The 252,681-nt window shown below is 42.6% G+C and overlaps 1 protein-coding gene across 1 annotated transcript; it reads right to left on the bottom strand.

The window, feature by feature from the left end:
* Nucleotides 1-57,957: 57,957 nt before the first annotated feature.
* On the bottom strand, nt 57,958-236,092 carry LOC149308107 (collagen alpha-1(V) chain). Its single transcript, XM_089535095.1, has 66 exons — nt 235,920-236,092; nt 198,204-198,371; nt 193,524-193,737; nt 191,726-191,888; nt 166,336-166,467; nt 165,014-165,172; nt 163,966-164,217; nt 163,355-163,522; nt 162,048-162,104; nt 157,618-157,659; nt 157,245-157,307; nt 147,264-147,338; nt 144,758-144,850; nt 141,648-141,704; nt 140,066-140,119; nt 138,190-138,243; nt 135,207-135,260; nt 132,517-132,570; nt 131,017-131,070; nt 130,044-130,088; nt 127,195-127,248; nt 124,882-124,926; nt 123,654-123,707; nt 122,816-122,860; nt 121,456-121,509; nt 121,170-121,214; nt 116,435-116,488; nt 113,350-113,394; nt 111,259-111,312; nt 109,149-109,256; nt 108,642-108,695; nt 105,249-105,302; nt 102,676-102,720; nt 102,515-102,568; nt 100,654-100,698; nt 99,458-99,511; nt 98,578-98,631; nt 96,082-96,135; nt 92,891-92,998; nt 92,250-92,339; nt 91,671-91,724; nt 90,918-91,025; nt 88,866-88,973; nt 87,453-87,506; nt 87,119-87,172; nt 86,894-87,001; nt 86,437-86,490; nt 86,232-86,339; nt 85,176-85,229; nt 84,264-84,371; nt 82,308-82,361; nt 81,361-81,414; nt 81,160-81,213; nt 78,833-78,886; nt 78,621-78,728; nt 78,216-78,269; nt 77,904-77,957; nt 77,237-77,344; nt 76,417-76,470; nt 75,882-75,917; nt 74,121-74,174; nt 73,739-74,000; nt 73,253-73,365; nt 68,250-68,318; nt 63,235-63,468; nt 57,958-62,247 (listed from the first exon to the last, which is right to left on the bottom strand). The coding sequence occupies exons 1-66, from the start codon at nt 236,023-236,025 to the stop codon at nt 62,101-62,103; spliced, it is 5,553 nt and encodes a 1,850-aa protein (XP_089391221.1). The 5' UTR covers nt 236,026-236,092; the 3' UTR covers nt 57,958-62,100.
* Nucleotides 236,093-252,681: the final 16,589 nt, after the last annotated feature.

The following is a 252,681-nucleotide window of genomic DNA, read 5'->3' as shown; positions in this document are numbered from 1 at the left end:
CTCAATCTCTTCCTTCCTTCCTTCCTCTCTCGATGCCTCCCTCCCTTCTCCTTGTCTCTATATTCTCCTTCCCACTCTTCCTCCCTCTTTCTCTTCTTTCGTTTTTCCTCCTCTTTCCCTTTGCCTTTTAATGGCTCCCTGAGTCAAAAGAGCCCAGAAAAGGGAGGACCCCCCCCGTTCTTGCCAAAAGTTGGCTTCCAAAGGGAAAGGGAGGAAGAGGAAGGAGGAGTGGAAGGGGCTGGGAGAAGGGAGGGTTTAAAAAAAAATCAAGGGAGAGAGAAAAAAAGGAAGGAAATAAGAAAGGAAGGAATGAATGAAAGAGGAAAGGAGGGAGGAGGCTTTTGCAAGGCACTGGCTAGTCACAGGGAGTGGAGGAGAGGCTGGAGGAAGAGGATGTGACATCAAGCAAGGCGGGATGCATTTGACTAAACGGGGAAAGTGAGGCTGCTTTGGAGGAATGGGGGGAGAAGTGGGGAAGGGACCAGATCTTCCCTCCTGGTTTCTGGAGAGGATTCCTTTCAACCACCTCACCACTCAAAGGCTAGCCCTGTGCACTCTAACATCAGGCTCCACTGCTCCTCTCCAGAAGACCATGGATCCTGCTCTATCTTTGATTCCAATTTTTATTCCATCTTCTCTCAATTTAATGCCCAAGGGAGATGAAATCTACAGGAGACAAAACCTTGGACAGCCCTTTGACATTCAGATGTAAACCTGGAGCAGATTCACTGCCCCCCATTCTCTGGGAAGCACCAGCCCCCACTGGTCAGATGAGAGATCAGATGGGATGCAGTGGCCAATGGTGCCAACATCCAGCATCCAGAAGAGCCAACAGGTTTTTCTCACACCTCTGTGGTAGTTATGGGCTTCCAAGGTTGGTTCCAGCTCATGGTGAACTGTCCTTGGCTTTTCTTGTCAAGATTTATTCTTGCCAAGAAGGGGAGGGAAGGTTTGCCCTTACTTTCTTCTAAGGCTGAGAGAATGTGACTTGTGTGTTTCCATGGCTGAATGGGGATTCCTGGTGTCCTAGTCCAACACTCAGACCATGCCATGTTTCTCAGGTCTTTCCTCCTCCCTCTCCAAGACCCTGAATTTCTTCTGCCTTTTCTCCTCACCCCAAACTTTCTACCTCTCCTATTTTTCTCTAAGCACAGCCTATACCTTTTTTTTGGTGCCTCCTAGACCTTCTGAAACACTTTAGAAGTTCCATCACCACCATAAACCTATTTATCTGGTATATCATAACATTGCCTTAAATCTTAAATACTTGGTAATAACTCAGGGGTGGAGGAACTCAGATTCTGGGAACTAACCTGGTCCTTTGGAACTCCTTGCCTCATGAGCTTCCCTATTGGTGGCTGAATTTTGATGGTCTTCAATAGGAAAATGCTCTTCAACTTAGGTTGGTTGCTTTCAGAAATCATCATCATCATCTAATCTGGATCAATAAACAGTAGTATAGTATCTAAATCAAGGGAAGTAATAGTGTCATACTTTTCTTCTTTGTTCAGACCACAACTGGAATCCTGTGTCCAGTTATGGGCACCACAATTCAGGAGGGATATTAGAAAGATGGATAGCATCCAGAGGAAGATGACCAAAATGGTGAAAGGTCTGGAGACCATCAAACCCTATGAGGAATTGCTTAGAGATCTGGGTATGTTTAGCCTGGGGAAGAGAAGGTTAAGATGTGACATGATAGGCAAGTTCAACATTTGAAGTCATAATGAGGATGGAGCAAGCTTGCTTTCTGCTGCTCCAGAGAGTAGGACCCAGAGCAGTGGATTCAAACTCAGGAAAAGCAATTCCATGCCAACATTAGGAAGAACTGCCATGGAGTGTTGTGGGTTCTCCTTCTTTGGAGCTTTTTAAACAGTGGCTGGATGGCCATCTGTAGAGAGTACTTTTTGCATGGCAGAAAGGAGTTGGACTCTATGGCCCTTGTAGTCTCTTCCAGCTCTATGATTCTGTCATTGTGTGAGTATTAAATGGTAGAAATCTGGCTAAGTATATAATGCCATTTTTTTAAAAGGGAGGAAAGGGGATCCATTGACTAAGCGTTTGGTCAGAACAACTCTCCTATAAACATACACTCCTCTGCAACAGCTGGAAGATAAGGCATCTCACATAAAGCATTGAGACATCAGCTCTATTAAAAATGAAACTGGAACAAAACATAACTGCTAAAGATACTTGGATGAGGACAGACTGCAGTCAGATAAAAACATAAATGGGTTTACAAGTCATTACATGGAAGGCGTTTCAAAGTGGAGATCAGCTCAAGGTTTTCTCCAAACCAGGCAGTTATTAACTTCACACAGAATGAGACTTCTGAAATATTTTTACAGGATGAACAATGGAGGAACACAATGCCACAAAGGGAGGATATACACAGCATTACACTGGGAGGCCACTCATTCCAACTGCAAAGTAAAAGATAACGGAAGGTTCTCAGGTTTGAGATCTGAAGGTATCATCTCTCAGATAACCTGGAATTTACTGCAGCAGCACAACATAGCAGGTTGTGGTTGGACAGTTATGAATATGTATCCTTGCACACATAGCCCAGAAATTCTTTTGTTTTGCTAGACAGCAATGGAAAGGCTTCCACCCCACTCCCTGACAATCCTGGAACAGATTATACCTTCCATGCTGGGAAGAAGAGCCGGAAGAGAAGAAATCAGCTGTGGGAGGTCAATGGTGGCTGGTGGTATGGATATTGGTGGAGCAGTGCGTTCATTCTGTTGTGTCATCTACAGTTTTAAAGGAGCTGTCTGGAGTGTTGGGCATGTTCTCCAAAATAAGTTTGGCTGCTCAGAGACCTCTTTTATATCATGAACTAAAACCTGGAGCAGAGACTCACCATTATGGGGACCACCAACTGGATACAGCAGTTGCAGTGGAGTCTGCCTGCCTGCCTGCCTGCCTGTCTTTTATTGCTCTGTGCCTTCAAGTCATTTCTGACTCATGGCGACCCTAAGGCAAACTTATCATGGGATTGTCTTGGTAGGTTTCTTTAGAGGAGTTTTGTTATTGCCATTATTGTGGGATGATAATAATAATAATAATAATAATAATAATAATAATAATAAATAATGTATTGTCTTGTGTTGCACAGAGGGGCAGGCTAAAATTATTGTTGTTGTTGTTATTATTATTATTATTATCCTGTGGGTCTGAGAGTGTGTGATGTGACCAAGATCACCCAGTGAGTTTCGTCACTGAGCCTAGATTTGAACCTTGGTCTCCTGTATTCATAGTCCAACCCTCAGATCACTACACCACGCTGGCTCCCTATTATCTATCTATCTATCTATCTATCTATCTATCTATCTATCTATCATCTATCTATCTATCTATCTATCTATCTATCTATCTATCTATCATCTTCCATCTAATCTTGATTATTCCACTTTTTGAGGAAAATATGGAGGGAGTGAGGCATGAATGAATGGATCTATCTATCTATCATCCATCCATCCATCCATCCATCCATCCATCCATCCATCCAATCTATCCATTCATCCATCAATAGTCTATATTGGAACTATCAATGCCTCCCCATCCTTCTTATTAAATGCAGTGTTTTCTGTTAATTCAAAGTCTTACACTTAACTCATCTCCCTCGGTATTTATAAGGCCACAGACAGTCAATGGATACCTTCCCCTTGTAACCCATGTTACTGACACATGTAACTAGACATGGAAGGGATTTTTTGTGTGCATTCTCTAATAGAAGATATTTCTTTCTCCTTGTGCAAGGCCAGTCTCAGCCTGGCTTCCATCCAGGTACCCTGATCTAGAAAAAATACAGATGTGAAGAAAACACTGCCCAGCCATCCCTAGTGACTTTTCAAACCGGGGCCTGTTTCTTTAAGAAAGGGCTCTGCATCCCTCCGGCAGTGCATCAACCTAATGCAATAAGGCAGTTGCCACAGTAACCATACCAACATCCTTTTTTAAAAAGAAGAAGAAGAAGATGCAAGGGAAAAAAAGAGTCTATGAGAGCAAACTGGCATCCAATAGCAAAACCCGCATAGGATGCCAGCGTATATGTTAATGTTGCCCACGGGTTGCATGTGTTTAGGAATTATTTCCCTCCCTTTCCAAAACAATGTCTTTGTGCTTGGCAAGCACAAGTGAATGTATGCGAATGAGGAACAGATTGAGGGAGAGAGAAACAGGAAGAAAATACATGCCAGCGTTATATTTGCTTTTAAGTGGTTCTCACCCACTAAAGAGTCTACTGGATAAATATTATCCCACCCAGACCTATAGAAATGCTGGATTTTAGTTTTCCTCTCCCTGGATCACCATGGACCAGTCATCATTCTGTTCCTGAAGAGGGTACACAGGCAAATACCAACAGATCCACTAATGCCTTTGGTCACAACCAGATACTTGACTCAAGGTACAACATAATTCCTGGTCAGCCTTTGCCAAGGTGTCTGTCCTTCATTCTCATTGCCTCCAAAATGCAACCATCAGGTGGAAGGTGTGAGAGTGAGCCAAGAAGAGCCATAAAAATACAATGATCAGGTTTGGAGAGCTGCATCAAGGTATGCTTTCTTTGCAATAGTAAGCAGAAGTGCTTCTAGCCCAAGGATGTGAAGAATACTTCTTAATATTTACATCTTCTTCTGCTGATGTCTTCCAGCGATTCCCTGTCCTTGCCCATTCTCCTGTATTAGATGCCCCAGTAAATTTAGGAAGTGCTACAATGCGGTGCATTGTGGCCCAAAAGTAACCTTTCCATCCTCTGGGTATTTCAACAACTGGTGAGGAGAAATGGCTTGACTATCTGTTTTTAGACAGTGTGTGCCAATCTTTAGCAAGATCCTACACTGGGGTTGTGTAGCATCCTTGTTATGTATTTATTGTGGCACCCAACCCTCAAATGGCACTAAATGTGGAACTGAATGGACAAACAGATATGCATGTGTACCTATGTTACATGTGCAGTGCTCATCCTTGCACACTGTGCATCTCTGTGTAACATGAACATGTCTCCATGCAGAATGAAATGCTGCAAATGTGGCTCTTCCACATTAGAAAAAATGTCCAGCTCTTTCTACAGGAGGACGTACATTTGTGTTAGGTACCAAAAGGATTCAACTCTTGATGCAATTCTCTGACATGTCCCTGCTTCTCTTCTGCACTCTTTGTCTTTGAAAACAGATTGTTGACACGTTTTGCCAACAGGCTGAAACACAGTTGGTAGCACCTGATCCACCTCCAGATGAAAAGTTAAAAGGATATTGCAGAGGAAAGCGAGAGGTGCAAAACATTTTAAAATCAGCTAGAGGCCCCAAAACACTTTTCCTGGTGGCTAACATGAAATGGAATTGAGTAAATCCTCAGCTGCATGCAATGCTAGTTCATACTTGAAGATTACAAAGGCTCCTGTGGTCTCCTTAAGATTAAGTGATTTATTTTAGCATAAGTGTTCCTTGACTATACCTTTTCAAATACATGGAACAAAATGTTTGAGTGTCACTCTCTGTCATGTGTGCACAATTAATGCTGTCTGATACTGCTTTAACTGCCATGGGTCAAAGCTATGGAATTCTGAGATCTATAGTTTAACCAGAGTTGTGGCACCAGAGCTATACTTCTATTGATGCAGCTCGGAATTGTATTGGCTTTTAAAGATGCCACATCACACCATTGACTCATGTTTGAGGACTCCTAGATCCCTTGCACATGTGCTGTCATCAAAACAGGTGTCCCCCATCCTATATCTGTGTATTTCATTTTTTCTGTAGTACTTTATACTTCTCCTTGTAGAAATTCATTGTATTATTTTTGGTCCAGTTTTGGCCCACTTTACATTTTTTTTTAAAATGGCCGTACATGTGTGCAAAACTGAACTGACTAGTTTTGCAGCATCCATAGTCACCTAGGGCTGCCATGACATTACAGCATGTGGACATCTGTTTTACAGTGGTGAAATGACCTCATGCATGATGGGTACCAATGTGGATTGGGACACTCCCTGATGCATATCCAGACACCAGCTAGGAAGTTTCCAATGCGCATCGGAAGCTTTGTATTAATGCATATTGAAATGAGTAGTTTCAAAACATCCCTCTTCACCTAGGGGCTGCCATGAGATTATAACATACACTTGTCCCTCCATATTTGCTAGGGTTAGGGGCACAAGACCTCTGTGAATATGGAAAAACTGCAAATAACAAAAACACCATGTTTTTACCTGAGAGGACACCTCTCTAGGATTCTCTAGGTCCTCCAGCACAACTCTGTGGTTAACGTCCAACAGACACTGACCATAGAAATGCACTGGAGGAGCTACAAATGCCTAGTATAGTATTCTCACTAGGAATTTCTAGGTCTTTCAGTGCAACTTTTAGTTAAAGTTGACCATAGAGTTGCACTGGAGGACCTAGAGATTCCTAGAGAGAACATATTAATCAAATCCGTGAATAATCAAATCCGCAAATATGGAGGGATGAGTGTACAGACGTCCATTGCACAATGGTGCAGTGGTCTGATGTGATGTGCACCAGAAGTTCCTGATGAGCATTGGAGTACTCTTGCCAGTGTCCTGATGAACATCTTCGCAATTCACTAAGGGTTTCATTGAATTTCTGCACTGTAGTTATCAGTTCATAAAATTGCAGAACAGAAGACTGTGATGTAGGGTATAGGCCAACATGTCCAATCTCTGAAAATGTTGTACTCATTTCCCCCTCTGAGTTCCTCTAGGAGCGGGCGGTTTAGCATCTTAACGCTTCGAAGCACGTAGGCTTTGATCAAGCAGCTTTACACAGAGCAGAGTCATTAAGAGTCAAAGTTAGGAATCAATAGAAGAAACAGATTCCGTAGCAGTTTTCAAGGTGAGCCACATTAAATACCCTACAGAGATTTCAAGTCATGGGACAAATGTTGACCCTTTTTGGTTCGAGGCGTATTAGTAGTAGAGGAGCCAAGCTTTTTCAGTTATGACCACTTGGTCTTTTGAATCCCCCCCCCCCCCCCCCGAAGATATGCCAGTATTGTCCTTTAAGAGTGCAATAAGAATGATTTTATTTCACCATTGTTAAGGTTGCTAAAATCATGCCCTGACTGGCTGGCATTAGATCCAGAGGTAATGGGAAGAAATCCAGAGGCCACAATACTCTGGGAGCAGTATTCTGGCCAGTGTAGATGATTCCCAGCTCACCCATGAAACCCTCTGGATGATCTTTGGTGAGCCTCACACTCTCAGCCTCAAGGGAAAGCCATGACAAACCTCCGCTGAACAAATTTGCCAGGAAAACTTCATGATAGGTTTGACTTAGGGTTGCCATGAGTCGGAGTTGACTTGAAGGCACACAACACATACATACATTTTGGGAACCATATATGGTCAGGATTCGGAGTATGGAAGCCATAAGGGAGACAATTCTAAGTCTCTCTCCTTGGAGGTCTTTAAACAGAGCTTGGATGGCCATCTGTTGGGGATGCTTTATTAAGAGTTCCTGCATGGCAGAAGGGAGTTGGACTGGATGGTCCTTGTGGTCTCTTCCAAGGCAGTCTCCTACTCCTCCTTCCTGCACCTGGTCTCTCTGAACAAACTTCATACCACAGAGGGACTCTGATTTGGCACTCTTGGTTTGGATAAACAAAAGGAGATTGATTGGGTTGTTGCAAATTGAAGGTTTCAGTCAATGGGTAAAGCAATGATGGGGGAAAAAGGTATCAGCATTTCTCAAAGCCCAGATTGTACATTGGACCATATATCTGGGGACGTGTGTTTTTATTTAATCCGCACCTTCGTTCTATGCAGCAACGCAACACGAACATTTGCCGACTGGCTTTTATGGAGCAGCTGCTGCTTTGTGATTGAGAAATGTAATAAACGAGTCGATCCAAGTGTCATTTGGTTTTAGAGTCAGTCTCCCTCCCTCTTTCCCACTCATTCTCTGATAACAAGCTCAACATTTTAATTAGCTGCAAGCATGCGCATGGAAATATATAGGGATGTGTCAAAAGCCACACTGAAATACTTCAAGAGTGTAATGAAAAAAATAAAATAACCAAACTTCTCTCCACACCCTGAAATTTCACTTTGGGAATAAAACTCAGGACAGTTCTCAGCTCATCATAAACCCACCCGGATTTATTCATCATCATCATCATCATCATCATCATCATCATCATCATGATGTTGAAAACTTGAACTTTAAAGGACCTCTCCAAGGTGCTACGCAGATTGATGGGATTAGCACCATAGCAATCCCATTTAGAACTAAACCTGGACAAGATTCACCTTTCCATGGAAATGAATGCCAGAAGAATGCTCTTGTTTCGCTGGTATCTTTCCAGGTAAAAATGAAGCCGTTGTACCTTTTTAATTTTTTCAAATTAATTTTTAAGAATCAAAAGTGGGAAAGTAGTAATAAAGCCTTTGATGTAACTGCTGAACCATGCTATATTTTTCCGCATGGGGGAAAACCGGCTCATCTTGGTGTTAATTAGAAGCTCTTTGGAGTGCATGAATTATAATAGCATTGTTCATCCATCCATCTATCCATCCCTCCATCCAGTCCTCACTCTTCTCATCCAACTCCCCATTCTCAGGCAGCATCAATCAACAGTGAATTTTTTAATTCATGGTGACAATGACAGTCATGTTGCCTTGCCACAAACCAAGGAATGGGGTGTTCAGAGGCGGATGATTTGGCAGCTGAAGCCTCAGCGGCAACCCTGCAGCAAGCTGTTCCCCAAAGTCTAATTTTACTTCCGCTAAGTGTGGGAGGAGGCCGTTGCTTGGAAAGAAATACTTCCATTGGACTTTTTGTGCTAATGGCTTGGAAGGCAGCTGTTTTGCTAGCAGGAAGGCAAATATGGAGGAATGTGTTTGAAAACAGTGACGCAGCCGCACAGTGCTGCGGCTGCTGTGATTGTTATTTTTGGTACATTTAAGCCAAATTTTTAACAGGATGAATCATAGAATCATAGAGTTGGAAGAGGGCCACAAGGGCCATCCAGTCCAACCCCCTTCTGCCATGCAGGAACTCTCAATCAAAGCATACTTGACAGATGGCCATCCAGCCTCTGTTTAAAGACTTCCAAGGAGTGAGACTCCACCTGTAACTGGATCTTTTGTAAAGGTTTTACACAAATATTTCTACAGTCAAGGTAGTCACTTTGATCATTTGAAATTTCGATACACCGAAGCAGCGTATTCCACTGTCAAACAACTCTTACCATCAAGAAGTTCTTCCTAATGTTTAAGTGGAATCTCTTTTCCCGTCACTTGAACCCACTGCTCTGTGTCCTCGTCTCCGGAGCAGCAGAAAACAAGCTTGTTCCAACCTCAGTATGGCATCTCATCAAATAAACATGGCCATCATGTCACTCCTTAACCTTCTCTTCCCCAGGCTAAACAAACTCAACTCCTTAAGCCATTCCTCAGAAGGTTTGGTGGTTTCCAGTTCTTTCAACATTTTGGTTGCCCTCCTCTACACACATTCCAGCTTGCCAACATCCTTCTTGAATTGTGGTGCCCAGAACTGGATATAAGATTCCAGGTGATGTCTAACCAAAGCAGAGTTATGCTGGCTATTTGCTGCAATAAATGAAATGAATGCTTTGAGACCAAACCAGAATAGACTGTACTCTACTACAGAAAATATACAATTTTATTGAGGAATGGTAGGCAGGGATTGAAATCGTTGCCTCAGAACAGAAATAAAGACATGAACTCATTATGAAAGTTTCATGCTCTTTGACCTTTAGAAAGTTTCTGCCACCAGATAGTTTATTGGTCTAAGCCAGTGGTTCTCCAACTTTGGTTCTCCAGATGTTTGGGGCTTTATCTTCCAGAAGTCCCAGCCTAATGTTCAGGAATTCTAGGAGTTGATGTTCCCAAAATCTGGATGGCAGCATTTGAGAACCACTAGTTTAAGATACAAGGAGGCTTCTTCTTACAGATTGCTGACATCCATCACTTTCCACTGCTTTTCCCCTTCCATAGCTGGGATTAGCTGAAGATACCTGACAAGATATAGATGTTTCTAGGGGCCAAATCTCCTCCTCCACCTCCTCCTCCACCACCATCACCACAACCACCATCACCATCGCCTCTCTTTCCTCCTCTCTGTTGCTCCATCTTCCATGTTTAAAAGTTTGGTTCCCATGAGACACACTACATTCCATGGAGGACAACCCTAATGGCTCCTTAACAATGCATGATGTTCCCTGAACTGCATGCTGGGAAAAACAACAACACAGTTGCTTCTTTGGAAAATAGGAAAACACAGGCTCCATCAGCCTTGTGGGAGGCTGTAGAGAGGATTGGCATAAATATTTAAACAGATTACTTGAGAGCGAGTGAGCCAGGGATGCTCAGTCTCTTTGCACTGAATATGGATGTGTCTTCAGACACTTGACCTTTGGATCCAGATGTGCAATGTACATAATGCAAGCTCATTAGGTGGGTGGCAGGAAGGAACTCTTGGGGATCAACAGAACTGGAATTTGAAAATGTGGGGCCTTCTTAATGCTAGAAAATGCAGCACACAGAGTCAAATCGAGGCCCCTTTCTTATTCATTCTCCCCACTAATATATTCTAAAGAGTTGAAAGTTCAGGTTGAGATTGAAAGAACAGGGCGAGGGGTGGAGACCCTATTATGGAAACCCCATCACTTGGGTCTAGTGGGACAGGCCTCTCAGTGCCTTCCTCTTCCATACTGAACAGATATGTTTCCCGTAACCTTCTGAATAGTGTCTTCTAGCAAGTTAATGTTCCATGAAAACTTCTTCTGGAGACTGGAGACATACATCTTCTGAAGGACAAGTGCTCCTTATGCCAGCAATGTACCTCTACACTTTACACTGGACAAATGTAAAAAGGATAAATAGTTCCAGATCTGATGTTAAAAATGAGTGACTGGCACTTAAAGCAATGTCAAACTGGATGAATTCTGCAGTGTAGATGCAGCCTCAGTCAAAGCACACAACCACCACATTTCTAGCCTTCATGTTCATCATGCTTTGCAATTTCAAAGGGCAGGATGGGAACTGAATAAGCTTTCCAGTGGCAAAGAGAGGCCTGTTAAGGCCTTCATCCCCACAGCTAGCCAAAACAGAAAGATGGTGCCACATTAGCAAAAATCATGCACAGTTTAGAAGTTTGGCTCCCAATGAAATATTTCCTTTCCTTTCAACATTTTCAGCATTGCACACTTGAAATTTTGGTTCCGCATTGAGAAAGACATTTTAGACAAGAAAAGGGGCAGGCAAAGATAACAAGGGGGATGGAAACATAGCAATTGCCAAAATTATGTGAGTGATTTCCAGTGTCTCCAGAAATCTGACACCTGCAAGAAAATTTTATTTGGGGGACAGAATTCTTACTGTCTTCGTATTGCCCCCCCCCCTTCCCAGAATTTGCAGTATTTGAAAGACTTCACAGGTTTTACTTAGAACATGATTTTGTAGTCAGCAGAGGCGCTACAAACTGCGATCCTCTTTACAACATCATAAGGCTTTTGCCTGTTTTTGCGGTGAGGGACTTGCAAGGCACATGATTCCAACTTAGTTTTTTTGGGGAAATGGGACATAACCATCAATATGTTTGAATAAAGGAGAGCAACTCCTGATTGTACTTTCTATGCACTTGTGAAGTTTGCCAGATGGAGTGGTTCTGCATGATCACCTGTATCTCTAGCACAAGATCTGCAGGGAGCTTTGTTCTGGATGATGGACATATCTAGGTGAAAGCATTTGGCTGCAGAGTGCTGACAAGGGGGGAAAAGGGCAAATCATCTCCTAACATATGAGCACTCAGCATTTCTTAGGCTTTTTTCCACTTTAGGGGGTAATTATTTCTTTCAAAGTTGTTATGTGGCCAGTGGCATTCACATGATAGCTGTGAACAGTGGTATCACTAGGGTTGGTGTTACCCAGTGTGGAGCTTCCACTGTCAAACAGCTCTTACCATCAAGACATTCTTTCTAATGTTGAGGTGGGATCTCTTTTCTGTAGCTTGAATCCATTGTTCCATGGCCTAGTCTCTGGAGCAGCAAAAAACAAGCTTGATCTATCCTCAAGATGACACTCTTTCAAATATCTAAACATGGCTATATGTCACTCTTAACCTTCTCTTCCCCAACCTAAACATAACCAGTGTTGGTGCCATTCTTCATAGAGCTTGGTGGTTTCCAGACCTTTCATAGACTCATAGAATCATAGAGTTGGAAGAGACTACAAAGGCTATCCAGTCCAACCCCCTGCCATGCAGGAACTCACAATCAAGGTGCAAGGATGTGAAATATGTTTTGAACGGGATTATAATTATTGAGGGATGAGACTCAGAATCTACAAGCATCAGGCTTCATAAGTCCCTCTTGGCGATCGAAATTCTCCTCCAAAGTGACCTGAGCAACAGCTGAGGAGGGCATGATAACTCATCAAAAGCAAAGGCTTTTCTTGGACCAACAGATGCCAGTATGGTTTCCAAAGACAGAAATAAAGCCATGCATGCATTTTTATTTTATTTTATTTTTGACACTGAAAAGCCACTATTCATTTTAGTTCAATGCCCTCTAATTATATTGCATCTTGCATTATATTTTTAGATCACATCCAGTCAAGAGCTAAGCCAAAAACTGCTCACAGTTTTTCCTACTTTTTGGCAGTGATGAAAAAAATCCTCCCCTCCCCATCTTGCTTTTGGGTAGAGTTTTTGTCAGGACACATCTGAACAAATGCCCCTTCACGCTATGTGAAGTCGTGTAAGAGCAAGTGAAGTCAAGGATATATACATATATCCTTCTCTTGACTTCACTTGACCCTAGTGATTTCCTCATACAGACAAACTGAATTGGTAGCATTAGGATCTCATTCTGTTCCACACAAGGCATCTGACTTGCTAGGATCACACATGTAAATAAGATGCAGGTTGCAATCCTACATGGGAGCTGAATAGCATTTATTTCTGCATTTGGAGTTGTACAGTACATTAATTGTGCTAGTCAACTTTTGGGATGAATGGAAACATCATGCAACTTAACATTGAATGTGCAACTGAGTACATGTGCCTTTATGTGTAGTGCACATCCATGTAAAATGTGCATCCATGGATAATGGAACCATCTGTGATGCTCCAGCTCCTCATCCTGAACTTAATGTGGGCATTCTGCATTGGAAAAAAATCAACTGCTTTCATAGGAGAATTTATGCATATGTAAGTGCCTGAACAGACAGGCCAAAATAAAGCTGCTTTGGGTCACTTTGAAGGGATGTTGTTTAAATGTTGCATGCATCCTAAGAGGCCAGAAACTGCACCAAAGCCATGCTGCACTCCTAAGGACTGGAGTGGTGCAGCTTCTGGTCTCTTAAGATGCATGCATCATTTAAGCAGCATACCTCCAAAGTGACCAGAAGCAGCTTCATTTTGTCCTGTCTGTTTGGGCCCTAAGTCTATGAAAGCTTAGGCTATAACTCCTTTGGCTCAGTTAATCTCAAAGGTGCTGCAAGTCCCCTTGCATACTGACACGGCTATGTCTCTACAAAAAGGCTGCATAACACAATCAACACATAACTCAACATGTGAAGGTTTAATGCTATGCAGACCTTGATGTAGGATCTCGGCCAGTGTAAGTGGAGACAGGATTCATTGGTTAGGAGACAGAACCACTACGGGGCAGTGAGGGTGCTATTAGTAAATCAAAAAGGAGCGCTAAAGAGTAGCTGGCTAAAAGAAATGAGGACACGGATCAACCTTGCCAGAAATGTTTGCAGGTTGATGGGCATCATTTTGGTTCCACTCTGCTCACTGCTAGGCAACCAGGCAGCATGTTCCAATGTAAAAATATACCTTGAGGTCACCAGCTCTCAGGAGAAACATCAAGGGAAGCAGTTGTGTTTCTCTCCCATCTGCTTGTGCTTGGATTTATCTGCTAAAATTGGCAGCATCCGCTCTTTCCCGCATCAAGAACAGGCTCTATTAGAGGCCAGGGAGGGTTGTTGTTTTCCTAATTGGCCTACAACACAAAGTGTGGCAACTCACAGCAAAAAGTCCATTTGTTTCACTTAGCATTACCTCCTGCCACACGAACCGGGACTGAGCAGAGCCAATTTGTTTTAATCTATTGCAAGCCTAGGTCACTGCTGTGGGGCAGGCGTGTTCATGTTAGAGACCCATAAATGAGAGATGCATGTGTTCTAATCTAACCCCTTGTTCCATGGGGCTGTTTTCTGATGAAATAAATTAGCATCTGAGTGAAAGGCTTGCAAACTTGATGAAACTAAATTGTTAGTTTTTAAATAGAGTATATCTGCCTAAATACTCTAAAGGTACCAGATCCAGTCTAATCTTGAAAACTAAGCAGGGTGAGCCTTGGTACTTGTATGGGAGACCACCAATGAATAGTAGGTGCTGGAGGTTGTATTTCAGAGGAAGGAACTGGCAAAACCACCTCTGAGTATTCCTTGCCTATGAAAACCCTATGACATTCATGGGATTGCCATAAATTGAGAGGCCACTTGGAGGCACAGAAAACACAACTAGAGTAGATCCACTGAATAAATGGAATTGCTCTGTGTGTAGACTTACCATTGAACAATACATTTAATGGGTCTACTCTATTTGTGACTAACCAATGAAGGCCTAAATCTTACTGGTTAGTCACAACTAGAGTAGAATCATTAACTCAATTGGTGCAAGGGCAACCAACATTTATGTAAACCCCATAGATTCAATGGGCCTACTTTAATCATAACTAAGAGGATTCAGAATAGTTTTCAGCATTATCCTTAAAAAAACCTCCATTGAATGCAATAGACCTTACTTAAACATAAACATGCACAGAAGTTTCGTGCACAAACTCTGAAGCCAACAGAAGTGATATCAAAATGAAAAAAGGGTAAAAGAGAATAAAAGCGATGCCGATCTTAAACATCCACCAAAGGCCCTTTGAAACAGAAATGCCTTAATCGTTTGTAGGGCTGGATTGCCTTTTGTTGTCTGCCTTGAAGTCATTTCTGACTTAAGGCAACCTTGAGACTAACCTGTCATGGGGTTTTATTGAAAAGATTTCTCCAGAGGGAACTTGCCATTGCTTTCCTCTGAAGCCCAGAGAGCGAAATGTGCCCAAGGTCACCCAGCTGGTTTCAGTGGCTGAATGAGGATTTGAACCCAAGTCTCCCACGGTTCTAGTCCAACACTCAAAACAATACATCTTGCTAGTGCTCACAGGGATGGACGGATCAATCTAGACCTGGTTTGTTCCTCTCAGTTTTGCACGTGCTCATTCTTCAACTGTGTAACTGTAGTGTGCTACGTGCCACCACAATGCACAATGTTGCTGTATGTGCAACTCTGCTTCTGCAACTATTTGCAGAAAAATACACCTTGCATGTATTACATGACTTACTCACACAGTGCCAACCACACACTGCTGCCTGGAGAGCAGAAGTTGGACCTCTTATCCATTGTCTTCCTAGCTGCACAAGAGGAGCTGAAGAGGAGGTTGGATGGTGTATCTCCATCTTCTGAGCATTGCCCAGCTCCAGGGGTTGGCCAGTGGGGAAAACCAGAGCAGCCTCTAGCCACTTTTGAGTCCGAACTTGAAAGGAGCTATCCATTGTGATGAACTCTTTCTCCCAAAATAGGGCCAGGAGCTTAGATAGCACCTTTCTAATTCTATTGAAAACCCAGAGCCAGTAGCAAAGCTTAAGGACTAGCAGCAGAGGCCAAAATCAAACATGCCTTTTGCTCTCCATACTTGTCATCCCAGGAAGGTCTGCTCTTCCTAAAAGAAGAGCTGCTATGGCTGCTCTTCAGTGTGTTGATGCCCCCACATGAATTTGTGCCTACATCCACACAAACACATTTGTATCGTCCTGGCCATGGAATGCATGAAAACAAAGTCTGTCTCATTATGCAAGGGCCACTAGAGCCACCACAATTCTTCTCATTTTCCCTGCTTCCTTTAAAGATAGGAGTTGGGAGTGAGACAGTTAGTTTTGGCTAGCCCCAGTCCATCCTACTTGGAACTGATCCACCAACTCTATAATATCAGAGCCACCAACCGTCATTGGATAGAAGCCGCCACCCCTCTCTTCCCCTTCTTCACAAACACCTACTTGTGCATTCAGGATGTGATGTGAAGAAATTTCATAGCTGCTGAGAAGCTATATCTCTCAGCATAGCTATCTGTCAGCGTGGTGAGACAGCACCTTGAGGATTTTCCAGCAATGGCACAACATCTTGCCTCCAGCGCAATGGTGTATTCCCTCTCCTCCGGCATTGTGGTTTCTGTGGTTTTCCCCAAAATATATTTTGTGTACAACTCCCTGTCTCTGCAGAGCACTAACGTCTTTTCCACTTTGTGAATGGAAACACATCAGGACAGGCTGATTGATGAGAGACACACAAACAACCCAGCCAATGCTTTTGTTACAAGGCTGTAGCTACTGCATATTCCAATAATGTGTGTTTTACAGAGATGCACAAATTTGGGGCAAATTTTCTCTTAGACCAACAGACACACAAAACGTCTCTCTACTGCTTGCGTCAAGGAGAACATTTCTGAGTTGCTTTGCTTACCATGCAATAAACAGAGATTTACTGTGTCTTCAGACCCAGTGATGGGCCTATATCCAAATTTTAGTTTCAACTAAAGTAGGTCCATGGGATCAAGGAGATCTCGATAAGACCACACTCATGAAGGCTTCTGTTGATGCAATGTTCTACTTTATTCAGAACTAACAACTGGATTTAAGCCTATGTGTTCCTGTTGCTCTCTCCATAGGCAGTTCTTCAATAGGTATAGAAGATAAAGCTTCCTCCTTCCCAGGTCCATGCGGACCATGATGGAGGTCCATGGCACAAAGAGAAGCAGAAACCATAGTGCTCCCAGGTGTTATGTTATGGGAATGCCATCCTTCTTGTGTTCCTCAAAGGCTCCCACACACTTGTAGCACATCAGAACTACTCATGCAATGCCTGTTTGTGTCTGGGATATGATCTTGAAAGGTAAAGATGCTCAGGGTGTAAATCTGCTCTGGGTTTTAGCGAAAAGTTGACAAAGATACTCCGCTATCTTCCAAATAGGTTCAGCATCTTGGACTGGTCCTTTACCAGCTGTGACTATCAAATGGCATTGCCTCACATCTCAAGCGGCCAATTGCATTGGAAATGGACCATTAATCTGTGCAAAATAATACCACAGTTTGGAGTTACGTGTTCATCCTAACTAGGATGCAGGGGCCCATTTTATGTTTTCTCAGGACACTATTGGTATTTTAAATACAGCTAGAGAACAGGGGCTTACCACTGTAGTAGGTGTGTGTGTGTGTGTGTGTGTGTGTGTGTGTGTGTGTGAGATATATATATATATATATATATATATATATATATATATATATATATATATATATCCCCCCCAGCTTTGAAAAGCTAAAGGAAATCTAAATTAAATTTGACTTTGGGATGCCATTACTTTTCTGCATTAAAAAGCTCGGGGGATTAGGAGATAAAAGAGCGCAATCCAATCTAGACAGGCTGCAAGGAGATGCCAGACAGTCTGTAATCCAGTTCTCGCCTTTAATAAGCTTGTCCTGGAGGGAAGCAGGGGAAAGAGGATAATTATTTAATTCCATTTGTGAAGCACAGGAGACAAGCTCCCAGGCATTTAAAAGAGAAAGAGAGAAAGACGTCTAGGGACCTGGTCTTAGTCGTGGCCAGCCTACCGGTAAATCAAGTGGTGTCTTTTAACCCCAATGCTTTAGCGCCGTAGACTGTAGGAACAAGATGCTTACGCTTTTGCAAGTAAAGACTAACAAGCTCTCTCTGCCTTTCTGCTCATTCAGTTACCCTTCCTGGAGTACCTCATGGAGGTTAATCCATTCTCGGCCAGGAACACTGGGGGTAGCATTGAGTCCAAACTTAAAACCTAGATCCTACGGCGAGAAGACAAAGGCTAACTTTAAGACCATGAAGTTACATAGGCAAGGGAAGTTTTCAACAATGCCTCTTCATTTGTGAAGAGTGCCACTGCACAAACTAATGTGCAACCCAATGCCTGTGCACACCCTCATGCACAAAATACAACGTGATGTGCCACTACATTTGCTTGCTTGTTATTAACCACCTTTGAGTTGTTCCCAACTCATGGTCACTCTGTGGATGAAAGATCTCCAAGACTTCCTATCCGCCACTGCTCTGCTTAGGCCCTCTAAATTCATATCCATGACCTCCTTAATAGGGTCCATCCATCTAGCATGTGGTCTTCCTTTCTTTCCACATCCCTACACCTTTAGTAGCATTATTGTCTTTTATGGTGAGTTTTGCCTTCTCATGATGTGGCCAAAGTACAATAGCTTCAACTTAATCATCTTGGCTTCCAGGGACAGATCAGGCTTGCTTTGTTCAAGGACCCATTTGTTTGTCTTTTTGTCCATCCAAGGTATCCTGAGCACTCTTCTCCAGCACCAATCCCATATGAATTTATTTTCTTCCTATCTGTTTTCTCCACTGTCTAGCCCTTGCAATGGCTTGTATGATTCCAACTTCATAGGTCTAAATCCATACTGCTAGTTTTGACTAGACAGAACCCTTCAACCAATGAGAATTACCTGTGAGTTGACTTGCCATTCAATGGTCTACTTGAGTTAGGACCAGCAGAAGAATCTCGGGCGTTATGTGCAATATGTCATTTTCATTAATAGATATGATCAAGGAAAATTGTTTTAGAAGTTAACATCCCCACTGGGCCAGGAAAAGCCAATGCGTGAACTTGAACCAGTCACTTTCTCTGAGCCTGACTTACCTCAAAGGGTAGTTGTGACAATAAAGCGGAGGGGAGAGGAACACACAAGAGAAAAGATGGTTATGGATGAGAAAGAGAGAGACAAAAATACAATAAACCTTACCCATTGCCAATTGATTGACTCTCTCACAGCTGGAATAACAACAAAATGTCAGGAGGCAGCAAATAAAAGCAGAACTGTTAAAGGAAAGAAAGTAATGCTTTAACTTTGGCAACACAATTTATAGGTCGCAGAGAGACACGGAGGAAAGACAACACGAAATACAAGGCAGGGCAGGACAAAAGATACTCCCAGGAGGTTATAACTCTCTTATCTGCTAATTCAATTTTTTTTTTCTTCTGCCAGTTTGAACACAAACCGGGCCTGAACATGAGTTGTTACTTTGCAAAAAGGGAATTGTGTCAGGCAGGGAAACATCCCGCCTGCCCTTCAAAGTCTGCGGTGGGCCATGAGATTCTCTTCTGCTGCTCTGTTTAAAATACATTTTCCAAGGTAAGAACAGTAGCTGGTTGGTGCAGCAACAGACTTTTGTAGCCAAGGGCACCTGTCTATTGAATGGACATCACATGGAGAATAGCCTCCGGAGGACAGAAGATGCAGGTATAATCATTGTATCCTATTATATCCTGCCTCTCCCCCAATAATCGGACTAAATCGGTACAAATTAAAAAGATACAAAACGTGAAACAACCATCCTTTCAAAGCAGCTTGAAAGGCAACCAGAAAGTGTTATTCATTACACCAGTAAGGGGACATCATTGCCATTCATTCTAGCACTTTTTTGTAACTTATGAAAAGATAACAAGCTTGTTTTCAAGCTTTGTTTTCACGAATTATGAAAGTCAGAGGGAGAAAAAAAATCTCATTCTGATTCTTTTGCACAGGTCTAATTTTATTTTAAACATTTCAGCCACTTTGTTAATTCTCGCTCCCATTTCCCCCAAAACTAAAAGTCCCAAGTCGGTTCACATAACCCCTGGTTGTCACAGTTTAGCAGGAACTGTCCCGATTAATCCTCTGCCACCCCACTTTTCCAGCTGCTTTTCAAATGTCCCAGCTTCTCTCTCCTCCTCCCTTTCCTCTCCTTTGTCCTCAGCTTACTTAAGTTGTTGTAAACTGAGTTCAGAATAAAGAGATCTTGTAGCATCTTTGAGACTAACTGGAAGAAAGACGTTGCTGTCAACTTCTTTCTTTCAATTAGTCTCAAAGGTGCTATGAAATCTCTCTAGATACTAATTCTACAGACTAACACGGCTATAACTTTGAGTTCAACGTGCAAAAGAAGCTTGCATTCAGTTAACTCAGCAGAGAGGACAGGAAGGGGGAGAAGGGGGTTGAATCTTGCACTTCCCAGTTGGCTTAGGCAAAAGCAAACCACTCCAGCCTCTTTTGCTTGTCTGTTCTTCCTCATTGATAACTTGGGCCATCTTCACCACATTATTGTATTGCCTGGCCACACATATCCTGGTTTTCATCTATGAAATGCTGGAGGGTGTGCATTCTGTTTGACAAAGTTGCACCAGTCCCCTGGAAACCATGTCCTATGAGGAACGACTTAAGGAGCTGGGGATGTTTAGCCTGGAGAAAAGAAGATTAAGAGGTGATATGATAGCCCTATTTAAATATTTGAAGGGTTGTCATATTGAGGAGGGAGCAAGCTTGTTTTCTGCTGCTCCAGAGAACAGGACCCGGAACAATGGATGCAAGCTACAGGAAAAGAGATTCCACCTCAACATTAGGAGGAACTTCCTCACAGTAAGGGCTGTTCGACAGTGGAACAAACTCCCTTAATGGAGAATGGAGTCTCCTTCCTTGGAGGTCTTTAAACAGAGGCTGGATGGCCATCTGTTGGGGATGCTTTGATTGAGATTTCCTGCATGGCAGGATGGGGTTGGACTGGATGGCCCTTGTGGTCTCTTCCAACTCTACGATACTATCATTCTATGAATAAGTGTGATATAATTTTCTTGCACAGAAAATATTTTTATACAAAGAACAAGCTTCCTGCAGTTTTCGATTATTTTTCCGCAGCAAGGGTAAAGATGGAAAACAACTCCTTCTTGCTTCCATGAACAAAACTAAGGAAGATTGACTACCCTTTCCTCTGAGCCACTAGTTCTCAAACTTTGGTCCTCCATGGGTTTTGAATGTTCAACCTCAGCCAATATGGATGGTGGTTTGGGATTCTGGTAGTTGGAAATCCAGAATCCCTGGAGGACGAAAGACCTTTGAATCTCAGGCTCCAGTCACCATGGCGGACAGTCTGGGTTTTTCAGAAATTAAGTCCAGAATACATTGAGAAGGAAAGACCTTTGAATAGCAACACCCCCAGATGGTTTGGCATTTTCGGAGATGAAGTCTGAAATACTTGAAGTTCAAATAACTTGGAGGATGGAAGACCTTCCAGGCAGGATGAGCGATGGTCTGAAATTCAGCAAGATGAGGTCCAAAAGGCCTGAAGTCCAAATACTTGTAGTATGAAAAACTTCCAGCCAATATGACCAAGGATCTGGAGTCCAAAATAGCCAGAGGACAAAAGACTGCAAACCACTGCTCTAAGGAGTCCCCCTCCGTCCTGATCTTTGGTCCATGGACAACTTCACCACTGATTCTTACATTAAGGTTGTGTTTGCCAAGCAGAGAATTTGAGTGAGGGTTCTTCTTGAATCTGGCTTGCCACCATTCAACCTGAAATCATCTGGGATGTCAAGCTGCCAATCCCACCAAAACCCCTCTCTGCGCTGGGTGCCTGGCACCGTTCTTTTTAATTAAACTAGCTGGAGGCAAGTCTAACGTTTCTTCCCCTTCTCTCTCCCTTTGCTAAATCATCCCCATAGATCCCCTTCCTTTGTCATTTTAATTAAAGCCAGCCCATGCTGAAACTTTGATATTGGCCCATTTATTAGTATTAAATCAACTGGCAGGGCTTTAGGAACAGGTTCCCATTTGAGGCGAGTGAAGAATGAGATCCGCAGGGAATAAATATCGGAGAAGGGAGAAGAATGAGGAGTGAGGGTCAGGGAACAGAGGAGGCTGATTGGAGCTGCGTGGCTGAAGGCTATGCAGTGTTGCAGCACAATTGCTTTTAAGGGCTAATAGATGCTCCATTGTGGGGGCTGAAAGTGGGAAAGTTTGACCTTACTTGCAGAAGCAACTGGGTGCAGTAGACCAACAGATTGCTGAGCATTAGGCTTCCCTGGTGTGTTTCTTCTCTTAGTCTTGTCTGTTTTGTTTCTTCCTAGGGAGGGGGGAAGTGTGGCTTCATGTGCCCCTAACCCTGAGCCCATACAGACAGGCCAAAATAAAGCTGCTTCAGGTCACTTTGGAGGTATGCTGTTTAAATGATGCGTGTGTCCTAAGAGGCCAGAAGCCATGCCAAAGCCACACTCCAGTTCTAAAAAATAAGAAGCTGAAATGCTGCATCAGATACGCAGTGACAACGTTGTGGCTATGCTCCATCTCCCAACCTGACCCACCAAACCCACCTTAAAATCCAGGTAGTAGTACTGAGTGAACGATTTTTGTGGTGCTGGTGAGTGAGATACCGAAAGATCATGTTGCTATCAGAAAACATGAATCAGGAACATGAATCCAGAAGCTGGTGTCCACCGGGAAAGACTGTTTGTGAGCAAAAGGTTGCTTGTAGGAAGTGTCAGATTTATGGCCGGTTATCAGGATACAGCCATTCCATGCTTAATGGTGGAGTAAAATGGTGTCCCATATGGAAACATCAAGGTTTGCTTTTTGGAACTGAGCATTGCACATCAGTGCATGGTGTGTGTCGATGTGCACTGGTGTCACATGTACAACTTTGCTTCTGTAGCACTGCATGGCATATAGCACTATTCCACACTGCATAAAAATACCCAACCCCCTCCATAAGGAAATTCACTCATGCAAAAGATAGCAATAGCATTCTGGCCCTAGGTTTAATCGTCCATCTCTCTCTTCTCAGAGTATTTTAATACCCCCTAAGTATCTCAGCAAACTACAGTGCTCAGCCACTCTTATGATGGAGCTATAGGAATTAAAGTGCCATTGAAATGAATATAGACATGTTGTGCAGATACATTGTAAGATTTTGTTTGCCAGAAAATGGTATTGAATTTTCTATGAAGTACTGCCTCTCTCTTTCAATTTTTTACTCTTTAATTTTTGGGGGAAATGGTCTTTCTGCTGCTAGCAGTATAGCAGACGGGTGGCATTTCCAAATACAATGAGCCATAATGCACAGACAGGTGTGTTGCAGAGAAAAATGTCATCTGTGCCAGGAAAGCTGCATTTTGCAAATGTGAATATAAGCAAATATGCCTCTATTACAAAAATCTAAGACTGAAAAGTACTTGTTAAAGCCACAAGTCTTTAACTCTGGAGATAAAAAGTCCATTCTAGGACTGATCGCTGACCATGTCAACACCTTTTGATGCCCTGATGATGAAGTGAAAAGGGGAGAGAATATCACTTGCCGCTCTGGTGAGATTTTGGAAAGCAAGGTTTGGAAAACAACCATGTTTCAAACACATTATGGCAAGAATTCAAATTATACCAGCCATTCATCATGAAGAAGAGAGGACTGTGTCCCAAACACTTCATTATATTAAAAAGGCTGAACTTGGCTTGCATTTGGAGTATGGAATTTTGACCACAAAGTAATGGTTTGGAGATACCAAAACCTGAGACAGAAGACCATTGTTGAGGGACAACATTACAAAACAACACCAACAAAAATAAACAAGCAAACCCAAACTAAAATATAGTGCATGTACAGTCCTCCCTCCATTCTTGCACTCTTCTGACTCACATCCCTTGCTTATGCGCAGGAGATGAACGGAGAGGGAAAGAATGTGGTGTGTGCCCACCTGGGCCTATATTCAAGTCAATGGGGCTTGAATATAAGTGAAACTCCTTTTTCCACGAGGGGATCCAGAATGGAAAAAGAAGGAACGACTGTATTGATCGCCACACACACTTTGGGGACTATTCAAACAGCATTTCTTCAGGGGATTGATATTTGGTTAGCTGGGTGATTCTTTTAAATCAAAGAAGGAAAACCTGTGGCCTCATAGATGTATTTTTTGGACTGCAACTTTCATTATCCTCACCCAGTAGGATTTGAGCCAAGATCAGTTGTCTCTGCAGATAACTAGACAACGGCTCACACAATTCCAAATCACATTGTGCAGAGCCTTTTGTGTTCCAGATCCTCACTCTCTCGCCCAAGCCCTATAAAAACCTTTAAAATCCTTTTTTATGGCTCCGTAAAGCGCTTTCCCTAACTACTCCACTTTACTACTAAATCAACTCCCATCAGCCTATGCCAGCCTCCAATTACCGTTTTTGTACATTTGGGGGGAAGAGAGAGGAGGGAGTGACTGTATACCTCCCCATCTGCCTGGGTCTCTGTGTGTAGAGACAGGAGTGCTGACTCACGCAAAACACCTCTCAGATTGTATTACGTCGTGTTAATTAAAAGGACTTGTCAAGTCATAAACTAAAAAAATAAATCAATGCTGTGTTAGCACAATGAGATGCAGTGTTGCCTAGTGAATGAAACCCTAGTCTCCAAATGAGCCCCCAAAAATTCTTTACTCATTTTAAAGAACCATTTTCACCAGGGCTGAATAATTTTATGTTTTGGGGCTGCTACAGATGAGGGCTTTGTGCCAGCCTGGGCCCGAAAATAGGGCTAGGTAGGGCTAAGCATTTACATGCCGCAAGCCTTACTATCAGTGCCTGTGTGCCATCTTGCCATGCGTCTATCCATACAGAGTGTGCCATGATGACGCATGGGCATCAGAGCACCCAAGCGGCTCTGGCCAGAAGGGGCGTCAGGATGCCATGTTGCAGTGGTTATGAAGCCCCTAAAAAGAAGCTGTCTAGAGCATGAGGCTACTGTGGCGCCGACTAGGAGACCCTTGGTCTTTTTTAAAATCCACATTCAGGAGCATAGGAGAGACCTATGAGAGGTTCTGTTAGTAATACCCCTACTCAGATCATGTAAGCTGCCTTTCTTAAGTAGATCCATCTGTAACATGACAGGTCAAATGGTCCCAAAGTTTGTTGCTATTTTACACATAAAGTATGTAATGAAGGAGCGATGTCCAAAAGATCCTGCTATAAACAGACCTGCTCATGTCTTGCAAACTAAGGCTGCCTTTCTTGAACCAGTCTATCTATAATATGGCAGGACAGGCAGTGTGGTGGTTTGAACATTGGGCTATCACTATGGAGAATAGGGTTTTAAGCCCTTCTCAGCCAGGAAACCCTACTAGATGATGCTGGGCAAGTCACACTCTCTCGGCCTCAGAGGATGGCAATGGCAAACCTCCTCTGAAGAAACTTGCCAGAACAACCCTGTGATACATTTGCCTTGGGTCACCTGAGTCAGAAATGACTCAAAGACACACAGCAATAGCAAATGATATGATAGGCCATATAGTCCCAAAATGTTTTGTTATTTAAAATACATAATGATTTTGATGGTGACTCAGATTGAGTGAGAAAAATGTCCTGTGTTAGGCATAATTGTTAATAGGAATACAATCTGAAAGTGAAGATATCTAGAATGTGTAATATCTGGAATGTGTAATATCTAGAAGGTGTAATAAAGTACTACAACAAAAGGATGAGAGAAGGGGAAAGGGATTGGTGGTGGGAGGAAAGTAACTTGTATAATGCCAAAAAAGTACACTTGCTTACTTAATGGCATCAACGCAATTGTAAAATCACAGTTCTGGCCTCAAAGTCCATGCGGTTCTCCATAATCTCTCAGATGAAAGTCGTCCTTTATTTGGAAACCATGCCCTAAGAGTTTAGCCTGGAGAAGAGAAGGTTAAGAGGTGACATGATAGCCATGTTTAAATATTTGAAGGGATGTCATTTTGAGGATGGAGCAAGCTTGTTTTCTGCTCTTCCAGAGATTAGGACAGGGAGCAATGGATTCAAATGACCAGAAAAGAGATTCCACCCTGAAAATGAGAGCTGTTTAACAATGTAAGATGCTACTTTGAAAGGTGGTGGAGTCTCCCTCTTTGGAGAATTTTAAACAGGGTATGGATGACCATTGGTCAGGAATGCTTTGCTTGTTTCTTCCTGCATGGCGGGGGTTGGATTGGATGGCCTTTTGGGATCTCCTCCAAATCAACGATTCTATGAAAACCAGGAAAGCAGAAGTTTGACTACCAGAGTACTGCAGCACTGGAGACCTGCCACGTTCTCTTGACTGTGTGAAACATTAACAGGTAAGGACATCAATGAACAGATCTGCTATGCCAGAATACGGTTTGCAGATTTTGCTGTCAGCTACCGTACTCTTCACCAGCACAGAGATGTTCCCAAGGAAGAGAAGCTCTAATAATTGATAAGCATGTCAAGAGAGATTTGTACCAGGCTACAACAACCAACAGGGCTGAAGTGGAACTTTTTTATATATTTATTAAGAGAAAGACAAGTTTCCTCCACCCGCCTGCTGTGCTTCCATGCAGTGCCACACAGAAAAACAGGGGCTGTGCAACCCACACGATCCGGATTTAACTCACTAGTGCCCAGCAGAAGATTGCAAGAGGAGCTGTGATGGTCAGATATGGACAGTCTCTCATGGAAATGCGATGGTAGGGATTTAAGACCATTCGGTCGAGCATATGGGGTGGATTTCTCTGTGCTCAGTGTTGCAGAAATGCAGAAAATCCACATTATCTCTCAATGAGTAAATGGAAGGAGGGGGAGTTTGAGAACTTGTTAAGGTATGGAGAGAATATTTGACTTGATTTGTTTCCCCAACTAAATCTAGCTATTTCCAGAAGCACAGAAAGACTCCCGTGTGTGTGTGTGTGTGTGTGTGTGTGTGTGTGTGTGTGTGTAAAATGTCTCTAACTTCTTCCACAAGCACCCAAGAATGCAGAGGAAGGCAAAGGCAAATCCTTCCAGACCAAATCTTGCCAAGAAAACTCAGTGAAATCCTAAAAATATCTTAGGGTTACCCTAAGTCTGAAACAGCTTGAAGGTGCACAGTAACAACTAGACAAGACCTTACAGCAAGGGATCACAACTATGGGAAACTAAGGAGGTGCATTAGCACCCCAAAGACACTTTGGATGACCATACCTTTACCCACCACCACCAAAAACTTGGCTCCCAAAGTACTTTAAGGGGTATGGGGATATTTATGTCACGTTTTTAATTCTGCTGGGTCATTTTAGACCCAGAAGAGGCCATTTTAAAAACAGGAATTGACCAGAAGTCACTTCTGATTCATTAGTGGTTTTTGGAAAGGCCTACTTGAAGCCTCAAATATCCTGTGAGTAGGATCCATTTGGGGACATTTTCCACCTCTGGGGATCCTGGAGCCACAAAATTTGCCTTGGGGCCACATGTGGACCAAAGACCACACTTCACCCACCTCACCATACAAAGTAGGTTGAGACACCAGACATATAACATCTGATTTTAGCCATTCTTCCTTTATTTTCTTAGCAAAAAAGAGGTAACAAGAAGATAAACTCACACAACACAAAAATGCCAGGGTAGTTTCTCAGATCCTCACCTTCCTTGTTGAGAACGCCTTTCTCTCCTTCCAGAGAAGCCATAAAAGATGATGGACTATCTCTCCTTTAAAAAGTTTAAAACAAAAGCCAAGTGAAAGGTTTTAATTACCTACAAACCAAGAGAGAGCACAGAGAGAGAGTCAGGGCATTGTAATTTAATTCAGTCCTCTGACAGTGCATAAGCTTCCTAGCAATTTATAATGAAAATGAGTTACTTTCCAGTTTCAGCCCTGGAGACTCAGGAAAGAATAATGCACAAGTTTTTTTTAGGTTAGGACGAAATGCAATCATTTGGTGATCTCCATGCTAGTAATGCAAAGAATTCCTATCTTTCAGATTCGATGGATTTGGTTCAGCACTTTGGATAGTTCTCTCCGCTGAAAGCAAGAATCTCTTCCCCAGTGAGAGATTCCTCATGGTATGAATCCTAGTGATTGTTGTTGTGGGCCTTCAAGTCATTTCCGACTTGTGGTGATCTTCCAACATATGGTGATCCTAAGGCGAACCGATCATGGGAGTTTCTTGGAAAGATTATTCAGAGAAGGTTTGCCATTGCCTTCCCCTGAGGCTGAGAGTGTGTGACTTGCTAAAGGCCACCCAGTGAGCTTTGTAGCCAAATAGGAATCAAACTCCCATCTCCAGAGCCATAGGCCAACACTCAAATGACGACACCATGCTGGCTCTCTGAATTTTGAACTTCTGGTGCTCTGGAAATGTTTATGAATGCCACTTGGGGAATTCCTTCACCAGTTTACCACTCCATCCCTTGGAGGCATATTGAGAGAAGAATGTTTTGGTGATTTCCATATATGGGTCTCTAAATGAACACCTCAGTGTCAGTCATATGTTCTGCAGAAGATGCATCAGGCTGTAGGCATGCTTGTTCATTATGAAATGTCACAACGGGACAATACCTTTATTAATTCATTAAAAGCACCAAGAGTTGTGCAAATTCACTCTTTTCTTCAGAATGTTGGCTGTTGGCACACTGCAGAATTAGTTGGCACACTGCAGAGTGGTGAGAGATTTATAGTTGTCTGACCTTGACAGCCAGGTGGCTATTTGCTTGGCGTTTGGTATCTAAGCCAATGCATGAGGTGCTGGTGTTTGAGGCTTAGCATTGTTTCATGGAGGAAAGAGGTCTCTCCTCAGGATCCACTTTCTGTGACTGAAGAAGGGGCTCATCATCCAAAAAGCACACATCTCCTGTGTCTGCACTTCATTGTTCAGACTCTGGAGAGGAGCCTTCTTCTGGATATGTAGGCCTTTCCTGGTCCAACTCCTCTGCATGGATTTCTCAGATTCTCCAGGATGATTTATAACAGTGGGGTACTTGTTAGTTTCTTTCAGCAGAGAAAGAGGTATAGCCACCATCTCTGTATCCTCCTCTTTCTGGGTCATGGTGAAAAAGTGGGTGATGCCACTGCATCTTCATCTTATGGGGACACTGGGAGAAAACTTACCATTCCCAGATCTTCATTCTTTGATAATTGGTGTGGAAGTGGCATTTTGCTCCCTTCCTTAGATAGCAGTAGAACTTGGTCTGCCTCGCCAAGTGAAACTTTCCACCCTAAAATCCCCTCCCTTCCTCTCCAATAAACAGAAGTAATACTCAGCTACTTCCATAGATTTCTTTCCCAGGCATTTAACACCATTGTGGGAGTTCAGCTCAATAGTCCCTGAAGTCTTCATTGGTATTCATCTTGAGATGTTTGTGGCAGAAGCAAAGCCGGGCTGTAGGCTGAAATTTTGGCTTTACCAAGAAAAGAATTTAAACGGCTTTCACTCAAAGTCATCCAAGAAGTTCAGATTCATTTGAGAACTTGGACATAAGGCACTTAAGCTCCCCCTTTATGCTGCAGGTGAATTTCTGGGTTTACAGAAGAGCAAGTGCAGAGTGTATACAAGGTCTCATCAAATTGGAACATGATATTTTCAAAAGTTAGACTTAGAAATAAATGTATAGGTATTTCCATCTAGACAGAGTCAGTGTGATGCAGTGGTTTGAATGCCTGACTGCAGCTCTAGAGACCAGGGTTCACATTCCAGTTCAGTGACGTAAATTCACTGGGTGACTTTAGGCAAATCACACTCTCTCAGCCTCAGAGGACAGCAATGGCAAACCCCCTCTAAAGAAACTTGCCAAGAAAATACCATGATTGGTTTGTCTTACGGTCACCATAAGTTGGAAATGACTTGAAGGTGCAGAACAACAACTAAATCCCCAGCTAGTTGGTCAAGAGGGTGGTAGTGGTGGTGGTATAGGTGAGCCAAGGAAAGTAGCTTGCAAGAAACAGTGTGTTTCTATACTCCTCTGCCAGCCAGTCCGATGTGTCATTTGTTTGGAAGCAGAGCCACTGGGTCCACTTCTCCTCTGCTTCCAAGGGTGCCCAGCCAAAGCTAGTTGATGGCAGTGGTCTCAAGCAAGAGGCACTGCTGGCCTCTGCTGCCACTGGGTGCCATCTTGGATGCTCACTCTCCTTTTGCTGCTGTTGCCTAGGGCTTACTGGAATGGACATGCACCTGGTTGAGTCTTATCCCAAGAATTGAGGTAATGATGGGATGGGATGGGATGGGATGGGATGGGTGAAAAAACAGTGGTGGCTCAAGATGGACCTAGCAGAGGCCATGATCTAGTGAGATTCCTTACTTTCCTCCTCCTCTTTCTTTTCCTTCCTCAGACCAAGGTTCCAAGTGCCCTCCCTACCTTTCTCTTCTCCTCCCGGGCAGAAAAAGTTTGGGAAGAGAAGGATGAGAAAGAGGAAGAGGGGATCAGGACTTCCAAGTCTTGCATCCCACTTCAACCACTCTCATGCCACCCCCTGAGGTCCCTCCCCACAGTTTAAGAACCACTGGGATACTCTAATGTCTGCCTTGTGGGACTGCCATTGAAGAGTGTTCAAAACCTGCAGCTGATGCAAAATGCATCAGTCAAACTGGCATCAGGTGTGCATTTTTGAGACCCTATAATGCCAGTCCTACAACTCTTGCATCCCCTGACAGTTCTGGCCCGCGGTTTGAGAACCACTGGTTTAAGATGCTTCTGGCCTTTCTGAATTCTTTTTGTTTCTGTTGTAAAATGTTTTCAACAACCTTTCTAGATTTTACCTGTATGCTACCCTAAGATCTCATGGTAGAGGCCACGATATAAACATGCTAATTAATTAATTAATTAATTAATAGTCAATGAACACAATCCTCATGACAGGTGACCTTTTCTTTACTTCCAACAAGGTTGTCCCTCCACTATCTCCAGTATGAGAATGGCAGTTCACTCCTTAGTGATATTTCAGGTGACCAATGGCTAAAAGACGAGGGCGTGGAAGGAGACAAATGACATTGGAGAGAAAATCAGTAAAATAAAGGGAGAAATTATCTGTATCTGGATGATATATTTCTTTTTCTTGTCATGTATCTTTTCTTTTTGTTTAAAAATCTTGCATTCACATAAGAGAATCAGAAAGTGGCAGGGCAGGAGGCATATGGCTATTAGGTAAGCCATTGACGAATTTGCAGCCTGACATTCAAAGGCGATCCTTCTGCAAATCATAAAAAAGGTTTGCCACTGGGGTTTTTAATAAATCCATTTAATTAAGCAATACATTTTAAAATTAAATTGTGACGAATGGCATTCAAAGCCATCCTGGTGAACAGAGCTGCAAGGCAGGTGGCAACGCCCTGACTTTGAACTTTTTAAATTTCTCGAATGACGAGATTCAAATATTTAATTGGCAAATGTTCCAAAAATGGTTCCATTTGTTGCTGGGATTGATTCCTCTTTAGCTAGTTTCTCTGAATCCTACTACACTCTGGTGCCAGGCGTAAACACAGGGAAGGCAATGTCCATTGCCGTCATACTATGCTTCTGTGCTGTCAGGATTCATTGGCAGAGTTATAGGTAGGTTCAGGATTCTTGATTCAATGGACTTGCCTTGCATTGGACCAACAGCAAGGGAAAATAAAAGTATAAGAAGGATGCATGTGACAGATCTCTGCAAAGGTCTTGTTTGGATGAATAGTTAATACATCTGGCTCCCAGAAAGGTCTCTAACCTGCAAAATTCACAGTATGGTGGGTCAGCAGTTTATAGAAATGGCCCATGCTGGGCTGGCTTTAAAAACGACACCTTATTTTGGATATGATCAGATTGATTGGATAGCTACCCTATTGCCAAGTCTATGGGCTTTGGGTTTGGAAACTGATATCAACCACCCACAACACACACACACACACACACACACACACACACACACACACAGATACACAGACACACACTTACTTGAGCTATTGTTGGCACACAAAAGCCATTGACTCCAGCCAGCGGTGAAATCTCTTTTTCTGGAGGTGTTTGGTTTCTGATTCATAGACTGTTCTTTCCCCGCTATTACCAGCACATTAAGAGACCATTATGATGCAGACTCAATGGGTGACACATTTTTATGTCTCTGGATTAACCTCCAGAAATTCCATTAAAGGCTGTACGTCTGGCTGCTGTTCAAAAAGGAGAAGGAATAAGAAGCAATAGTTTAGCCATGAAGTTTCCTCATCTCTGAAGCGATCTATTAATTTTATTTTCCTCTCCACCTTCTGTGCCCTCCTAATACACATTGAATCATACAGTTGGAAGGGACCCAAAATCCAGCCCCCCGCCAATGCAGGGATCTACTGTTGAAGCACCCTGAAAGGTGGCAAGCCAGACTCTGTTTAAAGAGTTCCAATGAAGGAGAGACCACCACTTTTTGAGGTAGTCAAGTCCCTTCTTACCTTCTCACCACCAGCTCTTACCAGCAAGAGGTTCTTCCTAATGTTTAATCTGAATCACTTTGTAGAGGAATGGAGACAAGCTTGGAATAGAAGGAATAATTTACGTAGATGTCCTGGAGCTATGTAGACTAACTTTCCCACTCTTCTGTGTGTACTTATCATAGACCCCACTATCTACATGTTCCATGAGCATTAAAACTGTGTAAATCCAGTTCATCCCAATATAAACCCATTGAATCATGGAATTTGGGAGGTCAACAGTTCATTGATCCAATGGGTGTCCTCCACTGGGGACTAACAATGAAATTGTAGAATAGTGTGATTGCGCTATTGTATACACAAATAGGATCTCTGCTCATGAGGAGGAACCCAACATTCATCCGCTGCTACTGTTGTAGTTGTTATGTGTCTCCAAGTCATCTCTGATTGATGGCAATCCTATCACAGGGTTTTCTTGTCAAGAGTTATTATCCAGAGAAGGTTTGCCATCGCCTACCTCTGTGACGAAGAAAATGTAAGTTGTCCAAAGTCACCCATAGATGAGGAGAAAATCAGACCCTGATCTTCTGGAGTTCAAGTCCAGCTCTCAAACCACTCCACCACGCTGGCTGTTATTCATATGTTAGTACAGAACTTCAATCTAGATAATGAGGAAATTGAAAGAATTAAAGAATTAAACTAAAGGAGTCATAGCGCCAGTTTCAGCAAGAACGGACAGGTGCACATTGGCAAAGAGCATGCATTCAGATGTGCAATGATGCCACACCATCTCTTCCAAGATTTTGAAAGGAATGTGGACGTTTGTGCATCAGAGAAAAATGCCCAACTGCTTCTATGGGGGCGATTTATGTCCACGCAAGACACAAACAGGATTCTGGCCATTAAACCCATCCACTTACCAAGGTTCTCTGGCCAGCCAGTTTACAGTCTGTTAAAAATACAACGATAAAATGCTAACTAAAGGAGCAGAATGCCAGTTAAACCCAAGAAGCAGGGGCTGAAAGGTTTCAGTATATAAACCAAATTAAAAACCAGCCATAGGATACAAGGGCAAAGGAGTCAGAACACTAAAACAGTTCTTTAAAGGCCTGGAGAATAAAACAGTTTCACTTGACTCCAGAAAGACCGTAATGTAGACACTAAAGAGGCTTAAAAAAACCCTCACAAATTTCCTTAGCTTCAATGAGCATCTCTCGACACATTATCAGGGAATGGGGTAGCATGTGGAAACCTTATTGTTGTTATGGTTATGATTTATTTATATCACACCATCCGTATACATGGTGCTTTACATGAGCGGTTTACAGTTATTAATTTGACAGTTCCCTGCCCTGAGGCTTACAACCTTAAAAGACATGACACACAAGGAACAAGGGGATGGAAGTGTGTGTGTGGGAATTAAATCTAACCAAGTTAGCCGCTGCTTTCTCTCTCACAGCTGTGGCAATTGAGATGGAAAGGGGGTCCTTCCTCAATAGTTTGGACCTAGATATGATGGAGCTCTGCCTGCTTGTTCTTCTCTCCCTCCGATGCCACAGTAGTAACAGTTGGGATGGAGGGAGAACCTTTCCTCAGCATGTCGGACCAAGGACATGATGGAGCAGTGCCTGCCTGTTCTCTCAGAAGCTTCAGCCACCATGGCCAATGGTCTGGGATGCTGGGAGCTGAAGTCCAAAACACCTGGAGGGCCACAGTTTGGACATCACTGCTCTAGAGGTCACAAAGGTGGTAGCTGTGATGGATGGAGTCACGCCTATCTGTTCGTCTCCCCCTTCAAAGACAGAGCAGTGGCAGTTGGTATGGAGAGAGGACTTCTCAGCTGCCTCTTGACCTGGGTATGATGGATCTATGCCTGCCTATGCTTCTTTTCTTCTAAGGCCAGGACAGTGGTGGTTGGGATGGATGGAGGGTTTTTCATCTGCTTCTGGGCCTAGGCATAATGGAGTTCTGCATTAATATTTTTCTCTCCCTTTAGAGGCCACAAAGGTGGTAGTATGGATGGAAGGAAGGCCTTTCCTCAGCTGTTGGGTCTAGGCTGTCATACTCTCCCTCCAAGGCCAGAGCAGTGGGAGTTGAGACCAATTTTGGACATTTCTGTAAATACATGCTAACTCCGACTGCTCTGGTTAGTACTTGATTGGTTAGTACTTGAATAGGAATCCACCAAGGAATATCAGGTGCTGTCAGTTGCCTATCAGAGGAAGCACTCCAAACAGATGGCCACCCAGCCTCTGTCCTATGTCTCTGGAGTAGCCAAAAACAAGCTTGCTTCATCTTCAGTATGACATCTCTTCAAATATTTAAACATGGTTATCATGTCTCCTCTTAACCTTCCCTTCTCCAGACTAGACATACTTAGCTCCCTAAACCCCTTCTCATAGGGTATGGTATCCAGCCCTATCACCATTTTGGTCACCTTCTTCTGGATACACTTCCGTTTGTCAATAATCCTTCTATGTAGGATCTTGGCCCCAGTTTTAAAAACCTGAACAACAATTTGATATCCATGAAGGTGTGCTGAATCTGCCCTGAAATTCCTGCCTTGTTCTGCCTTATTCTAGGACCAGCCATAGAAGATGTTGAGATGTCTGATTTTCCTTGCATATCTCCTGGAACATTGCCGGGGAAAGGCCATTCCCACAGGAGTTGGGAGGAGGGAAAGACGTGGTTTTTTGACAATTAGGAGGAGGTAGAGGTAGTCGTGTTCCATTATACGACTTCTTCTTAGTGCCGTGAAACTCATTAAATCCAGTTTTAATAATGGCCTGACATTAAATCAACATACAGGGACTGTCTTATTAAACTGAAATTAAATCATTCATTGGAGACATTTAATCGTGCGTGGTTTTTTTTCTCCCCTTCCAAGGTGAATAAAACTCCAGGAACATTATTAGGTTCACCGTCTGTCTCTTTCCTTGTTTCCTAGCCTATCTTTCTATCTGACTTATTGAAACACTTGTTTTGTGTAGGGATTATTCTATGATCAGACACTTGTTTCATCCTTACATGATAAACAAGAATGTGTTTGTCAATACCGACTTATGGCAACCCTAAGGCAAGCTTATTGCTGGGTTTTCTTGGCAAGATTTGTTCAGAGGTGGCTTGCCTATGTCTTCCCTGAGACTGAGACAGTGTTCACTCAGTGCTTTCTATGACCATGAAGGGATTCGATCCCTGAGTAAACACCCTCTGAACAAATCTTGACAAGAAAACCCTTGGATAGCGTTGTCACAAGTCAGCCAACTTGAAGGCACATAAACAGCAACTGAGGATAACAATGTTGAAAGTACCTTGTTGCTTCTAAGCTCTGATCAGAACAGGGCCATATAGTTATGCCAGTACTGCACTTAAGTAGAGTTGAAAATGATGGAGGAGGAGAATCTGCAAGGATGGAAGAGAAAGGCAAGTTGTTATATGGGAAAACGGCAATTATTGTTTTGTTACAGATTGATTTAGGTATGCGGTTGTCCTCTTGGGTAATGGGTTTGCCAACACCTTCAAAGGGAATGATAAATTAGCTTCCTTGCACCTCGCTGGGTCAGCACAGGAGTTGCCCCGGCTTACTAGTGGGCGAACCACAGGGATACTTCCACCCCTGAAAGGTCGCACTGAAATATTCAAGCATTGAAGGTCAGGAGTCTGCAGAAGAGGCCCTTGCCAGACTGGAATGCATTATACAAAGCAAGACATTTATCCTACCTTTTTCTCTGCTGGTCATCCCAGGAATAGGCAGCCAGAACTGGAGAGGTCAAAACAATGTTGATCCAGCAACAAGAGCATGCACATATAAAATCATATTCCTTTAGTTATGCTGCGTAGAATTTTAGACTGCAAACTCCATGAACTGGGAACATATTGTCTTGCACTCTGTAAAGATTGTGTTGTTCAGAGCATAACTGTGTCCTCAGGTCTTAAACCATGCTTTTTACCCAGTAATGGGCAGTTGGGTGGTGAAGCTGGTAACTTTTTTATTTCTGGCAAGATCTGTATTGTGATTCCACGCCTTTTCTCCCTTGGGCTCAGTCTGCCTCTGATTTTTGGTTTGTTTGGAGTACATTCAGCTTACAACCTCTTTTTATCAGCAAAGCATGTTCTTATCAGCAAAGGAAAACCTAGGCAGCTGAAAAAACAAGCAAACTTGAACAAATAAGCAAACAAAACCAAAAACGCACACCAGCACCTGGGTTTGCTATGTTTTTTTGCATCCAAACCTGCACAACAGGGAGGGCAATGGCAACGTGTCTACAGAAAGCTGGAACATCTTTATATCTGCTGCTCTTTGAGTGCCATCTTCAGAATGTATTGTGGTGATTTACTTGATGGTTACATCATTTATAGCCCACCTTTATGGCCCGGCACTGACCACCTGTGGCAGCTAGCAATGAAATAAATTGGTGGTCATAAACAAGTGAAATGCAGATAGTGGAACACAGACAGCTCCGTACTACAAATCATAGAAAGGAGACAGAAACAACAAAACAGTAGGAGCATCCTTTTTTTTATCTTTCAAGCAGGTGGGTGTAGCAGTTGTGACCCTTGTTGCTGGAGCAGATAGTCAAGAACCTGTAGAATTCAGAATGTTATGCTGCAGCTTGAAATGATGATGAAAAAGTTACTTTTACATCAGTATCCTGTTGGTGCACTTTGAGGTCACAACTCTATAACTTGGTGCACTACACCTACACATTGGGAAGAATTTCCTGATGGTAAGAGCTGTTGGACAGTGGAAGATACTACCTCAGACAGTGGTGAAGTCTCCTTCTTTGGAGGTTTTAAAGCAGGGGCTGGATGGCCACCTGTTGGGAGTGCTTTGATGGTCTCTTCTTGCATGGCAGAATGGATTTGGACTGGTTGGCCCTTGGGGTCTCTTCCAACTCTGTGATTCTACATCAGTGTTGTTATACTGTGATAGAAAAGGGGTGAGAACTGAAGGGAAAAAAAAAAAACCCCAAAACCAAACCTGAATGTGTTGTTGTTGTTGTTGTGTGCCTTCGGGTAATCTCCAATTTATGGTGACCCTAAGGTGAATCTAGCATGGGTTGGTTGTGCCTCACTGGGAAACCATCAAGACAGAGGGATTTGATGTTCCAGTCCCCATGGCATCACACCTTGTTCCATGGTTTATTTTTAAAAGGTAGAAACATTGACTGGGTCATTTACATCTCTGTGTGCTGTCAGTCTATTGATTTCTGCTCGCTGTGCATGTGTGCGCTTAGCCCCATAAAGGGTGGGAGGAAAAGATGTGAGAGAATTTTTATGCAAGTTGTACACAAAGCATGATGGGAGGGGAAAGGACTTGATGGTCATGCTTGGACTGTCAGGATGGAGCCGAGAACACTCACAAAGGCTGGAAGTCTTCATGAAATGGTCTCACCATATCCTGCCTTGAGAACTCACCAGTGCATCCCTTTAAGTGCTAAGACCCCTCATGTCTTCTACCTGCAGCAAAAGCAGGCAACTTGCAGCCCTCTAGATAGAGCTGGGCTGCAATCTTTACCATTGTGTTTTATTCGTACTGCACCCCAGTTTTGGATTATTTTAATCAATAAAAATTGGTATATGTTTTAAAAGTCAAGATACACTGCAAAATGAATATCCCTCAGCATAAGAACTAGAGAAGGAAAGAACATTTCCAAATATTCAGAATAGTCTGACCCTGAATTCCCACCAAATACATCCCTTAACTCGTCTCTTTTGCTGTGGGTTTTCAGCTCTTGCAGCAAATGATGGGCATCTGCCTTCCCATTCTGTCCCTGTTTGTCATCCAGTCCCATTGCTAAGGTCACAACAAGGTGCCCAGCCATACTATTGATGCTGGGTGCCTTGTTCTGGCCTTATGGCTGCAGGAGTGAAACAGCAGTGAAGAGAGCCAAAAACTTGCATCAAAAGGTAGTTATTTAAGTGCAGGTTAGGGGAAAGAAGCTCTGAATCACATATATGCATTGTGAACACAGTCCTGACTCGATTCGGGCTTTTGGCCCTACGTCATGTGAACAAGATGCAGTGAATCTGGGGGAAATCTGGGGGAATCACCCACATAGACAAGTCCATAGTGATGAGTTACATCCCTAAAGAGAACTATATTGAATTACATCCCTAAAGAGAGCTACTCTTTCTCACACAGCTGCCCACATTGCATCTTCTCCTCACAATAGGAAAGCAAACTTTATCTGTGTATGAACCGCTGTGCCATGAAGGTGCCTTTGCCATCACTTCCTGCACCAAACCTTTAGTCTACCTTCCTCCATCCAAGACAATTAAGCAACTGCTGTGCTCCTGATGTCCAGCAACAAGCATGGGTTGTAGATCTCCATTAAAGCACAATGCAGAACCATTCAACTTCTTTTTAGCTCTGCATGTTCAATTACTGCCAACATGTCGGCACCTTGATCCAGATTGCTGTTGTTGTTTCCCCTGAAGCAGAAAGGATTTCCATGTTGAGACAAGGGTGTCTGACAGGGACTGTTGGAAGAGGATAAAGACCATCAGTTCACTCCATCACCCTCTCCGTAATTCCTCACCGACCATCTGCTGTTTTTGACTCTCCATTCCTGTAAGGACAGAAGGAGCAACCTTGCACATTTCAGTTTTCACTTTCTGAAATGGACACTGGGTTTATCTGTTTTGTGCCAGTTATTATGGCTCCATCCTGCAGAAGCATGGGAGTTATCATTTAGTAAGTTACCTGAAGAGTTAGCATGGCATAGGTTGCACACTGCAAGATAATGTAATTTGACACCACTTTAGCTGCCACGACATTGCAGTGTACAGGTGTCCATTGTACAATGGTAGCCAGTGGAGTGACTGATGCTCCATGGCCTTGATGTGCAATGCTCACTGGTGTGCACTGAGGCACTCTGGACACTAGCTAGGAAGTGGCCAATGAGCCAATAGGAACTGGCCAATGAGCATGAGAAGTGCCCACTGCACATCACAAATGCCCAGTGAACATGAGAAGTACTCAGCACACACCAGAAGTGTCCAATACACACCAGAAGCACCAGTGTGCATCAGATATACCCAATGCACATTGGATCACTCTTGGCAGTGCCTAGATGTGCATCTACACATAGGATTTCATTGCAAATCTGCAAAGTAGCTATGTATTTATAAACTCACAAAACACGAACCATGATATGAAAAAGTGATTCCCAAACTCTGGTCCCCCAGATATTTTTGTACTTCAGCTTCCAGAAGCCTCAGCCATTTTGACCAATGCTCTGGGACTCTGAAGCTGAAGTCCAAAGCACCTGGAAGGCCAGAGCTTGGGAACCACTGATATACAAACTCAGCCAATAACTACAAAGGTAACTAAATGATACAGTTACAGCATAAAAGGAGTGAAGTTATTGTTCTTGTTATAATTGTCCTGTAACATACTTAGCTCTAACATGTTATACCCAAACAGGCAGCAATTGGACCGATGCACATACCGTCTAGTTTTGTATTCCTCTATCTTTGCATGGTGTTCTCTTAAAAATTCAGTGTGGGAGGTGGGGAATAAATGTTATCCTTTAATCACTGCAGGAATGCAAGAGGCTTAGTGAAGAAGAGACACACGTACTATCCTCTCTGGCTCTCACCTGCAAGGTTTTGATGTTCAATAATTCAAAGTCTAATATGGCTGAAAGCTTTTGAGGTTTTTTTAACATCTGAAGTTAAGGTCTGTGTACATTGGGCTGTCATAAAAGGTTCATATACTCAAATAGCATCAATTGGGAGAAACCCTTGGGAACGTGGCAACCAATTTCCATTTCGGCATCCAAGATAACAGATTCCCCACGGAGATTGGAGACTGAAGTCTTTCTGAGTCAAAATTTCCCCGATAAAGGGAACAAAATGTGAAGGAACAAAATGCAGGGATGGGTGATATACAGGCTGAGTATCCCTGATCCAGAATGCTTGGGACCAGAAGTGTTTGGGATTTCAGATTTTTTAATTCCTATTTTGCACAGTGGCCAAGGAGAGGTGCCAAAAGCAAAATCAAAAGGAGGGCATAAGCATTATAATACCCTAAATGTTAGGAAGAACTTCCTTACAGTAAGAGCTGTTTGACCATGAAATATACTTGGAGGCTAGCGGAATCTTCTTCTTTGGAGGTTTTTAAACAGAGGCTGGATGGCCATCTGACAGGGGTGCTTTGAATGTGTCTTCCTGCATGGCAGAATGGGGTTGGATTGGATGGCCCTTGGGGGTCTCTTCCAATTCTAGGATTTTAAGTCCCAAGAAGAACATCAAGCATTATTTTTTTTATCTCCAATTGTCTGGGTTCTATCTAGATTTTAATGTGAGCAACTGGACTGGCCAAACTGGTCCTCTTTATGCCACCGCTTGCCTACAGAATCGCCATCAAGTCCTTTAAAAGCCTGCAAAAAACTGTCAGTGGAAGCTACAGAACAGGATGAGTTGTGATGTGTGGGGAGTGGTGGAGGGACACCTGAAAACTGTAGAGGATTTCGGTACTTCTCTACCCTGTCAATTATAGAAATGCTTCTATTCCAGCTGAGCCACACTTCATGATTATGCAGACTAACAGGAGAGATAAGGCACTGGTTTCCCCAGCTCACATCCCTGTTTCTTTGGTTTCCCTTTTCATTTAACTCTGTTTGTTTTCCTGCATTTAGAGGCTTTGCACTCTGCTTCAATTTTGGACCCTCTCTGCCACCCCGATATCTCCTTTTGATTCTGCTCTTCCACTCCAGCTTTGCATATTTTTGTGGCATTTGAGATTATGCGCCAAGCCCAGACAATTCTATTTGTCAATTGAAGGTCTATTCCAGGAGGGAAAATGCTATTTTCAGAGAAGTATGTTTGCAATTTATCTGCCATCTGGATTGGGAGAGAGGGGGACAGGGAGAGGAACCGAAATAAACGTGCCAGAGCTTCCCTTTATTAACGGTTTATATGTCTCTTCCTTATTTAAGCGTTGCTCTAAATGCCTCTATAATTAATTGCAGGGAGGAATTGTTCCCCAGGCTAGTTCTGGCAGGTGTGGGAGGAGAGACGATTTGCGCTTCAGTGCTTTTGAGATGCACGAGCGGTTTTGCTCCAAATCCATCCCTCTTTGGAATTTCCTTCACACCAGAGTTGTGTGTAAGGATTTCAAAAGGAAAATGAAGAGGTGGGTGGAAGGGAGATGAACAACACTCAGGACCTGCTCCAGATGAGCTTTTCTAGAGCTTGGGAAAATTAATGTTTCGGATAACAGGTCCCAGAAGCGTGTGTCAGGGGGTGGTGGGGACAGACCCCAGGGAGAGGTGCGATAAGGACTTGCAACAGGGGTCATACTTTGGATTGTCGCTGTCTCACTTGCTACTGGGGGAGGATTGGAAACATTTTCCTCCTTGCAACCTGATCACCTGCTACAGGCCTCTTTTTGCCTAATCTGGCTGTTGGCTGTCAAGGTGATCTTGATGTGGCCATTTACATTGTCTTATATTTTTATATTATTATTATTATTATTATTATTATTATTATTATTGCTGTGGTGGCAAACCTATGGCATGTGTGCCAGAGATGGCACACGAAGCCATTTTTGAGGGCATGTGGAGGGCAGGGAAGACAAGGAACAGATGTGCATCTGTTCCTATGGTGGAAGTCCCACCCCAGAAGGCAAAAGTCCTGCCCCCCCGGATGTCCCGTTATTCTGGAAGTCCCACCCCTCAGCACCAGGTGAAACCCGGTGCAGGAAAACCCTTGAGTTTGGACACTCGGTCTCTAAAAGTTTCCCCATCACTGTCTTATTGTTTTCCCTATTACCATGTATGAATGTGAGAGCTGGGTGGTTAAGAAAGAAGATGGGAGGAAAATCAATCTGTCTGAGATGTGATGCTGGGGGAGAGTGCTGAGGGTACCCTGGGCAGTAAAAAAGACAAACAAATTAATCCTAGATCAGAACCTGCCAGAAATCTCCCTGAAAGTCAAGATGACAATACTGAGGCTGTTGTACTTTGGTCACATCATGAGACAACATGACTCATTGGAAAAAACATTAATGCTAGGAAAGGTGGACAAAAGTTGAAAGAGAGGAAGGCCACATGCTAGATGAATGGACTCTATAAAAGAGGTCACAGGTATGGGCTTGCAAGACCTAAGCAGAGCAGTGGAGGACAGGGAGTCTTGGAGATATCTCATCCATGTCAATGGATTGAGATTGACTCAATAGCAGTTAACAATAGTAAGACTGTTTAGTGATCTGGAATATGAATATCCATAAAGCCAGCGTGGTGTAGTGGTTTGAGTGCTGGACTATGATGCTGGAGATCAGGGTTCAGTTCCTTGCTTGGCCATAGAAACCTGCCTGGTCAGGTCACATACTCTCAGCTCCCAGAGAACCCTGTGATAGGTTCACCTGAAGGCACACAACAACAAAAGTGAATCCATCATAGGGTTTTCTTGGCAAAAAGATGAAATAAGAAGTCAAGCCACAGAAGAGAAACTGACACATTTGCTATTGATCATCTGCAATGTGGCTCATGGGAGATGTGGGTGTATATGTGTGTGAAATGGTTACTGTACCTGAAACTGAAACTTACTGAAAATTGCATTGAATAGCAGCCCTCCTGTGGTGTAAAGTGACTAGTGAGCATACAGCTCAACAGACACTTTGATAACCAAGATATACAGTATTTGTTACCTTTGTGAGTGAGGTGGCTTTATTTACTCATTGGAGAATAGATTCAATTATCCCCATAGCACATGGGGCGAGAAGGCAATTCCATGAAAGAACTGGGAGAAAAAAATTGCACATGCTTTCAGTTCTCAAAGAGTAGGCTATGTTGCGTTGCCGAAGGGTTATTTTTGTACTCTTCCTCTCTTCCAAAGCCATGGAAAAGTTGGCCAAAGCAGAAAATCCGTGCCTTCCAACTGAACACAAAATGTACCAGCTTTTCAGCCTCTATGGAACGGTCTCTTAAAAGCTTTTGAATTTTACATGTGGTTCTCTAGGCTGTTCCTCCTAGGCAATGGTTTCTGGATCCCTGACAACTGTGGAGTTTCTAGGGAGCTTGAAGTATTGGGCGTGGGTGAAAAGAATGAGCCAAAATAGCACAGGAGTGGAAAACTTTTGGTTACTTATCCATGCATACATTTCCTTATGGAAGCAGTTGAACATTTTTTCTGGCTTCTTGGCTGTCCTGGATCTCTCTACCAAGAGAGGTAATGTAGTAGAGAAGAAGGTGTGGGTGCATGCCCCTTCCATCCCATCCCTCCCATTGCCCAGTCAACCATCCATTCCCTTTCTGGACACTTGCTTTGGGTGACAACAACCAACAGCAAAAACTGCTTCTCCTGGGCCTAAATTGGTCCAGAGGGGCCCACAACATGCCAAATGCCCCAGTGCCTCCTAGAGAGTATTTGAACCGTTTACAAAACTGTAAGATGGTTTATGATCCTTGATGTACCTGGGGACTCTAAAGAAGAGCGAAATGGCCTCTACATCCCTAGAGATCCTTTTGAAGCAAACAACAGAACCTTGTGGGCCTAAAGTTCACCAAAAATGGCCCAAGGTGCTGCAAACATCCCCACCTTTCCCATCTCTGAATTAACGCAAAGGTTTGTTGTTATGTGCCCCCAAGTCAATTCTTAACTGCTGGAGATCCTCTCCCAGGGTTGTCTTTGCACTGTTCATTCAAAGGACGTTTGCCAATCCCTTTCTCTAGGAATGAGTGGGCATGGCTTGCCCTAGGTCCCCAAATGGGTTTCCATGGCTAAGCAGGGATTTGGCCCCAGGTCTCCTGGAGTCCTAGTCCTCATCTGCAGTGTAGAAATAGTACAATTTGGCAAAAGTTTAAGTGCCATAGCTCAATGCTATGGAATCCTAGGATTTGATTTGCACCAGAGCGTTGTAACAGAGGAGGCTAAATGACTCACAAAATGACAGACGCCAGAATTCCACAACTTTGAGCCATGATAATTAAAGTGATGCCAAACTGCATCTTTTCTGATTTAGTCTAGGGCCTGAGGTTCCCCACCAAATAATCATCGCCACCATATCCCTTTTTGCATTACAATACAGAGGGATGGAGCGATTTCTCTGCTAAATGTACCTTTTATGATTCTCAGCCTGCAGCCTCCATTTCCCAGGTCTGCATTTTGGAGCTGGAGGTGTTGCATAATGTTGCCAGATCCAGACTCATCCGCAACTGGAAGCCTTCTACAAATTGATTTTCCAAGATTTCAACTGTCTTGCTTCATGATTTATGAGGGTTTTTTCTCAGGCAAACTCTGAATGGTGCGATTTTAATTTTTAATTTTTTTGAAACATCCAGTTGCCTGAGCTTGCAAACTGTTTTGACACAGCCAGTTTTGCACACCTTGGAAGAGGTGATAAAAATTACAGGCGGCATTGCACTCGGTGCTTTTCATAGCCTTGTTTTTGCATGATTGCTTCCTCCCACCTTCATGGTATCAATATGTAGGTTGAAAGGTTTTACATTCAGATTTAAAATGTCTTGAAGTACTAGGTTCTCCCTTGCCTTGCCTTTTAGAAATAGGTTTCTCCCTTTGAAAAGAGAAGAAAATAAATGGGATTTTCATGACTTCTAAATTATTCTGGCGCAGTAATTGTAGAACATAAAGGATATGCCTTCACTTGTCAACATATGGGAAACCCTATGAACAACATTTTGTTGTTTGTTGTTGTTGTGGTGGTGGTGTGACTTCAGGTCATTTCCAAATTATAGTGACCTTAAGGCAACTGTATCATGGGGTTTTCTTGGCAAGATTTGTTCAAAGGGAGTTTGCTGTTGCCTGAAGCTGAAAGACTGTGACTTGACCAAGGTAACCCTATGGATTTCCTTGGTCAAGTCGCAGACCAAGGTGTCCAGAGTCCTTACTTCATCATAATTCAGATTCACGATTACATTGCTTCTGGTGGTCCCACTGTCAATGAAGGATGTGGCTCTTATGACGATAATTCCCAACAGACTGATCATAATTATTATTCATTTAGGTTTTAAATTATATAGGTTACACAGAAGAGGGTTCAAAGAGTTCCAGCCCTAGTGACTCAAACATGTTTAGGAAGGGGGTGAAGAAATAAATCATGCAGTGAAATCCCCTGTGATTGGAAGTAACTGCCACTGGTTTCATTTGTGATGATTCCTAAGCATGCATGTTTAAACATGAGAATACATAAATGTGTGGATGGAAAGTTGTTGTTGTTGTTGTGTGCCTTCAAATCATTTTTGACTTACGGCAACCCCAAGATGTTTTCTTGGGAAGTTTCTTCAGAGGGGGTTTCTTATTGCTATCTTCTGAGGATGAAAAAGTGTGACTTGCCCAATGTCACACAGTGGGCTTCCATGGCCGAGCCAAAATTTGAACCCTGGTTTCCAGAGTCATAATCCAACACTCCAACTGCTGGCTCTCTGTGAATGGAAATACACATATGAAAAAGCAAAATATATTTATTCATATAATACGTCAAAGTGCGGGGGGTTGACATGTGCATATAGAGATCAAGGGGATCTCGGGGAGGGGAAAGTTTGAGGACCACTGAGCTAGAGCATGTCCAGCAGGTAGCTGTCCAACTTCTTTCTGAAGACATCCATCTGTCTAGATAATTGGATCCATTGCTGAACCACTCTTACTGTCATGAAATTCTAATGTTTGATTGCAATCTACCTCTCTGTTAACGTAAAATCCTTAAACCTGGGCACACTCTTTGGGGCAGCAGAGAAAAAACTTGCATCTTACTCTCTGTGACACCCTTTTAGATATTTAAGAGGCTGGAATCCTTCTGCAGATCGCTATAGTTAGTTAATCGAGTGTGATCCTAGTGTACTTGCCTCCTGTGTCTTGTCTCTTTCTTCCCGCTGTGGAAGCAGCAACAGCCTTGCATGGCCAAGCTTGCTTATTGGTTACAGCAAGACAGCTGCTCTTTATTCAGTGTCCACACAGGGTCTCTTAGCGCTTGCATCAGAGGATGCTTTGTACCTCTTGCATTGGCACCTCCCTCATATCCATCCTTGCAGCTGGATCCGCTGGAAGCCTCCTTAATGCTGATGAATATAGATCCAAGTGGGGAATTCATTCCGGTTTTGGAAGCCTGCATTTGAAAAATGAGGCAAGCTCAGTGACAGCTCTGTCATGGGAAGGAAATCAGCAGGCGCAGGAATGCATACTTGAATAGTTTCCCCAATCGCACAATTACAGCCATCAGCTCCCATTCTGTCCCTTTTCCCCGTGACAGCAAACCCCTTGAGGACTGTATAATGAAATGGTAAACAAAACTGGCTAAGAATTTTTTGCTTCATTTTGTCATTTCAGCAGAAGAGATGCATATCTAGTATTCAGCCACAGTAAATGTTTTCATGTAATGTATCATTAGGGAAGATGAGTTGGGGGCCCAGCAGCCACTAGAGGTAGAGTGTCCTTCAGTGGAAACTTACTGAAGAAAAGTTTTCCTTGAGTTGAGAACTTGGCTCAAGGAAACAGAATAGATAGTTGGAGATCCTACATGGAGAACACGGAAGCTGGAATTGTGCATATGCCACAGCATATAGCTATATCTTCTGATGCTAACCAATGAAGCCCACTTTGGCCCCTGCAACATGACCATTTTGGAGATGCATCCAGCTAGTTTCCAAAGTTGGAGCTTTGAGTGTTCGACTACAACTCTGGAGACCAGGATTCAAATCCCCCCTCTGTCCATGGAAACCCACTGGTTAACCTTGGCAAATGGCACTCTCAGTCTCAGGGAAAGGGAATGACAACCCACTCAATACAAACCATGCCAAGAAAACCCTGTTATAGATTCACTTCAGGGTCTCCATAAGTCAAAAGCAACTTGAAGGCACACAGCAACGACACAAGCCTTTCCCTTGCATTCCTCAACCCAAAGAACAGGGCCTGCTTTTAAAACAGAAGTTTCCCAGTTGAGCTTTGATAACAACAAAGAAAGGAGTTAATGTCCGAGAACATCTCATGATTGAGGGAATATTGGAAATTTGTGCACACAATATGAGCATTTTAGAAAATCAAGAATTTCTTCATTAACAGTGCTGGCAGATGCCTGCTTAACAACAAACAGATTCACTCCCTCCACCTCTAAAAAGAAGCTATCCAAGGTGCCAAACCCAGGTTGGGTATAGGCTTTGATATCCAGTTTTAACCATTCCTTTCCTACTCAAGCAGATAAAAAAAATCAAGAAACAAGAGCAAGAAAGGTGCAGGATACTTTGAAGTCAGCCGCCTGCTGAGTTTCAGCTTTGTGCCTCATTGTTAGTCAGTGTATATCTTGGTCTGCAGTTGGCTCTTGCAAAGGAGAGTTGTTGAGATTTCACTTTCTTTCCTCCCCCTCCACCATGTGTACCTTCACAGGGTCACCTTTCAGACTTAGTTGCAGGTGCTGCAGAGCAATCATCCCCATATTACCTGTTGGCGGCTGCTACTTGGAAAGGAGTGATTAATTTATCACCCTTTTCAAGGAGTTGAGTAAGAGGAGGTGGAATGTATGTTGGGGAGGGAGGAGGATGGAGGAAGAGGTATTATTTGCAACCCTCAAGTTTTGCAACTATTTGCATGCAAAACAGGACATCGTTTTGTAGTTATAGCTTTGCTCATGATCAAAAATCAGGTACAAAAGAGAGAGAGAAGGGTTTTTTAGAAAAGGGGTTGCACACTCTTTTTGTTGTCCTGAGAGGCAAGTCAGCAAGTGTGGATCGTTTTAACCAAAAGGGGCGCTAAGCAAATTAACAAATGCGTTTCAAGACAGGTTTGGAAAAGAAATGAAAAAGATCATGGCTGACATTCTATTTCCTTGCCCAGGAAAGGCTGTTTCCTGGACAAAATAACCACATGCAAATTTTGTGCAGAATGAGCCCCGAATGGCAAAGATTCTCAGGTGTCCAGGATTCTTCTCATCAGGCTTTCTTGACACGTTTTTTGGGGGAGATTTTTCCAATATTTCCAAATATTCTTTGGAAATACGCCTATTAATAAACTCACTCTAGGATTTCGTTTGAACTTTAAAGGACTTTAAACTATTTGAGAAGCTGAACTCTATCTTAAATAGGTTCAGCATCCAGGACAGCTCTGTGATCCAGCTTGGAGAGCTTCAAGGTCCTCTGTCCAGCTCAATAGTGGAACTTTATGATCTCATTGATATAGATGCTACTCCTAATTAGATAAACCAGTCAAAGCTATGGAACTGATAGAAGAGGTGACTCACCATTTAATAATTAGTTCAATAGATCTGATTTTATTGGTCCTTTTGTTGGGTTTTGGTCTTGAACCTTCAGGATCAGAGGCAGTGTTGGGGCAGGACTGCCCACGTTTCTTGGCTTGTGAGCTCTCCATGGGAATACTTGGCTGTCCCCTGTTTGAGACAGAATAGTGAGCTAGGTAAAATCTCGGTGTGTGACTGAGTAACTGTCATGTTCTTCTGAGACCTTGATATTCCTGGATAGGACAATGCAATTAGTTTATATGCTCAGAGCACTTAGTTTCAGAAATGGTGTACTGGAACATTCATGGAGCTGAGAGGCAGGCAGGCCATCCGCCTATTGCTCTTCTTTGTCGTGGGTTAATGGGACTTCAACTTTTTGATTGGGTTGCTTTTGAAAGTAGCTTTCAGCAGCATGCACAGAGGTGAATGGGCCCATAATGCGAGTGATAAATGGAACCACGCGGGGCTTTAATGGGAAACCCATTATCTTGGCACTTAAAAGCCATCACGCTCAGGCATGACAGAAGGTGTTTGGAGCAAAACAGCATTTTCAGGAGGCATATTTCAACACACAATCTCTCTTCCCAACACCGAGGGTCATTTTGTGAACAAGGCTGAGCTTAGCAGTTTTTACTGGCCTCATACATCTGGGAAATATAATTCGGTTGTCGCCGCCATCATCAACCACAGTTCATGAGCGGTGGTGGAATAGAGAAGGGCAAAGGGAAAGCGGCAGATGAATGGCAGGGAGAGGCATGTTGTAGGAAGAGCATAAGAATATTAAAAAGCAATGCTGGATCAGAGTGGAAGTCTCTTTAGACCAGTATTCTGTTCACAAAAGGGTCAATCTTGTACCTATGGGGACCTAAGAAGAATGATATTGCATCGGACTAAGGGCCCTTCTAGTCCACAATTCACAGTTGCCAGTCACTGTTTTGTATGAAAAAAAAATCTAGGGTTGCACATCCGTAACTGGTTCATATTCACAATTGCTGTGTATTTGTGGCTATAACAATAGAGTAATGAATATGTTGGAATGGTAGAAATTCTTCCATTCTGCTTTACTGGGAAGCAGCCACTGTAAGCAATGGGGGTTTGTTCTCCTGTCAAACCCCCATTGACAGCAGATGTTTTCAGCCCTATTTTGCAAGCAATGTTTGGCACAAGGAGGAATTGCAAGAGGGATCCCACTTGTGATTCTTACACTGGAGGTTTGTACTAGCCCAAAATTCCTGTCTTCTCCTCTACAGTCCTTCTCAAAATGGCAACTGGAAGGTCCTAAACCATGGTGAGAATGTCCCCATGTTCCCTACAGTACATTTGGAGGCAGTTTTTGTGGCAGCAGAAGCAGTGAGGGGTCCAGCCATTCAAAGTTTTCTGGGGGGCTACTGTGCTCCCCTAAATTTCCATAGTTATTCATCCATGCTATAGGGAGATGTGGGTTGGAGGAAAATGGACTCTGGCCCATATAAGGTTGTGCATCCCTATGCTGTCATGTCTTCCTTTGCTCATCTTTTTTCAAAGTTAGTCATGTTTTAGCCATTCAGCCATGATCAGGGCATGCTATGCTGCTTGAACAGGATATCATTTTCATGCACCTCCAGCCTTGGCTGATATGGGAAAGGTGTTGAAAAACCCATGGATTCCTTCCTACTGTCTACCCAGAGACTCTACACCTCCGTGGAGTCTGATCATGTATTCATCAAGTGCAAATCAAAATAGCATAGGAGAATTCATTGATGTGGCGGTTTGAAGCAGAACGTGGGAGCTGACCACCCATTGGGTTGCGCCTGGCAGGAAAGCCATATTAGATTGGGGTTGCCTAGTGACAGGACTGAGCAGTGAGCTTCAAGGGTTTGGGGAAAGTGAGTTCTTTTGGAATAAAGCTCCCAGAATCCTCCAAACGCCATAACCACTGGCCAAAGGTTCAGACAGCTGTAGAGCCAAACAGTAACTTTTCTAAGTTCTCAATTTGACCAGTCCCACTCTTTCTTAGGCTTTAGTCCTCCACAGTTTGCAGCCACTTTATGCACTCCTGTACAGATTAATGTTCAGAATCACCTTAGCATCATATACATATGTAAGAAACAATTTGCCATTTTGCCAAGATGTCAAGGTTGGAAAAGCAAAATTGCACATGTTGTTGTGCGTTCGGACTGTGCCCGTTTGGTTGGACCATCTAAAGGTAGTGTAACACAATTGAGAGCCAGTGTCATTATGTAAAACCATTATGGTGTAGTGGTTAGTGTTTTGAGGAATAGGACTCCAGGAGACCAGGTTTCAAATTCCCACTCAACTATGGAAACACACTGGGTGACATTCTCTCAGCCTCAGAGAAAGTCAATGGCAAATCCTTCTGGATAAATCTTGCCAAGAAAACTCAGTGAAAGGGTATCAGACAAGGGTTCCAATCCTGGATCATCATCCGTGGAAACCCTCTTGGTGGCCTTGGGCAAGTCACAATCTCTCAGCTTCAGAGGAAGGAAATGACGTTTAAGGAGCCAGGATGATACAGTGTTTGAAGGTTGGTCTAGAGCTCCAGGAGACCAGGTTGCCAATTCTCACTTAGCTATTAGGTTGCAATTGCAACTCCTCACTGAACAAATCTCTGAACAAACCTTGTAATAGATTTGCCTTGAGGTTGCCGTATGTCAGAAATAGTTGAAGACACACACAGCAGCAGCAGCAGCAGCAGAAGCAGCAGAAGCAGCAACAACAAACAAGAACAACACAACCAATGTGCAACTCTGCACAACTCTGATGTGGGATGTTAGTTAATACCTGAAAAGTGTTATAACCACTTCAAAAACACATACCCTCTCTCTGTCGGTGTTTGGGCATGTTGATGTTTGCATATTGTGAAATCATCATCACCACAACCACCGCCGTCATTTTCTTCATCAGTAAAATTATACTCTGAATTCCAGTGGGAAATTCATTATCTTCCAGGCTAAATTCATTCCAGACCCATGGTTCTCTTTCCATATATATATATATATATATATATATATATTCTTTTTTACAGACCTAATTTTAGTTACCTTCCCTAGCTGTGTTCTGGGCTGTTTTCATTATAACACCATCTCCCCCTACACACACTCTTCCATGCAGTGTTGTTTCCCCCCTTCTTTCTTGCAGCCCTCCCTCTGTGTTGCATTTTCACAGTGTGCAAAAAGCCAATAAAGAATTTAACAGGAGGCAGCTCAGCACAGCAGCAAGACGGCTTAAATAAACGTGTTTCTAGTCTACCAGCACCGGGCTGGCTGGTTGGCTGAGCAGGGATGAGAGTATGTACCTAGCAGAAGATAAATTCCAATTTATGGTGACACAAAGTATTACCGTGCAAACGGCAAGCATCTGTCTTCTGCAGCCTCACACATGGATGTTCATCTTGGCAGATCTTGCCCTCTTTGCAAAAATGGTTTAATAGGTAAACAGGAAAGAAAAGGGAAAGGAAGAAATGGATCAGCTTAGCCAGGATCCTATTATGTTTTTGGCATGCATGGTGTTTGAGTGTTGGATTATGACTCTGGAGACCAGGGTTGACTTCCCAGCTCTGTCATGAAACCCATTGAATGACCTTGAGCAAGTCACACTCTCTCAGTCTTAGTGGAAGACCATGGCAAACCTCCTCTGAACAAATCTTGCCAAGAAAGCACTTTAGGATTGCCATAAGTTTAATGACTTGAAGGCCAACAACAGCAATAAATACCCCCCTATTGGAATGGCTGGACATTTTTGCCCCACATTGAACAGTTACATTTAAGTCAAGGCTGCAGAAATGGTGTTGCATTTTTATTGACAGTGTTCATGCAGAGAGGATGCCCATGGTTAGCATCCATGTGCATGCAATGCACATGCACATTGGGATGTTCATTCTAATGCACAATGTTGCCGTCCATCATAAAGGTTGTCTAACACAATCCATTTGTAATTCCACTTGCTCAGATTTACACTACTCAAACCCAGATTAGGATATTGGGCCCTACTGCAGGGGAAGGGAGAGTTCTTTGAGCAAGTCGGCCTATAGATAAATCCAGTTGATTCAATGGGATCAGCAATAAAATTTAAGTCAATATCTCACTGAATTTCTTTGAAGATCAAATCCCTATATTCTCCAGGGGCTTCTTTACATGGAGAATTTATGTCAAATCCGCCCCCCCCCCCAGGTTCACTGTATACTGTTTACATGTTGCAGGGCCAAAACCCGAATTGTACTGTCGTCTTGACATCTGTACCCGATTCAGAGCTTCCTACCTCCTTAAACTGCACTTAAATAATTCATCTTTTACTGCAGGTTTTCTATTCTCAGAACAAGGCATCCAGCATCAGTAACATGGGACTTTCCTCATGTTTGGAGATCTGCTGCCCCACCCTGAGTTAATGTTTTTTCATATTTTTATCCCTAAATTCCCTCTAGGAAATATGTGGGGGTTGCCATCATGTTTCACATACCCTCGGCCAATTTCCAATTGCTAAACATGCCTCTCCTGGGCCAAAAATGATCCAAGAAGGCCCAAACTGCCCTTATGACTGCTAGGAGAAATTTTGGGGGGCATTTTGGAGCAAGAACATTCATGGGGGGAGAAGTGGGTGCAGCCCTCCAAGGTGGGCTAATGTGCCCGCTAGCCTTCTAGACTTGCCCATCCTTCCCTAGATCCAATGTGAGAAATGCCTTTTACTCCAAAATCTGGATTCATATTTTTCAGGGGGTCACTTTCCAGGCAAAATGGTGGCCCCCAAAATATGAGCATATTTTACTTTAAAGCTTCTATGGTTGTTAACTACACCTTTGGAGAAGCATTTCAACCTTTTAGAAAGGAGGGGAGGTACACATGCTGGGAAACCAACAAACGTTGGAGAAAAGATCATAGGCACCTGGGGGAAGCCAAATTTAGACTCCAAAATTAATTGCATTCACAGATTTACCACTTTTCCTCTGGAGCCGTATACTTCATCCTCATCTATTCCAACAAGCTGATAAAGTTCACAGTCTCACCTGGACTGAAACATACTGCCAGGAATTCCATGGGAGATGGTTTAAAAATAGCAATGTAGCCCACAAACCCCTTTCTCATAGGAAGTGAAGGGGGGCGAGGGAAGAAATTTAAGAAGTAGATACATTGGGGAGGCTGTCTTGCACTGAACATGAGGGAGAGGGCATGTAGCGAAACTCAGTGCGATGCCAAGTGACTTGCTGAGTTGGTGGAACGACCATATTAGCACATTAGCAATTAGGCCAGTGTGTGAGCATGAGAGAGGAACATGACTCCCGGTGAGGATCCGCCACATGGCATTCAACTGTGCTAAAGTGAACAGTTCCGCAACAGTGTGACAACCTGGGTTGTACAAGATGTAATTTCCGCACTTCACAGCTCTTTTTAGTTACACACCACAGGGAGGAGAGAAGAGTACAGCTGTCACTCTTTGAGGCAATTTGATCCCATTTTTATAGGGAAGGAAACAATGATGCTTTGGGAGGAGTGTGATTCTGGTGAGAAATTTGGGAAGGTTTTGGTGACTTAACACTGGTGCAATGTAATGTTATGTAAGGTGCACATGTTTTTAGGAATGGTACACATCAAAAGGGTGAGCTAGTGTGGTGTGATGGTTCGAACGTTGGACTATAACTCTGGAGTTTAGGGTTCAATTCCCAGTTCATCCATGAAACCCACTTAGGGATCTTGGCCAAGTTACATGCTCTCACCTTCAGGAGAAGATAATGGAAGATCTCTGAAGAAAGCTTGCCAAGAAATCCCCATGACAGGTTTCCCTTAGGGTCGCCATAAGTTGGAAATGACTTGAAGGCACACAGCTACAACAGCACATCAAGGGACAGAAGAAAATGCCATTTCCATCACAAATATGCTCTATAGACCACTGAGGAGGTTGGGATCTAGTCTTGATAGAGACAACTTCCAATCCTTTTGCCCTCCTTGCTGTCATTCCTGCAGACATTTTGCCACTGCTACCACCTATGGTTGTTGTTATGTGCCTTCAAGTCATTTCTTACTTATGGTGACCCTAAGGAGAATGCGCCAGTGCACAAAGGGTGGCTGTATATATCATGGCAGCCCCTGGGTGAATATGTATATTAGGAAGTATTCAATTCATTTTTGCACGCATGTAAGGCCATTTGGGAAGAGGTAAGTCTCAAGCAGAATGAAAATCCGTGTAATTAAAAACCTACAAAAATCCATATCGAAAAATTCAGCATGGAAGTAGAATTAAACTGTTAACCATAGCAAAACAATTTAAAGCATAGACTTTAAAAGGATCAAGAAGTTAAACCTTCTTAAGCCCATTTGCCTTCAATTCCAAAAGCCTGTCTGAATAAAAATGGACAGTGAACCCTTGTTATCCTCTGAGGTGTGGTTCCAGGATCTCCTTTGGATACCAAAATCTATGGACGCTCAAGTCCCATTAAATACAATGGCATAACAGATTGGTGCTCCTTATATAAGTTGGCAAAATCAAGGTTTGCTTTTGTGAATTTATGTATTTTAAAAATGTTTTCAAGCCATGGATGCTTGAATCTGTAGCTAAGGAGGACTGACTGTATTTACCTGTTGATGGAAGGACTACAAGAAGGGGGCTATTCTGGCCTCTCTAGCAAAGTAGTTCCAAAATCTAGTGGCAACCGCTAAGATGGACTGGTCTTGTCTTCCCATCAAACATCCCTGTGAAAGTGGTGGGACTTCATGATCTGCTCCTTGCAGAACTTTTATTAGTTGTCCAAAGAAACCTGACTTCCTTGAAACACCTTACAGCAAATAGAAAAGCCTGGCCCTCTTGAGCACTGATATTTTCAAAGGCAGTGCTCCTCCTTGTCACCAAACAAGCATCCAAAGCTTTACTCCTGCTGTCTGCTATGTCAGCAAAACCTCTCACTTTGCTTGGAACCAGACAGTAAATCAGATGCCCTGGGCAGTGGGGACTCTTGTTTCATGTTCATCTTGCATAATGGAACAAGTGCTATGTCTGCTAAAGAGCTATTGACAGATGCCGAGCGTGTCGCCCTGGCCTCCAAGCCAGTTCAAATTGGCTCTGACAACCTAAGCAAGTGTTTCACTTGGGTCTCAGGAAAAAAGAGGATGTGGAAAGAACAACACATCTGGGAAATGCCATGATTTTGGCACGCTTATGGAAGAATAGAGATGGTTTCTCTGGGGAGCACAAATGCAGCATCAGAAAGCAAAGTGACAAGGGGAAATGTTGATGAGGAGCAAAGACAGGGGGCTTGCTTCTTAACAAACTCATGACAGATTGGGCACTTTAAGATTAATGAATGGAATCCTTTTGGGGATTTACATCTTTGTAAGCGGACCTATGTCTACCAGAATTAGAATTGCACAGCTGCAGTTCTTGTAAAGGACTCCTGTTACATTATCACCTAGCAGAGGCAGCAAAGTGCTGCATGTTGGTGCCAGATGTGTCACATCAGTAATGAGGTTGGCATTTCCTTTGCACCAACCAACATTCCCCCCATACTTTTGTGTACTTACTGCAGCCCTTTCCTAGCCATTCTGTGGCAGGCAGAGAACAAGAGAAAGATCATACCCTTTTGATAGTTGCAAAATGAGTACCTCCTTGAGTTTCCAACCACCTAAGAAGATGGGCAGCTGATGGTTCAGGGAGCTGTCAAGTGAAAGCATATAGGATTATGCTAAATTCCAAATAGGACACTGATAGACTGAAAGTAGATTTCAAAGTGATTCTTGCTGCAGAACTCAATGGAGATGTTGGGGTCATAGTGAAAAGGACTGATTTATTGTATTTATTGTCAAGGGTCTTGGGGGGTAAAAAAGGGCTGCTACATAAGCCCTTGCAGAAACTGCCTTGTTCTTTGTCTATTCACACACAGCGGGACAAAGTAGACAACAAGTAGAATGCACATTCCCTATGATTATCCTTTTTTCTTTCTCATAACTAGACTTCCTCAAGGATATATGTCCCAGCAATTCTGGGCAAATCAGATTAAAACTATCATAGGATCTTTTGATGTTGTTGCAGAGATGCTCCCCCAAGTGGAGAAAGGCCTTTGTTTGACATCACACAATTCAGCTCACCAACACATCTTGCATTTAGCATGCTTTCATCAGCTGGAAGGTTAAACATGGCCTCAGATTACATGTTTTACCTTTCAGTTGAAAGGTGCAGGTCGGTGAGGTGATCCCATTGTGGGAGGAGAAAATGGGTTAATAGCGGATTAAGAGATCCATTTTGACAAGTGACAGGGAATAGCAGTTCTGATTTATTTCACATTTGAGCATAACCATTTAAGAAATATATAGAACTGGGGTGGGCAAAGTGCAATGTATAATTTTGGACTACATATCCCAACATTTCTCACCACTGGGACTTATGAGAGTTGCAATTCAGCAACATCTAGAGGGTTGCACTTTGTCTATCCCTAATACAGATAAGTTGGAATGGGTTCCAAGAATGGCAACAAAAAGGGTAATAGTATGGAATACAACTGGATATTTCTGAAAGGTGGAGCAGATGGCTATATTGTGATAGCGCTCTATCAGTACAAGAAAGGCTGCAAAGAACTCTTCTGTTTCCATAGAAGGTGGGAGCAGATAAAATGTTAACTGTCCTCAAGTGAATTCTGACTCAAGTAACCCCATGAATGAGATACCTCCAGGGCACCCTATTCTTTACCCCTTTGCTCAGGTCCTTCAGGTTCAGGGCTGTGACCTTCTTTATTGAGTCTATCTGCCTAGGATGTGGTCTTCCTCTCTTCCTACTGCCCTCCACCTTTCCTAGTATTATCATCTTTTTTAGTGAGTCATGCTTTCTCATGATGTGTCCAAAGTATGACAGTCCCAGTTTAGTCATCTTGGATTCCAGAGAGAGTTCCAGCCTGATCTGTCCTAAGTCTTGTTTATTTTGTCTTTTTGGCCATCCATGGTATCCTCAGCACTCTTCTCCAGCACCACATCTCAAATTGGTCAATTCTCCTTCTATCCGATCAAATGGCCTTCACTTATGGGAAGGTGGATTTTGGTTGGACTTTATGAGATAAACCTTATTTGTATGAACAATCTGATGACGGTTATCAGAGAGGTCATACTCCATCCTGTTTAGTTCCTTAGATTATTGGAAGAGGCCCTCCTCCGGGTACCTCCACATACATCTGAGATCCTCTCTCCAGTCATCCAAAGTGGGCATCCATGATGTGGAAGGCCCTAACTTGTCAAAGTTGACTTGCTCAAATGGCTTATACTTTAGATATGTGATAGAAAGCTACTGGTTGCCAGCCAGAGTAGGACTTTCCCCAACATCACTCAGTAGGTTTCCACAGCTGAGGGACGATTTGAACCCTGTTCTCCAGAGTTGTAGTCCAATCGGTGCTCAAACTGCTATAGCATTCTGGCTCTCTGATATATGTGTGCTAGGATGTGTCTGGTCAATACATTCTACCTAAAGCCAAAAGGCTCCTTCCCTTGCCTACACCACATCTATGCTAGATTGAAGACGGGTCATTTCAAACATTATAAATAAGCCTGCTGGCGGGTCTGTCTTTATTTGGGAACCCATTGCTTGGCTGCTTGTTTCCACTAATTTTGATGAACGTTTTCATGCTCTGGCAAAGAAAAGAAAATTTTGGCTATTGGTGGCAGCAGATGGAATCACACTTCGTTCTAGTTCAAGAAGCATTCACATCACGGTGGGTTAGGTGGAAACAGTAAACTCGATTTATTGAAAAAGATCTATTACATTTATGCCTTTGTTACACAGGTTTAATTTTTTTTCCTTCTTAAAAAAAATACCTTGCAGGGGGCACTGACATATTCAACTAGAATATGGATGAATAGGTTACTTGGCTGTGTGTGTATGCATGTGCACATGTGTCTGTGTGCATATATACACATATACACAATGCACACATTTGAAAATGGGGAGTGGTCTGTGCATCTGAACCTTTGCTTTAATGCCTTTATTTTCTCATCAACATTTTTTTTTCAAGTCATACTGAGAAGGGAAAGGGGATAAAATTAGACAGAAAGATAATGTCTGCAAATACAATAAGTAATTTTTATTGCAATATACCATAGCTAAGTGGTCTGGGAGAAGAGAGAGAGAGAAAATTGGGACAAGGTTGAAATAAACTTCAGTACAATTTTACAACACTTGGTAGGATTGGTTTTTGTTTTGTTTTTTGACAGAAGCACCAAACAAAAAAATAAAAATAAAATAGAAAACAAAAGATCCCTTGAACAAGAAATGACCAGAACAGAATCACATGACCTAAGTTACGCTGTTTCTTATGTCTCTCCTTCGATAGGTAGGAGCTGATGTTTCTTTTTTGCAGATCCACACATTCAATCTTTGGTGGCACTTTCCAGAATTTCTACAACAAATGGAAGACGAACTAGTGCAACACATGCTGTTCTCAAATGGCTTCATTGCTGTGTGTGATGTTCTAACACAGTGGGGTTCAAAGTTTCTACCTTCAGGAAATCTGTTCTGTATTGATTCATTGTCAGAAATGTTCCCTGAATGTTTGCCATGGAAGAAGAATCTGGAACATAGTTGAAGGTATAAACTCAGTTTATGTAAGCGACAGAGTAGGCATGTACACATCACTGACACGTGTGAATGGAAGTGTAACCTAAGCAGGAAAAGAGTTCCCTGACCACTAAAAGAACACATCTCAAGAAAATAGAGAAGGTTGTTGTAGTTATTGTTCACAGTGGTTGTTTCCACCACTAACACCTCCTTGCTATAGAGGGAACCTCTAATACAGATGGCAGTTCTGTCCTTCAAGGCTACCTGACCCATCACTAGCATTCCTTCCAACTTGGAGTCTTTGATGTATAGTCTAGCATTCCCTGGTATATAACTTTGAAACCACTGTTTAAGAATATATATATAAATTCCAATCAATTAGAAAGCAAAAAAGACATGAGCAGAACCCAAGAAACACAACACAAAACCCAGGTGGGATCTGCTAGCGTGTGGTAGTTTCCAATGAGGAAGTACCCCCCGAAACCCCAAGACCTTCACTTCTGCAATTTCTCTTTCATGGATGAGATACTTCGCCAAGAGAGCAGTGGGGACAGACATCATATGAAGGCTCTGATTCACAGTGATTGTGATGTCTTTCCTTTACAAAATATACCTGCTTTCTTGGATATGGATCTTAGCTGTGAGTGGATTGCACCTTCTCCCTCTCTCCCTCTCATCCATTTGGGAAGACGGTGGAGACAAACTATGGAGAAAACTGATGTTTTGCATGGAATGGTTGAGTTGCTACAAGCACCTTTCCTCCATGGCCTTGAGAGAAAGGCCTTCTTGGTCTAAAAAGCTGGTGGTCCTCCAATCCTGACTTCAGAACATTGAACAAACACATAAATTAGCACCACAAATAGTCTGCAATGGAATACAGATCTGCCAATAATGATCGTCATATGAAATGCAAGAATATCCTATGGGTTACAAAGGGGGAAACAATGGTAAAAAAACCCTCTCCTTAAACACACCCACACATAAATGCACACTCACAAGTAAACACAGTTTTAATACTTTCTGCATGGGTCATCAAAGGCACCATAATGCAAATGACAGAAGCAGCAGGTCTACATATGGAGTATGATCAAGTTGGCATGTAATTCTATTAAAACAAGGGATTAGGGTCTTGGAAAGGTGCTCCACTGGACTGAAATGCAAAGAGCTTTGAAGGCAGGTTGATGGCAGGGAACCGCCAGTGTTGTCATTCAAATATATAGCACCAACAGAGAGAACTGTAAATCATAAAAAATATAAGCACCTGGGTTTTTAATTCCTTATTTATTATTATTATTTTAAAAGAGAATCCATTTAGAATGGATGTCCCTGCCATAATGCAATTCTCCAGTGGAAATGGAAGTTTGAAAAGAATAATGTTCTTTGTAAAAGGCATTAAAAAAAATAACCGACCTGTACATGGAATCAAGTGAAGGCAGAAAAAAAGTGACAGAGCTGACCTCAAACCTGTGCTAGGAGGAAAAAAACAACCCTTAAAAAATAAAATGTTGGTGTATTTTGCAGCAAGATCCTTCCCTCCCCAAAATGGTCCATGAATGAGTTTGGTTAAAAAACTATTCTCACATTCCTCTGTGTTTTTCGTTTCTTTGGAGACATGCTTCAGGTTTGTCTTGGTCATCACAACTATGCAAGCGTAAATGCTTTGTTGTTTGGATCCCAAAAAGGAATTTCCCTTTTGACACTGTTTGGAAGGATTTGCATGTTGTAAGGCAGTGGTTCCCAACCTATAGGTCTTGGCCCCTTTGGGGGTTGAACGACTTTTCACAGGGGTCGACTAAGACCATCGGAAAACACATATTTCTGATGGTCTTAGGAACCAAGACCATCGGAATTAAAGGGTTGCGGCATTAGGAAGGTTGAGAACCACTGTTCTAAGATGACAACCCCAACTGCAAATGGTCCTCAAAAACTGCAAATTTCCAAAGACTTTCTCACATAGGAAGTCTCTTCCTTTGAAAAACTATTTTCCTTTCCGCTAGGGATGGAAAGAACATTCAAAAAATGATTTGGAAAATGATGTCAGGAAACTGTGAGCAGGAGAAACCTGGATTGAAAAGTATCTTGGTGGTTTGGGATTTATTTTGTGCAAAATTTGCATGCGGGTTCATTTTCTGCACAAAAATACCAGGTGTGAATTTTGTACAAATAAGTCCTAGACAGTGAATAGTCTTCAAAAACTGTACAATTTCCAGAATTGGGAAGTAAATTGCTAAAATTACCCATTGTTTCCTTCCAGAACAACATTAGCAAAGGATTACATTGTTAGGGCATGTGTACTTGGGGACGTAAAACTGATTGGACTTAAGTGGAACTTCTGTTATGCATCACATAAGGCTGCAAACATTCAAATTTTTTGGTGGTGGCATACTGGATATTCGGAAGAACGATTGCTCATTAAATTACCGACAGGGAACATGGGGGTGAGTCACATGCATGTTTTGAACCCAGAAACATTTTATATTTAATATAATAATATACAAATATTTACTTACAAAATACAAAAATAGAAGCACCTTTATCATATGGGGTATACAGTCAGAACCTGGCCTTTTTTTTTTTTTGAAAGATGTAATTGATTTCAGTTGTTACTTTGATCATCTAAGCATGTTTAAAAATCGAAATACCCAAACTTTGGGTGGGGGATATTCCACATGGGTTCTGATTGAAACCCCAGTTGAAGACATAGAATCCTAACTAGGAAGGTTCTTGGGCGTCTTTAGTCCACGTTCACCAAAGAGTGGCTGGACGATGCGTGGCAGATGTTTCTCCATGACATTTCCAGAACCTTCCAGAAACGGGACACTCTCTAAATCAGTGGAACCTCTTCCGCCGAGAATTTCGGCGAGGCTGTTGAGAATTACGACAAAAAGCTAACACCGGTCATGTTTTATGGTCAAAGTATTTCTGATGGAGAGGAACAGCCATACATTCAAGCACAGGAAGATGAGCCCTTCAGTGGTCTCAAAGAAGATGCATAGAAAGAGGGAGAGTATGTCAGAAGAGGTCGTTTTTTGGACAACGGATTACAATTTTAGGTCATGTGATTCTGGGATGGGAGCAGTCTGCCATGGGAACAGTTTCCGTCTCCGACGAGAAGGCTTTGGCTTGTTTGGTGTCCCCCGGCAGTGTCGGGTCTCCGGCAAAACAGGAAGGAAAAAACAAATAAGACAATAAACCCATCAAAACTGTCCAGTTTCAAAACGTGCACGTGACGGTGACAAAAAACGTAGCCAAAAATTAGAAGGCACAATGAGGTTACGAGGTTGCTCATTTGGAGACTAGTTTTCCGAGTGGCAATTTTAGCCCATGAAGCAAGCCGGTCCCACCTCGAACCCAAACTTCTGGGATGCTTCTCCAAAGTCATTGAACATGATGTCGACAATGGGGACTTGCTCCACTTTAGGGGTGTCGATTTCTAAGATGGTCTTCTGATAGCCCTTCTTTGCCTGGAGAACGGGAGGAAAAAAGCTAAAGGTCAGATGAGGAATCTGACTTCACCATCTAGGTTAATTACCTTATTGAGATGCACATCCTGATTAGATTTATCCTAGCATGGTTCACTGCAAGATGGTGAGATTTATCCATTTTTACCCCCTCAAGAAATCTTTTGTGGGAATTTTGGCACATTTAGTTTGATGTGTAGTATTAGAAAATGTGATAAAATGTGTTAGTATAGATTTATTTTGCAGACAATAGTTTGTATCCAATTCTTATGTCCAACTAGAATTCACCCATTCATTCAATCAATGGCATTTACTTGTATGTTGACTTGCCAGGCAACAAATGATCCCATGGAGCTAGTCTAATACCCAAGACACAGATCTTGGATTCATCCAACATCAAGTTTCTAGAAAGCAGACTATTCTTATTTTCAGCATTTGCACAGATTGCATTGAAGCATTCTGCATATTATGGGAAATGTTGTTTTAAAAATGCAGAACCACACTGAGACATTTCAGGACAATTGCAAATGGCTGACATGTAGACTTGTCAAGTCAAGACAGAGAGAGAGAAAGTTTCACCAAAGTGATGTTCTTCCACCTCTCTAGCCTTGTACTGGGTCGGGGCATTGATCCAACACAACTGGTCCAAAGTTTGGATGCTGACAATTTTGTCACAATATTTTTGGGTATGGTTCAAAAAAATGGCTTTCTTCTTATTCTTTGCAACACATCTTGTAGTTTATTCTTTATTAAATGAATGAATTTACATGCAAAAGAGCAGAGTATTTGCCTCCACTGCAAGTATGGTTAGTCCAGTTGCGGCAAATGGGACAAGATGTGGATTGGGTAGAATTTCCAGTTCAACAAAAAAGTTGCCCACCCCAATTCCCTTGCAAAATAAGTGCTTCACCATTGATTTGTGCCACCCCACATTCCTGAAAAGTGTTATCTTTACTCTAAAAGAGTGCAAGATTTTGTGCAAACACTCACTGCACAACCGTCAAGGATAGCCCTGATGAAAGGATTGTTGTCGTAGGACATCTCTTCGTCATTGGAGCCCAGGAAACGGATGGCCTTGTCGTAGTTGCCTGCAGTGGCATCATGCCATGCCACAGACTGGAAGCAGTTGTAGGTGACGTTTTGGTGGGCAGAAGCACTCAGGAGCCTCAGGAAAGTCATCTGTACCACTCCAATGGGGTTGCCCTCCGAATCAACGTAGGAGAGCTGAGGACAAAAAAGGAAGGAACGAAGAAGCAAAGGATGGGCTATACTCATATTTATGCTGGGGGAAAAGGTTGTCAGGAATTCCATCTCAAAGCTTCAACATCTTTCACATGCAAAGATGGCACCGCTTGCACTTAAATCACACAGTTCTTCGGTCCCCACCATGAAGACCAGTCAATCATTCATATAAAACAACCACCATTAATCAATTAAAAATCAATCAATCCAAATTAGCATAGACATTTTTCAAAAGCAATTAATCAATTAAAATCAATCAATCAAAACTAGCATAGACATTTTTCAAAGGCAACATTCTTCCTCCCAGAGCTTGGAAATAATTCATTACAGTGAAATTGCTTTCATTCAGCATTAAATGTTTTTCTTAAAGCATTTTAGAAGTCAGACTTCATTAAATGCCAACAGGATTGCTTTTTGAGCAACAGTTTGCTCCTCTCCTTAATTTGTTACTGACCATTTTTAGTTGTTCCAAGTGACCTTTTTCAATTGAAAGGTGCAATACTTTAATTAGCATGTGAAACAGTGAATTAAACCTTTCCCACTTTCACTTAAATAAACAAATTTGCTTTCCTAATTTAAGCGCCGAGACGTTAATACTCAATTCTGAACTCTGGTTATTGGGAAATAAATAGGACTGAAGGGGATTGCAACTGAATTTCCAGAAAGGATGCACTGCATTTTAAAATAATGTTTAGATCGTGTTTCCAGAAATGGTGATCCAGGTGGCCTACAAAGTCAGAAAACTTGGAACCGAAAGAAACAAGCGTAGGATTTTAAAGCCAATTGCGTCAGAGAACTGGGTCTTGCAACAAGAGCAGAGGACTCAAATTAAAGAACAGGTGAATAGATTTGCAAAAACTAGTATATTGAGGGAAACAGAAACATGTTTAACTAGATGTCTGCAGCTTAGGGTGCCAGGTTGGATGTAACACAAGGCTCTTGTAACTTTAAACCCCAAAAGATGGGCAGAATGAAACACCATAAAACTCTATGAAGCTGGGGAAAGGTGCCCATCTTCCCTTCCATTTCAGCTTCACATTTTCTACTGCAGCCTTGGTCCACTAACATGGCTCTTGAAAAAGGAAAGACCTAGAATGCAAAATGTTGTGTCTAGGAAAAGTCAGGCTACTCAAAAGACTTGATGCCCCAGGTAGTTTTGTTTCAATTGATAGTTAGACAGAAATGCTTTCAGGTTAGGAACTAAATCCAATTTCTAATGGCACCTATAGTACACTCATTGTATCAATGGAATCCCCAGAATTCTTCATCATTGATTCAATGGGTTTACTCTTGTTGTGACTAGCAACTGAATATAGGCCAGTGGTTCTCAGACACTGGCCCTTCAGATGTTTCGGTGTACAGTTCCCAGAATTTTTAACCATTGATTAAGTTGCCTGGATCTTCTAGGAATTTAAGTCCAGAACAGCTGGAGAATCAAAGTTTGAGAACTATGTATTATTGGTCCCAGTTTACAACTTGACCAGGAGATAGTCATTTACCTTGAAAGCATTGGGTAACATGGAAAGCAATGGGATTGTGCTATAATCAGACCAGAGAAGTTCATAATTCACCAAGAAGACATAAGAAGAAACAAAGTGTATACCAACCAGTTTCCTGGGCTGCTCTTCATTTTTGTTTTGAGAGGTCAACATGACTGACCAAAGTGAGCTGGACATGCCAGATGACAGACTAAAGATAGTGTTACCAGCATCTAGAAGATGGATTTCTCAAGTGGACAGCTTCTGTCCAGAGATGATCACAGTTTCCAAGCCCTTTGGGCTAAGCACTTTACCTATTTCAGCCATTTTGGGTAAGTGGGATTGATATTAGAAAAGTATTGATGGCAAGAGAGGGCTTAGGACTGGAGCATGGATTTGGTGTGGCTTCTGGCTACTTATGACGCATGCATCATTTAAACAGCATACCTCCAAAGTGACCCGAAGCAGCTTTATTTTGGCTTGTCTGTATGGGGCCCAAGTTAGTTTTAACTGCTTTTAAATTGTCTGTTTTTAAATCAAGAAAGCATATATATATATATGGGGTATATATATTTTAAGTTGATTTTCTTGTAGGCTGCCCTGAGATCTTCAGATAAAGGGTAGGACGGAAATATTTTAATATATGAATAAATGACAAATACTCTTCAACAGCGGGTACACATCTTTCTTTCAATCAAAATGTGGTGTGGGTTTTCTTGTGTTTGTTTTTACAGTTCATCTTTGCATTGCACTGTAATGTGTAATCTTTATAAAATCCACAAAGAGCCATCGAACGTGCTCCGCGAGCTCCTTCTTTTCTTAAATATTGGAACAATAAGCGCCTGTGACAGAAGCCATATGGCAGCAGGTTTATAATGGGCTTGAACAAGCACAAAACCCCATTAAGCTCTAATGGGAGTTACGGATGCGTTCCAGGGCTAGTGAAAACAGGGAGGGATGCAACAGAAAATGTGTAATCCCCTCATTCTCTCTTCCAAATGGAAAGACATTGCACACGAGGAAGGAAAATTAACCCCTTAAGATCAGCTCTCAACCATTGAAATTAATTTCTTGTTGTGAAGTCGAAGGCTTTCATGGCCGGCATCCATAGTTATTTTGTGGGTTTTTTGGGGCTATGTGGCCATGTTCCAGAAGAGTTTCTTCCTGACGTTTCGCCAGCATCTGTGGCTGGCATCTTCAGAAAATGCTGGCATGGAAGTGAGTGGGGCATATATATATGTTGAAGTTGTCTAGGTGTTTGTGGATTTCAATGGCTTCCCTGTACATTCTGACCTATGGTTGTCTTGGTAAGCCGAGTGAACCCTCTGGTCTGGATGGTGGTAGGTCAGAGGTAGACTACATCTGGCCCAAGCTGGGGTATTGGTGGTAATCTCACCCCAAAATTTCTCCCTTCCTCTTAGACCACAAGCTGTCCCAGGTGGTGGACATTCCTACTTCACGCTTTGTGATCACCTATGAGATGTCTTCTAGATGCTGGCGGAGATGTCAAACACAAGAAACAATATTGGTGCAGAGCAAGATGGTGGAAGCAAAGTTGAGAGACTGAGAGAGCAGCTTTTTTCATTAACCCAAATACAACAGTAGAAGACAAAGTCCCAACACAGCACATATGTATACACACACACACAACATAACTGGAAGAGCTCCAGTACACATGGTGGATAATGATTTTACAGATTAGTATAGTGTTGTGAGTATAACATCACGGGTATGAAGACATGAAGCTTCCGTGTTCCTGAAGAAGTTAGCAATTCTAAGCACACATAAAACAAAAGATTAAAGACTGCTCCATGAGCCAGTGTTGCACTGTCAGCCTGCAATGCTCTATCAGCCACAGAACAGCCATGGCTCTTTCATGTGCTCACCCAAACACTGAGTGCAGAATGATTAAAATTGAGGCTGGAGGACTGTTTTGTCTTGTTTAAATTTGAAGATGGTCCGCTTTACTAGGAGTATTGGTTTTAGAGGACAGTGTCATATGCATCAGCCATTCCTGATTAAGGATGACTGTATCTCCTTTCTTTAAGAAGACTTCAGACTTCAGACAAAGTGGGTATGGCTTATGTAATTTTGTCAGAGTTGTGCTCAGACATGGTTGTTTCCAAAAGCAAACTGGAAACTAGGGCCTTATTTCCTAAAGCTTGAAGAGGCTTACTTCCCAGGCGAACATTGCTTTCCAGTGTTACAGAAACCGTCTTGTGAGATTCACACCTAAAGGCCGCCATTTGATGGCAGAGAGTGTACAGATACAGAATCTCTGTTCCTGGTTCCTGTGTTTCCCATCTCCAAAAACTACAGGAGTAATGGTATCCCCACTTTGGAAGCAAAGTTGGGAAGGTTGCAGAGATGACAAAGCTTGCACAATACAGCCTAGATACAATTGGTAGTTCTGTATGAGTAGATCTATTAAATAAATTGCTAAGTGAAACATTAAAACTTGTATCAATCTCACTGGTATAGTGGGTCTATTCTAGGTAGGACAAGGCATGGAATCCAGGTTTATGTTCTTTTTTGGAGAAGAGTGAGACGCATGCAGTCCTCCAGAAATTGGACTGTAATTGCTAACATTCCTCACTCTCACAAATGTTACCTAAGACTGATGGGAGTTGCAACCCAAAATCACCTGGAGGGTTGCATGATTCCCATCCCCAATATTGAAAAACAAAAACAAAACACCTGCCTGCTTTCTTAATCTTTGGTTCCCCTTTCTGTTTTTTCATGAGAGCCAAATTAAAGTTGAATATTGTTAGATATATAGATGCCTTCTCAGTCAAAGAAAGATGGGGGGAATCCTTCTTTTCTGCATACATTATTATTCTGCGCATATATGTTCTCCAAGGGTTTCTTTGATGTTTTCCAAGAAGTTCTTGGAAGACCCTCAGGAAAAGGACCTCCTGAGTGGAGAATTATACTCCTAATCTGCAGAGAGACTTCTGGGAAGCTCAGAGAAGATGAAATGATGAGACCCCAGTTCCACCCATTCCATCTTAGATCTGCATTTGGACTTGCTTAGCTTGTGCTTATTAGTCCAGCATGCACAGTGAGATCAGTTTGGGATTCACAATGGAAAAGTGGAGTGTGGCTGGCATGCTCCATTCTGGAGGCGGTGGAGGGGAGCCAAAAGCAAAGCCACTTACCAGGGACCCCCGTTTGAAATGACTATACCACGTGGCAGGCTGCTCTTTGGGCCAACGGGCCATTTTACTCTGCAAAATATGAGAGGGGTTAAAGCCAAACAGCAAACCAAATGCGGGAGCCTCTTACCAGTTTACCACGCTTGAATTCACTGAACCAGGAGCCTGGGTTTTCCTTTGGCCATGAAGTAATTCTAGCCTGGAAATAGTAGAAGAGGTGCAAAGAGGAGAAGGAAGAGAACAGAGACAAGACAGAAATGTAAATGAATCCAAGAGTCAAGCATAGCAGCACATTTAGACTCCTAACTCAAACCTCTCCAACCTGTTAAGTTAAAATGTATATTGGCACAATTGTGTGAACAGAGGTGGGCAACTGAGGCTGGTCCGAGGCCAATATTCTGTTTGTGGGACCCTCCAGAATTGTCAGGAACACCAAAAAACGGAACCCACAAATCCTTATTTGGAAAGGGGAGGATTTGTTGGTGTTAAACTGTGCAGCGTAACCCTGCAACCTATTGGCTTTCCTATGGTCTTTCAAGAAAGACAATTCATCCTTTTCTCAGCCACAAACAGGGCAGACTGGGGATTTGGGAAGGGTTGAGAGCTATAAAACCAACCTTGAAGTTCCAGGGTTGGATTTCCCCCTCTCCTGCTTTAAACACTTTGCTGAGTTTTGTTATCTCTTGCTGACACAAAAGGGCTTATGGAAACAATCAGAAGAGACACATTTACGGAGCAGTTCCAAAAGCATTTACAGGACTGCATGTCACACCTCCTTGCAGCAATCTTTCCAACCATGTAAACTGGGTTGGTATTTTATCCTGATGTAGCACAAGATGGTGGACAAGAAACTGAGACCACTCAGAACATTGATGAGGTTTGGAACCAGGTAACTCCTGGTTTACAGACACAACTCCTGCTAAAAAATAATTGAAATGTTAAGCATCTGCTTGCGATGTGTTGCTGCAAGCAAGATTTGAAGCTTGGACTCCCGGGTTCATAGCGAAGCTGCTGAGCTACTGCTGCTGTTTTTGCTGCTTACAATCGGAAGGAGGGACAAACCATAGATCTATTGCTCTTTTAAGGAAGAAAAGCATCCCCTCTGCACAGTGCTCTGAATTGCTTGGAGGAGGAAAGTCCACATTCAGCACATGATAAACAAATGAGACCACGGTGGAAAAACCTGCAAGTGGAGGATCATTTTCAGAGTGATAAGTTTATTTCTTTTCCTCTACAAAAGCAACGAGCAACTTCTGAGACCCAGGGGCCATTTTTCCCCCTCCATGACCCACCACAAGCTTCATCCCCCTTGAAAACTCAGTAAAGGTACTTCTGGTTTCTGGAATTCTACTTCCATTTCTTTGGCTGGCGATGGGGAGATCTTGCTTGTTGTGATGTGCCTTCAAGTCATTTCTGACTTATGGTGACCCTAACGCAAACCTATCATGGGGTTTTCTTGGCAAAGTTTGTTCAGAGAGGATGCTTTTACCTTCCTTGGAGATAGATAGTGTGTGACTTGCCCAAAGTTCTTTTCATATCTTGTACTCCTGAGCCATGTATTCCCCCATCCTTTACCAGTGCATTTGGCTCTTGTGGCCTAAACTTAAAAAATTGCATTTGTCTCTATTAAATTTCATTTTATTACTTTCTGCCCAGTTTTCTAGTTTATCTAGGTCCTTTTGAAGACAGGAACATTAAAGATTAAGGTACTACCTTTAGGAAGAAAAAACTAAATGCTCAAATATAGGATGGGAGACACGTTGCCTGAAAGAAGAACATGTGAAAGGAATGTAGGAGTCTTAATAGGCCATAGCCTAAGCATGAGTCAACAGGGTGATGTGATAGCCAAAAAAGTCAATGCAATTCTAGGATGCATCAACAGGAACATAGGGTCTAGATCAGGGGAAGTAATGGTACCACTCTATTTTGCTTGGGTCAGACCTCACCTGGAATACTGTGTAAATTTATGGATACCACAGTTCAAGGATATTAACAAGATGGAACACATTCAAAGGAGGGAGACCAGGTTGATGAAATGTATGGAAGCCAGCCTCCATGAGGAGCAACTGAGTTGGATAGCTTTAGCTTGGAAAAGACAAGGCTGAGAAATGACATGACAGCCATCTTTAAATGAATGGATGTCCTGTAGAAGATAGCGTGAAGTGGTTTTCTGCTACCTTGGAGACTAGATCACCAACGAGTGGATTCAAAGTACAAGCAAAGAAACTGCATCTAAACATTAGAAATAACCTCATTACTATAAGAGCTGTTTGGCAGTGGAATAGGCTGCCTCAGACACTTGCCTCAGACACTTGCCTTCTTTGAAGTAATGCTTCAATTGTGTATTCCTATATAACAGAAGGCTGGACTAATGGCCCTTGTCGTCCCTTCCAGCTCTAGGATCTTATTATTTTAAATGCAGAAATGAATATAGATGCGCATCCAAACTTAACTGAAAGCAAAATTGCAGGTAAATCCGAAGCCTCTTATCTAAGGGTCTGGATGAAATCCAAACAAGGCTGTTAAATTTTTCAAGCGGTATTCATACAGCCATGCACCAGTCTAGTTTCCTGCCTCAAGACAAAACATTCCATATTTAAAAATACAGAAAACAGCTGTCTACCTTCTTCTTGTAAAAAATGTCAAAGGAGGAAATTTTGCAGCTTCCCATGTCAGATCCGTTTTCTTGTTTCTTGCCCTTCAGCAATGGTTAGCATCAGGCATCTAACATGATTTTCACAACTGTGAAGTCTAGCAGTATTCTCTTTCTCTTGGTAAAGAAAGCGCAAGATGACACATTGCCCAGTCTGACCGATGCGGCCGACTCACTTTGGGGAACTCTGAACTGGAAAATTAACTACTTGACTTCAAGGATCAAACTTTTCACCGCAACCTTCCACATGCCTATAAAACAATTACCACCTCTCATTACTTTGGATTTAATGGTCTGTAACCTCGAGAGAGCTGACAGCAAATTTTGCTGGTGGAAAGCAAAAGGAGAAATTAATATTGGAGGTCATAAATGACTCATTTATCTAGGAAGGCTAGAGGCAGTTGTATCAGATCAGCTCTACTATTTCCATTCTGGAATATTAGAAAATAATAAAAAATGAAAAGGATGGAAGCTTGATGTTGTAAGGTATGGGCATCTTTGGTGCGGGACAGACCAAGGACTGCCGGATCTGATAAGATCAGATGAGATAAGAAATTGATCAGAGATTCTTCAATGAGAACATCAATAAAGAAGTACAAGATGTCTTGAAAGGCATGTTGCCAAACCATGACCACTAGGGAGACACCCGAGTGACAGAATTCAGAGCCATAGGCATATTAGTTTGAAATATATCAATAGGCAAAGGGATCATGTAGCACCTTTGTGACTAGCTAACTGAGCAAAAGACCTTGTAGCATAAGCTTTCATAGACTTGGGGCCCGAACAGAGAGGCCAAAGTAAAGCTGCTTTGAGTCACTTTGGAGGTATGCTGTTTAAATGACACACGCATCTAAAGAGGCCATAAGCTGTGCCAAAGCTGCGCTCCAGTCCTTAGGACCAGAGCATGGCTTTGGCATGGCTTCCAGCCTCTTAGGATGCATGCATCATTTAAACAGCATACCTCCAAAGTGACCTGGAGCAGCTTTATTTTGGCCTGTCTGTTCAGGCCTTTGGTTTAATTTCCCAGATTCATGGAGTGAACTGATGCCCAGGAAAGACTTTTGCAATCAGACTGTGTGAATAGTCATAGAAATGCAAAACTTGTGAGTATGGTGATGAGGTGACAGGTTTAGTTTTGACTATGTCTGTTGAGGGACAAACGCACAAGGAAAGATGGTGCCTAAGGTCAAGGTGGTTGCATGACCGTATGAAGGTTGGAGAGAGTTTTGGAATGTGGGATATGCTGGCTGAAAACTAGAAAGGAGATATGTTAAGCTGGCCAAGGAAGTTCTCACTGTTATATGCGCAGTGCGCCAAGAAATCATTGTCTCAGTTCCACCCACTATTGAAGGATTGGAGTTTGTGGATATATTCTAATTCAGCTGTTTCTCTTTCCAACCTTTCATTGTAATTTTTTTAACAACCAAAAAGCCATTTTCTGCTCAAAACAACCATGCATGAATTTTGCACAGCATAACTCCTGAAGTGCAAAGAGCCTTCAGAAGTGATGTGTCTTTTTGAAGGCCTTCTTGGAGAAGGAGGAAACTTGTTAAACCACTTGTTGCTTCCTTGAAGAAGAAAGTTAGTGAAAAATTACATTCCTACTTTTGAAGGTTCTTCCCTTGTGTGAGAATGAAATAAAGCTTTACAACCCTTGCTAGGACTACTATTGAGTCAGTCTTTCATGAAAGTTTGTCTTCTGTTGTGGATAGGTTTCTGAAGAACCTTGGAGTTCTTGTGACCATATCTAAAAAGGATCTGAAATGGAGGGGTTTTAGACCTGTTCTGCAGGTCCAAAAGATTCAGGGGATAAAAAGAGATTGTTCTCTTTAAATATTCCCAGCTGTCCTCTAAATAAATAAATGCATAAACATCTTATACGACTCCTCAATATGGGTGTATATCATTTTTTTACCCCAGCATATTAACAGGTCTCATTATTTCTTTATGAAATGCAACACAGCTATTTTCCTACATGAATACATATTTTATATCCAGCCATGAAAAATAAGCCCGTTTCAGGACAGTGAGCTATTAGAGAGATAAATACGCAGCATGAATAAATAAGCATAGATATCAAATTTACGCAGGCCTTTGACCAATAGTATCTCACTTAGACAGCAGCGCTGTAATTGCGGGGATGTGCCCCTGGAGCAAAGGAATGAATGGGAATTCTCTCTGATGTCTTGGAGGAAGACATCCAGGCTTGAACTTCCTAGCTTGAAACTTTTCAGTTACCATTATTGTGATAGTTCTCTTTAGACCAAAGATGGGGAACTGAAGGCTAAATTCAGTTCTGAGAAGTCTTCTGGGTCTCCTTTTCAGGGGTGGGACCAAAATACCAGCTCATGTCATACACAAAAGCTCTTCCTACCAGATACATCACAATAACCTCTGGATCACTAAACATCTGCAAAATGGTCTCCAATGTGAGGAAGAGAATGATGGGAAGGCTAGTGAGAAAAAGAAGAATTACTTACTCCTTCTGATTTCTTATCTGGGAAAATGCAGGTTTCACCGCCAGCTGTAAAGTTACAGTAAACTTTGAAGGAATCCCTGGAACAGCCTTGGTTAGGATCTACCCAGTATTCACCTGGAGTTGGGAAACCAAATATATATATATATATCTATATTGCTTGAAAAGGGAACAATAGCCACAAATGTTGCATTCAACAGTTTGATCAGATTTAATTCTTCTCCTTTTGAAATCTATATTACAATTAAAATTAACCCACTCTTAAAAAGAAGAATTATAGAGCCAGCATATGTGTGGACTTATCAAGTTTCCATCAATTTGATGGTTTAGTTTAGTTGGATCTAGGTTTTTATGACACCCATTGTTCTTTATAAGCAAAGGAAGTCTAACTTTTCAGACATGTGTAAAATTTAATATCTGCACATTATTTTGTTTTGGTTCCTAAATGAATCCTCCTCACCCCCCTAAAAAAACCCCATCTCCTGCATACCATCTGGGAAGTCTGGATGACAAAGTTGGAGATCTTTGCAGGTGCGAGCCGGATTGTGCTGAGTGCCCAAGGGATGTTTCATCTGCTCGATTTCCAGTTTCAAAGAGTTTAGGGACCCAAAGATCTCTTCCATGCCATCAGCATAGTCCATGTAGTTGTCGGTGTTGGCAGCATCGTCAACCAACTGGCTGGCATCGATGTTCCTCCGGGTCCGCTTCGAGGAATGGATGGGAAGAGGTTGGATCACTTCCCCGGGAGGACCCTTGGATGAAGAAGGACAGAAGTTGGGTTCGGGAAACATCATACAAGACAAAGAATACACTAGGGAAGGGGATAAAAAAGGACATGACCAGCTATGGTCTTTACTGATGATCATACTCACAGGAGGCCCTGGTGGACCAGGATGGCCCATTTCACCCTTTGGACCTGTTGGACCCTGGAAGGAATGACACAAAAAAGGCCATTATCTGTGAATGGGCATTTGTACAGTTTGGCACCCACAACATCTCTTAAAAATGGCCACTGGGATGCAAACAATGTTCACAAATTTTCCCACCAATAGAAACACTGAAACAAGACCAAACTGTCAACCACCGTGAGATTCTCCATATGACAATGAAAGTAGGAAGATCAGTGCTTCCTCCCATCCCCGTTTCCCATGGTTTTAGGCAAATATATATTTACAGTGGACCCTTGCCTTATGTGGGGGATCTGTTCCGGACCCGCGTAAGGCGAATTCCGCCTATGCTTGAGCCCCATTCACTTGAATGGGGCTTGTGCATGTGGTAGTGCAGCAGCGCGATGGTGCAGCGGTGCACGCACGCTCCATTCATCTGAATGGGATGCGCTCCCCCTTGCGCTCCCGGGCGGCTTGAGCACATACACTCAAAGCCGTGTATAACGTGGGTGCACTGTATTTTATTTTTATCCTGTCTTTCTCTCAAAGTGGGACCCAAGGCGGCTAACATATATAAACCACAGAAATTAAAATTGTTCCATTAAAATCATAAAATATAAAAATTACAAATATAAAATTTAAAACACACAAAGTTAAAATTAATAATCTAAGAGCAACCTTCTCATCCCCCAATAAAACCAAGCCTGCCAGATCTTAAAAGGCCTCTTTAAGTAAATTGTGCAATATCATGTTGGCTAATCCCATTAAGTCACATTTTCAATGAAGAGTCAACACGTAAGTAAATCCAATGGATTGAATGAATCTACTCACAATAGGATTTAGGTCCCTGCATCTTTGCACACAAAGATGCATTTTATAATTAAAAAAACAAGCAAATTAAATAAACAACATAAATTAAATAAATAAAATGAACCCACCAGAGGTCAGTGATGGCGAACCTATGGCACGCATGCCAGAGGTGAGACTCAAAGCTCTCTCTATGGGCACATGGGCCATCGCCCCAGCACAGAGTTTGCCAGAGTTTGTTACTAGAAAGCCAGAGGGACATGGCACTTTGCAGTAAATAAGTGGGTTTTGGGTTGCAGTTTGGGCACTCGGCCTCGAAAAGGTTCACCATCTTTGAATCTGACCAATAGCATCTTGAATTCAGACCAGAAGTATATTGGCAACCCGTGCTATTCCCCCAGACTGGTGTTAGAAACTATTTGAACTGAATCCAACTGAGGAGTCTAGCTGCTGCATTTTTACTGCTGCAGTTTCCAAGACACCTTCAAGGGCAGCCCCACAGAGACTGCACTAAAGTAGTCTAACTGAGACGGGGACCAGTGTATGGACTACTATTGTTAATTCATCCCTTTGCATGGATGAGCAGTCAGAGAGTTTCACATGATTTTGGAATGAAAACTGTGACTATTGTCTCTTGCTCCCATGGGAAAGAAGAACCTTTAGGATGGCCCTGTGTGCATTCATGTGTGCTTTTGCACCTTTAGAGTGTACATTCTTAAACACTGCTATAGAAAAATGGTTTCAAAGCATTGCCCTAGGGAAACAAAAACCAGGATTATCTGAACACCTTGTAGGTGACTATAGAGGGAGGAACTAGGAAGAAAGGAATGTGGCTAGAACACACCCATGCCCTTGCTATTAGCCTAGAAACTGCAGTGTTATTTGTATTGCTAGTAATAGAAATATTCCTGTTTTTGTAATTTTGACGTCTGCACTCACCAATGATCCTTTAGCACCTTTTGTACCAGGAGGACCCTGGAACAAGACAGAAACCAAGCCAACCATTAGACAGCTGCTGCTTAAACAAAAATAGCATTGACTTTAAAGTTAGCTATTGATTACAAGAAGAAAACATGAATGCAAATACAAAACCAATTGAAGTATGCGTATGTTTCACCTGTCTTTAAATATTAAACGAAAGATAAAATAAGACAAATGCATTGATTGAACATTCTAAAAATGAGGGATGGCTTGCATTCTTAAAACTAAAGCAATTTATCTTTCTGAAATGGCACAAATGTTAAATGATACATAGATGGAAATGGGCAATGGAATTGATAGCACATCTAGTAGGATCTGAGAAAGACAGGGTGAAACAGCACTTTTGTGACTGCTCTTTGCTTCTGTTTGTAGCATCTGGAAAAGGGGGGTTCAGTGCCATTAAGGCCAGTGAGTTGGTTCTATACTTTTTGCCTTCCAATGAACCTGCATCTTTACTTTCAGTCTTTGTGTATTTGCCTTTTTTGTTACGTACCGGTAGTCCTGGTGGACCAGGAGGACCAATTGGACCGGAAGGACCTGGAATACCCTATGAGAAGACACAGAAAGAACAAAATGAGTGTTTCAGCTACATTCTCACAATGCCTGTTCTTTCACCAGAAGCTTTGCAGGAAATGGTTTAAGTAATGTGGATATTTAAAAAACATACACACACACACTCACACAGAAAGAGAGAGAGCAGAGACGTCTTCACATGAAAATAAGTCTCGCAAGTACGTGAATGTACAGAGATCAACTCATTTGAAACAGTGCTGGAGGAGAGTTCTATATATACCATGGACCACTAAAAAGACAAATGAGCAAATCCAGACCAGACTATCAACAGAAGCCAAAATGAATCATACAATCATAGAGTTGGAAGAGACCCCAAGGGCCATCCAGTCCAACCCCCTGCCATGCAAAAACTCTCAGTCAAAGCATCTCCAACAGATGACCATCCAGCCTCTGTTTAAAGACCTCCAAGGAAGGAGACTCCACTACACTCCGAGGAAGGAGTTTGTTCCACTGTCTAACAGCCCTTACTGTCAGGAAGTTCTTCCTAATGTTGAGGTGGAATCTCTTTTCCTATGACTACATTGAGCCATCATAACTTCGGACACTTCATGAGATGACATGATTGGAAAAGACTATGATACTTGGTTAAAGGGGGATAAGTAGAAGAAAAAGAAGAATACAACATTACAGATGTGTTGACTCAATTACAGGAGCCATCAATACCAAAAAGGTCCTGCTGATCCAATGGAGCCTTTAAGAATGGTTGAAGAAATTTGTCATGGATATTCTTGGGGGCCTACCTGTTCTCCTTTAGGTCCTGATCCCCCTTGAGGACCTGGCAGGCCTCGGTCTCCCTTTTCTCCTTGCTCACCAGGAGGCCCAATCAGACCAATCAAACCTGGATGACCCTAGAAAATAAATAAAACAGAGACCATATTACAGGATGAAACAAAAAACAAAGAACCATATTATGTACTAACACCTGCTCTGGAATGATGCTTACATGCACCACTTTAAAGTGAATGTTAATAATCTGCACATCCAATGGAATAGCACATTGGCTACCATCCTGTTTCCAGGCATAGAATCATAGCATCTTAGAGATGGAAAGGAACACAAGGATCACCTACTCCAAACTCCTGCCATGCAGCAACACACAACTGAAGTGCTCCTGAAAGATGCCCAACTAAACTCTGCTTAAAGACTTCTAAAGGTGAAGAGTCCACCACCCACTGAGACAATCTATTCCACTGTGTAGTTTTTGAAGGCTGCATTTTGGGACATTTTCTGCACAAAATTGACACACAGAAAGCAGCATTTTCTGCACAGGACATAAGACTTCAGAAATGCTTATGAACCTCCCTCCCCATAAGAAGGAGAACCTAAGTGCATTCATGAATTCAACTGCCTGTTTCAGATGTCCAGTTTTGGAAAGCACACATCCATTTTCTAATGCTGAATCCTCACCTTTTCTCCCTTTGGACCCGAATCGCCTTTCAACCCAGGTAAACCGGGTGGACCCTTTAGAGGAAAAACAAATAAAAACAACTTTAGGCATAAAGTTAATCTTGAATCAGTTTGGATTCATTATTTGAAAACCAAAGTTCCAAGCTTCTTATCTCTATGCACTCCCCCACACAACAAATGTGCATTTTTGTATGCAAAACTGGAATGTGCATCCCATTCAGACCCTTGTGGAACTGAGGAGAGGAGGTTGATGGTTCAGAGAACATGTAAATGGATGCATTCGACCTCCAAATGGACAAACAAAGCACATACCATTGGACCTGGAGGTCCATCTGGGCCTGGTGCACCTGGAAGTCCTTGTTCACCCTGCAAAACAATAGTTAGTGATTATCATTTGAATTTGTTTCACTGTCTCTGGTGTTATGTAGGACCTAATGAATGTTATAATTTCTGCTCATGAGTCAAGTATCTTTAAGAGCATAAGAACAGCCATGATGGATCAGACGATAAGCCTATCTAGGCCAATTTTATGCTCTCTGACAAAGTCATCCAGATGCTTCAATGGGAAGTCCATTGGCAGAGCAAGAGGGGTTTTTGAACTTGGCTTTATAGCCAACAGGATTTCTGGGATCTAATGGGACATGTAAATGTTGATGTGATAGTTTCTTGCTCTTACAGATAAAGGAATTTGTATTATTGAGTTGTACAAATACTCACAACTGGGCCAGGTATTCCTCGAAGTCCATCTGGACCAGGTTTCCCTGGAGGCCCCTGAGGGCCCACAGGACCTGTCTTCCCGGGTGGACCTTCCAAGCCACCCTCACCCTAGACATGAAAAGCAGATGAGAAATCAAGATGTTATGGAAAACACAGACCAAAATGGAAAGCAATTGAACTTTGTCTGTGTCTTGGGTGCTAAAGTGTGTTACCTTGGCACCTTTCTCTCCCTGCCGGCCTTCAGGACCTGCTGGCCCAGGAGGTCCCTGAAACAAGAAGGGGAAGAAGAAAGAAAAGGAAATCAATTTGGTTCACATGTAAACCATCCATTGCTTCTCTCAATATCTGTGCATCTTGGTCAACAATATTGTGTGGTTCCTAACCAATATGAGGTTTTGGCCTGTCCATCTGTGGCAGTCATTTTGGGTGATGTTCTTCTCAGGGCCATCTGGCTCTTTAAGATAACCTTTTGAGTGTTAAATTGTGTTCTCCTTGACCCTGTCCCTCTGTGGTTTCCTTTTAACCTGTACCTTTCTTTCATGAACTCTGGCTATATCAAGCTATAATACATCAATATAATGGCCTGGATCTTGTTGGTTGCTCCCAACACTTGAATCAGCTGTTGACTGGTGAATCAGCAAAAGGACTCTTAACATCACCAAAAACAAATTAATATATTTAATGTAAGCCACTCTCAGGCCTAAATATGTTAAAAGCACCAGATCCTGTCTGATCTTGGAAGCTACACAGGGTCAGGTCTGGTTAGCGTTTGGATGGGAGACTGCCAAGGAATACCAGGAGCTGTAAGCTAAATTTAGTAGGAAGGCAATGGCAAACCACCTCTGAGTGTTCTTTATTAAAAGAAACTTTGCAAAATTCAATTCACCTGCCATAAATCAACAGGAGACCTGAAAGCACATAATACGTACATATACACCTCCAGTAGTTTTATTTTTAAAGTAAAATATAACTGAAAGTGACAACAACAGTAACTCATTTATGAACAAAACTGTATTTTGATAGATAAAACGTATAACAAGAACTGGAAAGTAATGGCATACAAAGGGATCTTGTAGCGCCTTTGAGACTGTGTAAAAGAAGCTAAACACATAAGCTTTTGTAGACTTGGTCATGCATTTGATATATTTGTATCTCATCCTTCCACTGAATGGAAACAATCCCCAAACTGAGTCAGCATTGTTAACCAAAGGAATAAGCAATTGATGTATGAAAGGTGATTTGAGTTTGAGAGCAGAACTACATGGAGCTAGGATGGTTAGAGGAGTGTGAATCATGTAACCTGTGGGCTGCATGTGGTCTGAATGTTAATAGTGTGGTCTCTCTCAGACACTACCCTCTCAATTTTGATCTATGTTTAAACTTTAAAATGCTGGCGGAGGGGACTCCTCTTGTATGCCCACATAGAATGGATTTCCTCTTGAGCAGTGACTTCCCACCTTTACAGAAAATCCTTGTTGCTCTTCAAAACCAGCAATGTTTAGTTTCAAACTAGAAGCATAGAGGCACAGGTTCAGCCTTATGATTCCAAGGGCTGGAAGGAAAGGGTTCCTCTACCCCTTTCTTAGGTTCTGTTTCCAATTTGTCACTGACTGGCTTCCATGTCAATATGTTGGTGATCAATGTGCTCTACACCCAGCCTTTAAAGGAGCTATCCAATGTGCTGGACTTATCCTGGCAAGACTTTGGAAAGTTCTTTAAGCCATCAGATGCACAAGGGAACAGATCAGGGGGAACTTAACATCAGGAAGAACTTCTTGACTCTAGGAGCTGTTTGAAAGTGGAAGAGACTGTCTCAGAGAGCAGTGGACTTTCTGTCTTTGGAAGTTTTTAAATAGAGGTTGGATGCACATCAGGAATGCAGTAGTTATGTATTCCTGCCTGATAGGGGGTTGGACTGGATGGCCCTTTGGATCTCTTTGATCCTTTGAAAACCCATGGCAGATTTATTGGTCCATTGACATGGAACCCACCAGCTACCATTACAAGTACTATGCCCTCCCTCACCAATATTTTTTTGGGGGGCAACCAAGTTGAGTATCAATTGGCTTCTTTCTCATTGAACAGCAGACTACAAAAGCACCACATGCAAACAAAGCCTTGCTTTATTCACAGCAAGGCTGTCAAATTACACAAGGTAATTGCAACTAATGGCATTATCAGTTGCTATGGATATATGTGTGTGTGTGTCTGTGTATTTTAGGAGTAGTTATTGGAATTCTCTTCCTGTTCTCTACATTGATTTGAAGAACTTGTGTCTGCAATGAATGGCGTAAGATGCTCTCATATTCCATATGAAGCGTTGAGGATGCTGAGCCAGAGAGGAGATTATAATGACCCCTGATTGCATTTCAATATTTTTCACTTCAAGGAAAAGAAAAACAAGAGGCACATTGTCTCTCTTGAATGACAAAACCGAAAGTCATGGTTGGAGCAGCTCAAAAGTCAATGAACATTTTTGATCAGCGTTGCTCCTCATTACGGGGTGCAATGCTTTTATTTATGCCCAAAGATAACTTACTCTTTTCCCTGGTGGACCTGAAGGACCAGGCTCTCCAGTTGGACCAGGGGAGCCCTGAATAGAAGAGAGAAAGAAAATTAAAGTAATTTCATTATCATATTTCTGAGAACAGCCTCCAAAGAGACCAAACTCTGATTAAGGTATCAGAGAGAATCAGAAAATGGAGGCAGGTCTAAGAAACAGACATCAGAGTTCACTCACTGTCTGCCCAGATTCGCCATCATCACCTTTATCACCTGGTGGACCATCTTGACCCTGACAGAAAAGACAGAAGCATATCTTCACATACCACACCCAACAATATATATATATATATATTTAAAAAACATACATTTCTGAAGATCATCTTGACAGGTTTAAATTGCTAATCCTTCAACATTATCCTTCACCATAAAATTTGTAGGTCATTACTTCTATTCTGGAGCAAACTCTTCTTCTCCTCTAGATGGTCCCAGGGATGAGACTCTATTAATTCTTCATGTGAAGAATCAAATGTCTAGCACAAAATGTCAGTTTCATTCTCCCTTCCTTTTATAACAAGTTTCTAGCCCAATATGACCTAAATCCAATTGTTCATTCCAACTAGAGTAGACGCACTGAATCAATGAAATGTTTGTAAGTATTGACTTGGCATATTCCCACTGATTCAGTGGATCTAACTATTGTGAGACTGACACCAGGATTTAGACCGGACGATAGAGGAAAACAACTAGTGAGCGTTTCCTATGACCTTCCTCTCCCTTCATTCTTCTGTGCAGGAAAGGGCCAGATTAGTGTTAGCTCTTGATTTTACGGACACTTTCTTAGGAGTAAATTGGCCGGTGAACAGTTTGTTTTCTCCTGCTGCAGAGACTAGGACATGGAGCAATAAATTCAAATGATAAGAAAAGAGATTCCACCTAAACATTAGGAAGAACTTCGTGATGGTAAGAGCTGTTGGAAAGTGGAATGGACTGCCTTGGAAGGTGGTGGAGTCTCTTTCTTTGGCGGTTTTTAAACAGAGGCTGGATGGCCGTCTGTCAGGGGTCCTTTGATGGTGTCTTCCTGCATGGCAGGGGCTTGGACTAGATGACCCTTGGGGTATCTTCCAACTCTATGGTTCTATAAACTAGAAGAAGAAAACAAATATCTTCTTGTTCAGTACTTACAGCTGGACCGGGTTCGCCAGGAGGACCTGGATCACCAGGGAAGCCAACTGGGCCCTAGACAGATGGAAGGAATGGAAACAACATTATTTACAGACACTCATTGGGACTATTTCAAGTACATAACACATTTTGCAGAATTAAAACCTGAAGAGGATGCTGAATAAAGATTTAAATTTGGGACAAAATACCTGATCGGTGGTGGTTTTGTTATGCTATGCTGATGAAAGATGCATTGAGGAGCTTGTGACAGATGACAGTCATTTGATGGGGTGGCCCAACATACTGAGATACCCTTCCTTGTGAAGAATTACAGCATCTGAGAATCTTTTTTACAGCCTTCTATTTCAGCACTGATAATAGTAAAAGCCAAGGATGCACGGATGTGTCTCATTCAGGAAACAGCGTCAGTTCCACTGACCCAAGGAGGATATCAAAACACCAACTTCCAAACAGAATTTGCAAGTCAGGTTCTTGTGGGGGTTTATTCATCAAAAAATGGGTGAGTGGGAACTGAAGCAAAGGGAGTCTGACATGTGGATGAAGTGGCCCGAGGAAATGCATCCCCAAATAGACACACTGATTGGTTGCCCTTTTCAGCACTGTTGGGTCAAGTAATATATCACTGCAATGGTTGCTCATATTACAGGAAAGAGTCCTAGCCTGACCATGTTGCAAACATATCCTTCAGGGGCAGCTATGCTAGTCTGTTTGCAGCAAAACCCACAAAGATCCCAAATGACAAAATATTTTTATGTCTTTAATTGAATGTCCTCCGCTGGTATATGTCTGTAATAAAGATTTATTCTATTCTTAGTCTGTCTCCAAAGATTCAATTGGCACCTTTAGACTCACATATTTGTTAACAGCTTTTGGGTTTTAATACTAAAATCTGTTGGAAGGACCCGAGATTCCCGCTACTGTGTACCACCTTTAAGAGTAATCTCTCTTGTCATTTCCACAGACTGTAGTATAAAAACCAAAAAAGAGACACAGATCAACACCTGGGTTGCATCATAACAACAACAACAACAACAACATTTCTATCCTATCCTATATTGGGACACTCAAAGTGGCTTACAACAATTAAAAAAACATTGTTAAATATCCACAAAATAAGAAGTTAAGACACAATTAAACAATCAGAAAATATTAAAACCCAGTTAAAGTGTGTATCATTAAAAGCTCACACCCACCTACCCACACAACAACTAGCAATAGTAAATACATTGTATAAAATGGGTCTTCTATCATTGGGTGCACTATACCCATTCGGTTATGCGTAACAGTTAACCCCACACTATTGAATTTTGTTGTGACTGGACCTTTCCCTCCTGGAAATGTTTCACCAGAAGAAAAGTTTAAATACAGAGAGGACAGTTTAAAGGCCTTGTGGAACTCATGGAGAGGGTACACATTGAGGTTGAATGTACATATGGACCATGGACTGCACTGTCCTCACTGGGGTAGAAGAAAGAGGTGAATGAGACTCTCCAGTTATAGAAAAAAGACTGTAGACACATGGTAGACTGAATATGATTGGTTAGGTCCAACTAGAGTAGATCCATTGCATCCATTGTGAAATGACAAGTCAACACAGAGGTATATCCAAATCAGGGATGGGGAACCTACTGCCCTCCAGGTTCTGACGAACTATCATTTCCATCATGATGAAGGAAGTTCAGGCATGATGGGAATGGTAGTTCACAAGAACTTGGAGGGATGTAGGTTCCCCATCCCTGATCTAAATGAATCAATGAGTCTACTGTAGTTGGGAGTATCAATAGGATTTAGCTTTAAGGGGAGTATCATAAAACTCTAGAAGAAGTGAAGCAGGTCTCTATGAAGTGGCCCAGTGTTGGGAAGTGACAAGTCCTCAAGTCAAAGGAGATAAGACTCAACCAAGCTCTCCTAATTTGAGGCAGCACAGACATTGAAATACAGGCAGAGGCTACTTACAGGGCTACCTTTGGGGCCATCATCACCTGGAGGGCCTTTGGGGCCAGGAGGACCAGCTGCCCCTGAAGGACCTGATTCACCTTTTTCTCCTCTTTCTCCTTTAGGGCCCTGCCAATGAAAGGTGAAAGGTTAACAGTCTTCTCTATGACAACACCTTGAGAAGCATCCTAAGAAACTGCAAAGGAATTTATGCAAAGAACCATGACTTATATTAGTACCTACATACAATCCCTCCTCCCTCCCTCCATGCTTGGTGTCAAGGAACAGACAGTGGGAAACTGGTTCAAGATGTTTCATCTACCAAGAGTTCAATCATCTGGATGAAGTGAAAACAACAACAGGCAGTTTCTGAAGGACAGAGAAGGATGGGATGGAAGCAATGCTACCTGATAAACATATAGCCCAAGAAAGCTCTATTGGAGCTAAACAGAATATTCAAAAATATTCAAAGACTATTTGAAAATTGGTCAAAAAATAAGTTTCCCAAGTATCGGGAAACCCTGACAAAAAGAAACCTGGACTCAAGAGTATCTTCATAGTTCTGGACTTATTGTGTGCAAAATTTGCATGTGATATTTTTGCACAAGGAACAATATTTTCTGCAGAGAAAATAATATTTTGTTCTTGAAGAAGAAACAAAATTGCTAAAGTTACTCACTGGTTACTTCAAGAACAAAATTAGCAAAAAGCACATCCTTATCAGTTTTGAATCTGTATCAGAAAAGAGTGTTGGACTGTTATGGGGTTTATGAGTGCCATTTTGAAAATCTCTTACAACCACTTCTGAGTGCCAACATTAGTTTATCTCTTCTAGTTCACCTCAGTTCCAAACTCATGCAAAAAAGGAGAGAGGGAAATGGATACGGCCCATGTGTTGCATGATTTCTACCTATTTTAAAGGTTCAAACTTACTGGAGGTCCAGAATCTCCAGGTAACCCAGGTTCTCCAGATTCACCAGGTTCACCCTGTCAGTTGCAAAACACAAAAAAGAGATATGGTTATGTCCTTTGTTTTGGGTCTTGGGGAAGAAGGTAAAAAAGCCCTCCATCCCTTCTTAACACTTGATCTTTGCCTGACAACTGATGGGATCCAGTAGTAGTTTAATGGAATCCAAACCTATCCAACATGACTCAGTACAATTTTCCTCTTTGAGTGAGTAGGTGGGAGGTATACAGAGGTTATCTTTGAACCCAAACATCTTAATTCTTCAGCTTAAGGCCCTTCCTGAACTAACCCTCCAAGTTCTTCCTATTCCATATGTGAATTATTGCAACATTAACGTTGCCAAACACATCTCTGTGTTTATTGGAGTGGGTGAGTGGAAAGGTGGACCACCAAAGACTTCAGAGGTTGTACTCAGGGGATCCAAGGAAATCTATATAAAATCTTCAAGCAAAAGCATCCTCGCATGGTCCCTTAGTATCTAATAGTAATGTGGGGATTGGTACAGCTGTCCTAGTGTAATATCTCTGAGGAGTGCATTCTTAGTTTGTCTTAGTTGGTTTTCTTAGCAATAGACTTTCTTTAAGTATTCAGCACATGGCAAAGGACTCTTGAGTGCATTCTTCATTTGCATACTCTACAGTTTTACCCTCTGTAAATGCAGCTTTCTTGTTCTACAATTTTAAGAATCTTCTAGACAGCAAGGCTAGACAGTCTGATATTTCCAGGTTATGGTTTTATGCCTAAAACGTTAAGTAGACCTTGATGGTTTATTGCCCAGAAGTCTTCAAAGTGCTGAAGTCAACCTAGCCCTTTTCTTTCAACCTGAAGTGACTTCTGCATTATGATCTTGCCTCAATCTCGCATTGTTCTCCTGATCTCATCTACACCTCCTAGGCTGCCTTCCTTCCTTCCTTCCTTCCTTCCTTCCTTCCTTCCTTCCTTCCTTCCTTCCAAATGGCTCCTTGTAAAGCCCTTCATCAAAATGGTTTCTTCATAACTTAGGTTTACAAAGTATGGGTTACCTTCTCACCAACAGATCCAGGATTTCCAATGCCACCTGATGGACCTTGTGGCCCATCAGCACCTGGAGAACCAGATGGACCTCGTGGCCCTGGAGGACCTGGAGGACCCTGTAGAGAGAAGAAAAGAGACATTCCAAGGGTGGAGTTATAAACTCTTTCATCTAGATATACATGGTAACTGCAACATTCTTTGAAAGCACCTTACCATTTGGCCAACATCACCCGTTTCTCCCTTCTCACCAGGAGGTCCAGGTAAACCCTGTAGAAGTAATTAGAAAGGATTTTCACTAAGGAGATCATGCATTCTCATTTGTTAAAGCTAAAGTATATTACTGGAAAATGTAAAATGGGGGAAAACCTTGCATTTGCAAAAACCTTCAACTTGTATGAAGCCAAGATTGTTCAAATGGCTCCTTGTCAAGCATTAGCCCAACACGAAGTGCCAAAAAAGACCCTTGATCTCCAGAATGATTTTGGGTGAGCCTACAGTCAATGGGATTTATATAAGTGTTGACTCACCATTCAACAACTGAGTCCATGAATCTAGTCTAGTGGGGTCTATCAATGCAATTCAGGCATCAGATTTCATAGTGCTACAGCAGCTCAAGGCTCATGTTTGGATATAACTTTCTCTGGTATTTGCAATTTGTTCTAGAAATTACCTGCAGTCCAACTGGGCCTGGGGGTCCTGGGAAACCTCTTGGTCCTTCGTCACCTTTCTGACCAAAGAGACCTTGTTGTCCTCGAGGACCAGGCTCTCCATCAGCTCCCTTGGATGAAAAAAGAAAAATAGAAATGCTTCTTAAATCTCTCTCTCTCTCTCCATGAGCTTGTACCTTGTCAATAGTACAAAATATTAGATGAGTAATAGTAGTATCCATACTTACCGCTGGGCCTGGTTGGCCAATCTGGCCTTGTGGACCAGTAGGACCTGGTGGACCCTGGTAAGAAACAGAGACACAATGAATGATAGGAGTGAGGTAATGAAATGTACAAATACAGGATGGGTGACACCTGGCTTGGCAGCAAAACATGACACTCTCTAAGATCTATATTTTTTAGTAGAACAGAAGCTAAAAATGACCCAAGGCTCACCTCAAAGGAGCTCCACAGTTCCTATCAGCTGTCTACAAGGGGTATGGGAAAAGGTGGAGCAGGGATACAGAGGAAACACTGGGAAATATGCAACAACCCACAGAAATTAGACAAACTACACCGTACCTGTTCTCCTTTGTCGCCTTTGCTCCCTTTCTGTCCTGGTTCACCGATTTCACCCTATCAGACAAGAAAACATTATTACACAATGTATAGCCACATACATATTACAGTCACTCCACGATGGCTACTATGAGTCCTCTTTTTCCTGTACATGTTCTCTTTTCCAGAGTGAAAAATTCCTCTTACTCCAAAGTAAATATGCAATAATCACAGCAAATAGGGGCCCTTTTGGTGTCCTTTTTTGTTTTTATTTTGCTTTGCTTTTCAAATTACAGTGACCCCACACCCCACAAACTCACAATGATCAAAGCCGAGCTTTCTTACAACATCCAATGAGAATTTGGGGTGAAGGGTGCTCCTTCATTTCTATAACTGATTAGAAGCTTTTTAATTTTAATATTATTATTTTTTTGTATAGCTAGCCTGACTGACTTTAGGGAATGAAAGAAGAACATTCAATGTCTGCTTGTAGAATTCTGCCTAAAGCAACATTTCAAGGCAAAGCTAAAGGCTCCAGGGAATGTGGAGGAAAAGAGAAAGCATTTTGATATGATATGAAATTTCTCAGTGGGAATCTGTGCATCACTCCATCAATGCAAGGCAAGAAAATGTATGCTTTGAAGAACACACAAAGCTTCTTTATACAGAGTCAGACACTCAGTTCAGTATTGTCTATCACACGGGTGGAAAAAATGTGGACCATGGGCCACATGTAGCCCTCAGAAGCTTTTGGGGGCTGTCTGTCAAACTTTGGGTGGTGGAATTGCCCCACAGTGGACAATCTTCACCCTTTCAAGGCACGATCAATGATGGGTAACCCCAAAACACCTTCCCAACCTCCCAAACCATCCCTACCCAAAAGGAGATTAAGCAGATGAACAATGGCATCAAATGGAAAGGTAGATATTATTTCTTCTGTGGGGTCTGGAGACGTTTGAGCTGATTTGGGGGGAAGTGTGACCCCTCAAGGGAGGAAAAAATGCTCCTTGAATAGCTGGGTCTTTTCAAAGACATTCTCATGGGGAGGGAGAAGAAGTCTGCCCACAACTCACTTATCCCTCAGATCCTGAAACAGTCCTGTAGTTCTGAAAGATGGCTGAAGATGATGCAGAGGATATCAGTATGTGCCAGCTATCCAAACAAAGCCAGTGACAACCCTTAGGTGGCCTGCACCCTGTGGCTGTGTTGGGGGATCAGGAAAAAGCTAACTCTGGGCTGGACAGGGCAGAATAGTAAATTTAATGATGCTTCAGGATGATTCTCATCAGGGTTCCCCACAAGTCAAGAAGTCTTGTTTTCATCTCCCCTCTGAGTCTTTGAATATCCATTCCATCCTTTCACCAGAGAGATGGGATGGAACTGTTTTCAGTATAACCATTTCCCAGTATACATATACCCAAACTGGAGGTTTTCTACCTTGTCTCCATCTTCCCCTGGTGGGCCGACAGGACCTGCGGGGCCTGGGAGACCAACTGGTCCTTGGATGCCATCACGACCTGCTGGACCTTGAGGGCCTTTCTCACCCTAAAAAAGGAGGAGAAAATAAGTGAATAAATTAATAACAAATTTCCTCTCAACCACCAAGCGACAAGTGGATGGTTCCTCATCAGACCACCTAAACTCTGTATTTCAAGCAAGATGAGAAGTTGACAAAGTTACCTCTGGGGACCACAATTCACAGTATCCCCCTCATTCAAGGATTCCAGCAAATTTTATGAATTGTAATCACCAAAAGTAATTTTCTAAAGCGTTACCAAGATGCTAATAGGCATATCTTGCTATTTCATGGTCACTAGTGCCTCTGCACTAATATGTCTTTCTCATATGAGATGGATGTAGGAATAATCCCACAACTGGAAACCCATTTCCTTCTGATGGGCAACTACGTCAATATTTCAAAGCTTAAAGACTAGGATTTGAGAAGGAAAGAGTCTACACTTTTCTTTTCTTTTCTTTCCCTTTCTTCTTCTTCTTCTCCTCCTCCTCCTCCTTTTTCTTTGCCTTCTGATAGCATGGGCTGAAGATATAATGCTTGCCCCAAGAGTACCATTTCAATCTCTGCCTGCATCTAAGGCAACATGTCTGCAGCTGTAACCAATGAGATGTCAGATAAACTACCCATTTTAGTTTCCCCAAAACATTTCATATATAAATACTCCAGTGTGTGAGTTGATAATGGTGCTTGGAAAGGAGATCAGGGCTTCAGGCTCAGCTTCCATCTTTCAAAAACTCTGCCAACACACAATCTAGGATGCAGGAGGAGGGAGGGAAGGAGAGGGACACAGCAAGTGTCTCAAACAACACAGATCCATATCAGCAGAGACATTTTCGCTTAATGCAAAACCATTGACCTCTTCTGCTCATATGTAGCCAAGAAATAAATACTCTCTGTGATGGCAAACCAGAAAGCAGTTTGGCCAGAAGAGAAAAAGTATGTTTTATGTTTCTTCTGGACAGAGGATCATTACTTAAGAACTGTATTTCAAGATCAGAGTAAATCCATCAAATCTAGCATTCTGCTATCAACAGCATGCACCTGATGGGGGCACTATGACAAGGGAACAGCTCTGAGGAATCCTACAGAATTTTGTATCCTGCTCAAAAGATGGAGCTGGCTGGGGAAAGCAGAGAGTTCTTCTCCTCCTCCTCCGCCACTAAATTCAGGATATATCATAACACCCATATCCACAAATTTGGTATCTGCAGTTTGACTGAAAAAAAAGTTCTCTCCAGGTCCTTCAGTGGGATTCTAAGGTCAACATCTGGCCCAAGCATACCATAGAATTGGGCTGGAGAACTTAAAAATGCCTAGAGAAGTGTACTCTCTAAGCATTTCTAGGTCATCCAGTGTGATTCAATGGTATGCTTGGGCCAGGCATCATTAATCTTATTGAAAATAAACTTATTTTACACTGAAAAAGTTAACATCATTACCCCTCACAGGCTGGTTGGTGTCTTACATATGTGCATGTTCCCCTAAGGAGGAAGCTGGAAAAATGTGTCAGATGTGGAATGTCAAGGTTCCAGTAGTTGACTTGTCATTCAGCACAAAGGTTGCAATGCCCTTCAGTATTGTCATTCAACCCAAGGGTTGTATTTGCACAGAACAACTGTTATATAACTCCATACATGACATATTATGAATTCCCAACGTACCATCTCACCTTGAAATGGAACTCCATTATGTTCTTGTAACCTTTATCTTAAAAAAAGAGCCATTCCTTGCAGGTAACTGTGTTACTTTGGTGTGCTACTCTCTATCTCTGAAAATAGTAAGGCACAACATGCTACTTGTGATGGGTAGGCGATATGCACTTTTTGGCCCCTCTTGCACCAGAGAAAGAAATTGAAGGGCCTGTTATTTGCAAATGTTCATCTCTTTACTCTAGTGTGGCTGCCATCTTGAAAAGGCAATGGGTATCTTTCCAAGAGGCGGTCACTCTTTTGTCTTTTGAACACAAGACTTACCGGGGCTCCTTTTTCACCAGCAGGGCCTGGTGGTCCTTGGGGTCCAGGCCTCCCAGGTAGACCGATTGGACCAGCTGATCCAGCAGGACCTCTTTCACCAGGAGAACCCTGAATGGAAAGAACGGAAGAAGAGTTGAAGAATGCTCACCAACAAGACCTAAGACCTCAATTCCAAGTGTGAACATCATTTGCTACCTAATATCAACATCAAGCAATACTCTAGTAGTTGGTTTTGGACTGGTAGCCTTTTTGTTCTACAGATAGAATGTGCATCACTGGTTTGAAAAAGATTGGTTCCTTGGTATCTGCTGGGGTTTGGTTCCAGGATCCCACATGGATACGAAAATCTTTATCTAAGGAATCCTTGTCCAAGAAAATGCAATGTAACTCATGGGATTACCCAAAGTCAATAGGCATTCACACACACAAATATCTATATATTTAAAAACTTAATAACAAAGTGAGTGTAGACATAAGAAGTTGTTACTGCCCCACACTGTGAACATTCTCAAAACAAGCTAGAATGCCAGCTGCTGTGGTCTGCTTTTTGCCTACCTGTGTCTTCTTTTTGCATTGATACACAGAAAGATGAGGAGCTCTGTCCTCCTGAAATGAGGAGCTTTGGAAACAAGACTGAATGCCTCCTAGCTTTGAACGAAACCATTTGCTTTGAGCCGAAAAGCAGCCAACAAACCCTCCCATGCTATTTGCCACTGGAATCTAGGAATCTAGACAGCAAGGACTTATACTTACCGCTGGCCCAGGGGGACCTGGTGGCCCTTCATTGCCCTTCAGTCCCACAGGTCCCTGCAGGCAACAAGAGAGAAACAAAGATAGGTGACCCATAGGCAGTAAATGAGCAATAGATTAGAAGTGGAGAGTCTCGGGTACTAGGAACAAATCTGGTGTGTTCCTGTTCTCCATGGCTTCTCGAATCTTTGTACAGTCTCCTCCTCCACTCCATTATGAAAGGCTGAGATGTTTCCCCTACTAATATTTAGTTCTGGGCAGTAAGAACTTTAAGCCGAAAAAATGCTAGTGTTTTGGGGCCAAATCTCCACTCATCCCTGGAAGGTGGCCTACATAAATGTGTATGGAATTGAAATCAATATTTAGGCTGAAAGAGGTTCACCACCCTTGGCCTAGCTCAGAGGTGGACAAAGTGCCACTTACATGTATCCCATGGGACCCCTTTTATGGCCCTTGAAGCCCACCACCACTCTTCCCATGTTTTATTTGATATTCAACACAGAATATTGCCCCCTAAGCCTTCCACAGGTGTCAACCCTAGCCTAGATCAATGCTTTTGGCATCTAAGAGAGCTTCACTTACAATTGGACCAGGCATGCCTCTGTCTCCGGGGAACCCTCTCAAACCAGCTGGACCATCTTTCCCAGGAAGACCTGCAGGTCCTGGATCACCCTGCAAAGAAAAAAAAAAAGATATGGTTCAGAATAGAAAGAGTACCTCTCACTGTTATTTCAAAAGCAGTCCTCAATACCAGTCACAGCACCAAACACAAGGCAACAATCCACATCTTAACAAACTGCAATTAGCAAAATACCATTTTGGAACCAACCACTAGGTAACATTTACAACAACGGTTCCCGTCCCTTTCTCATTTTGGTTTTCAAAAATGTTTTTGCAGCCAAAAAGGGGCCAACCAGGTGGATACACAATATTTCTGAACAGAAGGAAGTCTGCAACTTGGGATATAATTAAGAAGGCCAAGCTCGCTCCAGATTATAGTAGCATCCACAAAATCTTTCTCCTTCCATATTGCTCTCCAAGAACAGGAACTGCCTCTTCAATTTACCCTCTAATATTTCTCTGTCCTTCAACTCAAAAGGTCTAGATGAGTTTGCTATGATCAGGCCTTATTAAGCAAAGGATCCTCCGTTGTCACTTCTTGGATCCTTCCCTCTGAATCACAGAACAGATGCCAGAATCCCCATCATTCAAACCAGACATACCTTTGTTCCTTCCTTTCCGGCCAGCCCTGGAAGTCCCTGTTCACCTGGAGGCCCAGGAGGACCAGGGTGGCCACGTTCACCCATTGGCCCAGTTTCTCCAGTAGGACCCTGTAAAAGAAACCAGGACAGAAAATCAAGAACACTCCCAGGAATTCCAATGATGGCCAAGTAGAATGATGCTCATCCTATCTATCTATCTGTCTGTCTGTCTGTCTGTCTGTCTGTCTGTCTGTCTGTCTGTCTATCTGATCAGCCAACATTATGTTAGGGTTCAGTTCCTGGACCCTTTGCTTAATACAATTTTCATGTATAAACTGGAACTCTACTTCTTTTACCTGAAATGAATGACGAAGTTCTCTTTAGGCATTTGTAGGTTCTCCAACACAACTCTATGGCCAATGTCCAGTGGGAGCATACCACACAATCATACTGAAAGACCTAGAAAATGCCTAGTGAGAACTTTTTTTTATGGATCTAAATGAACCCATGTTACAAAAACTCGCAACTATCACAAATATGCAATGATCCCATTCATGTGTTGTGGTGCAGCTGGTGATCTCTTCCCTTTTGAGGCTAGGAGCATGCATCCACAAAAACCCAGAGGTGTTTGTCTTAGCCTGGCATCTCCTTTGCTTTCCCAGCCGAGTGCTCTTGAGATTCTTAAGGAGGAGAAGGCACCTTATAAAAATCAAGCTTTTATGATTATGCAGGTTTTGGCTGGGAAATGCTTTCTCTCGTTCCTTTATTGGACATAAAAATCTGATTAACTTTCAAACTACATGGTGATTATTGATCCGTACATGGGAACTAATGTTGCCACTGAGTCATTATCCTAGAATGTGTGTTCTCGAAGCACAGGCTGTTACAAAAGAGAAAAACACTGCTAAACAGCTATTCCGCTGCTGTGAAAACCCACTTGCAGATGGATTGTGAGGAGTCCATTCAGAGTGAAGCCATTTCCCGACAAAACCGCCTCATTTCTGTGACCTAAAGGTGTGGATTTCTTACTGGTATATCTCCAGCCTTGCATCTCATACATAACACAGGCAATGAATGAATGGGATGTGAGATTGGAGAGAGACATGAGCATCTGTGAAATGGCAGAAGACATGGATTCACACTGAGTTTGGATTCCCACCATTTCACAGATCCACAGACTCTTTCCAGACTCACAGATACAGTACATACTATCCTACTTGTGTTGTGTATCATTTACTGTGTGCATTATGTATATGCAAAAACAGGTATTTCAAAATCCAAAACGTATCCAAAACATGGAACACACTGGGTACCAAGTGTTTTGGATAAGGGGTACTCAACCTGTACTGTGAAATTGCCAAGATCAGTCAGAAGACAGAATACTCCTAGGATATGATGCTAGCATTAAAATAGCTGTTCAAACAATTGAACTTTGTCAGACATTGGATTGGCACAGTCCCTAGTGAAGCCAATCATTTTGAAAGCATATGCAAGGAGAGAGGAGCTAACTGACCATCAACAGTATCTGGCGAGATCCTGTAGCACCTTTGAGACTAACTGAAAGAAAGAAGTTGGCAGCATGAGCTTTCGTAGACTAAAGTCTACTTCTTCAGGTGAGCTCAAGGGTCTCACTCATTGAGTATTTGGTTGCGCAACTGTTGGAACTGGTGTTAGGATGCAGGCTAATATTTATGCTATGCTATGTTAAAAAAAAAAGCCACTGTGGTGTACTATTTTGAGTGTTGACTAGGATTCCAGAAGAGCAGAGGCTGAATCCCTGTTCAGGTAAGGAAACCCAATGGATGACCTTGCAGAAGTTACCATCTCTTAACCCAGTGGTTCCCAACCTGTGGGTCAGGACCCCTTTGGGGGTCGAATGACCCTTTCACAGGGGTCGCCTAAGACCATCAGGAAACACCTATTTAATTACAGTTATGAAGTAGCAATGGAAATAATTTCATGGTTGGGGGTCACCACAACATGAAGAACTGTATTAAAGGGTCGCAGCATTAGGAAGGTTGGGAACCACTGTCTTAACCTAAGAGGAAGGCAATGATAAACCCCCTCTGACTACATCTTGCCAAGAAAAGCCTATGATCAGTTTACCACAGGTTGGAGTTGACTTGAAGGCGCATAAGATTAACCTAAGTTTATTGGCAAGGATTTAAACATGGGGCTACCCAATAAATGATATGAGGACACCATGGTGCCAGAACAAAAATCGTGTGAGTGAAAAGTGAAGAGGAAAGTATAATACAGTGTGCCCTTTGTTTACGAGGGGATCCGTTCTGGACTCCCCCACGTAAAACAAAAAACGCCTACGCTTGAGTCCCATTTAAATGAATAGGGCTCGTGCATGTGGTGGCATGGCGGTGCATGCGCGCAGGCCCCATTCTTCCCTATGGGACACGCTGCCTCTTCCTCCCCGCGTGGCAAGCGCATATAACATGTGCGCACTCTGTGTGTGTGTGTGTGTATACCTGTGAAACGGGTCTATAATATATTTGAAAGGCAAATCCAGGACCAACAGTGGACTTTATTTATTTATTTTTGGCCAGAAATAAAGGACATTGAGAGAGTTTACAAGGGCCACAAAAACTGTTTTGAGGCCCATCTGAGTTGTACTCTTACCTCCCCTGATATCTCCTCTATGTGTATTTCTGGTAGATTTTAACTTTTTTTTCCAATTGTGTAATTTTTTTGTTTTTACCCATGTTGGTTTTACTGTTTTATATTGCTTTCCAAACACATCTGCAAGCTATCTTGGGACTCCAGAGAGATGGCGGTGTGAGCTGTTAAATATTGGAAATACTGTATTAAATCAAACCTCCTTGGGTCCCATGCGTCCGCTCCCCATGGGCCAGTGATGGGATCTATAGAGGTTTCATCCTGCATCTTCCATTTTAACAAAGGGAAAACAGCTCCCCGCTAAAGGGCTGGATGATGTCTTGGCAACGGCCCGGTTTCTGAAGATTACGCTAATTATGTTTTATGTTCCAGTATCTCCCAACATAATTACCAGGCAGATGACTTTTACACCTCAGAAAGCAGACATAAACATGTATTTACCCTGCAATACAAAATTCACTTTGCCATTAATCTAACCGAGGGCGTCCTAATTGCTAGGTAATTGGATCACTGGCAGTCCTCCCATAGAGCTGAAAGCAAAAGAGTCGATAAATAATTTGGGGTAGATTTGGGGGGTTGCTCACCTGAGGACCCACAACTCCTGGAGGGCCGGGGGGACCAGTCTTGCCTTGGAAGCCCTGCGAGAAAACAAGAAGTTGTCATTTAGGGAGCACGATAACCACAGTGCTTCATCATACTGTGGAACGATCCGGCAGACTTAACAAGCTCTCTGCTGATAAGCTGACTTATCATCTTTGAAAGAATGAGAGACATCCCGAAGGACAATGAACGAGGATAGAGTGAGTTATTGGAATATGAGAGCAAGCGTGGATTACATAAGGCTTGAAGCTTCGGTCTGTTGAACTGAAACTTTGCGTGGATGGGACAGTGGATAAAATAGGCACGTGGAGCATATGATGGCCAAGGGTGACCAAAAAGGGAATTTCCCTACCACAAATGCCTATGCCATGGATTTAAGGATATACATCTTCCATATTTCACTTTTGCATGCTTTTTCTAAAACTTCCATCATTACCAACACCAACAAAGGCAATCTAGTCTCCTAAAATATAGCTTTATAGTTGTGGATAGTCTTCCAATACATGTCCACAGGAAAGACATTTTTTTCTACTGCCCCAAGGACTAGAACATGAATCAACTGATTAAATTACAAAATGAAGATATTCCATCAAAAACATAAGGAATAACTTTGCTGTAAGAACTGTTTGTCAGTGGGATAGATTGCCTCAGAGCATAGTTGACTCTTCATCTTTGGAAGTCTTTAAGCACAGTTTGGATGGGCATCTTTCAGGAGTGCTTTAGCTGTGCATTGCAGGGGAGTGGACTAAATAATCCTTGTGTTCATTTCTAGCTCTAAGATTCTTTGATTTTATACCAGGGAACATCTCCGTCAGGGCTCTTCTTGCCCAATGTCCTTCAACTGCTAAATGACTGCTCAGGGATGTTCACAGGCTCCACCAAGTTTCAGGGGTTGTCCAGTTCCAATGCCACCCAATAAATTGAACAAGACAGAAGTAGAGTGAGCATTTGAACAAGAAAATAGAGGCTAGATGGCCATCTTTTAGGACTGCTTCGACTATGTATTCCTGCATGGCAGATGGTTGGATTGGGTGGTCCTTGGGGTAGCTTCCAACTCTAGTATTTTCTGTTTCTATTACTCTCACCCACAGTTTAAAGCAGTACAGTCAAGGGAGAGATGTCCTATATGCAAGTGTGTGTGCATGTGTGTGAAGGGCTCAACCAATATATTTTTGATATTGGATGATGGAATCAGTAAAGACAGGCATTATTTTTTGACAATACAATAAATCCATTTCCAGCTGAGAAAATCCAGAGGCTCAGGTCATTATCTGTGGCATCAAATCTAGTCCTCTAAAAGGCCTCTCAATAATTTTAGTTCCAGGTGACTAAAAGAACCAGAATCCAGCACCTGCAAGTTCACCAAAGGCTGTTTTGGGAGGTGAGTTGTAGGCAGAGATCGATATGCCCAGTGAACAGGACACATCCATGCAGCACAATAGTTTTGCTGATCAATAAGACAAACAGCATCTCTTACAGTTGGATTAATTCTTTCCTCTTGTTTCTGTTCAGAACAAGAATTATAAAGCTTGGTCTCCTCTCCTTTGGAGGAGTGCGGCTGTCATATTGATGTCAGCGGAAGAGTGAGAGATGATGGGACAGTAGAAGTGGAAGGGGACTTAACCAGGCAAAAACTGCAAGTCAAATGCTACCAAATTTCAACAGGTGTTTTAATGGCGGAGGTGTGGTGATGCTGAAAATTATGGATTGCTCAGTTTTAAAAGATGCCGTCTGAAGGTATGTGTCCCCAATATTTCAGTTGGTTTGAGGAAAAATATTTCACCAGTGGTGATAGCTTCCAAGAATGTCCCACTTCTCTTATATTGTAAAAACCGCTATCTGCAATGGCATTGAAAGATGCTTTTACTGCAACCCACATTTTATGCTATTTCAACCATAACTCACAGATCATGCCCTATGCAATAACATTAACATGCGAGAAGAAACATGGCCGCACTGTGGGTTAAGGTGGTGCCAAACTGCATTATTTCTGCAATGTAGATGCAGATGCAGCCCCACCCATTTCGGATATATATATATGGAAACAAGAGATGTACCTTCCTAGTCCCACTTGAGATATCTCACTCTTTGTCTTGGGCTGTGGGACTCATACTATTATGTGAAGGGGAGTATGGAAGACCCAGTCAGTTCTCTGGGGCTAGGGAATAATATTCATGCTACAAGCTCCCACCAACTCAAGCTTAATGAAGATGGAGAAATGAAAGGAATAAGATCAACAGGAAGAGAAGAAGGAGGGGAAAAAACCCCTATTAGCCAAGTAGGTGGACATAGTGACTGGGACCTGGCTAGCTGCTGATCTAATAACCAAAACCCAGGTTGTCTGTGTTGTTATTTTGGACATGATCACACTTCCCTATCAAAGAATGAGGGGGCCTCCCATCATGCAAGGTTGATGACTGCAACCCTGAACAACAAAGTTAAGAGTACCGTTTGGGCACTGAAGATCTCAAGATACTTACAGTTTCACCTCTCTGCCCAGGATGGCCCGGCAGTCCATCTTTTCCTGGTGGACCCTAGAGAAGGAAAGGAGATGCTCAGCAAAACTAGCAGCATTCCCACCTCAATGTTATTACATGAAGGAAGTCAAACCAAGGAAGGAGAACTCTTTCTAGCCGTTTGGAGCTAGAGCTGTTTTTGCTTGGGGAAATGTTGAGATATTAAGAAAAGAGATGTCTTCCTGTATGTTGAGCTCAGAACGTGGAAACATTCGTATTAATGCTGATTGACTAATGTTACATTGCTGAAGTGGTTTAATTTGCTGCTATTAAAATGTTAAAAAGACAATATTTATGAAACAAAATAATTGCTTAATTCTTTATTTTCGGCTTGTGAAATAACTGCAGCAGAAAATAGTAATTAAAATTACTAAAATGATGGGTGATGCTGAAAGGCTTTAATCATTGCTCAGAAAGAATGCTGTTGACATCAAACCATTCCAATAACAAAGTTAAAACCATTGGTTAAGAGAAGGTCTTCTTGATATTAGCTCCTAAAATGAGGAACTCACATCCATGATAGGCTTTCAGTTCTCTTTCTTCAAAGACCTATATTTTGGTTTTTAACTTCGCTGCCTGCCTCCTGCACTGAGAGAAAGGTGGGCATTAAATTCATTAATTAATCAATCCATCAATTAAAAATGAATTTGTGGGGGACACATTCATTTTCACAAGTTCTTTCCAAGCCTGGTTGTGTTGTATGTCCTTGGTCTTTCAAACTTCTTTGTTTTAAATCTGTTTTTAATGGATATTTAAAATCTATTATGTATTACGCTTTGGAAAGTAATTAACCCATACCATGCATTAGCCAATAAATCATTAACTACTGAAATAAAATACGTACCGGGGGGCCTTTTGGTCCTGGAAATCCAGTAGGGCCTTGAGGTCCTGGAGGACCCTTGGAAGAAAAGAACAGTAAAGGTGGATTAATATTACTACCTTGTGACAAGGGAGCAATTAATTTCACTTAGGGCTCCAGACGGTTTTGAACGATGTCTTCAAAAGAAACTAGAAATCACCTGGTCCACTGATGCAATTTGCATTTACAAAACAAGAGTACATGCTGAAGACCCATGAATTGGGAAGGTATAAACAATTAGAGTGAGATAATCCATGGTCTTCATTCTTGCAGAACACTGCTGCATTGGAGAATGAGACCAAAATGCCTTCATCCAACAACCGGCAAACAATGAGGTTCACATCTATAAGTCACCATGTACAAATTGGGTAGTGGTCTTCTAGCAGTCTAACTTCTGCCCACCCTAGGTCTTGAACATCCATCTCAGAACCAGCAAGTAATGATGTTGACACCATCCATCCAACAACCAGCAAGCAATGATGTTGACACCATCCATCCAACCACCCGAAAGCAACGACGTTGACACCAAATTGACACCTCACACAAACTGACTAGTGGTCTTCTGGCAGCCCACCTTCTGCCCACCCCAGGTCTTGAGCATCCATCCAACAACCAGCAAGCAATGAGGTTAATGCCAAATTGACCCATCTTGTAGCAGCCTACATTCTGGGTCTTGTGGCTGGTCCTTTTATTGCAAGTATGGCAAAAGACACATTACCTTGGAAAGGCCACTGACCCATGGAAAAACCTAACCAAAGACTGTAGCGGATAGTGGACAGACTAGAACCAAAAGTGGATGGTTTTTGCAGCTAGGGATGCACAATGATTTCACCTGGTTTGTACCTTTAAGTGAATTGACTGATACGTAGGTCAGTCTCAATGAATCAATAGGTCAGCTCAAGCAGGGACTGACACATAGGTAAATCCCATTGATTTCGTAGGCCCACTCCAGCTGGGACAGACAGGTAGGTAAATCCCATTGATTCACATTGCACACATGTAGAAATGTCAGATCAGAAACAGACCAGCTGTTCCCAAACAACACTGTTGTAGCATGGCATAGTTGTCTCTTTCTCTGAACAATGCCAATGGCTGCCAGCAATGAACTGCTTTGCCCATTATTTCTGCCAAGAGTACATTTTGTGCCACATTCAGTGTTCTGTCCATAAATTTTATCTTACCCTTTCTCCTGGAGGACCTGGAGGGCCATCGCCACCAGAGTTGCCCTAAAAAGAAGAAGGAAAAAAAGGAGGGGGGCATGGAGGAAAAGGGGGGGGAAAAGAAAAGAAATATTAAAGCAATAAACTGCTATTACCTCTAGGATATTACCCTTAGTTCCCCTACAACTCATAGTCCTAAGAGTGCTAAATTCTTTCAACATTTGGGCAAAAAGTTTTTTATTGTTATTTTCCTTCTTTGCTTCCTATTCCATGTCCCCAATTTATCAACTGCAAAACTGGTTTTATAATGCTCATAAGATTCCATGATATAGGGCAGTGGTTCCCAAGCTTTCATTCTCCAGGTGTTTTGGATCTCAACTCACAGAAGTCCCAGCCAGATTGGCCAACAGTCAGGAATTCTGGGAGCTGAAGTCTGATACATCTGGAGAACCGAAGGTTGGGAACCACTGATACAAGGCATAATATAAATATTTGTTGTTGTTAACTAACCTGGAGTCGATCTCGACTTTTGGCGAACCTGTGGATGAGACATCTCCAAGACATCCTAACTTCCACTACTTTTCTTAGTTCTTGCAGATTCATATCCATGATCTCCTTAATACAGTCCATCCATCTAGCATGTGACCTTCTTCTTTTTCTCCTTCCTTCCACTTTCTCTAGCATTATTGTCTTCTCTAATGAGTCCTGTCTTCTCATGATGTGGCCAAAGTATGACAGCCTCAGTCTAATCATCTTGGCTTCCAGGGATGTCTCAGGCCTGATTTGTCCTAGGACCCATTTATATGTTTGTTTTTTGGCTGCCCACCATATCCTCAACACACTTCTCCACCACATCTCAAATGAGTTTATTTTCCTTTTATCAGTTTTCTTAATTCCCCAGCTCTTGCATCCATACATGGTAAGGGGGAATACAATTGCTTGTACAATTCTAACTTTTGTGCTTAGTTGCATATCTTTAGGACCTTTCCTAGTCCTTTCCTAGCTGCCCTTCCCATTCTTAGTCTTCTGATTTCTTGGCTGCAGTCCCCATTCTGATCTATGATATCAATATACTCATAAGTAATTAAAATAAACTCCCAGCAGATTTAACTATTGGGTGTCTTAGTTAGAGCTGGTAGGACTCACACTCCAATGACATCTGGAGGGCTACATGATCCTCACCTTTAATGCAAGCAGTGCACAATGTATCTTCGCTTTCATTCTACATTCAAGATTCTCCCCCTTTCCACTGCCAAAGGCGTGGATCCTTCATCGGGAAGAATGGTAGGTGGTAAATAAAGAGGAATCTTCTTTTGCTCCCCCTCCCCATCACTTGTAAACAGGAACGGAGAAGAGACAGTATAGGGGGGTGTCGCTGTTTTACAAGGGAGGATAAATATTGTGAGCAGATAATGACTCCTCCTGAGAGATTAATGTTGTTGCCAAGCCACCGTAATTATCAGAAAGTCATAGCAATGGAAAGTGGAGGATTTAAAAATAAAAGAAGGTGTGGGAGGGGGTGAAAGTGGCAATGTGGAGGTGCCCAAAGATTGTACTGTATAGCTAGGCTTTCATGATCTCAAAGCCTGGCCTCTCTTTTACAGTTCTTGCTGAATAAGGAGAGACTTAGGGAGCTGGGTATGTTTAGCCTGGAGAAGAGATGGTTAAGAAGCGATATGAGAGACCTGTTTAAATATATGTAGGGATGCCATATAGAGCATGGGGAAAGCTTTTCCTCTGCTGCTCCAGAGAATAGGAGCCCAAACAATGAATTCAAACTCCAGGAAAAGAGATTCCATCTAAAAATTAGGAGGAACTTCCTGACAGTAAGAGCTGTTTAATAGTAGAAGATCCTGCCTCAAAGTACCCCTCTTCAAAATACCTTTGGTCCAGGTTTCCCAGTGATCCCCCGCTGCCCTCGTTCTCCTCGGGGACCCTGGAGAAGACACATGGGAGGGAAAGAAAAGATGCCATTACGATATAAAACAACAATTCAAGGCTGAATCCTGGACTACAAAAGAAGAGAAGCGTAAAGTTTCATACCGTCGGGCCTCGTTGCCCTCGTGGTCCAGGTTTACCGGGAGTGCCCTTGAATCAAGAAGAAAAGAAAAGAGTGAAATAGGGGTTTTTCATTGCTGTTTCTTTGATGGTGTTTTCGGTAGCTCAATGACTTGGGACTGAGATATATGAAGGAGCACCTCTCCTTACAGACACCTATGGATGTTTAAGGTCTTATGGAGTGGTGTTTTCCATATGCACCACTACATACCTTGCAACATTTCACAGATAAAATCAGGGGCCCACTTTGCCCACCCATATTCCAGATCCTTTCTTCAGAAGATCCATTGATGTCTGTGGGTGTATCTACATTGGCTGCTTAATTTATGCATAATGCCCTGAACTGGCCCCAGACCAACTACAATGGTGACCGTATGCACTGGGCCAAATCTGGTGCAATGCTGTGTGGTTGTGCTCAAGGGCCACCAGGGCTGATGCCACATCAGCCCTGCTGGCCTGTCCAGTTTTTGGAAATGCCACCTCTTCCTAATAAGGAGGAGTTCCATGTAAAGCTTGCCTGATGTACCATTGCTTCCACTGTGAACAGAAGTGGGTGCTCAGAGATGTAATCAACATGTCCATTTCTATCCTCAGCATTAAGTGGCAGCATGCTAGCCAGGCTTTCCATTGAGCTCTTCCCTACAGAGAAGTAGTGGCAGAGGCTCCGAAAACATGTCATCCCCTTTCCCTGTGGGATGGATGGTGTGGACAACTGGATCAGGGGAAGTCGGTGCCAATCCAACTGTCCATATACCAAAAGGACTCAAGGTCACAGTTGGGGGTACAGTTACCCCCAAACCTTCCCCTAGAGCAGATGGGAGTAACACTTTGTGGCTGACACTCAAGAAATGAAAACTGTGCAGCACAGAAACAACAAGATGGTGGAAAGGGAGAAAGAATATCATCTGTCTCCCTTCTCCTCCCATCCCTGTTATGTAAACTAAATTTACATGGCACCATATTAACATGTTGAAAAGCAATTTATATCGCCTGCACATCCGATCAAGCATGCCTGTTAGAAGTAATTTGTATTGAAATGAGAGTTTAAAATTTTTTAAACACTATTCCGGCTCGTTCGTTGTAACAAGGTTGCTGTTGGTAGAGAAAAAAAGGTGTGTGTGTTTGGCTGCAGTGCTTTTTCATATTTGCTTTCAGAATCACGCAGCCTGTATGTTTACTTTGCAGCTGATCAACCTCACCACCTTTTTAGCTGAGCCCTCGGTATTCTCTAATTGCAAGGAATAACTGGCTCTGTGCAAGCTTGCAAGACAATGGCGGTTATGTAATAGATGTTACAGGAGTAGAAGAAAGAATCAATCCAGGAATCAATCTCACAAGATTGCCAGGGTGTTATTATTTGGGCAGAAGTTATCCATTCTTCAGTCTTCAAGGGGGGTGGGTTATCCATCTATTGGGGGCAAAACGGCAAAGAGTGGTGTGGCATCTTTAAGATGCACAGATTTATTATCTTCCTGGCTTGCTTAGGCACTGTAACAAGAAGCTCAGTGAACCTGTGAACTTAATGGAAGACAAAGTCTCCATGCTTACAAAAAGGGGGATTTTAAGTATTGGTGGAAAAAGAAATATAGTCACATTGAACATGCATTTCCTGAGCCATTCCCCAGGTGGGGAAAAAATGTGGCCATGGCAGAGTTTGCTCATGATGGCAAAAATTGTGTGTGTCTGAACTGGACAACGTAAGGGGAACACGGGCCTTTTGACATGTGAAGACAACCCTTAAAGTAATCTGCAATTTGTAATGTCTGAAGGGAAGGTGCCTTTCATGAAGAGAGATACCTTTTGATAATGTAAAGCTTTTCCTTTAAAGATCCCTGTCTTTTGCACTCTTTTTACATGCCATACTCAGTCTGTGTGTTGCCTTTCCACAGAGGTGGAAAGTCCAAATGGATCCGCAAAGTAGTTTCTCACTGAATTGTTAGGGGAAGGAGGATTGGAACCAGTGGGTGGTGGCAATGTAGATAACCTTTGGAGGCCCCATTCCTTGTTCAGGAACGGGAATGATGAGATGACAATCGCACCTTAAGTCAGCCTTTTCACACTGTGAGAAACGTTGCTGTCATAACTTTCAACACATTCCTAATGTTTACTGGGTTTTAAGGGGTGAGTGGGATGCAGTTTTATGCAAGCCATTTGCAACAGCACACCTTTAAATATTGGCTAACGTGTTTGTCTCTACCAAACTGTTGACCATAGAGCTGCATTGGAAGATCTAGAGATACCTAGAGATGTGTTCTTTCACAAAAAGAGTGTATTTATTTGCATTTTCCTACTTTCACGGGGGTCCTGAGCCCTTACCCCATTGAATGTGAAAGGCCCACAGTATTTGAGGAGTTGTGGTTAACAAGATAAATTATTATGGACTGGACATGTGCCTAGTTTTTTCCCTCCCTATATGTGCAAGATTGCTGCATGCAGACAAACAGCAACCAATTGAAAAATGCACATGGGTAAAATAACAACACTGGTCAAAAACCAAGAGGAAACACAAATGGAAAAGAACACGTTGATACCATCTTCAAAACTGCATTCTTTCTTACCCTTGTGCCTTTCTCTCCGTTGGCTCCTGGAAACCCTGGAAATCCAGTGGATCCCTAGATTTAAAAAGGAAGAAAGAAGAACAGAGTTAGCCACACTGCAAACATTGCATCACAAGGAATGTCACAGCTATGGAACCCAAATTTACTAGTGTGATGAGGATTGCCAGATCTCAAGGCTTGTGCTGAGTATCCAGTTTTCATCTCCAGGTGGGAGACAAGGGTGCAAATTTGCCACTTTTATTGGGCTTATCTCCAGAAGAAAGAGCTGTGTGCAAGTCTACAACTGACCTAGCAAAACAGCTTGCCACCATTTGCAAAGCTTCATTCATTTGTTGTTGCAATTTGCAGAGACCTTCTGAGAGTTTACATATTTACTAAGCTAACTTCCACCTTATAAAGTGCCTGTGATTCCCTCCAGATCAGGGGTAGGAATCAGGCAACAAGGGGTAATAAGAAGAACCTTGAAGCTGCCCATCATCCATTATTGGCATCCGGACAGCAAACTCGGCAGGGAGATGCAGATCAAGAGTCCTCTTGGTGGTCTACATGGGTCTAGCTATGCCAGTGTAGGCAGTGATAGAGGAAAAGGCCATCAGTGCAGTGACCATAAAGGAAAGGGAAGCAGTGGAGAAAAAGGCTGCTTAGTGCCATCAGACCTTGGCTGTCTTCTGTTGACCTTGCTGTGTGACCTTCGGAAAAAGTGCAAAGGCTGGTATCATGCACCAAGAGGATTCTGGCTGCAGCCTTCCTAGACTACAGGAAAATTCCACCTAAACATTAGGAATAACATCCCAATGGTGAAAGCTGTTTAACAGTGGAACACACTTCTTCAGAGTATGGTTGAGTCTCCTTCTCTGGAGGCTTTTAAGCAGTGGCTGAATGGCCCTTTGTCAAGAGTGCTTTGGTTGTGTCTGCCTGAATGGCAGAATGGGATTGGACTAGATGGTCCTTTGGATCTTTTCCAACTCTATATTTCTATGATTGTAAAATGAGATACTGGCCTGAAACTCATTGCGTATAATGGCTCAGTTTCTACTGATTAATCCTTTTCAAAAGCCTTAGGAGGATCCTTTCATCTCAAGCCCATTGCCTAATGCATTTGCTGTTCCCTTTGAGAAATGCACCCTGCAGTTAGGGCTATTTTGTTTTGTTTGCTGCTCCTCCTAGGAAAAGCTTTAGAAGGCTCTCCATTGTTCATTGGGGACAGGTTCCTGGGTAGATCTCATTTTTCTAAAATGCAGTCTTGATAAATTGCCTGTGATAACATTTTTTTTACCTAACTTTGTGCTACTCCTCTTGATTTTCTAGTTACTGAAACTCCACACATCACCACCACCTTTCTTTTTCTGTTAAAGTTGACTCTCGGAGTTGGGATTTAACTTGAGACTTGCCTTGAAAGTTTCTTGCAAGGCTCCAAGACTTGACTTGAATGTACTTGAAGCCAGAGATTTGAGACTTGGAAAAGACTTGAATGCATCGCTGCAAAACGCTTAGCAATTTTTACATTTTATTTTAAATACGGTGTCTTCTTTTGCCTTCTTTTGTGCATTTCATATTTTTAGGAGGGACTGCCTTTGTGGGCAAGCAACTCGACACAGGTGTTGCTCAGGTGTGTGCCACCAAATGAGAGCAGTTGCTATTGGAAACTGAAGAGCAACTGTCCAAGGGATAGAAACAGGCCGGCAAGATCCAGAACAAACAGACTAATAAATTGAATTGGCAAAAGAACCATTGCATCACAGGCTGGCAACCGGTGAGCGAAAGGACGGCCGGGCAAAGAAAGGCATGCAAATCTAGCGGGGTGGCAGACGAAACAAAACAAACACCCCGGGTGGAAAAACAAGCATTGGAGGTTAATTATGCTTTCTGCATCAAACAAACCCATTCTTTCCCAAGCATTGAACATGAATAATAAAATGCAATGCTGGGGGGAAAGAAATGACAGATGAAGAAAATGGGGAGGGGGAGAGATCATTAACAAAACCTTGCATTTCCAGGCACTCCGGGGTGTGAGAAATTCAGACAAGAGCTTTCTAGTCAATGCACAGGGAATTTCTCTCGATTATTATTATTTCTTTTTGGTTTTTGAAAAGGGAAACGTTTGACAGCAACTCCGGTGAAAGCGGGGGGTGGAGCCGGTGGGCGCCTTTCATCCCGAAAAGTGGGCCATCTTTTTGGGTAGCTCTGTCTCATTAGTCATTCTCCTTAATTAATTATCTAACAGCTTGTACAGACAGTAATGCTGGGCGTTGGATTTTGGCATCCTTGTCCCTCTTGGAAATGCAGAGCGAGGCGGTTGATGCTATCATCAAAGGCTTCCCCCGAAGCCCCCGTAGCACCATTGCCTGGGACACTTTGATTTCTTAGTCCCCTGGCACCCAATGCTTCTTGCGCATGTATATTATGGGTGCCTAAGGAAGCATCGCTGCTTAATAATTTAAAGGCACGCAGGCAGCTTCACACCAGGAGCTCTTGACTTGAAGGGCCCACTTATTATGAGCGTGCTTACCCTGAGATTCCTAGAAATTTGCAAAGATGCATGAAATCAAATTGACCTAGATTGCAAAAAGAATACGTCCAAGTTCCTAGATTGTCAAATTTCACCTGTTTATGCCTTTATATTCCTATTCATGTTGCAATCCTATTGGTGTTTTATGCATGTGTGAATTCTCCCAGTTGGACATATTTTACCAATGTAGAACGACCATGTTCAGTTGGACAAAGCAGAGGTGCACAGGTGGCATTGTTGCATTCACAGATGCACACTGCACATGAGTGTGTGCATTGCACATGCATGCAAATGTGTATTTGGTTGTAGAGTTGGTTGCATATTTAACATCTTGGTTCAACACAAGGATTGTGCAGCATGCTTAATACATCATTCTGCTTCCAGGAATTTAAGGTATGTGAACCCTATGTAGGATCTCAGCCTCTCTTTTTCTTTTACATGTATTAAATGTATTAAATTATTGCATAAGATGACACTCAGCTCCTGTGTTTCTGCCTGCCTTCCTAATTGGTAAATATACCTATCTATAGATAGCGCGATTGCTGTCAATCATCATGTATATAGTCTGCCTTCAAAGTACTGATTGATGATCATGCATTATTCATATTGTTCCAAAATATACGTTTCCCAAAATGGCTTTCATCCAGAGTTTACATAAGGCTTGAATCCAGAGTTTACATAACTTCAAATCTTCAGATACGTCTTCTCTTTGATTCTCTTGCTAATATAAATGTGTATATTATCTTTTCTGGTAATGCTACAAACACACTGCATATATCCATCGGAAATCCCAAAAGTTTCTTCCGATTTAGGCAAAGAACTCTGGGCATTTCTTTAGAACAGTTCACAAAAATTAATATGTACAACTCTAAAACAAAACTTACCTTTGGACCTATCCTTCCAGGGTAACCAGGCAAACCAGGAACTCCAAGCTTTCCCTATAAAAACAAACCAATACATAAATATATATCTAAAGGAGGAAGCGTAGAATGAAGTTTGTTTCTTGAATCATGTGCCAAAAGTAACTCTATGGTTCATCTCAATTGGTACAAGAAAAATTACAAGGGTTGAGGGCCTTGGGACGAGAAAAAGGAACCTGGTATTTAAAGATATAGTCGCCCAAGGGCTCATCTACATGGAGCAAATAAAATGGCCTAACCCCATCTTCATGGCAGGTTGTATTTATGGCTCAAGGGACAAATCCCCAATTTGAGTGTGGAGTGTCTTCTTGATATAAGGTCAGTTCTGCACCAAGTACACCACCAAGTTTTTACTCAGGAGTTTGCTATAGCATTAATACTAAGGGATCAATCCTAAATTCAGATGTTTCCAAAATGTAACATGGTTTCCTGGATTGTTTTGCAACTCATTCCAAGCTGGAGGATCCTTACCTTTTCTCCAGAAGGACCTAATGGGCCAGGTTCTCCATTGGGACCACCGCGACCTTTTGGACCTTCTGGGCCATCTTCACCCCGTGGACCAGGAGGGCCAATTTCACCCTGGTGAGAATGAAAATGAGGTGAATTTACTTGCCTTATTTTGGCTTTTTATGTGGTCTATTCAAACAATACTGATGAGAACAGATGCCTTGAGATGATAAGAAAATCCACTGGAAAAAATTAAAATAAGAACAAGAGTGTAGCTACACTGTAGAAATAATGCAGTTTGACACCACTTTAACCGCCATGGCTCCATCCTACAGAATCTCAGGATTTGTAGTTTTGGAGGCACTAGCCCTATTTGCTAGAGAACGCTCTCATAAAACAACCAATCCCAGGGTTGCATAGGATGGAGTTACAGCACTTAAAATGGGGTCAAACAGCATTATTGATAGCGTAGATGCACTCAATGCTACTGCTCTGTGCATGTGTGTGTTTGCTCCCATTTCATGAGAAATGATGGGACTTTCCTCTCACCGAGTTGCATGACAACTGGGCAGCAGTGAATCACAGTGCTGCAGAAGTGAATGTCCAAACAACTGTGGAATTCACAGTTGTGAAGCACGATGCACATGTGCATGTGCAATCCACAAGGCACAGCTGGATGTGACAAGCACAATGGCACCTCATGTGCAAGGGCATGGCATGCACCGATCTGCTTCTGCAACCATTGCCTGAATCCAGACTTCCGCACCAGACAAAACCATTAAAGTTGTTAACAGGATGCTGGCCAATGTATTTTAGCTTGCACAATACATTGGGGGGGTCTTCCTGAAAGAAAGGTTTGTTATTATTGTTTCTGCAAATATCCCTTTGTGAGATGTTGGTCCCAAGGTCCCTAAATGTGCAAAAATCAGAAGAAAAAACTCTTCTAATTGGTCCAGTAGGGAAAAAATGCTTGCTATTTTTGATTATTGCATGTGAGAGCAAAATAAGTGAAGAAATACAACTCTACTTGCCTGACAAAGCAAATTTTCAAAGTCAGTTGAGAAGGCCATGCTTAGATGAAGCATCAAAATATTGCAAAGCAAGCCAATAAGACCTGTGCCACTTTTTGTTTGCCAATCCTCATAGAGAGACAGCATGGTGTAGTGGTTTGAGTATTGGATTATTACTCTGGACACCAGGGTTTGATTCTTGATTTGGCCAGCTGGGTAAACCTGGGCAAGTCACACTCTCTCAACCTCAGAGGATGGCAATGGCAAACCCCCTCTGAAGAAATGTGCAAAGAAAACCCTGTGGTACGTTCGCCATAGGATCTCCATAAGTCAGAAATGACTTGAAGGCACACAACCATAACAACATCCTCATATAATTTCCCGGAACACATAGAAAAACATGAATGTAGGGTATAGATCTATTATTATTATTATTATTATTATTATTATTATTATTATTATTTTGTGGAATATTCTTTCCCAGGGATACAATGCTTCACTTTTGTTGTCCTCAAAACAGTTCTCCATTTTCACCAGGAGGTGTGACCCCCCTCCCAAAAAAAAACCCAAGGGTTGGATGATCAGACTAATGTATCCAAATGATATATAGCATATATTAGCTGCCTTCAGTCCCTATAATGGCAGAAAGGATAGAAATTAATTAATTAAAAATAATATAGAATATGATAATCGACACACACTCAGAGGAAGGCAAAGGAAAATCCCCTTTGAAAAGTTTTGCCCCAAAATACCCTGATGATAGGTTCACCTTAGGATCACCATAAGTCAGAAATAACCTGAAGACGCACAGCAACAACGACACAACCAATGTGCAACTTGAAGGCATGCAACAAAAAGACTTCATGAAGGAAGCAAGAGCCCTGAGTTTGCAGGATCTGAGCTGGGCTATCGATGAGAATGCATCTTAGTGACCTCTCATTCATAGGGCCACCATACGTCAAAGCCCACTTGGTGGCAATTGGCAACCATAACCATTTGAAATGCAAGAAATTTGGGAACAAAAGTGGTAGACGTCTTACTGGAGGCAATTCCCTCTTTTTATATGCACATAGCTACACCCAGTGTAAATTACACTAGAGAAGATTGTGTTTCCAAGGACTCACCCTGTCTCCTTTAATGCCCATGTCACCTTTGAAGCCTGGGAAGCCATCTTCACCCTGCATGAAAAGAACAAAAGGAGAACTTAGGATGTATTGTAAAATACAACAACATGTGGGGGAGAAGGACAGGGAGCGTAGAGGATAAAAACGCAATCTGGCATCACCAGTATCCTTTCTTCAAGGATTTGTCCTTGGATTTGTCCAAGCATTCATGCATGGCCATGCAGTTCTCCAACTAGACCTGAGGATTGTGGCGGTGATGCAAAGTGGAGTCAATTGACTTGGACTTAAGTCACTTCTATGACTTGAGTTGGACTTGGCAAAAATGGTACACTGACTTGACAGCGCACATTTCTGGGAAGGGTATAGTAAATGCATTAGGCAATGGGCTTCAGGCAGAAGGATTCTTTTAAAGCTTTAGAAGGCTCCCTGATGTGCCAAGCAGACTTCAACCTCTACCTCAAGCCTTTTACCAAACACACTTGCTGTTCCCTCCCAGAAATGCATGTCACCTCCTTTAATTGTCACGGCTCCAACCTGTGCAATTGTAGGATTTGTAGTTTGGCGAAGCATTCAGTCTGAGTTGTGCAGAGAGCTCTGGTCTGTCAGAGAGCTCTGGTGCCTTGCCAAACTGCAAATCCCAGGATGCTGTAAGATTGAGCCATCACCACCAAAGTGGTGTCAAATAGCTTTAGTTGTGCAATGTAGAGACACCCCCAGAAACAAACTACTCTACCAACCAAGGGTTTGTTCCCTAAGAGCAAAGAGGAAACGTTTCGCCATGACATTAACGTGCATCAGAACCATTTTGGCGGAGGCCATTTTGTTAACACTATCCTACTGCTCCCCTCTCCAAATAAAAAATCTAGAGAAATCTTGATGGTATTTTCTTTCTGCTCAGTCAGTGGCTGAAAATGTCAGCTCTATTGATATAAACACTGGGAACGTACTAGCGCCGGGAACAAATTATTTCACCCAGCCTATTTCATACCCATCTTTTCAGGGAGAACTCGGGAACGACACTCATATTTCTTCTCGTTGGCAAAGGTTTAACTGCTGAGTCTCAATCAATACTGTTATCAAGTCCTAAAGCAAGCTTGTCAGGTGCTAAAATGAGGATGCAGTAACCAAAAAAACAACATTGGGGCTTCAAAACGCCCCATGGTAGTTGGCTCCTTGGTTATAATTGTCAGCTTTGCCAGTGATGGACTGCAAGGTACGAACAAAGGAAAGCAAGGGAGATTTAAGGTTGGAACAGGTCTGGAATATTACACAGCCTCTGCTCTTCCTTTGGGAGAACATTACTGTATCCCCGAAATATACAGAAAGCCGGCTTGTCAAAACTCTTTAAACACAGAATTTTAATCGCTGCTCTGGCTCCTGCCTCTGGCAGTTTAGTCCTTTTGCTTGCCATATTCCCCTTGCAGCTCTGAAAGCCGGCTTTCCAAAAGGTGTAAATCAGAACCATCCCTCTACATAATTGAGATTACAGCCTTGCCATACAAAGGCGCTCAAAAGTAGATTTCCTCTGCAAGCAGAGGAATAAGACCTCGACTTTTTCACCCTCATGCGTCGGGATGAATAACTGTGGTAGTTTCTCCCCACTTTGGGAGAAAATGGACTTTCCTCTACAGCGTCCGCAGAGGTTTCTTGCACAGGAAACAGTATTTTCTGTGCAGGGAAAAATGGCTTTTTGTGTAGGGAAACACTCTTGTGCCAAAAAAGGTTTCTCTCTATCTGTATGTGTGTAAGAAACATATGTGCAGATTAATTCTTTTGCAACCCTTTCAGTACAAGGAGGAAATTGGACACAATTTTCAATGATCTATTATTTTCACCAGCAACATACATGCAGAATAGCTCTTTTGCAATACTTTCAGTACTGGGAGAAATTTGGACGCAATTTTCAAGTCATCTGTTATTTTTGCCAGCATGGTTTCCCAAATGGGAACCCCATTTTTGTTGTCCTGGGAATAAATAATAATGAAAATTTTCATCCCTGGTCTTATCCATAGCCAGGATATCAGACATCAGATCCATCTTTGGCCACAATGTGTCACACTCCAGACCATTAGCAGAGTAGTGCTAACTTACCTTCTCGCCCTTTGTTCCTTTCAAGCCACGGACACCATCAGCTCCCTTGGTGGGAAAAGGAAAAAAGAAGGAAGAATGAATGAATATCAACTGGCACATGTACAAAATAGATGTGACAAGCTAGTAGGGCATTCATTTATGGTCAAACCTTTCAGCATGAGAAGAATCCTACATCATACAATGAATGAGGTGACAAGCAATGTGAAATGCAGAGGTAGTTTTGCTGAGGCTTGCCTCTTCTGCCAGGTCTATCCAGATGATTTTTTTTAACCAACACATTTAAAGTAGTCATGGATTGCTTTTCATTTGCATTGTTTGTATGTGCTCTATTAATTTAACGTATTTAATTAATATAATTTGTTGTCTTACCCTATAAGCAATAGTAGTAGTAGCAGTAGTAGTCAACATATTAACCTACATCCCATTGTTAGTTCAAAGAAGTAGATTTATTGACTCAGGCTCACCAGTCAACACCGCATTAATCCAATAAATCTACTTAAACTGGGATTAACCAAGACATTGTACATAGCATTAGGATTGGGAGGAAAACATCCCAAATCGTATGTAAGTATATCACATGAAAAGACCATTTTTGGAACATCCGAACAGAATAAAAACTGTCCAGAAATATTTCAGAAGGAACATTGTTTCTTTGTTTTTAAATAAAATTATAGTTAATACCTGCCTTGGATTTTAAAAGAAAACTATAACTAGAGTCTGTTTTTTTCCTCCTATACTGATGTGTTTCTTTATTCTCTTTATTCCTTTCTCATGTTGAATTCATCATGGCATGATCTATTTTTATTCTTCTTCTTCTGTTTGTTTAGTGATCCTTGTAAGATCTCTTTTCTTTTGTTCATAAATTGGCAACACTCCTTATTGTTGATCAAAGCAACTGGGCATTTGGAACAGTACTGGAGAGACTTAGTTTGCTGAGCACCCTCTTGTGGCATGAAAGTAATATGCCTGCTGCTTAAGAAGGAGAAAGAAGAAATCTGCAGATGTCTGCCTCCTCGTTCCTTCAACCTCCATTTGCAACCAGGACCTGTATGTAAGCTGGCAGATCCTTTATTGACCTTCTTGTGGAACTGTCTGGAGGAAAGGCATTATGTGCAGATGGACCTGGAGTAATCCCCATTGAAGATTCCTACACTTAAGTCAAGGTGCCATTTTGGGGACCTAATACCCATAATTGCTTGGAATAGCTCATTTTGGAAAATACCTTCTCCTGCATAAACCGCCTTGGAGAAACTGAGGAACACATGATCCATAGTGCTCCTTCCACCTAGTTATGAGAAATGCCCTGAGCATGTGGAAATGAACAAGAGCTGTTCAAGAACATGCGGCTGTCCTCTGTAGAGAAGGCCGATTGCGTAGAACCTATCCGAGATGAATTATGCCTGCTAAATCAGATGTAACACTCTCCCCATCTGCAGTGATTATGGACCAACATTTATCCCAGATGTGAAGTTGAAGGCTTTCACAGCCAGCATCCATAGTTCTTTGTGGGTTTTTCAGACTATGAGGCTGCGTTCTAGAAGAGTTTATGATGAAACTTCAGGAATGAACCCTTCTAGAACACGGCTTCAAAGCCTGAAAAACCCACAAAATTTATTTGTCCCAAGTCACCTTGCTGGATTCTACTATAGAAAATGCAATATTCAGTCTATGCTGAGAAAAAGCGACCATGCACATGGGATTAAACTACACCCTGCAGATGGGAGGAACTGATCACAGTAGGATCAAGAGAACAAAGTTGAGATCATAGAATCATAGAATTGTAAGAGACATCAAGGGCCATCCAGTTCGACACCGTACCATGCAGGAAGCATCTCCAACAGATGACCATCCAGCCTCTGTATAAAAACCTCCAAAGAAGGAGACTCCACCACTCTCTTACTGCCAAAAAGTTCTTCCTAATGTTGACGTGGAATCTCTTTTCCTGCAGTCTGAATCCACTGCTCTATGTCCTGCTCTCTGGAGCAGCAGAAAACAAGCTTGCTTCATCCTCAATATGACATCCCTTCTAATATTTAAACAGGGACATTGTATCACCTCTTAGCCTTCTTTTCTCCAGGCTAAACATACCCAGCTCTACAAGTCTCTACTCACAGGGCATGTTTTCCCGATGTCACCCTTTCATGTTGGCATCAGTTCATTCACCAGGCTCTGGATGGGACAAAGATGTCCTGCCTGGGTGATCAGAAAAATATTCAGCCTGTATTGTGCAGCAGGGAGGGTTATCACCTAGTATAGCGGTTCTCAACCTGTGGATTGCGACCCCTTTGGGGGTTGAACGACCTTTTCACATGGGTCGCTGACTCACCTAAGACCATTGGAAAACACATATTTCTGATAGTGTTAGGAACCGAGATGAATAATTTTATGGTGGCGGGGGGGGGGGGGGTGTACAGTTTTAAAAGGTGGTGGGATGAACCATGTTCAGAACTACCGCCACATCAAAGTTTCCAGGAGCAAAACTTTGTTTCCAACAACAGGAAAATCAGAACTGTGGTAGTCCCAAAGGAGCCTGTGGCCCACAAAAATTATCTTGGGGCAGTTTGTGATCCATGGTGACCCATGATGCCTTACCTCTGTGATACTGTAAAGAGTTTGGATTTCCTAAGGACAAAGCATGACAAAGCCAATGTTGTGAATATTTTTTACTCACAACTGCAGCAATGTCTTAGGCTGCTGCCACACTGCCGAATTAATCCAGTTTGACGCCACTATAACTGGCATGTCTACAGCCTATGCGGGGGATCTGTTCTGGACCCTGCCATATAAGGGAAATCTAGCGTATGCGGCGCACATGCCCCGTTACTTCTTCTGGCGTGTGCCAAGACTTTTTCCAGCATGGCTTTCAGCATATGCTGAAAGCCGCATATGTTAGGTCTGCGTATGACGTGGGCGCACTGTATTTTCTAACACGATGAAGGGGAAATGCTCATAGACACACCCAAATCTGAAAAGATTTATGTCAGCGATCATCAGCATCTCCATATTTCTCTGTCAGAAGATGGAAATCATTTTGCTCTCAATGGTACAAGAAGAACTAAACAGTTTGGTTGCATCATTTTCTTACCTTGACACCACGTGGTCCAGGATAGCCAATTGGACCCTGAGGGCCGGCAGGTCCCTAGTAGCAAAAGGAAAGGTAACAAAATGATTACACAGCAAAGAAATTCTTATCCACTCACATGTTTCCTCAGCAGGTAACAGCTACTGGACAACTCTGGTATGGCTTTGGGGCTAGCAAACACCATCAACATGCGATCCCCCAAGGTTAATGTTAAAACTGTTCAGCTGCAAAATCTATGGCTGCATAACTTACATCTGCCACATATTGCAGAAATCTATCCAACCTTACTGAAACTTTCTGCAAAGTTCAGGCAGATATACTATCTTAATCAAAAACCTCCCGAATCCATAACTCCAACTCCGGCAAACATTGAAACTGCTGTGGATGCTCTCAGTGATAAACTTGCTGCTTCATTACCCTTTTTTAAATGCTGCATCAGTTCTCTTTTTGTCCGTATCTTTTAGAATAGTGTCATCTTCCCTAGGAATTAGATACCAATCCAGATACTGGGACATCAATTAAGGGTATTGCTAATTGATCGCTTATATTATTAGCAAACAAATACAGCTGTTCTTCTTCTTCTTCCTCTTCAGATTGTTGAATCCACTAATAATACTTGAGGTTCAAGGCTGTGAAAGTGACATTGTGCATGCAGATATGTATTCTGACTTCTGAAACACATTCTGATTTGAATCAGAATTTAGAGACTACAATAAAGTTCTTACATTGGGACTGTGCCATGTAAACCACTGCACACAGAAGGATGTGTTGACTGTGATCTGCAACCTTTGTGTCTCATGGCAACACTGTGCATTTACCCAAATGTACATCTGAACATGGAGCTGAATGCACAGTCAAATGAGCCACCAAAGAACTACTATGTCAGCTAATTATCAGAAGCCAGAATATATATCTGCATGCACAATGGCATCACATGAGCAAGTCTTCTTTCACAGACTTAAAATGAACAAGAGGACTGTGCATCAGAAAAAAAGGCCAGTTGTTTGTGTAGGATAATTTATCTATGTTTGAGGGTGCATCTGCACTAGAAGTAATGCAGTTTGACACCATTTTAAGTGCTGTGGCTCCATTCTATAGCATCCTGGTATTTGTAGGGTTGTTTCCCCCCCCCAAGATCTTTAACCTTCTCTGCCCCAAAGTTCCATTTTGGGGACCTCACAAAACTACACATCTTAGGATTCTGTAGAAAAGAGCCATGGCAGTTAAAGTGGTGTTGAACTGCATTATTTCTACAGTGTAGAGACACCCCAAGGCACCAACATAAGTTTGACCTAATCCCCACAGCATCCTCCAGTCAGCATGGCCAAGAAGGTTGCCTTGAATGTTTTGAAATATTGATATCACTGTACTAGAAAGCTAGTGTGGTGTAGTGGTTTTAGCATTCGACTGCAACTCTGGAGATTTGAGTCCCTGCTTGCCCATCACGGGTGCGTCACACACTCTCAGCCCCAGAAAACACCATGTTTTCATAACTTCACCATAACTTGAAGGCACACAGCCAGCACCACCACCATTGCACTCCTGTTTTCATTGGTGTACCACCAGTGAAACCATGCAGCTAGAACCAAAAGGAGACAAATCTGGTTTTTACTACTACTTCGTCTATGTTTCCCCACATTCTTTCCTTTCCTTAAAGAAATGGATCCCTGCGTTCGACAAAGCTCTAGGAAAGCAGTTTCTGCCAACCATGCTGCTGCTGGTGGGGATTCTGGGAGTTGTAATACCAAAAAGATCATTTTCCAAGCTCTGGCCCCATACAGACAGGCCAAAATAAAGCTGCTTCGAGTCACTTTGGAGGTATGCTGTTTAAGTGATGCATGCGTCCTAAGAGTCCGGAAGCCACGTCAAAACCACAATCCAGTCCTAAGAACTGGAGCGCAGCTTTGATGCAGCTTCTGGACTCTTAGGATGCATGCATCATTGAAACAGCATACTTCCAAAGTGACTCGAAGCAGCTTTATTTTGGTCTGTCTGTATGGGGCCGTTGCCAATTATTTTAGTGTTTCTAATGGAAGGCCTACAATGCATTCTGCATCCCAGCATTTCTCTGCCTAATTGGAGGTCTTTTAGAAACATTACTATTCCAACTCCCATTAAGCTTCAAGAACTCCCAGCATTACTATCTGCAGATTAAAATAGACACCAGAGAGGGATCAGCACTATGGCTTCACCTGGAAAGGCCTCCTCCATCCACTGCTACTTTTAACTCCCCAGGACCAAGGAAATGTTCTGTGTTGTTTTGAAAGTTGGCACATTGGATAGCAAAGGATGGTCAATCCAAACAAAGATACTATTGTTTCTTTATGTCTCTGCAAATTTTGTTGAAGCAACAGGACTACCTATTAGTGATAGATTTCTTCCAGCCCGAATCCAGCTGCTGTTCTGTAGCACAGCTGCGCTTTTAAAGTACAGTTCATAAATTGTTTTCCGATAACAGACATGTTCAGTGACATCAGAAAAGGTAGAAGCAGTTATAAAGTTTAGTGTGGCATTCTGGTGGGACTTTGTATTTCTATTTTTATCTGGCCTTTGGAATAAACAGTCCCCAGTCCCACTTCTGCTGCTCCGCTGCTCCATTGCTATTAAATGTCCTAGTTTCTCTCTCTTCCTGCTGCTTTCCTCCTTCATCCTCTGCTTACTTCAAGTGCTGCAAATTAACTCACTTAACTCAGTAGAAGTAGAGGAGTAGAGAAGAAAGGAGCTTAACCTTTGCCTTTGCCTTTTTAAAACTCAGGCTGCACCCAAACTGATTTAAAAGACCAGAAGGTCCCAGATTTTGTTCCTGTTCTTTCAGATTCTATTGCGGAGATCCATACACATTTTGTTTATCCTAGAATATTTACTGTTGGCTCCTAATATGATCACTGACTTTTAATATCAGCTCCCCATGTAGGTTTATTTTAATCCAGTGCATAGCATAGTAGTTTGTGTATTGGACTGTGACTCTGCAGACCAAGGTTTGAGTCCTCGCTTGGCCATGAAATCCATTTGGTGACTTTGGGCAAATCACATGCTCTCAGCCCCAGGAGAAGGCAATGGCAACCTTTCTCTGAACAAAACTTGCCAAGAAAACCCCATGAAAGGGTTAGGATCAGACAATCTGGGACTCTTAAATCAGTCTGTATGTGCCCTCAGTACATAAATTCCACAGCTTCTCTTCTTAAAAGAATCTTTTTTTCCATATTGATAATTTTTGCCCTTTTGTTGCCTAGCCGCATGTGTCTCGGTTTCCATTTGTGAAATGTAGGTGGGCATGTTCTCCAACGTTCCACAATCTCATCTGCCTCCGACTGTGCTTTTCTTCGAGGAGAGATTTGGCTTCTCTTCTCTCTAGGTCTCAAGCCTCGTCTTTGAGTGAAAAGGAATAAATACATCCAAGTAGGGCAGGCTTTGCTCCGAGGTCACAATGTCTTAGACCATAATTCTCTGGGAAAGCTGCAACCATGGGAATTCGGCTCTCCTTCCAGAGATGGCTGCTGCGGAGCTGACTGCTGGCTTTTTGCTAAATGGCTTCTGGGGCAGCAACTGACTTCATGATGGATGGCCCTGTTTTCGGATTCTGTGGGCGCCCACACTTGCAAATTCCTGTCTTGTGTGACAGCAAGGGCAGGACAGCCCCGAGCAAGGTTGCAGCTACATTTTCACCACAACTGTGACTTATGAGACTAGATCCGACTCAGCACATACCCTAGCAAAAAGCCCTCTTTGTGAATAAACACACCACTGGTCAGCAGAAGCATAGGAGTGAACCATCCCTCATCAAAGCATCCTGAAATACAATTTAAGGTGGACCTTTGGCTGGAGGTGGAAAGGCTGAACCACAGTGGCCAAAACCACACTGAGCTGAAACATGACAACTGGATGGAAGGGGAAGGATGTAGTTATGGCTCTTGACTATTCCTTTTGACCTCTGCTTCAAGACTTGTGGCTTTCATAGCCTTTCATTTATGGAGACAGGACTGGACAGTCAAATCTTTACTCTTCCATCTGGGGCCTGATGAGGTTCATTCTCAGCATGGTCGTTTCCATCCATTCCTTACGGAAGTACCACCATATTAACATCTCAAACTGTTGATTCATTTAAACCAGAGATGGACAATTTGGCATGGGGAAGAGACCATTTTCTGGCTGAGGACCCACCACCTCTCCACATGAACAAAAATAGTATAAGATTGAAAAGCACAAGAGATTTGCCCTGTAGACAAAGAATGGTTTTGGTTTGAGGGCACTGGGAGAGGGGAATTGGGGACCCTGTGTCCTATTTTGCCACAATACCGATTCTCCTTTGAAAAGTAACTGGCCTGTGTCTCACATTATAGTGCTTTGAAAAGCAATTCATTGCTATTACTGATTGCCATGTTTAAAAAGGCACTGTATATACTCAACTATAAGTCAACCTCTTGTATAAGTCAAGGGCAAGAGAGACTCTAATTGAGGCTTTTTGACCTGGGATTTTGGGGCATAAATTTTTAGACTTATAAACAAATATATATGGTAGCCTGTTGCATTGCTCATTCCTTTGCTGTTAGTTTACACTGCTTTTTGTAGAAGAGGAAACACAGGTTGAACAATGAGAATAATAAAAATTTTTTGGAAGAGTTTCCATTAAAGAATGAAAGAATTGAAACTTCGCAATTATATGCATCCTCAATCATCAGAGGTTGTACTTCAGAATGAGAGGAGCACAGTTTAGGATGTCTATCTGGCGGACACATACCTGACTTCCCTTCTCTCCAGGAGGACCTTCTTTTCCAGGATGACCCTGTAAAGAAAGACAGTATGAGAAAAACAGGGCAACTTGCAAACATTATCAAATGGGTTGAGAAAGTTCGCAAAGCATTCATTCAAACCCCAAACATGTTAGTGCCCCTTCCAGCTTTGTGGTTAGTCTATGGCCCTGTCCAACCCTAAACTGTTTGGACGCTTCAACCAAAGTAGATCATGACATCTTGGGAAAGGAATTGACTTCACACTAGATTGATTCAAAGTCCATTCAAACTTACTGGGGGACCATCCGCGCCAGGCATGCCAGGAAGACCAGGTTTCCCTAGAGGTCCCTGGGGAAGGAAAAAGAAACATAACTGTTAGCAACAAAACTACAACCCAGCCATTCACCAGAGGCTTCAATGAGTAGAAATTTGCAACATGTAGATACAGTTTTGGGTTCTTATGTCTGGAGCGGGACATATGCAAGCTTCAGGGGCCAGCCTGAAGACAGAGGCTCCTCCCTCCCTAACTGTCATCGTTCGGCCTCTGGGGGAGAGAGAAGGCTGACCCAGTACCATCAGGGGCCAGCCTGAAGACAGAGGCTCCTCCCTCCCTAACTGTCATCGTTCGGCCTCTGGGGGAGAGAGAAGGCTGACCCAGTACCATCAGGGGCCAGCCTGAAGACAGAGGCTCCTCCCTCCCTAACTGTCATCGTTCGGCCTCTGGGGGAGAGAGAAGGCTGACCCAGTACCATCAGGGGCCAGCCTGAAGACAGAGGCTCCTCCCTCCCTAACTGTCATCGTTCGGCCTCTGGGGGAGAGAGAAGGCTGGCCCAGTACCATCAGGGGCCAGCCTGAAGACAGAGGCTCCTCCCTCCCTAACTGTCATCGTTCGGCCTCTGGGGGAGAGAGAAGGCTGGCCCAGTACCATCAGGGGCCAGCCTGAAGACAGAGGCTCCTCCCTCCCTAACTGTCATCTTTCGGCCTCTGGGGGAGAGAGAAGGCTGGCCCAGTACCATCAGGGGCCAGCCTGAAGACAGAGGCTCCTCCCTCCCTAACTGTCATCTTTCGGCCTCTGGGGGAGAGAGAAGGCTGGCCCAGTACCATCAGGGGCCAGCCTGAAGACAGAGGCTCCTCCCTCCCTAACTGTCATCTTTCGGCCTCTGGGGGAGAGAGAAGGCTGGCCCAGTACCATCAGGGGCCAGCCTGAAGACAGAGGCTCCTCCCTCCCTAACTGTCATCTTTTGGCCTCTGGGGGAGAGAGAAGGCTGGCCCAGCACCATCAGGGGCTAGCCTGAAGAAGAAGAGCCCTCCCTCCGGTCCATCTGCCTTGGTCCAGGCCTCAGAGGGAGAGAAGAATGCTGGACCTGATTCCCTCCCCCCTCACCATTCCCTTTATTTTATTGTATACTGTATGGTGTTTGTTTTTAATGCATTGTATGTGTAATTGTAACTTGTGTAAACCGCCCTGATCTGAGGAAGGTGCGGTATATAAATAAAAACTTTATTATTATTATTATTATTATTATTCTCTAGCCATGGGGCAAAAGGGAATAAGCAGATGTTGCACATGGAAGCAGAAGCTTTTTCAAGGTGAATCATGCATTCTAACTAGCAGCAGTTGCTGTTATATCACAGCTGCTTTTAATTGACATACTTTGTCTCCTGGTGGACCAATCGGACCTTGAGGACCTGGGAGACCCTAGGAAAGAAGAGGAAGAAGGAAAAGGTGAGACAATTCATTGGGTTAACATAAACACAAATGCGTGAATAGGTCCTTCTTGATAAGGAGGGACACAGACAAAAGGGCAAGCACAGCGATGCCCAATGTCAGAGAGGTTGATAAAAGTTCTTACGTTAGATGACACCTCTGAGAGCCCTGCTATTCCCTCCCAAAAAGTCACTTCTCCAAACTCTTGCACTGGAATTGACAGTTTGGATCAGATTTTAGCAATCAAAGTTTGTGTTTCACAACCAAACATTAACCTCATATCTTTTTTTTATTATTATTTATTATGTTTGTCTGCAAGACCTACGTGAGACAGTAGAATACAGAGGGACTTGGAGGGCTCTCATTCATTGGTTTCCCATCAGTTGAAGTTGACAGCAGTTAACAACAACCAACACTGTCGGTTGTTGTTGAAATCCAAAAAAAAAGACTAGGATTTCACCTGCAATTTGGGGTCATGGAGCCAGTGTGGTGTAGTGGTTTGAACATTGGACTGTGACTCCGGAGACCAAGGTCTGAATCCCAGCTCAGCCATGTAAATCCACTGTGTGATCTTGGGAAGGTCATACGCTTTCAACCTCAGGGGAAGGCAATGGCAAACCTCCTTTGAACAAATCTTGCCAAGAAAACCCAATGATAGGTTCAGTGTTGGGTCACCATAAGCTGGAAATGACTTGCAGGCACTCAACAATAAGAACAAATCTCCACTGTAATGGTGGAGAAGAGAATGGTGCCTTTTCACCTGGACAAATCAGCATCATCTCACCTGAGCGCCTGGATTTCCCTGTTGACCTGGTGGTCCAGGTTCTCCTTGAGGACCCTTGAAAGGGAAAAAAGGAGATGTAAAATCATATGTCAGAAAGAGGTTGCATCCCCTTAATTGCAAATGCACTAAAAGTGATTGCAGCGGAGACTGCCTGCTTGATACAGTCGCTGCACTTTAAATTGAGAGTGCTAGATGAAATGAAACCAATATTAATGAGAAATGTGTTCCCGCTATACTATGTAGAATTAATAGGGGCTTCTAGTAATAATATTTAGAGAGGCTCCCAAATGTTGGTGAGGGGGAAATGAAGAAATATTAATTTTAAAGATGTTCACATTCCAATCTATTTCTAATATATTTTTATCTCTCTGGAGATGTGCATTATTTTCCCCAGACAAGAGTCATTCTTGCCATTGCTTAGAGGCTAATTTTTGTTTTAAGTTAGGCATGGCGAAGTTCAAGCAACAGCTCAGCAGTTCCAGAAAGCACTGTTCTTTCACAATAATATATGTGTCACAATGATATTCACAGCAATGACTGACATCTCTACAGATGTCTACAGACCCTCTCAGAACGATGAGAGGAAAGAAATGACATTGTGATGCCATTTTGCGAGGGATCACAGAGAAAAACAGAAGTATTGAGGGTTAGTGGTGTGGACTCCAAGGCTCACAAAGTAGGGTTGCATGCGGCTCATGGGTCACACAATGCCCACCAACATGCACTCTTCCACCCACATGTACAGAGACTCAAACAGGTATGCTCTTCTGCAAAGCATATATTCTCTTGCTTAATGTTGTAGGCACACAAGCATCATTTATAAAGTCATTTGGGAGGGAAAGGTTTCTTCCTACTTCCCAGCCTCTTGAATGGAAAAAACTGTACTTGCAAACAAGCATTTACCAAAGGAAAGAAAACAAAATGAAATGAAATAGCCACCTGGAAACCCATTGGCAAAGTGCTGTTGTGACAACCCTGGATTCCTCGGCTGTGAATATGTATGTTTGTTTCCAAAGGGAAATACTATTGCAATACCAGTGGAAAATCAATTTCACATTAAACATTAATTAGCAGCTCTTTAATTTAGGAAAGCAAAAGCCACCCGCTTTGAAACAGGGAGGCAACCTGGGAAAACAAAGCTATTAGGAAACGTAATGTGCATGATGCATGGACACACTCACTTAGCGGAGGTTTGGTTGGGCAGCGAAGGAACAGCCAAGAAACTTACCACATTCCCCTTGGGGCCAGTTTGTCCATCCATACCACCGATGCCCTGAGCAAAGGGTTTAAAAAGACAAAAGGAGGAAAGTTCTGGTTATTACTAGTAAATGAAAGGAATGAAAGCCATCTGTCCCAATCACAGCTGAGACTCCAAACAGGCTAATAATGCAACTCCCAAGTGAAATACTCTAAACTACAAATCCCACCATTCTGCGAGCCATGACAATTGAAATGGCATCAACCTGCCTATATGTTTCTTTCCTTCCCTGTTATTTCCCATGAGTCATTCTAGAATGATCCTACATTCTGCCTTGCAGATAATACCTCCCCATTAAGACAGTATGACGGGAAACATGCAGCCCTCCAGATGTTGTTGGCCTGCATCTCCCATCATTCTTCACTATTGGTTATGCTGGCGAAGGCTGCTGGGGATTGCAGTTTGCAACATACAGAGGACCATACTTTCCCAACTCCTCATACAGAGCTTTACATTCTATGAAATTTTGCCAATTGATTTTTAGATGCATTTGAGCTTTGACCTCAATGGAGCGAGGGAAAGCTTACCTGGATGAACTCCTGCTTGGTGGTTGAACTTGTATGGCCCTTTTATCATTTGAATTTTTTTATCCTTTGTGTGATTAGGAAGACTCTCCAACTGAAGAATTAATTCTTTGAACTTACGCCTGACATGGTAGAAACCTTTTTATTCTATTGTCTGAGTGGCTGATTTTAATCTTGACTTAACTTACTGCCGCCGGAGAACAAAGTTTCTTCAAAACGCAGCTGGCATTGGTAGATGAGGCAAAGTATCTGCGCATGGAAACCCACTGGGTGACCTTGGGTGAGCCACACACTCTCAGCCTCAGTGACAACTTCACTTTAGGGTCACCATAAGTCAGAAATGACTTGAAGGCACACAACGAGAACAATCTGTGCACAAAGTCAGGCTTTGGGTTCCAGACTTTTGATGCGTTTGCATCTTGCTAGCTGTTTCTGCTTATGCCTTATTATAAAATATTATTATAATTATGATATATTACAATTATTATAATGTAATGGGCACATAATTATAATTAAAATGGTTATTAACAATTTTCAGTTACTAATTGTTATGGTTCTGGAAGCTATTTATGCATGATCACACAACATGTGCAAGTTTAATTTTTAAAGAATTATTTCTTATAATAACACTCATATTCATGTGTTTTACTGATTCCGATTATTTCTTCCATAAATGCCTTTTAGATTAGGCATTATTCTTGCTTCGTCGCTTGGGTAATCCCTTCTAATTTTGATGCCCTTCCCGTTGGGTGAGAGAGCGCATCAAAATGGATACCAGGGAGTTGGACTTCCTCAGCATCTATTAGTTCATTAATAAATCATTAGTTCATCTATTAGTTCATTAATAAATCATTGGACATGTGTGGCACCAGAGCTCTCTGGCAAAGAAGGTGAAATAACTCATCAAATTAAAATTTCAGAATTCGGTAGCATAGCAATTAAAGAGGTATCAAACTGTATTATTTCTTCAGTCCAGATCCAGCTATGGTGAAAATGCACCCTATACCACCTACTAGGTGGTTTGGGGTCATATTTCTTTGCCATGGTGTGCGGTAGGTGGGTTGCAGTCCTGTAAAGTTTCTTGTAGGGTGCCTAATTCAGACCTTAACCACCTGTATTTTTCTCTCCCTCATGATTCAAAGTGGCTGACCTGAATCTTACTCATTCCCCCTAACTCTAGTAGATCCAGTGAATCACAATAGTAGACCCATTGAATCAGTAAATCCCATTGATTCAATGGGTCTACTATAATTGGGACTAACAACGGGATTTGGGTCTCTTGTCTTATTCTGCATAAATCTGTGTGTTTGATCCTTACAGAGTCAGCGAAAGTGATGTATTATCTAATCGGACTCAAATGATAAATACAGAAGTAAGGGTTTGGATCTGATCCATCAACTATTTTGAACACTTCCTCAACAAACAATTTGGATATCTGTAAGTTCCCCATCCCATCCGCTTCTAGAATGCATACTTAGATATATCCTGAACTTCTTCCATCCTGAACATTTTCATGGTCCACCTTCAACACCAAGAAGTAACAAATAATTAAGACTCCATGACATATGGAAGGACTCAGCCAAGGAAGTCATGGACCTGGTTGTAAGAAGAGGTTCTCATAAAGTTGTCTCATTCATAGGGTCCCCATAAACTGAAACTGACTTGAAAGCACTTAACAGGAAGGAACAAAACATTCATGGAAGGAACAAACTGACCAAGGGGTACCTATATTGTGAGAAGGAAGCATTGTGTTACTCACCGGAGGTCCAGGGGGTCCTGGAGGTCCTTTTGGTCCCAACAAACCACGGGGGCCCTGTTAGAGAAAGCAAACTATACTCTGAATATGCCCAATAGTATGAGATTAGGCCTTAACTCTGTGTCCCATTAAAATGACGGCAAAGAAAGCAACATATGCTCTTCTGTAACCTTTCTCAACACAGATACCCTACTCAAACATGTCTGAAATGCAGCTTTTTGTTGCTCCTTGCTTGCCTAGCTAGTCTCAGCTCATTTTGAGCTTTAGCTTTCCTTACACTATTCCTGCAAGCTTGATCTACGCATCTGTATTCTTCCTTCATGTTTCATCTTTCCATCCATTCTTTACATGTTCTCTTTTTGTCTTTTTCATTTCCTTCTTGAGTTTACTGTGAAGCCACACTGGCTTTTTCAGATGTTCCCCATTTGTCTTCTTCCATTGTCTTTTTAGCAATTCCTTCTTCATGAAATCACACCCATACTGTCTTTTCCCTTTAGCATCTCTATTCCTGGGATGCTTCCCGGTATTTCCCTAACCCTAAACTTTATTCTAATCCTGACTGTAGACCTCAATCCATTAAAATTTCCATTGGGGTCATAAAATATTCCAAAAACTCACACAGTCACTGAAATCCTACATTGGCATTGTGAAGAGTCAGTCTCCACATGTGGAGTGATGTGCTACCTGTGTGTTCACTGGTGGGTGATTGAATGAACTTCTAAATGTCCATAGGCCTATGCAACTATGTTCAATGTGAGATGATCATCAATGCAGATTTTGAATGCATGTGCTACGTGCATCCATGCACAATGGCAACACATATTCAAGTGCTTCCATATCCTTGTGCTGAATGTTCCTTTTCTGAAGTGGACAAAAATGTCCACCTTGCTTCCATAGAGGAAATTATGCACAGTACAAAAATGCTCTCCAATTCCTTTCTCTCAGCCTCCTGCTCACCGCCTCCATCAGTGGACAACCTCGAAAAATGTTCCAACTGTTTGTTGTCATCTAAATGCTTTAATTACTGGCTATACCTGCTTGTTCAAGTGTTTTTTAAGGCAGCCAGCAGCCTTGTTGTTATTGTTAAGAAGCATGCGGGGAAAGCAGAGTGGTTGATGATGCCTGGGTAGACTGTAATGAGACATCTCGAGTCTCATTGAGACATGATGAGCTTGTTAACACTCTCCTCTTCCCCTGCTTTCTCCCTTTCTTCTCACTTGACGGGTCCCTAACCATTTTGACAAAAGCGGTCGTATTGGCAAGCTCCGTTTTTATTTTCATTTTATTTTATTTGCAACGGTAGCATTTGTCTTCCCCTTACCTTTTCAAAACTATGTTGACAGCTTTCTATTAAAGCTGAAAGGAAATTGGAGCATGTGCGTTTCTGCTGGTGAGAAACGTCACTCATTTTCATAATGAGATGCTGTAATTTGGCTGCCAAGTGACAGTAGCCACGAACTGCCCTGGTTCAGATGTCACTTGCACCCTGAACTCAGAAAATGAGACACTGGCTTGGGTCTTACTAAACCTCAGTCCTCCAATTTGAATTATGGGAGTGAAATTCTGATCCGTAACCCAATGTAAGCGGATTGATAATCCCCACCAGCATAGTTGTACTGGATTACTCTGCCGAACACATTTTTGTACAGTTGCATCCCCAATTTTCTGTGTCTCTATGCTGAAAGATTTTAAAACTAATCCCAAAGTAGGAGCAGCTAGTGCCTTCAACGTGAGTAGAACAGGAGATGAACTCTGGGTTGGAGGCATGGAGTGACCTGGTGCCCAGCAAGGACCTTTATAATCAGACTATATGAACAACTATAGAAATGCAAAACTTGTGGGTAGGTAACATCTGTCCTCCTGCTTTGTCTCTCAGTGACCATAGATAAAACTGAACATATCATCTCATCACCACAGTAGTGTAGATAGCATAGTAAAGCACATTGAAAAGCAGAAAACAGTGAGGGGAAAGGTTCTGCATGCTCTGAGATGGTCAACTGTTTATTCAGTGTCAATATAAAGAAATCTTGAAGATTCTGTTGGTATTCTATAGTCCTGTGTTTTAGAGAAAACAGCTCCTTCACACTATTGCAGAGATGTGTGATAAGGAAATCTCCTAAACTTGTATGTTTACAATTTCTTTTACTAAGGTGACTGTGGCAAGCCTGAGGTTCATGTATAATACACCAGGCATCTAATTCACAAGTTTGTTCTACTAAAACATACCGTATATACTCGAATATAAGTCAACCTCTTATATAAATCGAGAGCAAGTTTTGGGGTCAAATTATGGATTTTGATATGACCCATGGATAAGTAGAGGGTAAAATTTAGGGGCATATAGCAAAGGATCCAAAGGATGAAGCAAAGAAAAACAATGTCAAAGAAGTACAGAATTCCAGCAGACATAACTGTTTCTGCTCACTCTTAAGTCTAGATGGATGAGAGAGTAATGGGGGTCGGTGCTTCCAGGACAGATTATGTTCTTGCTTTTCACCAGGGGATGGTTCCTTCTTTTAAGTAAGAGTTAATATAGAATATTTTCATTGCCCTGTGGATAAGCCGACTCAGGTTTTTGGGGTCAATTTTTAACCTAAATTTCTAGACCTCTACATGAAGATATACTGTAATGAACACCTATGAAAAAGTAGCACACCGCAGCTCTTCTAAAGCAGTTGTTCCCAGTCTTTGGTTCTTTAGATGTCTTTGACTTCAGTGCCCAGAAGCCCCTGATAGCATGAGCAATGGTGAAGAAATCTGGGTAGTTACATTCAAAAGAAATGAAGGAACCAAATTTGAGATGCAGTGCGCTAAAGGATAAGACGCATCTTCCCCATCCCATGGTGACTTACAGGTTCGCCAGGGAGACCTCTTGGTCCGACTTCTCCATCGTCTCCCTGTGTGGCAACAGAAAGAAGAAACATGAAGTCAAAGAGACAATTGGAAGATGTGGTAAGAGGCACCAGCGTATGACGCAGGCACACTGTATTTATTTTATTTGTATCCCTTTCTCCCAACTTGCGACCCAAGCCGTCTCTCTCTATACACACACACACACACACACACACACACACACACACACACACACTAAACCATTAAATGCTATGGCCAAGGCTTGGGGAAGTGACTGAGCAGGCCCTGTCCCAGTTGTGGTTTTGTCATCAGAGAACAAAGTCTCTCCCCAAAATGGATCTTGTTTCTCTTCTACATCTGGACTAAACCTGATCAGGTACTGCTAGACATCTTCTTGATCCCTTTTCCCAGTCATGGAGGACCATAACAGTGATCCCCGGACCTAACAGCTGCCCTGGAGGGAAGTGGTTTGATGTACAAGGAGCTAGTAAACAGGTCCTTGTGCAACATTCAAACAAAGACATATGCATCTGTAATACAGAACTACATGCTAACAAGAGTCAGTCTGATTTCCTCCCACATTGAGATTTGCACTATTTTTTGGGTGTTCTTCCTCTTTTGTGCTATTTACCTAATTTGCAAAGCCTTTCGTTTGACTAAAGCCTGTTTCTGCATGACTCTTGCACATTTTAGCCATTTTACATTTTAAAGTACGTGCAATGTTTTGTTCACATTTTGCTTCTCTGAAACATTCTTATAAATGTGCGAACGCTGGCGACAAAGTGCATATTTTCTCATGACAGGTTTTTGGGAGGTGCAAAAATGCAAATGTCACTGAGATGAGACTGCTGAGTCCTGCAAAATGTCTTTCCACTTATGCTTGGCGCTGCCGTCACAGGAGTTGATGGCTAAGAAAGGGTGAAACGGTCCATGCTTATATTTTAATTCAAAAGAACTGGTAACTGAACTTACCCTCTCCCCATCTTCACCTGGAGCTCCTGGAGGACCAGAAGGGCCTGGGTCACCCTAAGAAAATACAAAGAAGAAACAGCCACGTTTTTGATAACCCCTTACCATCAAAAGACAAATCCCAGGCTCAAAGGCTCATGCAACGTCCTCTATTTATTCCCTCTTCTGAGAGGTTGCGAAAAGGCCACGTGAACCTTCTCAAAGGTGTTATGATGGACAGGTCTGAGCTCTTCTCTTCTACGTTTGGCTTCAAGATAGTGGCAAAGGGATGTAGTTGGGAGGAGAGGGATAAAAAGAGAGCATTGATCTCTGCAAATGAGAAACCTGCATTCTCCAACTGGATATGACTCTCTTCCCCAAATTTCTAGCTTTGCAAAAATTTAAAACATCAGCTGAGCCTTTAAAAATGCAATTTAGGTATCCAAAGGAAAGGGCCAGGCAAAAGGGCCAAAGGAGCTCTAGATGTGAACAATTTCCTACTGCCCTCGCTCTGCAAGACTAGAAATTTGGGACTAAATGAAACATTAAAGGGGGGGGGGGGAGAATATAATATTTATTTGGGAAATTCCCTCATTTCCCCACCCCTGTAGCTATTTGAAAAGATGTCATCTTGAGGATGGAGCAAGCTTGTTTTCTGCTGTTCCAGAGACTAGGGCATGGAGCAATGGATTCAAGTTCCAGGAAGCACAGCAGAGGCAGCAAAAGGCACGTATTAGATCTTTTTATGCACAGACAGGAATCCCAGTCAAAAGAGACAAAAAGGGAGAGACCACCGGCTGAATAAGAGATCTGTTTCCTATTCGGAAATGTATGGAGATTATCACACCAGGACCAATTTATGAATAATTGCACTAGTGAAAAGAGAAACTAACAATTGCTCTTGATCGCTCAGTCTTTTCAAGCAGTCATGCTCTTGTGCAAAAACACAATGCAAAAAAATAAAATAGAATTGCACAATAGATTTCCACACTTATCAGGGAATGAATAGTTATTACATTGGGAATGTTCAATGTGCGCATGCGCCATTAACATTTTTAATTTCCCGGGTTGCTTCCTGAAGCCCTTTCAACTTTAAATATCTGTGGCTGCTGCCCACAGCCATTGTAAAAATTCAGCATCACCAGCCAGTTTCCTTTACATTTCAAATACTCATGGCTGCTGCCCGCAGCCGCTTCAACATTAAGAGATCCCCAGCTGGTGCTGCCCCTTCAAAACGGCCCAATATCGTGATTGAAGCACGATTGCCTTTCACACCCTGGCAATTGCATTTCAATTGCGGTATCGAGAAGGCGATTCATGGGATGTCCCAGGAATAGTTTGTTCCCTTTTGATTCCTTGCTCTTCCTAGGATGATGCCTCATTGAGTGTGATGTCTGAAAATCTGATGCCCGATCATGTAGTTATCCCAGGATTTTGCCTTTATCTTTCCCCTTCTCCCCCATGTGATAATCTTCAATGAAAACAACCTATCTATAGAATAGTGTGAGAAGCCCAAGTACCTACCCTGTGGCCTTTCTCCCCAGGTAATCCAGCCAAGCCATCAAATCCACGGTCACCCTGCGATAAAATTGAGAAAGAGAAAAACTGGTCAGATCGATATTCCTCCCCCCTCTTTTTTTTTTGGGGGGGGGATAGCTACATTGAACTTTGGGTTATAGTTAGGAAGCAGATTTGGAGTTTTTGGATAGATCCTAGAAGGAGGAAAAAGAAACAGGGGAAAGAGGAGGAAAAGGAAGAAGGGGAGGAAGAAGGGGAAAGAAGAGGGCAGTCTTTTCCAGCAGGCTTAGCCAGATGAATTTTTTAAACATGCGAATTTTAAAGTATGCATTTACTGTTTTTTAAATATGTTTTGGTTTTATATGCTTTCTAAACTACTGAGTGTCTAGTTTGTTGTTGTTCTCCACCTCAATTTACAAAGAGAGATGAGTGAATAATAATAATAATAATAATAATAACTGAAGAACATGATACTAATGTAGCCAATAAATGCACAGATCCCCTCTTCTTCTCTGCAACCTCACATTAATGGAAGAAGCATCTCACCAAGTTTTCAAAGAAGTATTGTGTACCGCTCATGCCGCCCTGCTGATCATACCATCTGGTCCAGTACTGTTCGCAGCAAACAATGCGGAACGCATGTGGGTGGACATGTACATGACAAGGACATCGTGTTGCACATGTTATTGCTCCAGCTACTCAGGATAGATGGTCTATGGTGTTTTTGATTTGGGGCGGGGAGATATCCTATGTCAGGTGCTGCATCTACACTGCAGAATTCATGCAGCTGGCCACTGCTTGAACTGCCACGGCTCAATGCTATGGGATTTTTGGATTTGTAGAGTCATGAGAGATTTAGTCAGCTCTGTCAGAGAGCTTTGGTGAACTACAGACCCCAGGAATCCATAGGACGGAACCTATGGCAGTTAAAGTGGTGTCAAACTTCATTAATTCTACAGTGTGGCAGCAGCCAGGGCCTCTATTCCAGCATAGATTTGAAGGACAACCTCTAATTCTGTGTCCCTTCATTAGATATTCAGGAATGTGAATTTTTTCTATGGAAGAAATCGTTCCCCCTGTCTGCTCAAATTTAATTGACATCTAAGAGGTGAACAGCCAGTTATAAAGAACATGGGATATTAGCCTTTCTTGTTCTCCTCCCCCCAAAAATCTGTGAGTCCCATATGGAGCAAAAATGAAAGTGCTTCTGATCTCCATTCTTGTGGACCCAACAGTCACACCTTCCAAGATTGTTCTCACTTTGCCTGTTCCTCACATCAGGGGCTGCCATCCTCATGGATTCACACATTGCAATGCCATCATGACACCAAGTAGGGCATGGGCAGGGAAATTAAGATGAGACATGGACTGCCAGGTTCAGGGACCACCTCCACCTGAAACGATAGCCCTGTTCAAATATCTGAAGGGATGCCACACGGAAGACGGAGGAAATTTGTTTTCTGCAGCTCCAGAGTACAGGACCAGGAACCATGAGTTCAAACTATAGGAAAAGAGATTCCATGTCAACTCTTCTTGACAGTAAGAGTTGCTCAACAGTGGAATAGGTTGCCTTGGAGAGAGGTGGAATCTCCTCCTTTGGAGCCTGGATGGCCATCTGCCAGGGATGTTTTGATTGTTTGTTCCTGCATGGCAGAATGGTGGCAGATGGCCTTTGGGGGTCTCTCCCAACTCTATGGTTCCACCTTGCTGTGTTCTTTTCCATCTGCTGCTTTGTCCCAATTCAGCCCGCCCAGCAAAGCTCATAACCTGAGCAGGTGGGGACCTGGGGGAAGAATCACCTCTGCTTTCATGGAATCAATTTAAGCTGCCCTTGTAGGATGTAGGCAGGGAGGGGGGCAAGGTGATGGATGATGTTCCTCTTGGGTCCTGGAACATCCTTGTACATTCTGCTACAGAGAAATGAGTTTCTGGCGCAGAGGCTATCCATTATGTAGCCCCCATCTCCCCTCCCCGTCTCTTTCCTTAATGTTCCTTCCTTGGGGGGGAAAGCAGACAACAAGGATGGCTGCCCGTACTTAGGGGACAAATGATTTGCAGCTCCTTTTCACCTTCGCAATGCCGCCCCCTCCCCACCTCATCTATTTCCACATCAAGTCCATAATCATGCACTTAAACCTTCTAATAGATGACTTCCAGGCAAACCGCCCTGCATTCAGATTCACAGTTAATGACTTCTGTCTCTTTTGATGATAGCCGAAAGGATATCCAAAGGGAGAGGAAAGAAGAAAAGGAAAGAAAAGAAAAGAAAAGAAAAGAAAAGGGGAGGATTTCCTCCTAGAAGTGTTGAAATTAATGCATGGCTTGTTAAATCCCCACTTGTACTGCTTTATTCCAAGCTCTCTTGTACCCCACTTCCATAGCTGGTGATTTCCTTCCACTTGAGGCCCTTTCATATCCCCATAAGTGCTATGCTCTGTCACAGCAACATCCTGGGATTTGTAGTTTGGGAGGGAACAGATTTCTCAGCCAGAGAGTTCTAGTGCCTCACCAAATTACAAACCCCAGGATTGCCATAAAATGTTGCCATGGAAGCTAAAGTTGTGTAGTTGCACTAGAAGTGTGAAAGAGCCCCCAGAATGAGATTTTGCCACATAAGCAGTGGGTTTCGAAGAACATCTGCATCTCTCAAAAGACACCAACACCAAGACATCTGGGTTAAATTATGGTCCATCTACCTTGGGTCCTGTCTGGCCTGGCATCCCTCTGGCACCATCGCTGCCGGCACGTCCCTGGGAAGAGAGAGGGATGGAAAGAGAAAAGGAAATTAAGCCACGAAGGCTAATAGAGGCCAGGCAGATATCCACCCATAGCTTTCTAGTGAATTGAAAAGTCACATGCCAATGCCTTTGACTGCAGATAGTGGCTTCTTCTTAGCTGGCATGGGAAATGATGCCAATTTATAGATTGCCCAATGCATTCTCCAGTCACAAAACCACCCTGCCCCACAGTACCTGCCAATGTTACCCCAGTAATACAGGAAACCTGCCATTCTACACCTTCATCCCATGTTGCCACCATTAGAGGCAACCAAATTTTGGACTGCCAACTCTCACCAGGACCATCTCTGTAGCAACAATTGAGAAAGTGAGACCATATATATATATATATATATATATATATATATATATATATATCCACACACCTGGAGACTTTTTTTTAACATAGACAATGCTGTTTCCTGTACGGAAAATGCTGTAATTGTGAACTCTGTGCAAAATTCACATATGGTTGATTTGGACAGAAAACATTTTTTGTACAGAACGATTGCTTTCTGAACCAAAATGCATCTCTTCTGTACAGAAAATACTGCTTTGTGTCCAAATCAACCAGGTGCAATTTTTGTACAAAATAAGTCCCAAATTGCAAATGGGTCTTGAAAACTGTGTAGGTTTTGAAGATTGTTTTTTTGCAACTGGGTGGAAAAAAACTTGGTGCTTTCCAGAAGAACAAAATTAGCGAAGAATTACATCTCTGTTATAGCACCAGCTTCTCCATACCACTTGCAGTCATGTAGCAAGTGTGTCCCATGGTTATGTGGTGATCTAAAAGCATTTGTAGATATTTTGTCTCCACCATGCAACTGTGTGTGAATGTGCTTTTCAAAATCCATTCGCTTCCCAAATCCATTAAACTGATGAATCCATTTGGCCTAGGACTGCACTCGCCTTTTTTGCAGTAGTTTCACACTGCCTGGCTCATGCTTAGCCTGAAATCAATGGACTCTGAGGCCAGTTTCATATGGAAACAAAATGCTGGCCTAGACAGTGTTGTTGGTGTGCTCCAACTAAATTCCCCCCAAGTTGTTATGATCCCCTCAACTGACTTCCATGCAGCTTCCAAAGAAATGTGAAGTGAGTTGCTATTATTTGCATTCAAAACACAAACTGATGAGGTTAACTTGAAATACGAGGTTCTAAGATGCTGCCTTTGTTTACACATGAAAGGCTATGCATGAAACTGCCCTCTTGGAAGATGTTAATTTGATGGACACGAGTTCAACCAAGATCAGCAATGCATTAATGTGCTAATGGCCACTTAATACTTCAATTAAATGTGCAAAGGGTTGGCTATTCACTTGGATTAAGTGAAGACAGGTCAGTCTACGGGTGTCACTCATTTCTTTGTGCATCCTCCTTTCCGTCTTCCATATAGAATGTGATTTAGGAATAAACAAGAAGGCAGAGACACAGTGGTAAAGGCAACTTTAAAAAATGACACAGGGATGTCCCCAAAAGTGAGATTCTGGAATCGTTCTTGATGTGCTTGTCAATAGAACAAGTAGTACAGTTGCCGGGTGTCCCTTATTTTGAAGGCCAAAAAACTGATCCCTTATAGTATTGGTAGGATGTCCCTTATCTGAGAGCCAAAAAGCCAGTTCCTTATAGCACTGGTAGTTATCCCTTATTATAAGGGATGTCCTTTATTTGAGTGCCAGAAAGCTTGTCCTTTATAGTAGTGGTAACTGACCCTTATTATGAGGGATGTCTCTTATTTAAGGGTTGGAAAGCTTGTCCCTTATAGGGCTAGCAAATGTCTGTTATTATAAGGGATGCCCGCTATTTGAGAGCTAGAAAGCCTGTCTTGCATTGGATCTGAACATATTGTTAGAGCTATACCTCTACTTGAGGGTTGGAAAGTTCTTCCTTTAAGAGAGATGGAACAAGATGCCAGATACCCCCATACTTTGGTGTGTGGGCTTTTCATAAAGACAGATATATAAAAGGAAATTTGTAAATGTGGACAGTATGCTAATTTTACAATGAAATACTTGGCCAAGCTAATGGAAATCAATTGTTTTGATTTGGTATTTAGGTAGAACACAAACTTGCTAGTAGCTACTTCGTGACTGTCATGAATTTTGATTTCCCAGGGATTGGCTCGAGGCTGTTGCCATCAGATATTTAAAGCAGGAGGATCCAAGGTGAATGTATGGGCTCCTTTTCCAATAAAGCGTCTACAGAAACATGAGGAAATATTTGCTAGATGAGTTAGGGAGATGATGCCTTCCATACATGGAATAAAAATGTTTAAGGGCCAGCTTCCATATTGTTTCCCTAGAAAAGATGACAAGGGACATAAGGATCCCCAGAGACCAGAATCTCTGCTAAAGGAAAGGACATTTGGAAGTTCACCTCCAAAAATAACCTCATGTGTCCACCTTTGTGGTGAGTAACGGATGCACTAGGGACAAAAAAGCTGTGTTCCATTTCTTCTTGGTTAGCTTAGCTCTTCCAGAAAAGTCCCACTCCAAAGCAAAAGAGATATCATGGCGAAAGGCATCTCAGAGCAAAATCATAAGATATGTGAGGACAACTTTCATTTCTACTTCCATGGAACCAAATGTAGTCTCAGTATGTGTCAGGGTCACTGTGTGTAGGAGGCCTTTACTTTCCAAAACACCCTAACAAATATACCCAAAGAGATATACCCAAAGAGCAGGGACCTAACAAGTTCTAACTTTACTCAGATCTCCAAAAGCTTATGCTACAACTTGCTTCACACACTTAGTCTCAAAGGTACTATGAGATCCCTTCACAAGATGAGTTGGCTGGCTCCTGAGAGCAAAGATTTGGTGAAATGGACCTGATCCTCTCCCTTCTGAGGACCCACCATGTCAAGTTCACACAACCACATGGAAGATTGTCTGCTTGTACATACCCGACGTCCTGGCTTTCCTGATGGACCTGGAGGGCCCTGAACACCACGTGGACCCTGAAACAGATTTAAGAGAATGAAAATAAGCATAAGCAGTGGACAATGAGCTAGATTCATGGGAAAATATATAACATAGGAGGCCAATCTTAGTAGATGTGGTCTGGAGCCCTGCTAGTGTCTCATGAAAGCATAGGTTCTTTTATAGAAGCGGTTGGACATTTTTGTCTGATGCAGAGTGGCCACATTCAGTTCAGGTTGGAGAAGTGGAATTGCGCATGTGATGTCATTGTGTATTGATGTTCGTGGCACACTCCACATGGATGTCCATGTTTGACTGCACATTCAGTAGTACATGGATGGGAGACTTCCAATGAGTATCAGGTGCTGTAGGCTATATTCCAGAGGAAGGAACTGGCAAAGCCACCTCCGAGTATTCCTTTTATAAGAAGACCCTACGAAATTATTAGGATCACCATAAGTCGACAGGCACACACATAGCTTAATGCCCATTTTAGCACACTTAAAACCCAAGCCCAAAGACACAGGCATCAAACGGAAAGGGAAATAAGAAGATAACAGCTCATCCTAACTCCTCTGTTCCAGCTCTGCAGCATTACCAGTTTACTGGGGAGCTCTTAAGACGTAACAATAAGCTGCTAGGAAAATCATGTTCTTTCTAGAAGAAGGAGGCAGGCTTTCCAGAGGAGAAAGTAGCTGGTTTTATGCTTTATCCTGCCATGCAAAAATATGCCCAAGCTGGCAGAGAATTTCTTTGTGTCCGATCTTGGCTAGTCTAATGGTGCTTGGCTAGTAAAGTAGTGCTTCCCAATCTCAATCTCTGCAAGGACAGCTGGGCTAGGAAGCCCAGCCCTTCCAAAAGAAGGTGTTTACTGAAAGCTGATAAGTCCAAGAAAGGAGATCAACATGCATCCAGCAAGCATCAGCTTGATTATTACCACTTATCAAGCACTTAGATGCTCTGCGGTTAGATTAGCTGTTGCTTAAAAAAGGAATTGTATGGGATTTGAAAGAATTGCATGGGAGACTCAGAAGATGGCAATGGCAAACCCCTCTCTGAAGAAACCTGCCAAGAAAAACCTGTGATAGGGTCAATATATGTCGGAAATGACTTGAAGGCAAACAACAACAACACACACACACACACACTCAGCTTCCCTTGACCTCCTTTTGCTGTTTCTTGGAATGTAATCACATCTAGGGATGCAAAAGTTTGCTGATTTCAGTCTTGCATGCAAGATGGAAGGATATTTTTTTGCCTGCTGGGCATGATTATTTTCCCAATTTTTCTGTATTTTGGGGGGAAGGGGGAGGCATTTCAGGACTTATGAAAAATTCATTTGCACAACAATTTGGCTGAAGGGTGGGGTAAAAATATAATAAATAAATATTTTTGGGGGGTCTGTTTTACAAAAGAAGGGGCAAAAGCTGGAGCACCCAATGGAATCAGAAGGAGGGAAGTGTGCGTTGGTGTGGAAAGATATGTCTCCACTTTGGGATGTGCAAATGATGAATATTGCACAAACATATTTATTTCTTCTACAGCGGGGACAAAACAGTAAAAGGTTTGCATCCCTATTAAATAAGTCCAAGAGTTCAAGAGGAGGAACATAGCACCAGAGCACCCTCAGAGATAGCTCCTTCTTTAAAGTAAGTTGAAATACAAGGGACGCCATCCGTGACAATTCTAATAGGAGTACTTTTGGAAAGTCTCCCAGCCTAGCTACAATTCAGAAGAAAGCAAACACAAGGTGGAGCAAACACACAGCACCCTAAAGGGAAAAAAAACAGAACCCAGAGAAGACACAGAACACCTTGTGCACAATTCCTTTCTTGGGTGATGGCACCTTCTCATACATACCTGAGGTCCCATGTCTCCTGGTTCGCCTTTGATTCCTCCACCACCCGGGGGGCCCTATGGAAAAGAAACATTGATTAAATTACAATTTAACAAATAACCTTTACAGAATGGCAAAATGCCACTGAGGTCCAGCAGCAACAAGTTCAATATGATGAGTAAAAGACCAGACCCACATCTTTTTGATGCTGATTCTTTCCTCATCTTTTTGGATAAATCGATTCTGTGCAAGTGTGAACCAGATGCAGATCGGAATTGATTTAAATTTGCCCTTTGGCTGGCTGGAGCAGCTCCATTCTGAATCAATTCATGAGTGAATGTGAACCAAAAGTGGATTGTTTTAGAGGGAAAAAATTGGGGCAAATGTAGTGGGAACCACGCTCCATTGTCAAAAGGATCCATCGATTCAAATCGCACACTGATTTATTTGTAAGAGGCCTTGGATGCAGCGTATTCCACAGCTCTCACTGTCAGGAGGTTCTTCCTAATGTTAAGATAGAATCTCTTTTCCCATAGCTTCAACCCATTGGTCTCTGTCCTAGTCCCTGGAGCAGCAGAAAACAAGCTTGCTCCATCCTCAATATAATATCCCTCAAATATTTAAACATGACTATCACGTAATCCATTAATCTTCTCTTCCCCTGGCTAAACATGCCCAGCTCCTTAAACTCTGTTCCTTAAAGGACATGTGTCACTCTGTGTAAAATTTGCACATCATTTTGTATAAAAAAACCATCATTCCCCCCCCCCCCCCACACACACAGGAATCAACATTTCTGCGTTGCAATTTTTCCCCACTCAGAAAATGCTGTTTTCTGTGCAGAAAATGCTGTAAGTGGGGAATTATTCTGCATTAAATTAACACATGGTTGAGTGACATAGAAAACAGTATTTTGTGCACAGAAAGCACCATTTTCTAGACAGGAGTTAATATTTCTGTGTTGCAGCATTATTTTTCATGCAAACTGTGCTGTTTTCTTTGCAAAACAATATATGTGAATTTTGCAGAGAATAAAGCCTGAATTGTGAATAGCCTTCGAAAACCGTGTGGCTTTCAAAGACTTTCTCGCAGCGAGGAAAAACCTGAAATTACTCCTCTCTACCTTCAAGAACAACCTTGATAAAGTGATAGATAATTAACAAAGAGGCAATTAATTGTGTGCATTGGTCATACACTGTGCACTGATACTTGACGTTCTGAGATTGTATTCCATGCATCTAAGGAAGTGAATTGCAACATATGCATGTTTATAATGTAATACATTTTAAAATCTTAAATGCAGGTACCAGTTGATCTCTTGTGGGTAAAGGCAATAGCAACGTCAATAGGCGATTTCCCAGATTTTGTATGGGGTGTTTTCACCCCTCTTCCATAAAATGGGAGCTCCTCTCCTAAGGCTTTATGAGCTGCAATGAAAAGCTGAACAGGAACAATAAGGCTGGTATTTTTACCTCCACTTTTTTACCTTTGGGCACACCCAGAATGTAGTCCCCAGAAAAACTGTCTAGAAATAAATCGGTCCATCTTAAGTACCCAACAAGACTCTTTCTTGTGTGACTCAGGCACATCACTTTGCATACTCACCATGGGTCCTGGCCTCCCAGTAAGTCCCATTGGGCCAGCTGGTCCTCTCAGTGCCAGCTACAGAAAGAGAGAGAAAGAGAATTAATTTTCAAGCTACCTCCAAGTGCAATGGGGGCAAGGTCACCACCTCCACCAAACCTCCAAAGCTATCAAGAAATATATTTTCCCCGCTATATAGCCAAAGAATGGTGTCTCCGGAGTCAACTACAGTTGGTCCTCCACATTTGTGGCTTTGACTTTTATGCATTTCATTATTCACAGATTCGATTAATATATTCTCTCTAGGGATCTCTAGGTCCTCCAGCATGACTCTGTGGACATCTTCTGCCATAGGTTCTGGAGGACCTAGAGATTCCTAGTAAGAACACTTCTCTAGGCATTTGTAGATCCTCCAGCACAATTGTGTGGTCAACTTCCAGAGGATGTTGACCATAGGCTGTTCTGGAGGATCTAGAGAGTCCTAGAGATGTGTTCCTTGGTTAAAAAGTGGGCTTTTTATTTGTGGTTTTTCCACTTTCATAAGGGTTCGGTGTCCCTAACCCCAGGAAATGTGGAGGACTCACTGTACCTGAAATGCTTTCAGGAAAGTTACATTACTATTAAGACATACACAATACACAAAAAATCTGTGGACAGTGTGCTCAACTGAAACCCATGCCATTGTGAATGAATATTGAAATGGATATTTTAAAGACATGACACAGTGAATGAATAATGAAATGGATATTTTTAAAGACATAAAAAAATTAACAGAAGTATGATTAGAGAAAGCAAAACACACATTTTAGAAAGCAGAAGACACAGCAGACAGAGTTGGAGAAAAATAAACACACATGGAAACAATGCTGCCACATCTTTAAACAGAAGTGTTTATGGTTGGGACCCAGATGGTATCTGATCATCTTCAAAACTGATTCCATTAATCCAGGAGAAAGTAGAAGCCCAAATAAAATCAGATACCATTTTATTTCTGACTGTAAATAATGGTGACTAGAAATGCAGCCGCAATGTTCCGGTGCATGTTTTTGCTTTCTACGAATGTCCTTGGTGTGTTTCTTTAAGGAGTCTGCTTTTTCCAGTTGTGCTCCTGTTAATCTGTTACATCTTTATTTACTGTGCAATGTGCAAAGTATTGCAATATTCTGGTGGCTACAATCCTGATACACATTTATCTCTCCCGAATATAGCAGTACAGGCAATTCCTCTGTTAGCAAAGTCGATTTGTCCCTGGGCCTTAACTTTCTTAAACAGAAATAGCTTGGAAGGAAAGATAGGTCCCTATATTGCAAAAAAGAGCAATCCCACATGTTTCCCAAAACCTTTTTATCCAAAACAAAGAATATATGCATGAGAAATGAAGAAAACCAGGTCAGGGATGTCTTGCATATTTTATATTGAATCTTCTAGAGAGCGTTTGAAGGCTTCTTCCAAAATCCATCCAGGAATGATCTCACCTGTCTACATTTTCCTTAAGATTTCAGTTTTGGGGGACAAATCTACAGATCTAAGCTTTTAAGCAATATTTTGGGGGGTAGCTTGGGAAGCGAGAACTGGCATGGAGTAGTGGTTTTGACAGTTGGGCAATGACTCTGGAGATGAGGGTCTGAATCCCGACTTGGTCATGGAAACCCACTGGGTAACCTTGGAAAAGTCACATACTCTCATCCTCAGAAGAAGGCAAAGGCATATTTATGTACACCCCTAGTTCTGAGTAGGTAAGTAAGACAAAGGGTGCTGCCACCCTGCAGAATTAATGCAGCTTAACACAGCTTTAACTGTCATGACACTATCCTATGGAATCCTGGGATCTGTAGTTTGTGGCAGCGCCAGAGCTCTCTGGCGCTACAACCCAAATGCTAAAGCTCTCACAAAACTAAAGACCCCCACAGAATAATGTCATAGGCCCAGGTGAAAAAAAAATAACCTATATTAAAAGTAAAACACCAGTCTCATTCCCACCACGTATCCAAAAGGCAGGGTTGGCAGTGCAGTAAGAATCAGGGCTGTGTTATTACTACTTTGTACCGCTACATGGAGATGGAGAATTCAACTTAAAATGTCACCATCATGTTTTATTTATTTATTTAAACCACTAATTAAAAAGTCATGTCACCAAGAGCAGACTCAATAAATCTTTGGCCAGGTAATGGGGCTGTCCGCACTTTATAATGATGCTGGGACAAATTTGTTCCATTCCAAAAAATCCAATACCTTAAAAGACCTGTAATTACCGGCGTCCTCTGTTAATTAAAATCCACCCAGGGTTGTAATTGTAACGGCCAAGAAATGTCGCAGAAATGCTGGATTATTTACTGAGCGACGCACCTTGAGTTAAATTGCTCCCCAGTTAAATGTGATGTCATGAAAGGGGAAAATTTTTTTACCGCTTTGGTCTCCAGAGCAACATCCAAGGTACCAGGAAACATGATTTTCTTTTGAAAGGCTATTAGCTGAAATCCACAGGATCTGAAGCCTGGTTGAAAATCTGAAGTACCCACATAGAGGTAGAATTCTAAAAATGGCCACGGAAGTGACTTATATCACCCTGGCTGCATCCAGGATGGACCTGGGTGGTGATTCAGCAGTGATTTATGTGTCATAGGAACCCACTGCCTCCTGAATTAACACTGAATTTGGGAAGGGTAAGTCACTCTTTTAACCCCATGCAATAAGGTCCTACGTCCTGCAGATGCTGGCTGTTCTTCTCTTGCCAAGAAACCAGTGCAATGGCAGTTGGGATGGAGACAAGTCCCTTCAACAACTGCTAGGACAAAGGTATGATAGCCTTGTGCCTGGCTCTTCTGTTCCTCAGAGATTAGAGCAATGGCAATTAGGATGGAGGGATTGCCTCTCAATAGCTGCTGGGGCCAAGTATGATGGAGCTTTGTATGGTTGCTCTTCTCTCCTTCAGAAGCCAATGCAATGGCAGCTTAGCGACATCTAGGGTTACCTCTTGGTACACCAGTTGGAAAAGCCCAGTGGATCATATTAGGCCATGAGGTTCTATTTCTCCAGCACAGACCACACACCCTTTCTTTGGATAAACACTCAGTGTAAATTAAAGCAAAGGTCCATATGGAGGGTAGACAACAGAGGTGCCCTCAACTTACCCTGGCCTGTTGTAGGATGGCTTGAGCTTGGGACTCCTGAGCTGACACCATGGGGCCTTTGGAGCCACCGTCACCTCCACCGCTGAACCGGAACTGTGAAGGAAAAGAGGTACACTCATCAAACATAGGTTTTTCAACGCATATGCACACACTGACACATAAACATGCCGAGCTAGAATGATACTCAAAACCATATCTGTCCCCAAAGATCCCATTCTGACCAGTCTAACTAAAAACAAGATGTGAGGTTATTTGATCCTCTGCAGCCCTGGCAGACCATTTTCAAGGAGCCACCCCATACTGTGGCAGTGAAAAACCACAAACGGCTTGTTGGTGTAATGAACAATGAAAGAATGCTTCTTTCCGGGAGTCCCCAAACTCCTGCCTATCAATTTTGTTGACTTCTGGCATTACAGGCTTATAGATTTCTCTTATGATAGCCTCTAGTGAGAAAACAATGCCTCTGTCTCAGCGGGCTTTGATCTACAAGCACCACCGAGTCTTCGCACTACTGGGTTTGAGATAATTAGTAGCATTCTGGCAGAACAGGCAGGAAAGATGCTGCTTCTTAGGCATCCTCTGGTAAACCAGTTTTCCATCAAGAACGTCTCACTGGAAGAACACTGGTGAGCATCAAACATGGCCTTGTGCTCTTGAAAGCAGATTCTGTGAGTGGGGCACCCTACAGCATCCTACACCGCCTACGTCTCCAAAACCTCTTCTACAATACTAAGAAACCTTGGCACATATGTTTTTGGCACCATAGAGTATGCAGGGAAGATGGCTAAAAATACCAGTATTACCATGGGTGTCATATTGGATTCAGTCCATTACTGCATGACCATTTTTAAAAGCTCATTTTAGTTTGGCTTGATGGAATGCCTTCTCCCTTTTGGGTGTGTATTTTTCTTTTTCTCACAAAGGAATCAAGAAGCCATTTTCGTTCCCAGTGTGAAAAATCCTTCCTAAACTATGCAGATTTTGAACTTATTGTGTGCCAAGTTTGATGGCTGTTGTTTTGCAGACACACAGAGAAAAACGGTGGCTGCGAGCATACATCACAAACTATGTTTGCAGAATTGAAAGACATAGACATGTTAGTCTTCAAAATCAGTGTGCAAAGGGACCTTTGTAGCACCTTTGAGACTAACTAAAATGAAGAAGTTGGTAGCATCAGCTTTTGTAGACTTGAGCCTACTTCCTCAGATCAGATGCATGTTTGAGGAAGTAGACTCAAGTCTACATAAGCTCATGCTACCAACTTCTTTCTTTCAGTTGTGTCAAAGGTGCTACAAGGTCCCTTTGTAGTCTTATGTTTGTGAACGTTTTCAATCTGTAGCTGTGTTGTAGAAATACAACAAAACCCTGTTAGTGAACTGTGAAAATTCACATCTGGGGAAGACCAAACATGTTCCAATGTGCCTTTGGCCTTTGTACTCTGGCGCTTCCTAGCCAGTGTTTAGATGTTCAGGGAGCACCCCGATGCCCATTGTGCACCAGGCCATGATGTGTTAGCCACTCCTTTGGCTTCCATTACACAGTGGATGTTCACATGGCATAACATCATGGTAGTCCCTGGAAGAATGCAAATGCTGTAGAGCTGTTCAATTCACTTTTGCACATAGGTGAGGTCATGAATGAGGATGCAAGCAGGATGCCAGCCAGCATTTCCTGCATAGGAAACATATGCATTTTGTACACAGGAACATGTATTTTATTTTATTTTATTTTATTTTATTTTATTTTATTTTATTTTATTTTATTTACAGGGATGTTGTTTTCCACACAAAACAACCCCATGTGAATTTTGTGTGGAATCAATCCCAAACTCCAAAGATACTCATGAGTCCCAAGAGGTGGCTTGTCCTTTAACAAGCCATATTTGGCAGTAGATTCAGCCGAAATACTCCATCATCCTCTTGTTCCCAGTTCCAGTCCCAAGTCTACCACAGTGGGAATGGTGGCGGCAGCCGCTGTTGTTATGTATTAATATCCTGTTTTTTTTTCCAGCCCTAGGGCTAAGGGCAGCTTACAAAAACTAAAACAGATACAGCCAAAAGATTATATCAATGCTGATTAAAAGTTTGTAGAGGAACAAAGTAGCCTCACAAAAGTGCAAAGGGGGGTTATTTGGCCTGGCCCTTTATCCTATGCACTGTATCTTGACAGCTGTCTAGTATTGCCCAAAAGCTATGTGTGCAAGAGAGGAAACTTTGGTGAGCAGAGGTTTTCTTATTCCCACAGTGAAAGCTCAGCCCACCAGAATCCCTTGATGCTTAGTCAAAGGTATGACCTCTGCAGAGATGAAGCTGTATTGACCCTGGGAGTTGTAAATCGAAAAGGTAATGTGTCTAAGCTATACCTGTACACAGTCCTCTTTTTCATGTATCTGGTTGTGCTATATCCATTAGCAACATATGCATCCATGCACTATCGTCCACATGTACCTACAAGTAGGAATAGCTGGTCACCCTAAGAGTGAAACTGCTTGGAACAAGATACTCACCGGAAGCATAAGCATGGTCCCAGGAGGTCCGGGTAAACCATCTGCTCCTGGAAGCCCTGCTCTCCCAGGAGGACCCTGCAAAAAGAAAGGAATAAAGAGTCGCCATTAAACTTTGGATACCACTCTTCAGGTTTATCAACAGTAGGAAGGATTATTCAACTCAGTGGAATTCGCAGACTCGGCCAACACTCTTTTCTTATCCTGTGGGACCACTCTTGAAGAAGAGATGGGTGTGGGCCGATTTGACCTGAAATTCCTGTTAAATTAGAGGTAGAAAAGAATTTGGGTGGATTTGACAGTCTTGAGAAAACAAGCTTTTCTGCACCTCCGAAGATTGGTTGCAAGGGAGAGAAAAAAATCAATGCAACACTTCCTGGGAATTTGCAAATTTGTAAGGACTGTAGGCTTTGGTGGAGAAACAAAATGTGTATGAAAGAATGAGCATATTTCAAAATGCAGATGACTATTGAAAACAAATGCACTCAAACACATGCTTATCAATGAGGAAATATGTATACAGTAGACATGTTTTTTTTGTCTGATGGGGAATGCTTGTATTCAGTCCAAGGTTCAAGAAGTGAAGTTGTACATGTGGTGTCCTGATGCCCATTAGTTTTTGCTTTTGGCTGCAAACTCACTCAGTATTAGTTTTTTGTGGGCTTTTCGGGCTGATGTGGCCATGTTCTAGAAGAGTTTCTTCCTGATGTTTCACCAGCATCTGAAAGATGCCAGCCACAGATGCTGGTGAAACGTCAGGAAGAAACTCTTCTAGAACATGGCCACATCAGCCCGAAAAGCCCACAAAAAACTATGGATGCTGGCTTTGAAAGCTTCCGACGTCACATCACTCAGTATTGCTGTTCAACACAAGACCTGCACTGCAAAACCAGTAAGTAATTCTCCATGTGGAGATTGTACACTACCTATGTGCAATCTCAGCCGTTATGCTCGAAGTGTACAAGTGCATACTTCAGGGAAATAGATAAAGGGACACATTTAAGACCAATTTCCAATTTCAAGAATGTGAAAGCAAACTCTCACAACTCTGCAAGGCGGAGAAAACACTGGTGGGATTTGGAGAAATGCAACAAAACCTTTTTCATATGTAAATGTATTTTTGTATTTTTTAAACAACCTTTGACAGTGGCAAACACATTAATCTCCAAAATAACAATACAATTGTAACAATATATCTACTACAGGCACATACATAGATGATCCAACCACCTATCGATAACCTAAATAAATAGGCAAATAAAATTGATCCAGAGGGATTGTCCTGTCTTTACTGCTAATCTTCGTGTATCAACGCAAGCAACCCAAAGAGAAGAAAATATTAGATCGTTGGCAGTAAAAGAGTCTGACCATTTCAAATATAGCCCTTTATTTCTGGAACAACATCCCCACAGGAAGTTTTTTCCCCCTTGTTCTCTACCTTGAGCAGATTTAAGGATTTTTTTCAAGGCCTAAATTCTTAAGCAAGCGTCTTAGAATAGATCAATCCTGGGCTCTTTCTTTATTGCCATTTGAACAAGTTTCACTTCTATGGTTCCCAAGTGGGTGGATGTTTGACTTCAATAATTTGTGAGGTTTTAAAATCATGCCGTAAAAGCTGCCACAAGTTACTGGAGAGGTGAGTAAATAATATATATATGTGCTCTTGGGAGAGCAGAAACACATATTCCCCCCTCCCTATGCCCCAGTTTTCCTAAACAGCTTGCGCCGCTGCTGAGGCCGAATTTTCTGTAGATACTCCCAGAGTTTAACTGTTATTATTTGCCATCAATTCAACCTTGACTTAAGGTGATCCTATGAATCACAGACCACCAAGATCTTCAGATATCCACTGCCCTGTTTAGGTCTTGTAAACTAAAGATCATGGCTTCCTTGACTGAATCATAGGATCAATGAGTTGGAAGAGACCACCAAGACATACAGTCTAACACCATTCTGCCATGCAGAAGCACACTATCCAAGCACCCCTAGCAGATGGCCATTTGAAACCTGCAAAGAAGGAGACTCCATCACTCTCCAAGGGAGCATCTTCTACTGTTGAACAGCTCTTACCATCAGGAAGTTCTACGTAATGCTTAAGTGGACTCGCTTTTCCTGTAGTTTGAATCCATTGCTTTTTTCCTAATCACAATCCACCTGAAGTATGGTTTCCCTTTTTTCCTACTACCTTCTATTTTACCAAATCTTATCATCTTTTTCAATGAAACATTTCAGCTCATGATATACCCAAAGCACAATAATCTCTGCTTAGTCATCTTGGCTTCTAATGAAAGTTCAGGCTTGAAATTTGATATACGGATGATTCTGATTGAGGTACTTGATGATATGTCTTTACATTTGAGGAACGTTGGTAGTTCTTTCATGGCTACCTTTCCAAGTCTTAGGGGCTCGAAAGGGCGGTCTGGAGGCGGCCGTTTTTGCTCCTGAGGGACGCCACAGCAGCCAAACCGAGTGTGTTCTTTTTGGTGCGTGTGGCGGATGCCATGAGTGCACCATTGGTGCACTGTTGCACATCGATGATGCAAGTGTGGCACCACAATATACAGGCGCTGTGTTATGCTTGTGTCATCATGGAGGCCCCCATGTGGATGGGGCCATACCATGATGGTGCCACAAGATGCACAAGATCATGTGGTCACTCCGCAATCCCAAGCCCTAAAATTGGCCCCAGACTCCTGCTTTCTGGCAGTCTGTACCAGGCCTTAGTCTTTTTCTGATTTCTTTACAGTCTCCATTTTGGTTAATAACTAAGCCAAGGTATAGGAAATCTTTAACTACCAGTCCAATATTTTGCTATCTGTCTTTTAATATTCTACATTTGCATTCTATAGCTTGAATCCTATGGGTGAGCCTCTAAAGTAAACCCACTGAATCAACTGCTGAATGATGAGACAATCAGTAAAGCCCATTGATTTAACAGGTCTATACTGAATGAGCTGGGAAACCCTAACAAGGTGAATCTTGAACAGATGAAATCTTCAGTTTGGGATTTATTGAACATACCAAAAATGTGTGTATATGGGTGGGTGGGTTTTTGCACTCAGAATGGTAGTAAACTTGTTTTATGCACAAAACAGTTTTCCTGCACAGAAAATAACACAACTGTGCAGAAAACCTGATTTTTTTCCTGTCCAAAAAGCCAGCATGCATTTTTCACAGAATAAATCCCAAACTGTGAATAGCTCTTGAAAATTGTATAGTTTTTGAAAACTTTCTCAGAGCTGAGAGAACACGGTATGATTACTCATTCTTACCCACATGGATGACGTTTGTCAAGGTTTACATACCTACTACGCCTCAATACAAATCAGGTCAGTATTTGATCTATCTGATATATGATATGCCACAATGTTTTGATAACTGACACGGACTAGTATTTAGCATCTGATGTTTCATGCATGAAATGCCATTCCGAAGATGGGAAGGGCTGCTCTTTTTAAATACAGAAGCATTGTATACTTATTGCCAATGATTGTTTTGGTGGGCATCAAATATTAAATCCAAGGAGCTGTTAAAAACTAGCACAATGTTGGGGTCATTAATTACATGCAGCGTTTCAATACACAATACAATCTGAAGCGCTGCACGTAATTAATTACCCTGCCATCATGTTCGTACTTGACAGCTTATGAGATTTAATATTTGATGCCCACCAAAACAATCAAGAAACATCAACATACAAAACCCTGAGCTAAAATACCACACTTAAAGGATGAATTTCAATTGTCAAGTCCCCAAAATGGAGAGCAAAAACTGGATTTCTCTATGGCTTTAGCTCTCTCTATGACACAAACATATATACATCTTGATAGCACCTTCTTGTGGTAGTTTGTTACATGCATTCAGAGTTGTGGGACCTAGCCTTGCCTCTGGCATCTAACCTCCTCTGACTACATTGTTGAATCAAATAGCATTGATTAATAATACCTGATTAGCTTTATTTGCAAATATGCCGCCATGAGCTGCACTCCAGGAAAAAGGCGGTATATAAATGAAATAATAAAAAGGTGGATGTTGACCTCTTACTCTTTTCTGCAAGCCTTCCCTACACACTCCAACCAAACTAACTCTGTCACTACATTTCCTTTTTGAAAGAAAGAATAGCCTTTCCCAGGTTTGGGAGCTCAAGATGACTAGATGCTCCACCACGGTTTATCACGGGCTGTAAGTAGAGCAGGGTTGCACCCAGGAACCCTTAACTTAACATATTGTGTAAGAAGATGTAGGATCCCTCCTTCTGCAAAGCCTCAAAAGTACTACACTGGCACCATTGAGGATACTGCCAGTATAAGCACCCCAAAAGATTCTGGCCAGCAACGTTGGTCTTCTTTAGACCAGGTGCTTCAACGCTGTGTAAGAAGATGTTGGATCCCTCCTTCCACAAAGCCTCAATAGAACTACATTAGGATTGCTGGGGGTAATGCCAGCATAACCACCCAAAGGATTCTGGACGGCAAAGCCCAAATCTTCTTTAGACTGGTCGTTTCAACATTGTGTGAGAAGACACTGGATTGCTGCTTCTGCAAAGACTCAACAATACTATGCTGGCTTCATTGCGGCTAATGCCAGTATAACCACCCAAAGGATTCTGGATGGCAAAACCCAAATCTTCTTTAGACCAGATGCTTGAACATTGTGTGAGAAGATAGTGAATCCCTCCTTCTGCAAAGCCTCAAAAATACTATGATGGCATCACTGGAGGTACTGCCAGTACAGCAAGCCAAAGGACTCTGGCCAGCAAAACCTAACCAGCTGTGTCAATATGCCAGACTGCCAGACCATCCCTGGACTGACCATCACTGCTTGACCATTGCAAAGCTCTACTGAAGCCTTAACAATGCCTATCTCTGAACTGAACAGGAAAAGCTGACTTTCCGCACCACTTCCCTTTAATATAAGAGAAACCAAGACAAGAGTATTAGGAGCTGTAACTCCACAACCTTCACCATGAATGGCCAGATTCCCTCTGATCCCCTGCTGAAAGAACAAGCTGCAATATTGACTTCCTCGCAAGGAAGGATCGATGCTGCGCAGCCAGCTCTTTCATGCTCAATCATGTCACAGCCACTGGGAAGATTATTATGGGGGCCATCAAAGGACCGTAAATAAGCAGACTTGCGACAACGGCAGCAGCGGAGGGTGGGGGGAACATAGGTATTTCACTGAGATTAAAACAGCCTTCCTCAAGACAGTAGCCTTCAGATGTACAACAACTTGGGTGATGCTGCCTGGGAATGATGGGAGATGCAATCCAATGGGATCTTGAAGAGTAGCAGGCTGGGGACGCCTGTGTTAAACAAGCAATTTCTCCCCCAAAAGGCAAAAATTGGGACAAATTTGTGATAGTGGTTCAGCATGTTCAAACTTTGCAAAGAAAAATGTCCTGAACAGTAAAGAATCTTGCAACGTCTCAGCTGGGAATAACAAAGGATGGGAGCCCTTTTTTCAATGAGGGTTGGGAAATTGCCGAATATTCTACACATAATAATATTCAATCACAATAAACAATTGTGCAACTACTGGATTCTTATGAAAGGATACAAACTCATCTCCACCCTTTCCTTTCCTTCTAATCTTGTTTCTCTTTTGCTCATGAACTAGGACTCTTTTATCTCCAAGCCTAAATCAGAGAACTACGCTGCCTCCGGGGATTTGTAGCCCAGTCTCTGGAAAGCACTCTCTTGTCAAATTTCACATACATCCTCCGTGTTCAGATTTGTCCAATTTGAATTGAGGGAAAAGAGCTTCCGAGCCAAGATAAAGCCAAGAGCTGGAGATGAAACTTGGCTCGCCAAACTCCAGTCTTTTCCCAAAGGTATCTTACACAGGCTTTGCAATAAAACTTGGCAGTTACAGTAATAAGGTCAGGCGTGTTCCATTGCAAATTGTGGCTGGGGTGCGGGGAGTGTTATTTGGCGGATGGGAGACAAACTTGTATCCAGAAAAGTACGATAACAGCCTAGATCCACAAAACAGTGATACTTTTATTGGCCCAACCAAAATGCACAGAATGCATGTTGTAAGATTTCGAAGCTCCATTGGCTTCTTCATCAGGTGAGAGTATTAAAAATCATACAGGTGAGAAAAAAATATGGCAATATTAGTCACAGGCCTGCATTTTGTCAAGGCATTGCTGCTGTTGTTGTTACTCTCAGTTAAGATGGCATGGAGGGATGTCTTCCTCTGGCCAATGGACCTGCAACACTTTTGGTGAATTGCAGTGGGGTGTATCTCGGGAACCTGTGTAGCGTTGTGTTGTTTAATGGGAGTTTCCATTTTGCATTAAGTCCTATAGCTTTTGGCTTCCCTTTGCACAGTGGCACAATGTCTCTGCTGTTGGTTGTGTTTTGTAATAGCCCTGGAGACACAGATATATCTTGACGCCCCTCCTGAGAATACAAGCTTTGTGCAATGCCACAATTCACCTTTATGTGTTCATAAGCCTGTTTACAATGACATAAATGCTTAACTGGAAGCCAGCCACAATCTTTTTGGACCAGATATCAGTGGTCATGCTGGTTGAGGATTCTGGGAGCTGTAGTTCCTAAGTGACCCTAATTTCCTAAGTGACCCTTAGGGACTTGGGGTCACTTAGGGAACAAAAAAAAAGCATATTTTCCCAAGTTCTACTTTAAGGATGAAAAGAATAAGACCTTCCCTGCACCTGTCCAATTGGGCCACTAGGTGTCAGTCCTAAATTAACAGAATAAACTGGTCCTGCTTTTTCTTTTAGGGCATCTCTAGCATGATGTGGAGAATTTGAGCATCCTTTAGATCAGTGGTTTCAGAATCCAGACTCTAACCAAGAAGGTTTTTTACCCCCATGTCCAGTCTACCTATTTCAGCTAATGTTTTCCATGCTGAATACCACACAAGTGTTCTGCTCATGACCAGACCAGGTGGATATCAGGGCAACCCATTCAAAAATGTAGACATGTAACTTTTAAATACAGCCAGCATGGTGTAGTGGTTTGAGCATTAGACTACATCTCTGGAGATCAGGGTTCAAATCCCTGCTTGGCAATGGAAAACCACATGATAGATTCACCTTAGGGTCATCATAAATTGGAAATGACTTGAAGGCACACAGCAACAAAGCCCCTTAAACATCTGGAATAAAACCCGGAATGGATTCCCTAGACCCTTGGCATGGAACCCAATGGCCAATCCCAAAGATGGTGTTGGTGGAAAATATGTGACAGGACCTACTTTGGTTTGTTGTTGTTGTTCTTGTGTGTCTTCATTTCTGACTTTTGGTGACACTATCATGGGGTTTTCTTGGCAAATTTTGTTCAGATGGGGATTTGTCTTTGCCTTCCTCTGAGGCTGAGAGAGTGTGACTTGCCAAAGGTCACCCACTGGCCAGGGATTTGAACTGTGGTCTCCAGAGATATGGTCCAACATTCAAATAAATATGCCACACTGATTCTTTGATACAGTCTAATAAATCATACCAGTGCGTATGTGTGTTGTGTGCCTTCAAGTTATTTCCAATTTATGGTGACCCTAAGGCGAATCGATCCTGGGCTTTTCTTGGTAAGATTTGTTCAGAGATGATTTGCCATTGCCTTCCTCTGAGGCTGAGAGAGTATAACTTATCCAAGGTCACCAAGTGGGTTTCCACGGCTGAGTTGAAATTGAAGTACTGAATGTCTATCGAACGGACATTCACAAATATTATCTGTATGAGCTTCTTTTGTTCTCTATTATAGAACTTCTTCATGAAAATTTCACAAAATGGTTTGTTCTGTGTGCAGAAAACATCTTTTATACAACTCAATTGTTTTGTGCAATGTCAACAAATGGTTTTCATTCACATGTCTCACAAAAGTACCAAAGACATATAAAAAACCCTTAAAATTCCATTTGCAAGAAATAGGGGTTTTCCTTCAAATTCTGTTCTGTTTGCACAAAGTGCAACTGTACTTTTTGAACAAAACAGTGCATTTTCCACAAAATGCTGTGTTTTGCACGAATGCAATTTTCAAAAAAGTCCTGAAATGCAAAAACAATGGAGACAAATGCAAAAGGAGAAAACAAAAGTTTCTATCCCTAATACTGAGTGTCCTGAAAGCTTTGCTCCACTAGTTGGTTCTTTCATATGGAAAGGTACTCTTTATCTCCTCTTTTTCTTGCTTCCAACAAAGGACATAATCTAGTTGACATTTCTGAATTTTCACACTACATTGTTTCTGAACATGGAAAGATCTAAGGGCATGTCCCACAAGCTTAGGAAATATAACACAAGGATCCAAATTTGCTTTTGGTGTCCAAATAGGAAGACAGCCAGCTCAAGAGGGGAAAAAATCCAAGTCGAGCACAAAGAATGAAAGAATGTCACGGATTATTAAAACAATAAAACGAAACATTTTTGGAGAATTAGATTAAACACTGGAGCTCCTTCTGCTGGCTTTAAGGAGGATTGCAAACGAAGCCTTCCCTTTTTATTGGATGAGGCTCAGAAAGCAACACATAATGCATTTAGATCTTGGAATTCTACATTTTCCCTTGCTGTGTTAAACATATTATACTCCCGAGAAATAAATCCAGTAAATTTGCCCCAGCTTGAAATAGCCAAGCACATTCCCTGTGTTTGAAACAGCCTTGACACAAGTCGGATGTATTTTATTTGCAATAACGCAAGTGGGTCAAAAGTCTTTTTTTTCTGGCATCCACGTTCATTAAGAGGGATGGCAGGCTCTACGGCTCATGCACAAACTGGCTTTTCTTTGCCTTGAGATTGCAACACTTCTCCATTTTAAAAAAAGGAACTATCTTCATGAAATGCAATTGTCGCATGCCTGAAATTTCATGGAATCTGAACTGGAAGACACCACAAAGCCTATCCAGTCCAACCCCAATGAAATCACTCTTGACAGAAGACTGTCCGGCCTGTTTAAAAAACTCCAAAAGAAGGAGACGCCACCACTCTCTAAGACAGCGGCATATTCATAGAATCATAGAGTTGGAAGAGACCTCAAGGGCCATCCAGTCCAACCCTCTGCCATGCAGGAACTCTCAGTCAAAGCATCCCTGACAGATGGTCATCCAGCCTCTGCTTAAAGACCTCCTCTATCAAACAGCTCTTCCCATCAGGAACTTCTTCCTAGTGTTTAGGGAGAATCTCTTTTCCTGTAGTTTGAATCCATTGCTCCATGGTCTAGTCTCTGGAGCAGCAGAAAACAAGCTTGTTCTTTCTTCCATATGGCATTCTTTCAAATATTTAAACATGGCTCAAACTCCTTTCTCTCATCCCCAACCCTTGTCTAACTCAAACCTACACTGACCTCCCCTCCAACTCAATTTCAAACTTTGTCATTCATCAATTGTCTCACAAACCTCACCAAATATTCCATCAACCAGCATTCACATCAACACTCTATCCTTTGCTCCCTCCAAACAGCTATTGACTTCACACTCACACAATAAGTCAAGCGACAGTTTTATATACAAGTCCATGACATCACAGCCATGTCCCAGAATCCCCTAGGCAGTGTGAAGGATTTAGGAAGCTGTGGTCCCCCAGAAAGGAACCTTTCCAAGCTGTAGGTAAGATGTTCCTCCACCTGGACAACGCATGCTTAGATGTTTAGACAACAGCTCAGCGTCCTATTTCCCCTGTGCAACCAGAAGATCTAAATTCAGTCCAAAGTAGACTAGTGGTTCCTAAGCTTTGGTCTACCAGATGTTTTGGACTTCAGCTCCCAGGATTCCTGGCTTCTGGCCAAGTTGGCAAGGGGTTGTGGGAGCTGGAGTCCAAAACACCTAAAGGACCAAAGTTTGGGCATGGCTGAAGTAGACGGTGTGGACACCATCTGGTGGCAGATGGGGAGCCTTGCACCAAAGCAAGGTTGCATCTCCGAGATCATTTGCCAAATAAAGGACTTTCAAAAAAGAAAGGAATGTTGCTTCTAATTAGGCCTCAATCACTATTTTCCAAGTACACAGAACTGCAAGAGAACTCACCCTTTCTCCAGGATCGCCTACTGGGCCCATTGGCCCAGTTGTTCCTGGAGGACCTGGAAGACCCTGCCGTGGAGGGAGAAAGAAAGAAAGAAAGAATGTATTAGCTGCAAGACAAAAAGGAAGTGTGTGTGTAAACTTACATGCATCATGGAGAGCAAAAGTATGAGAATGATCTGTTTACTTTAGCATGGTGAAATTGACCTTGGAAGGCATCTAGATCCAGGGCCATCATATGGAAGTAATTGAACCCAGGGAAACAGCTGTCTTCTGCATATCTCCTCCAGCAATTGTGTGTGTGTGTGGGGGGGGGGGGATGCATTATTTTGTGCAAAGCAGGAAGAAAGGAGGAAGAAATACACAGGACACTACTTACCGCTGGACCTTCCGGGCCTGGTGGGCCTTCTATGAGCATTCCCTGAAAAGAGACAAGAAGGAAAGAGGAGGAGAGTGAGTAATAAACAAGGCAGCAGGAGATTTGAGGAATCATTTCAAAACCTTGTCACCTAAGTTGTCTGCTAACAAAAATTGGATTCTGATGTCCTTGGAATTGTATTTACACCATTGTTTCTGTTCCCATGGTCATAAGGAGTGTATCTACATAGCACATTCAAAAGGGATCTTGTTACACCTTTGAGACTAGCTGTGCAAAATAAGTTGTAGCATTAGCTTTTGAAGACTTGGTCTACTTCCCTAGATACATTGAATGAAGTGTTGCCCAGGAATGACACAGGTGCTACAAGATCCCTTTGCATACTGATGTTCCTAACCTGGCTATGTCTTTGAATTTTGCACGCTGCACACGTTTCCCAGTTTTATCTACTGCAGCTCCATTCTACACATCCTGGGATTTGTAGTTTAAGGGAAGCCTTTTGAATTCCCAACTTCATCTCTGTGAATAACATCACAGCAGCTCCTTGGCAGAGAATTCTAAATATGCTATGAAATGATAGATACCACCTGCCTATAGTCTCTATATTGTATCAAGCTGCTATAAATATTATATCAAGCTGCTATAAAAGTGTAGGGTGAATATACTCAAGGACATATATTGAATCACTGAGAAAGAGATGCTGAGAATCTCATTTGATTGTCTTTCAGTTTAAGAAGTAGCATTCTTAAGAATTGTTCTGATCTCACATTTCCACGTTGGCATCCCAAGATAGACCTGTGGCCTCAGTCAAGCTTCTGACATGCAGCCAAGCCAAACAGATTTGACTGATTTAAATGAGAAATAAACAGCAAATGCCAAGTCCATTCAATCTGGAAAGAGCCTGGACAAGAGCCAGCTTCTGAGGTCAAATTTCACCATCCCCAAAGGAGAGTGCTTCCTCCATAGGTCAAGGTTTAAGCAGAGGACAACTGGCGGAGTTATGCAAGTCAAGAGCATGGAGGTGATGTCAGCCTTTTTGGCTCCTGTTCGTAGCAGAGAGATCAGCATTCTGGTGCATGCCTCTGGAGATTATCGCATTAGCTTTGCTGCTGAGGTAGACCTGGTATGTAACTTTATTAAGCAACATTTTATTGCATCACTAGGCAGTATGCAGCCCGTATGCAACTCAGGCTTCTCTTGTAGCTTTACAAGAATGGGATTTTCCCGTTGTTGAAAAGATGCGGGACAAGCTTGGAAAAGCCTGGGGTGCAAACGGGGTGCATACTGCCCAGTGATGGATAAATGCAATAAGATCCACCTTAAGAAAGTTACATCCAGGGTCTATCCAGGCAGCAAAGCTAATGAGATAATCTCCTCTGTGTCGTTAGCCTCCTTCCTTCTTTTCATCTGACAAATTGCTTTTTTAGCAAATTGCTTTTATCAAAAATGTTGTAGACTTTTTATCTTTATTGTTATAGAGATGTTGTCACCACTTTGAATCTCATTGCTGGAAGGAAAGGGAGATATAAATGTATCATTATCATCATACACATTTTGCTTAGAATAAGTTCCAAGCTGCAAAACTTCCTAGCAGTCCAGGACTCTGCACGGTTTTTGAGGACTTTCATTCAGTGGGAACGGCATTTTAAAAAATTACTTTAAGAATGAAATTCATGAAGAATTACATCACTAGATGAGGGACAATGGGTCCCTCAAAGTCACCAAAGATGGCTGGATGTGGGATCCTGGTGGGCAGTGCTTGAAGGTCTCAGGTCCTCACATCCCCTCATCCAGAAGAATGGCATGGGCCTCACTGAGACATCTAAAGATGGGTCTCATTGGCAAGCCATAACAAGGATCCACTGTAGGAGGGGTAGGACATGGGGAGGCAGAATTTTGCCCTTCCCAGGAGGCTCAGACAAAAACAAACTGCTGCATCGTCTCCTAAACTGACTGTGTTTATCCTCATTAATCACTTCCACCACCTTGACTACACTGAGGCTGCTTGGCCACATGCATCATAGTTTCTATCTGTGAAATGTGAAAGGGCATGAGACATGCATTCACGACAGAGAGGTTGTTCACAAAAGTACAATTAGCAGTCCTCTCCTTTCATTGGCAACAGAACAGAATGGCCATGGGGATTCAAGTTTAGGGAGGAAGAACGCAGCATGGAAGAGTGGTTTGAAAGCTGGGCTATGAAGGTTGGGTTATGAACATTGGTAACCAGGGTTTGGTTACCACTTGACCATGAAACCCACTGGATGACAATGGGCAAGTCACATGCTCTCAGCCTCAATGGAAGGCAATGGCAAAAGTCCTCTGAAAAAATCTTGCCAAGAAAAACCCATGATAGGTTTGCCTTAGGGTTGCCATAAGTTGGAAACAACTTGAAGGCACACAGCACGCATGCAGGCAGCTGAACCCGGAGCAATATGCCCACAATCTCAGAATGTGATGAATGCTTTGCTGCTCAGTTGGCCCCTGGTATCCACTGGGGTTTGGTTCCAGGACCCTCTGTAGAAACCAAAATCCGTGGATGCTCAAGTCCCATGAAATACTACAAGGCGTCCCTTATATCAAATGGCCTTGTAGGAATTATATTTCTTGGGATATTTTCAACCCATGGGTGCTTGCATCTGTGAATAAAAAAATCTGTGGATATGGAGGGCTGGCTGTATATAAAAATGGTTTTCAGGAGGCTCAGTGTGTTTTTTTTCCTCCCCTTAGGGAAAGAGAAATAGGGAGACAGAGAGGAAAAGAGAGCATTTGGTCTTGTTTACCTTCTGGCAAGTGACTGGAGGTCTGGCATTTTGCTTGCAGCTGGGCCTGCCAGATTCTTTGGGGATGATTAAGCTAAGCAGTGTTTTGTTCTCTCTGTAACTTTTTGCAGAGAAAACATTTATGCAAGTGCCTGAGCCGATCTTGCCATGCCTGGTGGAGACAAATTTCTGATTCCACCCTTCTGACTGCTATTGCACTTATATAAAAGCACACATACATTTTTGCATTTCGGACTCAGTCTCCTGCCTCAAAGTGGATAGGAGGGAGGGCTGGGTATGGATGATGAGGAGACAACACCTTGGGAAGCAATGGAACCAGAGGTCTTTGCAAGTCCTTTCCTAGGAAAATTGTCAGGAGCAAGAGCGGGAAGGAGAAAAATCCCTTGAATCCCCACATCTCAGACCAGGTTGTTGTGCCCTTGGGCAGCCTTGCCAAGCAAAAATAGGTTAATTGGATAACTGGTGTGCAAAAGTGAGAAGAAGAAGGGGGGGGGAGCTTAAGGAGAGGTTGCTTTTTTAGAAAGCAGCTGAGCCTCTGCAGCTGTAAAAGGGGTGTGGACATGTCTGGGCTCAGGAAAGTTCGCCGACTGGTGAAGGCAAGAGAGACATTTACACATGAAATGTGAATGTGGGTTGCCAAGCGGAGGTTGCTGAGTCTATTTTGGTGCCTTTACAGCTCCACGGCCAATACTATACCCTCCAATATTTCACAGATGAAAACTGGGACATGTCTGTGTGGTGAAGCGGCATCACAGTACCGTCAAGATGGTAAAAGTTAGGAAAAGCACATAAGTAAGGAGAGGCTGCTGAAGTTTGCTTTTGTCTGAGCCTACTGGGAAGGGCACAATTCTGCCCCCTCATCCCCTTGCTCAATGAATGTAGTGAAAAACTACTTTTGTACTTTGCACCCCGTTTGCAACAACTGAAGTAAGCTGAGGACAAAGGGAGGAAATGGGATGAAGAGAAAGAAAGTGGGACATTTTAAAAGGAGTTAAAACGTGGGATGGCAGAGGTTGAATTAGAACTGTCTCTGCCAATTCAGGAAAGTTGGAAGGCGTGCAACACATCAAGAGTGGGTCAAATGTGGCCCTAGAACCATAAATAGTTGATATTGTTGTGTGCCTTCAAGTGGTTTTTGACTTATGGCAAGCCGTTTCTGACTTATGACTTACATGGCAATCCTATCATTTAGTTTTCTTGGCCAGTATCTTCAGAGGGGGGTTGCCATTGCCATCCTCTGAGGCTGAGAGAGTGTGACTTGCCCAAGTTCACCCAGTGAGTTTACATGGCCATTTGTGGTACCTGAAGGCTATTTGTGTTGCCTTTTACTATTCCAGACTCCCAAATTCCTCCCTTTATCCGACCATAAAAAGAGATGGAGTGGAGAACTTGCTAAGCTCCACAGAGCATGGAGAAGGAGAGGCAAACATTGCCTTTTCCACTCTGCATCCCACCATGGAACAACCAAAAATAAGAGGCGCAAGTATTCGACTTTTATTGCCAGAGCACTGCTAGCTCTTGTCAAATGTGTGGCATAGAGTTGATATAGGTTTCAAAGGGAAATGTAGACCTTTGTGCATGGCTGTGGCATAGTTTTGCAGACTCTCTGCAACAGCTAGGCCAAAGCAATGCCATGACCTGGATTCTTACCGGTTCAATGATTGCTGGCTCCCCCTTCTGTCCCTTTTCACCTCGTGGCCCACCAATCTGCAAGAGACCAGGGAAATGCAAGTAAGGACCAAGCAACAAAGAGCACCAGTCTGCTTCATTTGCTCAATTAATTGCAACTGAACAGTGTGCACCGAGAACAGGGAGTTATGTAAGGAAAACATTTCATTTGTAAAAGAAGGCTCCGCCATCCGTGTAACTCAATGGTTTCCAACCTTTGGTCCTCCAGGCATTTGGACTTCAATTCCCAAAAGTTCTTGACTGTTGGCCAAACTGGCTGGAGCATCTGGGAGTTGAAGTCCAAAACCCCTGTTGGACCAAAAGTTGGATACCACTGTTAGAATCATAAAGCAGGAAGAGACCTCAGGGGCCATCATGTTCTACCTAATATTTAGGTGAAATCTCTTTTCCTGATGTTTACATCCACTACTTCAGCTGCAACTGAAAAAGATATTAGGTGTGTTCAAATCAAACAGTCTATCTTTCTGTCTCTCTGGGCATCCATCTATCCATCCATTCATCCAACAGTGTCACTAAAACATGGTGTCACCCCCCATGGACCTCTTCCCACACCATATCCCCCTAAGTAATGTTTTTGTACTAATGTTCCTTCTAACTGACATAAGCAACTAGCAAAATTAAAATTATGCCTTTAAATTACAGCCTAAATGTATTTACATTCACATAGTTTCATAGTTAAAGTGAAAATTTTGTAAGATGCAATGTTTTTAATGAAAATTTAGGGGGGAAATTAAAAACCCTTTCATTGTCAGATGAGCCTCACCCCCATTCATGCCTTCTCTTCCATTGAGCTTTAGCATTTTAAAGGGATGTAGGTGAATGTGCAGCCCATTTCTGTCAAAAGACAGATGCTTGGAGAACAGTGGCATAACCCCTCCATATAGTGTCATCTTCTGTGAGCCCACATTCCCCGCATCCGCTAGTGATGGCCATGCACTCACCCACCCACCCATTCATGCACCTATCCATCCATCATTTATCCCTTCCTCCAGTGGCTCAGATCCAATGATGTACTTTGCCAATGGAAGTGTGACTTTCTGCCCCCACAACAGCCCCCTCTGTTCCCCTAAAAATCTGCTCCAGAGGATTTCCTGGAGAAGGTACCCATGGCATCATTTCACATCTGCTCCTAGAGGGTTTCCTAGCAAAGTTCCCCAAGGGACCTTCATCTGAAGAGAAACCAACTAGCAAATGCCAAGCTACTATTCCCCTATGACAACTGTTTCATATCTGATCCAAAATTCAAGCTCTCTGCTAGCTTTCTTTACCCCTTCATAAAGGGTGTCCTGGTTGGCTGGCATCCCCAGTCCAATATCTGGCGAGTCTGTCCTGTCGTAGTAGCCTCCGTCATAGTAGCCATCATCATACTCCTTGAGTGTGTCTACCGTAAAGTCTTTGTCAGGGTCTTCTCCACCTTCACTCCCTGTTACAGTAACCTAAGGAAATGAAATCAAATATTATATGAGACATGTTGTTCATGGTGGTTGGATACTCTCACTGTTGTTCCTAAAGCTAGAGGGATCTCATCTACTTTCTGCCATAGCTGAAGTGATGAACTAGGAAGCAGAGAAAACAATGACATTGATCTCTGGTTTCTGGGGTGCAGTCTGGCCCCTGTATCTATGGGGAATCCATTCCCGTGGTTACTAGGGATAAGCAAAAACTGCAGTTAATAGCAAATACTATATTTCTAGCAGAAGCTGACCACATGGTTGGACTGAAGGACCTCTAGATGCTTAAAGAGACCTTCCCCGTTGGACCAAGTAAGTGAAACTATGGTTACTGATCCTCCAAACATGGGAGTCTGATTGAACTAATAATGACAAAAGGGATTTGGTGGTGTGCTAACCAAATTTGCAAAAATGCCAAAAGAAATTACTTCGGTTTCATTGTGGGTGATAACGGTACTTGTGGGGACTTCTGCTTCAATGCCACCTTCTGTAAATTTATCCAAATTGTCAATGTCTTCATAGTTGAGATCCTCATATGGAAGTGGAGTGTAGTATTCATCGGGTATGGGCCCATAGTTGTATTCGTCCACCAGTGGGTCTTCTACTTTTTCTTCCTCCCTGGTTTCTTCTCGGGTGTTCTCCACAATAGGAGGGGCCTGTGTGGATGGAGGAGTTCTTTCCTGTTTACAAAAGGGACAGATATTAGAGGATCTTCCACACAAATGTATGGCATCCTACACCGTGACAATAGGGGGATAGAATGTGCCAGAATCAGGATTGAGTAAAACACTTCCATTTAATATAAAAGATATAAAAAGTTGGACTAGGCTTATTAACATGAAAAATAAAGCCCTGTCAGATAACTCCATCTTCCATTCCCCAGTAACTGATATAAAGAGGACTGATAGTATAGGTGGTACAAAAATAGTCATTGATGGATTTGTCCTATCTTCTCTTAAAGCCAACCAAGTTGGCACCCATAAATATATCTTCTGGCAGTGAACCCCTCCATTGTTACTTAAGTGCTGCCTAGACACACTTTGTTGTTGTTATGTGCCTTCAAGCTTCTGCACACCACCCAGTATTGCAATTCTCCTAAGATACTACTAAGAACTGTCAAAGTAACACTTTGTAAATTGCTCTGAAGAGCCACCATAGTGGCTTGAGCATTGGACTGTGACTCTGGTTAGATTCTCCACTTGGCCATGGAAACCCATTGGGTAACCTTAGGTGAAACTTGTCAAGAAAACCCTGTAACTTAAGTTTACCTTAGGGTCACCATAAGTCAGAAATGACTTGAAGGCAAACAGCAACAAAGATACTTCCTAGGTCAGAGGAAAAGAGGCTGTCCCACTTGCACAGTGCCTGGGTTGCCGTTGCTTCTCCCTTTGTCTTCTCAGCCTCTTAAGAAAGAGGCTGGAATTGGATTCCCCATCTTCCAGTGATAGACCATTACAACATCATAGGGCGCCTTACCTCAGTGGTTTCCGTCCTTTCCCTGGCTACTTCTTCATTGTCCACAGGTTGGGTAGTGGGTGGAATCACCTTCCCAGTATCGTCAGTGTCCTCGTAGTAGGGGTATTCATAATAATAGGTTTCTCCTTCTGCTTCCAGGTTCCCGTCCCCATCTGTGTACTGCAAAACAAGCATGGCAACTGAGACTATGAAGGCAGACAAGTGTCTCCATCCATAATTTCTCCAAGCCAGGGAAAGGTGGCTCCTGAGACCTAACAGGCAGTTTGAGCCACTTCCATTTAATGTATTGATTTGTGGCATAGATTCTGAGGAAAGCTCATTTTCAGCCTTGTCCAGTCACAAGGCAATTTGGGCATCTCATTGATAGCCTAAAGACCAGCACCAAGGGAAGGATGAGGCATGGCAGAAACATATATTTCCTGCCAAAAACAGTAGCCCTTTTGCTTATCAACCACATACACACAGCCACATTCCCTATAACATTCAGTTTCGGGTGGAAAACTTCAAGCCAAAGAGCTGAATTAGGCTGGATTTTATCCTTTAATATTTAAATTTTAAAGAATGATTTGCAAGCTTTAGCTGGTACATGGCAAGTTAAATTTAAAGATGATTGGAAATACGGGACTCTGCTATGGGAGAATCAATGGGGAAAAATCAGTAACGCTTTCTTCCAAGACTAAAACCTTGACTTTATAGAAGACTTGAAAACATAAATATATAAATCATGAACTACAATCAGGAATCTATTAATTATTTCAGTTTAGAACTAGAAAAGGGAGAAACAAAGTGTATACAACTATCCCAATCTGGAAAGATTAGAAACTTGATCCAGTAATTTGTAAATATGGAGTTATAGTGAACGTTGTATAAATCATTGTTTATAGGTTTGTTCTAAATCTTTTTATTTTGCATTTAAAGTTAAGGTGCAAGCTTAAATATGTGTGTGTGTTGCTGTTGTTGCTGCTTTTGTGTGTGATTTTGAGTGTGTGATATGTATGCGATGGCATTAATGGGACATCTCTATAACTATGGAAAAGTGATAAAATATGAATAACAATAAAAAGCAAGCTATGTTTTGGCACACACAGGCTAAGGTGCTATGAAATGGCATGGATGAATGGGATATATTTTTGGAGGCAAAGACCCTCTACACACCTGCAGCCCATAAGCATGGTAAAGTGGGGGATAAGGGAGAAAAGGGGATGTATTACCTATAGCTTTCCTCAAATGCAACCCTAAATTGCAAATGATGCTATGCATCTCCTCCTCCTCCTCCTCCTCCTCCTCCTCCTCTCACACTCACACCTCTCCTTTTTACTTACATATTCATCTGGATTTGGATCCTGAGACTGTGGTGCATCTGGAACGGCGGTGTCACAGTCAGGGCTGTAGTGCTCACAGTAATCATAGGCAGCTCGATGATCAGATACCATGAGGAGTTGCTGGATGTCACCCTGGATGAAATGACAAAATACAGATGGGGCTCAGCAATAGATCACAACATAAAGACACATGAAGATGGGTACCCTTTCCCAAATTTAAATGAAACCATATTTGGACACAGTGGTTCAGTGGTTAAGACACTGATGACTATAAGATCAGCAGGTTGGCAGTTCGAGACCTGCTGAACGATGGGGTGATCTCTTGTCACTAGTCCCAGCTTCTGCCAACCTAGCAGTTCGAAAGCATGTAAAAGTGCAAGTAGATAAACAGGTACCACTTCAGTGGGAAGGTAACATCGTTCCAGAAATCATGCTGGTCATATGACCACATAAATCATCTTTGACAACCCTGGCTCCCTTGGCTTATAACAGAGATGAGCACCACTCCCTATAGTCAGACATGACTTGACAACAGGACACATGTGTCCAAGCAACATCATAGTGTGGTCAATATTTAAGTTAACAATGAGTAAGAACGCACAAGCCAAGAAAGGATGCAATAGTGTGATTTTGCCTGAGCAGACTGAGAAAAGCGAGATTCTGCCCTCTCCTCTCCTCCTTACTGAGGTAACTGAGGGAAAACTTCTTTTAAAATAATAATAATAATAATAATAATAATAATAATAATAATAATAATAATAATATCTTCAGAGAGGGAGAAGTCCGGGCTCAGAGAAGATGCCAGCCACAGATGCTGGCAAAATATCAGGAATAAACTATTCTAGAACATGGCCACACAGCCCACAAAAAACTATGGATGCCGGCCATAAAAGCCTTTGACTTCACAAAGCAAGGATTTGCTTGTTTCAATAAGTGCACTTCAATAAGTGCCCCTCCTTTCTCAAAAAGATGCATTTTAAAGTGCAGAATTCTGCATCCCTGAAGGATGTTTCAGCCTCTCCCTTTCTGCTTCTTTCTTTCAAACAGGCCAGATTCAATCCAGCTGAGAGGAGGCCTCAGCAAACCCTTTGCGATTCTTTGGATAGCCACCAAGAATCCACTTTAGCCCTGGCTGGACATGAAGGTGTATGAACTGACTTTCTCCCTTTCCTCTTGCCAATGGCCAAATATATCTCAATAAATGAGAGGGAACATCTGGAGGAAGACGAAGGGCATTGCTGCCTCAAATGGGCCCTGCCGGGAGATGGTGTAAAACGCTGGCAACCGGTTGCAGTATGGTGGGACAGAATAACAACTAAGCAATCTCTCCTGCCTTGCTCCATGGCTTAGAGGAGGTTTGGATCTCTATAGTAGTTTCTCTGCTCCTCCGAAATGTAATCCTGACTCAAAGATGCTCTGTGAGTGTGTGTGAAAGAAAGAGAGAGAGAGAGGCATAGCATGCATGGCATTTTTAAAAATGTAATTACATAGAAAAGAAAATAGGAGACGAAGAAAAGAGAAAGAATCCTATATGACAGTACAGAGTAAAGGACAGCCCCACAAAATGGCCCTAAACACTTTCCAGAGCAGTGTTTCCCAAATTTTGGTCCTTCAGATGCTTTTTGGACTTCAGCTTTCAGAATTCCTGTTGGCCAAGTTAGATAAGACTTCTGGGAGGTGAAGTCCGAAACACACAGAGGAATTTGGGAAACACTAGGAAATGTAGGGACATTTTCACCATTTTTGCCCCCAAGTCCATTATGGGGCCAAGGGAAATCTTTTTAAAACAACAAGAAGTGACTTCTTGGTGACATCCTGTTCCAAAAAAAGTCCCACCTGGCTACGTCTGGTGAAATCCACTAAGCACTTGCAGTTACATGAGACAAAAGGCACCTCTGAAATCAGACCTATTGCTTACCAAACCTAAGAGACACTGGGTAGTGCAAAGGCTAAGATTGCACATAGTTTAATACAGTTAAAAACTGCTACTTAAAAATAATTAAGTTGGAAATGTTCTAACGTATTTAAGTTGAAAGCTCTGTATTAATTTAATTCCAGAATTAAGTTCTCAGTTAATTAAATGAGAAGCTATGCTTCTCATCAACCATTTTCACGTTGTCACCTGGTACTTTATCCAAAGCCTAGTTCTCTTGGATTTTTGCAAAACTACTTTTTTGTTGTTAGTCCCTTAGGTTTAGGGAATTCCAATGTTCAGGTTACAAGACCCAAGTCACTTATTTTAGTCCATGATTAGAGAATGGTAGCTTAGTTAATTCCAAGGTTAAAAGATTTTGAAACAAGAATTTAGCAAACTCAGCTTAGAAGGGTTTGGCCTTCTTTGCATCCAGATAGTCCTCCTGTTTTCTTCATCAGAGACTCCTCATCTATCCCAAAAAATTGAATTTTGATGCACTTATATTTACTGGAATCCAAATGGGAACCATTAAACTATAGAAAGCTGGGGAATAAGATGATGAGATAATAATGGAAAGAGAACAAGAAAGCCAGAGAAGAAATGGAGTGGATGAGAAATAGGGTTTTCAAAAAATGCATGCACTGTTTTCTTTTCTCCCAGGTTCAAAATGAGTAAAAACCTGAGCAGCGGAAAATAAAATCATGGATAGTATTTCTCAGCTTCCTTTTAGTGACAGTTCTATGGCAGGCATTTAACTTAAATATAAAGGGCAGTTTAATAAAAATTTAACAGTTGCATTTTTTTGCCCATTCAGCATATATGCAGTCGAGTTAGAGGCTTTTAAAAAAGCCTATTAACTATTAACTAAATGCATTAACCTTTTTCCTGATCTCTGCTTTGGGTGCCACATCCTTGGGTGCCAATGATCAAGTTGCTTCTGAGTTACTTGGTGGTTTATATAAACTCTGCAAAAGCACAATCCCTTGTGCAATGGTTTTTGTGCTAACATCGTGTCCCAATAGGATTCTGGCCAAACAATGCCTATTTTTATCTTCCTCATCTTGACCTAGATTTTACTTCTTTCTCAAACTTACAGGTATACGTGTGCGAAAAAGAGACAAGAGGGTGAGAAGAAATCTGCAAAAGTTGTCAGCCAGGTTTTCCTTTCTAAAGATAGTCTTGTCCAAGCTGTAACCCTACTAGAAAGCCTTGGGCTTAACCTATTGCTCCATCCTTAACCGCCGAGCTTTCTGGATGTGATCTTCTGCTTTTATGAAGCTGCGCAGAGGAGGAAAGGCTTAGTCCAGTCGCTTCCTGGATGCTGGCTGTTTGACCTCCTTGAAGTGTTAATCCAACCTTTTCAGGAAGAAAGCTCTTCCAGTTTATCCTTTTCTCCTTCTCAGTTCATGTCCTTTGTAGAAAGGCATCAAGTCTATGTCCTCCACTCTGACCCAGAAATGTGCTTCTATTTTGGGGCATACTGAAGTTGCTACTTGTTGGGAGGAAAACTAACTCTTGTGCACCAGGCCAGGATTGTTAGTGGCATATGTAGGTGCAACTCCACCTTACATCTGTCTTCTTTATTATTAATTGGAAGTTATATTGTGGAAGGAGAATACTTCCTCCTTCCACAATGATCAAAGCCCTCCTCTGTACCATAGAACTACAGTGGTGCCTCGGGATACGAAATGATCGCGTTACGAAATTTCCGGGATACGAAAAAGTTGGATTGGAAAAAACTGTTCCGGGTTACGAAATATTTTTCGGGTTACGAAATTCATTTCGGCGTGAAATTCAAATGCAAAGTGCAGCTATAGGCTTTCCAGTGCTAACGAAAAGCCTTTTCGGGTTACGAAATTTTCGGGTTACGAAAGGAATGGCGGAACGAATTAATTTCGTAACCCGAGGCACCAGTGTACTGCAGAATCAGGCTACAGTGTCTGATGGAAGGCTCCAAAAAGCATCTAGGTATGTCTGCATGTTATTGTTGTCATTGCCTTCACGTCATTTCTGGGTCAATGTGATCCTAAGGCAAACCTATCATGGAGGATTTTGGGGCTGAGAGTGCACATATTGCATGGTTGAATGGTAAATCAAACCCTGATCTTCACAGTGTTAGTCCAACATTCAAACCATTACATCATGCTGGCTTTGCAACACAATCTGTGACCATATCCAGACACAAAAGGTTTAAGTCATCCATTGAGACCTCTGGGAGGGCCCCCAGTGGATCTCAGCAGATGCTGTAGTCATTTCATGTCGCATTTAACCAACCCGCTAATATGAACTGGAGTTGGCCATCTCAGCTTACAACCCTCATTCCAACCTGAACAACCAGAACAAAGGCCTGTTTCCACTTTGAGGACCTTTTAGATATTGGTGGTAACTCATCACAGCAGATGAATCACTTGTCATTAGTTCCTTTTCCCAACGACAAAAATATAACGGTGTTTGACATTGCTTTAACTACTATGGCTCAATGCTGTGGAAGTCTGTGATATGCAGTTTTGTGGGATATCTAGCCGTCTCGGGTCAGAGAGCTCTGGTGCCACAACAAACTACAAATCCCAGGGTCCCATCAGATTCATTCATGACAGTTACAAGTGTCGAACTGCATTATTTCTGTGACACAGATTAGACCATAGACAAGTTGGAGCGGGTTCACAGAAGGGCAACAAGGATGATACCAAGTATGGAGAACAAAACAGACGAGGAAATGTTGAAGGAGCTGCCCATGTTCAGTGTTGTGAAGAGAAGACTGAAGGGTGAGATGACTGCACTCTCAAGAACTGTCACAGAGAGGAATTTGAAGGCTTCTTCTCTGCTGTCTGAGAGGGTAGGACCATATTTAATGGTTTTAAGCAACAAGAAGGTAGATTTCAGTTGAACATCAGAAGAAACATCTTGACAGCAAGTGGTTCAGCAATGAAACCAATAGCCTAGAGCAGGGGTAGGCAACCTTTTTGGGCCGGGGGCCGGGTTGCTGTCCCTCAGGCGACTGGGGGGCCGAAGCCGGGGGTGGAGCTTCCACCCTCCGGGGACGGGGCCGCATGCCGGGGGTGGAGCTTCCACCCTCCAGGGCGGGGCCACATGCTGGGGGTGGAGCTTCCACCCTCCGGGGGCGGGGCCACATGGCGGGGGTTGAGCTTCCACCCTACGGGGCGGGGCCATGTGCCAGGGGTGGAGTTTCACCCTCCGGGGGCCAGGCCTCCCCATCTTTGCAGGCCCCTGACGGGGCCCCAGGCCCTGTCAGAGGCCGGCAAAAAAGCCTCTTGGAGGACCCCAGTGACGGCACCGGGCCTCCTGGAGGCCCGATGCTGCTGCTGGAGCCTTGTTGGAGGGCGCCAGCGACGGCATCGGGCCTCCAGGAGGCCTGATGCCCTTGCCGGGCCCTTCGAAGATGGCATCGGGCCTCCAGGAGGCCCAATGCCATCGCCGGGGCCTTCGAACAGGGCTACGACGGCTTCAGCGGGCCTTCCAGAGACCTGATGCGGCCGTCGGAGCCCTCTTTGAGGGCGCCAGCGATGGCATTGGGCCTCCTGGAGGGCGAAGTCTCGCGCGACCTTGTTTGAGGTCGTGCGAGACTTCGCCTCTGGGCGCCGCCATTTTGGGCGAAAAAATGGTGGTGCCCAGAGCGACTTTTTGCCGCTATGAGCGCCGTTATTTTTTTGCGCGGCGGCGGCGGCAACCGCCCCCGGGGGCCGCAACGAAGGCCTCTGGGGGCCAGATCCAGCCCGCGGGCCGGAGGTTGCCGACCCCTGGCCTAGAGAGGAGGTCTCCCTTTCTGGTCACCTTCCAAAAGAAGCTGGACAGCTAGTGCATCCTAGGGATGCTTTAGCTAAGTGGTACCCAACCTTTGGGTCTCCAGATGTTTTGGACATCAACTATCAGAAGCTCCAGGCAGCTTGGCCAATAGTCAAGAATTCTGGGAACTGAAGTCCAAAACATCTAGATGACTGAAGGTTGGGAACCACTGTTCTAGCTGGAGATCCTGCACTGAGCAAATGCTAGGACTCAACATTCATGGGGCTCTTTCCAGCTCTGTGATTCTGTGCATGTATATTAGTCTCCCCTTAGAGCCATAGGACAATTCTATCTCCCATCTCTCAGAGGTGACTCAGCCAATGGAAAGCAGGATTGGCAAAGCATACAGGCGCGTCATTCGCCAAATCACATCCAACATGGCAGGGCTTCAGCTTCAACAAAACAGGACTGGCAAAGCTCTGACAAATGAGTGCCGTCACTTAATATTGCCAGCCAAATCTTAACATACTGGGCTTCCATGCCAGTTTGCGAGCAATAAACAAGACGGTTGCTTTAGCACATTGTTGACAGTTTTAGGGACTCTGGTATGACTCCCAGGATGTACTGCCTGAACTCTATTATTTTAGCTAAACTAAAGACACACCAACATATGCAAAATAAACCAAGACTGTGAAAGTGGAAAAAAAATGCAATTTTGTTTTTTAAAAAATGCCTTTTTTTACCCTAGGAATACCTCTCTAGGAATCTATAGGTATTCCAGAGCTACTCTATAATCACATTGCATTTTCATGCTCTTGGGATTGGAGGCTCTGTCTGTCATTATATCTACAGTCTGAATGCTTTCTTCTCTCCCTGTACATTCTGGGCTGGAGTGCAAATGCCCAGATTGGAAACACATGGGGACGGGCACAAAATCCAAAACCGCAGAGGCTTTATATTTAAGCACTGTGACTTTTCATTCAAATTTCAGCACATTCCAGGCAATATTACCTCCCCCGGCTGGCAGCTTTACCAAGAGGTAGCTGCATATGGAAAAGTGACTGTTAGTATTACTAGAAGAAAGAAAGAAAGAAAGAAAGAAAGAAAGAAAGAAAGAAAGAAAGAACCTCTGCTTAATGGGACACTGAGAAATACTTATTTATAGACCTGCTAGGATATTCTTGAGATGTAGAATTTAACTAATTGTCAACATGTTTGGATCTTCAGTGCTCTTACTATTGATAAGACTTTTGCAGCCTATCCTCCAATCCGTGGATTCCTTATCCATGGATTTAATCATCCACAGTTTGAATAGACACACACACACACTTCCAAAAAGCAAACCTTGATTTTGGCATTTTATCTAAGGGACACCATTTTAATTCCATTGTAATTAATGGGACTTGAGCATCCACAGTTCTGGGGAGGTCCTATAACCAAACCCCAGTAGATACCAACATCCCACTGTACTCTATGGGTGAAAAGAGAAATATTTCCATCTATTGTTCAATGGCCAGGAGATTTCACTGCTTTAGCTATTCATGGCTGTGTGTTTCATATGTTAAGGAAAAAGCAACATGGGATATACAGTGTAAGAAATAAAACATGTATGTGAGAGTCAGGATGACTCAGCAAAAGCAATTAGGAGCCACACAGGTGTAAATGGTAATGTAATTAGCAAGTCCTAAATGCCAAGGACAGAAATGCAAAGTGGATAATTGAACACACCTGAGAATTGTTAAAGTGGACAAGGTGAGATGATGAAATCATTAATTATGGGATGGAACAAGAGAACCAATGAAAATGGTTGTACACGCCCACTGGGTGGAAACTGACAAGAGTGGGTGGTGTTTTCCATGGGCTATAATAATGGCTATGAATCCCAATGTATTTTGTGGGTAGTAGTGGATAGTAGTTGAGGAGTATTGGAGTTGTGTTGGATAGTTTTGGAGCTGTATATAGTAGAATAAAGTAGATCTTTTATTTAAGACTACTGAGTTGTCTGGTGTCTTGAGTCAAAAGACAAGAGGCAGCCGGATCCTGAAGAAGTGTGAAGACTATTCTCTGTAACTCTGCTGCTCTAGAGCAAAGCTTTAACCACTGGCCAAAACTGGTCAGCACCGGTGCGTAACAAGGTGGTGAGTTCGAGCCAGAGGTGAAGAGCTACAACTCCCATCATCCCTGACATCATAAGTGCCAACTTTTAGCAAATATGGGTTTGGGGGGGGTGGTGGTGATGGAAAAATGGTCAGTTTATATTAATGTATGAGAACCAGCATGGTGCAGAAGTTTGAGCATTGCACTAGGACTTTGGAGCCCAGGGTTTGATTCTTTTCTTGACCATAGAAACCCACTGGATCACCTTGAGTGAATCACACTCTTTCAGTCCTAGAAAATGATACATTTGGCTTAGGGTCACCATATATCTAATGACTTGAAGTCACACAACAACAATATTAATGTATATATTAGCCCAAGTGCATATCCTATGTATTCCCCCCTCATTCCTTCATTTCTTCCTTCATTTTTTCCTTTTCATTATGATTATTCTTTCCAAAGAGCCAATAAAAACAAACAAGCTGCAGAATTAAAACCACCGAAAAAGCCATTGAGAAAGCAAGGCTCAAAAATCAACCAAATCGCATCCCTGCTCCAAATCCAAACGGGAAAGACTAAGTCATGGGCTTGAGGTCCTGACAAGAATCTCGGAACAGCTTAATAAAGAGCCAGTGGGCGACATTTCAGCAAAACCACTTCTGAATATTCCCTGCCTAAGAAAACATTATGAAACTCATGGGGTCACCGTAAGTTGACAGACAACTTGAAGGCACATATACACACACTGGCAATGATAAATTGCCCTAATATCCACTAATGATAATAATAATCTGGAGTATCTGGATTAATTTTCCAGGTGTCCTTTAGATGTCTGACACATGAATGAATACCTTTTCTGAGCTAATTCCAGAACAGTATGGAATCTGATCTTTGACTTCATTCCAAAACAGGTCGGAAGCTGATCTCTGGGATATAAATTGACCTGGTCTGTGCCTCCTACATTAATGTGCAGGCCAGAATTTAAACATCCAGATGATTTTCACATTTCCCAAAATGTCCCGGTGCTGCTCTTGGCTCAAACAACCTCCCCATCATCAAGGCTTTTAATGACACGTTTGGGGAGAAAAAAAACGTAATTTTAAAAGAGATATTTAACTGCAAACTGGAATTATGTCAAACTGAATAATTACAGTGGTGAAAGGCTTTGCAGGGATTCATAAAGGATTCTAGGAGCAGCGAGGCTTCTTCCATATGTCAAAATGATCTCACCGTGCACAAAAACACAGAGGTATCCATTATAACAGCATTTCAACCCGTTCCTTGTGAGCTTCATGGTTCCACTCAAATCTCATGTCACCAATTAGCCAAGCCACTATGGATATACAACCTGACTTATTTAGTCTCTGAGTCAACTCTCTCTCTCTCATATATATATATATATATATATATATATATATATATATATTTCCTTGTAGTGAGCCAACAGAAAGCAATGGGTCTCCCCTTCCTAGTCTCAGAGGAAAAGACTATGGCCTGATACAGACAGGCCAGAATAAAGCTGCTTCGAGTCACTTTGGAGGTATGCTGTTTAAATGATACATGCATCCTAAGAGTCCAGAAGTCACACCGAAGCCACGCTCTAGTCCTAAGGACAGGAGTGCAGCTTTGATGAAGTTTCCAGACTCTTAGGACACATGCATAGTTGAAACACCATACCTCCAAAGTGACCTGAAGCAGCTTTATTTTGGCCTGTCTGTATAGGGCCTATATGTTTCTGCACAGTGTGCATTAGTGGAGAATGTGAAAACATGTCGTTGCTCCTGCTGCAGCTGTGTGCCTTAAAGTCTTTTTTGATTCATGGTGTATTCAAGAAACTAAGGCAAATCTATAATGGAGGTATCTCAGCAAGATTGGTTCAGAGATGGGTTCACCATGGCCTTCCTCTGAGGCTGAGAGGGGGCAACTTGCTCAAGGTTACACACTGAGTTTGCACGGCTGAGAGGGAATTTGAACCCTGTCTTCCCAGGGTTCTTGTCCAACACTCAAGTCACGACACCACCCTGGCCCCATGCTTTATATTCACAACCATATACACAGTGGTATTGAAGTCAAAATACAGATGGGTTGGAGGTGGCACCATGTGTACGTCATCATGGCGGCCCCTATGTAAACACCTGTTGTGTGGTAGGTCTTGGGAACGTGAGGACGCTCCGTTCTCCCGAGCCCTAAAATCAGCCCCATGATGGCGCTTTTTGGCTGTCTATATCAGGCCTATGATTCTATGCCTATGGAGACATTGGCTAGAGAGCAGACCTTTGTGTCCCAGTCAAAACCAGACATAGGTCTGAATTTTCTTGGTTAGTTCTATTTTTGCACTCTGAACTCGGTTTTGGTGCAAAGTAAGATGAGGACTAAGGAGGAAAGGGGGAGGAAGAGAGAGAAATTGGGACCGGTTAAAAGCGTCTAAAAAGTGAGATGCCAAGGGGTTAATATGGAACTGTCTCTTGCAAATTGGGACAGTTGAAGGGTATGCTCTCATTGAGTTAAGTTGGCTTCTCCATACCTATGTTTGGCCAGGGACAAGCATGTGAAAAACAAGAAAGGCAGAGGAAAACAGAAACCAAAACAGACAGACAATCCTAACATTTTCCAGCCTGCAAAAGTGGTTTGGTTTCAGCATGGAAGCCAGATTATTATTAGTTTTCCTTCTCTCAAGCTATCTTCCTCTTTCAGCGTCTATGTGAAGATTTTCCATCTTCAGCCGACTGGCCATAAATCCTCTCTCTCTCTCTCTCTCTCTCTCTCTCTCTCTCTCTCTTTCTCTCTCATTCTCTATGCACAAGCCTATCTTGTAAAACATTTTAAAGTTTCAAAGGTCTCTCCAAAGTCCATGAAAAAAAAATCCTTCTGTAACGTAGATCTGGCCGGCAACCAAAAACCGACAGTAGAAAGCTGGGGGAATCCTGCTGGAAATTGAATAGATGATACATCTATTGGCTTCTGGACAAGGTTCAGAGAGTTGAAGGGGAGCTCATAAATAAATCATTTTTAGAGAAGTCTTTGCCTACCAAATAAATGTCTTTTGAGCCTAAATTTCTCCTGCCTCTGGTTCTTAAATTGAAGTCCTCATTTGGATTGCCCTCAGGAGCTGAGGTCTCAGCTTGAGATTCGCACTGAGGACCCTGATGGAGTTTATATCCCCTTTCAAACAATTCATTGGATCGCATCCATCAAAAGTGGAGTTGCCAGGACAAAATGTGGCAAGGCATGCGCACAACTTCTCAAAGTGTCCTAGAGTTCCAGGGAACTCTGGATGAGAAACTCTGCAAACAAAATGGCCCACACCATTTGTCAATGAGGTACATGTAATGTGCTCCAGTTATCAATACATTGGACCATTTGATTGTTGCCCCGCCAGTTAAAAGTAGGATGTTGTAAGGCAAGAAAATTCCCCACAATGCAAGAAGTGTATATTCTTTGCTATCCATAATCGATTCTAAACTAGCCTGCAATATCTCTTGGATAAAATACTCCTATAACCCATACAATGCAAGTGTTTTTCAGTCTTAGTGCAAGAAGATAAAATATGCATAACGGTCGTTGTTGATATGCCTCCTTGCTTCATCAATCCCTGACTATCTCTCAGTTCCCTTCCATGGGCAATATTTGATTATCGCTTCCCTTGAGAATGGGGAAGGCCCTCCATCTTCTCTCTCTTTCTCTCTCTCTCTCAGTTTATTGTGTTTGGCAAATCAATAACATTCTCTAACTCGGGTTTTCTTGTAATCAGCATGAATTTCCTCCAGATAATTAGTCAGGGAAATTGAAAACTCTACGCTAGTTAGCTCTCTCCCCCTTTACTATAATAATAGTAATAATACTATCAGGAGGATCATGGCTGCCTGAAAGGAATAATGCGGTTTGGCAGCACGTTAACTGTCATGTCACCATGCTATAGAATGCTATAGAATTCCAGGATTTGGAATTTGGTGAGAGATGTAGCCTTCTCTGTCAGAGAGCCCTGGTGCCATAACGAACTACAAATCCCAGGATTCCATAGCATTGAGCCACGGCAGTTAAAGCAGTGTCAAACTGCACTATTGCTGCAGTGTAGTTGCAGCCAGAGAGAGAATTGACATTAATAATAAGCTACAGTCATAAATTCTATTAAGTACAAAGTGTAAGCTGAAATCAACACAATCGAGACCCATCTGGGTTCAACCGCACTCTCTAGTTCCGCACCCACCATCGCCACCGCTGCCGCCATGCTTCCCATTCCCACACTCCTTCTGAAGGCTGCCAGCAATAAGGCTCAAGTTGCCATCCCAAACTCTGTCTGTTTTTCTTGCCGGCAGCCAATAGGAGCTGGAAAGAACACAATCATCTGGCTGAGATGTTGTTCCTGGCACTTCTTGGCCTGCTGCTGATCACCGAGGGAATTGGCCGCCTCTTCTGAATGGGAAGACTTGATCCAAGCCAGGCTTCTGTTATGGAGGAAATTGCTGCATTTTTCTTGGAGAGAAAAGAGCAGCCAGGAGGAGGGACTCTGAAAACGCCTCCATCAGCCGAATTGAAGAGGCTGGCTGGCTTCAGTCAAGAGGTGGCCTGGCGTTCAGTTTCATCTTTGTGGCCTCCACTGGAGTTAAGCTGCATGCCCCACGCTTGGTGTTTTCTTTCCCTTTGGGTCCAATATTATGTTTCCTCCTCCAACATTGCCCTCTCTGTCTAGCTGGGTCTTTGCTTAGGCTTTTAATCCAGAGAGATTCACATTTCCTCCAACGTCCAAATTGATGAAACAGCTCAACAAAATTGGCCTCCTTCTGAGAGCCTAATTTTTTCCAAGTCTTACCGTGCAAGGCAAGGCGATCTAGTCCTTAGCATAACATCACCATGCTTTACGAGTTAAATTCAAAGGAAACACCCCCTCGCAACATTAGAACTTCGGAGAAGGCATCCTGCAAAACAGACGGGCAAAAGGCTTGGAACAGAAAAGTGTTTTTCCAAGCACCCTGCAATCAGTCTATGGAATTTTTCAGGCAAAGAGTAATTTACAATTATGACTGTGTTTGGCATGGAAAGAATTTTGAAAAATGCTTTTAAAAATGGCTGGACAATTTGTTTTTCAGTGTTGGAAAACCCTAATGAGAAGACTTCTGGCTTCATGAGAACCTTCACAGGTTCTGAAGTTTGACCATTAGTCTCCCTGAGTGCTATTTGATTGCAATGGAAAAGCAGGTTTAAAATGCAATGGATAAGTACATACAGAAATAGCTGGATTGGGTAAAAAATAAAAAGGTTAATGTTACAGATCTGGATGATGGCTGGTCCCTCTTGCTCCATTTACTCAAGGGCAGGAAGCAATGAGAAAAAGATCCTCCTACATACACATACTCTCTCGCTTGTTCCATTCTTGGATGCCTTTATTTTCGTTCAAAAATGGAAAATACTGCCAGCTCCGATTCCCAATTTGCTGTGTTCCCATTAGCCAAAAGAAATCATATTAAAAACCTTACACTTGTTTGGACATTTTTCCACAGTGAGTCATGCATCAGCTGAAGAGGTCCCTGCGACTGAGAGGAAGGGGAGGAGGAAGGGGTCAGGAGTGACCCAAGATTGCCAACAAAAATTAGCCGGGGACATTTCTCTGCTGTACACTTGCTGCACGTTTAGAGGAAACGTTCCTCAGATTCCTCCAAGGTGGGAATCCAGATATATTTGGACCTGCCAAAGTGAAATAGCCCCATTCTTGAGGTTAGCTGCAAGGATAGACAACAAGGGTGAGGAACCTCAAGCTCTGGGGTTAAATCTGGTTTCCAAGTGGGCAGGGGTGTCATTGGAGGGGTGCGAAGATTCAGAACACACCAGGTGACATTCCCAGTGGGGTGACACCATTGCTCCCCTAACTTTAGTGGTTATTCATTCGCTTGCATCCCTTTAAAACACTTTAGCTCACACTCCAGTTGTGCACATGATATCAGAATTTAATAGTATAATTTTAATGTTGCAGGTTGTTTATGTCACAACTATTGCCATTATGTTGAGCGATGCATGGGAATTATGATTTATGAATAACATTAGTACAAAAAAAATCCCACTTTACTAAGGATTTTGTACACGATGGTATGGGAGATGGTGAATTGGGGGGTGACACTATGAGATATTACACTGAGTCATGCCAACCCTAATGATGCCACTGAGAGGAGGTGTTCAACAGGCTACGCCTGCTGATGCATGACACTATTGTTCAGTTTTTTGTTTGTTGTTGTGTACCTTCATTTCTGACTTTCATGGCAACCTAAGGTGAACCTATTGTGGACTTTTCTTGGCAGGATTTGTTCAGAGAAGGTTTGATTGTTTGTTCGGTAGTCTCCAAGGTTGGAATGACTCTCCAAATTGGGTTACTGGCACCAACAGCATTCAGCTAAAATATCTGGGGGTTGGAACTCCCACCACTTTGCCTTTGGCCATGTACACCCCAAGAATGTGGCCCCAAATACTTTTTTTGAAATGAAATCTGTTCTTCAGGATGAAGGAGGAGCTTCATGCATTCTACAGTCTAGAGATGGACAAAGAGATGGGATCTTGTGCAAGGTAGGGTTGGAAAAGCATCACTGACTTCATTTTCAAACTTGCCTTCTTTCACAAAAATTTTTGTGATTTACTCTTGTAACCCACCCTGATGCCTTGTGATTGGGCAGGCTATAAATAATAATAATAATATTAATAATAATAATAATAATAATAATAATTATTATTATTATTATTATTATTATTATTATTATTATTATTATTTATATTGCTTCAGTCCAGTGGTGAGTAAAGTGCACCCGGGGGCCACATAAATCACCCTATGTATTTTTGTCCCTCAATACTTCCAGAATCCTCAAATCAGACCTTTTTTTCCTGCTCAAAAGGGCAGGGTATACTGGTGCACTATACTGGTCCAAAATGGGATCTTCCAAGCAGAACCATTTTCAATAGGTTGCAAGGCTTCCCAGTACCATTTAATATCACATTATACCATTTAACTTTTTTAAAAAGTCATTTTTGAGAACCAGAAGTGGATTTTCAACCATTTCGGGAAAGGTACAGTATTTTATTTTTCACTACTCCATTACTCCAGAAGGTCCCAGGGTGTAAAAGTGGCCCGCATATGACTTGTACATCCTGGCACACTCCAGCAACCATACAGGGCACAATTACTTACCCTGTTAAAAGTGGATTCTTATCTCCTTTCTTTCCTAATAAATAGAGCTGTGCCTTGATGGTGACTTAACCAGGAAAACATTTACAGTATTTTAAAGATTCTGTTAGTTCCCCATTTCTTGTTAACCCAAGTCGTCTTCCCCTAGACACACACATTTACCACCAATAAGCTTATTGCTGGTCTCACAATCCTTCCTTAAGGGAGAGTGAAAGCACACGAAAGTACCTCGGAGCATGTGCAGAGTGCCTTGAAGTTATTAAGCAACTATATAGTCTGTTATCCTTTGCTGGCCAAAGATCCTGAAACCACCACTCTAGTCAGTGCCTTGGAAGCATCCCAAAGGAGATGACCCACATTTCTGGGGAAAGGTTTAAGCTGAAGACAGTGTTCCTGTCCCACCCTACTGTTGAACTTTAGGCTGATTTCTGCGTAACTGGCTGGGCTTGTGCACTTTCAGTACCCATCCTAAGGGAAAGGGAAGGAACAGTTGCTTTTTCAGCTCCATATAAAAGCCTGGAACAGAAACAGCCTGCTAAAACCACATTCCTTGGAAGAGTGACTTTTCAGAATGCAATGCAAAATGTTCAGCATGGGAAAGTCTATCCCAGTCCCACAACTATAATATAATATATTTATATATAAATATAAATACGCTTTTTGACACTAGGCTTTTATATCACTTTTTATCGCACCCGAAGAAGTGGGTTTATACTAATGAAAATGTGCAATTTTTGTTTTAAAAAACAAAAAGACAAGGCCCGAACAGACAGGCCGAAATAAAGCTGCTTTGGGTCACTTTGGAAGTACAGTATGCTGTTTAAATGCTGCATGTGTCCTAAGAGTCTGAAAGCCACTCCAAAGCCATGCTCCAGTCCTAAGGACTGGAGCACAACTTTGGCAAAGCTTCTGGCCTCTTAAGATGCATGCGTCATTTAAACAGCATACCTCCAAGCTAAGGTGTCACTATCTCAGCCGCCCATGAAAAAAGTTTTGTATTCTGGAGTTATTTTGGATTTCTGGATAAAGGATACTCAACCTGTACGGCATTTAATGTTTATTTTTTTAACTTTTGTACCCCACAATCTTCTAAGCTATTACACTGCAAGCCGCATTGTCTCCTATAGTGGGAGAAAGACATGTTATAGATCCAGGAATAAATAAATACACACCTCCATAACGAAAGTAAATAACCTTCCACTATTGCGCATGGATGGTGTTTGTCCCATGCCATGGCAGAGTTTCCTATACAGGATTCAGCCCATGAAGGAGAAATAGCATGTGGTTGCCATTAAGAAAACCACTCCTCTGGCAGGAGATGGGTTTTCCATGTTCTTGGAGTCACTTCACTTGCACAACAGAAAGAAAGAAAGAAAGAAAGAAAGAAAGAAAGAAAGAAAGAGCAATGAGGAAACCTGGACACACTCTCTTCTCTAAATGCCTGCCTAACTCATTAGGAAAGAACCCTCTCTTACAGAATCTTCCCATTCAGGTTGCATTTTTGGTTCCCATGGATTTTTAAATATAGTCAGTTTTAAAAGTAAAAACACACATGGCTCCCACCCACTCCATATCCATTTTTGCAGGTGAACACAGATACCCCATTGAAAACTTTCCTGTTAGGCCACTGAACTTCAGTGCACCAGCAAATCCTGCACAGTTTGACTTGGACACAGCAGCAGGAATCATTGGGCTCTCCAGATGTTGTTGGGGACCTAGCACTGGTGATCCATCCTACCACTTTCCTCCTTTGCCTTCAGGCCACTTCAATTGCTGTAAACCGAGTTCAGATTTCACAAACAAGTTGCACTTAGTTAACCCAGCACAGACAGGGGAGCAGAATCTTGCCCTTCCCAGTAGACTCAGGCAAAAGCAAACTGCTGCATCCTCTTCTGGCATGTGCGTTCTTCGTGAATACCCTTTGCCATCTTGACCACACTCTGGTGTTCCTTGACCGCACACGTCCCACCATTCATGTCTGAAAGGTCAGGTTATATGTTGTAAGCACTGGTGAAAAAGAGAATCAGCTGCTGCTGGAAAACTATGGAGAATATCAAAACTAAAATCTGCACCGTGGACTTCTTTTTCTAAGCAAGGGGAGAAAGGGAGATAGGAAAATCTTTGAAATTGTCTCTGAAAACTATCTTCAGAGGCAACTAGGCTCAGCTCTAATCCCAGTCTTGCTGGGACAAGCTTAACCTTTTCAAACTGAGACAGAACAAAGGATTTTCTTCTTATGCTTCCTTTCAGCATTAAAAAGAAAGGGGATCTGATCTGTGTCATCTCATCCCTCTCTCCCCATTTCTCCCTGATCTCTCTCTCTCTCTACCTTATGCTAAGAATGAGAGCATGTTAGAAGAAGCAATGAAATGTCCAAAGCACACACTGTTAGGGTTGCCTGATCTCAAGGCCTAGTCAGGAGTCTCCAGTTTCCATGGGTCATCTTCAAGCAGGAGACACAGAATGCACTTTCCAGTTTGGGCCTGCTATCCCTAGGAAAACCTTAGTTGGCTCTTCCGATGTGCAGCAGGGACAGGATGTTGAGTAGACCTCATTTGTCCAAAATGCAATCTTGGTAAATTGCCTATGATATTTTAATTCTTTTCATCTCACTTTGTGCAATCGTCTTGATTTTCTAGTTACTGAAACACCACTGTCCCACCCTCACACCATCACCACTTCTTCTCTCTCTCTCTCTCTCTCTCTTAAAGTTGGCTCCCAGACTTGAAATTTGACTCAACCATATCTTGCAAGAACTTGAGACTCAGCTTGAGACTTGAAGTTAGAAGCTCAATTTGATTCTTGGAATAAAAGACTTGAATACATCACTGCTGGCTACCTGAGCCACTGCATCTGTGCAGAAGTAAAATAGTTCTGGTTGATCCTTCCAATTGTGTCAGAGAAAATCTCTTGCACATCTTGGCAGGAGGGCACAAAATTGGCGTCCAAGATTACGTCACACTTGTCCTGGTTGGGAAACACAGATGTGGGAGTAGCCCCAGCCACAAGAGAAAGGGAAAGAGAGAAAATGATTGTTCTTTATCCTCCCGGGAACCTGAGTTTCAGGTATAGCTGGATGTAGAGTGCTCTTTGGGTGCATGGCATGTTTTCCCCCATCACATCACTTGGCACAGCAGCACTTTCTATTTTCAAGTCAATTACAAGAAGCAGTCGGGTATTATCGCAGGGAAAATGCCGCCGATGCCACCGCCCAACCTAAAACCTGGCTTCAAGCCGTGCTCAGCTGACCGATTCACAAAGTAGTGAGCTTCCCATTATTCCACCTATTCCTTGGTAAGCTGGGCATGCCACAGAATTTGGAAATGTTCCTTTCGGGGAGACAGCAACTTCCACAATTCTCTAGTGAGAGCCCTCCATTGTTAAGCCAACTATACCATCTTCAGTGCTTGGAAATGTTGTTATTGTTTTTTTGTGAGTATGCTAAAATTTCCAGTTATCAAGTCAGTGTTGAATCTATTACTTCATAATTCATGGCTTGGAGCTTGGAAACATTATCTTTTGGGGGGAATACAATGCCCAGACTCGCTCAGCAAGCATAGCCACTGTGGTTGCAGTCCCCAAAACATAATCTTTCCAAGCTCCGAGGAAGGTACATCTAAGCAAACAATGGAAGCTAGATTGGCAGCGGGTGTGTGTATGTTATGGGACTTGTAATCCAAAAAAAGGGATCATTTTTCCAATCTGTAAGGATAGCACAGCTTGCAGAGCAACAGAGGCCTGTGATGGAAGCTATTTCCTAGAGGTAACACTCTGCAAGAAAAGACAAAAGCATGCGAAATGAGAGTATCCTCCTTCTCTCCACTTTGGGGGAGAGGGAAAGAATACCAAGATGTGTGTGGAGGGGGAAGAATAGTACAATTGGAAGGTTATAATTTCCATGGAACAAATTACCCAACTCTGTGCTCTCATTATTCAGCAGGGAAACCAAACCTGCAGACGGAGCTGTGAGCCAAAAGAATAAGCAGGAATTAGTCTCCATTTCATGTTATCCATCAAATGTAATGAGCCAGGAAAAGGGTCTGTTCTCAGCCTATGGCCAAAGGACCTTCCTCTCTGCCAGGTTGACATTAGAAGCAGAAGGGAGTCAGCTGTGGCTACAGGTGACCAAAGATCATTGGATCTCTTTACTGCAAAGGAGGAAATAGGGAGATATTTTCTTGCCTAACATCTCTCTGCTTCAGATGCCATTTTGAAGAGAAAGTCCAATTCAGGATGAGATGGGCACATGTTTTGGCATGACATTTTTTTGGACTTCATTCTCTCTTCCAAAGATGCTTTCCACAAAACATAAACCATTAAACTTGGTTACTGGTATAGATGAAAGAAATATTTGGAAAAGAATTTTTTTAAGTGGTTGAAATATATATTTATTGAGTGTTGGGAAACTCTGACAAGGAGAATTCTAGATTGACATGAATTTTCGCAGCTTGGAGCTAACTCCAAGGGCAGAACATTCAGAAACGTCAGCATGTGCAAAATGCCACTGCCAGAATGCTGACTGCGTCCACATATAAGGACCACACAACTCCCTTACTAAAACAGCTTCACCGGCTACCGGTTCATTTCCAGGCACAATTCAAAGTGCTGGTTATGACTTATAAAGCCCTACATGGCTTAGGTCCAGATTATTTGAGTGACCGTATCTCCCAATACAAACCTGCGAAAGCAGTGGTTCTCAACCTTACTAATGCCGTGACCCTTTAATACTGTCCCTCATGTTATGGTGACCCCGAAGTATATAATTATTTTCATTGCTACTTCTTAACTGTAATGAAGTAGCAACTGGTCTGATGGTTTTAGGTGACCTCTGTGAAAGAGTTGTTCGACCCCCAAAGGGGTTGCGACCCACAGGTTAAGAACCACTGTGCTAGAGCCTTAAGATCTTCCGGGGAAGGCTTCCTCTTGGTCCTTGCACCATCACAGGCTTGCCTGGTCAGGACACGAGAGAGAGCCTTCTTGGTGGCTGCTCCTGCCCTCTGGAATGCCCTTCCACAAGGAGCAAGGCTGGTCCCCTCTTTGCTGGCCTTTCATTTGGCAGGCAAAAATGGCTCTGTTCAGGCAGGCTTTTAATCTGTAGTCATGGAGTGGGTTTTATATGGGATGGGTATTGTGATTTTATTGTGGTTTTAATGTTTTTAATTATATACTCTTTTTAGCTGATGTTTTAATTGTTTTATTGCAATACGTGTTTAGAATTTTTATTTGTGAGCCACCTTGGGTCTCTTTGGGAAGAAAGGTGGGATATAAAATAAATAAATAAACAAACAAACATTAAAAAACAAAACAAAACAAAAACAGCCACTCCCAGAATCCTTCTCAGACAAGGATTCTGGGAGGTGTAATCCCAAAAGGAAGCTTTCCAAGCTATGTTCAAGAGCAAATCTTTCTTTCTTTCTTTCTTTCTTTCTTTCTTTCTTTCTTTCTTCTTTCTTTCTACCCATCCTTTCCTTTGCCTTTTTTAAAGTTGAAGTGACACCATCCCTTGGATTACTGCATGAGAAGCTCACCACAGGCATCACCTTTTCCAGTGGCAAAACCTCAGAGAGATGTCAACATTTTTTCCTCTTAGACAGCACTTATGCGTCCTCCCCTCTTACCAAAAGAAACGAAAAAAGAAAAAGAAAAACACAGCTTGTCGATTGATTCCAGATGATCAAAGCAGCCTTCTTCCAAAAGTTTTCTTTTTTAAAAAATAAAATAAAATCAGCTTTTGAAAAATAACAACGGCAGAAACTAAAGCGAAACACCAGCGATTAAAAGCCATAAATTATAGTCTGAGGTTGCGGGGACAAGCTCTCCCGTTTGGTAATCTAAAGGGTGTGCAAAAAGATGCTGGCTCAGACAATTTTTGCATTTTCCATCACTCCATGTGATGGACTTGAGGCTTTGAAAAAAATAAAATAACCCAAAGACTTCCTTTGAGGGTCTTGCAGTGAGAAAAATGAAATCAGCCTTGGCAAAGGCCGCCAAAGACAAAGCCAGTCTCGTAAATTTGCTCCCTTCGGCAGCTCCCCAAAATGGTGGTGGTGGGTAAATTAACTGAAGTCGGAGTCTGGAGTTCGGCTTAGCAAAGGAAAAGAGAGGCTGCCCTAGCTCTCATTCACAATCCCAAGACCCATTACTGCAACAATTCCCAGACTGAGTGCTCCAGAAGGACACCAACTCTCCCTTGGGGAACCAACAGGAGAAAAGACTGCTGTGAGTCCAACGGTACTATCTAGAAAGAGAAATCTTCCATCAGCATCTCTGTTCTTGCAGTTCTGTTGCATCTCTGTGTGCAGTGTGCCTTGCTAACCTTGGAGTTTATCACACGGGAGGAATTTCTCTTAATTTCGAATGAAAAGAAAGTGGGGCCAGAACACATTCACATGAATTCGCTAGGTCAGCAAATTTACGTGAATTTGAATTGCGTTCGAACTGACTTCCCATTGCCTGAAAATAGCTTGCCATTGCCTGAAATTGCGTGTGGTAGTCTATCACGCAATAATGTTAAACCCCATGATTGCGTTCAGATTGCCATTGGATTATACTTCCAACTTCCCTTGTCTGATAAACTCGCTTGACTCATGGCAACCCTGTGGATGAGACATCTCTAAGCTCACCCCTATCATCGCCTGCTCTGCATAAGTCATGCAAATTCATATCCATGGCCTCCCTATATCCATCTAGCATGTGGTCTCCCTCTCTTGTTACTGCCCTCCACCTTTCCTAGTATTAAAGTCTTTTCAAGTGAGTCATACTTTCTCATGATGTGGCCAAAGTACAACAGCCTTAACTTCATCATTTTGGCCTCCATCTTGGCCTTTCTGGTTTGGTCTGTTTAAGGGACCACTTGTTTGCCTTTTTGGCTATCTATAATATCCTCAGCACCCTTCACCAACACCACAACACATGAGTTGATTTCCCCCCCTATACACTTTTTTCCTGTCTAATTCTCACATAGTATATGGTGCTGGGGAACAGCATGGCTTGGATAATACTTCTGTCATATGGAGCATTATTACCTTTTCTAATCATGCCTTCTCATGATGTGTCCAAAGTATCTGTCTACTTGTGGTCTTGGGCATAAAAACAGATAATATTTCCCATCTCCTGTTATTTGAGATCTAAGTAAGATGCCTGCAATTGAAGCTGTGACCTTCTACCAACAGAGTAAACTCTCACTAGTCTATGATTCTCTCACACACTGGTGGCAGTGCTCAGACTTTACATTACCTGCTCACATTAGAGGAAGAATTAGAGATGAGCCTTCAAGAGTGTTTTATGATCTCCTCTAATGAGCTCAGGGTGTTTCCCATAGACTAGTTCAGGCTGAGCAATTCCTTTCAGCCCAAGAATGGCATATTAATCTGACAGGCTGATGAGCCAAAATAATCCAACACTAAACCCATTAAAATGGGACCGACGGCAAACAGAAAGAAAGGAATCTCGAACAGTGAGTATTAAACTGGGGATTAAGAGACTTCAATAAATAATTGGACTTTTAAAAATGGGCTTACTATCCCTTCCTGGAAAATGTACACATTATAATGTCTCAAGGAGAGCTAACTTGGTGTCGTGCTTTGAGTGCTGGACTAGGACTCTGGAGGGCTACTAAAGGGTGAAGGGTCTGGAAACCAAGCCCTATGAGAAGCGACTTAGGGAGCTGGGGATGTTTAGCCTGAAGAAGAGAAGGTTAAAAGGTGATATGATAGCCCTATTTGAAGGGATGTCATAGTGGGGATGGAGCAAGCTTATTTTCTGCTGCTCCAGAAAACAGGACCTGAACAATGGATGCAGGCTACAGGAAAAGAGATTCCAGCTCAACATTAGGAGAAACTGCCTGATAGTAAGGGCTGTTCGACAGTGGAACACACTCCCTCAGAGGGTGGTGGATCCTCCTCCTTTGGAGGTCTTTAAACAGAGGCTGGATGGCCATTTGTCGGGTATGTTTTGATTGAGAGTTCCTGCATGGCGGAGGGTTGGACTGGATGGCCCTTGTGGTTCCTTCCAACTCTATGATTCTATGACCAGGCTCCAAATCTCCACTCAGGCATGGAAAACCTTGGGCATGTCACACTCTCTCAGCCACCAAATGGAAAGCAATGACAAAGCCCATCTGACTAAATCTTGACAAGAAAGCTCTGTGACAGCTTCACCTTAGGGCCACCATTAGTCAGGAACAATGACTTGAAGGCACACAATAGTAATGTTCCAATGTCCAATGCAGAGCCAGAATCACAGTCCAGGAGACTTAGGGATGGAGGAGTGGTAGAGAAAAGGATGCACTGCAATACACACTTCTGCCTTCTCTTTTGTTCACCTAGTTCCTCCTTAAAATGTTAAAGAGACTGAAATTGTGTTTGGCACCTAGCCTGGACTCCCTGAGCTAGCCAAATGGACACTCTTTCCCCTCGCATTCCTGACATCTCTGTTTCATTTTGTACATCATGAGTGAAAATCGATATTGTGTGGAAGGGAACTTATCAGAAATCACTATCTTCATTTGGGGGTTCAGTTACTAGGCATTGCACATCTCAGTGTCCTATTTACTAAGTCCTGCACATGGGTGTCTTTATCTGGCCCCTGTTCATTTCAGAGGCAGGGATGGAAAATATACTCAAAAATATTCAGATTTTTTAAATAAAGAAAATAAAAGAAGACATGTTGTTTGAGCATTCAGAAATGCTCAAGTGTGCTCAAAGAGAGAGAAAACGGATGAACGAACAAGAAGAAACTAGCTAGGAGAACCTGCAGCGGTTTGCTTTTACTCAAGCCTACAGGGAAGGACCAGAGTCTCCCCTCTCACCTCCTCTCCTTCCTTCTGAGTGTAAACTATTTTTGCATTTTGCCTCTGTTTGCAAAAATTGACGTAGCCCACTTTGTAACTATAAAAGTAACAACACTTCTATTATGAGCGACAGTAATTGTCCAAGTTCTGACTAATGCACACCAAGAACAATTCCATCCCATTTGTGGCACGCACACCTCCATTTCTTCCTAGATTTGTGTCTTCACCCTGGTTCAGTGGAATTTTCAAACCCTTACAGAAATGAAACTTACATGCAGCAAGACCAAGCCTGGCCCCCAGTCAATAATGCATCTTCCCCCTTCTTCCAGCCACCCTCCCTCTCTCCGCTGAGCAAGAATCATACAATCTGGAGCTGAAACTAATTGAATTTTAATGGGAGGAAGCTATTTTTCCACTCCAAGAATGTCAGAGGAACCTTGACAGAGTGGAAAGTTGGAGGTTGCACGATTCGCCAGTTGAGTGCATGGATTTTGCTTATCGTGATCTCTTGCCAGAGCAAAAGTTAAGCTCCACTCAAGTTGATATCAGCCTGCAGTTGACAGGGGCTTAGACAGACATGACAGGAACCCCTTTAAAAGCTTAAAGCTCACACTGGAGGAGGAATTGAATGAGGCAAAGGGTCCCCAAAAGTTAAGCTTTCCTGGCCGACCCCAGTCACCTCCCGTTTGCTGCTAAAAATGGAGACGGGGGGTGCAGATTAGCTTTACAGCTCCCATTTCCCTGGAAGACCCACAAAATTTGAGCAAGAGACCCAGCCAAAATGAGACTAGCCATTTTACACTTTCTCTTGTTCTGAGACCCAGCCACAGATGGAGGGGCAGGGGGAATAACCAGGCAGCTCTTGTGTCGGTTCACTTCAACATCCACCAGGAAGGTATTTCACAGAATGGACTGGACTTTTCTGCCTGCATAAAATGTCTGTAGCAGAGCATTGTGTGGAAAATGGAGGTGTCTGGCTGATACTTAACACCACAATGTCTGGGGAAATAAGTCAGGCCTTTGAGACAGTGATGAAAACCGTTGACTGGATTACTATTCAGTTGCCCAAACCAAGCCCAGTCATTAGGCTACATGATCCCATCAAAAGTCCCATAAATATGTGAAATATGGAGGATCCAGTTACAATATAATATGTAGCTAGACAGAGCCATACATTTCCTAAATGGACTTGGTTATCAACCAAGTCAACCGGGGTATTTTAAAACATCACAAGATATTGCTCAGCCAACAATTGCTACAAACTTTATAAAGTGCATGTGAACCAGAGTTTTTCAGTCATCCATTTCTGGATATACTGTTAGCCTTATGTATCCATAGATTCTGGTCCAACTCAATAGTAATGGCCCAAGTCAATGGCAATGGGCCAACTCAATAGCTATAGTTCACTCCTAATGCTAATCTTCTCCGAAACATGGGAAAGGGTAGTGCTAAGTAAGAAGTCAAGCCTAATTTCAGAGGGTGGAACAAAAGGTTTGCTGAACTATAGAGTTTATTTATGAACCCCCTTCCAATATTGGTACCATCAACGGATTCGATGAACATAATGGCATGCTATTATTTTTGTTCCTGAGCATTATTTTGCAAGGAGACAGGGTTCTCCATTTTTCCAGCAATCCAAGATGTCTTTCTGGGTATTCAGCTATTCATTTCCTCTTACCTCAAAGACTTCTTCATCTAAGATCCTTGTTCCAAAGACAATGATACCATTGACGTCGATGATGGGATGGTCACTTCGGTCCAAGAACTTGGTGACCTTCTTTTTACAATCCAAAATCAAAGTGACATTCTTCTGGTGCACACTGATGGCTATCCGATGCCACCTGAGAAATAAGAAGCCCAACCAAAAAGTTAAAAAGAGGACTTCCCTAGTCTTAGGAATAGTCTTATCACTCCCAAGCCCATCTTTCCAAAGTGTAGGACTGGAGTGCCACAACATACCAGCTCCGTTCCTTTCCCCATGTTTACAAATGACGATAAGTAAAAACATCAACCACCAAAGATATACAGATGACACCATACTACGAGTGGAAAACATCATAGACTTGGAACAATTACCAAGGAAAGTTAAAGAAGAAAGTGCAAAGGCAGGGTTACTGCTGAACGTAAAGAAAACAAAAATAATGACCTTGGAGGATTTACATAAATCCAAGCTAGACTAGCAAGGGAATTAAAATAATTAAAGATTTCCCATAGCGTGGATCAAACATTGATCAGAATGGAGACTGCAGTCAAGGAATCAGAAGAAGACTAGGAATGAGAATGGCAGCTATGGAAGAACTAGAGCAGATCCTAAAATGAAAAGATATCCAGCTGAAAAGTAAAGTTAGACTCATCCAAAACATTGTATTCCCCCTCACCATGTATGGATATGAGAGCAAGACAGGGAAGAAAGCAGATAGAATGAAAGTCAGCTCCTTTGAAATGTGGCGCTGGAGAAAAGTGCTGAGGTCAAACAAATGGATTCTTGAACAGATCAAGCCTGAACTCTTCCTGGCAGCCAAGATGATCAAATTGAGTCTGTCATACTTTGGCCACTTCATGAGAAGAGATGACTTGCTAGAAAAGACAATGATGATAGGAAAGGTGGAAGGCAGTAGAAAGAGAGGAAGACAGCATGCCAGATGGCTGGACTCAATCCTGGACCCAAGCAGAGAGGTTGAGATAGGGGGTCTTGGAGATGTCTCCTCCACAGGGTCACCATTAGTCAAGGTTGACTCAAAAGCAGTTAACAACAACAACATACAACTTCATTCTTTTTGTATATACCCAGAATGCATAATTCGTTTTCCTTAGCATGCCATTTTGGAAGGTTTCTGTTTGCTGAATGTACAAAGCTGGTGTGCTGTGCAGCACAACTGGAGCCATTAACTGTTTTTCACATCTCTCCTCTAGATGGCAGTTCAAGTAAGAGAAAAACAAGAGAAGAATGCCTTCATGCCCTCTACCTGTATGCTATCTGTGGTACATAGTTATCACAGTTTTGGTATCAGTTTAACAGTCATCTCTCCATCCTACAGAATCCTAGGATTTGTGCTTTTTTCATCTATTCTCCTGCTAGATCTCTTTAGCAGAGAATTCTAAGTCCCTCACCAAACTTCACATTCCAGGGCTTCTGTAGGATGGAGCCATGGGCAACATCACAACCCTAAACATGTCCCAATTATTATTGGGATGGAAAAATATATACATCTTATACACATAGCCTGAAGGTGATTTTATACATAATGTTTTAAATAATGTTGTGCATGAAACAAAGTTTGTGTACATTGAGCCATCAGAAAACAAAGTCACTATCTCAGCCACTCATGTAAATGATTTTGGATTTTAGAGTACTTCAGATTTCAGAATTCCAGATAAGGGAGACTGAACCTGTAGCAAGTAACTACAATAAATAATGGACATAATGGAAATGAATAAGGTTTCCAAGCTCTGCTCCAGAGACAGAGGATACTTACTTGCCATCTGATAGGTTAATGCCCCGGAATAGAGGGTAATCCTCAGGACCTGGCTTTCCCGTGTGGTCTTCATACAGGAATACAGGAGACCTGCCCATCTCCATGCCAATCTGCTGGATTCCTTGCTCATTGTAAATGGAGAGCAAAAAGGACTGGCTTCCTTTCTTGGCTTTTACAGTGGTTAGGATTGAGAAATCTTCTGGGAAGGGAGATGCTATAGCCAGAGAAGAGAAAAGGTGGGATAGGGGGAGTGTGGTGGAGACAGAAGAGAGTGGTGAATTCCCACCAAAAGGCTGGCATTGACATTTTGGCTAAAGCCACGCTAGTGAAATGCTCTTTCAAATGTGACAGCTCAACTGGATATAGGGCCAATTTTCTAAATATAATTCCAACCTCTGGTTTTGACCTATAAACCCCTATGCCGTTTCACACTACTTTAACTGACATGGCTCAATGCTATGGAATTCTGGGATCTATGTGATATTTAGCCTCCGCTCTCAGAGAGGGCCATTGCTGCAACAAACTACACAAATCCCAGATTCCATAGGATGGGGTCATGACTGTTAAAGTGTCAAATTGCATTAATTCTGCAGTGTGGCCATCTAGGAGTATGTAGGTCATGACAAGCACTTTGAGTTTTGCTTGCAAAGTGATTGGCAGCTGGCAGACTTGTAATGAGACAGTCAAGATGACAAAGGATTTTTTTTTTTTTTTTTTTTTTTTTGGAGTGGGGAGAGGCCAAGGTTAGCAAAAAAATTCACAGATACAGTGGAGAGAGGATGGTGCAACTATCACTCAAACTCTTTTGGTTTGGGTTTTGTTTCTATTTTGGGATTGGTCTCTGGAAAGGAGGAGGAGGGTTATCCAACACTCAAACCATAGTCCATTTTTCTGCTTCTGGATCAGGCAAATAAAATCTATGCAGCTGGTGTGTGGGGTACAGAAGAGTAATGTTCCCATTAGCTTCGATTTCTCATTACAGTCATGAGGAGGTCTATCACCGTGATCATCAGATGAATGGACCTTCTTCACCTGATCTGATAGTTGTCTAGTGAAGTGGGTTTGGGTGATGGTGGCATCAGGCCAGACGTTGCTACCAATTAACTACATAAACTATATAACTAGTAGGTGATACGGAATTCTGACCAATAATTATCATAATAATCTAGCCAATAATAATCATTCAAACCATTGTTTGAACTCTGTAAGCATTAGGACTCTACTGAGATCTGAATGACCATGTCCACTCCTTAGAGGAGATTGGTGTCAAAATGATCTCTGTCGCTCTTTTCTCCCTCTTGTAAGACAACGGTGCTCCTCCAAAAGCAAGCCACTTTCTCCTCTCACGTTATGCCATGTTGGCAGTGGCTAAAGCCGCTGAATACAAAGACCCCCAAATTACCATCTTGGGAAAACAAAAGGCTTCTAATTAGCCCCAAATATAGCATGCTGTCAAGCTGGAGGAAGCCTCTGCCAAGTGACGTGTCCCCGCATCTTCCCATCCCAACACCCTTTATTGTCAACTCCCCAAACGCCAATTTCCATCCCCAAACTGCTCTGCAATTACGTCTGTTATCTCGAACCCTCCGTCTATTCATTTACTTGTTGGAAAGCCGAAGTAACATCTCGTTATTCGGAGCCCGTGTGTTATTAAAGAGAAAGGGATGGAAGGGTTTAGAAAGACCGAGGCTGCCGTCCAAGTGAGACATCCAAGGCCTAAATTATGCCCTTCGCTTCCCAGTGGTTTTGTACACAAGGCTCTTAATTTGTGCCAGAGTTCATCTCCCAAACCTCCTCCTCCTCCTCCTCCTCCTCCTTGCCAGAGATCAGCTCCAAAATATGAATACAGAACAAAAAGAGTTTGAGTGACGGTTGGAGCATCCTCTCCCCTCTCCATCTGTGAATTTTTTGCTAACTTTGGCCTGTTTTTGTCAAAATCCCTTGCGCTCATGACTCCCTTCTTACAACTGCTCTGATGGTTGCCAGTCTGTTTCCAAGCTAAACTCATAATGCTGGTCATGTCCTACAAAGGCCCAGATGGCTTGGGTCCAGGCTATTCTTAAGGACCATATCTTCCCAAATCAACTTTGTTGTTGTTAATTGTCATCACATCAATGTTAGCTTATGGTGACCATTCCGGATGAGGGACCTCCAAGTCTCCAAGTCTCCCTGGTATCAACAGCTCTGCTAAGGTCTTGCACATAAAGATTGCTGCCTTCCTTGACTGAATCTACCATGAAGCCTTCCTTTTGTCCTACTACCTTCCACCATACCAAGCATCATTGCCTTTTCTAATGAGCCACATCTTCTTAGGATATGTCCAAAGTATGATCAGTCTCAGTTTAGTCATTTTGGATTTTAGGTACAGTTCAATCTTGGTTTGTTCCGAGACCCATTCATTTATCATTTTAACAGTGGAGCTCTCATCCCGCACCACATTTCAAATGAAATTTATTTTGTCAGCTTGTCCAAGCTCTAAGACCTTTGAGGGAGATACATCTCTCAATCTCAGCACCATCACCAGAATTTGGATAGGAACATGGGGAAGGGCCTTCTTTGTGGCTGCTCCCAGACTCTGGACCTCTCTTCCTGGACTTTTCCAATACACTCTACATTAGACTGCTGTAGTACCAAGTTTGGAAATTGCACTAAGTTCAAAAAGTGGCAGCCATATTGACTGCTGGTACATCTAGGAGAGTGAGTATATCACACCAATATTAAAATCAATCCTCTGGCTGCCAGTTAGTTTCCAGGCACAGTACAAAGCATCTTTAAAGTCCTACATGGTTTGGATCCAGGTTTCCTAGGGGATCACCTCCTCCCATATAATCTGCCTTGTATTCTCATGTCCTTTGGGGGACATTTACTTCAATCGGACAGGACTAGACTGACAATCGTCACCCAGAGGACTTCTTCATTTGGAATGCCTGCCAGGAGAGATTCGACAGCTAAACATGCTGTCTGCATTTAAAACAGTATTAAAGACCTCTCTATTTCAGCAGGTCTAACCGGTCATTTTTAAACTATGAATTTTAAATTGGTATAATTTTAATCTTATGTTGGATGGTTTTAACATGCCTTATGTTTAACTTATGAGTTCAAATGATTTTACATATCTTAATGCATTCTTCTTCGTATAATTATTATTCCAAAAGTGGTTATGCTTGCTCTCTCTCAATCCTCTCCTTTCATTATCAGGGCAATAGTTTTCCCAGCCCAGCAGGTATCTGGAAAGTAATTGTTTTCCCTGAAAGGACTTTTGGCATTGCAATTTGTTGCCCCTCTTTGCTTTTAAATTTTTAATCATTTTAATTTTACGGGCAAATTTCTTGGCAAATCTGTTCACAAAATATGATAGGTTCATTTTAGGGTTGCCACAAGTAAGGAATGACTTGAAGGCACACAACAACAAGGGCAGGGAATAATTCCTAGAGCAGGGTTGAGTGGGAAACTGAAGCTGATGGGACTCAAATAGCTCAGGGAGAGGATGTAAGAAAATTGTTTAAGTAATTCTATCTAAGGCACTTAAACTGAGTGGCGAGGAAGATGAGGCCCTACTAGACTTGTGTGGTCTTCAGACATTTGTTCTCGATCAGGGCTGGGCAACTTAGTAGGAATCTAATCCCCCTCCCAAATATTGGTACTTCATTGTCCTCTGCAGCCCCTCTCAAAATGGCAGTCAAAAGTGACACGGTGTTATTTCCTGCCACCATTTTGAGAGAGACTGTCGAGGAAAACTGAGATATCAAGGAGTAGTATGAGGTTCTGGTATAGAGGTCTAAGCTTTGGGCTCCAACTCTGGAGACCAGGGTGCGATTTCCTTCTCAGTCATGGAAACCAACAGGTTGACCTTGTGTAACTGGCTGGCTCTCTCAGCCCTAGAAACCCCTATTATAGGCTCACCATAAGTCAGAAATGACTCAAGGGCACACAACAACAAGAAGCATGGGATTCTGGGGTGCTTTGAGGGCATATTTTCACATGTTTTTGTGTGTTGGAGGAGTTTTCTGCATGGCTTTGGGACAAAATATTCTCCCAAATCACCCTTTTTAAAAAAAAAGTGGGGGTGGACTTTAGTGGACTAGCAGGTCTTTTGATGGCCAAAAGATGAAGTTCAGGAGCTTATTCAGTCCATGAGCTGTACTTTGGCTATTCTTTTCCTATTACCTGAAATCCTGGAGATATGAAGGTCAGTGGACCCATGCACTGAGTTACCATAAGACATTATACTACTTTTCCATAGACAAGCAATAACTCAGATGCATGGCACTTGTTTTGCATAAAGGTTCACAAGATCAGAAACTAGGACCCGAAGCAATGGATGCAAGCTACAGGAAAAGAGATTCCACCTTAACATTAGGAGGAACATCCTGACAATAAGAGCTGTTCAGCAGTGGAACACACTTCCTCAGAGTCTCCTTCTTTAGAGGTCTTTAAGCAGAGGCTGGATGGCCATCTGTCAGGGATGCTTTGATTGTGAGTTCCTGCATGGCAGGGGGTTGGACTGGATGGCACTTGTGGTCTCTTCCAACTCTATGATTCTAGGATCAGTCTTATAGGCATCTTCAGGTAAAACTGTGAATTAAGGAGAGCTACAGCCAATGTCTGAAATAGACCAACTGCCTGACTTGGGCTAAGGCAAGGTCTCCTCTTTGCGTGTTAGAATAAAACAAAGCTTACCAGGGTAGAGCTGTTTGGTTGGGGCGCTCAGCTGTGCATCTTTTGTTACTCGATACGCCACATCTGCCCCTTTGGAAGACCTTCGGCTTGTGCAAAATCCTGTTGTTTTCGATATACCGTCGGGTAAATTGTGAAAATCTAATACCTTCAAGAGATCGGCAGGTTCAGCTGAAAAGAAAAGGAGAGAGGCAATTATTGGGAGGTGAAAAGGGTGCTTTCTTACTCACTGCACAATTGAACACAGCCCACCATGTGCATGAACACCACCACAGATTAACTCACAAGATGAAACAGATTTTATTCCAAGGAAGGAAAGAGGAAAAAGAAAGAAACTTAATGAAACGTGATTTGGGGGTGAAAACCAATGTGGTGTGGCAACTTAAGTGTTGGACTACTACTCTGAGATACCAGGGTTTGAACCCTCACTCAGACATGGAAACCCACAGGCTGACATTGCGTGAGTCACAGACTCTCAGCCCCAGAAAACCCCATGATAGGGTCACCTTAGGCTTTCCATAAGTCAGAAATGACTTGATGGCATACAGCAACAAATACACGTGTATGTATGTGTTTCGTTCTTCATTAATGAATGGCTTTAATTCTTTCCATATCCAGATAGACAGATTGACAAATCGTTCAAAACAGCAAAAGCAACAACACAGGGTTGTTAATTAACCAGGATTAATTACTCCTATATTTATTCCCTTCTCTCTATTCTTTTCATCAATAGCCATTAGACCATCATACTACCAGTTCATCATACCAGAAGCAACTCTATTCAGTCAACTCACTCCATGTTCAAAAGCCAGAAGATGCCACTATGCCAGAAATGTATCCCTAAACATTATACATCATCCAAGCGCGAAGCAATGACAAGGTAGGAAAACATTGTGTTTTCTTGGTTCGTTTTAATGGACCCATTGTGAAACAAACTTGTCTGCAATCTGGATTAGATGCTTCTGCATCTGATGATGAAGCTTGTCAAGTAAAATCGCTCAGGAATAAATCTTGCCAAGCAAACCCAAGGAAAAGGTGACCCATAAATCAGAGCTGACTTGATGGTGCATAGCAACAAAGTTTCACATGAGGCCTGCAATTGAATAAGGGCTGGGAATTATATTTAAAATGGCAACGAAACGACAACATGCTTTTCGAGTGACAACAAAACCTGACAAGAATCTTCATAGTTCAGGAAAAAAATCACACATGGTTGTTTCATGCAGAAAATAAGTATCTTGGCATGGAAATGTTATTTTTTTTTGTCAATAGGCCACTGTTTCCCATTCAGAAAAGGTGGTTTTCTCTGCAAATCAACTGCTTGTGAATTTTGTGCAAAATAAGTCCTAAATTGCGAATAGGTTTCAAAAACATAGCAGTTTGCCAAGACTTTCCTTGCAGTTGAGAGAGCATTGCTAAATGGCCAGTTGCTTCTTACAAGAAGACAGTTAGTGTTGAATTACATGTGTATATATGAAACAGGCAACAAAACACCAGGATGCACTACAACATTAGTCCTCAAACATTTACATTCCAGAATCATGGAATCCCTGATTACTTTGGGGAGTAGAAATCCAAACTCCATACAAGATACAAGTTTTAGAACCACTGTTCTGTTGCATCCTCTATTACATTGGCCAATGTTCACACATGGAAACCATAACACAGTCCTGAAGAAGTGGAACTGAACACGTACGTCTGGGTGCATTCTGGATGTGAAGAATTTGGAAGCAAAATCTCAGCAACAGATTGAAGTTGTGACAAATACATGTGGCTCAGTTTTAACTTGGCATCCTTAGGGAGCAGAGTGGAACCCTGGCTTGCTCTGATGTTCAGCAATGTTCTCAGCATCCCTGCCCAGAGGTGACATACCCGTTTCTAGCAAGATGCTTGGGAAGCAAGATCAGGAACTGGAAAGAAGAGCTTCCCATGCTGCCAGGCAGCCTCCAAGCCAGAAGCAAAAATGAAAGCAATGAAAACAAAGAACCCAAGAACAGTAAAACAGTGAAACGTGGGCTAGCAATCACTCTCATGGGACCAAATGGTTTCTCCTTCACCTTTAATTTTATTCATTTATGATAAGCAATTTCTGTCCTCCTTTATATACTTAAGCATGCTGAAAGTGCTGCAGTACCAATGCCACATAATAAAATAAAAAATTACGAATGCAAGCCAAGAAAAGATAAAACAAAAACTAAAAGCACCCTATCAATTTGAAGAGATGTTAGTAACCCACTTTTCAAAAGGTCAAAGGATGTCGTAGTGTGTTCCGCAGGTTTCATGGGGGCTCTGGATCACATGCATGGGGACCCCCATATTCCCTCACCAGTTCCCTCAACCCCAACACCCACATAATTTTTTAAACAATTCAGAGCGATTTTCAGACTTTTTGTTTTGCCTTAAAGCCATGCAGAAAGTCCATGCCTACAAGCCCATGCCTACAAGCACCCACAATGTTGTGTTAACCCCCACCACTGTTTCCCCCCCCCCCCCCGTAATCTCTATCAAAATGGTAACAAGGAGTGATTCAACATCACTTCCTCTCACTATTTGGAGAAGAACTGAAATATGTAAATACTTGGATTTATTGGGGAAGGTGCCTATGGGGCTAGACCAAGGGCAGTAAACTTAGCCCCTTGGACCTGCTGAAATTGCCCTGATTTCAATTATTAACTGTCCTGATTTTTCAGTGTTCAGATTTTTGAAACAAGGCTTTAATGAAGACACACAGTTTTATCTATACCAGTTTAGCATCATGTCGGTGTTGCTTCCAGGGGTCTCCAAGAGGTCCACCAAAGCAAACCTGAAAAACCACTTCCAATCTTCCTTAACAATGATCAGCCTTTGAGGAGAGTTATGCTCTTTTTTGATGGTGGAAAACTAGGAACCCCCCCCCCTCCACAAATCAGTCAAAACAATCCAGAATCCATTCCCACATGCATGGGTTCCATGATGGAAATACAGCTTGAGTCTCTCTCATCTAGAAGTCCAGAATGTGAAATATTCCAAAACCCAAAACTTTTTTTCATGGGTGGCTGGGATAGTGACACCTCCAGTTTCTGATAGTTAACTTATTTGAAGTATAAAATGACCTTTGGGTTAGATATATAAGGGGTATATGGAATATAAATGAATTTTGTGTTTAGACTTGGGTCCCATCTCCAAAATATCTCATTATGTATGTCTATGCAAATATAGGTATTCCAAAATCCAAACAAATCCCAAATCCAAAGCACCTCTGATACCAAGCATTTCTGATGAGGGAGACTCAACTTGCAAATGAAATGGAAAAGTTATTTAAGAGTCAGAAATCTTAAAGATCACAGTCCTATGGCTTGCTAATTCTAGTGTCAATGGCTTAGACCTGCATTCATGCTACACTTCCTTTTCATCCCTGAGCTTTCTGGCTTCTTTATGCAAGAACCTGCATGCATTTTTATGACTGGAGGGGAAGCGACTGAAATATGGTTTGGCTAATTGCTAGTGGTAATATATTTGAAGACAAGCCAAGTAACAAGGGAGAGGTATTGTTTGAAGTCCACTACGACAGATGCTTTTGCTCATGTACTGATCAAAAGCACATTTGCTTCTCAATAGAAGATGCCATGTAGATTTTCCTCTTCCAACTAACACCACCCTTGAAGATGATCCCTTCAAAACGGATAGCCGAAACCAACATACTTAGTACTGGAATGATCTTTGTGGGTAATTTCCAAGACTGAAAACAAAATCAGCACAGACACACACAAAGCCAGCATGGCATAATGAGTGTGGAACTAGGCCCCATTATATACAATGGCATAGCACAACGGTGTCCTTTATATAAAATGGCAAAATCAAGGTTTGCTATTTGGAATACGTGTCTCTCTGTGTGTGAGAGAATATTTTTGAATGATGGTTGAATTGGAGAGTGGTGGAGCGAGGTTAACCTCACACAAGCAAAGTTAAGGGTGCAGCGGTTGGCTTTTGCCTGAGTCTGCTGGGAAGGGTAAGCTTCTTCCTCACCCACCACTCTCTTGAGTTAGATGAGTGCAAACCTCTTTTGCCCTTTAAACCCAGTTTGCAGTTAATTGAAGTAAGCTGAGGACAAAGAGGGAAAGTGGGAGGAGGACAGAAAAACTGGGACATTTTAATACCAAGTTTGAACAAGGGATGGCAGAGGAGTCAAGCTACAGGAAAAGAGATTCCACCTAAAGAACAGGAAGAACGTCTTGACAGTAAGTGGAATAGAGACTGCAACAGAGAGCAGTGGAGTTTCCTTCTTTGGAGGTCTTTATACAGAGGCTGCATGGCCCTCTGTCAGGAGTGCCTGAATTGTGTATTCCTGCATGGCAGCATGACTGGATTGCCCTTGGAGTCTCTTCCAACTTTATGATTCTGTGATTATAAGAGTCTATGAATCCATGGCTGTGGAATCTGTGCATACAGATGGACAAGGGTACTGTCCATTATTTCCAGGCTCAAGAGAGAAGTGGAAGAATTTAGTGGTATAAAAAGGCAACCTAAGAAAACCATGATACATTCCCATAACATTTATCCTGGGTTATTTTGCGGGAGGAGGCAGCTCCCGGAAATTCACTTTCTTGCTGCCAGAGTGGGCAAAAAAAGATGAAGAAAGGGGAAAAAATTCCTTCCCCCCCCCCCCCCCCCTTTACGTTATTATTCCTAAAAGGTAGAGCCAAAGTTTTCATCCCAGAATTTTCAACTCAATTTTTGCTCTTATAAACCAAACTAAGCAGCCTAGTTGGGAATTGAAGCCTGGTCTCTTGAGTCATAGAGTGGAACAAAGAGCTGGAAGGCATGCTGCGGCCCCAAGCCACCTTCAACCTGGCTGAAAAAGGAGTAGATAAGATCTAGGGAAAGACAGCTTTGTCAGCCTTGCCACAGTCCCATGGTGGCTTCATGACACTCTGTCAACATATCAGAGTGCCTAAAGCTGTACACATTTGGGCGGCTGCCCAGCTTCTACATAAGTTCAAGGCATAGTCCCAATGTGTGACATGTAAACTCCACACTCCAATGACGCCCTGAAGGCATCCTTTACAGGCCGTCTGTTCAATCCCATAGTCCAATACTCCACCCACTATGCCATGCTGGCTGCCAAAGGCACTATCATCTGACTTGTTTGGAGGTTTAAAAGCCACATGTGATAAAGACCTCAGTAGTTCCTAAACTGGTCCACCAGGTTATTTTGGACTTTAACTCCCATAAGTACCAGCCAGCTTGGTCGATAGTCAGGAATTGTGGGGATCAAGGTCCAAAACATCTGGAGGACCAATGTTTGGAACCAATGGCCTAAATATAACAGAGAGAAGAGCAAAAACAAAACAAATCAAGATGAGGATGCCCTTTGGGGCAGCAAACCTTGTGCCAAGTGTAACATCTGGTTCAGCCTTTTGCTTAAAGATGCTTGGAAAAGAGGCACATTTTAGTTTATATTGTCAAAGAGAAAAGCATCTGGACTTTGGGAAGCCGTGGCTCCAGACCAGACAGAAGAAATCACCGATTAGGATTTTAGTTTGAAAGTGGCACATGTACAGGGGATTTCATAACTCATATGCGCTCTAGATCCCTCCGCCGATTCTCACATCACCAGCCACCCCTGGCAAAGGAAGCCTCCTCTTCCTCCAGAATGAAATCCTCTTTGCAACTGTTTGCCCAGCCAACTGAGGTCAACACACCCAGTTCTAAAAGGAAAGTGAAAAACACAATGCAAAATCAAAGCTAGGATGAGTTTGCCCCAACAGGAGGACATTCCAAGCTAGCTGAGCCCCTGGGAAATCTTGAACTCACCAATAGAGGGTTAGTCTCCGGGCCTTTAATGGGTGAAACATAGCAGGCAATGTGTTTTCTGGCATTGAGATAAAGTCATGGGAAAGATTTTTGTTCATTTCCACATGTCAGGCTGCCAGTAAAAGCCAAAGAAGTCGGGCAAGAGAGAGAAAGTGGCATTCCTGCACTTCATCCACAAACTTACACCTGAATTGCTTCCTTTAACCAGATTCTCTGAGCTGAAACCTTGTAGAGTTGCCACTAGGGATGTTCATCCTTCACTTCGTCTGTTCTTGAAGGAAGCACTGAGCATGTTTAGCAATTTTCTTCCAGTTGTAAAAAAAGTCTTCAAAAACAGCATCGTTTTTGAAGATTTTCTCGCAGTAGGAAGAAAACTTTGCAGCCTATTCGCAAGCCAGGACTTATTCTGTGCAAAATTCACACGTGGTTGTTTTGTACAGAAAACATTTTCTGTATAGGAAAAAACATTTTATGCACATAAAATAACATTCATGCTTAGAAACATTTTCTGGGCAGAAAATGCTGTTTTCTACAGGAAGCAACCATATGGAGATTCTGTGCAGAATGGATAGGAAAAAGAGCCTGTTTGCACTGACCTTAGTGCAGAAAAAGAAAATACTCCTGGGAGCAATGAATTGTTAATCCCAACAAAGCAGTGGAGAAAGCTAAAGGGAATTCCCCCAAATGACTGATTCCTTCCCATCATGTCATAAATCAGGGAACTTCCACCGGTTTCCCTGAAGAGCCAGTAGTAATATTTCACTTCCGAGGCACTATCCCGTATGGTCCTCAAACTAAAACCTCTCCCGACTTCATCCCAAAAGGACAAAGCATTTCATTGTGTCACGGGTCAAGACTTGACAAATGGCTTTCCAAAGGAGGAAAAGGGAAGAACAAGGATTCCGTTGCAAGTAAGCAGCCAGCCTGGTAGAATATAATAAGCATTTTGGGATTAAAAATAGCCTCTGTGTTTCGATGGGCGCATCCTTTGCAACTGATTTCCGCACACACTACGGTGCATCTATAATCCATCGATTTGCCTTCTGGCAAAGTGGCAACTGAAGCAGCTGGGCAGACACACACACACAAACACACACAAAGATGGCAGCAAAAACTTTTATGCAACAAGGCTGTGTTCAAGAACCACCACCCCCCAATTGAGTTTGCATGAAGTATGCAATGTAAAAACATGGTTGCATCGTCTCTCCCAGTTTTGCTAGGAAATGTGCAAGTTGAGAGATGCTCCATAGCTTTGTCGTGTTTGGTCCAAAGCATGAAGGACTAGTCCCTTAGCTTTGCTTTTATATGGAAACAAGGACATGTCAGGAAGCTCAAGTCATAATGCTGCATATTTCCCATGAATGACCTAAATCAACATGACGCTTGAAGGAGTTTCTGGATTTGGGGACCTTCGGCCTTGTAGACACCTCTAGCACTCCAACCGCCCAAAGGAGGTTTGAGGGGATATAGGGGTTCAGGGGGAGCTCCAAGGCGGAGTTAGATTGTAGGAAGGAGGTAAAAAGCAAGGTATCCATAAACACAATGGAAACTAATGGCACTGTTGGTTTGTTTTTAGCTGATCGAATCACAGAGAGGTATCTTTTTAATCAGACAAAATATCGTCCAGCAATAAAGTGAATGTTTTGTAAACTGGTGCTGTAAACTGGTGGTCATCCACTGGTCATCGCAACCAGTGGCCATTCACTGGACACTGACTGGTGATCATTCACCAGACCTTTGCTTTGAGCAAACCCACAGTATCATATGCTTGATGTAGGGTCCCTAAAACCTATCCATCATGTAAAACCACTGAGTCTTCTTTCATGCTGTAGGCTGAGTCTCCTGTATCTGAAATGCTTGAGACCAGAAGTGTTTGGGCTGTTTGAATTATTGCACCTACAAAATGAGCTATCTTGGAGATGGGACCCAAGTCTAAACACAAAATTCATTTATGTTTCATCTACACCTTATACCTTGAAGGTAACTTTATTCATAATATTTTTAAAATAATTTTGTGCATGAAACGACGTTTTTGTACAGAGGATCATCAGAAAGCAAATGTGTTGCTGTTTCAGTCATCCCGATGAACAATTTTGGATTTTGAAATATTTTGGATTTTGGAATTCCAGATAAGGAAGAATCAACCTGTACAGTGTTGTTGATATCACTTTAGCTGTCATACCTCTATCATATAGTATCATGGGATTGGTATTTTGGGGGTGGCATTCAAACTCTCTGGCAGAGAATTCTGAACACAGCATGGAATGCCAAATGGAGCCATGGCAATAAGAGTGGCATCAAAGTGTCATAATGGGTAGTGTATGATAAGCTTCTTTGGGCTCCCTTAGAAGAATCCTTTGACCTCAGTCACTCTGGAAAAGATGCAGTATTTCAAACCAAGAAGGCTTCCATTGCCAAGTAAGATAATAGATGAGAGACTGGGTTAGAAACCATATTAATTCATTTATAAGATATATACCTGATTTTCTGCCGAATGGGATCCAAATTAAAACCACATTACATTAATTACAATATCCTGACAATGTCTTTCTTTCAGTTAGTCTCAAAAGGTGTTACAAGATCTCTCTACAAGTTGATTCTACAGACTAACATGGCTATCTCTTTGGATTCCACCATTATTATTTATTAGTATTCGTATTAACAGTATCAGCATCTTTATTTATATCCTGTCTTTTTCACAAGGTTAGAACTCAAAACAGACTTTAAAAAAATGACTTCTATAAAGACACTCATAGGATTCGAACCCTGGTCTTCTTGTGTCCTAGTGCAACAATCAAACCACCGCACCACATTCTTTTACAAGTCCCAAGGTAGCTGGCCCATTAAAATATAAAAGTCAAAATCATACAAGTAGTCAGTATTAAAACTGAACCAAACTATTAACCACTAACCAACTATTTTGACCACACTCCAATGTTGCTTGGCCATATGAGAGCTTTTGTTTCTGAAAGGCGAGGTATAAATATAATAAATAAATATGTGTCCTGGTTTTCATCTGTAAAATATTGGAGGGTATTCTTAATTGAATTAACCCTTGGAAAAGCATGGGGGCTTCCCAGTGTCAGAATGTCCCATATGAGAGGATGGAACCAGATCTTTTCCAAAGAATCCATGCCGCTCTTGTCCTGGACCTCTCTCTTTTACCCATCTTTCTGTTGATCGACAATGAAGCGAGTCTCAAAAGATCATACGGTATATAAACCAAGCTGCATCTGGGTAGTGCATGGCTGTAGTTCACATCTCTCTCTAGACTGCCAAGGTTAAAAAAATAAGATGAAAAAGACACTTTAATAAGGTGAATTTATCAGGACTGTGAGGGGGTTAGGAAGAGAATCAGATATAAATGGAAAATTCTGTGTTGAGTGGGAAAGGACCACCCACAGATACCCTTTTGCTGGGTTTTGGCAGCTTCAGAGATTCTTTTTTCTCAGGATGTGGCAGTTTTCTGCTTTCAAAGGTAGCTAAAAATTAAGCCCATTTAGATGGGTATGGGATCTTAATCTTTGGTCCTCCAGATGTTTCAGACTTCAAGTCCCAGGACCTTTTACTACTGGCCAAGCTGGTTGGGGCCTCCAGGAGTTGAAGGCCAAAATCACCTGGAAGGCCAAGGTCTGAGAACCACTGCTGGATCCAACAGTGGACTTTACTCACACACGTGGCACATGTGGCACATATTTGGGGTGAGAGACCCTGCCCTCTGCTCTGTAGCCCCTCTTAACTCCTCGAGGGATGTCAACAGAAAGAAAGAATCCACCATCATCCAGAGGGAGAGAAGGGCAGGCCAACTCCCTCTACTGTGGTCCAGGCATCAGAGGGAGAGAAGATCTGCTGGACTTTCCCCCTTTCCCACTGCTATTCCCTTCTCCTTTTCTGTCTTGCCTTTTTAGATTGTAAGCCTGCAGGCAGGGAAATGTCTAATTTTAAAAAAATGTAAGCCATTCTGGTAGCCTTTTGGCTGAAGAGCTGGGTATAAATACTATAAATAAATTAAAAAAAATGTTTCTGTGAATATGAATTCTGATTCCCTCAATGATATTTTCTCAGTCTCCTAATTTCTTTAGCCTTCCCATAACTTAAAAAATCAGTTGAACATTTAGAAACACAGATCAGAGAGCAAGGGAATGCAAACACAGAAAATATAAGAGCTCTGGGTGTGAATAATTTTCAGTGTCTGATTCTCCAAGGCTTTAGGAGTCAGATTTCTTATTTGGAGAGGAAATGCATTATTATTATTATTATTATTATTATTATTATTATTATTATTATTATTTTATCCAGCCCCAGCTTACAACATTAAAATATACATTCCATTACAGGGGTGTTTCTAGGGGATGTGGATCACACTAGGTGACATCTCAGAATAGGGGTGTCTCCTGATGCACTTATGGGAAGGAACCGTCTTTCGGTGTGTACTGTTGAGCCTCTCCATGACTAGACCAGGTCTCCCTAAGACTGAAAGTCCTGGGGAAGGTGCTGGTCCACCCATCCACCAGCAGCAAGGAAGATGACTGGGATGCTGTCAGCATGCCACAACAAAAACCTGGCGGCCACTCTCTTCACCGAATAGTGCCTGGACTCTTTCAGGAGTTGTGAACAAAGCAGGTAGATCAGAAAAGCCTGGGACATGGACAGTCCCTTTGGGAACACCAGTCCATCAGCCATCGGAGGCAAGTAAACCAGAGTCTTTCTCTTCCACAAAGGTCCAATCTACTCCTGAGGAACCAGTGGCCTGGGGTGACAGCATTACTACACAAAGAAGACACCAATCCTAGTGACGTCTCTGAAGACAGTTTCTAATTTTGTCTCCCCACCATAGCTACACTCCTGAACTCTCCCCCAAACCTTCCCTGGAGAGTTGGGAACCCATCTAGGAATTGTTCCTGGCCCTGTTGAGGACTGAAACGGGAAGGGAGAAACCTGAAACCTCAACAGTGACCTTAAGTACCACATTCAATTTTGGGCCATGCATCCAAAGATGCTCAAAAAGTGGGAATATTCTCACGATGTTGCTATTTGAACAAGTCTGTGCTTTTCAGCTCAAAATCAGAAACAGCTTTGGTGTGACTTTTTCACACTCTTTTAATTCCCCTTGCAATACCCCAGATGTCCCCTTCCTGCTATGTCCCCATCCATTTTTGGACTTTAGCTTTTGATGAAATTCAGGGATCTGCAACACGCTCTGATAAATTTGCCTGCTCTTATTGAAAACTCCTTTGACCTACCCCTTGGAATTCCTTCATTGTTATTTTTCCCAAGCAAAGGGCTCTGTATCCATAATCAGAAGCATATTTAGAAACCAAAACAAATCCAAATCTTAGTATTAGTGGGCGGCCTTTGGATTCTTTAGACGGAGCCCTTGGTCCCAGGTAGACAAACCAAAAGATCAGTTTAATTTTCTCCTAGTCTTTCTAAAGCACCCTCCAATTGTTTCTGCCAAATTGGGAAATTTTCTTGTAGCCAATGGGTACAGATATGGTACTCAAAGTGGTAGTCTGCAGACTAGCACTGGTCTATGAGTTATTGGCTGTTGATCTGTAATGAATTTTCAGGAAAAAGAAGGAAACACTAGCAATCAATGGATACAAATATAGTTTTGGTCCCTGGTACATTGGGAAGGAAAGGACACTGGCCATTTTTACACATTAGATATCTTAAGAAGCACTGGTCATATTCATCCCCAAGATAGTCCAGTAAATTTACAGCTAAAACATCCCTGAAAAGAAGGGGTGCAAAAAATAAAATCAGTTTTGAAAATGGTGAGTGGCCATGATGTTCCTCATTTGGGGACTTTCCTCCCTAAAAATAAACATAAACATAGGTTGAGATCTTACACCACAGTCTACTTTTTGCAACCTTATGGACCCATAGCTACATTGCAGAAATGTGATGCAACATTTTTAGTGAATTGCAAAGATGTACATCTGTGCACTGGCAATATGTATCAGGCACACTTAAAGCATTTCAGCTCTCCCTGTTGTGCCCTAGCACCTCCACGTTGGTGTCTGGATGCACATTGGGGAGCACCTTGATGTACAATGGTGTGCATTATTCACCCCAGCATTGCTGGCTAATTTGATTTATATTACACCTTTCTTTTAAGAGGTAACTCAATGTAGCTGACAGCATAGGTTAGTCTGACTAAAACAAGTGTAACGCAGAAGTTTAAAAATTGCTAAATGAACAATCCTATTGAAACTTTAATTCAAAACTGTCTTAAAACATGAAGTCTGAAGTGTAGTGGACACCAGTGAAAAGACCTTTGGCTGGCAAAAGAAGAGGAGAGGAGAGGAGAGGAGAGGAGAGGAGAGGAGAGGAGAGGAGAGGAGAGGAGAGGAGAGGAGGATGCCAATTTCAAATGCTCAAATTGTCCCAGTTGCACAGGAAAAGTCCCATTAATACTCTGGCATCTCATTTTTCAGCCATGCTTAAAATGTCCCAATTTCTTTTTTCATTTCCTCCTTTGTCCTCACCTCAATTCCATTGCTGCAAAGTTAGTTCAAAGTACAAATGCAGTTTGCACCCAGTTAGCTCAGCAGCAAGGGACATGAGATAAGAGGATGGATCTTGCCCTTCCCAGTAGGCGCAGGCAAAAGCAAACTGCTGCAACGTCACCTAACTTGTGTGTTCTTCATCATTAATAACTTTCACCATCTTAACTACATACTAATGCTTAGCAATACGTGTCCCAGTTTTCCTCTATGACATCTTGGAGGGTATGAATTCATAACAGACCAGCAGCCAATAGCTCATGGACAAGCACTGATCCATAGACCAAACTGCAAATCCCAGGATTCTATAGGGTTAAGGCATGGTAGTTAAATGGTATCAGACAGATCTACTTGAATAGTGTAGAGACTTGGTTGCTGTGTGCCTTCAAGTCTAGTTTCCTTTGACTTATGGTGACCCTAAGACAAATCTATCACACAGTTTTCTGAGAGTGTGTGACTTGTGCATGGTCACCTGATCTCCAAAACTGTAATGCAGTGCTGAAACCAGTCCACTACACTGGCTCTCTGTGTAGAAATTACTCTAGAAAAACCAGTTGCTGGGTTATTGTTGCTTTAAAAGCCACCAAAGGCTCCAAGCAAGAGGAGGCAAGAAAAGACTTCAGAGGAAAAGGTAAATCAATTAACTCTGTACTGAGTGATGAGAGACAGACTTCCTTGAGTCTCTGCTGCACAGGGATGCCAGTCAGCTAATGTCAATATGTTTGTAGATAGGATGTTAATAAGTGTGTACAAAGAGCTGGCCAACAGCTATCTTTCTTCTCTGGAGACTACTCCATTCTCTGTCTTCCAACAAGATGGACAGGTAGGCAAACCATCATTAGTCAGTATAAAGAGGAGTAATCCCTGGGTAGATACAACTCTGCTCATTGCACTATAATTTAGGGGATCACACTGGTTCTCAAACCACTTCCCAAATTTGATTTATTTGTCCCTGAAGACTTCCTGTTCCACCAAGTTTTTGCCCCTTTCTGGGATGTTGGAGAGCCAGGAGAAGCCTTTCCATCAATAGGAAGTCTATCTAAGTTGACTTCAGGGTGACCTCCTGTTTTAAAAAAAGTGCTGTCACACCTTGCTAACATGGGACTAGTAACTCCATAGTAACTATGGAGATTATTACACACAACTGTTAAACCAAGAGTATAGTCATAAAGCAGCATCTTTGGCAAAACTCATTGGAAGATGTCTCCTCTTACCAATAGCTGCTGTGTATGCCAAGTGTGGTTATTGTTGTTGTTGTCATTTTTGACATGGCAACCCTATGACAGGGCTTTATTGGCATGTTTCTTCAGAGGGAGTTTGCCATTGTCATCCTTTGTGGCTTAGAGTGTGTGATTTGCCCAAGATCACCCAGCGGGTTTTTATGCTCCAGCGGGAATTTGAACTCTGGTCTTCCAGAGTCATAGGGGTTTAGTGCACAGTTTTGAAAACCCGCTTACCTTTGCTGGTTTGAATCCTAATTTGGGCTGCATCCAGATATTATTGTACTCAAACTGCCATCGATGCCACCAGCTGGGTGCAGCCCAGCTAACCTCTGGTTAGAAGCCATGCCCACCAAGCCTCTTTTCAAAACTGGGAAGCCCCTGGCTTTGCAAATTGGCCAGCTTAGAGCGGCTTCTAGTCGGAAGTTAGCCAGGCTGCACCCAGTCAGTGGGATTGGTGGCATTTTGGGTATGATAATATTGGGATGCAGCCCAAATTAGGATTCTAACTGGCAAAGGTTAGCTGGGTTTATTAGCTGTGCACTAAACACCATAGTCTAATGCTCAAACCACTACATCGCACTGACTCTTTTAAGTGTGGTTAGGGCATACTGTCAATAGCACCCAATTGCATGGCAGTTCCAGGACTCCACCTGTGCAAAATGTCATTGCCATGGCAATTCCAATATTGGCATTACATGGTGTCACATTTTAGTCCTCTCCCCTGTCTTTCCTCCCCCTGTCCCCACTCCTCCTGACTATTCCAAAACAGCCTGATTCCTGCTCTTTTTGGAGGGGTGTGTGATTTCATTTCTTCTCTTTGTTTAAATCTTAAATTGCATTACCAGAACTGCAGGACTGTATTTAAAAAGAAAAGAAAATATAATAAAATGAATGGTGGGCTGGGCAGAGCACAGGACAGAGTAGCAGGGCTAAGGGGTAGTCAGGTCTCCATATCAGCGGCAGCCCCAGTCATGCAATTGTGAAGATGTGTGACAATTACGACAATTATGACAATTGCTCACAAACCAGCATGTTTGTATTTTAATTAATTTGAATAATTGCAGCAAGAATGGGGCCTATGTGGCCTACAAACTCAATACTTCCAGAGCACCCCATAGTTGAGCAAGGTATAACTTGACATCTGCATGGCTATAACTGTTAGGGACCGGAATTGAACCACAAGATGGCAGAATGAGCCCAAAGACCCTATTTTTTTCTCACTGGTCCCATCTTGCCTTTGGGGAACGTTTGGGTTGGGGGGGTTAGCTACATTCCCCAGTGCTGTGAAGTGTGCAGAGGTGTGGCACGTGAATTCTTTCTAATCCAACTCTCCCCCCAAAAAATCCTTCCCCAAGTGTGAAAACTAATTATCAGGGTGGAATAAGGAATGCATCATGACTAGTATACAAAAAAGCATGGAAATGAATGCACATGAAGACTAAATTGACATCCCCCCCCCCCCCAAAAAAAAAAATACAGCTGTTCTGCTGCTACAAGTCCCAGGATTCTACAGGATGAAAACCAAGGCAATTCGGTCCAGATTAAACTACTGTAACTGCCCAGAAAGAAGAAGAAAAAGGTCTCTGAAAGGCTGTTATTTCCAACAAGTGAAGAGTGAACGGCCCCTCTTATAACACATTAGTTTTATTATTATTATTATGCTTTATTTATATAGCACTGTAGCTGTGTGGCATTAAGAGTGCACTGCAACATGACAGCAACACAGGCCAACTCATGACCCAACCCTAAAGGTTTCAGAAGCTTGGTTTCTCTCTGCACACATCAGCTTCTGATTTAGCTTACCAGATATGGAGCACATCCGGACCGCCATTTTGACACCAAAGCCAGACCAAAGAATTATTATCTTTTCCCCTCCAATTGCCTTTGTGGGTGGGACAGTTACACACGATCCTAGCCCAATCTCCCATTTGCTAGTGTCATGCTGGGAGATAATATAGCATGAAATACAGTGTGATATAGTCCACAATATATAACGTAGTCCACAATTTGCAAACAATGCAATGTAAGAAGGTCTCCATATCAGAAGTCAGTGTCAATGCGATAATCTCCAATGGAAGCTACAGATTCTTTCACACAGTTAGTCTGAAAAGTGCTACGAGATCCATTTGCTTACTGATCTTTCAGACCAACTTGACTATGTCTCTCAAGGTTTCATTGCATTTCTGCAACACAGATACAGGTTTTTGAAGTTACAAAATATAGCCTGTGATGTTTGGAACCCCTGCTTCCTGTTCTGCAAACACTTCTTCATAGAAAAGCCATGTGTTTCTCCACACAGAAAAATCCACTGGAAGACTTCAGGACTTTTGAATACTGGGAGACAACTGTACAAAACCTCTGGCTACCATTCTATTATTCTTCCCAACGGGGCTTCCCAAATCTTGGGAAACACTGTAAAACACACACACCAAGAAACATATAACAGGGGATATTCTTTGGATCTCTAATCAGAAGGTTCAAGATGTTCTTGAAAACTGGCCAGTTATTTTGCTAAAGTCATGTCAGAGCATCTTAGAGCTACTGATCCATCAAATTTGGCTGTTTCCCAGTGGCTCAAGGGAAAGATTATGGGTTGGGTTTCCCCCCTTCCTTCAATCCAGAGAAGACCGAGGAGAAGGTGGGAGAACGCAGACACCCCCTCCTCCATCTCTTGAGCTCACTGCTTCTTTGCAGATGCTCCATTTTGCTTCATAATAGAAATTTCCACATGCCTGATTTAATCATGTGTCGACTGATATTAAGCAGACATGCACTACCTGGCTGGGTTCATCCCATTGCTGTCACTCGATGCTTACTAAAATGGAAAAACTGACTCAGTTCAGTCCCGTCCACCCACCCACTCCAGACAAAACCACAGCGCTTTGCTACAGAGTATGTTCTGCTGGGGGAAAGGATTCAAGAAGCATAGGATCAGAGTTGGAAGGGGCCGCAGGAACTGTCTTCTCCAACACCCTGCTATGTAGGAATACACAAGCAAAGCATTCCTGAGAGATAGCTGTCCAACCTCTCTTTAAAGACTTCCAAACAAGGAGAGTCCACACAAACACACAAGGCAGTCTGGTCCACTGTTGAACAGCTCTTACAACCGACAAGTCCTTCCTAATATTAGGTGGAATCCATTGTCATTTGCATCCATTGGTTCTGCTAAAATTAATAATGATGACGACATAGGTGAACTCATTGGTCAATATCACACTATACTGCTATAGCGCTATTATTCCAATTCAACTGCTATGTGGAATCCTAGGATGTGCAGTATAGGGAAGACCATTTGAGTTCTCATCCAGAGAGCTCTTAGGCCTGATTAAACTACAAATCCCACAGTTCCACAGGAGGCAGCTATAGCATCTAAAGTGCAATAGCGCTATAATAGCGTAGTGTGATATTGACACAGTATAGTGATAGTGTCATTGGTCAGTCTCTGGATAATAGCACATTTCAGGAGACACTGGATTATGTATGTGTGAATCCAGTGTCTCTGGAGCAACAGAAAACAAGTTGGCTTCATCTTCTACATGATCTCCAGTCAAATATTTAAAGAGGGCTATCATTCCCATTCTCAGTCTTCTCTTTTCCAGGCTAAACATTTCCAAGCTTTTCCAAGCTAAACAGGCTCCTAAGTCGTTCCTCCTAAGGCTTGGTTTCCAAACCGTTGTATCATCTGAGTAGCCCTTCTCTAAACATGTTCTAGCTTGTCCATAAAGAATCACATTTAAGAAACTGAGAAAAGCATCAAACTACTTCCAGTTGATTCTGCCTAAGAAGCAGCCATTTCTCTCCATCCTGTTCACACTGAAGTTGGGACAAGAGGCATTAAGCAGAGAACCATGAGGAGCAGCACCTTCATTTTCACACTCAGTGCACAGGAAAAGCAGGGGAATACTTTGATTATTTGGCACCCGCAAAATGGTTTCTGCTGACTTGACAAAATGAAGACCTTAGCCTTACCATCAAAGTTGAGCAGTGATGGCTGTATGTACACTGCACATTTACAGCAGCACCACGCCACTTTCATGGCTCTCATTCCATCCTATGAGATTTTGGAATTTGTAGTTAGGTGAGGTCCTGCAGACAATTTTAAGTACCCCTGCCAGACTGCAGATCTCAAATTCTATGAGTCCTCCTCCTGATTTAGGCCACAATAAGCATCTATGTAGCATCTGACAGGAGAAGTAGTATAGTACAATGGTTTGACCATTGGTCCAGGAATTTGAGAAACCAAGATATGGATTCCTGTTCAACCATGAAAACCTCCTTTGTGATCTCAGGCAAGTCACACTCACTCAACCTTAGAAAGCAGCAATCTTAATAAACAAATCCTATCTAGAAAACCCTTGTGTCACCAGAAGTCTGAGTTGACATGAAGTAATACAATGACAACAAGCATCTGCTAGGTCAGTGTTTCCCAGACTTTGGTCCTCCAGATGTTCTAGACCTCAGGTCCCAGAATTCCTGATTATTGGCCAAGTCAGCTAGGGTTTCTGGGAACTGAAGTCCAAAACACCTGGAACATTCAAGTTTGGGAATCACTGTGCCGGGTGATACAAGTCATCTACACAACCGACAGGACACTAAGAAATGAAAGCAGGATTTTTTTTGTCCTCATAGCTGTAGCTGTGCACAGTTGTTTTGTGAATTGAAACTAAAGTCATGATGCCTTTACACCGAAGGAGAGTTTGGCAAAGACAGTGCAGAAAAGTAGGAAGACAGCCATTCCTCCATAGGAGAACATCCAAGATATTTCTACCTTGGTTTTTACTCTGGCCCTGTCCAGTTGGTGTCTCCATGTCAATAGGGATGGTAATTCTGCTCCACATTGTATCCCAGTCCTTAAAGGAGCAGTGCAAAGTGCTAACCCCTTTTCTGATATTCAGCACTCTGGATAGCTCTTTTAAGGTTACCCAAACCAAGGAGCAGATTTACTACCCTTCTGACATGGGGCCCACCAGTGCCTACTTCTTTGCCTTTGGTTTTTTCCAAAGAGATTCTGCTGGAGCATTTATGGCAATATTTTGATCATATAATCACAATGTGGGATTATCATTTACTCTGCCCTACCTCCCAAATCAAACAATCACAGATGAGAAGAAGGAGAGATCACAATCAAGGTGTGTCCACAGTCAAAGCAGTGAGCACCTGACATGGAAACGGCTGGCCACCATAGATCATAAGCCAAGGTACAGCAGTCTGGGAACACTGAAATTGATTTAAAGAACTGAAATAAGGAAAACATAATAGTCAGCATAGAGAGCCAGCATGGTATAGTGCTTTGAGTGTTGGACTATGAATAAGGAGACCAGAGTTCGATTCCCACCTCAGCCATGAAACCCACCAAGCGATCTTGAGCAAGGCACATGCTCTCAGCCTAGTGGACAGCAATGGGAAACCCCCTCTTAAGAAACTTTCCAAGAAAACCCTATGATAGGCTCACCTTAGGGTCTCCATAAATTGGAAACTACTTGAAGGCACACAACAACAACAAACAGTATGTAGAAAGCTCTTGTAGCACCTTTGAGACTAACTGAAAGAAGCTGGCAGCATGAGCTTTCATAGACTTCAGTCTACTTCCTCAGATGCATCTCAGGAAGTAAACTGAAGTCTATGAAAGCTCATGCTTAAGTCTCAAAGGTGCTACACAATCTCTCTATGTACTGATTCTACAGACTAAAACGGCTATATCTTTGATTTCTACCAGCATGCAACACTGGTATGTGAGGATGAAATGGCTGGCTGTAGGGGACCACTCCCAGAACCAATTACACAAACACAAATTACACAAGCACAACGTTGGCAATTAAACAGTCTGCTTCCAATTTCTTTTTAAGGTGGGAGGGAGTCCCAGCTGTTCAGGAACCTAACCTGGATCATTTGTGGAAATGATCCTATCCAACCCACCACAACCCACAACCACATCAAGAGCATGAGCGAATCGGAACACCATGGCTGCTTTAACTTCAAGATAAAAGCAAACAGCTTAAGCATACTTGGGTGGAGGAGCACATTTCATATGTTCCTAAAGGGGGGGGAAATCCTACAACTTCAGTATAAGAAGTTAGGACTACTGATGTAATTGCCTGGAATGGCCACCTTTGAAAAACTGCATAACAAGGGAGGACAAAACCACAATGGCCAAGATCTTTACATCAAGCCAGTGTACATCTCCACATAAGGTGTCACACATGAATTATTCTATGCACAAACAGCAACAATGAGCAACCGAACCAAGACACTAAATACAGAACTCAATGCACAATCTATTGTGCAAGAGCATCCAATTCAAATATTAAGGGCACAACCATGCGCAATGGCATCACGTGAACAACTTTGCTTCTGCAGACTTGAAACTTTTCAGACTTGCAATTTTGCTTCTGCAGACTTTTGCAGCCATTCCACACAGGATTTAAACAAAAATGTCCAATCGCTTCTGTAGGGGAACTTCAGCAAGTCTGAAAAACCGAGTTATTCCTTTTAAGTCTGCACTTCTTGTAATCTTGCAAGCTTCCTTGAGTCCCAGCTTTGTGGGAAAGACCGAGTAGAAACAAATTCACAGACTAGAGCACAAAAGAACAGGATGCCACTCCATATTGGTGTAACAAGTGATGTGTCCAAGTAACCATTGGAAGTTATTTTTAAAGCACAGTTTTAGGTATTTTATGGGATTTCCTCCACCGGTTTTATAGTACGCTCTTATAAATCCTAGGGTTTCTTTTCTAAGTAATAGGAAAAGTAAGTAAGAGCAAGCAAATCAGATAACTCAAGGGAATGGAGGGAAATGGAGCCATGTCTGAAAATGCCAGCCTCCGCATGAACTTTTACAATCTGACCCACCAGAAACCTTGTGGTGTAGGGTTCAAGAAAGTCCCTTCCTTTGCCTTGTTTTCTGGGTACTTGGCAAAAGCAGAGACTAGCAGACTGGCAATGCATTACAATGGATTCCTTTGGGGAGAATGCCATAATTCAGTTTTTCTAACAAGTCCACTTTGACTCACAAAATGAGATCTCTTCTTTAAAACATGGTCAATTGGAAAATGGGACCCTGGTCTCCGGAGTCATAGTTGAACACTCAAAGCACTACGTCACACTGGTTCCCAAATATTAACTATTCTCTTTCTCTCTACACCCTTATGGTTAAATAAAGTTCATCTGGCAGCCATATATATATATATATATATATATATATATATGGAGGTCAGCAAAATTTTCAGAGGGCTTAGAGTTGGCCTAGTTGTACCCGCAATGTCATTTACGTGGCACATTATTAAAGGCCCGTTTATGAACAAAGCCTTTTTAATTTCCTGTCTGAAAACCCAATTTTATCCATCTCCCACAAATGGTTGGCCATATGGCAGCAAGGAAGGAATAAGGTAGCTGTACAGAAAAGGATTTTAGCCTGGTATCTGGGCTTTTGGGTGGTCTAGCTGGTTTGTTCGATGGTGGCTTAGGGCGATGAACTCATGCCCTCCAACTTTTCACAGATGAAAACCAGGATACATGTGGCCAAAAAACATCAGAGTGTGGTTAAGACGGGAAAAGTTACTAATGAGGAAGAACACACAAGTGAAAAGAAGTGAAGTGTGCAGCAGTTAGCTTTTGCCTGAGCCTACTGGGAAGGGCAAGATTTTTCCTCTTCCTTTGCTCTCTTGAGTTAACTGAGTGCAAACTGGTTTTTTTTTTTTTTTTTTTTTTTTTTTTTTTGGCCTTTTAAACTCTGTTTGCAGTAACTGAAGTGAGCTTAGGACAAAGAGGGAAAGTGGGAGGAAGATAGGAAAACTGGGACATTTTAAAAGCAGGTGAGAACATGGGATGGCAGAGGATTCAAGCTATGGGGGGAAAAGATTTTTCACCTGAATATTAGGAAGAACCTCATGATGGCAAGATCTGTTCAACAGTGGAACAGACTGCCCTAAAGAGTGGTGGAGACCCCTCTTTGGAGGTTTTAAAACAGAGGTTGGATGGCCATTTGTCAAGAGTGTTTTGATTGTGTCTTCCTGCATGGTAGAGGGTTGGACTATATTGCCTTTGGGGTCTCTTCCAGCTCAATGATTCTATGAAATAGGACTCTCACTGTCAAACTGGGGTTGTTGGAGTATATGTGAACCCACTATTTGTTTGTTCCTGTGTACCTTCAAGTAGTTTCTGACTCATAGCGACCCTAAGGCGCACCTATTATGGGTACCTATTTTCTTGGCAAGATTTCACAGGTGGTTTGTCATTGCCTTCCCTGAGGCTGAGAGAATGTGACTTTGAAAATGGTATATGGTTTGGAGGAGGGGAAGAAAGGAGAAGCAATAAGTCAGTCAGTGGTGAAAGGGGCCTGTCTTTCCTCCACCCATCAATGTTTTCCCTAAGCATTTTGCCTAACACTAGGAAAGATTCTGATAGGGATTAATATAATGGTTTTTGATATGATTTAGGACTTCCCCTGCCCCAGGTGGAGTTTTGAATGTTTCAGTGAAGGTATAGGTAGAATGCAACGTCCCTCTCTTGAACATCTTTATCGCCACTGTTGCACAACTTCCCAACATGTCACAGATGACCATCAGGACACATGTGGCTGAGCCACATCAGAACATGTTCAAAATGGGTCTGGCCAGGCAATAAAAGAACAAAAGTCACGAATGAGGGGAGGGGAAAAGCTTCAGAACTGATAGTTTAAGAATGCATCCATTGAATTAAGGAACAATTGAAAAAAGAAAAAATCCTATATGATCCTAATTTGGCAAGGCGAGATTCTGGGTGCATCTCCACTGTAGAAATCAAGCACTTTGACATCACTTTACGTTCTGTGTATCCATGAATATGTTATTCTAGGATCTGTAGTTTTACAAGGTCTTTAGCCTTTTTTAGCCAAACAGGGCAGATGTCTCACAAAAAGGACAAATCCCAGGATTCTGTAGGATGGAGCCATAGCAGTTAAAGAGCTGTCAAACTGTATGATTTCTACACTGTAGAGGTACACCCTCATGGGATTGTTTCCCACCCTTTGGATTTCCATACTCTGATTTGTCATTAATTGTAGGCAGACTGGGATTGCTTGAAAGAAGACGGAGAAGAGGTTTTCTCTTTCTTACGTAACAGGACCTGGGGTCAGCTGCTGAGGCAGAATGGTGGAAGACTGAAGACAAAGAAATAATTCGAGTTCATCATTAAAGTATGGAACAACATGCCAAAAAATGTTGCAATGGCTGCCAACCTGGATGGCTTTAAATGGGGGTTAGATAAAGTGGCAGAGGTCATGGTCCTCATCAGCCACCATTTGGGATGGTTATACACTTGAAAGCATCAACAGCCTGAAAATACACAAAGCAAAATACACAAAGCAAACTTTGATTTTGCCATTTTATATAAGGGATATCATTTCACTATGCCATTGTATGGAATGATACCAAATCTTGGTATCCACAGGGCCTACTGTATATCACCAGTATCAGAGGAAGTATGACTCTGTGTATCTGTTCCTAGCAGCATGGTCCAAATCCTAGTGGTCCCAACTAGAATAGAGCCAATGAATCTATGGAATGTATGTTTGTGTTTTCTCACCATTAAGCAGTTGACTCTAGTTGGAGTAACCCATGAGATACAAGCCAGAGAGTTACATCTGTTACATCCATGCCACACTGGCAGGCCTCTCATATACAACATGTTGGTCATGGTAGGAACCAAAATTGGTTAATGTGACCCCAAAATACTAACACTAAAAAAAGTGGAGAATTTGGGGACTGGGGGAACCGGAGGGGCTTCAGGAGACACAAAAAGAGCTGTATGGAGCTCATAGTCTGCTCTTTGTCTAAACAAACAAATGGGAGATGGTCCTTTCACAGACTAGAACATAAACCAATAGATTCCATTTGTGAGAAAAGAGATTCTACCTAAACATTAGGAAAAGAGCCCTGGTGGCACAGTGGTTACTGCAGCCACTCGCTCACAAACCACAAAGTTGTGAGTTCAATACCAGGCAGGGGCTCAGGGTCAACTCAGCCTGGTATCCTTCCATAGGTTGCTAAAATGAATACCCTGCTTGTTGGCGGCAATTAGCTCACACATTGTAAACCGCTTAGAGAGTGCTTAAGTGCACTGATAAGTGGTACAGAAATGTACTTGCTACTTGCTATAATGATCAGTATGCCTCATCTGGACTACTCTATTCAGTTCTGGGTACCTCATTGTAAGGAGGTTTAGAGAAGGGCAATGAGGATTAAGAGGTCTGTAGAATGAAACATATGAGGAAAGGCTGAAGGAGCTGGGCATGTACCCAGCCTGGTGAAGGAGCTGGGCATTCACCAGCCTGGTGAAGAGAAGACTGAGCGGGTGACAAGACTGCATTCTTGAAATACCTCAAGAGCTGGCACAAAGAGGAAGGGACAGGCCTGTTCTGTTTCCCCAAAGGATAGGAACAGGTTTAATGGTTCAAAATTACAGGAGAATAGATTTACATTGAATATCAGAAGGACCTGCTTGACAGTAAGAGCAGTTCAGCAAAGGAACCAAGAAAGAGGTGGTGGAATCTCCTTCTCTGGGCATCTTCCTGCTGGGGATGCCTTTATCTGGTGACCCTGCCCATGAGTCCACTTCCAACTCTATGATGCCCAATATAAATGCCACTCTGGCTTGTCATCGTGGATTCCTGCCCCTTACAGCATGTTAGAATCAAAAGTACAGTCCACCAACATGTTTTCCTTTGTGTTTCCCAACTGTTGCATGGACCGCCACAGTGGGTTCCACTCTTGGAAGCATCACTGGTACAATATAAACCTGATGCCCATTTGAGAGGCCTCTTTTGCCTCATCGCATTTAGTTCTCAAGTTCTGTTCGACACTCGTACCTATTCGGCTCCCGGCTACCAAGTAATTCTTAAGAAAGCTGCCACAGGTCTCTGGAAGCCACTCCTGTTTCCAATTCACAGGCTGAATTTTATGGCTCTACGTACTGCCACAAAAATTTCATACTTTTTTTTAACTTTGAAGAATAACACACTTGGACTCCAAAAAGGATCATGTGATGTCTTAACCATCAGCACAATGAAAATCTGGTTTTATCATCAGGGCTGGCTAGAAGCTTTGGATTGGGTTTCCCAATGGGAAAGGGGAGGGAAAAGCCTTCATTTTGGGCAAAGAAGAAGAAAAAGAACACAAAGCCACAAAAACCTAGCTTCACTTATGGCCCCTTCCCCAAATCCTGGATGAGATCTATTTGTGGTTACTTAATAGTAAAAACAGTACCCTGCATTGCTCTCTTACAACATATTTGGCTCCATTTTCTCCCCTGTAGCTCTATGCGATGCTCAAAGGGGTTGGGAGACATGAAGGCCCTGGAAGAGGAAAGCCATAGGGTGCATATACTTCAGCATCACATCGATAGAAACTGGGATGCATGCGGTTAAACATCAGAGTGCGGTGAAGACAGCCAAAGTTATAATCGAGGAAGGACAGACAAACTTGGAAAGGCTGCAGCAGTTTGCTTTTGGCTGAGCCTGTTGGAAAGGGCAAGACTCCTTCCCTCCTCTTTTCTCTACTGAGTTAACTGAATGCAAAATACCTTTTGCACTTCACAGCAACTGAAGTAAGCAGAGGACGAGGGGGAAAGGTGGGAGGAGGAGAAAGAAAGTGGGACATTTAAAACGCATCTGAAAAAGTGGGAGTGCAGAGAATTTAAACAGGACTCTTCCTGTGAAATCAGGAAAGTTGGAAGGTATGAGACCTTACTGGAGTACAAAATGCTAGCATGCCTCTGGTTTTCATCAATGAAATGTTGGGGGACACACTCTAGGTTGACCTTAGTGTCTCCATAAATCAGAAATTACTTCAAGGCACCCAACAACAACAACAATAATGCAATATATCCTCTGATGGAACCGAGTTTCATAGCTCAGAAGCAGCTCTCTTCCTATCCACCATACCTGGTAGGATAATGACATCTAGAATAAACTCCTACCCTATGATCATAAACCTTAGGCATGCTAAATAATGGAGATTACTCTTAGGTAAATATATATACAACTCGTGCTTTAATCACTGTCATTTGAGCTTCTAAAACAAGCTTAACCTCACAAAGCAAACATCTTCAGTCCTATCATGACATCCACTGGCTTTCAAAAATTGCTTCGGTACAGTTCCCATCATCCTTGTGCTGACTGTGGCTGATGGGAGTTGAGAAAGGTTCACTTGATTTAGCTGTTCTTGTTCAAGTGAGCTAATGTAGATTGAAGCACAGCTAACCTTTAGAACTATGCCATTTTCTAGGTTTTGACTCAAAAACTGTACCAGAAATGCAAGCAGTGGAGGGAGGGAAGCATAAATAAAAGGATAACTAAACATTAAAATACACAAACTGTTCTTTAACGCAACCCAACAATTTCTGTGTTTAGCATTTAGGCACTGTGTCAATCGTATCTCTCAATTTAGTATGCATTTATGCATTGCATTCCTCACACCGACTATATCAATTCAGCATGTTATGTCTGCGTTGTAGCCTTCATACCGAGTGCATCTATCAATTTAGGCTGTGTTTATCCATCAAATCAATTGTTGTTCCTCTTTGGTGTGGTGCTGAATACAAAAAATGTTACATCAGGGAAAGCCATGTTTTTGTTTGTTAAAAAATCTGATTTTGGTTCAGGCTGATGCAGAAAGAACAGAATTATGACTGACTGTAAGGAAACCCATGCATCTGAGGAAGTAGGCTCAATTCTACAAAAGCTCATGCTACCAACTTCTCTCTTTCAGTTAGTCTCAATGGTGCTACAAGATCTCTTTGCATACTGATTTTACAGACTAAGGGTGCATTCACACTACTAAATAACTCACTGTGGACACTGGGTTATTTGTATAGTGTTTACAGTTGCCCCAACTGCACTCAGTGTAGTTTATGGGGAGAGTGTGGGGGGCATTTAAACTGGTGCATTTTGTGAGTACCTTATCACATTGGGGGGGGGGGGCACCACAACGATCCAGATCAGTAGTGAGAATGTGCTACCAAATTTATCCAGATAACATGGGATCGTTTCTGGAAATGGAGGTGTCTCCATTTGGAAATGATCCGGCACCAGTGGGAACTCCAAACTGGGTTTAAATGCAATGGAGAGATGCATTTAAATCATAGTTGTAACTGCGACCTGATATTGTGTCATGGAGGAGATACAGATCTCCCCAGGACAAAAAGATAAGTGTGAATGTGCCCTAACACAGCTATGTCTTTGAATGTAAGCAGAACCATCATGGACCAGAGATTTGATTGCCCCACCATTTCCAAATGGCAGTACATCACACCTAAAGAGTATTTTGTTGACTAGAAGACATCTCTGATCTATCTGGACAACTCTCTGGAAACATTCAACTGGAGGCCCAAGGTTTGGGAACCACTATCCTACATCATTCTTGCATACACTAAATCTACACGCACATTGCCAAGTGGTGGTTGCATACTACTACTCTTCTGCTGAATATTGCAGTTGAGAAGACAAAGCAAGATAAAGACAGAAAGTGCAAAAGGCAGGAACATTAAGAAATACTATGACCACAGATGATCTACATGATTTAACAGCAGATGATGAAGACATTGAAATAGTTCAAGACTGAGACAGGGATTCAAGCATCAATCAGAGCAGAGACTGCAGTTAAGAAGTCAGGAAAAAGACTAGGACTTAGAAAGGAAGCTATGAAGGGACTAGACAAGATCCTGAAGTGTAACTTGTTACACTTGGGCATGCTGGAGTATCCTATTGTTCAAAGGGGAAGGTTCAATGACTGCTTCCATAATCCCAGTGAATCAATGGGCAGTGATGTATCACACACCATGCAAGAATACACAACCGCACACCAGCAACAGTTACACTTGTAGAATCCTACTTATGCAACTGTGAAGTGAATACGGAAATCACACCATGGCTAAAAAGGGGCAGCTGTGTAAGGGAATTTAGGCATCCATAAATCACCAAAAGGATGCCAGTGTATATATGATATGCTTGTGAGTTCTGGCATAGTCCATTTCTACCTAACCATACTTCAGTGGGAGAGTTAATAATCCAAACTTGGATGCTGTGGGAAAGAGGAAGACTTTGAAAATGTTTGAACAAAACAGAGACATACTCCCCAATGAAACAGCATCAACAGAATAAAATGCACCCTTGACTCTGCACAAGCCCAACTCCTATCCAAGCATCCAGATTAGAGCTTGGAAAGATGCTTCCCTAAGCAATTAATTTACAGAAGGGGTGGGAAGAGGCTTGCCCTCCAGATGTTGGCCATGCTGGCTAGGACTCCTGAAAGGTGTGGTCAAACAACATCAACAGAACAAAATGCACCCTTGACTCTGCACAAGCCCAACTCCTATCCAAGCATGCAGTCATTTAAACAGCAGACCTCCAAAGTGACCTGAAGCAGCTTTATTTTGGCCTGTCTGTATGGGGCCTAAGTGAAAAATTACATCCCTACTGTTGCTCCAATGTGCCACAATTAAGTATTCACATATATACACTATGTATGCAAGGCATTGTGGAAGCAGACTTAAATCCTACTATTCATCCCAGCCCAATAAGACCTGGTAAATCAGTGGAATGTAACTGCATGTTGATCCATCAATTCATTAGTTGATTCAGTAGATCTACTCTCATTTGGACTAACCAACAGGATTTAGACCAGCAAATGCTGATGACCAAGCTTCACATGAGGCCCACTACAACTCTTTCAAAAAGAGGAAACTACCAGCTCTATTTGGAAGCAAAATTATTGGAACCTTCCATGTTGGGTGACTAGCCTCAAGTTCTTGCTGTCATTCATTGTTGTCAGTCATCTTTGATTTATGGCAACCCAATGAATGAGAAACCACTAAGACACCCTGTTATTCACAGCCCTATGAATTCTTTCTATCCACGTTCTTCACTGTCCAGCTTTCATAGCAATTCATAAAGCTCTGAAATACTAACCTCAGTACAAATACCTCTGTCATATTGTTATCCCCAACTAGAGAAGACTCATTGACTAAACTGGACTGACTGATGTGTTGAATCCCCATGCAACCATTGGTTGAGGGGTGTAGCCACACTACAGAATTAAAGCAATTTGATACCACTTTACCTGCCATGATCTATCCTGCAGAATCCTGGGATATATAACATGGTGAGATATTCAGTATGGTCCGTCAGAGAGCTCTGGAGACTCACCAAACTACAAATCCCAGGATCCTGTAGAATATGTCATGACACTTAAAAGTGGTGTCAAACTGCATTAATTCTACAGTGTGGCTAAACCCAATGTGTCTAACCAGGTTGAGGACTAATATACATGAATCTAGCCAAAATTCTTAGTGCTGAGTCTTGCAGAACAGATATTCTGCCTTATAAGCAAAGAGTCAGGACCAAAGAATTCAGCAATGGATCCATGCTTCTTTCTTTTGAAAAATGGCTTGTTTCTCTTCTGCCCTCTCTTCTGACTAGGCAGCCCTCCAGATATTGTTGGACTACATCTCCCAGAATTCTTTTCTTATTATCTAAGCTGGTGAGAACTCGCTGTTTGATAACAACCAATGAGCCAACATGATTCTCATCCTGCTTTACTCTCTTTCCAGGCCAAATCAGAGCAGCCAAAGAGGAGCTCCCAGTTGCCAAAGCCTCCTGTGTCCCAGTTTCTATTGCCTTTGGCTCCCAACCACTTTTGCCTTTGCCTCACGCCTGCTACAGATTTTGTTTTTTGGATACCACATCCCAGCCAAACAAACATAGTCAAACAAGCTGGCTCACCAGTGGACCAGACACCAAAATAAAGCCCCAAAGCCCAGGCCAGCTGTGAAACGTAAAGCAATGCTAGATACCCTGCTGAGCAGCCTCTCGATGTACAAGGAACATCATACAACCCAAACTGAATTGCAGATAGACCTTATTACACACAATTCAGAGATGAAAACTGGAACACATGGGGCCAAGCTACAGCAGAGTGTGGTCAAGACTACATCATCTCAAGATATGTCCAAAGTACCACAGTATCAGTTTAGTCGTCTTGGCTAGATTTACTCTACACAGTCTCAGCGTAGGATCTCAGACAAAGGTGTCTATGCCAGTTCTTTGGATAGCAATCTTCAGACCTAGAGACTGTCTTTATCTCAATTAGACCTGTGAGGACTTTTGTTATTGTTGTTCAAAAGAACGTATTTTCATGGTGCTAGGACAACTGATGTGACACACTTAAAGTCAGGCTTTGACCAATGCAGTCAGTTTTGTTGACTGTCCAAGTGATGTTCAGTGTGTAGTCAAGATGGAAAATGTTATTAATGAGGAAGCACAGACAAGTTAGGAAAAGCTGCAGCTGTTTGCTTTTGCCTGTCTACTGGAAAGGGCAAGATTCCACTCAGACCGTTCCTTCCTCTCCCCGATAAATTTGAGCACAGATTACTTTGGCACTCTGTTTGCAGCGATTGAGGTAAGCTTAGGATAAAGTTGGAAACCAGGAGGAGGAGTGAGAAACTGGGATGTTTTTAAGGCAGCTGAAAAACCAAGATGGCAGAGAAGAAAACATGTCCCTCCTAAATTGGGACAGTTGGACATCCCGAGGTTGAGTGTGCATGGAAGGAGACAGGGCCAGAGCAGGGACTTGTGCAGAGATTACTCATGAAGCTTTCGCTGCCTCCCAGATGCATTTGTGGGAAAGATTGCAAAGATATATTAACTGCCCAACAGCACACTCCAGTCTCAAGTACACATGGTTTTGCAATGCCACAGGCTGTTAGAACAACCAGATCCTACAGCCGTGCGGCATTTTCTCACATCCCCATTCCTTAGAATGCCCATATTTGGAGTGGGAGTTTCGTGCTGTGGTTGGACCCACATGTTGCAGGGCTGCCCCCATGACATCACAGCCTCCCCCACATCTTCCTCCCCTCCATCTTATATGGCTGTCTTGATGCATTGGGGGAATGACCTTAGCCAGACAGAAGTAAATTCACTGCATGAGTCACCCAGAAGGAATCTTAACAGTATCCCATTTGTCTGAGAAGGATTCCATTTGTGTACTGGCAGATGGAAATCATTTAACGCAGATGCCCCCCCCCCTCCTTGAGAAGTTTCCAGATCATTTAATGAATATCCTTATCTCTTATTTTAATTTTTTGGCCCTGGAAGCATCTGAGAGTTTGCAAATGAATCCATTCAGACTGCCTCCCCCCGCCCCCCCCCCATCTTAAACATGGAAAAACCAGTCACCAAGAGAGAACAAAATCCCAGCTAATTCCCAGGGTGCTATTTAATATACTGGACTGTTGTTGTTTTAAACCCAGATTGCCATGTTGAAAAGAAAAATCTCATTTTCTCTGCACAGCTCTCCGGTGCTAAGGGATTGCGACTTGCGAGAAGCTGTAATCCCCCCAAAAGTAACTTTACCAAACCCTGACTCCACCACCAAAACCCCCAATGACCCCTGGTTTCTGATATTTTAATGTGTATGCCCCTATGGCCATGGAAATGCCATTCAAAAACCATCCATTGAAAGCTTTTATTATACAATGAAAACTCCCTTTAGGACATTTTGCAGCACAGTATGAAAAGGAAATAAACAGTACATATATCTTGGTCGCTTTCAATAATAGTGACATTAACTGAAGAATATTAGATACTGGTGTCTTTGTGTAGAAATTGCTTTGCTGGATCAGAATGTTATCTACTTCAACCTTATGCAAGATTCCTTCATACGCTGTGCACTGAAATCTCTGTCAGGCCCAGCCAGCATACCCAATGATAAGGCTGATGTAAGTTGTAGTCTACAACACCTAGAAGGAGGAGGAGGACTGATTCTAAGGGTTCCTTACAATCATGTAACAACCATGTCCAACTCCTATCCAAATATCCAGGTCAGATCCTGGAAGGATGGAATTACAGCATGCGGTAGAGCATCAAAAAGAGAAGGGGGGTATTCAATTAATTTATATCCAACCAGACCAACAACTGCTATACAAAGGGTGCGGAATGGATACTCTGGGACCCAACATCTCCACATTGAAACACACAATGAACATAGCCAAAACCTTCTACCAAAAGTGCCACCTAAAGCACCACAAGAACATGGCTTCTTGGGTCTCCTACTAACCCCCACATCTCCATAAAACTCAGAAACTGGCCCTGTTTTATCCCAGAAGTGGGATGTCATTTCCAATCACACAAGACAGGGGAGAAGGCCCTTGCATCCTTCAGCATTTCCCAACCCTGAGATATTCTTAGATCAAAACCAGCTTCAAAACGGAGCTGAAGACCATCCTGTTCAGAGAAGCGTTCCCAGGCATTGCATAATTGTCACTTGCTATCTGATGTTCTTTTGTTGCCTTTTTTTTATTCATTTCCTGTATTGCTATGTATTTTATATGTATTGTCCTACTAGAGAGGCAGGCTAGCTCCAACAGGCCTCCCTGGAAGAAGATTAACCATCCACTAAGAAGCCAAGCCCTCCCTCCAGTCCATCTCTCCTGATCCAGGCCTTGGAGGTAGAGAAGAACTGCTGGCCCTCATCCCCACCACCACTCCCTTCTCCTTTTGTGTCGTGTCTTTTTAGATTGTAAGCCTGAGGGCAGGGTACAGTCCAATTAAAAAGATTGTATGTACAGTCCGTCCTTGCCTTACGCGGGGGATCCGTTCCGGATCCCGCCACGTAAGGCGAATTCCGCCTATGCTCGAGCCCCATTGGAAACAATGGGGCTCGTGCGCGGCGGCACGGCGGCGTGGGAGCGCGCGGGGCGCAACGGGCACACGCGCCGATTCAATTGAATGGGATGCGCTGCCCCTTCCGCCCTGCGCGCGCCCCGCGGCTTGAGCGCGTATGCTCAAGGCCGCGTATGGCACGCCCGCGTATGGCGCGGGCGCGCTGTACAGCACTGTGTAAATTTACAGTGCTTTATAAATAAAAGTTAATAATAATAATAATAATAATCAAGCTTTCCTAAATCTTTGAGAGACAAATGTCCCCAAATCTCACTTATGAAGAGAAATAGTTCTTTGAAGTAGTAAAACATTTAAATATATGCTTTCAGTGTTGAAGAACCATGACTATCTTCGTTGGATTATTGATAGAGACGTTGGATTACTGATAGAGATTATTGATAGAGAATCTTGGACTCATGCAAATATTTGCAGTTCAGGACTTATTATGTAAAAATTTTCACACCGGCTTGTTGTTTGCAGAAAACAACATTCCCACTACAGGAAATAATGTTTCTGCTTACCTTACACACATATATTTTACAGCCGACCACTATTATTGTTAATAACCTTTGAAGCCTGTGAGCAGACAAGAAAATAATTTATCAATCTCATATTATAATAGGGCTGATATGCCCAAACTGTGTAAAGACACAACAGCAAAGGAGTTATTTGTTTCTTAGGCCTTGACTTAGTATTTGGAGGTACCCTGGTTCATAACAGAGATATTCAACTGGGTTTTTCATGCTTCATGGTCATTGCTAGCTCTGCGCTCTGTGGATCTGTCTAATTCCCAAGAACTATCTAGACTATTAGCATTCACCATATCTTGTTTTGTGTTCTGTTGTGTAAGGATTTTATCAATCCCGAACCTGCTGCCAATTGATTGAATGCATGTGTGTGGTGGACTGCAGTTCCCACAATTTCTCACCATTGGTAGTTGAGGCTGCTGGGAACTACAGTCCAACAACATCCAGAGGGCTTTATGTTTACTAGTGCAATTTAACAGGAGATCCTAAATCCAGCTATTATGAGATCTAGTCTTGTACAGCGGAGGTGGAAGTCATGACCCTCTCCAGCTGTTGCTGGATTGCTAGTCCCAGCAGCCCTAGCCAGCATCATCAATAGTGAGGGATGCTGGGATTTTCAGTGAAAGAAGATCTGGAGGGCCATATGATTCCCATTGTTGGTCTATATGTATTCACCAATTTCGAGAATGTCAACATAATTTCCTAATGTTTTATCATGCCCCACCTCTATATTACCTCTATTTCCAAACTCACATACATGGAGCTGCTCCTTGTAAAGAAGTGGATCTAGAACAGGGCTGGATAACCGCTGGCTTGCCTAATGTTGTTGTAGTACATTTCCCATCATCCCTATCAATGACAATGGTGGAAGTTGTACTGCAACAACTTCTAGAGGCCTATACACTGACATTCTATCTAGCTAGCTAGTTCTTCAAGATGGAGTAGGTTTAGCCACATACAGAATTATACATATGGCCACATCAAGAATGCATAGTACATTGCAATACTACATTTCAAAGTTATCCAATGGCCCGCAACGCATCATCCAGCCAACAAAGTGTGCAAAGGATAGCAATTTGAACTCCTACCACGTGTTGCATTTCTTTTGCTAGTATCGTTATTCAGCCCTTTAAAAAGGGTGTGGCGGTGTGAGAGAAGCAAACCAGCTGAAAACCTTTGGAACATCAGATGGTGTCTTGGTTTGAAGGACTCTTTAACACTTCCCCCATTTGACTCACCCATGGTTTTCCTGGAAGGTCACCAGAAGATTCACAGAAGTCTTCCCATAAAAGCAGTTTGAGCTTAGTGACTGTAGTTCCCCAGTCCTAAATAACATGCAGGGACCTTTATCATGTTTAAGCAAACCCCATCTCCAATAGGAGAAGGCCCATAAAGCTTCTTCTCGGCCCAACTACCATTCTCTTTGAAAAATACTAAAGGTACATATCAGGGGAGAAAGCATAAGGAGGAATTGTGCAATTCCTAAGGGAATGAGAAGGTTAACACTGCAAATATCTTCAACAGGGAGATCAGCAGATCAGATAAAACTGTAAAGTGGAAAGATATTGCAAAGGCTATCTCATTCAACCACCTACCTAAAGCACTCCAAAGAGATGGCCATCCAACCTTTGCTCCAACAAAAGAGAGTCCAACACAATCCACTCTATTCATTTGCACCTTGCCACTTGTTACTTGTTCCCTAGCAATCTACAGTGCAATATAAATAAAGCATAATAATAATAATACTAGCAATCCTACTTACTAGGCCACTATAGTGTGCCTAAAATTTCACTTGCGCTTTCAGTTAAAGAGGGAAAATGTGTTAAGAAAGAGGGAAAAGGTTAAGCAAACAGATGTCGCACATGTGTCAAGTGTCCAAACTCTTGTTGAGTATTTCCGGTAGGATGGCCCGACCCCAGGAGAATAGTCACCCTCCCTTCCATAAATACATAACTCATTTCCTGTTCAGCAACATTATAAAACCTGATTATCTGCCAAGGTTTGTAGATCGCAAGAGCCCCTTCTCACACAAGAAGGGAATCATGAAGCTCATGGGCCACATAGGCCACAGCACACCCCGACTCCCAAATCATCCAAAACCTCCACAAGCTTTGACCATCATAACCCAACTTATATCTGTCTATTTGGGGTCCAAATAGTCTTGAAAACACTGTTATCAGAGTACCCACTGCAAAATAGAAAAGATTACTTTAAAACTACCTGGAAAATGAGTGCGGGGAATACACTATTATTCAGAATGGCAGGCATAAAGAGACATGATGGTCCTCTCTAGGCCAGAGGTGGGCAATTGGGGAGGAGAGGGGGCATCTTATCTCAAACCTATGTGGGGCACACCAGTGCATTTTAGCATGTCTGTAGTGATGCAATGTTTTAGGCCAATTCCCCCCTTTCTTCAGGGATTTTGGTGTTTTGGTGGGGTTGGAGAAGCAAACTATCGCCAAGGGGTGGGTGGGAATGAGGATAGATAGAAACAGAGAATGGTAGAAGGAATATTGATGCAAAATTGTTAGTATTTGCTTGTAATTATCACATTAATTATCTCAATAATGCTTACATTAATTTTGGGTATATCGGTTTTGTGCCTGTACACACATACATGCACACATGTTCAAATAATGATTGTTAACTATCCCAAAAATAAGGGGATAGGGGCAGTCTGTACACTGCCAGAGTTTAGGAATTTATTTGGACTATAACTCCCAGAGTCCCCCAAACAGAATGCTGACACTCATGGAGGCTGTAGTCTAACAAAGTAACTTTCCCAAAGCTGGGGTCAGGTCTAACTGCTGTAGCAATGAAATCTTAGAAAAGGGCTGGGTAATATAGACCCACCCCCAGGACATTGTACTACAAAGCTCATCATCCCCAACTGCTGTCCATGCTGGCTAAAGCTGATGGGTGCTGTAGTCCCAGGGACATCTGGAAGGCCACCAGATCCTCAGCTGTTTATTAGATGTTCTATACATTTAAAAAAAATCAGTAGATTCATAGAGAAATAGCTAGCTCAATTTGTCCATCAGTTTTCTGGTGGGACTCCCTAGTAATTGCACAATAAAACCTTATTTCCAAAGACATGTCCACTTGGAAGCAATGTGACTTATTTCCATTTCTAAGGAGGTTTTACTGCTTTTGGCTTCCAGTGACACATATGGTATGGTGCAGTCTTCAGACATTGCCTACTATAGGAAAAATTCACGCAACACAATGAGTTTGATGCATTAGTATTATCATCTCTGGTGTTGTTCACTCCATTTCCATAACATTTCTAGCCCCTCACGTAAAGACTGCGCCTTCAAATAAGGTTCCCATGCACACGACTCACTGCAGCTACTGTCCTTCAACTGTACAATTGGAAGTACAGTCGGCCCTCCATATTGATGGATTATTTATCCAAGACTTCAAGCATCCACATCTTGAAAATATTCCAAAAAGATATAAATTCCAAAAAACCCCACAAACAAACCTTGATTTTGCTGTTTTATATGATCAACATCATTTTATTCCACCACTGGATTCAATGGAACTTGAGCATCTATGGGTTTTGTTATCCATGGGGAGCCCTGCAACCAAACCCCAGCAGATACCAAAGGCCCAATGTAATTAATTTGACAGTCCAGGGAAAGCTTAGAGTATCTGTTTCAGAAGAATCTGCCAGGATCAAACTTAAGAGTGAACGTCTAGATTCATTTTTCCTCCACAAATGCCTGAGAACTGAAATATGGACAGCCAATTCGCTTTGGGGACATTTCTCAACAGCTCCACTTCCAGAGGCTCTTCCTCAAGCTTTCCAACCAAGTTTGGGAAAGTTTCTTCTCTGAACTACAGTTCTCAAAGTCTGAGAATTGAAATACATAAAAGGTTTGGATCTGCTCAAACTCTGACCCAAGGCTCTGGATAAATTCTTCCATTGCTATTCCCCTCTTTTCCTTTCACCTTTCTCTCTTAACATCTCAGCTCCTGTAGACTGTGAGAACGTAATCCCCTTGGGGCAGGGACTTTCATTGCAAAGGTCTATGTCATGGATGGACCACCAAATACAGAATGAAGTCAAAGTGGAAGAGAACTGTCCAGGGGATGCTCTCTCCAGATCCCACCTGATCTGACTAATCCCCAGACACTATAACAATCCGGCCCACAAAGATCATGCATATAATGGAATAGTTTGGTTATCTGTAGTTCCTGAATGTAACGGGACGGAGGGGGCGGTACTGGGACAAAGCCACGTCCTCCAGATTCTTTCCAAATATCCCTTTTTGGGAGGCTTTTTTTGGAGAGATTAAAGCATAAGCAGGGTTTCCACACAAGTACAGAGAAAGCACATTAGGGGGCGTCCGTTTTCTGAAGTTCATCTGAGTTTGCAAAGTCCTTGCCTTTGATCCCAGATTGTTCTTTGGGGAAAGGGAGGGGGGAAACCTCCAAGCCTGGGCACAGCTATGAAGAGATCCTTCAAAGACACAGATACTTGTAGATCAAGTTTTCAGTTTTTAAGTGGATGCAAGAGGGAGCAGGGAGGGAGAAAATCCTAATTCTCTTACCATCCTAGAAAGTGGCAACCCTCTCTCACACACACAGATTGTGTTTCTGAAGTTTGCTACCTTTCCCGTCCCCTTTGACAAATGGCACCCAAGGGATTCCAGCTGCTAAAAGGACTTTGGAGATGAGTGGTGTGCCAGTGGGGCACCCATGAAAACATCAAATGGGAAAATAAATTGTAGTTAGACATCTTATTCTCCCCTCAAAAAAAAAATCTTATGTATACAACTTCTATTCTTCTGCACAAAGACTTTAGTCTGTCAAAATTCAAATCTGAACATGTAGAAAGTGGAACGGTTACTAGGAATCATTTGGTCCCCTGAAGGCAAAGCAACTGTTAGTCTCCAACCATCAACAAGTCAAAGATCAAGACCAAACAACAAATCAAACTCAAGAATGGGGTTAAGGTGGGTCCTTACCTGCATGGCTCTGGGCGAGTACATAGACTAGGAACAGCCCTATGCTCCAAGGGCAGCCGGAGCTCAGCACCCAAGTCCTCTTTTTCCATCTTGTGTGAGTATCCATGGTCCGCCAAGGGAAAAGAAGGATTTTCGGAAAGAGCTTGTGCAAAAGACGCAAACCTCAAGGCTGATGGAATAGTTCACTCTCCTTTTTTTTCTTTAATATATATATATTTATATAAAATATTAAATAGTCAAGACTCCCCTCCCCACCCACCCCCAGAGGAATGCACACTTTATAAAGCCATGAGTTTCAAAATGCTTGGGATGGAAGAGGAGAGCGCCAGAGAAGTTTCCTCCCAGCTGCTCTGCCTCTTTGCAAAAAAAAAAAGAAGAAGAAGAAGAAGAGGAGAATTAAAAAAGAAGAAGAAGAAAGTTGGCTTGCTGGCTTAAAGAGATGTTTGGGTGCCCTCTCTGTTTTCCTTAAAGAAGTTACAGTCCTCTTGGTGTTTCCTCCTCCTCTGCCTTGCCTTCCTTCACTCCTTTCCGGGTCCCTCTCTCTGCTCCTTTTTCCGGGGTGCCCTTCATTTAAAAAAAAACTTTTGGTGATGTTCCCCTGTCCCTTCTCTGATCTGGGAGTGAAACTTTTTTCAACCCCTTCTCCTCTTTCTTCTAGGAAGGCAGATGAGGATAGAGTGTCAATCCAGAGGCAGGGTGGCCAATCAGGGCCCAGGCAAAAGCCCCAGGCACCGCCTTCCTCTTTCTCTTTGCAAGAGAGGCTGAAAGGAGGAGGAAGGGAAGAGAGGAAGGAGTTGGCCAGAGAAAAAGTTGTGTGTGTGGCAAAGAGGGGAGGGGGCCTTTCCTCCATCCATCCTGGATCCCACCTCTCTCCTCTTTCCTCCAACCAGGCAGCCTTGCTGCTGAAGGAGAGGCCCCCAGCGGGAAGTTTGAACACAGCCACTAAAGAGAAAACCTGGACAGTGCGTCTCTATTCGACTGGCATGAGCAATTCAGATTTCCAAAGTTCCTCAAAGTTGACGACTATCCGAATACCCAAAGCTAGTACCCACTGGCTGGGAACAGCAAACTCAAGAGCACCGTTCTATCCCCTGCATATGATCTTGCACAATTTTCTCCCAAGATCTGAATACAATTTTGCATGCCATGCACTAGTTTGCAAGAATTGTCAGAACAAGGCTGACTTCTGCATGAACGCAGCCCAGGAGTTTTCAACAAGGGGGGGAGCAAACTTAAATGCAATTCCGTAACACCTCCGGAAGTGGCATGGGACTGAGAAAATTTCACGCCACTCCATCCTGCTTAAAGTATCCATCCAGCTCATCCATCATACATGAGACAGAGCCAGCTTTGAGTACAAGTTACAGCTTAGAACCTCAGGTTTTGCATGAATGTTGGACACATACAGACTCAAAGTGTCACTATACAGTGTGCCCAGATTAACATGAGAATCACTCCTCCTTACCCAGGATCACACGGGGAGTGTGTGTGTGTGTGTGTGTATACACATTCTCTCTCTCTCTCTCTCTCTCTCTTTTCCAGGTCAGCATTCTCTGAAGATGCCAGCCACAGATGCTGGCGAAACGTCAGGTATAAACTTTTCTAGAACATGGCCACATAGCCCGAAAAACCCACAAAAAAAGATGTAATCCAGTGACATGAATATCTAGATGTAACCAACTGTAGCGGGCGGTGCATATTTCCGTTACTAACCTAAAGAGCCAGAGTTGTCCAAAGACGACTCCTTTGGTCATGTGGCTAGAATGACTGCACCTGTCCACTGAAGTGGTACCTATTTATCTGCTTGCATTTGCATCCTTACGAACTGCCAGGTTGGCAGTAGCTGGGACTAGGGACAGGAGCTCACCCCATCATGCCGCATTTGGGCCTTGAACTGCCAATCTTCCAACCATCAGAATTGGCATCTTAGCCACTAAGCCACAGCATCCCAGATGTTTCCCAGATGTAAAGTGGTAGACAATAAGAAAAGACCTCATTATGGGATGGATTGATTCAATCAAGCAAGCCACAGCCTTGAGCTCACAAGGCTAGGTTGTTGATGACTTGGGCTCTCAAGAGTCTTGCAATGAAGTAACAAAGTAGAGTCTAAGGCTGTCACCAAATTAAAGCCAACTGTTCCTAGGCATCAAGAGGAGTACAGTGTCTAGATCAAGGGGAGTAATAGTGCCAGTTTATTCTCAGATCTCACCTGGAAAAATGCATCCAGTTCTGGATGCCACAATTCAAGAATGACATTGACATGCTGGAGTGTGTCCAGAGGAAGGAAACCAAAATGGGGAAGGTCTGGAAATCATGCCTTATGAAAAGCAGCTTATATATGTTTAGTCTGGAAAAGAGAAGGTTAAGAAGTGTCATGGTCACCATGTTTAAATATTTGAAGGGGTGTCATATTGAGGATGGAGTAAATTTGTTTTCTGCTGCTCCACAGACTAAGACCTGGAGCAATAGATTCAAACTGCAAGAAAAGAGATTCCACTTAATCTACAAGATCTCCATCCCTAAGCTACCTTTTCTGTTCTGGATTTCACTGGTTGTCTACTGTGAAAACAGAATCTTTGCAGTGTAAAGTTTGAGGGTGCTTTAATTCAGCTTAGACTGAGGATTCTTTATGTTTTTAAGTACCTGCCAACTTTGTAATGTTACTTCCAAATTAAAATGTGTATACGTATGTGTATATATATGTGTGTGTGTATACACAGAGAGAGAATATTAGCATTAAACAGTGGGACGCATTATTACACTCAAAATTATCCAGAGGCAGCCAAAGAATCATAAAATCATAGAGTTGGAAGAGATCCTAAGGGTCATCAAATCCAACCATATTCTGCTATGTGGGAAGATACAGTCAAAACACTCGACAGGTCCATCTCCAAAGAAGGCGAGTCCACCACTCTTCAAGGCAGCGTATCCTACTGTCAAACAGCTCTTACTATCAGGATGTTCTTCCTACTGTTTAGGTGGAATCTCTTGATGGCTGTGTACTCTTGATAACTAGTACTTAAGGTGATAATCGGAAGAGCAGAGGAAGTCAAGCCATTAAGAGATAAGCCAATTTGATTAAAAATAGATTTGGACGGAGAGCCTTATCAATGAAGCCTCTCCTCCAAAGAATGTTGTGGAGGTCCCAATGCACCCTTAAAAAAAGAAATGACCACTCTCAGCCTAAAAGCCTGGGGAACCAGTTCCATGTTGCTTGGATCCTTTCTGATTTGAGTGTGACCTTATCTTTTAAAAAAATACTCAATGAAACCGCTACAGCATTCTTTTTCAGCCGTGTCCTTTCCAAAGGACAAAGTTGTCATTTCCAAACTATGTCTCCCCAAATCACATTGATTCTGGGATTCCTCTTACTGGTTTAGCCCAGTCTTGCTGTCATCACCCTAAGGACTAGTTTTGCACCCTCTACCATTATATGCAGATGACAACACACACATTTGACCCAAACACTCATGTGATAACACAGGTTGAGTAGGAGGCCAGCACAGAAACCTGCTTTATATAAGGTGCCTAGCTCTGGACTCAAGTCAACACTTCAATCAACACAAATCTTTTCCCCATCTTTTTGGATATACACAAGACAATCTCTGTGGGTTAAGAAGGAAAGCTGGGAAATGTTGACTCTGAATATCTTGCCAGAGTTCTTCCACATCACTTAATCCGTCAGTCAGTCCTTTAACCAGGATTGTCAGTATTCCAACCACATTCCTGCACTACACTTTTCTAGTGCTGCTATTCTACTTTTACTGCTCAGGCTGCCCCTCCAAATCCCAGAATGCAAAACTGCAAATGCCAGAATGCAACAGGAGCCAGCCAGAATGATCAAAGTGGAACTGCAGGTGCAGAAGAGTGTGGTGCAGTAATCTGATAAAACAGACTGCATCAGCACTGCAGAATTAATGCAGTTTGATACTGCATTCACTGTCTTGGCTCAGTGCTATGGAATCCTGTGATTTGCACTTTTGTGAGCTATTTAGCCTCCTCTGTCAGGTGCCACAGCAGACTACACATCCCAGGATTCCACAGCATGGAGCCAAGAAAGTTAAATCCATGTCAAACTACATTAACTTTTCAGTGTAGATGCAGCTTGAGCCACCAATGAAAAAGGTTTTGGAGTAGTTTGGCATTTGGAATTCTGGATAAGGGAAACGCAACATGTATCTCCTTCTAAAAGGGTCTTAGGTTGAAAGTCTTCTGCCTGACTTTGGGGGTCCAAATTATCAGTCTTGGGGGGTCTGGACTACAGGGACCAGCCCTATGAATACCAGACTTTGGTCCTTCAGGTGTTTTGGACTTCAACTCCCAGAAGACCCGGCCAACTTGGCCAACACTCAAGAATCCTGGAAGCTGAAGTCCAAAACATCTAGAGGACCAACTTTTGGTGAATCACTGGTCTAGAAATAGGTAAGGGAAGTTCAGTCTTTCAGGCTGCCCTGTTCCAAACTGGACAAGAACCAGTAGCAATGTCCACTGCTTAAGTCCAAGGGCCAATACTACTAGCAGAGAAGGACAATAGAGAAGAAGAGGTTAAAGGAGTGCAAAAGTCAAGCAAACAAGGTCCTAACAGGAAATTATAAGAACCAGGTGAGGAGGAGCCAGATTCAAACAACAGCTAAACAAGGAGATTCCAAGAGGCAAAGTCAGACACAGCAATTGCTCCTGATGGGCAGTTAGGCAAACAGGAATTCAGGAACAGCATTGTAACCAGTTCTACTACTGGTAGGCTTAGATGATGATGATGATGATGATGATGATGATGATGATGATGATGATGATGGGCAGTACATAGAATCATACATTGGCCCGGTACAAACGGGTGCTTTGTGCTGCCCTGGGCCCAACTCTAGGGTTCGGAAGCATGCACCAACTTCACACTCCCGAATCCTTTTACATGCCGACAGTGCCATCATGGTGGCCTCCCATCCACACAGGGGCCACCATGATGACAAAGACCCCGTGCAGCGTCTGGACGCCACCATGGTGGCACCCTTTCCCCTTTACAGTGCTGCAAAAAAGAAGCCGCTCTAGGAAGCTTATTTTTGGCGGCACGTCGGTGCTGCAGCGTCTGGCTGCTGCAGCACCGACTTGGGTCAAAGGCGGGCGGCACGGGGCTGCCCATCTGTCAAGCCCCATAGTTAAAGAATCATTGTACATAATTAAAGATAGAGTTGAAAGACGCCACAAGGGCCATTAAGCCCATACAGAAAATATATGCTCAGAAAATCAATAATAATGGTTTTCTGTGCTGAAAATGCTGCTTCGTATGCAAAGCAAGCCACAAGCGAATATTGTACAGAATAAGCCCTGGTCTGTGAAGAGTCTCATCGGTCTAGGACTTTCCTTGTCAGGTTGTTGCAACAATCAGGAAACAGGATGATGATGATGATGATGATGATGATGATGATGATGATGATGATGATGATTTGGATATCCTTTCCATTCCTAATAGCATGGGAGATACTTTAGAAGGGACCTGTAAGTAGAAATGAATCTCTTGCCTCGTGGCCTGGGGGACACAGGGGTGGAAAACGGTATACTCAAATGTCAGTCCTCTTTGGTGTAAGATGAGGCGAGCAACAATACACAAAGGGGGTCCCTATCTGTATCTATTTTTTTCCTTGCCAGCCTGTTGGAAGGCAATGGGGTGGGCGTATTGCTATGTAACTGGGACACTTTGGAAAGGTCACTGACCCTTCGGGTGAAGCAGTGCCAATCTTACTGCAGCAAACCATACAGATGAAAATGACAGGCAAAGTCACAAGATTGCCTTTGCGGGATGCCAAATGATAGTGTCCAGGTACTGTTTAGGTTGATATTTTGGCTTCTTGGGCTTCCCCCCCTCTATTTTTTGCTTCCAGATGTGGCCTGGCTCTTTTTTCCTCCCCTCCGTTCCCTTGTGGTTGACACAAATAGTTCATTGTTTAGAAGCATGACCTTTTCCAAGGGGGTGTGTAGAGAAGGGGTTCAGCTACCGGCGAGGGAAATCTCACAGATACCTTGGAAGGCTCATTAAGAATTGTATCCAAGAGCCTCCTACAAGGACACAAAATGGAGTGGAGGCCACTAACCCCCCCCCCCAATACTCCTTCTCCAACTCCAAATTCCAAGGGATTGAAAGGAATCAGAAGCAACGTTGGTAGAATGCAAGGAAATGCAAAATAATTTCAAGATGCATTCTTTGGTGATGGCGACACAAGAGAGAGGCAGCAATGGGGAGAAGGGAAATGACTGCATACCAGATTTTCATGCATTTACCTCTCTGGGATATTATGAATTTTAATGGCCATGGGGAGAGTGGGAGGAGGGGAAAGAAATCAGGACATTTTAAAAGCGTCCAAAAAGGGGGATGGCAGAGGAGTAACTGGGACTGTTCCTGCCAAATTGGAACAGTTGACGATTATGATCCTGTTGTAAAGTATGACAATTTGAGATGTATTATAGCTGGAAATAGGGGACCTCTCTGTTAATGGGTGTCTACCAGGCCAATTTTATCCTACAGATTCCAGCATCAGGTCATGTCTGGATAAATTTCAACATGACATGCTGTTCATGATTTAGCTTACTGTGGCTGCATCTGCACTGCAGAATTTATGCCATTTGACATGTAATTAACTGCCATGGTTCAAGGCTATGGAATTCTGGGTCATGTAGTTTTATGAGCTATATAGCCTTCTCCTCCAGAGGGGTCTGGTGTGACTACAAATGCCAGGACTTCATAGCATGGAGCCATGGCAGTTAAAATGGTGTCAAACTACATTAATTCTGCAATGCAGATATACTGTGATTCATCAGTTTTCTCCTTATTATTGAGGGTTGATTGGTTGTTTGGTTTTCTCGTTCAAATGTAGGAGTGGAAGAATATTCAGTATTTTTTATTTTTAAAGGTTGAAAAACATGTTTTTTGTATTTGAAAGCCCCAGATGACAACAATCCTGGACTGGCATAGGCTGCATCTGCATTACAGAAATAATCCATTTTGACACCACTTTAGCTCCCAGGGCTCAATGCTATGGAATTTTAAGATCTTTAATTTGTTGTGTCTCTAGAGCTCTCTGACAGAGATGGCTAAATGTTTCACAAAACTACAAATCCCAGAATTCCATCGCACGGAGCCATGGCAGTTAAAATAGTGTCAAACTGCTTCATCCCTGCAATGAGGATGCAGCCAAGAGTCCTTGCAATTCAGAACTTATTTGGCACACAATTTGCACATGGCTGTGTTTCAGCGATGAAGAAAGCAAATTTCTGAAGTTGCCAACCTCATCCAAAATATTCATACTTCCTAATCAGTTCTGTTGTTCTCTTTTTATCAAAACAATCTTTTCCAGGGTATTTTGCTGGATCAGGAGAATGCCCTGTGATCAGGCTTCCAAGTCTTCCTCTACCATTCTGCAGGTGAAATGTGTTTTTCAACAAGAGAGAAAAAGAAAGAGAATGAGTAATACCATCAGAAGAGAGAAAAAGCTGGATTTCGTAGGAAGCCTGTTCATGTCACCATGCCTAATCTAGCAAAGATATTTCAGTTCTGTAGCTGTTGGGAACGAATTTTTCCCCGTCTTCTGCTTTAAGCTCTGTGGGATTTACTAGCAAAGAAAGATTTCAGCATACTGAAAGAGCTTTTGGAAGTTCAAGAACTCCTGCCTTAGAGTCCGAATACATGGAATGTAAATCAAGAAGGCTGAAATTAGAAGCTCCCCCCCAACTTGAACTGATGATAAAAACATTCCAGGATTTCGCTAAGAGCTTTTCTTTTCCAGAGATTTGCATCTTGTTCCATGAAAGACCGATACAGGCTTGCAATTAATGAATTTGTCCCTTCCCCCAGACATTGAGGTTCTTCTATTAAGGTATTGCTTCTCCAAATGTAAATCCAAACTACAGTCCACATCTGATCCCAAAGATGGCAAGAATTCTGTGTTGGATGAACATGGAAGACTGGTACTTGAAATAAGCAGCAACGACCACTGAGGGCAGGGTAGACACAATCTAGTTGTCCAGCTAATGGCCAGAATTATGTTGTTGTCAGCATGACATAATGGTTTGAGCATTGGACTATGACACTGGAGACCAGTGTTCAAATCCCTACACGGCCATTGAAAGCCCTCAGGTGACATTGGGCAAGTCACACAGTCTCAGCCTCAAAGGAAGGCAATGACAAACCCCCTCTGAACAAATCTTGCCCAAAAAAACCATGATAGATTCACTTTAGGGTCACCATAAATCAGAAACGACTTGAATGCACACAACAACAACTTACTCGTATATATGTTTCCCTTCAGATCCCCTGGGATATTTTGTTTTTGCACGTGGCAGACTAATCATACTCAAGATTGCCGAAACAGAAACATGCTTATACTCACTGGTAGTTTGATTTCGTGTCACTCTTCGGCTGCAATCACATTGCATATATAATTCAGTTTGACAGCAATTTGACTGCCATGGCTCAATGCTATGGTATTCTGGGAATTGTAGTTTGTTGTGGCACCAGAGCTCTGTGACAGAGAAGGCTAAATGTCTCACAAAACTACAGTTCCCAGAATCCCATATCACTGAGTCATGGCAGTTAAAGTGATGTCAAACTAGATTATGTGTGCAGTGTGGATGCAACATCTAGGGGTTTTTGGCACAACATGTTTATGGTCATTTATTGTATGTGTGTGTCCACACCTATTCTCTTCCTGCATCACCTAGCCCTCCTTTGTTCCTTAAGAATCCATCTACGTCCGCGGAGTCACGTCCAGCAGAGTTGTTCAGGGTAGTCAGGGAGCTCACTCAGCTCCCTCCTGCCCTGAACCAGATCCTTGAACCTTCTAAGGCCTGCTGTGACTTATTTAATGACTTTTTCGTGGATAAAACTTCTCGGATAAGCGAAGGTCTTAACGCCGACATTCAGGCAGAACCTAGCGTAGAGGCGCCCAGGGCCTCCGTGGACTTAGTTAAGCTGGATCGGTTTGAGTTGGTTAGTACCGAGGATGTGGACAAGATCCTTGGAAGTGTTCGGAAGACAACCTGCTCTCTCGATCCCTGTCCCTCGTGGCTAGCAGCCCAGGGGGGACCGGCTGTAACTTCATTGTTACGCCGGATAATTAATACATCTTTGAGGGAAGGGCAATTTCCATCTGATCTTAAATTGGCCCTAGTAAGACCTTTATTAAAAAAGCCCTCCCTCGACCCCCTGGTGTATAACAATTATCGGCCAGTTTCACTGCTGCCATTTTTGGGGAAGGTGATCGAGAGGGCGGTTGCAATCCAGCTTCAGGGGGTCTTGGATGAAACGGATTATCTGGACCCATTTCAAACTGGCTTTCGGGCAGGTTATGGGGTTGAGACGGCCATGGTCGCCTTGGTCGATGATCTCCGTCTGGGCATCGACAGGGGAAGCGTGTCCCTGTTGGTGCTCTTGGACATCTCAGCGGCTTTCGATACCATAGACCATGGTATCCTTCTGGGACGCCTGGCAGAGGTGGGAATCGGGGGCACTGCGCTCCAGTGGTTCCGGTCCTACCTCTCCGGGAGGTCCCAGATGGTGCAGCTGGGAGACGTGTGCTCCGATGAGAGGGCCCTTAAAACTGGGGTCCCTCAAGGAGCCATTCTGTCTCCCATGCTATTTAACATTTACATGAAACCGCTGGGAGAGATCATCCAGAGACATGGGGCGCGGGGTTATCAGTACGCTGATGACACCCAAATAATTTTCTCTATGTCTCCGACTGATGCAGTGACTGGGGATGGCGTCTCTCCTCTCGTGGCCTGTCTGGAGTCAGTAATGGGCTGGATGAGGGAAAACCGACTCAAGCTGAATCCAGAGAAAACGGAGGTACTCGTGATAGGTTCCCCTGGTCCAGGAATGACGGTGGTTCCACCTGTCCTGAACGGGGTCACGCTCTCTGTGAAGGACTCCGTGCGCAGTCTGGGGGTGCTTCTTGACTCGTCCCTTCGCCTGACTGCTCAGGTGAATGCGACGGTCAAGAGCACCTGCTATCAGCTTCGGCTTATTCGCCAGCTGCGCCCATACCTGGCCCAGAGGGACCTTGAAACTGTGGTACATGCCCTGGTAACCTCGAGACTGGATTTCTGCAATGGACTCTACATGGGACAGCCCTTATACCAAACCCGGAAGCTTCAAATGGTGCAGAACATGGCTGCTAGGCTGGTCACTGGCACGTCCAGGGCCAGCCATATAACACCGGTTTTAAAAAACCTCCATTGGCTGCCCATTCGCTTCCGGGCGCAATACAAGGTGCTGGTAATGACCTATAAAGTCCTAAATGGCTTGGGCCCAGGATACCTGAAGGACCGCCTCTCCCCATACATTCCGCCTCGCACCCTCAGAACATCTGGGCAGCAACTCCTTAGGGTCCCCGGGGCGAGGTTATCCTCTACCTCTAGGAGGTCTTTTTCCATTGCCGCCCCAGCCCTTTGGAATACGCTGCCCATAGAGCTCCGCTCAGTTACCTCCCTGGCCCAATTCAAACAGGAGTTAAAGACCTACCTGTTTCAAATTGCATTCCCCGATTAAGTCCCTATAGGCCCCCCCGCCGCAAAGGCCGCACAGGCAATGGTTGGCTAACCCGGGGGCATTTGTTGTTGTTTTTATTTTTGTTTTTTGCTTTGTGTTGTAGTGTATTGATGTAATTTTTGATATGGTTTTTAATGGAATTTTTGTGTATTTTTAAATGCTGTAAACCGCCCTGATCTTATGGAAGGGCGGTATACAAATAAAACGTTTATTATTATTATTTATTATTACTCTCAGTTGTCTGCCTGTGTCATAATATTATTTTTCAAAACAACCACATGCATTTTTTGGAAAGAAGAAATCCCAAAGTGTGACAAATTTTCAGAACTGTGGGGTTTTCAATTACTTTCTCACAGAGGGAGGAAAATTCCTAAAATTATTTGTTGCTTCCTTCAAGAAGACATTTAGGGAAGGATGGCATCCCATGTCATGCCCTGCCTCCATGACCTGTGATGGACCCTGAGTCAGAGAATGAAGGCTCTGATAGAAAGCTGAAAACCTTGAGGACATGTCAGGCCAAAGCCACAAGATCGGAGTACCCAGCAGCCACAACCATCAGAGGAAGATGCAAACATACCTATGCCTATACCAGCTGAGAGTTAGGACAAAGAGCTCAGAACACTTGTATATGGATCATGTATGAGACCCAGGCAGGCTATAAATAACCAAGCACCACCCCCAGACAAGTGTTGCTGATAACCAACCCTTCTTGGTAGAAGCAATGCTGGTGCCATGTTCCATGACCATTTCACTGTTTGCCTTGAACTATGCTTGGACTCCTGACTATCCTACTGGATTACTCTACTGGACTACCCTTTGGACTATTTGTCTGGATTTTGTATTGATATATGGACAATGTGGACTGGACTGGACTACCTCTCCTTCCCAGACAACATTTTGGTGAGCTCCGACTCTCTCCTTGTAACTCTGTGAAACTCTGTGCTTTCATGCTGAGAATCTGGTTTGCTTCCCAAGAGCAAAATAGGACATCCCCATTCCAACCTACAATTGAACAAGACCAGATTTCAGATCCTTGCTTGGCCATAGAAATCCATTGGGAGAACTTCAGTAAGTCCCATACTCTTAGCCCCAGTGGAATGGCAAACCCTCCGAGCAAATCTTGCCAAGAAAACCCCATGATAGGCTTGCCTTAAGGTCTCCATAAGTTGGAAATGACTTGAAGTTAAACAAGAACAATAGCAAAGGACAGAACAAGGAGAGGACAACACAAATTAAAAGGATTCAAGTCCAGAGATCTTTTTGCTTCAGGCCCAGTGTAGAGTTCTACACACCATGTTTTGAGGCTGCCCTGATGTGTCTCACAGCAATGGTTCACAGGAGGCATCCCCAAAGCTACACTGGCAACTGACTCCTCTAGACCCAGAGAACGAAGTGCGCTTGGCAGAAGGTGGGGATGGAACAAAAAACATCATTTGTTCCAACTCCATTGAAAACGAAGTAGGGAATGGGGGGGGGGGGAACACACACACATGAAATCCACATCTGTCAAATATTAAAAATGGCCAAACATCAGCTGGAAAAGTCATTTAGAGTGTCACTTCCAAGACTGACTTACAAACAGGAGAGATGAATGAACATGACAGATACAGAGCCTAAAGACAAGATGGCTTGGAAGGAGCTGAGATGGAGGCCCAGGCTGGATCTCTTGCAAGGAGAAGCTCTCTTTTGTCTTACAGGGCATTTCCCTATTCCTTACAGCAGATACAAAGGGGCTGCATGGCAAAATGATGCCATTATGAGGTTTTAAAGATTTTTAAAACATGTTTTTAAAAATCTGTTTTTCGAGACCAAGAAGAGTCCTAGAATGATAAGTATCTTCACAGTTCAGGGCTTATTTTGTGCAAAATTGGCACATGGTGTGCATGATTATATAAGGTATGGTTATATATATGTGATGTACACTAAATGTAATAAGGTACAACAATATCCAAAGCCCATAAAATAGTAATATCTTTATTTGCCCAACCAAACTGCACAAAATACACGGTGCAAACTTTTCAAAGCTCTGCTAGCATCTTCATTTGGTAAAGGTGTTAAAAATCATACAGGTGCAAGAAAGAAAGTGTAACAACATTGGGGCCATAGGCGTACAATATCAAGATGATACTGTTTTCAGTTAAGATGGTCTGGAGGGATAGTCATACAGGCAGGAGTCATTCCTTTTGGCTGTGTGTGCTCTGGCCTCTCCATTAGTTTAAAGTTTAAGACTCTTTGTCTCCCAGAGCTCACAAAGTGGTTTGAGCATTGGACTGCAACCCTGAAGACCATGGAACCCTGAAGACCTTGGAACCCTGAAGACCATGGAACCCTGAAGACCATGGAACCCTGAAGATCATAGAACCTTGAAGACCATGGAACCCTGAAGACCATGGAACCCTGAAGACCATAGAACCTTGAAGACCATGGAACCCTGAAGACCATGGAACCCTGAAGACCATAGAACTTTGAAGACCATGGAACGATTCCCTGCTCAGCCATGGAACCTTCTGGGTGACCTTGGTTAAGGGTCACTCTCTCAGCTCCAGAAAACCCAATGATGTGTTTGCCTTACGCTCGCCAGAAGTTGGAAATGACTTGAAGAAACACAACAACAATATGTAAATAGAACAAAACCAAATGCAGAACATATATGATGTAAATAGATGTATGTTACACTACAGCTGGCCATTCATTGCTCTCACGTTCCACAGAGAGAGAGAGAGAGAGAGAGAGAGAGAGACATTTCATGCCTGACAGAGACTGGGGGCAGATTGGAGAAGCATCTGACTATGTCTTCATAGACAGATGCAACGTCATTGTATCGTCCACTAAGGCCCATTGGGGTCCTGTGGAGGTCCATAGCCAGGCACTTCTTCATTCTCCCCCAGCTTTCCACCAAGCATAGAATGGGTTCAATGGCTAAACAGTGTGCCCAAGAAGAGGGGCTTTAGCTGATGAAGAGCAAGAATGGGAATACCAATCTCCATGTTGACCACAAAAACGTTAGTGAGATATAAAGTTGGCTTATGCCCACTAACAGGACACCAGTCATTATGTTCAGTTGCATTCAAACATGCCCCCAAAGGACCACATGCTTCAGCTTTGATGTTTTAAGATTATGGTGTGTGTGTTTTTGTTTTTTTTCCCTACTTCCTCCAAGAACTTTGCAATGTTCCAAAACCTCTCATTTTCATGGTCTGGATTTTTGTTTCTTTTCTACATTTCTTTTTCTTTCTTTTCTTTCTTTTCCCTGCCCTCGCTGGAACTGGTGGTTTGGAAATTACAATGTGATGAAGATGGCACAACCCACTCCTTCATCTAAAAGCAATTCGGTCATAAAGGCAACACTTTGGGGGCAAATGTGGCTTTGGGAAAGAGAGAGAAAAAAATGTTCAGCAAAGTAGTGGTTTCTCAAGGATGAGTCACCCCAAGAAACCCATCCAACAAATAAATAAGTGGTCTTCAACATGACTAATTTTGACTTCTGTCTGTTCAGTGTTTCCAATAAGCCACTTTTTAAAAATGAAGAGGGAGAGGGAGAAGGTGGCATCAGAGCTTCATTCCACTTTCCTGCTGAGATGGTTTTCCACTGATGAGTTTTCCAGACCATGCCTCAACCTATTTAGGGAGACTTCTAGAAAAGACAGCAAGTTGCATGGTTCCTTTTAAAAACATTGTGCCATTTTTTTCTTTCTTTCAAGGAGAGCCCATTTTGGCTTCAGTGTTGCTTGCCATCCCCCCAGTTCCTCCAAGGGAACATTAATGTTTATTATGGAAATTAAACCTGTAACAGTAAGCATCCACCATTCTGCATGTTCTTTAAAGAGTTCTGGAAGAAGTTTGTCTTCTCCAGGAGCTTTTCTTAAGTTTCAAGGATGCCATAAGAGACTTTTTTTGCAGAGAGAGAGACAGGAAATAAAGAGACAGATTCAGAAGCTTGGTAGAAGAAAGGCCACAATTTATTAAATCCAATATGAGAGAGATGCAATATGGTGTAGTGGTTTCACTTTCAATCTTGGGATGTCACATCTTCCAACTGTTCCAGTTTGGCAGGGACAGGTTTGATTCATCCTTTGCCCCCTCATTTTTCCAGCTGGTTTTAAAGTATCCCAGTTTCTCACTCCTTGCACTTAATGTTATAGTGGTTTGAATGTCAGACTATGGTGTTGTTCACATTTTCTGTTTTGCAATGCAACTAGGCAAATAATCTCACTCACGCATTCCCGATTAGTTGTTCACACTGTTTTTCTTTTATCGAAATCACATCTCTGCACACCTCTGCAAGTTCTGTTGCTCACATGTGTCAGCACTGCAAACAAAAATGGAGTCAATAATATGGATGCGTTTGAAACACATGCTGGACATGCAGAATTTCATTTTGGTTAATTCTAGGTCTATCCACTTCAGTTATTCACACAGCTATGGGAAAGTTTTCAAAACCCTAAACCCAAGATCAGTTAACTCGGTTTTGGCTAGGTTTTTGGCAACTCTCCCCAAGAATCTAATTGGATGCATTCGAAATTCATGTGAACAACACAAACAATTCAACCCACCTTCTATCAGGATTATTTACACCATCTGAATAACCCTTGAGACTCTGGAGACCAGGGTTTGAATCCCCACTCAACTGTGGAAATCCACTGGGAGACCTTGCATAAGTCACACTCTCTCAGCCTCAGAGGAAGGCAAAGGCAAAGGCAAACCCCCTCTGATCAAATCTTTGTCAAGAGAACCTCATGATAGGTTCACCATAGGCATCCCACTGAGCCATCCAGCATGCCCACCACTGCCACCAGTCATTTAATTTGAGGTCAGAACATGGCGCCTGGCCATGAGAATGTCACTGGGTCCCTTGTCCTGACCTCATACCAAATCAACCTATGGTAGCAGTGGACAAAATGGGTGGCTCTGTGGGATCCATGTGTGGTCAATGTCCCAGATTCATAGTTGAGGGCTTTGCAATGGGGAAGGGCTGAGGAAACTTTGGGGCCAAGCCAATCCATTTTGCCCACTCCAGTGCATATAGGACCTCCATATTCTTGAAGACACACTCTTCAGTCTTGCACCCATTTTGATGGCAGTTTGAAACGCTAATGCACCATCCACAATTCTCATCTGTACAATACAGTGCTTGTGCTTTTATCAAAAGGGGGCTCCTTTCTTCCCTACTATTAGACTTGTCTTTCATCACTATGTCTCTGGGCCAGATGAAAACATCACTCCCAGAAATTGTTCTATGTGTAATAAAGCAACCATGGTTTTCACCATGTGGTTAAGTAAAATAAGTCACTAATTGTCCTGGAGCCATTCATTCACCTTACAGAAGTGCTACAATGCAGAATGATGCTTGTTCCCAGAAAGAAAGAAAGAAAGAAAGAAAGAAAGAAAGAAAGGGAGAATAGACCTCTCTTGATTTGAGTTATCCCATTAGTGTTGATGCCACCATGGATAAGAAAGCAAAGAATATACATCAGCAATGCAGGTATTGGGTTTCTTTCTATAAATGAAATGATAAATGTATGAAATGGAAAATCATATCCATGCTTTGTCCAAAGAACAAGGCAATCTTCAAACCATCCCTGAAGCTACCTCAATGCTCATTGCAACCAAACCAACCTTGCATTTCTTCTTTTGTTGAACACAAGACACTGGGATAAATTCTAAAGTGTCCATCAACACAGCAGAAAAAGCCTTCATATCCAGCAAAGAAAGATTTTATCTATTCCAGCTAGCCACCTTGATACTAATGAAAGACACATCTAAAATTCCTCCAGCGGAGTATGAATAGTGTCCACAAAATAATGGAAAGTGTGGTTAAAACAGGGCTGGACAACTCCTCCAGGGGTGCAGGGGGAATTTTGCACCCTCAGGGGGTCAAGAAAATCCTGTTTCCTGCACAGAACATGTTGTTTCCTATGCAAATCATCCCTGTGAGAATTTTGTACAGCATACGTCCCAAATTGTGAATTGGCTTCAAAAACTGTTTGGTTTGCAAAGACCTTCTCATTGCAGGAAGCAAATTGCTAAAATTACTCACTGCTTCCTTTGAGAAAAAAACGAGTGAAGAATTATATCCATAAGAGAATCCAACCAGTCTCTAAATACTATGGCAATAACCCTAGTGTTCCAGGAGGTATATGGATATTTAGGACATAGACAAGCACAACTATTAATATTGAGTCATTGTGCTTTCTTTTGTGGCAAGGCAGTAAGTCAAGACTTGTC

This window comes from Sceloporus occidentalis, unplaced genomic scaffold (genome assembly GCF_023333645.1).
Source record: "Sceloporus occidentalis isolate IW3139 unplaced genomic scaffold, rSceOcc1.0.p SCAF_8, whole genome shotgun sequence".
In the NCBI taxonomy this organism is placed as follows: domain Eukaryota; kingdom Metazoa; phylum Chordata; class Lepidosauria; order Squamata; family Phrynosomatidae; genus Sceloporus; species Sceloporus occidentalis.
Note: the sequence above shows the minus strand (reverse complement) of the source record. Positions and strands in the feature narration are given on the sequence as shown.

Coding starts and splice junctions, on each gene's coding strand:
- LOC149308107 (XM_089535095.1), bottom strand. CDS start 236,025: ATGGATACTCACACAAGATGGAAAAAGAGGACTTGGGTGCTGAGCTCC. Junction 157,308..157,617: donor CAGGCCCGGAAGGTCCAGCG/GTAAGTAGTGTC, acceptor CCTCCACGGCAG/GGTCTTCCAGGTCCTCCAGG. Junction 109,257..111,258: donor TGGGCATTAAAGGAGACAGG/GTGAGTCCTTGG, acceptor CATTCTCACCAG/GGTGAAATTGGCCCTCCTGG.